The sequence below is a fragment of the Henckelia pumila genome, chromosome 4 (assembly GCF_033568475.1).
Source record: "Henckelia pumila isolate YLH828 chromosome 4, ASM3356847v2, whole genome shotgun sequence".
NCBI lineage: Eukaryota > Viridiplantae > Streptophyta > Magnoliopsida > Lamiales > Gesneriaceae > Henckelia > Henckelia pumila.
In genome coordinates this window covers 25,339,881-25,628,238 of record NC_133123.1, presented here as the reverse complement: position 1 = coordinate 25,628,238, position 288,358 = coordinate 25,339,881, and the positions used below count along the sequence as shown (strand labels likewise).

The following is a 288,358-nucleotide window of genomic DNA, read 5'->3' as shown; positions in this document are numbered from 1 at the left end:
GTGATTAATTTAAACATACAGTAAATTTAGAACCTATATGGTTAACGTAGTCCGTTTTTGTGAAGAATCTGGAAAACTTTTGACTTGGCAACTGAAGAGTGAACAGGAAAACCAAACTAATTACTCCCAATCCAGTGTGGCAGAATCAATCAACAATCGAGATAAAGGAAAGCGGTAAGCATGTGATCTGGTTGAATCGCTTTGACTTCGATCAATCAAATACTATCATTTTCTCAGTATCTTCGAATCATTTTACTCCAGAAACAGCTAAAAGGATGTCGAATCAAAACCATCATCAAACCGAGTCTCAGCCAAATTTACGTCTCCTCTTACATCAAAACAGATTCTATACTCGGTCAATTGATACACAGTTGACCGGTGAGAAACAAATTACTGAGTCTATATGAGTAAGATACAGAAACTAACCGTGAGAAATGCTGGTGCGCGCACCAGATTTACAGTATCCACAGGTGCTTTTACGGCGGCCGGCATCCACCACGACGCTTTCACCTCTCCCACTATTTCCGCCACTGCCGCTGGTGCTAGCTTCGCTTCTCAGTGTCATCGCATCCGCCATCGCCAATCTTCCTCCGATCGATCCTCAGATTGTACCGTGAATTCGAAGATAGTCAGGTTGTACATTTAAATGCGGTAGAAATGAAATTATAGAAGGCACACGGGGTTAAACAGTGAATACATGTATTTATTTATTATTTTTTTTAACTGCGTGCCCATTAATTGCTATTTACATTTTGTTAATAATTTATTTATTTTAATTGAATGTTTACGAAAAGTTCCTTAACAAAGACAAAATATATGATTACAATGGTAATGTTTGAGAGACTGTTTTTAGAAAGCATTTTTTGATTTTTTTTCATAAAATTTTGAAATTTTGTAAAATTTTATGAACTAAAAGTTGATAAGTGCTTTCTAAAAGCTATTCAAAACACTACCTTAAACTATCTTTCTTAGTAACCGATCGAGCGGCCAGGAAATCCCTATTCTCTGTTTTGGAAAATATTTGGCCTCGCTCGATCGGTCAAACTCTCCCGATCGAGCGGGCAGAAAAATCAAAGTTTTTGTTTAAAAAATACAGGTCTCGGTCGATCGGTCAAATTCACCCGATCGAGCGATAAAAAATACTCAACTCTCGGGTTTCAAATATTGTGTCCCGCTCGATCGGTCAAATCCCACCGATGAGTGGCACCTCTGATTCAAAAATTCTGCAGATTCTGTTTGCTGTCAAAACCGATACCAACACATATCAACTCAACCAAATCAAGTCCAAAACATGATATCTAAATGCTAAACCATGTATCAACATATATATCAAGTCCCAAACATAATATGCTAGGTTTTACAACAACTACAAGATCACAAACTAACCAAAAGCATGAAGTTACATAACTTGTTCAAGTGTTCTTCAAAACATAACAAACTAATTTATTCCTAAACATGCTTTCAAGGCTTCTAAGTTCATTGTTCAGCTACAACAACCCAAGTCCACATGTCTAGACTCTCTCTCGAACTACCCACGTCGACTCCGGCCAGCTCCTGCCTCATCTGTTGTCATGCACACATACAAAACAAGACAACAGCCAGAATCTTCCGATGAGAATACAATCTCAATATAATCAACATATATATATGTGTTAACATAAATCATATCAACTCTAACATTTCATCTCAAGAATAGAGTAGTTAAACGCATACATATATACAGAATTGATTCGTATAACGTCATTGCCATCAAGATTCGTATCCGATCTTGACATGGATATCCATCTATCGTAGTCGTCTGGCTCGAAAATGAGGTTCATCAAACCTTGGCAAGAATCAATTCATATAACATATCGTCTCATATCAAATATAGATCCATTACCTGTGATGGATCGACAACATCAATCATAAAACGATAAACAAGTATGTGATTTTGGCGGGACAAATCAAGAAGCTTCATTCTTGAGTTTCAAATCCTTGACTTGCGATGTCGTCTTATACCTTCTTATTTTGTCGGTTTTTAACACTTCAAATCTTGATCACTTCTTCCTCGGTTCGAATTCAACGTTCTCGAGTCGTTAGCCTTCAAGACTAATCTGAAATTGAAGAATACATATGCTACAACATCAGCAACATCTCAAAGAAGACCTCAGCTCAATCATAGGCTATCAAAACGGCCTCAAACCATAAACCGACGGCGTAGCGATTGAAAATCGATAATCGAAACGATACCGACTTCGAGCCAACAATAATACACCACATATATCAGCATATTAACATCATAAACCATCATATCAGAGGCTATATATTTTGAAACACATGTTGGAAATCATATCAAATACAACCGATATCCGTTCTTCGATTCGATTTCGCACATACGAGATATGAAAGCTCAAGAACATGAATATGTAACCGAATTATTATTCTCTTCACATACATAATTTCGAAACATGCTGAAACACAATAAAATTTACATCAAATCGAAGCCCTCATCGTAAGGATCGCAACGCTATTTTTGGAATTAAATTCGGACAATCAGATCAAAAGATACGAGGATTGGAAATCAAATCTCAAATGAAAAGAAAGGAGGGTCTCAACTTTGCTCTGAACTTTTCTGAAGAGATATGAAAGATACACGTATACAAGCTGACAATTCAATTCAAATTTAGATATATTCAAGCCAAATTGCAATTTAGTCCCTCAACTCTTCAATATTTGCAATTCGGTCCTTAGCCCTTATTTTAATTCAATTTTAATCCTAAATAATTTAAGAATAATAGAATTTAAATCAAAACTCTAAACATTCTCAAATTAAATATTCCCGGATTAAAATTAAATATTCTCGGATTAAATCAAATAATCTCGGGCCTTGCATTTCTCCACCACTAAGGCATGAGTTCGTCCTTGAATTCATAAGCAATCTAGATATACAGTCTGTATCCACATAAGAATAAAGAATAACAGAAAAACTGAATAAAAACTCACATCAGTGGAATAACTCTGGAAATCTCTGTATCATATCATCTTCAACTTCCCATGTAGCCTCTTCAACTCCATGCCGATTCCACTAAATCTTCACCAATGTAATGGTCTTGTTTTGGAGTTGCTTTACCTTTCGATCAAGTATCTGAATAGGCCTTTCAAAATAGCTAAGAGTTTCATCGAATCTCGATCAGATACAATCGAATTTGGCACACCATGTAATTGTACCACTTCTCGAACATATAAATCTGTCATTTGACCATGACGATAAGTCATTCGATATGGAATAAAGCATGCAGATTTCGTTAACATGCCAATGATCACCCAAATAGCATCACATCCTCGGGATGATCATGGTAACTTCGTTACAAAATCCATGGAAATGTGGTCTCATTTCCATTCAGGAACAGATAAACTCTGCAATAGACCTCCAGGCTTCTTTCTCTCAGCCTTCACCTATTGGCAATTCAGACATTTAGATACAAATTCAGTCACATCAGACTTCATTTGTTTCCACCAGTACTGATTTTTCAAATCGTTATACTTTTTTCTGCCTCCAGGATGTACAATGAATCGACTACAATGTGCTTCTTTCAAGATATTCTATCTCAAATATGAAAGATCGAGAACAACAATTCGGTTATTCATATACAAATTACCATCCATACTGACCTTAAACCCAGATTGATGCCCTGATCTGATCATTTCAATCGATTTCTGAACACTTAAGTCTGATTTCTGTGCTTCTTTGATTCGAATCAATAATTCAGGTTCAACATTGATAGCACAAACTCTCATTGGCCTCATATCTGTCTCAAATATATATCCAGAAACACAGCAATATTCAATCAAATGAGATACACCTATCGTAGATAAGGATAAAGTACATATCTTCCTACTTAGGGCATCTGCTGCTGCATTTGAATTCCCTGGATAATATTTGATTTCATAATCGAAATCCTTCAATAAATCAAGCCATCTTATTTGTCGCATGTTCAGTTCAGATTGTGAAAACAGATACTTCAAACTCTTATAATAAAAAATATCTCAAATTTCTCACCATACAGATAGTGTCGCCAAATCTTTAACGCAAATACTATGGCTGCCAATTCAAGATCTTGAATTAGATATCTGATTTCATGTGGTTTCAGTCGTCGTGAGGCAAAAGCAACAACATGTCCTTTCTGCAAATACATCTCAAACCTCTGTGAGAAGCATCGCAATAAACTACAAAATCACCAGTACCTGATGGGATTAACAAGACTGGCACACTAGTCAACCGCTTCTTCAGCTCAAAGAAACTAACTTCACAAGCTTCACACCAAACAAACGGTGCATTTTTCTGTGTAAGCAGAGTAATAGGCTTTGCAATATACGAGAAGTCTTTAATAAATCTACGGCAATAGCCTGCTAAGCCCATAAAACTTTGAATTTCTGGCACAGATGTCGGTCTCTGCCAACTGATCACTGCTTCCACTTTTCTTGGATCAACTGAAATATCATCACCTGAAATAATATGCCCAAGAAACACGACTTTCTGCAACCAAAATTTACATTTTGACAACTTGGCATACAATTTCTCTTCTCGTAGAGTTCTCAACACAGTTCTTATATGGTCAGCATGTTCACACAGATTCTTAGAGTATATCAAAATACTATCGATAAATATAATCACAAAGTCATCTAGATATTTCTGAAAAACTCTATTCATCAGTCCCATAAATACTGCTGGTTTATTTGTTAGACCAAAAGGCATGACTATGAATTCGTAATGACCATACCTCGTTCGAAAAGCAGTATTTGATACATCTTCATCTCTTACTCTCAATTGATGATAGCCGGATCTCAAATCAATCTTTGAATATACCGATGAACCCTGCAATTGATCAAATAAGTCATCTATATGAGGTAAAGGATATCGATTCTCTACCGTAGCTTTATTCAATTCCCGGTAGTCAATACATAATCTCATTGATCCGTCCTTATTTTTGACAAACAATACCGGAGCGCCCCAAGGAGAGACACTCTATCTGATGTATCCTTTGGCTAAAAGATCTTCAAGTTGTTTTTTCAGTTCTTTCAATTCAATTGGTGTCATACAGTAAGGTTCTTTCGATATTGGTTGTGTACCTGACATCAATTCTATACTGAAGTCTACCTCTCGAAACGAAGGCAATCCCGAAATCTCTTCAGGAAGGACATCAGCAAATTCACTAACCACTGGCAAATCAGCCAATTTCGGGCTAGTTTTCAATACATCAACTACGTAAATAAGGAATCCTTCTGCCCCTTTCTGCAATAAATCAGTCATAGAAAGAACAAATATCAAAGGAATTCTGGCTCGTGATCCCTTACCATAAAATTTCCACTCACCAGCCATTTCTGGTCTGAACCTCACAATCTTCTGAAAGCAGTCAACTGTAGCTCTGTACTTGGTTAGCATATCGATACCGATTATACAATCAAAATCATACAAACCAAGCACAATACAATCCATGTCAAGCTCATGACCCTCAAACTGCAATGTACAATTTCTTACAGACCGTACTGATATAATACCTATTCCCAAAGGTAATGAAATAGACACTACAGTAGCTAAGGGTTCAACAGGCAAGTCATGTAATGCAACAAATTGCTCAGAAATAAATGTGTGTGAGGCACCTGTATCAGCTAACACATATGCAGGATAACCATAAATAAAGCAGTTACCCGCAATCACATCATCAGGTGCAACTTGTGCTTGCTCTTCAGTCAGTGCAAACACTCGAGCTTGTTGTCTTGGAGGTTGATTCACTGTCTGATCTCCTTCTCCTGTTCTACCCTGTTCTGCTGGTTGTGGTTGAAACGAATGCACAGAGGATCCTTGTCTCCCATCCTGTGCTACTGGTCTAGACGATCCAGTACCCTGTGCACTTCCAGAACCACGTTGTGTGCAAACTCGTGTAAAATGTCCAGTTTGATTACAAATGTGGCAACTACCAAAAAATCCTCTGCACTGTTCACTGGTATGGCGACCCCACATTTGGTACAATACACATCAAATTTCTGTCCAGCTCTAGACTGTCTGTATCCACTTGAACTAGAAGAGCTACCACCTGGACGGTTAAACTGTTTCCCTTTTCCTTTAAATAAATTCTTCTTACCACTGCTGTTACCTCCTGCATCAAATCGAGGTGGTGGTGGAATTTGTGGCTGCTCTTGTGGTTGTCTCACTGACTGTGACACAAACTGTACTCCTCATTGCCTTAGTATACCTGCTTCAGCTCTTTTTGCACGATTAAGAGCATTGGCAAAGTTATTTGGTCGTCCCGCATTCACTAGAGTGAAAACATCTGGATTCAACCCGTTTATAAACTGATCAGCTTGAGCTTCATCACTTGCAGCAATATGCGGAGCGAACTTCAGTTGGCTGGTGAACTTTGAAACATATTCTTCAATATTTTTTAATGGCCCTTGTTGCAAACTTGCAAACTCTGCTCCCTTGTCCTTGCGATAAAAAATAGGAAAGAACCGTTGATAGAAAGCAGTTTTAAATACAGACCATGTGATAATTGTACATCGATTTTCAAAAGCTCTCTTCGTCACTGTCCACCAACTCTTTACAAGGCCATGGAGTTGATGAATCACAAGTCTGACTCGTCGTTCATCTATATAATCAAGGGATTCAAATAACTGCTCAATATCTTCTTACCAATTCTCACAATCAACAGTGTTCTCAGTTCCTTGCAACGTTGGCGGTTTGAAGGACTGAAATCGTTTCAACAGTGTTTCCATGGGATTTGAAGTAGCACTCATTGTATCAGCAGAAGTACTACCCTGTCCTAGTTCAGGTGATGTCGCTGGTACCTGTGGTACTGTCTGTGTAAGATTAGTCTGCTCTGGCTGATTCACTGCCAATGTCTATCTAGGATTCGGTACTTGATGGGGAGGCATATCTGATAATCAAACAGATTAATGCACAATTCATCAATATATCATATACACAATTCTGTCTCAGTCCCTCCTCTGATTAGCACTTTTATGCGCCTTCAAGAGATCGAGTTCTGATTCATACTTCTAATTAAATACATACTGTTATTCAATTCAAGTATCCAACTAGCATGTAATTCTAGAAAACTGTACGACATACTCTTACCATTTGATCACATAATCATGCGATAATAAAATCTGAAAATAGTAAAGAATATACCATGCGAGCATGCAATCAGTAAATAAATCAGTCAAAAGGACTCGATCTACACCGCTCATCTATTCTCAGTCCGAGAAAATTAAGCTCTGATACCACCTGTTGTGGGGACCTCGTGTTGCTAATCTTATCTTAAGGCAATTAATGATTAATAAACAATTAATCATCAAGTAAAAGAGCACTCAAACCAAGAACTAATTTTTTTTAGATCTCAACAGATCGCTCGATCGGTTAAACTTAACCGATCGAGCGGCCAGGAAATCCCTATTTTCTGTTTTGGAAAATATTTGGCCTCGCTCGATCAGTCAAACTCTGCCGATCGAGCGGGCAGAAAAATCAAAATTTCTGTTTAAAAAATACAGGTCTCGCTTGATCGGTCAAATTCACCCGATCGAGCGAGCAAAAATACTAAACTCTTGGGTTTCAAAATATTGTGCCCCGCTCGATCGGTCAAATCCCACCGATCGAGCGGCTCCTCTGTTTCAAAAATTTTGAAGATTCTGTTTGCTGTCAAAATTGATACCAACACATATCAACTCAACCAAATCAAGTCCAAAACATGATATCTCAATGCTAAACCATGTATCAACATATATATCAAGTCTCAAACATAATATGCTAGGTTTTACAACAACTACAAGATCACAAACTAACCAAAAGCATGAAGTTACATAACTTGTTCAAGTGTTCTTCAAAACATAACATACTAATTTATTCCTAAACATTCTTTCAAGGCTTCTAAGTTCATTGTTCAGCTACAACAACCCAAGTCTACATGTCTAGACTCTCTCTCAAACTACCCACGTCGACTCCGGCCAGCTCCTGCCCCATCTGTTGTCATGCACACATACAAAATAAGACAACAGCCGGAAATGTCCGGTGAAAATACAATCTCAGTATAATCAACATATATATGTGTTAACATAAATCATATCAACTCTAACATTTCATCTAAAGAATAGAGTAATTAAACACATAAATATATACAGAATTGATTCGTATAATGTCATTGCCATCAATATTCGTATCTGATCTTGACATGGATATCCATCTATCGTATCTGACTCGAAAATAAGGTTCATCAAACCTTGGCAAGAATCAGTTCATATAAAAATATATATCCACTATCTGTGATGGATCGACAACATCAATCATAAAACGATAAACAAGTATGTGATTTTAGCGGGACAACTCAAGAAGCTTCATTCTTGAGTTTCAAATCTCTGACTTGCGATGTCGTCTTATACCTTCTTATTTTGTCGGTTTTGAACACTTCAAATTTTGAACACTTCTTCCTCGGTTCGAATTCAACGTTCTCGAGTCGTTAGCCTTCAAGACTAATCTGAAATTGAAGAATACATATGCTACAACATCAGCAACATCTCAAATAAGACCTCAACTCAATCATAGGCTATCAAAACGGCCTCAAACCATAAACCGACGGCGTAAAGATTGAAAATCGATAACCGAAACGATACCGACTTTGAGCCAACAATCATACACCACATATATCAGCATATTAACAGCATAAACCAACATATAAGAGGCTATGTAGTTCGAAACACATGCTGAAAATCATATCAAATACAACCGATATTCGTTCTTCGATTCGATTTCGCACATACGTGATATGAAAGCTCAAGAAGAATATGTAACCGAATTCTGATTCTCTTCACATACATAATTTCGAAACATGCTGAAACACAATAAAACTTACATCAAATCGAAACCCTCGTTGTAAGGATTGCAGCGCTATTTTCAAAATAAAATTCGGACAATCGGATCAAAAGATACGAGGATTGGAAATCAAATCTCAAATGAAAAGAAAGGAGGGTCTCGACTTTGCTCTGAACTTTTCTGAAGAGATATTAAAGATACACGTATACAAGCTGACAATTCAATTCAAATTTAGATATATTCAAGCCAAATTGTAATTTAGTCCCTCAATTCTTCAATATTTGCAATTCGGTCCTTAGCCCTTATTTTAATTCAATTTCAATCCTAAATAATTTAAGAATATTAGAATTTAAATCAAAACTCTAAAAATTCTCAAATTAAATATTTTCGTATTAAAATTAAATAATCTCGGATTAAATCAAATAATTCCGGGCCTTACATTTTTGTTGTTTAGATAAGTTATAAAATTATAAACTTTATCCATATCTTATATGTTTATATAAATATTTCATGTTAATTATAAAGTATTTCAAGTTAATTAAACTATAACGAACTCATAATAATATATTTACATGTAAGTTCTTCATTAAAATGGTGTAATCTTTGACAATTATTATTTTTAATTTTATACACGTACATTATTTCTCATCATTTATTTAAAATTTATTTATGAATTTAATAATATAATTATGATTAGTTTTTATGATATAAATAATACTATCTTATTAAAACATGTAATAATAATATTATTAAAACTGTTAATATATTAAATTATATAATACGAATTAATGTACATAAACTATTAAAATTGATAAATTATTAAAAATAATAATAAAATAAAGAATTAGACATCTAATTATAATTACATTTGTGTGTTTGAATAATTAAATAAAGAATTAGACGTTAGTATCTAACCAAATTAAAGTATTTATCAATGATGTATTATTTATAATAACTACAAACTAAATAAAATAATTAAAAAAAGGAAATTTTTGCATCAAAACACCAAAATATCTCACCCATTTGAGATGAAATACACAATATTCCGGTTCTAGGTTGAAAATATCTTAATATAGTATTATTTGAAATTTATTGTTAATAATATATAAATAAATTATAGCGTGGATTGATCAAAATTTTATTTGTTGTATTGTTCATAGTAAGTAATAAAATTACATAATTGAAATCCGCATACAACTCAAGGGAATTTCAAAATCAATCTCCATTTGAAAATCCATGATCAATATATATATATAAGTTCAACGCAATATTGGAACAATAATATATATATTTATTTATGATTTCTAAAATCTAAACTCAAACTCAATAACAATCTATTTACCAAAATGGCAAAATCTGAATTCCATGGTATCCACGATTTCTTTTAAAGTATTTCTTATCTAGCTTCAAAAGTATTTCTCAAATAGTATCCACGATTTCTTAATTTTATACTAAAAATTTCGCACAAAATTTTCTATGGAAAATCAAGGGATTATGCATATAAATTAATACAAATATATATATTTTTAATAATTTGATTAAATTTTTTATAACCAATGACTTATGTAATCACAAAATTAACATAATTTTATACAATAAGACAAAAATAAATTTAAATGTTATTTTGATGATTTTGGAATTTTAATATAGCTGAAAGCAATAATTATTTTTTTATAAAAAGATAAAAAAAAATGTTTTTATTGAAAAAATATTGAATGAAAATTAAGGAGATAGCTTATTATTGAAAAATCATAAACAAAAGTATTCATTTAATTTAAATTTGTTTCATTCCTGTGTCCATCCATTAATTAATTGTGAAGATATGCATCAAATGAAATATTATGAAATAAAATACAAGGAATTGGATCACCAAACGTACAATTAATATATATACATATATTAATAGTGCATTCCTCGATCTAGTCCGATTCTTACACATCTTTTTTAATTGGCTGATGTTTTTTAAAGCTACAAGAGAATGTTGCACGAGTACTACTGTGGTTAATTGAGTGCATGCTTTAAAGGTTTATGAGCTAGAATTAATTAAGGCGTCTGGACAGTACTTGATAAACTTGGAAAAATCTGCATTGTCCTTCTCTCCAGTCCAAATACGCGGGTTGTGCAAGGTCATGCCCGACGTTCACTATATAATATATGCGAAGTAATTAAGAAGGTCCAGTTTGGTGAAAAAAATTAATGGTACGTTGGCCGGCAATTAGCTAGCTAGCAAAAATTTCTGATCAGTGGGTCGTCAAGTCAGTTTTGCAAGCAATCCCCTCTTATATATGCCATGCCATGTCATGTCTTGTTTTCGTCTTCCTCCAAAGAAAGGGACTTGTGAAGATATAGATCGAGAGGGCCTGTAGTAATTTCTGGTGGGGGTCGAATAAGTCAAAACCTCGAATGCGCGCACTTTTGAATCTCGTGCTCCCAAACACTCATTTCAGTCCAGTTGGGACGGTGATTTATAGCTGGTGGAACTTAATTCTTATATATGGTACCCTTGTCCATACCTCCAAAGGCAAGGGTGTTTTAATTGGTGGCGGCCGGCGCCGGGTATTAATTTCATGACTATTTACGTACCAACAGCTAGGAAAGAAAGAACCTTCAAAGGCATGCATCATGATGTCACGCTTTAATTTATACACGTTGAGCTTATATCTTGTTATACCTGACTATAGAGCCGCTCAGCTCTATACTCGATAGTCTGTCACTGAGAGTACCGTAACGGCGGGGGCATTTATGTCAGTCTACTCTGGTGTACTAGACGAGTGTGGTTGCACTCAGAGGTTGATCCGTGCGGTGACAACACTCATGTGGCGCCGGTACTGAGCATGATTTTCGGATGACCCGTTACCAGTCATCATGTTGCATGCATCATATATTTACGTGTACTCATGTCTATGTACTGGGCGTTAGCGCTCACGTCCTAGTTGTTATCTTAGACACCCTATTTCATGGGGCAGGTCGCAGGATGGACGGAGCTGGTAGTTCAAGGCAGGGCTAGAGAGTAGGAGCCTTGAAGATTTTATTATACAGCAGGATTTGTTTTAGCTCTGTTTAAGTATTTCGATTTGGTTGTATCACTACAGATTTAAGCCTGGATTATGTTACTAAGCTGATATGTAATTTATGGATTATGTTTTCGCACGTTTTTACTCTGTTAAGTATTTTCTGTATTAAGTTTAATGCATGCTATTAGTTGACAGTTAGTAGGTGATTCCATGCAGGGTCACTACATATGCCATGCCATGCCATGTCTTGTTTTCGTCTTCCTCCGAAGAAAGGGACTTGTGAAGATATAGATCGAGAGGGCCTGTAGTAATTTCTGGTGGGGGTCGAATAAGTCAAAACCTCGAATGCGCGCACTTTTGAATCTCGTGCTCCCAAACACTCATTGATGGTATGAGAATTTGTCTATAAATACCGAGGCTCTTGAGGTCCCTAAATACACAACTCATAACAACACAAATACACCATCTGCGAGATAGTTGGAGTGTTTAGAAGGCTTTAACTCAGCACACTTACAAATTATTCGATGGCTGGAGGTAACGCTCGATCTTGCTTATGCATATTGTTTATCATGTTCATATATTTGTATAAACATGATTATTGAGAAAAACTCTAACAATTATATCCGTTTGAAATTCTACAGATTCCATTAATTGTCGAGGTCAATTTCTAGAGACCTTCGATATTGGAAATTCGATGCCAAATTAAGGATGTGAAGAGCTAGCTAGCGGATACCGAGTTGGTTTTGGACTTGAAGAATCACATGCATTTCAGTCCAGTTCGGACGGTGATTAATAGCTGGTGGAACTTAATTTTTATATATGGTACCCTTGTCCATACCTCCAAAGGCAAGGGTGTTTTAATTGGTGGCGGCCGGCGCCGGGTATTAATTTCATGACTATTTACGTACCAACAGCTAGGAAAGAAAGAACCTTCAAAGGCATGCATCATGATGTCACGCTTTAATTTAATCCATATATTGTGCGGCTGTGAAACAATTGTGGCAAATTAATTAATAGCCAGGTGTGGTGGGAAATCAAGCATCAGAGCTAGGTTTAATTCACAGCTCGAATCGGATCTCTGTATGGGTCTTCGAGATATATATATCAAAGGAAATTAAAAGCCGGATTGAGGAATTTGCGGTCTTGGCTTGGAGTATTTGGAACGAGAGGCTAGCTGTCGGGTTAATTGGCCATGATCATGAACCTCTCGATCGAGGAGTTAGTTTATGATCAATTATATATGAATGCATCTAAATTCTTGCACGAATACCAAAACGTACGCCGGCATTAATTAATGTTACTGCATCCATTAAACAACCTAATTGCAGTGAGAAAACCAATTGTACGTTGTGGTGTGGCTGCAGCAGGTGTTCTTCGAAACCGTCAAGGAAATATATATGGTATTGGCCTTTGGAACATCATTTCAGCATCCTGGGTCAGTTGTGCATGCATGGTGAATTATAATTAGCATTGAGGGAAGGATTAAAGATTGTTAAGGATCGGCCATTGTTTTTTCGGATTCACTTTTGGCAGTGCAAGCAATCACGGAGCCAATATGTGATCTCACTTATTCTGGTTTTTGTGCTCAGGAAGTAAGGAATTTGATCTCTCAACATAGTGTTATTTCTCTTAAAAAGAGAAGCCAATGTTGTGGCTCATTCCATTGCTAATAAGTTGGTTTGTGCCTCCCCTGCAACTTTTCGTTGGTTGTTGGGAGTTTTCCTAATTGCATGGTTAGTAAATCTTGTAATAAGTGACTTTAATTCTTGATATAATTTTACAAGATTTCCCTTGAAAAAAATAGTGCATTCCAATTCATTTTAGTAACCGAATTTTCATTATTTACCAAAACAAAAATGCCTATATATATATATATATATATATATATATATAAAGGCTTATTCCCTATATGCATAGCATATTCAATCTGACTGGAGAAACATAGGCATCAATGACGCAGATATTGAAATCGATTGTGCTGCTTACTGTCCTTCACTCACTCATATCAGGTATGAAATGTACAGGATGATTAATTCTATGTTATATTGGAAAAACTCTCGATGTATTTTTTGTACGAGATGATTGACCGATCATCTCACTTGAAATTTAAAAAACATGTGAAGACGATGTCTATCAAATTTTTTTTTTTTTTTTTTTATAAATCGATTTACGAATGGACCAAAAATTTTCTCTCGATTTAGCATAGAATCTTCCAAATTTATAACTCAATCAAGACTTACTCGATCGAATAAATGCATTTGAAGAGGCCGATAACTTTCATTTATGTTTAGCATGTGAAATAATATGGCTAATTATATCAACAACTCCCCCAAAAAAAAAAAATCAAAAAAATTATTATATCAAATTAATAGCATATTAGGCCTTATATTTTCAAAACTTTAGCATAAAAACCTTTATTAAAGGGTGTAAATGTGACCGTATTTGTATAATATAGAGTTTAATGTGTTATATTAATTAAGAAACATGAAGGATGGATTCAGGGGCGGTCCTGAGAAAAATGTGACCCGGCACGAAGTTAAAAATTTGATCCCCTCTCATTAAGAATGTGTGTGTGTATATATAAAAATATATATAAATATATACACATTTAATATTAAAGAACATTCGCATTAGAAAGAATTTTACCCTACGTTTCTCAAAATAAATTATTCAACAACCAATGTTATTTAAAATTCACTCTTATTGCATTTTTTAAAACAAAGTCGTCATTTTTTGACATTTTATGATGAATATTTGTGCAATAATGGAACTATTTAACTAAATTCATAAAAAAATTAAAATAGTACTAAATAATGAAGTCAAATACGAACAAAAAATATACATATATATATAGAAGAGAGATAATAAATTAATGTAATATAAATTAATAAAATAATAATGCAACAATCTATTAGTAAATGAAAAAAATGAAAAGGAAAATTCTACCTTTTGTAAAATTACTCAATTTTCGTAACCTGCAATCTGAGTAATCAACATGGTTAAATTGAATAATAAATAAGAAAAACTTGACTGTATGTCTACGGTCTACCTTAGGGCCGCCCCTGGATGGATTAGCCTAGCAATTAATATTTCTTATAAAGTTTTATGTCTTTTAAACTTTTTACAAAGAAGATTAATGCAATTAGTCCAAAATATTATCGTCTAAGCTGACCATAAGCAAATTGATAACATTTAAACCCTATTCAAATAATTAATTTATGATTAATAAATTCAAAAAAAATATTTTACATAAATATATATTTTCGATATAAACATTATATATATATACTCACAGAAAGCATACTATAGTCACTAATAAATAAGAATATCTAAATGTTCTTTCTGAATTGCAGTTTGTAGCGCTGATGAAACATCATCTAATGGAAAAGAATGCATGATAATATTCACGATCGCGTATCCATGCGGCCCCGCTAGATCCATATGCGATAACGAGTGCTCGAAGACTAACCTTCCCCCGAACACTTGCCTTTTCAGTGAATGTCGGGTCGAATATACTCGCGGTCGAATCGAACCGTATTACAACTGTGCGTGTTATTATCTTTGTGACTAATTGTTTTGTGTATGCGGACGCATATAAAGTTCGTGTTAATGTCATATGACTATACAATAGGGTTAATATAAAGTTTGATTTATCAAATTATTTGATATAAAGTTTGATTATTCCGTTGAATGGTGTGTTTCAGTACTTGGGGTGACATATATATAGGGTTAATTGTGGAGATAAATGAGCAAATTATGCGAACATTACTTTTATTTTCAAAAGCAATATAAAGAGCACTTATATTGCACATGTACACATGAGATTGTGACCCCAAAAAAAAAATCAGAACAAACAAAACAAAAAAATAAATCTATACTAGTGAATATTTGATGCATTTTGTTCCTAATGTTAAATCATGCGAGGCCAAATTTTTTATCCAAGAAGTAGGGTTGAAAAATTTTCATTTAGAGACTCACGAGCAATTTTATTTTTCTGGCTTAATTATAACAATGAAATAACATCGGGACTCAATAATTCAAAACTTGAGGGACTTTTCTGGTAAATCACAAACATGATAGATCAAATTGATTTTAGACACAATAAGGAAGAACGAAAAAAGTAATTGCCAACTACCTTTAAATAAAAAAAATTATAAAGCGGAAACGAAATTAAATGTTACTCATTCATCCTTAGTTATTCCATTTTTTTAATATTGAAACAAAAAAATTAGGGACTTGTGTTTAAAATTGTTTTCAGTATTTTATAAATAAAAAAAACTTAAGAGTATATTTTTGGATAAAATTTTTGTAAAATGTTTTTAAAAAATATTATCTAAGTATAGTTTTTAAAGAACACTTAAGAGATATTTTAAATATTTTTTTATAATAGAACTATGAAAGATAAAGATGAACAATGTTACTTTTAAAATATTAAAATATTTTTATAAAATAGTTGTCCAAACACATATTTATTCTTAAAACAACTTTAAAAATATTTTATAATTTTTTTTAAAAAAAACACTTCTATAAAAAAAATTTATAACTACATGTCCAAACGAAACAATATTTCAATCAAACTTTTTCAACACTAAATTTATTGTAAATTATTTCTACTGCCCAATTACTATGTTTGTCGCTATCTATCTTACTATTACTAGACGATCACAACGATAATATTGTATAATTGGATGTTACGTCTGTAGCATTAACGACCAAGATTTGGCCAATTTTATGTGGGGCTCATTTTTTTAGAAAAATTACATTTTTAGTCTAATAATTTACATGTTTTTTACTTTCGGTCCTGTTAACCGTAAATTTGCATTTTAATTCTCTAACTTGCATTTTTTCTATTTTGGTTCTATTAACATTGAATTCGCATTATTAGTTTTGTAACTTACATGCTTTTTATTTTTGGTCCTATTAAAGGTGAATTTGCACTTTTTTAGTCCTCTTAAAACTTGCATGTTTTTTTTCACTTTTGGTCCTAATAACGATACATTTGCAATATTTAGTTTCGTGACTTAGATTTTTTTCCCTTTCTGGTCGTATTAAAGGTTAATTTACATTTTAAATTCTATAATTTGCATGATCATTTCATTTTTTTCATTTTTGTTTACCAAAACCCGTCGTATTTTCATCCAAATGATAATCTAAAAAAATAACGACAGATAATTTATTTTGATAATTTATAATCTGGTATTCGAACCGTTTTTTTTCAATTTTGTTCCCTTTTTTTTTACCAAAAGAGTTTGGTTATTAAAATTTTCTTTATTCGATTTCAACTGTTATTTAATTAGCAATAAAAATATATTTTAGAACACAATATATTATAGTTTACATAATTTTTTAGTAAAAATTTTAAAGTTTAAACGAATTAAATAAACTAAAATTAACTAAAAATTATTCAAAATATTCTTAATTCACTAAAATATTATCTTATAAAATACATAATCTAAATACAAATATAAATAAAACTATTAATCTAATGAAAATTTGATTTTTTCGTCGGTTCGATTTTGACATGTATAATCTAAAATCGAATCATATAACTTTAGATTTTCAAATTTATATCCAAACTAGCAAAATTCAATTTTCGATTCCTTATTTTGTTTCTTCGGTATGGATTTAAGGTCTTTTCGGTTTTAACCAAAGTCACAGGACTAAAAATGCACCTTTAATAGGACTAAAAAATATGCAAATTTCATGATTAAAAATATAAATTCATCGTTGTTGGAACCACAAAATTTTGATATTGACATTAATCCAATCTACATTAGAGATCAATTGATCCCTCGGAGAGACAAGCATAAAAAGACATGAACTGATCAAAACCCTCGGGGCAAGTGAAGAGATCAACTGAGTTGACCATTGACCATAGACAAGAAGATTAACTGAACTCATCTAAGCAGTTGAGCAGAAATCAACTGAAGAATGAGAACACCACGATTCAGTTGAGCAGAGATAAAGTGAATCAGTTGAGCAGAGATAAACTAAAGCCTAAACTGATAAAGAGTCCGAGCAAGCAAATCCAAACCAACGGATATCTTATAGATAAACTTTTTGGTACAGACCAAGCATAGAAAGTAGAGCACTCACAATGTACCTTCGTGTCAGGGAATGTCTGCGAAAAAGACAACCCAACGACATTATTTGAATTCGAAAGTCTCGTTGTCTACCAAAGTGTAAATACTCAACTTGGAACATTTCAAAGTATCGGCATCTTGAAAAGGCACTTGCAAATATACTCTCACTATCAGAATTAAACTGAACACTTTCAGTCTACCCATAAAAAATCAGTCGAGGAAATAAAAGCTTACTGAATATCGTATTCAAGAAAGCCGAAGAACACAAGCATGAGTATGTGATTAGAAGATCAATCAAGTGTTAAGTGTTGTGTTGTAATCAGTGTTGTATCAGTGTGATCAGTTGAGGTGCTGTAGACCTCGTTGTAACAAAAAGCAGTCGTGAATTATGTTTTTGAAGTGTTTCTAGGAGTTCTGGGATAGGCAATGTGTGTAAGTCCTAATCTTGGAGTGAGTTGTTGCAAGTCGATTGTAATAGTTAGAGTCTTCTAGACTAAATCCTTTTGAAGTGAAAGAAGGGGTGACGTAGAAGTTGTTGAAATCTCTGAATATCCATTAACAACCATTGTGCAATCTTAATTTTCAGTTCATCACTCACACACGTAGTCAATCCATCATATCTCAAGTTCAATCTACTAGCTTTTATTATTCCGCACAAACTAACTTGTTTGAAAATTAATATCAACACACGAGAAGACGATGTTCAGTTGACTAACCTCAACCGAATCAATTTGTAGTGGCCCGTAACCAAATAAGGTAATTAAGGGATTAATCAAAACAAAATGAAACATTACGGTGCTGGAGATCGGAAGCACCGAAGACATGATCGGAAGATTTGATGTGTGATCGGAGGCTCCAATGGTATTACGTCAGACATAACGTGTGGGTGATCGGAAGCTCCGATCAAGAACGGACGGTCCGACAATATATTTTTTCATTTAGTAGTTGCTTAAGAGTGAGTTGTCTGGAGTCCGCAATAAACTTTGAGATATACATTTCATTCATGTTTTTTTGGCTGTCATTAATCTGCAACTTGTTAAAGAGGTGTTAAGAAATCCGACAAGTAATTGATATATAAAAATTGGAGTTGTAAATTAAAGTGCATACCATGAGTTCAGCGTCTCAGATTGAATACAAAATGGATTGTGAAGCATTTCAGTTGTTGTTGTAGATCGTAGTTGTGTTGTTCCTATAAATTTGAATGAAATTAAAATAGAGAACCAGCAGAAAAAATGAATTTCAAATTGTAACAGAGAACCATTAGTAGAAATGAATTTATTAATTTTTTTTGTTTTTTTGAATTACCACCATAGATATTTGTTTTCATGTTAAAGAATGTCACTATTGGGTTATGACTTTTGTTGATTTCAAGGAGTTGTCCTTCGTTTATTGCAAGATCATCCCATAAAATTATTGTGATTGTGTCCAACCTATTAAAGAAATTGAGTTTGTTATTATAGTGAATTAGTGATATTAAAATATGAGTATAATATAAGTTTAACTTACAATGAATTCATCAACGTCACTTCTCTTTTGCATCCTTGACCTTTTTCGTTCCTATTGAAAATGTATAAATGCTTTACCGTCTTCACAATTCCTATGATATCTAAATGTAAAAGAAATTTTTTTCAGTAAACGTTTTTGGTTTAGTATGTATATTATACATATATATATAATATAAATAATAAATAATAAATATATATATAAATATAAGTATAAATATAATTAAATTAAATTAAATTAAATATTTCTTACCAATGTCTTTGCCATTTGTTGACGTATTTTTTACTTCCGATAATTCCTTAAAGTTGAAGTTTATTTCCCAATTTAATGGGCTGGGTTGTATGTCGATGACTCTTGTATTCTCCTGCTAAACCAGTTCGAAGTTTGGGTTAACATTCGGGAATTTTATGTTAATCCTCTGTACCTTTGGGTTGCAAATACGATAGCTTCTATTGGTGATAAATTGGTCTTGAAATTGTTCTATCGTGTTTGAGAATAGAAGTCCATGTATCATTGTTCCCTGTAGTGAAAATACATGAGTATTAAAATTATATTTGTGATAGATAAAATACAATATTATATTGAGATTTTGAGTTAGTGAATATAAATAATTGTATACAGTAGAATTTGTACCTGTTCATCGAGAAGAATGAGCTTGCGGATTGATGTCGAGCTTTGCTTCGTTGAAGTGCGGTTTCCTTGTCAAAGAACGATGAATTTAACAGTAATATCTTTTTGATTCTCTTTCAAAGAACTGATGGGAATAATATCTTGATTTTTCATAGTATTTTTGTATTTGTGATAATTTGCGAGATTATATTATATTATATTATTGATAATACTTTGTTTTTTTTAATAACTATATTGTCTATATAATTTTAAATTCATAATCTAAGTTAGTGAGAAATAGCTATAAGTTTTATTAGTATTCATTAATAGAAGGTTCATACGAGATAAAACACGATAAAATTATATTTTAGATTTAAAAAATTTAAATATTTCAAATAATTTTATATGTTTAAAATATTTATTTGTAAAAGTAAATAGATTTTATATTTGAACGAGAAGGATTAGATTAAGTATATAATAATTTAATAAAGTTCGATTAAAAACAGTTAATTATAAAATATGTGTAGTTGTATAAAGTTTTTACTATAATAAATAATTTCATCGTATTATATTGCAGAGAACTCTATACTAATTAATTTAAATTTCATATATATATATATATATATATATATATATATATGAGTTATGCTATGCTGCCCACCTCCTTGCCCACCTATGAGGTGGCAATCATCCAATGGATGAGATGAATCATATACAAATGATACATCCAATAGATGAATGTCACCTCATAGATGGGCATGGTGGTGGAAACGGAAAGTGGGCAGGATAACAAAACTGATATATATATATATATATATATATATATATATATGTATCAATATGCAAATTTAGTAATAATTCATACAAAATTTTTAAATTACTCATTTGTTATTTATAAAGCAAAGCATTTTTTTTAATAAGTATATATTTTTAATGATTCTCAATATATTGAGAGTGAATATCAAGACTTGATTCTTATTATAGAAGAAAAAGACATCCAATGGATGGAAACTCCGTGTACTATCATGGAAAGATATTTATCCAACACATCAAATGTGAATGGATCTCATAAACAAAGAGAATTTTATGAAAATCTCCTTTTGTCCAATAATACCGTGGAAATTACTCATTTTTCTGGTAATACTCAACAACAAGGAGTTTATAACTTCTCAAAATTCATTGCCAAAAAGATTATATCTATTAAAGAATGGGGAATATCTCCACTAGTTGAAAAAGAATTTTCATACAATAAAATGAATTTTAAATTTAATTATTGGGATTATGTAGAAGGTTTTAATAAAACCTTATTTTATGAAAATCAAAAAAGAAAATATTCATGGTTTTTAAAAGTCTGCGAAAATGTTTTTCATCACCCAGTTCCTAACTGGTTTTTAGACTGGTGGAAGATATTTGGTCCCTCGGCAAAAATTTTGCCTGAAATCCTTAAATGATTAATGGAAGAATGGATTGGTTGTTCTCCAAAAATTCAAGAATTATCTTCTAATACTATTGAAGGCAAGACATCTTGCATGTTCTTTATTGAATTCGGTATTCCATGGATTTGGAAATGGAAACCCCAAGCTGGTTATACAGACAGAGGAATCCCTTGTTTATGGAGAAAAAGTTTAACAAAATTTTGGAAAAAAATGATAAGAGAAGACCCAGATACAAGAAAAGTGTATGGTGATGAAACCATTCAAAGTATTAATGAGAAAATCAAAGCTTATAAGCATGATTTGGAAAATAAAAAAGAGAAAGAGACTCCTAGTCCTTTCAAAATTATTACCCAAAAATATTCAGAGATTTATTCCAAAGAAAAAATGGTTGAGTTATATCTTGAAGAAATGAAGAAAGATCTTTGTAGAAATCTTTCATACCCAGATTCAAAATCAGACACTTCTATGACATCGGAATCAAGTGATACAAAATTCCATCGACAAATGTTACAGGATGCACAAGATCCTGAGAAAGAAATTATAGACTTTTCCATTGATAAAGTCTTTGATTCTTTAAAAGAGTCATTAAAAGAGAATATTAAAAAGAGTGGATTATAATGGATGAACACAAAGATATCTGTCCCAGATGTTTCTGCTACATACAGTGGAAAAAGAATTTTGATCAAATCATTATTAAAGGCCATAATAAGAGGCAGAAGAGTATTGAAGAAAACTATTCTTATCTACAAAGGAAGAGGATTCTCAAAGACACTAAGAAATCAATAAAATATCATAATGCTAAATTTCAGCATTGTATGAAAAAATATCCGGAAACTCCTGAATGCATTCATCAACAACTACCAAGAGACATAATGTGATGGCATGATATGATTGCCATAATAATGGCTTGCGTAATATATTAGCATGGTTATGATGGCAATCAAGGACCACTCAAAGTGGTGAGGACCACAAAGAAATTGGTGCACTACTTTAATAAAGTAGTTTGGAATTATTTACTTTTATAAAGTAAAGTTGTATTATTTTTAATACTGTTTTATTTTTTAAATTGGAATCCGAGGTTTCATGTCCGGCTCTTCCCTCTATTTATAGGATAGTTTTCAGTTTTGTAAGTAAATGACAATTTAGAATACTACTCTCTCTTATAATCTCTTTTGTAAACATCAAAATAGACTGGTCCATGAGCCAGACTAGACTGAATTATTCTCATTAGGGATTGTTTCCAATTCAAATTTCTACCATCACGTAAAGCTGCTAAAAAGCTTTTTGGTAGTCCTTCTAAAGTAAGAGGTTTAAAAGCAATTTGCACTAAACCTATATGTAAAAACTTATGAGTTTTTTGAAAAGGTAAAATATCTTTTTTGTTTAATAAACTAATTACCATCTCATTTCTATGAAGATGAATAGATTCTTCAGTAGTTTTTACTACTTGTTTTAAACCTAATCGTTCAAAAGTTCCTAATTTATAAACCAATTTTGGTTCTACTTTAGGAATAGTCCATTTGTTCAATAATTCCAAATTATTAGGAATATCATATTTTTCAATAATACTGTTTTGAACAGTATCATTATTGATCTTAGAAAGATTCATTTTTATGAAACTTTTGTACTAAATCAATCACTAAACAATACATTATTTACCACCATGGCTTTGATACCAGCTATAAGCTTTTTATTGCCATGTTGAACAATTATTTGAGAAGATGCTCCTCTTCCACCTCTTTCTCTATAAGAGGAATGATTTCCCCTACCAGGATTACTCATACCTGTAAATATGACAAGTATTCTCGAGTTAAGAAATCAGGCAGATTATTATCTTCACCTTTTTTATAAATAATTTCAAAATCAAAAGGCGCTAAATGAGCTTGCCATCTAGCAAACATTTGCTTAGAAACATCATGTTTAAAATCTTTTTGAAACATAAATTTAGCAGATCTACAATCTGTTTTAATTATAAATTTTTGATTATATAAATCATATTGAAATTTTAAAACACATCTAACTATAACAAGAATTTCTTTAGCTATGGTAGCATAATTTTTCTGAGCACAATTCCATTTACCAGAATAAAATCTAACAAGATATTCTTGTTTGGTCTCAGGATTAACCTGTTTAAAAATTCCTCCAAAACCTATATCAGAAGCATCTGTTTCAATAATTTTTTCCCATTGGGGATTAGCCAACATAAGACAAGGAATATTTTTAGCCTTTTACTTTATTTTTCTAACAGCCTCAGTATATTCTATAGTTCAAAGAGGGGGATTCTTCTTGAGTCTATCATATAAAATAGCAGAATCATTAGTAAGATTTTTAATATAGGAAGATATATAATTAAGACTTCCTAAAAATCTTTGTAACTGAGTTTTATCAGTTATTTTATCAGGAAATTTAGAACCAAATTCTATACTTCTTTGTATAGGAATAATTTTTCCTTTTTCTATCATATGACCAAGGAATCTAATATTGGTCTGAAATAAAGACATTTTTGGTTTTGATATAACAAGACCGTTTTGAATAACTACTTTTCTAAATATTTCTAAGTGTTTAAAATGAGATTCAATGTCTTTAGAAAAGACTAGAATATCATCAATATAAACAATGATAAAATTACTAAAAGGATAAAATATATCATTCATAATTTGTTGAAATTCTGAAGGGGCATTTTTCAGTCCAAATGGCATAACTGTCCATTCGTAATGTCCTATTGAAACATTAAAAGCAGTTTTGTATATGTCAGATTCTTTTATTTGAATCTGCCAATATCCTGATTTTAAATCAAACTTTGAAAATATTAAAGCATTAAAAATTCTATCTAATAAATCTTTTTTGTTAGGAATAGGATGCCTAATCCATTTCAAAACTTTATTAAGAGGTTTGTAATTTATTACTAACCTGGGAACTCCTCTTTCCTTCTCTGAATGTTTATTAACATAAAAAGCAGTACAAGACCAAGGAGACTGAGAAGAAGTTATCAACTTCTTATCTAATAAAGATTTTATTTCATTCTTACATAATTCTAAATATTCAGAATTCATTTGACAAGGACGAGCCTTGGTAGGAATGCTTTTTTCATCAAAAGTTTCCTCATAAGGAAGAGAAATAATACGTTTCTTTCTATCCCAGAAAGCATTGGGATGATCATTACAGATTTCTAAAGAAAATTTATTATGAACAAATTGAATTTTTTCCTGTAATTTAGGATTCTTCAATTTTTCTTCAATAGTTAAGGAACTGAATTCCTCTTTTAAAGAATTTATATGAAAAATCTTTCTATCAATATTATCCTGCAACTCATTTAAAATTCTATTAATAGGTTTTGTAATGAACTGAAAAGAAATAGGTTTTCCTTCAAAGGTATCTGTGATACCTTTTTCATCTATATGAGTTAAAGGATAAATTTTATAAATAAAAGGAAGACCAAGTATAAGTTGGCTAAAATATTTTTAGCAAGTAAGAAGCTAGTAACAATACAATTCTTATCCTTGCAAATATGAGCTTTAGGTAATTTATAATTTATATCAAGGGGTTCTCCACCTGCATGAGATAAAGAATGAGTAGTCTTATGAAAATATTTTGTAGATATAAGACCTTCTTGTAAACATTTAAGTCAGCACCACTATCAATCATAGCAACAAAATTTTTCTTATAAGAGTTATCAATTAAAAGGGTAATATTAGTATACCACTTTTGAGATATAATCATGCTCAAAACAGAAAGATGATTGTCATCAAATAAAGATAATTTTTGAAAATAATTCTCCTGATCATAATCATTTTCAGTATTCTGAAAATTTCTTTGATCATAAACTTTTTCTTTTCCTTTCTCAATTTGATTAATTCTTTTATGAAGAACTAAATTATCATTTTGTAAAATTTTTACTTCTTTCTTGAGATTATTAATCTCATGAACTAAATCCTGAATAGTCACCGGATTTTGGTTCTCATACTTCTGTTTAAGAAGTTTTTTGACTTCTGTCATAGAATAAGTAGAATTAATAAGACTTTCTGTCTTATTATTATCAGATGGATTACTATCCATTTTATCAATGATACTAGAAATTAAACTAGGATCCTTAATCCTCTTAAGAAATTCTAAAATATTATTATTATCGAGAACATTAATATTAATATCCTCAAATTGAGACATAAGTTTATAAAACTCATCATTATCATCTTTCCTAGTGCATACTTGTCCTTGAATACAAGCATTACAATCCTCAGTATCGGAATCTGAGATAATCGAATCATTTTCTAAGACATTAATATCCTCAGAACTATAAGATTCTTTTTCTGAACTATTTTCAGAATCAGAAGTTAGAAAGATATTAAATAATTTTTTTTTAATACAATTATCTATATCAAGATTTTTAATCTTTTCTTTTGTCCAACACTTATTAGTATAATAACCTTCTTTACCACATTTATGACAAATAACTTTATATTTTTTCTTGGGATATGACATTTTCTGTCTACGTAACTCTTTACGTTTTTCTTTCTTATCTTTTTGTTTTTCAGATAAGTGACGACGTTTTTTATAAAATCTATGAGATCTATTAGATCTACTAGTCTCAGGTAAATTATTCTTATCTTTAGGCATATCAATACCAAATTGGTCACAAAATTTACCAAGTTGTCTTTTTCTAATAAATTTTGTCTTTTTATTTGTTTATCTAGCTTTAATTCATTACAAAGAGCTAGACCTTCTTGGATACAAGTGCTAATAAGTTTTCCATAAGTATAACTATCATAAGGAATAGACAAATTATCTTTTCTTAGAATTTTTCTAACTCTTTCAGCAAATAAACCTGGAAGACCATCAATAAATTTGGCTTTCCATTGACTAGTATTACAGTCATGTAATTCATAAATTCTAGATAGAAAAGTATCTTTATACCATCTAAAATCAGTAAGAGTTTTGCAACGTAAATTACTAAGCAAAATACGAATATTCTCACTATTATCAGTAAATCGACCTGTAAAATGATCAATCATAGTCATGATTAAAGTATATACTGCATTCTCAGTGGGAATATTATTCTCAATTTTTATAGTTCCTAAAATTTCATCTCTATGAGTTTGAGATAAATAATTATCCCACCAACCTTTAAGTTGGCCAGTAAAGCCTGCTGTAAGCATTTTAGCAATATTTTTATCAGTATTACCATTATTCTTACAAACAGTGCTATACATAAGCATACAGTGAGCAATATTATAAATATGCTTATCTGCAAAATCATCAATATTCCATTCATAAATGCTTTTCCTATTATAATTATTAGAAATAATATATTCTTGTTCTTCATTAAGAACATCCATAGGAGTAGGTCTACTATAATAATATTTATTATGAGTAGGTCTATCAGCCCATTTTAATTTATTTATTTCATTATTTGAGATAGAAGAATTATCATCCATTTTTCCATCTAAAGTGGAAACATTAAAATTTTTAAATTTTTCTTCTATGAATTTTTTTAATTCTGACATGGAAGATTTTATTTTAAAATCTTTGATATCAGGAGGAGGCTGAATAGAAGAAGAAGCTATGGAGACAATGTTGGTCTCTTCCTTCTGTTGTATATGAACATCTGATTTAATCTGAATTATAGCAGAAATAATCATTTCAATTCTATTATGTAAAGAAGTAATTTCTTCTCCTAAAATAGTCAAATAAAGATTAGTGTAATTTTGTTTTTCCAAAATTTGGTTAATATGTTTAACAGTAACCTGCAAAGCATCATTCTCAAACAATTTAGAGAAAGAAGCAAAACTTAAAATTTTATTATTCTTTTCAATTTGAAAAGATTGCTGAGGAGGATACAAAGATTTATGTATATAACCAGAAGAAAGTTTATAAGTTCTTTCAATAACATTGATATAATCAATCACATAAGTTCTAATAAACCAAGGAGCAAAAGAAATTAATTTATTATGCTTTTCGCAGAAAGAATAGAATTCATATCTTATGATATCATATTCTTTTTCAGAAAAACTTTGAAAATACCAATTTCTGAAAAGATTCCATTTTGGAAGATAAAATTCAGAATTAATCTTTTGCCTAGCAAAAGATCCTTTAGAAAAATCAAGTTTGGGCGTACTATCCATAAAAACAACTATATAAAATTCATTTCTGATATTGTATCAGTGTCTCTAATGTTTTGAACATTATGAATACCATGAACAATATTATTTTTGTTGATAATTAATTCATCAACTACATCCTCTTTAGAGGATTGAGATCCATAGTCTTCTCTTATTTGAGAAGTGGATGCTTTGGATGATTGAGGTATATCAATCATATAGTCTACAGGAGAAATATGAGAATACATAGATCTCGTTCTGGAAAGTGATCTAGCAGAGGAAGGCAATAATCTTCTTTGTTCATTATGAAATTGTATTTCTACAGATCCTTCATTATTTTGAACAATATTTTGTAAATCACTATTTATAATAGGATTTCTAGGAACAACTTGTTCAATTTTCCAATTTTCAGGAAATATAATTTCTTCCCATTTGATAGATCTACGAGTAGTGATCTTAGATCTACTAAAATTTGTCTCTATAAGAATTGTTTCATTCAAATCTTTATCTACTCTTTTACACATAGGATTTAATATAAAATAATTTTTATATTAGTGTAAATTTATAATTTTTCTTAGGAAAAAAAAAACTGAAAATGCTATATAAGTAACAATAACAAATAGGTAAAAAGTATTTATGTGCTTTTATGAAGTATTAATAAATTGACATATTGATACATAAATTATATACTTCATATGCTTGACTGGTATATGAGCCTTCTTAAAAATTAATTTTTCAATTAATCCAAGATTTGTTTTTAGTTCATTAATTTATCATTGTTACATATAATTAAGATACAAAATTTTATCTTCTAAATATTATCATTTTTAATTAATCAAAATATAAATCTTAAAACCTGCATCGTTCAGAGCATACGGAATATGGCGCGGCAATCATATTGGTATGCAACTGAAACGTGGTGATCGAGTAAAGAATGACGGCAAACAGCATATTGCATATATAATTTCTGATCTCCTTAAGTAAGCAAAGCTTTACTGCAGTATATATGGAACACAACATATCTTCATAGTAGCTTGGAAATGTTTGAAATCAAATGAAATCACTAAAGCAAACTATTTTTAATTAAGTTGTTTCAATACTTCTCTGTACACTACGTTTTTTGTCCGAGCTAGCGTCTTCCGTGCTATGTATTTTATCTGGACGAATTAAGTGCCTCTAGACAAAGCAACATATGGTTGCCCATGTGAAAATACTGGCTGCGGTAGATATACTCCGACGATTGGAATGGTTTGTCCCTGAGCTTTATTGATTGTCATTGCAAAGCAAAGACGAATTGGGAATTGTTTCCTTTTGAATTGAAAAGGATATCTTTCATTTTCTGCTGGTGAGAGTGGAATTCGAGGTATTAGAACTTGCTTCCCTGAATGATGGATGCCCTATGCTGATCTCTGCATGGATTACATTGTTCTAGAATGCTTTGCATACCATTCTTGTTCCATTGCACAGACCATTTGGTGGATCTAAATTTCTAAGAAGCATGACATTGCAGTTTCTTTTGAGTATCAACCGATGAGTAGGCAAAACAACAGTCAATGATCAAACATTGAAGTGCTTTTAAATCTACAAGAAATATACATAACTATATTTAATATTCACAAACATATGTTATAAAAAGTTGTCCCTTATCAGCTGCAACTTCACATTGGCATCTTTTATGTTCATTCTGTCTTTTGGCATTTCCAGGGAGCAAGAGACTCCAATCCTAATGATTAACGCGAAGAATTTCTCGACTTGTTCGTGCTCCTCGACTTCGATGCTGATGTGTTCTGCTTCTGCTTCTGCTTCTGCTTCTGCTCGGGTTGAAAACGCTAACCTTGGGTCGATAATGTCCATCACGTTGTCGTGTAAAGAATTTTTCGCGAAACTGTGAAGGGTCAGTCCATCTGTAAACATTCCATCTGTCGGTTTTTTACCCGTAAACATCTCCAGGAGTAGGATCCCAAAACTGTAAATGTCTCCTGATACAGATACTGGCCCTCCTTTTCCATACTCTGCATATTTGTGATTAAGATAAAGTAAATAAGATCCTGTCTAAAATAAGATGAAGTTCAAAAGTTTTATTTGAATAAGAAAAAGTAGAGGGAAGGGGCAAATGTTACCTGGAGCAACATAACCAAATGATCCTCTTATCCCAGTTGAATTTATTTGAGCTTGTGTACTGGCATCTACACGTTGTCTGATGAACTTCGCTAGGCCGAAGTCGCTTAAATGAGCACAAAAGTCTGTGTCAAGAAGAACGTTGCCCGGTTTGAGATCACAATGCGCCACAGGAATATGGCAGTAGCAATGAAGATACTCCAATGCTGAAGCCACATCAATGGCAATGTTTAGCCTCTGACGAATGTCGAGGTTCTCGGGTTGATTCTTCTGGTTGGGATGCAACCATTTCTCCAAACTCCCATTCGGCATGAGTTCAAGAACAATGGCCTTGAAATCTCTGCCCTCAGAGTCCAAAGCCGAACAAGAACCCAAAATTTTGACTAGATTTCTGTGCTTGATATTCCTCAATGCTTCACATTCTGCCATGTAAGTCTTAGAAGTTCCAATCTGTTGTGTATTGAGAACTTTCACAGCAATAGGTTTCTCGTTTTTGGACAGAGTGCATCTATAGACGGAAGCGAAACCACCCTCACCGAGCAAATTTTCTGCGGAAAATTCATTTGTTGCCTTTGCAAGTTCATGGTAGGAAAAGTTTGAACTCCACTCTTCTGATGGGGAAGTGATCAAGCCTTTCCTTCTTGCTCTCCTGAGCATCATAGAAACTGCAAAATACAACAGGAAAAGCAAACCGAAAACTCCCAACGATGCTCCGATCGCTGCTTTCAATATACTAGACCCACCCCCCCGTCTGGGAGAAGGGGGACAAGAAGGTAACTCGAGTTGAACAACACCACCACAAAGCCTACTGTTGCCATACAGATAAATACCACTTGTATTGGCAAATACTCCCCCTTTCGGCACTTTGCCAGCAAATTCGTTGAACGACAGATTTAAATACCTAAGGAACACAAACTCCTGCAAGAACTCTGGAATTATCCCGGTCATTTTGTTTCGTGAGAGATCAAGATCTTGAAGGTTTCTCAAGGCGCTTAATCTCGAAGGAATCGAGCCTTGTAACGAATTACCGTTTAAGAATATGCTCTCCAAGCTCGTGCAAAGGCCTAAACTCTCAGGAATGTGTCCAGAAAACTCATTATCAGATAAATCAAACGTTTTGAGGTTTATAAAGTTCCCAACTTCAACCGGCAAGCTTCCACTCAGATAATTTCGAGCTAGGTCGAACCCGATGGTTAACGACGATAGACCGAAAACCTGTGATGGCACAATTCCACTGAGCTGATTATCAGACAAGTTCAGTAACTTCAACTGCTTACAGTCTCCAAGATTCGCCGGAATATCGCCCCCCAATTCGTTCCTATCCAACCGAAGTTCAAACAACATGCTTAAGTTACCGATAGCCGGCGGAATCTTTCCTGAAAATCTGTTCACATTCATATACAACTGCCTAAGATTGAAGAGTTTATCTATATCAGGAAAAATAGGTCCATCAAATTGGTTCCAGCTCACATTAAAAGTGTTGAGATTGATAAGATTCGTTATCCCCGAAGGAATGCCTCCAGATAAGTTGTTCTCATTTAGAAGCAATCTCTTCATAGTTATGGAAAGATTACCAATGGAATCAGGCACTGTTCCTAAAAACCGGTTCCGGGCAATGCTCAAAGTTTCGAGCTTGCTGCAATTGATCAAAGAATCAAGAAACTTTAACCCTTCTTCATCTTCGCTTCCGAGCAGATTCCAGCCAACATTCAGCCTCTCCAGATTGGGAAGCCTTCCCAGATCGACAGGAACTTTTCCGGTGAGTCTGTTGACAGGGATATCGATGATTTCGAGACTGGAGATGTTAGCGAGTGAAAACGGAATCCCTCCTGAAAACCCATTCACTCCTAAATGCAACTCCTTCAGATTCGGAAAATAGCTCCCAATACTGGAAGGCAGACTCCCTGTCAACTGATTGAATGCCACAGAGAACATATATATTCTCGACAGATTGAAAATCGACCCCGGAATCGTACCGGACAAGTTGTTAGTCGAGACCTGCAAGAATTCCAGGTTCACGAGACGGCCAAGATCATCCGGGATCACCCCTCCGAGGTAATTCTGCGCGATGGAAAGATTCAGGAGCGAGGATATGTTGCCTAGAACAGGCGGGATCCCGCCTGTTAACCCGTTTGCGGATACATGGAGAGCGACAAGATTCGGCAATGTGCTAATGTCAGCAGGGATTTTTCCGGTGAGATTATTGTAGTTGAAATTCATGACTCTAAGCTCGGTGCATCGGCTCAAATTCCCCGGAATTTCACCTTCAAAGCCATTCCGCATCAAGAAAATGTACCGAAGCCGAAACAAGCCACCGATGTCTCCTGGAATCGGGCCCCGGAGAAAGTTGTCACTGAGATCAATGACACTAAGAAAGGTCATGTTAACTATGGCAGAGGAGAGGGAGCCTCCGAGTTTTCGAGACGGCAGCGACAGGGTATCGACTCGGGATGGTTGTGAAGTACATGTTACGCCTGTCCAGTTGCAGAAACTCGTTGAATCATTCCAAGAACTCAGTACTTGAAGTGGATCATCTGTGATGCTGTTCTTGAAAGAAAGCAACGCGAGTCTGTCGGTTTCGGAATCAAAGGAATGTGCTTGGTAACATAATAAGAAGAGCAAAAGGAAGAAGATTGTGGAGTAGAAGTGTGGCGAGTTACTGATTTTAGACGCCATTTTTTATTTCTTGCGGCGTTTTTTGTTCTAGAAAAGGTGAAGTTTGGGTTCATTTTTTCTTCCTCTTTATATCTCACATGCTAGCAATTAGCATTTTGCTGTATTGAATTTCTTGGAAGTTGTTTGAGGTCAAAACAAAAACATGACAAGAAAAGGCAAAGTCAGCAATCTAAAACTTGACCATTCTTCTGACTTTTTTATTGTCAAGTTGTAAAGTGAACATGATTAGAATAATTAAGCATTTTCCATTGATCGAGGCCCCCACCAAGTTGGGGTTGGGTCTCCAAGGTGAATCTCAACTTGTGGGATAAAAAAATATGGATAATATTACATATATACGTTGATGTTAAATTAGGAGAACATTCAAAAATTTTCTGAAAATTGTTTCTTTTTAAACTAGTATATACGTTTGTTTTGCTGAAAAATATTGTTATGATTTTTTTTTCCTATTATTTATTATCCATTTTTAACAAGATTCAAATTGAGTGTCTTGGTTATATGATAGAGATTTTCAGTACTTTTATAATATTTATGACTTTAGTTTAATATTGAAAACAATAATTTTAATTTTTTAGATTTTGATGAGAATTATTGTGATCTCTTAGTGATTGCACACAACAATGATTTTAGTTTAATATTTTTTTACACGAATTGATTTTTTTGTACTTGGACAATCAAGTTGAGCTATTTGAAACAATATAATTCATTTTTAAAATATTAATATATACTGATGTATCCAATCACTGAGAGATCACAATATTTCTCATCAAATTTTGAAAAATTAAAATTAAATAATATATGTAATATACAATCACCAAGAGAAAATACCACTGTTCTCAGAACCGGACCGGACTGGCCGGTTCGACCGGAAACCGGTCGCTGGACCGGTCCGAAACTTCACCGAAAACCGGAAAACCGGTTCAACCGGTCAGAACCGGTCAAACCCGATCAAGAACCGGTTGGACCGGTTAAGAACCGGAAAACCGGTTCAACCGGTTGAACCGGTTTTTCGAATTTTTTTTATTTTTTATTTTTGAAATTTTAATTTTTTTATTTTTGAAATTTTAAATTTAATATTTTTTATATATAATACATGATTTTTTGGAATTTTTACTTCATCAAAAAAAATATTTTAATAATTATTGGTTTTTTTAAAATTAAATAATTTTTTATTTAAATAATTTAGAACTATAATTGATATTTTGAATATATTTACACATTTATTTAGCTTTCAAATTATGATAAATATAAATATATTTGTCTATTTATATATATTTTTTAGTTTTTAAAATTCAAAATATATTATTTATTATATTATATTATATAAACGGTTTCCGATCCGACCGTCTGGTTAAAACGGTCCAACCGGTTGGACCGTTTTTTTTAGGTGAACCGGTTCGATCACCGGTCAGGTTATGAAAACACTGGAAAATACTATTCGAAAAGAAAAAATTCATATCACATAATTAAGACACTCAATTTGAATTGTGTAAAAAAAATTCATTAAAATATGCTTTCCACTCAATTTGAATCTTGTAAAATAAGTCATTAAATGTTTTTTTAACATGACAAACAATTGTAGTTTGAAAAAAAAATAATTTTTAGAAATTTTTTGGGATAATTTCTTGATTTAACATAAGCATGTAAACCTTTATGTAATATTATATGTACACGTAGCATTATCAAAAAAAATATTATTATATATAAAGGATTAAACAAATTTGAAATAGTTTAATCGATGAATCATGTGACGTACGTATACGATCGAGTCTTAAAATAAATTTTAGGCCATAATAATCTCATAATATGTCAACCAATAAGTATTGTCACGTCGGAGAGAGATGGGACGATACTACCAAAAGGGTTTGGTTGGAGTTGTGTCCCCATGCATTGCAATCAAAAAAACCATGGACTTTTGACGTTGAAACTGAATCTCAACCCGTGGGCTAAAACTTTATGTTATATTATATATAATATAAAGGGTTAAACAGATAATTTCAAATTAAATAGCGTTTAAATCGTTGAATTATGTGACATATACGAGTCTCATATAAAATTTATTCGATAATCACGTAATGATATATATATGTCATCCAATAAGGATATCACGCAATATAATATGTATCTTTTTAACCGAATGTAAGAATACATGAAAAATATTTTTTAAAAAAATGTACGTAAGATCGTCTCATGGCTAAATTTTGTGAGATAGATATCTCAAATTCGACTTGACCCAATCGGACCCACTCAATATTCTGCAAGACCGATGCACAGATCAACATATGCTTAAATTATGAGTAAAAAAATATACTACATTCTTTCTACTCATTTATGTTACATTTCTTTTTTTCATAAATCCAATTATATAGTTTAGTTCAGTTTTTTTTTTATAACAGCGTCTACTGTCAAATCGAAAAATCCTTAAAAAACAGTCCGATCAGTCCAATCACATGGTTGATCGGAATACTATTATATTATATAAAATAATAATATAATATAGTAATTGATATTTTTTAAAGACGTGTGTGTATATATATATATATATATATATATATATACAAATAAAATACATTTAAAAAAATTAAAAAATTATACAACAACATATATATAATCAAAACATAATTTATATATATATATATATATTTCAAACAAAAAATAATCAAAATAAGCTCAAATATCACAAAAATAATATTGTTAACAAATTCAAAATCAAATAATCATATATATATATATATATATATTATAATAATAATAATAATAATAATAATAATAATAATAATAATAATAATAATAATAATAATAATAATAAAAATTAAAGTTTTAAATTTTAAATAGAGAAAATACATTTTAATTTTTTGGAAGAAACTTATGAAAACAAATTATAAAAAATTAAAAAAAAAATAAGCGAACCGATCGGACTGGTTCTTGAATGATTCCCTGGTTCAAAGCCGGTCCGACCAATTCTTGACCAGGTCGATTCCGAACGGTTTGATTAGTCAAACGATTTTTTGGCATGGTTCGGACCTGTTGAATCGGCCGATCCGATCCGTTTTAAACATCGATCTAGATCTACTTTCCACATCTTCAAAAACTGTGGGGTCCACATACCACATATTAATTATATTAAAATTTTCAATTATTAACACACTTACATTCATTTAATTTCAACACTCATTATTAATGAGTCTCACCCACCGTCTACTTATTCTTTCAAAAAATGAGAAATAATGTGTTAATTGGAATGAATTCCGTGGGACATGTCAATTAATCTGGTCACTCAAATTGGTAAATTAATTGGTATTAATAACATCAAATAATGTACCAATGTAGATGCTCTTATAACTGAAAAAAAAAAACTTAAAGTAGATGTTTGGATTGTAAAATATTTTTGAATTTTTTTTAAATGTTCTATAAGTATAGTTTTTTAAAAACAAATGAAATGTATCTTATATTTTTAAATATTATTAAAATAAGATCATAAAAAATAAATTAAGACGAATAATGTTACTTTTGAAATATTAAAGTTAACTTTGAAATGTTTAAATATAGTTGAATATTTGATGCCACGACTTGTGATTGAATGAAGCATCAACAGGGAATGGAATGTTAGCAAGGGTTGAGTAGAGGCTACCCGCAGGGTAGTGCCCTGCATGTACCAAACCGTTAGGGTTGTTAGGAAGTTGCAATTTTTTTATTTTATTTTTATTTTATTTTTAAGGTAGCATTAGCAGGTTGCAATTCTATCCTCTCAAATTCAGTGTGAACATTTACCTTGAAAATTCTAAGCACTAGGCGTGGCCCGTAGTGATTGGTAGTTACATTTATCACCATTAATTTCTTTCTATTTTAATTTTCCTCAAGAAAAAAATATTCTTTCTATTTTAATGAATTAAGTGGTCAACTATTGAGTATTTCATTTCGGGTAAATATGTGATCAACTCAATATCTCTTTATTAAGGGCTAATTGCATCCACACTCCCTGTGAAAAGTTTAAAAGGCATAAAACCCCATATGTAAAATTAATAACATGTTAGACCCTATGTTTTTAAAAAATTAGCATAAAAACCCCTATGAGAGGGTATAAATGTGCCCGAGTTTGTATAACATAGGGGTGAAATGTGCTACATTTTAAAAAACTGATGGATGCATTAGCCTGTTAATATTTTTTAAGGGGTTTTATGCCTTTTAGACTTTTCACAGGGGGTGTGGATGCAATTAGCCCTTTTATTAATGAAAAATTGAAATCAAGAGTCGACCCATATCAATCCTTAATCATAGTTTCTTATTTTATTTTATTTTATCAATTTCATCTAGCCACTCATCTTGGATGTTTAATTCAAAACTTGGATGTCTTTCTCTTTAATTTTATTGAAAAAAATATTCAAATAATTTATTTTGTATTTTAAAGTCGTTCTTACGTGGATAAATTAACGGTAACATATTTTTTTTATGCCAACAAAACGGTAGTTACATTATTAATACATATTTTAAACATAATTAACTAAAACAAAAGGATTTTTTTTTTTTTGAGTTAGGGGAGGAGATTTTTGTTAATTGGATTTCGAAACTCGAAACTTCATAACATACTTATGATCTTGGTTTTGAATGAGCTACACATCATCGGTCAACAAAAGAATATGTTAACGAGTTAATGATATTTTAATATAATCCTTTGCAATAAGATCATAATCCCAATACAATAAAAATATTACAACATAAACAACAGAAACGATAATTATTGATGAATCAGCAAACGTTGGATCTTAACTATAAGTCGTAAATTTACATATATTTTATGATATGACCGAGCATATAATATCACTTACATTTTTAATAGAAGAAATATGAGTGGTAGTCCTCTTCAACAATATGATGCCAAAACTTGTGGCGGACAATCGGCGAATGGGAAGTTAGCAAGTTGAAAGTCGTCTAATTGGTCAATTTCAATGTGAACAAATAACATGAAACTTTTAAAGCTTGGGTTATTTATTTATTTGGTACTATCATATCATTACGCGTGGGTCAAATTAATTTGTTTCCCCCTCTCTTTATTACTTTTTTTTTGTTTTTTTTGTTTATATAAAATAATAATATTCAATTTAATAGTCAAAAGATATCACTATCAGTCTAGGGGACTTATTTCGAAATTAATTAATTATTATCATTTTAATTTTTTGCCTTTAATTACTTTATCATTCAGATGCGGTTTGAACCAACCGTGAAGCGATTTATTCAAAGAGACACATCTATCTTACTATCTTTATTATTCAAATTTATCCATTGTCATTCTTCAAAGATATTTAATAACGAAGATCCAAGAAAATAAATTTCTTATTTAAAAACTTCTCACATTTTGTTCCACTGTCCCCATTATCCTAACCATTATCACATTATTCTAACATTTAAACAAAAATTATAATTAAATTCAAGTTTATAAAATAATATATAATTTCAAATAATATATATTTTATGCACATGCAACGCATATGCTTCATGTACTAGTTGTTATTAAGAGATACATATCTCTTTGAAAATGACTTTTAATTGATATATTGCATATCTCCTTCCAGTTTAATTTGTTCTTTTATTTATTTATTTTATTTTTTTCATTTGCACTAGCAATTAATTTCGCTATGTTCTTGGAAGAATTTATAGATTTTGTTATCTATAAATCTCGGAGAAATTTGTCGGTGTTATCAAGTTCGATATAAATCGCATTTTGGACTAATTTTTCTAACAGGGAATCTATGTAAATTGAAATAATTTACCCTTTGTAAGATTGCCTTTAATAAAAAGAAACTGGTCATACAAGTATATGATTATTATAGAAATTCAACTAATATTTTTTTTTATATATGTGACACTGATCGACATATATAAAAATTGATGAGGCGCTTGAATTTTACGCACATTGCAACATCAACGATTCATCGAGCATCGAACATGCATACGTAAAAATTTATCACTTTTAAGTAATATTGAAGGACCAAAATGCTTCTTACTAATCTATGGCTCCATCTGGAATAACTTTGCACGAAGCTGCTCATTATTCCAAATTTATTTCCATCGTATCCTCTCAATTGTAGCTTCCTCAACAGTCTGGTTTCCAACAGTTCAAAAACATCCTTTCTGCGGCATTAATTCGGCCCTAGAAGAACAGGCAAAGAATCACGGTACTTGCCTAGCTGCGTTCGATCTTTATTTAAAAATGCCGACTCTGCTAAATCAATGGCTCGAGAAAGGCCAGCAGCTTTGTTTTCACACTCCGTTTGCTCGTCATCAGGAAGACTATCAGCCACAATACCGGCTCCAGCTTGAAGATGAGCAATCCAATCATGGCGTTTCTTGCCATCTGTGTATGAATACATAGTGTCATAGCGTAGTCTAGTTGGAAACACAATGGTTCTGAGAGCCAATGCCATGTCCATGTTGCCCAAAAACGAGATCCCTCCAAAACCGCCACTGTATGGACCGCGTCTGGTTGGTTCTAATTGATCAATCAATTCCATAGCCATTACCTGAATCATAGAGCAACAGAAAGATTTATCTTAATAAATGACTGTCAACATGTCTTCTATATCAAGAGTTGTCCTGTCCAGGGGAAAACGGTGAACCGTAGTCCATACACCAAACGAATGATAAACCACTACTTAGTAACTGGGATGTTGAATTCCAATCCAACTAGTAAAGATTTATTAATCAAGAAAACAGATGTACGGGATAAATTGGTAACCTTTGGGGCTCCACTAACTGTTCCAACAGGCAGTGCAGCACGCAATGCATCCCAGCATGTTAAATGATCGAGCAACTCCCCGGTGACCTACAAGTTAATGAACTGTGATTTTTGACTGTTCATATATTTCTAGAAGAGAGAATCATAAAATAGAACAAATATAAATATGAAAACATGAAACTTTCATAACAGATGGTAAAACGCAAAGACAGCAACAAAATTTTCTTATACGAGCACTGTCCCATAACTGCATGGAAACAAATTTAATCTTCATCCAGATTAATAGCTCAAGATTCATCTTTCATGTGAATCTTTTGTTCAATCCTCAACTGCACCTACATACTTACTGTAGAGCTGATGTGCATCACATGAGAATATCTCTCGACAGTCATGAGCTTCTCCACTTTCACAGAACCAGATTTTGACACCTGTATCAGAAATCACTAGTATTAGGAGTTGATAGAACCAGATTGCAAGGACTACACCAAGCATCCACAAAAAATAGGTGAGAGAATTCAGATTTGAGTCTAACACAATGAAAATAGGAAATGCCACACAGAGATACGGGCTAATGGTTTCTGTTAGACCACATCTTCTACTCACTACAAGCCACAGCACTGTTGAACCACATGGTATACCAACAAATATAGGAATAGGTTCAGCTGGCGTCAAAGCGAAATGAAAATGATGGGTAAATTATGGATTTTCTCTTCTTGGACCCAAAGCTATATATATATAATAAAATAAAAAATTCATTTATCTGGAGGATAAATTAATGATCCATAGATAAAGCTCCAGAAACCCAACATCATATTTTATGGGTGCATTGGTTTCATCCCTAATAATCAATTAGTATTCAAGTTCTTTAATCACTAGGAATGCTGTTAAAATTAACTTTTCCTCCTTCATGACTGGAAATTGAAGAAACTTTTGTCATTTGTCAAGTATATGCCAACGCTAAAAAACCATCGAGCACACATTTAAAGCAAAATAAATCTGAAGGAAAAGAAACATGTGTTGGTAGTGTATGAACCAAATGGATTTGTCGTGCCAGGATAATTCTAATCACAGAGTACTGGAAATGTCAGACAGTTGAGAGAAAAACCGTCAGAAAAGTGAGATTCCCTTAAATCTAAGTGTTGGGGCACAGATGATTTGGTCAAGCAGAAAAAAGCTCGGCAACTATGAGCAGTCAGAAGAAACAAAGATAACTGGTATATAAATAAAATCTTGTTCTTCAAAGCAAGAATGAATATTGACAATGGATATTATGTTAGTGCTGTCCGAGATCACAATTTAACCCTTTCCTTCTGTGTTCAATAGTTGACAATTGATCATTAAATAGACTATTGATCTTAATCACCATGGTGAGCAGGCCCATCTCCACCCAGCTCTGGGATCTACATCGACGCCACTAGTCACATCGGTACCTTTGTTACATTATAAAATTATATACCAAGGGCAACTGACTCTTGGTTTGATGGCACGACATGTCTTATTTAAAAAGGGTGGTAGGTTTTGTATCCCGTCCCCAGTGTATGCTTCATGAAAAAAGATGCCCAAAGGATATAACGAGTTTGAAAAAACCTTTCCAACGTCGTTTCTGCCAAGGTCTACCAGCATTCTATGTTCTGCACACTGCTTCTCATCTTTTAGCAGCTTTATTTCTAACATCTCATCCTCATGGATAGTTTTTCCTCTTCTAGCTGTCCCGGCCAAGGGGCGGTTAATAATCTTTCCCTGTCCATCAAGAAGTCATGGTAAATCTATTTGGTGCGTGTCCACAAAATACACAAGGTTCTGCTCATATCAGGCATGCAAATGAGATACCCATGAGGAGAATCTCGGATTGATGAAAATTAGACGATGAGAAAGAAACTGATTCACCTTCTTTACCCGTGCCAATATTTCTGGACTTGAAGCCACTAAAATGCAACCCCGGGCCTGAAAGAAGAAAGAGAGAATAAATTTTTTTTTGACACATTCATCAAACCAATTTTAAAGAAACATTTAGTATTTTCCAGTCATGTATAAAAATAACCTGCAAGTAAGCCATGTATGGGCTTGGATTCACAACTCTCAAAGCCCTGTACACCTCAAATGGGTCTGCAAATGTTCGTCTTTCAAACCGCTGACTCAAGACAATCTGGAAGATATCCCCAGCAAAAATATGTTCCTTTGCTTGTAAAACAGCCTTCGTGTATTCCTCGCTCGTCATGTTTCTCTTGCTTAAAGATAATCCAATGTCACGAGTACGAAAATCAACACGACCTGGAGATAGTTTTGGACTAAAGTGAAAAAAATAAATTAGAAAACAAATATTGCTGACCACCTCAAGATGAAGGGACAGAACACGGAACTCACGGATCAACGCCTTGCATTTTGGAAACTAATACTTCCAACCTTTTGATTCCATCTTCATAAGCCTCTTTAGCAGATGAGTATCGATCTAGATGTACCCAATGAATGACATATGCTTTCTATGAAAGAAAAAACTGCCAATTAACGCTCAATGATAATCTTAGTCGAAGGATTTTACAAAAGAAAAGGAAAAATCATGGACAAACAGATGCAATGTCAGTGTACAAAACAGGAGAAGGGTATGTGTGTAAGAGGGAGAGAGATTTTAACAAAGACAGGAAATATCAGTATAACTAACTTCAAACAGGATATAGGTTTGAACTTCATAGCGAAAAAACAAGACATAGGGCCGGGGCATTTCAACTAATGAGCATTCTATATAGTACCAGAATTTGCAGTAATGTGGAAGCAATACAATGTAACACTATCATGCACATTTCAAATTAGCATAAAAATGGCAGAGCGTTGCGTGGTTAAAAGCAGAAAGAGTCAATAGTTTTACTATTTGAAGAAATTCAAATTTCTGTTTACTCATTTAGGTGTGCCAGTTATACCTTTTCCACATGATCAAAGACTATTACATCATTATACAATCCAAGATGAATGTCAGCCAAGTTTCTATCATCGTGTGGGGCATTTGAGAATGGCAGTTTTTTCTTTTCCACATATCGAACAGTATCATATGAGAAAAAACCAACCCATCCACCTGTTTGACACAAAAACAAATTTGAGATGATGAATATGATAATCAACAGGCACACACACACAAATAGATATAAATATATACACTTATAGACTATAAAAACTTGAGACTGAAACATGAGATTTTTAGGTCAGCCAATACCAGCCGTCAACTAAACCAGTTAGGTGCAGTGGTAATTGATCATTTAATAATGCACTGTCCTTTTCTATCAACTTAGTTGAAAATATAGTCTGAATTTAGAGACTTGTAGTTGAGGGAATCGTCCAAAACATTCGTGGACCAAATTCAATTCTAATAATCTGTTTTCAGAATCATCCTGCACTCAAATGGTCAGTCACAACACATTATTGCTATTATGTGATAAGATTGTATCATCTGCTTGCACAACTTGAAAATCATCATCAAAGATGAAAAACACTATGGTTTTTAGCACATTAGTAACACTCTACATATGCCAAACCACTATTGTTGCAACCACAAATTCTATCGATTTATCAACAGTAATCAGCACAAGGAAGTAGGAGTTGAGCTGAAATTTAATGGCATATAATGGAAATACAGTTCCCAGAGGTTGACCTCAGTATAAAGAGACTCTCTCACTTGACCCAATTTATTTTGTCCCAATGTACACAAGTCCCTAACAATTATATAGCAGCAGCCAGCCAGCTTGTCATATGTAACTATATGTCAGAGCACCAATGCAAATACTTGCTTGCAAAAAAGAAAGCACGCCAATATTTGTTTGAGTTATAATGTATAAAAATAAGCACTATATGAAGTTTCATCACAAAAAACTATATACTTCCAAATATAGCAGTCCTAACAAGAGCCAGCAGCCAGTGTCAGTTGCGCCTTGTGCCGGATTTCAGTACACCAAGCAAATATGCATCTATAACGCAAAATGTAGGTGACTGATTCAAAAACTGACGAATTTCTAGGACACGAAGAGAAGTGATAAAACTCCTTTACAGTGCCAATAACTGATGCATAGCATTTCACAATGAGATTGTTCCAGACTTTCAGTTCAAGAATTTTATGATGTGAGTATGCCCAGCATATTTATACGAATTTTATGCTATTAATAAATTTATTTACCTATTAAAAACAATCCTACAGCTCTATTTTTATTGATGTGAGTAAAGGTATTGAGTCAGGGAAGTCAATCAAAGAGTAAAAATTAGAGATTCTAAAATTCACTGTTCTGAGTGAATGGAAATTTCCAAATTTTAGGTTTAAAATTTGTTACATAATAGTTCAGCATTTTATTTCAGGACGTGTTGATATTGCATTGCAAGCTATTCAGCCTTAACTAGTCATATAATGCAAAAGTCTCACAATCTTCAATTTAGTTTAAAAACGTGTACTCCTGTCTTCCCATATTTCTGAAGTAACAAGTTCGTATTTCTCTTTTTTCTTTTTTAGCATTCAAAAACTATAAAACTCATGGCTTGGGCAAATGTTTTTTTCCCTGCCTTCTCATTGTATGGTTATAAGCTATCAAAGTTAAGTCAACATTACTAACAATAGCGACATCAAAAGCACGTGCTTTCAAATCCAATTTAATAAAGCTGTGAAAGTTAAATATGGAAAAAATAATATCATTGTAACAACAAGATCAAACTTTTTAACAACAAATTTGTTTACCACAAAATGCATCCGGGAGGTCTTGGATCAGTTGTGGTCTCCAATCCTTTGAAATGGTGCTTGGAATCACCATTGGATCCTCCACAAGTTTCTCGATTACTTTCCCAGCATCGTGATCCAGAATTGTAACCTTGTTTTCTTTAGCTACAACTTCCATTACTGGTTGTGCCCCAATCAAACTATATCGACCCTAAAGAAAAATGCACCAATAACTTGATTGGATTAACGCACAAGCATTCCTTCGTTAATGGACTCGGGTGTGCTCGAGAGCAGTAAGAATAAAATATTTAGCTATGACAGAAAACTGTTTCTTACAACACTCGATGCACGAAAACCAGGCTCTACAGATTCAAAAAGGAAGCTTGGAGCCTCTCGTTCATCTTCTTTGACCAAGCATCGGTAAGCAAGCACAGGGGTCAAGTGTTCCGAGAATATACACTCGTACAAAGGAATTAAATTCCCATTTTCAGATGCTTCAAGAAATCTTTTCTCGTCCATAACTGAAAAAGACAAAAATTTTGTATGTCACATGTATCAAATAGAAATGGAAAAGGCGATAACAATCAACCACATGACCGAAACTGCTGTTTTACTTCCACCAGAAAGCGACGACAAGATAAAATTTCTTTTCAAAAAAAAAAATTCTTGCAACCAGAGAACGTGGCTTCAGCGACGATAAAGATAATCTAAAGGTCCTTTAGCTAGTGAAGCAAGATTCATCATTGATACAGAGTAAAATCCACATGCTGCATTATTTTTCTTGACACTCATCCTCAACATCTTTCTCCCAAAAAACACAACCCCAAAGACGAAAATATTTTCATAAACAGGAAGAGCACGCATGAAACTCGGTTAAATCAATATCGATTCAATTCAAATCCCCTTAATAACTCCACTGGTTTCATAACAGAATCTAAACACACATTCACAAAAAGCTGATTAAACAGTAAACAAATCACGAACACAAAACGTTCCAATGCAGCAACATAAATTGATAAATACCGACCAAAAGACGAAGACTGTGAAGCGCGGCATCCGAACGTACGAAGCCGGAACGCAACGCCGGGAACACGGTTTCTGACATGATTTCCGGACGCCGGAGATGGAGAAATCTTCCCGCCCGCCGCCAACGGCCAGCAAGAAAACTTTAATGATTGCATTCTCAAAGCATTCGCGCCCAAAAGCACAAACTCCCTCCGGTTATCTACCGGGGAAAGAGCCAATGCGCTGCATTTGAAGGGACTGGACTGCAATTTATGGTGTGCATACAAATTGAAATATAAAGAACATTTGTTAATATTTGAAAATGGCATATCGGTAAAAATCATAACTACCATAGCAGTTTGTAAATTATGTTATATTAGTTATGTAAACAAAATTGGACAAACTCTTGCAACATTCTTATACGAGAAGGTGTTATTGGTAGAGGATATCGAATTATGATTACTAATCAAGTGTTTGTATACTCTACCAACTTGAATATCATTTTAGAGTTTTTTTTTTCAAATTATTGGGGTTTTTTTTTTTTTTTTTTCCGAGCAATTGGAAAGAAAAAAAACGTTAAACTCGGTCAAATATTGGGTTACGAACGAGGCAAGTCTGAGTCAACGGTTTCAATTACGATCCAAAGAATTATATATATGTGTTTCATATAATATAATACAACATCCAAAGAATTATATATACTAGTGTCACTTGCACGCAATACGTGCATATACATAAATTATTTATGTTAATTAATTTTCATGTTATTTTTAGAACTTACGTGATGAATGAGTTATTTAAAAATTTAATAGTGATAACTATCTAATTTAAATTTAAAATTTTAAAAATACAAACAAAGATAGCGATTGTCATTTTGGTAAATAGAATAAAATGTAATTGCTAAAAAATTAAGAGACCATATAAAATGACTAATTTTTCTAATAATTTTGGTTTCGTTGGGAATTAAGTTAGGATATAATCGTAATTTTATCTCAAATTTCACAAATTATTCTAAAGTTGGTTAATTAAATGGTCTCTATTATAATAAGATAGTAGGATATAGATGTTTCTGTTGAAAATTTAAATAGATTGTATAAGATATTCATTCAAAGTTTAAATAAATATTAGATAGGATTTTATATTTAGATATTATGTTACTTCCTTGCATATATTAGGATGTAACTTGTAGGCTTAATTAATTCAATTCTTCCAACCCTTGCCACTACCAAATAGGCAAATATGGCTACGACTACATAGCTTGCTCCTCTGAATCTGATAAGCAGCCACCAACTGCACCTGATTTTTTACCAACTCCCTCTATCACATACCACAAACTCAATTACCATAATTATATTCAATGAAAAATTCAAGGCTTGGAATACTGACAACAACATGTTTATGTTGTGGTTAATTAATTTCATGGTCCTCAAAATTGGAGAAAATTTAGTACTATACACCTTTACCAAGAAGATATGGGATGTCGTTCATGATATATATTCAGCCCGCAACAACACATCAAAATTATTCGGAGTGGAAATCTTGCTTCATGAAATCCGACAAGGTGATGGTATTGTCACAAAATATTTCAATGATATCACCAAACTTTGACAACATTTGGATTTATTTGAGACACGTGAATCGGTGAATGAAAGTGCATAGCTGGTGAATCACAATTCATAAACATTATGAAAACCAAACGAGTGTTTAAATTCCTTCTAGGTCTTCATCCATCCCTCGATGAAGTTTGTTCTTGCATCTTGGCCACAAAATAATTTCGGGGCTTCGCGTGGCTTTCTCCGAGGTTCGCCATGAGAAAAGTCTGCAGAAGTTGATGTAAGGATCCTCACGTTCTACTTTGGCAGAAGGTTCTGCTCTTGATTCCAGTCAACCCTCATTCTTGTCCATTTCGAATGGTGATTCTCGCAATTCACCAATTTTTGCCCATGTCCTAATCAGCATATGCGGAATGGTGGACCTTGGAGAGAGAAGTGCAAGAAACACAATCACATGTTGGACACTTGCAGGCGTACTCATGGCAAACCAGTGGATTGGAAGCCAAACAGAGAAAGACGTGACAATACTGTTGTACCTTGCCAAATTGTTCATATTTCTCTTTGATAATAAACCACCAAGTTTACTTCAGTGTGATATTTTTCAGGTTTCCAAACACACGCATAGCACATTTAAAATACAACCATACAAATCATCGAAGCCTTTCTCACTCATTCACAGTGACATGTAGGGGCCATAAAAAAATAACAAATGTCACAGGTGTTCGTTGGTTCCTTTTATTTGTAGATGATCATACTCAAGTGTCGTGGTTATTTCTCATGAAGGATAACTTTGAAACCACTTCCCTGTTCAAGAATTTTCATCCATGATCCAGACTCAGTTTTCAGCCAAAATGCAAGTCCTACGCACTAATCGAGCCCGTGATTATTTTAATTCTTTGTTGGTACTTATCTTACCTCTCATGTCATTGTACACCAAAGTTCATGTGTAGACACCCCTCAACAAGATGGGATATCTGAACGCAAAAATTTGTAGCTCCTTGAGTTTACTCGCTCTCTTTTATTCTCATACAAAGTCCCTAGCCATTTTTGGGGTGATGCGGTGCTTACTGCTACTTATCTCATTAATCACACGTCTTCTCGTGTCTCAACTACAAAAAACCTATCGAGTCTCTCCTGGAGTCCTTCCCCAATAATACACATCTGCTTAACTCTATTCCCTTGAAAATCGTTAGGTGTGCTGCCTTCGTTCATGTCCATTCCCAACACCATGGGAAACTCGATCCAAGGGCCATCAAATGCATTTTTTAGGGTACTCGCCTAACAAAAATGGCTACAGATGCTACTCCCTAGTCAACTAAAAATTCTATCACTCTCTAGATGTCACCTTCTTCGAAAACAAACCTTTTTACCCAAATTTCTCCATTCAGAGGGAGAGTAACACACTACAAGAAAAATGCACTAACACAACACTTAAAAGACAACATTTTTAGTGAAAAGTGTTGTAATTTTTTGAAAGACAACGCTTTTAGTAAAAAGCGTTGTCGTTATATGTTTTTTATTTATGAAAGACAACGCTTTATTTACAAAGCGTTGTGGAATAGACTTTTTTTGGGGTCAAAGACAACGCTTTTAAAAGCGTTGTCTATTAGCATTTTTTTTCATGTATAACAACACTTTTTAAATAGTGTTGTAGAAAATCTATTATTTTTATTTAAAATAAATCATAAAATAAATAATATTACCTAGATACCCAAATCAAACCCTTACCGATTACTTCTCTTCTCGCATCTAATCCCTAGCCTTTCTCCTTTTCTCTCTTTCAATTGAAAATCCCATGTCAATTTTTGCTCGATTCTTCGGACGAATTTTGAAGTGATCTCCGACAAGCCTTCTCCAAGAGCTTCTTCTTACCCTTCATTCCTCGAAACTGTTCTCCCTCGGGCCGTCCGTCGGGATACCGAAATATGCTTTCTAGGACTTGAATACAGAGAAAAGCTTCTAGCATTCGATTTCCTCGGCTTCTTTTATTTCTTGAGGGAACAACCACCAGTGGAAAAGCTCTAATTTCCTTCCAACTTGGGTTTATATGCGTATACCCTCATGGGACTCACCTCCAAGAGTCGCGAATCCTACGCAAGTGCTGGTATAATCGCCGAGCAGGTAAATGCTTTCACAAGTTACTAAGCTTTTAAATGGGGTGAAATGTATTTTTTGATTTTTTTGGCATCACAGCTGCTTTGCTAACTTAACGCATGTGCAGTCGATTGCGCAAGTTAGGACAGTTTATTCTTATGTTGGTGAGACGAAGGCCTTGAATTCGTATTCGGATTTGATACAAAATACATTCATCCTGGGTTTTACTGTGCAACCAGTCGTAGTCCGTTATCCCCATGTACACTTTGATCAGTCCTGGTATTAATATTCCTTGTCCTTTTGCGGTATCATTCTCTGGTTGTGTCTTGTTTCTCACAGTCCATACATGAACAAGATGTTTCATTTTTGTTCAGGGGAAATATTACACTTGCAAAATTAATGTTCAGAATGTTTACGCACTTCCACAATTTCATGGAGGTATGCTTGAAGAGTGTTCCTCTGTACCCTCTTCATTTATTCAAACTTTTTATACAATATGAGATATGCTATATACGAGGTGGGGCTGTTCTCGCATTTTATACACTTACATGCTGAGCTTCGTTGCAAATTTCCTATGTTGAGACTCTCTGAAACAAAATCTGGTTTACTTCTTCAGAAAGGCATAAAAATGTAAAAGTGGAAAATGAGAAAAAGGCAGCTTTTAGTTATATGTCTCAACATCTCTTTAAAACAATCAGAAAGTTTTTTTTGGGGGGGTTTTTTCTCACTTTTATATTCCAAGTGTTTATGTATCCAAATTTGCCTTTTTTTATTTTTTAGTATCTGAATTGCGATTTATTGTGCTTTCCTGCTTTTGTTATCCGTGGAACATATAATATAATTGAGTTCTAGTTGTACCATCTCAAGACTTTAAATGATTTTTATTGTTTTGTGATATCTATTGTACAATCAGAGTTGGTATTTGAAGTCTTGTTTAGATTTATTTTTCCTTCCTTTTTTTCAATCTTTTTGATCTGATGGTATCTGTGACTCGTCATTTTAGGTGTTCTAGAGTAGAAATATAGAATTAAATATTAAAAAAAATTGTTTTAGGAGTTGATCAAGTTTATGGTTTCTATTGTGATAATTACACATCAATGGATTGCGTGTAGTTTTAGTTGTTGGGTTTAAGGAATCTGTTCGTTACATTGATTTAATTGACCTTCGTAAAGATATAAAAACGTATTGGAAAAATATGAAAATGCAGTTCTGTGGCATAAGAAATGGGTATCTGTGTTGATATGATACTCATTTGTCTGCCTGGTTTTACCATAAATTAAACTATGATTTTCTGCCCTGTATTTTCTTTGCTGTCTTTTTAGAACTTAAGCGATACATTTTGATTTTGGTTTATTTAAATCATATGTCCTTGGAGAGTTTTATTTTATGATGTTTCTGCTTTATGGAAGTCTGATTGGATCTTGTAGTGTTTTTTAGGTGATTTATACCTATGTGGCTAAATTAGTATGATTTTTACGACCTTGGATTATTTATCTCTTCATTATAAATTCAGAAGTCATAAATGGGGTTTTAAGGGAAATGAGCTGCTATCTTGAGTGGGCTTAACTAAATAAAGCTGCAGGAATCAAGATTTTGGCTGTTGAATTAACAAATTTCGAGTCGTAGTTCCTTGGCTTAAACTTACTATTCTGTCTGTAATATTTTCATCACAGAACTCAGAAGTTTACTGAGCCCCAGCCCTCTATTATCTTTTATTTGTGGATGAAATTCTTAGTCTTTGGCACACAAGATCTACGGATATCTTGTTTAAAATGCATGAAGACATCTTGTGCTTTTTACTTATTGGTTAAATCATAAAAGTCTCTGCCGTAAATCACCCTTGCAAAGCAGTGAGATAAATTCTATTTTGTTTAAAATTCGCACTTACAGCCGACTTGCCCACAAAGATATTCTTTGTATCTATGTGTTTAATTTGTCAATGCATGAAATTATCTAAAAATTGTATCAATATAAGTAAAACATATCAGATTTAATTTATGATAAATATGTGATCATGTATATTTTCTTCCTTAATTTTTGTACAACCTCGTAAAAAATTTTAAACTCTCAAGTTGCTTTAAATATATTAAATATAACTGTACCACAAAAAGCGTATTGGTGGGTGTTATGGCTATGAATGTTAGAACACTGTTTGATTGACTAATCCTTCGAATTAGAAAGGGTGAAGGGTCAAATGGCTTGGAATTCAGTTTTGGGTTCATCCTTGAAATCAGTTTAATTTGATTTTTCAGGTATTCATAAGATGTCTTGAGTTTTTATTAACTCCAATTCTTCATCCGATTTGTACTTTTTCTTGATATCGATATTATTTTGATAGCCAATGGCCGGTGAATATAATTTCCTTATCGGAGATTCATCTTTAATTTCATCACTCATTAGTTAGGTTTTGTACCTTCCTTCTAATTAAATATTTTTTGCATGAAAACGAGATTTATGGTTTTGGATTCAGTATTCTGCACAGCACCATCGTTGGATTACAATCTTAGGTCCATCGTTTAATTTCATCACTCATCAGTTGGGTCCAATCCCTGCACAGAACCATCGTTCTATAAAATCCATAAATCTAATTACAATATTTAATTAGTGTGTCTAATCACAGCCTGTGCTAACAAAATCTCTTGCATTCTAGGGAAATATTGGAACCTTTCCTATTCTAAGTATGCAGATTCGCTGAGGTTAGAGCGCTTCAAACTATCTTGGCTACTCAAAAGTCTTTCTTGCCTTCTGTTGCTGGTAACCCAAACTTTTTCTTTCTTTTCTCCCCCTCCAAGTTCAATTTTTTTTTTCTGATTTGGATTTATTAATTAGGTTCTGAGATTTGGTTTAATTTTTACTTTTGAACTTCTGTGGTGTGCTTGTTGTGTGATTCCGTTCATTAAAGGGCTGAAAGTCTAGGCTTCCCCTTCCTATATTTCCCTTTTTCAGTATTTATTCATAAAGTATTAATTCAGATAATTTTTTATTGTGTCTTCCTTGCTTTAAAAACAAGTCTAGCTCTAACTTATGTGTTTAGTAGTTCAAGGGTCCAGTTATCCTCAGTAATCAATGATTGGTAAGTGCATTGTGCATAGTTTTCTCAAAGCATGGAATGTTAAATGATTTCCACAAAGTTAAATTTTTACGTTCAAGTTTCGAGGCTGGTCACTGCATATTAGTTAATGGTTTTCTTGGATTTAACAGAGAATTTTCTCGATATACATTACTTTACCAGCTGTGAGTTGTCAAGCTGTTGATTATCATCAGCTTGAAAATATACATATTAACATTATATATTTTATTCTCTATAGTGTTACTTACTAAAAGAATGGACAAAGAATGGATGTCAAAGTCTCGGTTATCAAGTGAATATGAGCATGGAGTAGAGTCTTTCTTGAAATTTGCAATAAAAAATGCCGAGGATCGGGAAGCAATATCTTGTCCATGTACAAAATGTGGTAATCTGAAGAAGAAAAAGGTAGAGACTATAAGGGCACACATGTATTCTAATGGTATAGATTTGACATATCATACTTGGATATGGCATGGTGAAAGGTCTGCGATGAAGAACTCAAAGAATGATCGTGATCAAGAAAGGGAAGATGTACCAAAGTTTGACGCCGAGGAACCAATAGATATGGTACATGCTGCATTTGATAGTTATGCTGAGAATCCAACCACTTTCAAAAATCTACTTGAAGATGCTGAGAAACCTTTATATCCTGGATGCAGTAAATTTACAAGGTTATCTGCAGTTGTAAAATTATTCAACTTGAAAGCCAAATATAGTTGGAGTGACAAAAGTTGCACCGACCTACTCAATTTGTTAGGAGAAATGCTTCCAGATGACAACGAATTGCCTTTATCTTTCTACGATGCAAAGAAAAGCTTGTGTGCATTAGGGATTACTTATTAGAAAATCCATGCTTGCCCTAATGATCGCATCTTATACCGGAAGGAGTATGAGGATTTTAACAGTTGTCCTACTTGTGGGATGTCAAGGTGGAAGATGGGCAAAAAAGATACGATAAAGGAAGGAGTTCCTGCAAAGGTTCTATGGTACTTTCCTCCAATTCCAAGATTTGTACGAATGTTTCGGAATAAGGAGTTTTCCAAGGAGCTGACTTGGCATGCTGATAAAAGACTTAATGACGGATACTTACGCCATCCAGCTGATGCACCTTCTTGCAAATTAGTAGATCACAAGTGGCCAAATTTTGCTGCTGATTCAAGAAATCTTAGATTGGCCATTTCAGCTGACGGGATCAATCCCCATGGTATGATGAGTTCTACATATAGTTGTTGGCCAGATTTAATGATCACTTACAATCTTTCCCCATGGTTGTGTATGAAGAGAAAATTTATGATGCTCACAATGTTGATTTCTGGTCCCAAACAACCAGGAAATGATATTGATGTTTACTTAGCACCTCTAATCGATGACTTGAAATTCCTATGGGATACAGGTGTTGAAGCATATGATGCATATAGACAAGAAACCTTCTCGCTCGGAGCTATCTTGCTGTGGACCATCAATGACTTTCCTGCATATGGAAACATGTCAGGATGTATTGTGAAAGGATATCACACATGTCCTATTTGTGATGAAGAAACACATTGTAGTAGCCCGGTTCCATTTTACAAGATTAAGTGATTTTAAACATGTTAGAAATGACATATAATTTTAAAAGTGTCAAAACATGTTTAAGGATTCCTTATTTGGTTAAAATAAGTGAAAAATCAGATCCGGAACGTCCGAAAATGGTGGGGTAGGTCCCGGGGGTTCCGAAGGACCAAAACCAGTTCGGAAGCATGAGAAACAGTTCGGAGCTACCGGGCAGATCGGAGCTTCCGATCTGAGAACGGAGCTTCCGATCTCAACCAGAAACAGGTGTCAAGGAGATTGAAACACGTGGCCGGATGCAAGAGATCGGAGCTTCCGATCCTGCGATCGGAGCTTCCGATCTCGGCCGTCCAAAACATGGCAAACATGCACCGATCGGAGCTTCCGATCGTGGCCTATAAATAGGGGTCCGAATCCCTCATTTTTAAGTGCAATTTTCCCTCTCCTCTCCCGGTAATCGCTCTATTTAAAGGCTTCGGGACTCTTTCTTTAAGAGTTGGTAGTAGGAAATAGTTTATTTTATAGCGGACAGTGTCCGCAGTAGCAGCCAGGCGGCGGAGCTATGGCGAGGCGTCTAGGAGTCGTAGCTAGGCTATGCCCAGGCTCTGGGCATGCGACATCAGCGGGCTGACGACGGACGAAGGTATGACTTTGGTTCCCTATAGTAAATAAGGAGTAGTCTATAGTTTAATTAAGGCTTTTAGAGCCTAGTAGGTGATGCTTGGCATGCTAGGTAATGCATGGTTATTTATGTTATAGTGCTGCATGGTAGGCTTGGACCTAGAGGGGGAGCTTCTAGGATCTGCCTTAGAAAGGTACGGAAGTATTATTCGAGATATCCAGATTGAGTATGCATGTATTATGTGTTTGCATGGATTATATGATTGCATGTTTTATATGCCTTTATATACAGCATGTCATGACTGTATATTGCATACATGAGCATATTGAGCTTTTACCTTAGAGGTATCCTGTAGTAGGGCGCTCACCCTACGAGTTTGTGGATGGTTGGATACGTAAGTCTTGTGTAAGGTCACCTTATGGTTGGACACATGTGCTAGTATCAGGTCACCATTATCCACTGGGTATATGAGCCACCTCCTGATGCGACGGCGCAGCGTGCTATATACACTGGGCCCGGTCTATGAGCTTGTTTCTTGACCTGAGAGTCTTGGTACCCAGTTCACTTGCATACATGCACACATAACACCGTATACTCATACTCTTGTACTGAGCATGTTAGGCTCACTTCCGGTTATTTTTCTATTGGCTGGATGCCCTATTCCATGGGGCAGATGCAGGTAGTTCTCCCGGAGACAGGGAGGTTAGGTGGTGACCAAGGCTGGATAGCGGGGTTGACCACTAGGTTTTGCTTACCTAGTATTTGACTTACTTTAATTCCGTAGTTTCTCTGATTAAGATTATTTTATTAATTAATTGCATGCTTAAGTTTTGATTAGTAGGTGATCACGGTGCGGGTCACTACATTTATGGTATCAGAGCATGCAATAAGATTATTTGGGACATAATATTGATTTTGGGTTATCCTTTGTAGGATTACAAGTTGGATTCAATAACGATAGCAGTATCAGAAATTGGAATAGCAGGATGTCTAAGCTTTTCCAAGATCGCCATTGCCAAGGTTGGCAGCAGAAGTTCATATTATGTGGATCTCAACAGGATGGAGCTGGAAGAGAAGATCCAGTTTTCAACGCCAGGCACTTCTCCAGGTTGAACGGAATGTGTGACATGTAGTCATCCATTCTAAGTCGACCAAGGAAGCCACCCCGGAAGACTCTTCACTAGTAGTTGGAGAGATTGACGGGAAAATCTTGTCTCATCTACCAGATAAGGAACCCAACAATATTGGAAGGATCCGGTAGATTAGCAAGATTTTATTCTTTGAGATCTTGTGAGGTAGAAGTTCTGCTGACATGAGTAGCAGACGGAAAACTTCACGTTCAAGATCAGTAGACGGAATGAAAGACTTCCGCATGAATTTAAATACTGTATTTGGTTGTAAACAGTATTTCAGTTGTAATCAGTTATTGTTGTATTGTACATCTTTCAGTGTAATCTTTTGATTAAGTTATGTATTACATGGGATTGTAATAAAGATTGTATTAGAACTTGGATTTGTGGTTCAAGTGTTGTAATCTTTGAGATTAACTTGGTTATTTTGAATAAAATACTGATCATTGTTTTAAATGAGTACTTGGGAATTTTGCATGTTTTCAATGAATAGTTCTAGATGTTTTACCTAGAATATTCTATTAAGCCAAATGTTTGCCAGGGATGATGTGACTCATTAAGACGCATGAATGTTTGTTCTAGACGTATTTTCTTAGAACAGTTGGCTGCTTTGATCCTTTTAGGTTGTTACCTAGTGATGATGGATTTTCATCAGGATGACAGATTAACTAATACCAAGAGTTGTGGATTGTGACCAGTACTAGACATAAGGGGGCGCTACCCTTAGTCGGTTATTCCTCTAGAAGTTTCTATACTTCGGAGATTGTTTGGAGGCCTTGGTGCTCCAGGGACTATATAGGGAAGGCTACTCAGTCTGGAGATTTGGCATTGTCGCAGCAGGGTATGACTTTGGATAGGACAGATACCAGGTATGGTATCAAGGTTTAGTTATCCTCTGTTTGAGATACAGATGTTCTGTTGTCAGAACAGTCTTGGAATGGATTTTTTCTTGACAAGTAATTGTTCTGAGTAGATAAGTTTTGATCTAGATTTATGATTTCAAAGATTAGTTGAATTGATATTCAACAGGATTTAATTATCAGATGTTTGCAAACTCGAGATTTGAGTTGTGCCTCTACAGATAATTTTCCTTGACCAGTGATTTTGGTCCAGATAGGAATATTTCATAATATCAGAGACTCGGGGATGAGTTATGCCAGGATGCTCTTGACTTTCGGGTTTCGAGATGGTATAGTAAGTGCAACCTTATGCCGGCATACTCTGGAAGGATTCTTTTGTTCCAGTTTGGCATTATAGGAAGACTTACCTCAGTCTCGTTGTATGTACAGTTATAGAAATGGGTATAACTATCAGGAGAATATCCAGGATTTATTTGAGTCTTCTGGAGTTATACTTGGTACTAGATTAGTTTCAAGGGATTTGAGTTATCGTCTGACTTCATCAGAGATACAGACTTTCGTTTTCGTGGACAGAATAGTCTTGGAAAGGATTCCTTGACAAGTGAATATTCTGGACGTGTAGTTCTCGCACGTGATACTGGGGGAGAACCAGGAGGTTTTACCAGTATTGTCTGATTCTATCAGAGGTATTTTAGTGATCAGGATCTTGATTACGAGATGAACAAGAAATTCTAAGTGATGAGTTTACTTAGGTAAATTTTCCTGTAAGAATTGGAATTCGATCGATGGATTGTCAAGCAAAGAAGAATTTTATCAGGGCACTGTGATGACTTATACTAGGAGACGTGAACTGTGATCAACGATAGACATGGGAGAGTATATTTCCATTGATATTCTGGAAGTCTTTTGTACTTCAGGAAAGGATGGAAAATTTACTCAGTCTAGAGATCATTGCAATAGTTACGTTAAAAATATAGTTTGGTGTCAGTTTGATAACCTTGAAAAGATACTCGATTCTATTGACAGATGTCATGAGCCTGCTAAGTTACAGCATGGATTCATCAGTATGAGAATTCACTTGGTTAGTAAAAGCTGGGCACTTAGGTGTTCATGTATGTTTCGAAATGGTCGGTTAAATTGGTGCAAGTTTGGTGCCAATGACTATTTGCAACTATTTGTCTGAGGTAGATACAGATGTTATAACCCCGTGACGGAGGAGCTAAATATTCTTTTGCATAAAGAACGATTGGAATTATTCAATATTTTACTGCATTCAGTACTTAAGAATGTTCGAGGACGAAATATCTTAAGTAGGGGGAGAATGTAGTAGCCCGGTTCCATTTTACAAGATTAAGTGATTTTAAACATGTTAGAAATGACATATAATTTTAAAAGTGTCAAAACATGTTTAAGGAGTCCTTTAAAATAAGTGGAAAATCAGATCCGGAACGTCCGAAAATAGTGGGGTAGGTCCCAGGGGTTCCGGAGGACCAAAACCAGTTTGAAAGCATGAGAAACAGTTCGGAGCTACCGGGCAGATCAGAGCTTTCGATCCGAGATAGGAGCTTCTGATCCAAGAACGGAGCTTCCGATCTCAACTAGAAACAGGTGTCAAGGAGATTGAAACATGTGGCCAGATGCAAGAGATCGAAGCTTCCGATCCTGCGATCGGAGCTTCCGATCTCGGCCGTCCAAAACGTGGCAAACATGCACCAATCGGAGCTTCCGATCAGGAGATCGGAGCTTCCGATCGTGGCCTATAAATAGGGGTCCGAATCCCTCATTTTTAAGTGAAATTTTCCCTCTCCTCTCCCGATAATCGCTCTATTTAAGGGCTTCGGGACTCTTTCTTTAAGAGTTGGAGTAGGAAATAGTTTATTTTATAGCGGACAATGTCCGCAGTAGTAGCCAGGCGGCGGAGCTCTGGCGAGGCATCTAGGAGTCATAGCTAGGCTATGCCCAGGCTCTGGGCATGCGACATCAGCGGGCTGACGACGGACGAAGGTATGGCTTTGGTTCCCTATAGTAAATAGGGAGTAGGCTATAGTTTAATTAAGACTTTTAGAGCCTAGTAGGTGATGTTTGGCATGCTAGGTAATGCATGATTATTTATGCGGTAGTGCTGCATGGTAGGCTTTGTAACACCCGGTATTTTAAATACGTAAATCCGCATGCATAATTAGGATATTTAATTATTTAAATTTTAGATTTATGGGTTAAATAATTATGTGAATTATTTGTGCATGATTTTTATTTTTTAAGCATTTAACCCATAATTAGTGATTTTTATGATTTTTAGTATTTTAATTATTTTATCGCGTAGACGGGACCGTGGACGGACGAGATGACAACTTTCTAGCCAAATAATTTCATGAGCCTTTTTAGAGCCCTAAAATATTATTTTGAGTTTTATTATCCAAAATTTTTAGTATTTAATTTTATATAATTTTAGGAGTCCATTTTTATTCAAAATAAGCCAAAATATTGACTTTTTAGTATTTTTAAAATTCCCTAAATTTATAATTTCGGGATTTTCATATGTTTAACTTAAATTATCAGATTTTAACTTTTATTTAGAGTTTTAAAATTTTATGTTTTATATTTAAAACTTTTAATATCCTAAAAACCTATTTTTATTAAAATAAAAACTCTAACCTAATCTACCCCAAACCCTTAACCGATTACCCCTCTTAGCCGCCTCCCTCTCCTCCATCTTCATCTTCTTCCTCGAACCAAAGCCAAGGCGACTCCATAGCTCGACTTCTGTAAGTTTCGAAGGGTTGTTCATCGTTCGTCGTCCCGGGAATCGTTCTACGCTCTTCTAAACTCAAACATCGGTGAAAGGCATGATTCTTTTTATTTTTAACGTACTATATCAGTGTTTATACGTGTGTGTGTGCGTGAGCATCGTTCTCCTTCAAAGAATTTTCAGAAAACAATTAGTTGTGTGGTTTGAAGTTTGTGTATTCCTTGTTCATTAATCTCACGTTTTTGTCATGCTTGGATCGAGTCTAGCTGCTGGCCGGGTCTAGGAGGTTGTGTAGAAGGGGTCTAGGCTGGATTGGCTCGAGTGGTTCGAGCCAAACGAGCCTAGAACCATGGCTGGAGCAGTTCGGCTGAGAGGAGGTGCGCAGGTAGGGTTTTTGGAAGAGAGACGCGGGTTTGATAAGTGCATTTTGTGCACGTAATTTGTGTTGATATTATTGGATAATTGATTGGTTTCGAGCTGTATTATGTGAAAGATGTTGTTGTTTTTGTGGATGTCAGGAATTATAGGAAATAATGAAAGTATGATAGAAGAAATCATAGAAGTCAAGTAAAGAGCGAAGTAAGCGAAGATGGTTCGTAGTTTGAAGAAATTTGGACATACGACTATGCGCGCCCGCGCCTGTCGTGGAGCGCCCGCGCGTCAACAGAAGTGAAACTCAATAATTTATACACAGGAGGCTATGCGCGCCCGCGCCTGTCGTGGTGCGCGGGCGCGTCGGAGTCTGTATTACGAAGTGCTGTGTTTAATTTTGGAAATTTTTGGATACTTTTGGAAGGTGTTTGGACGAATCTTAAGGGTATATTTAAGGATTTTTTCAGACCTAATGGAAGAAGGGGAGGCGGCCACTACACAAAAAGTATCTTGAGAGAAAATTTGAAAAAGTTTCGATCGAGATTTGGAGTTGCTTGGAACGAAGACGAAGACTTTTCAACCGGACATGGAAGAAAGACTTCGGATTTGTTATCTTTACTTTATTTATTTCTTTTGAGATTGAATTATGTTTGAATTTCTGAATATGATTTATATTGTTATGAATTTTATTATGAACTAAACTTTTTAAGTCTAGAGGTCGATGTAGCCTGATCAAGACATATTTATGAATGGTTGATTTTTATGAATAGAATTCTTCTAAATTAATTGTAATTCTAGATTTGATAGTCTTTTCAATTTACTGGCCATAAATTGATTTGTCATATTTATTCAGAATCCGGCACTCGGGAGAGGGGATTTAGAATAGGATCAATAGAATTCACACTGTTAATTGTTTATCTGACTCGGGAGAGCTTATAACTTTAATAGAACTTAAAAAGAACATTGTTTCACACATATCATTACAAGTAGATTTTGTATAGGGATATTGAAATCGATCTGTAATTGATACATTCTATGTGATACTCGGGAGAGGGAAATAGTATAATCTATGTGTTCTTGGTTATTAATTTACATGAATTCATGAAAATAGATTGATTGAGATTAAATATTGTTGAGACCAGGTGAAATCAAACCTCTAGACTATTTTCCTTTGATTGATAATCTTTACAGGATAGTGTTTGTGTGCGCTTTTCAATTTTCTATATTTATTTACTTTGTCATTAACCCTCTAAAGTTTAATTTTCTAAATAAAATTAAGACTATTATAATTGCAAGTATTGAATATTTTCAAATTATTCCCTGTGGGATCGACACTCTATTTTTCACTTTACTAAAACTTGACACTCGTACGCTTGCGAGTAATTTTTCACAACAAGTTTTTGGCGCCGTTGCCGGGGAATAATTTTGATTATTTTTTTAATCTTGTTACCAATTAGTCGAAGTTTTAATTTAGAGCTTTTATTTATTTTAATCTAATTACTAATAATTTGTTATTGTTCTTAATTTCAGTCTATGCGAAGATCTCAAAGTGCGAATTCTTTGCTCTTTGATCCAGAGATTGAACGAACTGCACGAGCTTTGAGAAGAGCTAGGAGAGAAGAACAACTTAACAAGGTGAATATCGCACGACCTTTGATCCTCTTACATCCATTACTGCACGGTTATCTGCGTTGAGTACACAAGTTGCTTCTCTGAACAAGGTGAATATCGCAGAACCTGCAGGTGTATCGGTTGCCATAGAAGAATCTCATCCACCTGAGGAAGCTCAATATATCAATCCCAGAGGCTATGGAAATTATCGAGGTAACCCTCCTCCTAATACTTATCATCCTGGTTTACGTAACCATGAAAACTTTTCTTATGCCAACAACAAGAATGTGTTGAAACCCCCTCCGGGATTCAACATAGATCAAGGGGAAGGTAAAGCGTCGTTGGAAGATGTGGTGTCTACATTTGTTACTGAATCTAACAAGCGAATGTCGAGGACTGAAACTCGAATGGACAGCATGGAGACACACATGTGCAGTTTGGGAGCTATGATGAAATCCATGGAGACACAGATTGGACAGCTTGCATATGCTCTGAAGGATCAAAACAGAGGGCAGTTTCCCAGCAATACTGAAGTGAATCCAAAAGAACAATGCAAAGCAGTTGAGTTAAGAAGTGGGAAGAAGTTAGAAGCTGAAGAGAAGTGCAGAGAAAAAGAAGTAGAAGAACCAGTGGCTGAAGAAATTGTGGTTGAAGAGCCCAAGAAGGAAGCTGACTCTAAACCGATGTACAAGCCACAACTTCCATACCCACAGCGGTTTAAGAAGAAGGCACTTGATGAGCAATTTTCCAAGTTTCTAGATATCTTTAAGAAGATACACATCAATATTCCATTTGCAGATGCCTTGGAACAAATGCCTAACTATGCAAAGTTCATCAAAGATGTAATGTCCAAGAAGAGAAGACTGCAAGACAATGAAGTGGTGAATTTGACAGAAGAATGTAGTGCAATCCTGTAGAAAAAATTTCCACAAAAGCTTAAGGATCCAGGGAGTTTTACTATCCCTTGTTTTATTGGTGGTTCTAAAGTTAATCGAGCGTTATGTGATTTAGGAGCAAGTATTAATTTGATGCCTTTTTTTTGTCTACAGGACCTTAGAGCTTGGAGAAGTTAGGGCAACCACCATCACTTTACAGTTGGCTGATCGGAGTCTCACATATCCTCGAGGTATTGTGGAGGATGTTTTGGTGAAGGTCGACAAGTTCATCTTTCCCGCAGATTTCGTAATTTTAGACATGGATGAAGATGAAGAAACTCCTTTGATCTTTGGACGACCCTTCCTAGCTACTGCACGCGCACTGATCGATGTCCATAAAGGAGAGCTCACACTTTGCGTTGGTGGTGAAGCTGTGATTTTCAACATTTATCATACCATGAGGGAGCCAAGCAAGGTGAGTACATGTAAGAGCATTGAAATTGTTAATTCTCATCATTATTTTTCATGTGCAGGAAGTAATGACCCACTAGAAAGGTGTTTGGTGGCGGACGAGGTGGTTGATAAGGAAGAAGATTGAGAGTTACATGAACAAAAAATATTCCTAGACAGCGCTCCAAAAGAAAAAATGGTGAGTTCTAAGGAATCTGAAGCATTGGAAAATAGTGCACCTGAGGTATCGCCTGAAACTCATGATCTGAAAGCATTGCCTGCGCACCTATGTTATGAATTCCTTGGTGAAAATTCTACTTGTCCTGTTATTATATCTGCTCATTTGTCTGATGTAGAAAAAGATAAATTGTTGCGAGTTCTGAGAAAATTTAAAACTTCTTTAGGGTGGTCAATTTCTGACATTAAGGGTATTAGTCCCACAATTTGCATGCATAAAATTTTGATGGAAGAGTCTTATACTCCTTATGTTGATCATCAGAGGCGGTTGAATCCCGCCATGAAAGAGGTAGTTAAGAAAGAAGTTTTAAAGTTGCTGAATGCTGGAGTGATTTATGCTATTTCTGATAGTAGTTGGGTATCTCCGGTTCAAGTGGTGCCTAAGAAGGGTGGGATTACTGTAGTTAAAAACGAAAATAATGAGTTAATCTCCACATGTACAGTAACTGGCTGGCGAGTTTGTATAGACTATAGAAAGTTGAACAAAGCTACTCGTAAGGATCATTTTCCACTTCCTTTCATTGATCAAATGCTGGATAGACTTTCTGGTTATTGCTATTACTGCTTCTTAGATGGGTATTCAGGTTATAATCAAATTGCTATAGCACCAGAGGATCAGGAGAAGACCACTTTTACGTGTCCCTGTAGTAGCCCGTGCCCTAATTGAGTAATTAAAGGATTAATGCTAATTAATTGAATTAGGTATCGGACGGATCGGAAGCTCCGAAGGCACGATCGGAAGCTCCGAACAGGATCGGAAGCTCCGATGAGCGATCGGAGGCACCGATGTTATTACGTCAGGCATGACGTGTGGTTGGATCGGAAGCTCCGATCAGGACCGGAAGCTCCGATCACCCCTATCCGGAGTCAACAAGTGATATTTTGACACGTGGCAGATCAGGATCTTCGGAAGCTCCGATGGCAGGATCGGACATTCCGATCGAGGTTCGGACGTTCCGATCAAGGATCGGAAGTTCCGATCGTTGTCTATAAATAGAAGGCCGAGGCTTCACTTTCATTTGCCAATTCCGAGTTCTCCTTTCCTTTCTAGTCCTTTTGGAGCTGTTCTAGTCTTCTTAGGCTTGGTCCGGAGGTCGGAGAGGCGTTCGGTAGTCGTAGCGGAGTCGTGCCCAAGTTCTGGAGGCATCGACATCAAAGGGCTAACGACGGACGAAGGTATAGCTTTGCTCCCTATAAATATTTAGGAGTATGCAATAGCTTAGTTAAGGCTTTTAGAGCACTTTAATGATAGTAGTATTATTTGGCAGTGTAGAGCAGACTATAGGCGTGGACCTAGAGTTGGTAGAGCTTTCACTGTATTAAGGTACGAAAGTACTGTTCGAGATATCCTGACTGAGTATGCATGTATTATATGACTGCATGATTTATATGCCATGATATTATGCTGCATTCATTTGCATCTTGCTGTATCTCCTTCGAGATGTCTGTAGTAGGGTTGTACCCTATCCTGTTAGTGGATGGACTTCCATCGATTTGGGTCCGGCGTATCCACGATTATCTCGGTATGGGAGCCACCTCCTGAAGCGACGGCACAGCGTGCTACATACCAGGGCCCGGTCTGTCTCTGTTATTTGATCCTTGACCTCGAGTCTATAGGGAGTTCACTTTGCATGCATGTATACTCATACTCTCGCACTGAGCGTTTTATGCTCACGTCTCGTACTCTGTATTTTCTGGACACCCTATTCCATGGGGCAGGTTTGCGATTGGACGAGGAGGGTGGATCCAGGAGGAGCTAATCAGTGGTTGGCCAGCTGGAGCTTCGCTTAGGTTTTACTACTGTTGTTTGGGTTTATACAGCTATTCGATTTGGTTGTATATTATTGGATAAATTACAGATTCCTATTCTTGGGATTGTATAATGTTTATGGTTTCCGCAGTTTTATTCTGATATCTGTTTTATTAAGTTAATTGCATGCCTAATTTCTGTTTAGTAGGTGATCCGGGTAAGGGTCACTACAGTCCCTATGGCACGTTTGCTTTCAGGAGGATGCCGTTTGGATTGTGTAATGCACCTGCAACTTTTCAGCGGTGTATGATGGCGATTTTTGCAGATATGGTGGAGGACGTGATGGAAGTTTTTATGGATGACTTTTCCGTATTTGGTACCTCTTTTTATCATTGCTTGCATAATTTGTCTCTTATTTTGCAGAGGTGTCAGGAAAAGAATTTAGTGCTAAATTGGGAAAAATGTCACTTTATGGTTCAAGAGGGCATTGTCCTTGGACATAAAGTGTCATCCAATGGATTAGAGGTGGATCGAGCTAAAGTTGTTGCAATTGAGAAGCTTCCACCTCCAAAGAACATAAAAGGCATCAGAAGTTTTTTAGGCCATGCAGGGTTTTATCGGCGTTTCATCAAGGATTTTTCTAAAATCACAAAATCCTTGTGTAATTTACTTGAAAAAGATTCTACATTTATTTTTGATGATGATTGTTTGCAGGCCTTTGAAAAGATAAAGACAACGTTAACCACAGCACCCATCATGGTTGCACCGGATTGGAAGGAGCCCTTTGAGCTTATGTGTGATGCTAGTGACTATGAAGTTGGCGCAGTATTAGGCCAGAGGAGAGATAAGATTTTCAGAGCCATATATTATGCCAGCCGCACCATGGATGCCGCCCAGCAAAACTACACTACTACAGAAAAAGAGATGCTTGCAGTAGTTTTTGCTTTTGATAAATTCCGTCCATATTTAATTGGTACTAAAGTAGTTTTTTATACTGACCATGCAGCGATTCGCTACTTGTTTGCCAAAAAGGACACTAAGCAACGCTTGATAAGGTGGATCCTACTGTTGCAAGAGTTTGACTTTGAAATCAAGGATAAGAAGGGAAGTGAAAATCAAGTTGCAGATCACTTATCGAGATTGGAGTTAGAGAACGTGAAGGAGGAGGAAAGCATAAAGGAACTGTTTCCGGATGAACAGATCTTTGAGGTAAGTTCCTATACCCCTTGGTTTGCTGATATAGCGAATTTTTTGTCTTGTGGTGTTATGCCTCCAGAGTTGAATCGACACCAAAATAAGAAGTTTTTCCATGACGTTAAGTTCTATTTATGGGATGATCCCTATGTTTTCAAACGTTGTGCTGATCAAGTGATTAGACGATGTGTGGCGGGGCAAGAGGCAGCTGAAATTTTGGAACAATGTCATTCCTCTCCCTATGGAGGACATTTTGGAGCTACCCGAACTGCCGCTAAGGTATTACAGTCTGGTTTTTATTGGCTTACGTTATTTAAAGATAGTTATACCTTAGTGAAATCATGTGATAAGTGCCAGAGAACGGGAAATATTTCTAGAAAGCATGAATTACCCCTCACAAACATTTTAGAAGTTGAATTATTTGATGTGTGGGGTATTGATTTTATGGGTCTTTTTCCCCCTTCTTTTGGCTACACTTATATCCTATTAGCAGTGGATTATGTATCGAAATGGGTGGAAGCAATCGCCACCTCTACTAATGATGCTCGTGTTGTAGTAAAATTTTTGCAGAAGAACATTTTTACACGGTTTGGGACACCACGAGCAATAATCAGTGATGAAGGTACGCACTTTTGTAATAAAATTTTTAATACCTTGCTCGCTAAGTATGGTGTCAGGCATAAGGTGGCGTGTGCATATCATCCGCAAACCAATGGTCAAGCGGAAATTTCTAACCGAGAAATCAAGCAAGTATTAGAGAAGACGGTGAAGACGAATAGAAAAGATTGGGCACTCAAGCTGGATGACGCATTATGGGCATACCGCACTGCGTTCAAAACACCGATTGGGATGTCACCGTATAGGTTGGTGTTTGGTAAGGCATGTCATTTGCCCTTGGAGTTAGAGCATAGAGCATTTTGGGCAGTCAAGAAGCTGAATATGGATATCGAAGCATCGGGGGAGTTACGTAAATTACAGTTGACAGAATTGGACGAGTTTTGAAATGATGCATATGAGAATGCCAAGATCTACAAGGAACAAACAAAGAAGTGGCATGATAAGAACATTGTACCTCGCGAATTCGAACCAGGTCAGAAAGTATTGTTATTTAACTCACGTCTAAAATTGTTTCCAGGAAAATTGAAGTCCAGATGGTCTGGACCATTTATGGTGGAGAAGGTATATCCGCACGGTGCGATTGAGCTGCGATGTACAGATGGAAGAATATTCAAAGTGAACGGGCAAAGGGTGAAACATTATTATGGTACTGAAGTACGAAGTACTGAGAGTACTCTCCTCATAGACCCGGCTTAATACTGGTGCAAGTCCGGCTGAGGACTATAAAACAAGCGCTAAATGGGAGGCAACCCATTGGTCCTTTTCGTTTTAATTTTGTATTTTCGGTCTCTGCTTTGCATTTTGTCAGTTCCTTGTTAGTTTTTTATTATTTTTTTCCTTTATTTCATTTTCAGGAATCAATTCCAAAATGTCACGCGCGGCCGCGTGTCCCGAAAATTACAACTGCATCACTGGTCCAGTCGTTTATGCGCGCCCGCGCGTCCTGTGGCGCGCCCGCGCGCGAAGAAAGGCTAATCTCAGAATTATTTACAGTGCACTATGCGCGCCCGCTTTACTTTCAGCGCGCCCGCGCCCGAACTCAATGCACACAAGTGCAGTTCTACAGAGAGCTATGCGCGGGCGCCGATCACTCGAGCACGCCCGCGCGTCGCTGTACGCATAAAAGAACATGAGCAGTGCTCTATGCACGCCCGCCTTTGCTTACGCGCGCCCGCCCCGCCGAATCATATTGCCCGATTTCTTTCCTTTCTTTCTCTCATTCCCCTTTTCTATTTTTACCTTATATTTCCTTCTCTTCCAAATCTTTTCTCTCCAAGATGACGCTTTTCTTTCCTTTTCCTCTTCTATTGTAATTGTTTTCCCTTTTTATCTCTATATTTTTGTTCTCTTCTCTCAATTCATCCTCTCTACCTTATAAATTTTCGTTTCTTCTAATCTCTAACTTCTCGTTCACAGGTGAGGCATCACGCTTGGTGCAAGGCTATACATTTCTGGGTTATTGTAGATTTTTCTCTTGCTCCAGTGGTAAGCTCTCTGTTCACGTGTGTGCCCAATTTTCTGGTTATTGAGTTCTTGAACTAGACGGAGCTTTTGGAGTGGATTTGTCATTTCGTGGGGTGAATCAATTGTCGTAGTGTTACATTGACGTGTAGAGGTGGGGTGACTGGAATTATTAGTTGTGGGTATCAAGATTGTTGAAGTGTTCTTGTGAATTGCAAGTTTCTACTGTGCCTGCCAAGTGTTTGCTTTATGGCTCCTAAGAAGAAAACAAAGTTGGGGGAATCTTCTTCTTCCACCCCTAATTTTGATAATCATCGTTTTTGGAATCCAACGGCCAAAGCAAATTATCAAGAGTTGCTTTCTAAGAATATTTTTCCTGAGAGAGGATTTGACACTACCATTGGTTTTGAGCCAAATGGAATTATTAGATGCGATGTCGGGGATGAGGCGATACAGCGTCAATGGCTTCAATTTGTTAAGCAGCCTCAAGAAGCGGTTATTTCAGTGGTGCGAGAGTTTTATGCCAATCTGAAAGTTAAACACGTTGACTTCAAAGTTTTAGTCAGAGGACACATGGTGCCATTTGATTCGGTTGCCATTAATACTCTCTTTCAGATTCGGCCAATAGAGAATGATGAGTATGTGGCATACCGAGCTGGGGACATTGATTATGATGCTATTATCCAATCTATCTGTGTCGAGGGTGCTGTGTGGAGATTGGGAAGTGATTTTAAACCTTCCAAGTTGCGAAAGGTTGATTTGAAAAGTGATGCCAAGAGATGGTACGCTCTCGTCTGTGCTCGACTGAAGCCCACAGGCCATGATCATGAGGTCACACGTGAAAGGGCGATTCTTGTTTATTGCATCGTGAAAGGAATGGCTATGGATTTGGGCCGTATCTGTCAAGAGACAATTCAAAATGTGTTTACTGGTCGATCAAGGGGGGGCCTTGCTTTGCCTTCCATTATTACTGATTTGTGTGAAGCAGTGGGGGTTGATTGGAGCCCGACTGAAGAGTTGTTGAAGCCTACGGCTCTCATACCTGGTGGTTCTTCGTCCTCTCGCCGCCAATATGCTAGTGAACAAAGAGAACGTGAAGCTAGAAGATCTTTCAATGCTCGAGCTGCTGCTAGTCGAGCTTCTGCATCACAGTCTGCGACGCCTCCTTCTTTGGAAGCGCGGGTTACTTCCATTGAGGAAGGTTTGCGCCAACATCGTCAAGAATTCCATCAATTTCAGCAAAGACATGACGTTTTCATCGATTATATGATGGGATTCACTGGTACATTAAGCCACCAATTTCCTCAAGCGGCGAGTTCGGCTCATCCGTTTCCCCCTTTTCCTCAGTGGCCACCTGCTTGTGGTACTTCAAACCCGACACCTGCTGTGGATAGTCATGATATGAGTGATGATGGCGACGACCACTGACGGTCGTCGTTTGCGGTACATGTCCTATTTATTTCTTGTTTAAATCATTGAGGACACTGATTGTACTAAGTTTGGGGGGGATTTTGCGTCATGATTCCAAAGTGCTGAATGTGTTTTTTATTCCTTTTTGTTTGTTTTGTTTTATTTTGTTTCTGTTTATTGTGTTAGTTTTCGGTATTGTGTAGTGGTGGGATGCATTTGCGAGATTGGATTAGTTTGGGAGGTTGTGAAAGGGTGAATTTTTGAGTGAATGTGAGTTACATCCAAGAAACCATGAAAGAGATGAAAATACATTGGCCAATGATGCAAATGAAATTTTTTAGCTTTACTCCATGATTGAACTAAAAGAATTTTTATCAGTAAACCACTGAGATGAATGAATCCCTATACATTCTGTGCTCTTGCTTAAGTCTGAATTAAAACATACAAACATAGAAGTGAATGAGGCAATTCTTGAGATTTTTGGGCTTGATTTTTTTTTATTGGAAGTATTGTATCCTTAGTTGCCCTTTGAGCTTTCATAAGATATACATGAGTACTTTAGGTACGTGATCTGAGTTGCAAATCATCGTTTTCTGTTGATGATTATTTTTTCTGCACTGGTTAAAATTTGTGTGATTTACTTGTGAATTAAGTTTGTCTAGAACTAGTTCGGACACCCTTTGAGGCGAAATACGGGCAAAACTGAGATTTGGAATGATTTAGGCGATTTTTGTGAATTCGTTTGAGCCTTTAAAGCTACCTATTACTATTTTATCCCTAGTACCTTGTTTGAGCTTTATTTGAAAATCGAATGGCATGCGTGTAAACGTGTGATTATACCCCCATTCGTTATTATTTCAAGGTCCTACATTGACTACCTGAATAGCCTATACACTATTTCCTACCTTTAAGGGAGTAATTTGAATGCTAAATTTTTTTATACTCCTAGTTTTATTTGTGAGAAAAAGGATTGGTGTGGTGGATGAATTGAAAAGATGAAAAAAAAAGGCAGTAAAAAAAAAAAGGTTGAAAAATGTGGTTAAAAAAGTTGTGAAAGAAAGAAAAAAATTTGTGAGAGGGTTGTGAAAAAGTTGAGAAATGAAGTGAATTGAAATAGAAGTGAAATTGTGAATGAAATAGGAGTCGTAATTGAGTTTGATAATGATAAATTACTCCTTATTTTTGAATTCTTATCCTTCATTTGTAGCCATGAGTCAGGCCTTACATTATAAGCCAATTAAGTCCTATTGACCGAGTCTCAGTTGCCCAATATACTAGTGAAAAAGGGTTGCGAGAATCTAGCCTATGGATGATTGATTGACACTCGTAATGAATATGAATTTTTGACCGAAACACGCACACAAGTTTCTTTTGTGAAATAACCTGATTTTCATGTGGGTCTTAGAAGTAATTATCCTGTGTTTGATCCTTTCACCTGTTAAAGTCCTCATAATCTATGAATGTGTGCATTGAGTTAGATAAGAGTATTTTGCACGTGAGCTGCGGGATTTGTAATTTCTGGAGGTCACTAACATGTGTTTGAAAAATGTTAGTTTGATATGATTGGATGAAATTTTCTGAATATTTTGCTAAGGCCATTGTTTCATAGTATTTCTTGGTTGGTCTTGATTTGTTGAGTGAAATAGTTAGTGTTTTGTGTTTGAGGCTTGAATGAATTTTTGCTCGGGACTAGCAAACAATTAAGTTTGGGGGAATTTGATAAGTGCATTTTGTGCACGTAATTTGTGTTGATATTATTGGATAATTGATTGGTTTCGAGCTGTATTATGTGGAAGATGTTGTTGTTTTTGTGGATGTCAGGAATTACAGGAAATAATGAAAGTATGATAGAAGAAATCATAGAAGTCAAGTAAAGAGCGAAGTAAGCGAAGATGGTTCGTAGTTTGAAGAAATTTGGACAGACGACTATGCGCGCCCGCGCCTGTCGTGGAGCGCCCGCGCATCAACAGAAGTGAAACTCAACAATTTATACACAGGAGGCTATGCGCGCCCGTGCCTGTCGTGGTGCGCCCGCGCGTCGGAGTCTGTATTACGAAGTGCTGTGTTTAATTTTGGGAATTTTTGGATACTTTTGGAAGGTGTTTGGACGAATCTTAAGGGTATATTTAAGGATTTTTTCAAACCTAATGAAAGAAGGGGAGGCGGCCACTACACAAAAAGTATCTTGAGAGAAAAGTTGAAGAAGTTTCGATCGAGATTTGGAGTTGCTTGGAACGAAGACGAAGACTTTTCAACCGGACACGGAAGAAAGACTTCGGATTTGTTATCTTTACTTTATTTATTTCTTTTGAGATTGAATTATGTTTGAATTTCTGAATATGATTTATATTGTTATGAATTTTATTATGAACTAAACTTTTTAAGTCTAGAGGTCGATGTAGCCTGGTCAAGACATATTTATGAATGGTTGATTTTTATGAATAGAATTCTTCTAAATTAATTGTAATTCTAGGTTTGATAGTCTTTTCAATTTACTGGCCATAAATTGATTTGTCATATTTATTCAGAATCCGGCACTCGGGAAAGGGGATTTAGAATAGGATCAATAGAATTCACACTGTTAATTGTTTATCAGACTCGGGAGAGCTTATAACTTTAATAGAACTTAAAAAGAACATTGTTTCACACATATCATTACAAGTAGATTTTTTATAGGGATATTGAAATCGATCTGTAATTGATACATTCTATTTGATACTCGGGAGAGGGAAATAGTATAATCTATGTGTTCTTGGTTATTAATTTACATGAATTCATGAAAATAGATTGATTGAGATTAAATATTGTTGAGACCATGTGAAATCAAACCTCTAGACTATTTTCCTTTGATTGATAATCTTTACAGGATAGTGTTTGTGTGCGCTTTTAAATTTTCTATATTTATTTACTTTGTCATTAACCCTCTAAAGTTTAATTTTCTAAATAAAATTAAGACTATTATAATTGCAAGTATTGAATATTTTCAAATTATTCCCTGTGGGATCGACACTCTACTTTTCACTTTACTAAAACTTGACACTCGTACGATTGCGAGTAATTTTTCACAACAGGGTTCGTAGGGCTGGGTGCATGGGGCTCGAGCCAGGGTATGGTTTGAACCGGCAGGACCCTGGGAAGGTCTTGCCGGCGGCGCTCCGGTCGGTCGTGGCCGGAGCGGGGCGGTAGCAGGCTATGAAGGCCTACTGCCCGTGCGGCGCGGCAAGGGAAGAGGGTTGGGGTGTTGGGTTCGGGCTAGGGTTTTTAAAGTGTGGTCCGGGTCGGGTCTGTGGTTCGGGTCGGGTCAGTAGGGTAGTGGGTCGGGTTAAGTGGGTTCGGGTTCGGTGGGCCGGGCTTGAGTCTTTTTATTTTTAAAACATTTTATGAATTAATGGGTTTTTGGGCCAATTAATTAGAAATAAATTTATTTGGACTCCCGAATAATTTTATTTGGCCTTTTAAAATTTTAATTAAGTTAGTCCATTAATTTTATGGGCTTTTGAGCCCATGAAAGTTATTGGGCCAGTCTTTGGGCTGTTGGGCCCATTGGGCCAGTTTAAGTTGTTATTGGGCTTAGAATGTTTTAAATGGGCTTTAATTAATTTAATTGGGCTTAGAATAATTTTATTGGGCTTAAGTATGTTATTGGGCCAGTCTCAGTATTTATGGGCCAGATTTAAGTAAATGGACTTGAGTGTTAGGACCAGCAGTCCAGGACAATCCATGAGAAATTTGCATGTGTCCTGATTATATATTTAATTATTTTTATGCATTGAAGTTATTTTAATATTTATATGTTAGTAAGAAATTAAATTAAATATATATGAAGGACACACATTTTATTTAAGTACATGCATTCATGAAATAATTTTATGCATAATTAAATGTTTAAGGTTGAGCAATAATAAAATATTTTACGTTGGAAGTTGAAGTAGTGTGACAATTTAACGGGGATTCGTCCCCATATGTGAACTATTGAAGGACAGTTTACTGCCAATTTAAGAGGTGATTCGTCACCGCCACGTACGTTGGTTTCCACGCTGATCAGTATTTAATGTATGATTTAAGGTTAAACTACAGATACAACCATGCGATGTTAGAAAATTAATTGCTCAACAATGTTTATGTATTATGTTATTTAAGTTAAGTTAAGTTATGTTATGTTATGAAATTTTCAAGCATGCTCATTCATGTATATGTATGTATTAGTATTTAATTGTTTTAAATTATTTTAAACCCTTGTTATGTTAGCATGTTGGGCCTCTAGGCTCACTACACTGATATGGTGCAGGGAGTTCGTAGAGGAGGATGTAGCTCCTACCGGCGGCGAGGACATATGAGCGAACATGCAGTGGCCCCATGACCGTGATAGATGTCTGAGTCACATGCATGTTTTTGATTATGTCAGCGCGTTACACATTTTATATTATTTTTCAGTGGTTGTGAGTTTTGAATATTTTATTTGAATATTTCAGTGCATGGAAATTTTACATCATTTTTCTTATGCAGTATTTTTAATTAAATGTTTGACTCAGATATTTATTTTATTTAAAGAATGCAATTTTTATTTAAGTTATTTATTTATTTATTTTAAATCTTTTTATTCTGTGCATATATGTATGGGCATATATGTACATATTTTATTTAGTAAGTAATTAAAAAAAAATTCCGCATATTTATTTAATAATTTTAGAGTTAGGGTCGTTTCAGGCTTGGACCTAAAGGGGGAGCTTCTAGGATCTGTCTTAGAAAGGTACGGAAGTATTATTCGAGATATCCAGATTGAGTATGCATGTATTATGTGTTTGCATGGATTATGTGATTGCATGTTTTATATGTCTTTATATACAGCATGTCATGACTGTATGTTGCATACATGAGCATATTGAGCTTTTACCTTAGAGGTATCCTGTAGTAGGGCGCTCACCCTACGAGTTTGTGGATGGTTGGATACGTAAGTCTTGTGTAAGGTCACCTTATGGTTGGACACATGTACTAGTATCAGGTCACCATTATCCACCGGGTATATGAGCCATCTGCTGATGCGAAGGCGCAGCGTGCTATATACCCTGGGCCCGGTCTATGAGCTTGTTTCTTGACCTGAGAGTCTTGGTACCGAGTTCACTTGCATACATGCACACATAACACCGTATACTCATACTCTCGTACTGTGCATGTTAGGCTCACTTCCGGTTATTTTTCTGTTGGATGGATGCCCTATTCCATGGGGCAGATGCAGGTAGTTCTTTCGGAGACAGGGAGGTTAGGTGGTGACCAAGGCTGGATAGCGGGGTTGACCACTAGGTTTTACTTACCTGGTATTTGACTTACTTTAATTCCGCAGTTTCTTTGATTAAGATTATTTTATTAATTAATTGCATGCTTAAGTTCTGATTAGTAGGTGATCACGGTGCGGGTCACTATACATATTCAACAAGGTTGAAACATAGCAGGAAAATGTCGTACACAGGCCATAGAAGGTTTCTACCTGAAAATCATCCTTATCGAAGGCAAAGAAAAGCATTTAATGGGGACCAAGAGTTCAACCCTGCACCCAAACCATTGAGTGGCGATGAAGTGTTAAAAAAAGTTGATGGAATTCATTGTCATTGGGGAAAAATGAGAAAGAAGATTCAGTTCACGAAGGATAATGTAAAATCATCCTTCAAAAAGAAATCAATTTTCTTTGAACTTGAGTATTGAAAACATCTATATGTTAGACATGTTCTTGATGTGATGCATATAGAAAAGAACGTCTGTGAAAGTCTTCTCGATACGTTGCTTGACATTCCGGGAAAAACAAAGGATGGAATTGCAGCTAGATTAGACCTTGCTGAAATGAATTTGAGGACAGATTTGGCTCCAGTGATGGGGGAGAAGAAATCTTTTCTGCCAGCAGCATGTTATACACTTACAAAAGATGAGAAAAGAAAGATTTTGAATTCTTTGTCTGGAATGCAATTACCTACATGTTACTCATCCAACGTTAAAAACTTTGTTTCGATGAAGGACTTGAAACTTGTTGGCCTTAAGTCACATGACTACCACACTTTAATGCAGCAATTACTTCCAGTGGCCATACGTGGTGTCTTGCCCAAACATGTCAGAGACTCTATCACTCGTTTGTGCTTCTTCTTCAATCAGCTATGTAATAAAGTGATGGATCCCTCAAAGTTGGATGAGCTGCAGAGAGAGATTGTGATCATATTGTGTTTACTTCAAAAGTATTTTCCACCTTCGTTTTTTGACATAATGATTCATTTAACAGTTCATCTTGTGCGAGAGGTGAAATTATGTGGCCCAGTTTGGTATAGGTACATATATCCCTTTGAAAGATACATGAATATTTTGAAAGGTTATATGTGAAATCGCAATAGATCGGAAGGTTGCATGGCTGAATGTTATATTGCTGAAGAGGCGGTTGAATTTTGCTCAGACTATCTTGGTAGTTTGCACACAATTGGTATCCCTACAAGTCATCGACAAATAGAACTTACTAAACCTTTGTCGGCTGCAGTTGTGCAATACATTACTGAGGATGAGTTGCAACAAGCACATCGTTATGTATTGGAAAATGATGTTGACACTGATCGCTATATCGAGTAATTTCTTCCACTTACTAATATGTTCATTAAGTTTTCTTAAATCTACATGTTAGCTTACTCTTAATAATAATTTGAATAGGGAACACATGGCATATTTGAATGCAAGATTTCCACAAAGGGCTAAGTCCAAGAGGTGTTACAGGATGAGCATAACCGAACGTTTAGTACCTGGTTGCTTGATCGTGTGAGTTCATTTATTATCACAATTGGCGTACATTTATTATCATGACTGTGCATAAATAATAAGTTATCACATAAATATTATAGGTTGCACGTGTAGATGATCATTCCACTTATCAAGTATCCGAAAGATTAAAGTGGATGGCGCGTGGACCTTCCAAGCAAGTTTTAAAGTACTCTAGTTATTTGATTGATGGGGTTACTTATGATACAAGAGAGCGTGATGATATGCGAGTTGTTCAAAACTCCGGAGTCAGCTTAGTTGCAAAAAATGCAAGTTTCTAGTGCAAAGGATAAACATCCTATCGTGTCAGATATGGTTTTTTATGGAGTAATACAAGAAATATGGGTGGTTGATTACCACAAATTTCAAATTCCGATGTTTAAATGTAATTGGGTGGAGAATAGTAATGATATCAAGGTAGATGATCTTGGATTCACGTTGGTCAACCTCCATAGAATTGGATACAAATCTGATTCATTTATTTTAGCGAGCCAAGCGAAGCAAGTTTTTTACATTGAAGCTCCTGAAGATCCTTTATGGAGTGTTGTACTTGCGGCTCCAAGTAGAGAGTACTTTGAATACACAAAGGGTGAAGAGTTGGAAGAAACTGCAATGCATTATCAGTCTTCTAGCAGAGGGTTAGCACCAATTTATGTTGATGTTGCAGATGACAATGAACCATACATTCGTGAAGACTGTGATGGGATTTGGGTTGAAAATAATTAAGTACTTAAGTTTCACATTTGAGATGAGTTTGTAAAAAAATTACATTGATATGTTATTTACGCTTTGAAGATGCTTGTTTGACATTGTTATTTATGATCAGATATTTTTTGACATTCAGTAATCGAACAATGACAAATTAGTAGTTCTTGGATATTGAGAGTACTTCTATCTTACATGAATTGTTCTTGTTTTTTTGTTGTTGCCTATATTTCTTTCTTATTTCTAGACAATGCATTTATTTGTGATTACATAATGAATCTAAAAGTTTACAGGAAAGAGTTCGACAACTAGCGAATACTTATCAGTGCATGTTGGAGAACAAATATAAAGCTGCCCAACGAAGCAAAACAGTTCTTGATTAGTGAATACTTATCAGTGCATGTTGAGTCATATTAAATAGAGGTAATAAAACTTATTGGCATGTCTATTTGTCTTTTTTAGGGTAAATCAGCTGCATTAACTTTGGAATCTAGCACAAATATTGTTGGTTATGGTACAATTATTTGTGTTGATCCTCAAAAGTTGCTTCATGGGGTTCCATTACCAAAGAATTGCTACCGAGTCTCTATTGATGTAGTAGTTGATAAATCAGCGTCTTTGCCATTTCCTATTGCAAATGAATGTGAAGTAGTGAGTGATGCTCTTGGAACCCATGTGGCTTGGCCACAACACTTGATAGTGGAGCAAGATAAGGTATATGTGATATTGTAACTTTATTCATTATTCAACCTATCTAACTTGTATGTATTTACAATTAATAGAAGCCTCGAAAGAAGGATTTGGCACCACCCAAAGAGAAACATGCTGTGTCACCTTCTGTCCCAATGTCACTACATATGATGTATTGTTATAGCAAGCATGCTTTGGGTGAAGGAAGATTTATATCACTGCGTTTAGATCGTGAGGTGTTCGATGATGATTGTGTAATTCTTTTGCACTGTGAGGACATTGATGGTTTGTATCATGTTGGGCCAATATCAGGCAATTGTGTAATTGCCTATATATGGTAAGTTTTTTGGTTTTAAGCTAAGTAATACATCAACTTCATATTTTTGCTTACATTCATTTTTATTTTATTATATTTACAATGAAAGGTATCTTTACACAAAAATGTTGGGAGATAACAAGGAAGGAAAATTCAGATTTGTGAATCCATATAGAATCTCGGATATGGGAGAAACTACACACGACAAAAAGAGTAAGTTTGAAAGGTTGAACCAAAGGGCGAGTGCTTTAGCAGATAGACTAAGTGGTGCATCGGTTGATCAACTAGTTTTGGAGCCATGTAATATCGAGTAAGTAAAAATTTAAATATCAATTCGGTTGCTTTATTTCGATTATTTATTGAATTAGAAGCACTAATTATGTTTTTTTTTTTGCGTAGCTATCATTGGATTCTCACTGTTAACCATACAAGGATGTTATTTATGTGTTGGATTCCTTAAGTCACCGCATTCGTGATGATGATTGGAAATATGTAGTAGAAATGTGAGGTCATATTTATTTATTTTTATCAAATATTTATTTCACTCATACAAAAACTCATATATCAAGTATATTGAAGGGCCTTGCAATTGTTTAACTCAAACAAAGGAAGGAATGGTAGAAAGAATGCTATGTGGGTAGTAGTACAGGTATGCATAATTTATGTTTAATATATTATGTTTAAATATCTAAATTTGTCACCAAAAATTTTTCTCTACTACCATAGGGTCCTCGGCAGCCAGATGCAAAACAATGTGGTCTTTATGTGATGAGATATATGAGACAAATTATTCAAGAAGTTGAGAATATCGAGAATGTTTCACTACGATCAATAGTAATCTTTCTTAACTCAAATAATTACAACTAAATTGTTTTAAATTTGCAAAGTTATTGTTATATGATTTTTTATTAACATAATATATGTGACAGTTCTCAAAAGGTGAGTACTCGTTAGAAGAAATTAAAGAGGTGCTTTCAGAGTTGACAGAATGTATACAAGAACACGTTTATGAATAGGTATGCACATGTATTTTGTGTCTTGAATAATGCAACAACTATCATAATGCATGGATGTATTTCATTACACTTTAAGTTTTATTGGGGATATAGTTTAACACACCTTGCAGCTAGTGGTTGCAACCTTCCGACAGAATACAACACAAATATTTTTGTTTTCTCTACTTGATTTTGCTGTTTTGAAGTTTAATACATTGATAAAAGTTGGTGTTTTGAACATATGAATAGAAATTGATAGTCTACTATATATGGTCCATGGACGCTCATTTATTTTTATATTAAGTCTTATTCCAACTTTTGTTTAACCCTAAGTCTGATTTGATATTTAAATACATGCGTGAATTTGGTGATTTGGGCACATGCAAATACTGTCCATATTTTTTTTTTGAGCAGACAGTAGGCGAGGCCTTCTGAAACTGGTTCGAATGTGTGTTGTTTACGTTATTTTCATGCTTCTTTTTACTTTGCGTCTGTGTAAATCGTGGTGGTGGTGGTGTTCTTGTGGGTGGGTATTGGGCTGAAACTGATTCGACTTGTTAGCAACATTTTGGTTTTCTTATTTATGGAGCTGCTGTTATTTGATTTTGAATTGAAAATTTTGGTATTTTGAATGGTTGTGCTTTCAAATTGTTTGTCTAATATGACTCCGCAGGGTAATTGGATCGCTGGATTGATTTTTAATATTTGGTAAATGATGAAATTACATCTGTTTTTGATACTGTAGAAGTGAACTGTTGCCAACTTGCCATGATTTTTGGTTCCATGATTAGTTCTAGACTTGGGAAGTTTCAGTCTTCCTTCTCTTTTTCCACAGAGAAGAGCTCGAGCTTTTTTGATACTGATATGTGGTTGACTTGTGACTGGAATAGTTGGTCAATAACAACTAATGCAATCAATTTATGATTCTAGATTTTCCTTCGAATTTACGATCTTGATTATACGACGGGTTGCAGTTTTTGCCATGTTTTGGTGTGGAATTTATTAGTTTTTGTTCATTTGATGTGAGGAGTTTACTAAAATTCCGGTGGGAGTGATGGATGTTTATGCGTCACATTTCTTAATTTAAGTAATTTCATTTGTTCTCATCATTGACCTGTTGGTCTTTGAAACTATCTAGGAAATTTCTCCTGTACATGATATAGAAGTTGGTGGTGAGTCTCTTTGTTTTTACTGATTAAAGGATTAAGAAAGGAATCGATGGGAGCTAGATTGAGTCTTAACAGTGACCTCTTTGATAGTGTCTTTAAATGATAATGGGTTTGGTTGCAAGCGGATTTAAGTATTTGGGAATTGAAATTTTTTGTCATTATGAGGTTTACATTTTTTTAACCTATTTTCTGTTTCATGATGTTTGATATGCTTTCACTGTGTTGTCATTTATAAATTTATGGTTAGATTCATGCTAGCATAATTCTCTACAGTTATTTCAAATTTCATTTTCCCCTGTTGTGTTATATTTAACCTGTGTTATCTAATGTGTTGTATTTCAGAAGTTCTTACTGGTGGCGGAGATCGTCTGGTTCTTACTGGTGGCGGAGATCGTCGCTAACTGTGGTCGCATTCAGAAAAATTGCATTGTTAGGAACAATTTTCTTTTAATATTGCAGCACCATCTTTCTGGGGATAGCTAGCGTTAAATGCTTGTTGATACCTTGCACTTTCAATATATTGCAGCACAATGACTCTATACTTTTTTATAAGAATATTTTGCCACAGATTTGCAATTTCATATATTTTAATAGTGTTATTTATATAGAAATTTAAATTTGCAAAAAAAAAAAAACGAAAACAACGTTCTTAACGACAACGTTTTTTATTGGTTATTTTGGCACAAATTAACAACAAAAGCACAATGATTTTTTAAGCAACCTCTGCCAAGCACAACGCTTTTTTACACTGAGGAAGGGTTGTCGTAGCTTCAATCTACAACGCTTTTTATGCGTTGTCATTTCTACAAACAACAACGCTTTTGCAGCGTTGTCTTTTATACAATCTACAACGCTTTTGAGCGTTGTGGTATACTAGAAATTACAACGCTTAAAGGCGTTGTAGATTGTATAAAAAACAACGCTGCAAAAGCGTTGTTGTTTGTAGAAATGACAACGCATAAAAAGCATTGTAGATTGAAGCTACGACAATGCTTTTAATAGATACGACAACGCTTAAAAAGCGTTGTCCTCTCCACATACCACAACGTTGTTTAAGCGTTGTCTTTTCCGAAAACCACAACGCTTTTTCCGCATTGTCTATGACCGCGATCTTTTACAATACTGCCTACGACAACGCTTTTTTTGGGACAACAACAACGCAAAAAAAGCATTGTTGTTTGCATTTTTTCTTGTAGTGACACTAGCGAATATCAAATTGGAAACACACATCATTTGAGACCCAAACCACGTTAGTCCATAAACAAATCATGTAGCAGCACGTAAATCCCGATCAGCTCCTCCAAATACACCACTCAAAGTCTATTCAAGAAGAAAGGTCATATCATCCATCAGTCTTGGCTTCAGAAATGATCTGCGTAAACTATTGTTCAAGTTATTTTAGAGAGATAAATTCTCTCTTTTCTCCCGTTGGAAAGGAAATAGCGTTCCACTGAGATTGCTCGACTTTGGGAATCGATTCTTACTGTTTCTTCAAGCTTTTATGATCGATTTTTCTCGATTGGTTACTATCTTTCTTGCTACTTAATTCACATTTCTTCTTTATCTGATTTGGTGCATCGTTTTCTCGACATGGAAGATTGGGGGGTGGAAAGCGTTGGGTTGGTGTTGCTTGGTTAGGGCTGGGTTTTGGTTTTATTCTACTCTAACAATGATTTCGACTTGGATTGTTGCGTGATTCCTGGTTATTTTGATTTGGAAAATCGATTCGCTACATCTGAAGAAGGGTTGTGTGATTGTAGTGGGCCGTTGGTTGTCTCTGCCTAATGCTAGTATGAGCACCGATAGTTTGCATCAGTCTTCAACTAATGGGGTTTCTTCGAGCAGTGCTGGGAATCCGAAAACCTAAGAACTCATGGCTGATTTTATCTCAAAAAATCCATCCAATACATTTACTAGCTTATTTCGTGATAATCGGCTTCCAGAAGAGAATTGCCTAATGAAGTTTGTACCACCTACAGAGGGGCGAATTTCACTGTATTATGATGAGATTGATAATGTGCAAAGCCTAGGGCCATGCTTGGTTGGTTGTGTGGGGATTATGTTTTTCTTCTCTAATGATGAGGAGAAGAATAGGGTGTTAGAGGGAGGACCGTATCTCGTATTTGGAAGACACTTGTTCCTTAAGGAGTTACCAGTGTGCTTCATTTTTTGAGTCGAGGACATGCTGATGTTACCTTCTTGGGTACAAATTCACGGGTTACCAACTGATTGTTGGACTTCAAAATCTCTTGCCAAGATTGCTTCAGTTCTTGGCAAGCCCATCCATACGGATAACCTTACTGTGTCGAAGGGTAAGAGTCTATTTGCTCGGGTGTTGGTGGAAATGGGCTCTTCAAAACCCAGAATCTATGAATACCCCCTCTTGCTTCCAAATGGCATTATGACGAATCTACGATTTTTATATGAAACTAAGCCAAAGTATTGTGCAAAATGTAATTCCCTTGGACATAATAATGAGCAATACCGGTGGTTTATGATCCCAATGAAAGAGACCACTCATGATGTTGAGGATCCTAACAAGAGGAAAATTGATGGTGATCAAACAAAGCACCAAATTAGGTCCAGAGGGGCTGGACAGCGCGACAAAAGCAGGCCTAGAGATGGGGGCCGTGGGGGTAGAGGTGGGCGTGGAGGAAATAGAGGTAGAGGGCGTGGTCGTGGTGATTTTGGTGGTGACCGAGGACCTGCAGACGGTGATGAAGCTGTTGTTCCAGGTGATATGGAAGACACCGGTAATAATGGAATAGTGGGAGGTAGGGATGTTCATTCGGTTAAAACCGCCCGAACCGAATTGATTTTTCGGTTATCCGAAACCCCAAATCGAAAACCGAACCGAATGGAGCGGTTCGGTTCGGTTCGGTTTTTAACCGAAATAATTTCGATTTTTTGGTTCGGTTTTTCGGTTAACCTTTTTTATTTGAAAATTCTGTTGATGACTTGATGAACTAATTTCTCGAAAATTGAACAACCGATTATAATTTGAGTCACGTACATATATGTGATTAACATTTAAATTAATTTATAAAAATAATGTAATATATAATGCAAATACGTGTATATATAATATAATAAAAATAATTTCATTAATTTTTAAATTTTTTTTTTTGAAAAAAACAAATATTTTTTTGAAGAAAAAATCAATATTCTTTAAAATCACTAAATCAATACATTTTCCAAGTTGAATCTACAAACATACATGACTTGAATTGTGGTCACAATTCAAGTCATGTATATTTGAATAATTAGAAAAATAATCAAATCAATTATGTCTTTTTTTTTAAAAAAAAAAGAATGAATTATCAACTATGGCTTTTGTTTTTCCAGTTTTTCCACAAAATTAATTTTTTGTGCTCACATTGATGTACATATAAATTGATTAGTAAATAAATTCAAATACCAAAAAAATATAAAAAATAAAAACATTTTTCGGTTCGATTAACTGCAGGAAAAAAACCGAACCGAACCGAACCGAACCAAAAATAAAAAAATCCTGATATCCGAAAACCGAACCGAATTCTCGGTTTGGTTTTTGGTTCAAACCAAATTTTCGATTTCGGTTCGGATAGGGCGGTTATCCGAACCGTAAACACCCCTAGTAGGAGGTGAAAAAATTATAAATGAACAACATGAAGATGACCTCGAAGATGATGGGGTGGTCTTTAAGATTCCGAACAGTAATGGAAATGAAAGATTACAGTGGAAGTTTTTGAAGATGACAATGATGAGGAGGGCTTTGAGAAAGTGGTTAGCAAGCGAACCAAGAAGACAATCAAGTATCTTAAGCGCTTGACCAAAGAATGTATTTCGGAAAGCTCTAGCTCTAGCTATAGCATGACCGAGTACATTGAGGTTGATCCGAAGACTTGGCTACCGAATATGGATGCAAAATCAATTCTATTGAACAAAGCACAAATTTAGGCTAGACGACTTAAATTCGTCAATCGCCTATCATGAAGATTGCTAGTTGGAATGTGAGGGGCTTCAATAAATCCCTCAGATAGAAGAATGCTCAAGGAATGTTGAAGAAACATAACTAAGCATTCTAGGTTTACTTGAAGTAAAGATTAAATAGAATCTTGTCGATCGAATAATGGAAACAAAATTCCCAGGTATGTCTTTTTTACACAACTTTCAACTGTGTGGGAATAGTCGTATCCTGGTTATGTGAGATAATAAGGTGGTTCGGGTGGATCTTTTGGAAATAACGGACCAAGTGATTCATGTGAATGTCATCTGTTTACTTACTCAAACAATTTTTTTGGCCTCTTTCATATATGGATGGAATTTGGTGGGGGCTAAAAGGCCACTGTGGAACTTCTTACTGAACCTTGGGGATAATATTACATTACCTTGGATTTTGATGGGGGACTTCAACTGTGTCAGATACCCTCATGAAAAATTGGGTGGCGTTCCGGTTGCTCCCAGGGATATGGCGGATTTGAGAAATTGTATTAATCAATTATAGTTATCAGATGTGAATCATGTTGGTTGTTTCTTCACTTGGTTCAGCTAGGCAGTCTCATAAAAGATTGATCGGATCATGGTCAACCACCACTGGACTGAATCCAATATGGACATTTTTGTTGATTTTGTAGCACCTGGGTGCTTCTCAGTCCATGCCTGTAGTGTGGTTTCTATCTTCAGAGATAACATTCGTCGAGCTACATCTTTTAAATTCTTCAACATGTGGGTGACTCACCCGGAATTTTTCCAGCTGGTTTGAAATAAATAGGTCTATGGAAGCAGGGGAACATCACAGTTTGTTTTCAAAAAGAAGTTGAACGGTATGAAATGTGTTCTCAAGCAGCTTAATACTACACATTTTAGTCATATCTCGAGTCGTGCTAAGAAAGCAAGTGATGAGCTCCTTGAGGCACAATCTTGTGCCCTCAATGGAGGTGGAGTTGACAATTCAATTGTGAAATTGAGAAGGAGAGGCGGAGTTCCTCCTTGAGGCGAAGAGATTGTTCCTCTCACAGAAGGCAAAGTGTGAATACCTGAAATACAGTGACAGATGTTCCAAGTTTTTCCATGGTATGATCAAGTGGAGAATAAAGAGGAATAAGATTGTGGCTTTAACATTGAGGGATAGGTCGACTTATTTGGATCAAAATGATATTACCGAGGAATTTGTGGATTTTTATCGAACCTCCTTGGCATGGGAATAGAGACTTGAAAGCTTGGAATAAAACTCTGCTTTCCAAGACCCTTTGGGACAGTCATAAGAAGAAAAACACTCTATGGGTGAGGTGGGTTAACCAATATTACTGGAATGATATTGTGGAATGGAGAAGTAGGAAAGATGATACTACTCTCATCAAGAAACTAGTGGAGATGAGTTTGTCCTCCGATTTGTCAGTTGGGAAGATGCGGCTTTGTAGTTGGAGAGCTGGTTTGGGAGGAAAGATGGGCAGACACAGTTGTTGTAAGGCCCGGGATTATTGGCTTTAATCCGAACTTATTTAATTTTAATCCGAGTATATTTAATTTAAGAATATTAGAATTTAGTGTAATATTCAGCATGTGCACGTGTATGTATTATACAAATTCAAAAAAATATACTCGAATTAAAATTAAATAAGTTTGGATTAAAGCCAATAATCCCGGGCCTTACAGTTGTACATGAGCTACTTCTTGGGGAAAAGAATATGGCCATGGAAACCAATAGTTTGGAGACCACATATTCTTCCAAAACACAGAGTTATTTTTTGGCTAGTTGCTCACGGCAAGTGTTTAACCAAATACCGACAACCGTACATTCTAGACAAATCTTGCAGGTTTTGTGGTATTGTGAATAAAGATGCACAACATATATTTTTTTGGTTGTACCATTTCTAAACAGATTTGGGATCAGATGTGGGAATGGCTAGGAGTTCAATGCCACGTGAGTTCTTTGACAGGGTTGTTGAGATTCATGTGCATGTATTACAGAGGCACGACACTGAGGAAGAAGAGATGCAAGACAGGAGTAGCAGCAGCTCTATACCATATATGGGGTGCTCGTAACCGAGCCTTCTTTGATGCAGAGCGGCCTGATGTCGATGCCATCCTCGGGAAGATTATCATCCATAAACACCGAGCTCTGGGAGTCCACTGATGATCATACTGACTTTTCTATCTTCTTAGACTAGCTAGATTACATTTTGGCATGTATTTCTTGCTGATATTTATGAGTATATTGATGATACATTGATTTTGGGATCCCTGGGTATGCCCAGAGTATTTTGTATCTCTTTTATTTACCATCTATGATAAGTGTTCATATCAACAAAAAAAAAAGAAGAAATGTCATACAAACGGAGAGACAACAAGAACTAGTACAAAGTCAACCACTCCAAGACACTTCTAAGATACTAGTTCCCAATGGAAAAGACAAATGTAATACTGAAATTAACAGTAAACCTCCCATAATGGACCATTGCGACACTGATGATAAACATATTGCTTTAAGAAAATGAACTAGGGCATGTACACAACACCTGATACGTAACTTTGTCTCATTTGACTCTTTAGCACCTGCAAATCTTTATTTTGTGTCCAGTTTATATCAAGTTCAGGTTCCAGGTACTATCAAGGATGCCCTCAAGGATCCAAATCAGAAGGATGTTGCCTTTGAGGCAGTAAAAAAGAATAACACGTGGAAGATTATAGAATTTCCTCCGAAAATCGAACTGTTGGGTGCAAATGGATTTTCACAGTGAAATATAAGGCTGATGAGAGCATTGAATGATACAAATCACGACTAGTTGCAAAAAGATTCACTCAGTCATATGGAATTGATTACCAAGAGATGTTTGCTCATGTTGCGAGACTCAACACATTCAGGGTGCTCCTATCAATTGCTGTCAAACTTGACTGGCCATGATTACAACTAGATGTTAAATATCCATTCCTCAATGGGGAGTTGGGGGAATAAATGTACAAGGATATTCCCTCGGGATTTCTGATAGAAGTTGTGAGAAACAAAGTATGCAGGTTGAAAAAGTCTTTATACGGCCTTAAATAGTCACCTCGGGCTTGGTTTTATCGGTTTACAAATGTGTTGACAAAATAAAGATACCTACAATGTCAGTCAGATCACACTCTATTTGTTAAACACATTGAGTGAATGACCACTGCTTTGATTATCTATGTTGATGACAACTTTCTCACAGAAAATCATGAAGCAGAAATGACTCGTGTAAAAGGTGTCATTTCAAGAGAGTTTGAAATGAAAGATCTAGGATATCTTAAATATTTTTGGGTACGGAAGTAGCTAGATCATCTCACGAAATTTCAATTTCGCAAAGAAAGTATGTTTTGGACCTACTAAAAGAGACATGAATGATAGATTGTGAATCAGTCGATACCCCGGATGGATCCAAACGTGAAAACAAGGATGAATGGGAACCAAACACTTGTTGACAAAGGAAGATACTGGTGGTTGGTTGGCAAATTGATCTATTTATCACACACCAGACCTGGCATTGGATACATTGTGAGTGTTGTCAGTAAGTTCATAACTAAACCCACTGAAGAACACATGGAAGATGTATATCGAGTGATGAGATACCAAAAGGGAACACCCGTAAAAGGGCGCTCTTTGGGAATACTACAATCCGAAGTATTAAAGTCTATATAGATGCTGATTGGGCAGGTTGTCCTATTGATAAATATTGATAGACATTCTATATTTAGATACTGCTCATTTGTATGGGGTAATATAGTGATATGGAGAAGCAAAAAACAACAATTTGCCGCTAGAAATAGTGCAAAAGCTGAATCACATGCTTTATCCAATGGAATTTGTGCACACATGTGGCTTAAAATGATGCTTAATAATGAAATGAAGATGAGAGATATTCATCCAATAGATATGATGTGTGACAACCAAGTAGCCTTAAAAATTTCCAATAATGCAGTCCACAATGACCGAACCAAGCATGCGGAATTAGACAGACATTTCATAACCGAAAACATTGATAATAAAATAATCGATCTCCACTATGTTCTCTCTCACATGCAGCTGGTCGGTATCTTGACAAAAGTCCTCCATCGACCAAACTTTGAAGAATTGAAGTATAAGATTGACATGACAAATATATACCGCCAAGCTTGAGAGGAAGTGTTAAAGATTTAAATAGATTTGATGAGTATTCATTCAAATTTTAATTAAGGATTAGATAGGATTTGAAATTTAGATATTCTGTTATTTTTTTGTATATATTAGAGTGTAACTTGTACGCTTAATCAATTCAAGAGTAGGTTTTTTGTGAGACGATTTCACAGATTTTATCTGTGAGACGGGTCAATCTAGCTCATATTTATAATAAAAATTAATAATTTTGGCATAAAAAATAATAATTTTTCATGGGTGACCCAAATAAACGACTCGTTTCACAAAATTAACTCGTGAGACCATCTCACAAGAGTTTTGGTGTTATTTCAATGAGAATAATTATTTGCGAAAATGTTTTTTTGATCCAATAACTTGTCCACTTTTTGATTTTGGTCCATTAATTTTTTAAATTTTGGTTTTGGTACACTAACTTTTAATTTTCAATGATTTTGGTCCAATTGCTGATGTGGCAGCTAGACACATCATCATTTTACGGTGTTATGACAGCATTTTCCGGTGTCACATTATCAGTTGGACCAAAATACCCGAAAACTAAAAGTTCGTGTATCAAAACCAAAATTTAAAAAATTAATGGACCAAAACTAAAAAATGGGCAAGTTAATGGACTAAAAAAATATTTTTCCTAATTCTTTTCTTCCCTCGTATAGATTCTATACTTTACCATAGTTTCATAGGGAAAATTGTTTTTTTGGTCCTGTATGTTTGTCACTTTGCGATTTTAGTCCTTTATATTTTCAGATTGCAGTTTTAGTCCGCTATCTTTATTTTTTTGGCAATTTTAGTCCTTTTTCCGATGTGGCGCTGACGTGGCACAAATTCAATGCTGATGTGGAGCTGACGTGTACAGTGCCACGTCAGCATTTTTGAAGAAAAAGGACCGAAATTGCCAAAAATTGAAACATACAGGACTAAAACTGAAATGTGAAAACATAAAGGACCAAAATCGCAAAGTGACAAACATACAGGACTAAATTTGCAATTTTTCCCAGTTTCATATATGTATGTATGTATGTATGTATGTATTTATTTATGTATGTCTTTTTTTTTGAATAATTTGTGTATATATTTATATAAATTAAAATTTAAAATTCATTTAAGTTTTGTTTTATTAAATTCATGTATAATAGTAAATAGGTTCGTGAGTTTAATTAACATGGAACAATTTGTTAAATTAATAATTTCGATAAATACAAAAATAATGTAATTATAATTTGTATATGTTTAATTGTTTATATGGTACATGCATAATTGGCCCTAAGTTTTATATTATTTATCTTGGAAATTAAATAATTACATAATTGAAATTGTAGTGACCGGCATCATGATCACCTACTAATCAGAAGCTTAAGCATGCATTTAATTTAACTTAATTAAATAAATCATCAGAAAATATCAGCAAAAAAGCATAAATAAATCCTAAATAATTATGATACAATCATGTCGAAATTTGTATCAACTCAAATACATCAAAAACAAAAGCCTAGACAAAACTCTGTTGGCCATCCATCGCCTAAGCTCTCCTGGAACCACCCGTATCATCCAGCCGCAGGCCTGCCCCATGGAATAGGGTGTCCAAATACAACAAAGTACGGGACGTGAGCATGATAAGCTCAGTACGAGAGTATGAGTATACGGTATTATATGTGCACGTATGCAAGTGAACTGGATACCAAGACACTCAGGTCAAAAATATCTTATCAAGAACAAACTTGGGCCCTGGTATGTGCCACGCTGAGTCGTCGCTACAGGAGGTGACCGACATACCTAGATGCCCTTATGGTGACCTAACACAAGTACACGTGTCCAACCAATCATCAGTGACCTGACACGAGCTCATGTGTCGGCCAACTGATATTGGTGACCTAACATGAATCTATGTGTCCAACCATCTACTGACAGGATATGGTAAAAACCCTAATACAGGATACCATAAAGATACAGGCTCAATATGCTCATGTATGTAACATACAGTCATGACATGATGTATATAAAGTCATATAAAACATGCAATCACATAATCCATGCGAACACATAATACATGCATACTCAATCTGGATATCTCGAATAATACTTATGTACCGCATATATTAGGCAATGCTAAACTAGCTATATGTCCAAGCCTATCGTCCATACTACAATGCAAAGTACTCATGCATTATAATATTATTCTAAAAGTCTTAACTACGCTATAGCATACTCCCTATTTACTATAAGGAACCAGAGTTATACATGCGTCCGTCGTCAGCCCTCTGATGACGACTGCCCCAGAACTTGGGCACCTCTCTGCAGCAACCTCAGGGTGCCTTGCCAATCCTCCAGACCAAGGCTAGGAAGGCTGAAAACACCCCAAAACCCCTAGAATACACTAATTAAATACCGAGAGAGAAGTTGGAAATTGGTGTGAGAAATGTGGCCCTCGGAACCCAGATTTATAGACGGAGAACATTGCGTACATTTTCCACCTGTCCTGCCATGTGTCGATCCAATTATATGCAAACCGCACACCTATCCCTGGCCTAGAACGTTGCGTCCGTTCTGCAGTTCTTTGCGTCCGTTCTGGCCATGATATCACTACTGACATAATCTTGCTAACCTCATCAAGGACACTTGTACATCTCTTAGATCATTGCGTCCGTTCTGCAGTTCATTGCGTCCATTCTGGTTCGGACGCTCCGAACTGCTTCAGTCTTTCCAAACTCGTTTGGCTGCTTTTGGACTGTCTGAGATCCCCGGGGACCCATCCTACCATTTTTGGACGTTTTGGATCTGATTTTCCACTTATTTTCACTAAATAATGACTCTTTAAACATGTTTTGCCACTTTTAAAATTATATGTCATTTCTTAACATGTTTAAAATCACTTGGTCTTGTAAAATGGAACTAGGCTGCTATAAAAATTATTATATGTCACACATACATATTTGTCCAGTAATTTGAAATATAGCAAAGAATGAAGTAAAGGATTTCACTAATTACAAAAAACATCACATTTCTAAATTGATGAGTAGGTCTTTTGTGAGACGGTCTCACGGATTTTTATCCGTGGGACGGGTTAATCCTACTCATATTTACAATAAAAAGTAATATACTTTTAGCATAAAAAAGTAATATTTTTTTCATCGGTGATCCAATTAAGAGACCAGTCTCACGAAATTGACCCATGAAACCGTCTCACAAGAGACTTTGTGTTCTAAATTAACGAACTCATATTTTTCTCGCTCGATCCACATTTTTTATGAAATGATGAGATTAATATCCCCACATCAAAGAAATTGTTACTCCAAAATGAACGAAATTATATATATATATATATATATATATATATTATATATATATATATATGTATGTATGTATGTATATGTATATATTTATATATTTTACACCATGTACGGTTCGTGGCAAGAAAAGTATCTAAATAAGTAAATATAATATATATTTATATTTCTTAATTTTTTAATATTACAATATTACATATATATCATTATGGCATCAATGAAAAATAAAAGCTGGATTACGTTTCAAAAAACTGGAGTGTAAATAGTGAGACTTTTGGGGTTTATAAGGTTTTGCTGGAAACATATATACACATGTGGTGATAATTATATATAGGGCTAATGCAAATATCATTCCACAACAATAAGATATATGGAACATAAAAGTGTTTCATTATCTTCTATATATGTTTATAAGATAATTAATTGTAATTCCTAATGGTAATAATTATGCACCATTAGGCCAGTCCTCATTCATATGTTAGATTATATTATATGGTAATATTTTCAAGCTAGGCGTGCTAAAACCCCAACAAATGGAGCAGTGTTTGCAGTTGCAGGCTCAGATTGCTGATAATTCTCCCTCACATCTCCGTACTGGTCGCTTTTATCCGGTCCTCCAACGATCGCTCCATCGATGACATTCGGGTTATCAGCATTTTTGTGGAACCATAAATCAAAACCCTCTTGGCAGCCCACCGGTTCCGGCTGTTTCTTTATCGACACAATCGAGGCTGCCCGATGGTGAACCCTCTTCGGATAGTTATATCCGAACCCTACCATGTAGCTCAATCCCTTAGGGTTTGATCCCAATATGTAGTCCACCTACAAAAAAAATAGATAAAAAAAAAATCAAGAAGTTACTACTAGGGCTTTTTTGGAATTAGGGTTCTCCATTATAAGTTATATATATATTACACTTTAAAAGTGAAAGTTATAACCTTCAAAAAAAAAAAAGTGAAAGTTATAGATAAATAGAGGCTAGGCCTCTTAGATCCCACAAGTCGACAAAGACAAGCCTCTACACTATGAATTTTGCGATTCTGATCCAAGTTGGTGAAGAAATCCATTTTTATAAATGCATGCATATATACTTACTTGTGATCGAGTAAGCGCGACTAAATCGCTGGACCAAACGGTGTCTCCGGGGCATTGTATGGAACCCTGTGTTTTGGCAAGAAGCTCTGCGTATACCGTCGTGATAAACGTCGCGCTCGTGACATACTGAAGATTGTTCCATTCTTGAAACCATAGAAGGCCATGACTTGTTCTTTGAACATTGCCATTTCCTTTTTGCATGCAATTGCAAATGAATTGCTCAGCAGAAGCCTTATACTGGTCCAAGTTGCCAATTCTTGGAATTGTACCATCCGCAACACTCTGAAATTCAATTCAAGACAACATTAGATGAATTTAACTTTAATTTTTCCTTTTTTTCGATCCCCTCGTTTCATGTCTATAATATAATTCTAGAATTTGTGCAGACCTTGGTGATAAGAACTTGAGCACCAATATATTTGTCGTCCCACGAAAACATGCTTCTCGTTCCACCGTTGATGTTCGGTCGATCAATGAAATCGAGGTATTGTTTGCCATAGGTGGCTCGGGCTAACCAGGCAGCGGCCCATAACAGTTCATCCTGTGTATTACAAAATCATGAAAAACATAAGATTTCTAAGTTTTCGTTTACTAATGTATTTAGTTGATTTTTATTGAAATATTTGTGATCAATATATATATATTAATTGTTTTACCTCGTATCCACTGCTATAATAGAAGCCTCCTGCTGGAATGCTGTTGTGATACTCACCAAGATGATTTGTGGCAAAATCAAATAGCTGTCATCAATGGCAACCAATCGTGTACGTAAATTAATTCCATGTATTTTTGGGGGGGGAAATTTAAAAGTCAGTATAAATTTCAATTTCAAAAAATATAAATTTCTCATTAATTTTTTCAACATTCTCTTACAGAAAAATTATGTATTATATGCCGATGTCTTATGACTACTTGTAGCTTATCTGGTATGAAGTTCTCAAGTTGGGGATAAAGTCTCGGGGGTACGAGACTTAGTTGTAACAATTATGTGTATTATGTAACTTTATCATGTTAAACATTTGTAAACAATGTCATATATATAAAGAAGAAAAACTCTAACATGATCGATAACATTGAAAACATTATCAAAATAAATATTTTAATAAAATATTTTAACTCATTCTATTAATTTATTGAATGAATTTATAAATGCAATTATCTATTCTATATATATGTTTACTTTGTATTTTTTTATTTTAAAAAAAATTATAAAATATATTGGCTTGAGTGAGATGGATGGATCCAAAGTTGCTTAAGAGAATGTTGGTAAACAATAGGACCACGATTTACCTGTTTAGCATGATTGATAAGCGTAGACGAATAAGTGGGATCAGATTTTGTGAAAGCAATAGCAGCAGCAGCAAATGCGGCAGCCGTTTCACCGGCGAGATCGGATCCGGGGTGCTGTTCATCTATCTCGAATACAGTCCGGGCAGTGGTCATGTCTTCGGGCCTCTGCCAGCACGAGTGATCCGCCCCGCCTTCTCCGACTTGCCCGTAAAGCACATTGGGTTGGGGATGAGCCTTGATCAGGTAATCTGTTCCCCATTTGATGGCATTCAAGGCGTTTCCCAGCTCGTTTCGGGCCTGGAGTTGGGGCCCGAATTCGATCACGCTCCACGATAGCATCGTCACCGTGAACGCCATCGGGAGCCCGAATTTTACGTTGTCTCCGGCATCGTAGTATCCACCAACAAGATCAATCTGCACAAAACCAAAATTCGTGAGTTATATGATTTTATAAATAGTAGTTCATATATTGTATTGTGTCTACATAATTTTTTTTCCTACGTACAATCATTTATTGTTTCGAGTAATTGTCTGATATAATTCAGATACTATATGAATTAAAATTAAAATTTTAGTAATTCTTTTCTATATAGTTTTTGGAGAATTAATTAGAATAATTCTTTAAGTGAAATAATTTTTTGTTACCTTTTAAATTATGGTACTGTTTTATATAATTTTTTGAATTTGGATTTTTTAGATGACTGTGCGGTGATTTTCTTATCGTACTATGACATAATGAGTTGTAGACTTTGAAATTTTGACATATCGTTAATAATTTAACTAAATTAAAATGAAATTTCACGTAAACTTGCGATTCAAAACTGAAAACTTCTTAGATTCCAAAATAAAAACTAATCAGTAATAAAAACTTATCGACTTCGACCTTCAAGTTAAATTTCGGTCCACATAACGGCGAATTTTTTTTTTATTTCCTTTAAAAAATTATACGTCGATAGCATAAAAATACAAAAAAAATCAAACAAATCAAAAAACGAGACATGCACGCACGTACTAGATTAGGGTACGTGTGTGTGTAAATATATATATAGTTGTTCTCATACATCTTAGTGCAGCGGCCACTAAAGCTCATTAGTGGTTTCTAAAAAACAAATTAAAAAACAAATCACTAAAACACAATAGTGAGTTATAGTGGTCGCTCACGAAAATTCTGCACACTAGAGTATGTGAGATCAAAACTATATATATATAGAGTAATTTTCAGCTGCCCAACCATTCTTGTCCACCTCATCCCCGATCACTAAAATCCGGTACCGAGTTTTAGTTGTTTTTTTTTTAATTTTTCGTATCACTAAAACACGATACCAGATTTTAGTTGTCGGAGACGAGTTGGACAACATTTGTTGGGCAGCTGAAAATTTATATATATATATATATATATATATATATGTAAAAGGAGAATACAAATAAAATTTACGTACCCCTCCATATTTGCCATCATCAAGAGCTGAATCTGCTCTCCATTGAACTCTTTGGTTTCTCGGCAGCTTCCCTGATCTTTGTGCTTCATAATACAACAAAGATTTAGTTAAAGCAGCTCCATAGTCCATCGAGACACCATTCTTAACCAAAACAAACAAACAAGAAACCAAGCCGAACACGAACAAATTCGAAGACATTATTCCTACGACTTTGCTAGCTAAATGGTCGATCAAATTAATGGTGCATGTTAGGGGAACTTGGGATAATTTATTTATAAGTGGGAAAAAAAAGGATTTGAGAAGTATTATTTATGGAGATGATAATGAATTTGTGTGGAATTTTTTGTCACGAGAATCCTTCGTTTTGGATAGCAGATTTGAGAATTTATCTGAGCGGGTAATTATTTGAGGTCTTAATTATGGAGGATTGTAACGGAAAATTAATTTTTATTGATACCATAAGTTGAGACTTGAGAGGATCGCATTATTGGAATAATTTTGTGGGGGTATCGGTCAAAAGACATTAATTGACAAATTAATCTTTAATTTAGATACTACAATCGTTTTACCAACACTATTTCTAGTATCTAGGGAAATATCTATACATGCATGTGTGTATATAAAATCTTAGGTTTTAACTTTTAATTAATTTAGAGGCTCAAATCTACTTTCCTTCATTCTAATTACCTTATTTCGGGAAATTTCACCATACCCTAATAAGTTAGAATAATATCCTAACGTTAATTTCATCTAAAAGTGAATATATTTATATTGACATATATATATGAGTCCACTAAAAAAAATAGCAAACCCTACATGTATTTATAAAATATCTACCATTAAATTCACTCTTAGAGCAATGTCATAAGGGTGGGATCTCATTGCCCCCTTTTTCCTTATAAAGTATGATCTTGTATTATATTTTATTAATAATGATTAGATATAATTTGATGGTAACTAATTCTAGTCTCTAAAATATACCAATTTTTTCCCAAATTATCCAGAATTTTATGAGAACTTTTTTTAAAAAAAAAACTAAAAACTAAATAAAATTTGATGGGAAAAAATTAGTCCAACAAAATCATACTTTGTACAAAAAATTAGAATACTAATTAAAATCATATTTCAAAATTATTTATATATATATATATATGTGTGTGTAGTAGCCCGTAACCAAAATCAGTAATTAAGAAATTAATCATAATTACTTGTGAAGAGTTCGAAAGCTCCGAAGGTGAGTTCGGAAGCTCCGAACAGGATCGGAAGCTCCGATGCAGGATCGAAAGCTCCGATGGTATTACGTCAGGCATGACGTGTGACAAGATCGGAAGCTTCGATCAGGATCGGAAGCTCCGATCACCCCTATCCGAAGTCAACAAGTGATATTTTGACACGTGGCAGATCAGGATCTTCGAAAGCTCCGATGGCAGGATCGGATGTTCCGATCGAGGTTCGGACGTTCCGATCGAGGTTCGGACGTTCCGATCGAGGATCGGAGGCTCCGATCGTTGTCTATAAATAGAAGGCCGAGAATTCATTTTCAATTGCCAATTCCGGATTTCCTCTTTACTCTAGTCGTATTCGAGTTGTTATAGCCTTCCTAGGCTTGACCCGGGAGTCGTCGAGGCGTTCGATAGTCATAACGGAGTTGTGCCCAAGTTCTGGAGGCATCGACATCAAAGGGCTAACGACGGACAAAGGTATAGCTTTTGCTTCCTATAAATATTTAGGAGTATGCAATAGCTTAGTTAAGGCTTTTAGAGCACTATAATGATAGTAGTATCATTTGGCAGTGTAGAGCAGACTATAGGCGTGGACCTAGAGTTGGTAGAGCTTGCACTGATTTGAGGTACGAAAGTACTATTCGAGATATCCTGACTGAGTATGCATGTATTATGTGACTGCATGGTTTATATGTCATTGATTTATGCTGCATTCATTTGCATACTGAGCTATCTCCTTCGAGATGTCTGTTAGTAGGGTTTTTCCCTATCTTGTTAGTGGTTGGACTTCCATCGATTTGGGTCCGGCATATCCACTTGTATTTCGGTATGGGAGCCACCTTCTGAAGCGACGGCACAGCGTGCTACATACCAGGGTCCGGTCTGTCTCTGTTATCTGATCCTTGACCTCGAGTTTATAGGGAGTTCACTTTGCATGCATGTATACTCATACTCTCGTACTGAGCGTCTTATGTTCACATCTCGTACTCTGTGTTTCTGGACACCCTATTCCATGGGGCAGGTTTGCGATTGGACGAGGCGGGTGGATCCAAGAGGGGCTAGGCAGTGGTTGGCCAGCTGGAGCTTCGTCTAGGTTTTATTTCTATTGTTTTGGATTGATACAGCTATTCGATTTGGTTGTATAATATTTGGATAAATTACAGATTCCTTTCCTTGGGATTGTATTTATTTATGGTTTCCGCAGTTTATTCTGATATCTGTTTTATTAAGTTAATTGCATGTCTAAGTTCTGTTTAGTAGGTGATCCGGGTAAGGGTCATTACATTTATGGTATCAGAGCATGCAAAAGTATTCTTGGAATTTAGTCTCATCATGATGTATTTTTGTAGATGGCAAACTACGATGATGAGAGTAGCCACGGAAGTGGAGGCGGTCGTTGGGGCGATGCCGACCGAGAACGGCGTCGAGAACGGCGTCATCGTCATCATGACGACGAGCATTTCACTGTGCGTCAATTCTTATCTATGGGTCCTAAGCCCTTAGTTGGAGGTGAGTCTCCAGAGGATGCGGAGAACTGATTAGACTGCATAGAGATGACTTTTCAGACTTTCCAATGCACCGAGGAGCAGAAGATGGAGACCCTGGGTTATCTTCTGGATGGACGTGCGCACAGGTGGTGGAGGTTTACTTCTGCACCTTTTGTTGCGGCGAGAGGAGTGGCCACCTGGGCTGAGTTCCGCACAGCTTTTCAGAAGCTGTATTTTCCTCCTGCACTCCGTCAGTCGAAGGCAGGCGAGCTACTAAGTCTGCGACAGGAAGCCATGTCTATCGATGAGTATCAACAGAAGTTCTTTGATCTGTTATCCTATTGCCCCGAGATTGCTGACAGCTCTGGGATGAAGTATAATCTGTTCCTTCAGGACCTTAACCCTGAGATCCATGACCGTGTGGCGGTTGGCGACGACATGTCCTACGAGGGTTTGGTGAGCCGTTGTCACCAGGCGGAGGACAGCATTCGACGGAACAGGTCTTTTCCTCAGTCGAGGCCTGCTAGTTCTTTGGGTCCCCGTGCCCAATCTTTTAAGAAGTCTGGATCTACTTCTTCCTCTGGTTCTGGAGGTGTTGTCCGTTTCGGTAAGAAGGACAAGTGTGATCACTGTGGGAAGAACCATCCATCCGACAAGTGCCATAGAGCTTCTGGAGCTTGTTTCCGTTGTGGAGAGACTGGTCATATCCGGAGGGATTGTCCACTATCTGGGGGAGGCGGTTCTGGTTCTGTTTCAGGATCTGATTCTTAGGCCACCGTACAGCAGATGTCGCAGGAACAGCCTGCTGGGAGTTCTTATTTGAGGCCACGAGCTTCTGGCCAGGTGTTTGCCCTGAGACATGATCAGGCAGTGGAGGAGAATGAGAAAGTCATCGCAGGTACATTTATGCTTTATGGTATACCTGCTCTTGTACTTATTGACACTGGTGCATCTCATTCCTTCATTTCTGCACATTTTGTTAAGAGGCATAAGTTACCATGCATTGCACTAGATGTAGTGATGTCTGTTTCTACTCCGACGGGCCAATCTGCTTTGGCTAAGCGTCTAGTGATGGGTTGTCCTTTAGAGTTCTAAGGGAACATTCTGTTAGCAAATCTCATGGTCCTGGCGATGGACGACTTTGACTGCATTTTGGAAATATATATGTTGACTACCTATCGAGCTTCAGTGGAAGACTGCTATCAGAGATTAGTACGCTTTCATCCAGAAGGGAGCGAAAGCTGGTTTTTCTATGGTGAGAGAGCGCGACCCCCGATGCCTTTGGTATCAGCTTTGAGAGCCTGTCGAGCTCTAGAATCTGGCGGGGAAGGCTACCTTATCTATGCAGTTGATTTGTCCGCTGAGAGTATTGGGATAGAGAGCATTCCTGTTGTGGATGAATTTTCAGATGTATTTCCTGATGAGATTCCAGGTTTTCCTCCTGTTAGGAAAGTCGAGTTTGGCATAGAGTTGATGTCGGGTACTTCGTCTATTTCTCGAGCACCGTATCGTCTGGCTCCGTCAGAGATGCATGAGTTGAAGAATCAGCTACAGGATCTTTTGGACAAGGGGTACATTCGTCCTAGTGTATCTCCTTGGGGAGCTCCTGTTCTTTTTGTAAAGAAGAAGGATGGGTCGATGCGGCTGTGCATTATCTATCGGCAGCTGAATCGAGTCACTGTGAAGAACAAGTATCCGTTGCCTCGTATTGATGACTTGTTTGATCAGCTGCAGGGCACGTCAGTTTACTCCAAGATTGACTTGAGATCTGGGTATCATCAGTTGAGAGTCCGTGATCAGGACGTAGCCAAGACTGCATTCTTTACTCGCTATGGGCATTACGAGTTTTTAGTGATGCCATTTGGTTTGACTAATGCGCCGACTATATTCATGGATCTGATGAACCGTGTCTTCAGGGAGTATTTGGACAAGTTTGTCGTGGTCTTCATTGACGACATCTTGGTGTTTTCGCGTAATACGGAAGAGCATGTTTCTCACTTGCGGTTGGTACTGCAGACTCTTCGGGATGAGCAGTTGTACGCCAAACTGAGCAAGTGTGAGTTCTGGATAGATCGAGTGGTCTTTCTTGGCCATATCATATCCAGGGAAGGGATTTCTGTTGATCCAAGCAAAATTGAAGCGGTACTTAATTGGTCGCGTCCAACGACGGTTGCTGAGATCCGTAGTTTTCTGGGTCTAGCAGGGTATTATCGTCGCTTCATTCCGAACTTCTCTCAACTAGCTCGACCTTTGACGCAGCTTACCCGCAAGGGTGTGGATTTCGAGTGGTCCTCCGAGTGTGAGGAGAATTTCTGTGAGCTTCGACGGCGGTTGACTTCTGCGCCGGTGTTGGCATTACCGTCAGGATCTGGAGGGTATGTGGTGTACACTGATGCTTCTCTTCAGGGGTTAGGTTGTGTCCTGACTCAGAATGGGCATGTGATCGCATACGCTTCTAGACAGCTGAAGCTTCACGAGGACAACTACCCAGTCCATGATTTGGAGTTAGCAGCCATTGTGTTCGCTTTGAAGATCTAGCGTCATTATCTGTATGGCGAGAAATTTGAGATCTTCACCGACCATAAGAGTCTCAAGTATTTGTTCACTCAGGCGGAGTTGAACATGAGGCAGAGACGTTGGATGGACTTGTTTAAGGACTATGATTACGAGATTAAGTACCATCCGGGAGCTGCTAATCTCACTGCTGATGCTTTGAGTCGCAAGGTGCGACTATCCATACTTCAGACTTGTTCGATGTCTAGTGCGATCAGTGACAACTACTTCAGGTTATACCTTCAAGCATAAGAAAGGTATGCAGAGTATCCAGATGTTTGCAATATTATCTGAGCCAGCTTTGTATTCGCAGATTTGAGATGCTCAGATGTCTGATTCGAAGACCCAGCGTTTAGCTCGTCTAGCTAACGAGGGTAGATCGTCTGGATTTCATTATCAGTCAGATGGCTTTTTGTGTTTGTCTGGTAGGCTTGTGATTTCGCAGGATGAAGAGTTGCGAGAGGAGATTTTGTCTCAGACACATGCACTAAGTTGAGTATTCATCCTGGGAGCAACAAGATGTACAAGGATCTACGTACTCGTTTCTGGTGGAAGGGAATGAAATGCAGTTTTTATCTGTATGTTTCGAGATGTTTGGTGTGTCAACAGGTCAAGGCAGAGCACCGACGACCTGGAGGATTGCTTCACAGTCTGCCTATTCCTGAATGGAAATGGGAGTTTATCACAATGGACTTTGTGACCCATTTGCCGGTATCCCCGAGGAACTGTGATGCTATCTGGGTTATGGTGGACCGACTCACCAAGTCAGCGCATTTCATTGCCTATAGCCGAGAGTACTATGTGGATCGCATGGCACGGATGTACATTCAGGAGATCGTTCGACTTCATGGAGTGCCTGTGAGCATTGTCAATGATCGAGACCCCAGGTTTACTTCTAGGTTCTGGGGGAGTGTTCAGCGTGCGATGGGAACCACTCTCAGTTTGAGTACCGCCTATCATCCGGAGACCGATGGACAGTCAGAGCGCCCTATCCTTACTTTGGAGGATATGCTTAGAGCGTGCGTCATGGATTTTGGTTCAACCTGGCAGGATCATTTGCCATTGATCGAGTTCGCGTACAACAACAACTATCATACTAGTATTGGAATGGCACCTTTTGAGGCGTTGTACGGGCGACGTTGTCGTACTCCACTCTTCTGGGAAGAAGTGGGGGAGAGACAGGCTGAGGGACCAGAGTTTATCCAGCAAGCAATAGACATTATTGATCAGATCAAGAAACGGATTAAGACTGCACAGGATCGTCAGGCCAGCTATGCTAATACCAAGAGTAGGCCTTTGCAGTTCGATGTTGGGAAGAAAGTGTTTCTGAGAGTGTCACCTTTCCGCAAGATTCTCAGAATTGGCCTTAAGGGCAAGTTGTCTCCCAGATTTATTGGTCCGTTTGAGATCTTGGAAAGCATTGGCGATTTGGCTCATCGACTAGCTTTGCCACCGCATCTTTCCAGTATTCACGACGTGTTCCACGTATCTCTATTGCGACGGTATGTGGCGGATGAGTCTCATATTCTGCAGCGGTCTGAGGTTCAGGTGAGCAAGGATTTGACTTATGTTGAGAAACCTATTCGTATCCTGAATTATAAGGATAAGGTTTTGCGGAACAAAGTCATTCCTCTGGTTTTAGTTCAGTGGCAACGCCGAGGCACTGAGGAGGCTACTTGGGAAATTGAAGACAGGATGCGTGAAGACTATCCTGAGTTGTTTTGATTTCATTCTTAAAGTTGTATTCAGTTGCAAACTCTGTAAATGTTTGATTTGAATAAAGAATGTTTCTGATTTCTGTATTTCATTCAGTACTTAAGATCTGATTTCGAGGACGAAATATCTTAAGTGGGGGAGAATGTAGTAGCCCGTAACCAAAATCAGTAATTAAGAAATTAATCATAATTACTTGTGAAGAGTTCGGAAGCTCCGAAGGTGAGTTCAGAAGCTCCGAATAGGATCGAAAGTTATGATGCAGGATCGGAAGCTCCGATGATATTACGTCAGGCATGACGTGTGGCAAGATCGGAAGCTTCGATCAGGATCGGAAGCTCCGATCACCCCTATCCGAAGTCAACAAGTGATATTTTGACACGTGGCAGATCAGGATCTTCGGAAGCTCCGATGGCAGGATCGGACGTTCCGATCGAGGTTCGGACGTTCCGATCGAAGATCGGAGGCTCCGATCGTTGTCTATAAATAAAAGGCCGAGAATTCATTTTCAATTGCCAATTCCGGATTTCCTCTTTACTCTAGTCGTATTCGAGTTGTTATAGCCTTCCTAGGCTTGACCCGGGAGTCGTCGAGGCGTTCGATAGTCGTAACAGAGTTGTGCCCAAGTTCTGGAGGTATCGACATCAAAGGGCTAACGACGTACGAAGGTATAGCTTTTGCTTCCTATAAATATTTAGGAGTATGCAATAGCTTAGTTAAGGCTTTTAGAGCACTATAATGATAGTAGTATCATTTGGCTGTATAGAGCAGACTATAGGCGTGGACCTAGAGTTGGTAGAGCTTGCACTGATTTGAGGTACGAAAGTACTATTCGAGATATCCTGACTTAGTATGCATGTATTATGTGACTGCATGGTTTATATGTCATTGATTTATACTGCATTCAAATGCATACTGAGCTATCTCCTTCGAGATGTCTATTAGTAGGGTTTTTCCCTATCATGTTAGTGGTTGGACTTCCATCGATTTGGGTCCGGCATATCCACTTGTATTTCGGTATGGGAGCCACCTCCTGAAGCGACGGTACAACGTGCTACATACCAGGGCCCGATCTGTCTCTGTTATCTGATCCTTGACCTCGAGTTTATAGAGAGTTCACTTTGCATGCATGTATACTCATACTCTCGTACTGAGCGTCTTATGCTCACATCTCGTACTCTGTGTTTCTGGGCACCCTATTCCATGGGGCAGGTTTGCGATTGGACGAGGCGGGTGGATCCAAGAGGGGCTAGGCAGTGGTTGGCCAGCTGGAGCTTCGTCTAGGTTTTATTTTTGTTGTTTTGGGTTGATACAGCTATTCGATTTGGTTGTATAATATTTGGATAAATTACAGATTCATTTCCTTGGGATTGTATTTATTTATGGTTTCCGCAGTTTATTCTGATATCTATTTTATTAAGTTAATTGCATGCCTAAATTCTATTTAATAGGTGATCCGGGTAAGGGTCACTACAATATATCACATGCCAAAACGTACTATATATTTTAGTAGATATTCTCGGACATCAAATGATCAACAGTGAATTAAAGAAGTTAGGCGTGACATATTGCATGAAACTATATAACTTTACGCAAGCTCAAAGTAATTATTGCATTATGATTAATTTGTGTTTGTATCAAAGAGTTGAAGTAGTATTTGCAATATCTAAAAATAAATAATTATGGATATTTTTATATGGATCCACAATCATTTATTTTTAGATGTTGCAAATACTCCTTAATCTCCTTTAATTTGATCGATCCAAAATCGAATGAGATTTGTTCTCATAGAAGAAACTATAAAAATTTTGCCAAATTTAATTTATGTCTCAAAAAATGAAAAATTTAAAGTAATAAAAATCGTAGCGAAAATTAATTAAACCTAAACGGCTAAACCTACAGGACATGTGGCAGCTTAAATCACCAAATTTAAAATCATTGTCCTAATACATTGCACATTATTATTTTTCGAAGTCTTGAAATTCATGATTCACTATATTCGTTTGCAGATCCGATGATTTTAATTTTTATTTTGAAATAATGCAGATCCTATGAATTTGATTTTACTTTGTGTACGTTTTAGTTCGGCTACACCCGCTACAGATCTAATGTTCGATCATCTGTGTCTATATTATTTTTATATTATATATTATAATGGGTTGAGATTGGAACATTAAAATAGAATCAGATAGGAATGAAAACAACATTGGAATATAATAAAAATTAAAATTGAATGGTGGTTATATTTCATTCCAATTATTGGTAATGAAAAAATGGAAAAAAAAAAGTAAAAAGTAATGGAATAGATATATTTTTAATTATTTAATATTTTGTACCAAAAATAAAAAATATATATAATAGCTACTCAGATGTATTATTATTACTATCATGTCTCTATTTATTATTATGAAATTATTGTATTAGTATAATAATCTAAACCTATATCTTAATAATAATAATATAATTATTTTTTATATGATAATATTAATTCTATTGTAATAATAAAATTAAATAATAATAATAATAATAAATTTAAATGATATAATAACAAATATTTTATTCATATCAATTATAATAATATAATATTAAATAATTATAATACATTTTTAATAATAATATAATAAATAAATAATACTTTTTTAAATTAATATTTTTATAAATTATAATAATGATATATAAATAAATAATTTAATCACAGTACTAATAATAATTAATAAATAATTATATAATAATTATATAATAATTTATTATTATATATAATATTATAACAAACTATTATTATTATTATTATTATTATTATTATTATTATTATTATTATTATTATTATTATATAAGTGTAGATCATTTTAAATAAACTAAATATAGAAAAAAATTGTACAAAAATAAAAATAAGAATTGAGAATGAAAATTTCTATCCAAAATCGGTGGAATGTTATGCTCATTAATCTCATGAACATGCATGTGAATAGTCATTCTCATTTGAATGTTCATTCATATTCCAATTATCATACCAAACATGAATATAGATAAAGAATGAGATGAATTTCCATTCCCTCGTACGAAACATGACCTTAGAGTTATTATCTTGACCTCAATATTATATATAATGTAATCACAAAATGACAATATAACTCATTAAAAGAAAACCTTAAATGTAAAGAAGGAACCATTTGCTCTAAACTTTACGAGCATGTAAAGGTAGTACGAGGGATATTTGGATAAATAAACCCGTTCAACCATTTTTTTTTTAAAAAAATGATCTCCCCAAGTGTATTTGAAATCACTTGAGGAGGTCATTTTCTTAAAAAATAAAATAAAATTGATTGATGATAAAAAAAAAAAAAAAAATACCCCCACGTACGAAAGGTATTTAAGAAAAAAAAAATGTATCTCTAACCAAACTCCACAAGTCGTGATTCGGCCGTCAATCCTAACCTTTGGATGCAATTAAATAGGAATTTAACTAATGGCGTGAAAGAGAGAAGAAAATATTTTTTTCAAATGCTGTAAATATAAGATTATGTCCAATATGCGGAGATTCGAGTATTCCCCTTCCCTTTGTAATAAAGAGTAAAAAAAAAGAAAAAGAAAAGATGATGTCATAAAGAACAGAAATAAAACATTGTCTACCATAAAAATTGGAAAATAAATCCGAGGGATTGCAATTACAAATTGGAAAAGGAAATAAAAGTTCAAGATCTGAAATTAATTAAAATATAAGAAACTGTTCTAATTTTATAATCAAAACAAGTTGTATTTGTAACTTTTAAAATAGTGATTATATAATTTTTTAATAAATTTGTGGTGAAAACTTATAAAAACTTTTTCTTAACGATTTGTAACTGTCGCTTATCTTCAATATTTGGACCATTTTGGTGTAATGGCCCAGCTATTAGGTGAACGCTTCAACTGCTACACCTCAAATTCTTCTCGGACCTATAATGGGCCAGTCATAGGCCCAGAACTGAGATTTTCCTTCCAATTTCATCATGGGCCGAAATTGTAATTTTGTGGTCAACATGAAGAACAAAAATTGCACTTAAATAATTAATTTAATCAATATTTTAAAAAACTTAGGCAAAATCATATTTAAAATTCTTAAATTTAATCTATATAGTCTGTAAATTTGTTATAGGGGTCGGAATTAACCGCAAAAAATATTGTTATAAAAACTAATTTATATACACACTACTTATTTACACAGAATTACTGATTTTATTTAAAATTTGCAAGTGTTACGTTGAAATGCACAGCAAAACGAAGAAAATTTTTAGTGTGTTTAGGCCATTTTTGGCCGAAACTTTGTCTTGAAAAAAGTAACGAAGTGTAACAAAACTTGTTTTCTTTGAGTAACTCGGTTATTAATCTTGAAAATGCTACATGTAAATGAAAGGTTACACGTTTCATGAATTGAATTAATTATAAAATTATCCCTCCCACTTTATTAGAAAAAAAACTATTTCCAAAATACATTAAGATACTTATATATAATTTCAAATGCAACGTATAGCTTTCCGTGTATATATAGCAGGACAAATCCTAAATATAGCATTTGAGTCAATTTTGAATGATTTTGTTTCAATTTGTCGATGAAACATCTCTTGCGAGCCGCTATTGGTCATTGAAGAAAGAAAATTAATTTTCAGTTCCAACGTACATGTTTCAATATATTGATCATATTTCTCTTATATTATATAAATTACAACTTATAAATGACTTCTAATTTAATGTCTTGATAAGAGAAAGGTATACACCTTTTTATCGTTAAATAAATTAAATCATAGTTATATTACTCGGACAGAATTGAACAAATATTTTCAGTATATCTAAACAAGAATAAAATGATCATCAATTGTCAAATAACTCGTACAAATATATCATCTCTACCAATTAGTCATAACAAGGAAAACAATTTTGAAAACACATGCAATTCGATTATACATATTCAAACGAAAATTTTATACGTAGAAGAATATATTCTCGACCTTCTTTTTGTCCTTAAACATATCCTCGAATATTTTACAGAAGGTTTTTTTTTTTGAGTCAATATCACATATGTATCACTAATCAAGTTCGTATTTATATATGAAATAGATCGAACTAGTTGTCGAAACCGTAGAATTCTAATTCTTTTTATCTCAGAAGAATACACATCATTCATTGTAAGAACATCTGACACGTTAACCAATAGTAATTGACCATGTCTTATTAGTATGTAGTTTCGTTGTCACGTCATAGCTCCGAAGTAACGTTAATATTGCAATTTAAATAAAAAAAATTATGAATTAAAACTGAAATATGAATAATTTGACTATCAAATTTATATACAATCAGATCAAATTAGATGATCGATCGGTTTAAAAGATTCTTTAAAAATTAATTTCTTCGTTGGTTGACCTGGGTGCATTATAATATATGAGGAACTTTTAAAAGGTGTGTCGAATTTTGTTGGGTTAAATTTCGATTGATAAAATGTATTGGTAGTTCAATATCGATGAAATTGAATTACTCATTGGATATAAGGAGAAATGTATACGAAAGGTCTTTGAAATAATTATTTCTTCAAATATTTTTTGTTACATCCTGTTATTATTTTGGAGTACTCAATAATTTATACATTCTGAAGTATTATTAGCAGATTGATTAATCACAATTCACAAGTCAAGGTGATTTTTCTTATTGGGGTGTCAAATTAGTTTGTTGTCTTGTGATTCATCATCAAATAACATGCTACAATGTCTGAGTGGATTGCACACCTTTTAGCTAAAAAAATATGTTTGCCTTCTCCATTATATATATGCACACACGTTAAGGTAGTGTTTGAGAAAACTTATAAGAAACACTTTTCAGCTTTTATTTCACAAAATTTTAAAATTTTGTTAAGAAAAAGCTGATAAGTGCTTTCTAGAAGCTCTCCCAAACACTACATAAATATGTGACAATCAGAGACGGATCTAGGAATTTTATCGAAGAGGGGCAGCCGGACAGAACTAAAGATCACACACACACACATATATATATAATCATCACATAATAACAGTTAAATATAGTACTAAAATGTAAATAATATTGTTAGATTTAAAATTTAACTTACAATTTACCGTTTATGACTTGATTTTTTTTTTCTAAAAATAATTAATAATAACTTCATTTGAAAAAATACAAAACTATGTATTTTTCAGTATAAATAATTAATATTCGTAATAATTTTCACAGAAAATTTTTTTCCTTTACTGCAGTTGTTGCTGCTGGTAAAATCAATGGCAGACTCACAAACTTATAAGCTAACGATTTTTGCTTCAATAATTTGTTTTTAGGTTTAAAAAGCTTAAAACTCAGTTGTGTATAAGTTTAAAAACTTATTGTTTGGACTTAAATTTTTGTAAAGACTATGAACCACAAATTTTTGGGTCACTTTGCACATATTAATAATGAAGCTTAACTTAATTTTTTTAGTCCTTCTCTTGTATTTTCGTGTTTGGTTTCTAATTTACGTTCATAATTATATTTTTTAAATTTAAGAATATTATAGTAATTTTATTAAAAAAACAATTAGGCCACACCTGGTGACAATGATTGATAAATCGCGCGATAATAAATCCACTTTCGTATCAAACCCATATGGAGGGTTGGGTTTAGACCCAGTTAAGTAGATCCACAAGGTAGACTTGAGTCTGCCAATCATTAATATATCTGCTATCTACTATTTAACAATAGTAAACTTGAGAAGCTCTTAAAAATTGCTCTTGAAAGGACACTAATTTTTTTTTTTCCGATTTTACCATCTCCTTTCTTTTCTATCCATTATCTCACTAAGCCTCCCATCAATTCTACCCATAAAAAAATACATATAAAAATAACATTTATTTTACACGCATGAGCGTGTGCATTTGTTGCTAGTATGAATCTAAAAATAAATATTATATATACACATGTACATGTACATATTATTAATAATGTATTTATATATTTTTATTTATTGAATAATTTATATCTTAATCCATAATTTTAGCTTATAATATTTTAAGATTGAAATAATTTTATTTTATAATGATATGTTTAAATGAGAATTATATAATTATAATTTTTATTTTACTATGAGTTTGAATATAAATCGGTAGAATTTAACTCGTGATAATTTTTTTTTTGCTAAATATAATTAATATAGAATTGGAAATTTAATTTAATGATTTATTAATTTTCAAAAGATTTTTCTTCTTTATCATGTAGTGACTGAAATTTTAAAAATATATAGAATTTTTAACAGGTCCAATATGTAGCAGGTGAGCCTAAGATAAGACGGAAAGGGTGTCCGATTTGGCCAAACACGCCCCAGATCCAGCCTTGTTGACATTCTTGTGTCCAGTCATTTCCCTATTCTTATTTCGTAAAGGAAGAAGTGTTATGAGAGTGTGAATTTGAATTCTGACGTGGACAATGAACAATGAATGTAAGTAAATACTTGAAATGAATGGATCAAGTAATCCGTCAATTCAAGTGCTTTAATATAATTGGGTACTCCTTACTCCGAATGATAAGCTAACATTTATATAAATCCAATCAGCAAACTTCATCATGTATTTGTCATCTGTCTCATGAACACACATTAAAAAATCGATGATTATCTAACTAAAATCATACAATACGACGTCATCGATCACTTCAAAAAAAAAAACTATTAAAAGAGCACATATAGATATTTTAGAATCAGACAAGAAAACTCATTTTTTTAGGAAAAAAAGAAGTTATTGGACACCTTTTGTTTGGCCTAGAGATTCTTAATATGTTCAAAGTTAATATTTGTCCAATTTTTCTACAATTAAGTTTAAAAAATTAAAACAAGGTATACCCATCAAATTCTGAGTGGCGAATTGCTTTTTCGATCACTACAGTATTTATAAGAGCTTATCTCAATTTCTATATATAATTTTCAAACATTTTATTGATTATAAATATAAACTTGAAAACTCTTAAAATATAATCAATTACAAATACTACCTATATGAATATATCTATGTTAAATCAAAACATAATTGTTTGTACATAAACGGTAAGAATAGAAAGTTTTTGAGAAATCATGTTGCTAACTAGTACAAGAAAATCTAACACGTCAATTGAAATTTTAAATTTGTGATTTTTTGTTCTCTCGAGCTAATGTATTTACAAAAATTGCACAGAAAACATCACATTTTTTAATGAACTTAATTTCAAAAATTATTTAGTGTAGAAATATAAACTTACACAAAAGTTTCTAAAAGACAGTCTCACGATTCAATTTCGTCATATGGTTTTCTACTTGGATCACCAATAAAAAAATATTAAATTTTATGTTTAAAAAATTACTTTCTATTATTAATATGAGCACAGATAAACCGTATCATTGATAAAGATTTATGAAATCGTCTCACAAAAAACTTACAAACAAAAACTAACAAGAGTTTTTTTGTTAATTTTAAATGATGATGATCTGGTGGCTCGTGTTAGGAGATTGTTTAATAGATTATTAAATTTAGTTCTCCCTTAATTAATTAATAAAAAAATATTTAAACAACTTATTATTATTTTACAAATGTGTTACATTTGTATGCGCTGACTAGGGCTATACGTTAATATATCAGTCCATTTTTATTCTCTTCGGTATTGGACAAGACACTCTTGATGATTTAGGGCCATTTGCAATGCTGTATTAATGGAGTATATGGTGGGATCGGAACCAATGCATATTTGAAAATCATCATTTGGATGCTAAAGGCCTGTTGGATCGAGCCAATTTTTGTGGGGAGCCTTTTCTCTCTAGCGATCTAGCCATCCAATTTGATGCGTCGGTACGAGCGGCTGACAATTTATTTGGCCGATTTTCATCTTATCATGCAGAGATATTGTTGTTCTCGAAAGCGTTCGATCTATCCGAAGGTTAGTATCAAACGATGATATCTAGAAATCGATGTAATCTACACCGCACATGCCATTCAACAGAATCTCCAATTCACTTTGAAAAGCAAATCAAAGGAAATCCGAGTCGCTTGCTCGCAAGCCTCGAATACACTTAATAGGCATTGTTCGCATCGAGCTAATCACCGTACATTCTTGTACAAGAACTTAGATCTGTCACAAAATTCGATTTTTTTAATGTGATTTCGTCGTGAATCCAAATTGATGCAAACCACGATTTGTTATCTTAATGGTATGTGTTAATAAAAAAAACAAAATACTTCAAATACATTTTTTTTTTTTTAAAGAAATAGTTTGCCACAATCATTTATTAAAATATGCCATAATTTTATTAAGGTCATTGCTTATTATTTTATGCGCTCATTCCATAGAACTAAGGCGACTCAATTTTGGCTTCCATTTTCGCTGTCATATACATAATATATATACGCACACATCTTCCGTTTCTCTCTTTTCTCTGCGCTCTTTGTCGTAAGTAAACCTGCTTGTTTCTCTACGCTTCTGGGAGGGCTCGAGGATATCTCTCCGCTACTCCAGATCTCCGAAGTTGTAGCTGAAACCGTCGTTTTTATTCTCGATTCCTCAACTGTTTGCCAGATCCGGAGCTCCGATCTCGAAGCTCTGAGTTGTCGCCAGTCATGGCGGCCGCAAATGCTCCGATCACCATGAAAGAGGCCCTAACGGTATCAATCATGCTGAAGCTCTTGCAATTTTTTTCGAATCGAACTATTGGGTTGCGTATTCTGATAGTTTTTTTCGCCGTGACTTGTCAATTGCTTGATTTGATTCGCTGGCTGTGTTGCGAGATGCAGGGGAAATTGTGTGATGAATTTTCGATTTGGCTTGTCTATTTCGATTTTAGATCTGTTTATCATGTTCTGGAGTTTAGGTGATTTGGGTTTTTTTTACTGGAATTGTGTTTTGATCGCCTTGTGATTTGGTGGTCGCAGTTGACTAGCATAGGGATCAATCCTCAGTTCATTACGTTCACCAACGTGACTATGGAATCTGACAAGTACATATGCGTTCGTGAGACGGCACCTCAGAACAGTGTGGTGATTATTGACATGAGCATGCCAAATCAGCCGTTGAGACGGCCTATCACTGCGGATTCTGCTCTGATGAACCCGAATACCAGAATTTTGGCACTGAAAGGTAAGAAGCATTTCTAACACATTACTTGTTGACTTTTTTTCCCACTGACAACGGGTCTCAAGAGTTTTAGAGTAAGTTGCTGGTCGGATGCTCCATGGTTCTGATTGGTTGTGGTTTATCAGAATTCAGAACACATTTTTCTCACGAGTTCTCTGACTTGAGTGTGTGTGCAGGTGTGGGTTATTAGTTACTGCAAGTACAAGTATTTTTGGCCGTTTATGATATCCAAAAAAATTAGATGATGTCTCAAGGAAAAAGAATTTAATTATACTAGGAAAACCATATTGAATTAGTGTTTGCCAATATTAGGATCACTCATGAGAACTTTGTGAAGGGCAGAGTAAAATAGAGCAAAGAGTTCCAAAATTAGAAAGGATTTAAAGATGATGGTTAGATCTTACTTATATCAAAATTCTCCCACATGAAATCTTGAATGTCACTCAGAGAAAATTTTATCCCAGAAGTCTAGAAAGGTTATTCGCATGAGCAATGTCATAGTTAAGCTCCCACGTGCATGCTTGAGCCTTTTTAGGGAAAGGCATACGTTCTAGGCTGAGAAATGTTCCTTCCTCCCAGGCGTGTAAGCACACTGAGAGTTGCTCCTTAGAGCATATCCAACTGATGAGAAAATTTGACATTTAACTCCAAATTGGCGCAGTGGTCTCCTCGAATATATCCCCAAAATTGGCTTTATGCAGCACTGTAGCCACACAATATTTTTTTAAAAAATATTTTTATGTTTTTTTTGGTTATAACTTAAAGTTTAATTGTATGAAACATTGAAACTGTAGTTTATGATCATGGGTTATTAATTTAGAATATAATTAATGATAATTTAGTTTATTTCATAAATTTAAAAATTCTGAAAATTGAATAATTTATTTATTTAGAATAATTTTTTAAACTTATAATATGTACAGAAATAATGATAAATTAAATACATTTGTTATTTTCCAAAAAATAAAATGAATTGATAAGCATATTTCTGGTGTAATACAATATTTGAGGTAAATGAAAGAGTAGGGAATATCCCGAGAATGCTCTTTTAAAACAAAATTTGAACTAGGTGCATTGGAGATGAGTTTTGTGTTTAGTGTAAAAATTGCACTAAACTAGTGCAATGGATTGGAGATGACTGATGCCATTAATCGCAAGACCCTTACCCCACGTACGTCTTTCTCTTATTTTTCAGCGACCTTCCGCTTTTATGATATTCTTCCTTTTTTCCCCATAGACATCACTCACAAGGACATTTTCTTCACCAATCTGGCAATCTTATATTTTTCTTCAGCTTGCATACGTTGAAATTAGTCACAGATTCCATTTTCTGAAATCCACCTTAAGTTTCTGAAAATAATGAAGTCTCACCGTGAATGGATTTCATATCAGGAATAGTACACTGAAATTAACTATGATTTTACTGAAATATTTTGAATAGGTTTTAAGGTTTCTGAAATTATTGAATTATTATTATTATTCTATATCATTACTATCTACATGCAAGAACTTTAAATGCTTGTATGAATAACGTTTACATATTTTCTTCAATGTTTTTCTCTTTTTGAGCTTTTATTGCAGAAGATTCTATTGCTATCTGGTGCCTGCCTTATTTAATTTTTTTCATTTATGCCTTGCATTTCTTAAAATTTTTCAGACATTATGATGATCTGTTTGAAAACCAGCCTTTTAGTATCTAAGCGTGATGAGTCAACCACATGATGTTTACACTTAGCACTCAAAACACTTTTTTTCTTGGGGAAACTAATGGGAATAATCAGGCTGTGAATGCTAGAATACAATGAATGGCCATTATTGCTGTTAAGTAAGGGAGCAATGAAACTTACACATTCCAATCTTAATAATGATATGATCATGTGAAGATGATGGGATCATCCTAGCTTCTTTTTTAACGATCTTAAAGGCGTGCGTTTATCGAAAATGATGACATAATATATAATATAGAGGAGGAGGATGATTAATTGAAGACCTCTTTGTTAGCAAGAACAATGAAAATAAGATTACATGGGTAGACTAAATTTTAGAGAACAAGCTCCTTAGGTTCCTGACTCGACTTCAAGCTGACATGTAATTGCCACCTCAATTTATAAACAAGATTTCCAACAAATAACTCTTAGCTTCATGGCTTGGTTTCAATTTGCCCTGCGGTTAGCGCCTTGACTTTTGGAAACAAAGAACCATAATCCATGAGGTTATCCAATTATCCACTCCTACTCAATCTTGGTGGAGAGAGATTCAGGTGTTTTAGGTTTGCATTTGGACTAAATTGAGGACCATCTGCATGTCTTGTTCCATTTCCTTAGTTTCTCGAGCCAAAGACTTTTTCCTTTTTTTCCTTAACTGACTTGGCAGAGCTCCCTGAATCACTAGATTATCTCCTGTTGATGGAGATGAACTAGAAAGTGAGCGGACTTGAAAAGGAATTGCCACTGATTATCAACCACTGGTTTATCTGAACATAAAGCACGAGCACCATTCAATAGCACTTGAAACATATTGGAAAAGCCTCATATTTCCCATTAATTTTAAACCGCTTGGAGTAATTAGCCATAGAACATGGGCTGCGATAGACTCAATGGGGCCCAAATCAGAATTTGTAATCTGGGCCTATACACTAGGAAAAAGTACATGGGCTGTGGGCTGAACCGATTCTGATTGTTTAACTGTATCCTTTGAACTTTTGGGACAAGGAGACATGCGCGAAATGCACTTCCTAGTTGTGTTAGGGTTCTTGCAAGTTTTAATCTCATGGAAAATCTGTCCTTTTTGTTCATTAATAATATGACTATGACAAGTGTTATCCTCAACAATTTGGTTGGGAACATATTTGGTAATTATTTTTAAAGTGTGCTGCTGATATTAATGAACTTGCTGGTATGGCTTCTATTTTCTTTTAGTCTTCACCAAAATATTGATGTTCTTTATTTGATGAAGCTCAACTTCCTGGGACCACTCAAGATCACTTGCAAATTTTCAACATTGAGGCCAAAGCAAAGATGAAGTCTCATCAGATGCCAGAGCAGGCAAGTATCTCAATACCTGTTGTACATTTCAAAATTTAAGATTGTGGATGTATTAGTTGTGATATTATATACAACATCCAAGTCTTTGAAGTTGGCTGTTGTGGATGTTATACTTCTATGACAGGTCGTATTTTGGAAGTGGATTTCTCCCAAGATGTTAGGTTTAGTGACCCAATCCTCAGTTTACCACTGGTCGATTGAAGGCAAGTTCAAAACATTTTGGATTTTCTCTAAATTTTTCTCCATTTTCTGCATTTCATTTTCTTTAATGAGTTGCATTATCTTTCCTTGAGAATTTTCCTTTCTCCCTGAGTAGGTGAATCTGAACCTGTAAAGATGTTTGAAAGAACTGCGAATTTAGCAAACAATCAAATCATCAATTATAAATGTGACCCTTCTGAAAAGTGGTTGGTTTTGATTGGGATTGCTCCTGGTTCACCTGAGGTGAGTGGCTTGCTATTTTTCCTCTTCAAAATTGAAATTAAGATTTTGACCAGACTCACAGTAGCTCAAATTGTTAATGATAGAAATACTCATTTTCCTTTCTGTTACGACCACCTTCTTATTGTCAATATTCTTCAACAATCTCACACTTTTTTTTTTTTACATTGATGATGTTTTTTGTGATTGCTAACCTTTTTATTTTGAAGTCTAATTTTAAATTATTTGCACATTTCTCATGCGTAACTGCGACAGCATTTTAGTGTCTAACTCATCTATTCATCTGTTAGTTGAGCTACTTGCACTTCTGTTGCAAATCATAGACAATCGACTTAACAACTGATTCTGCTGTTTTTGTTGTTGTGAATTTGTTGGAATGGCTTCTGCATTCTGTTTTTGCGAACTCTGATTATGGTAGAATGACATCTCTTTAAAAAAGTTCCAATTATTGCGATATTGTTTATATGATATAAAACTATAGGTCGTCTATTTATGATTTTTGTCACAGGATTTATGATTGGCCGCAATGTAACACTTCAATTGCGTAGGTTTTCTCAAGAAACTCTTGTTATCAATGTTTATATTAAGGTGTATGTCATTGTCTGCAGTAATTCGTTGTTATTTATGTGAAGTTTATGCCATTTCAAACACCTTTCCAAATTATGCTAGGTTTGATTGAACTCATGTATGTAGTTCTTTCTTACTGACAATTGTAAAAATAGGGGGATATATGATTAGTAAAATCAAAGTGAAATGTGATGGAAACTAAATTAGCGTGGCATTAATTGATTAAGAATGAGCTAAAGTGATTTCTTGGGGCTTCAATTCGGAGCAGAGCGTCATGGAAATGTCAGGTTCATGTGTTGGAACGTAACTATTGTGTGATTAAAACTTGTATGACGGTTATAACGATGATCAATCATATGCAGATATTTTGTGTTTACTAGTTTTGGAGAGATCGTGTATTTTACTTTCACAGTTGTGCGTTTTGTGTTTCACTGTCGACGATTGTACTGAGACGTTCCTTCTTTAGCGGCCACAACTCGTCAAAGGAAATATGCAGCTCTTTTCTGTAGACCAGCAACGCAGTCAAGCTCTTGAAGCACATGCTGCATCTTTTGCCTCTTTCCGAGTACTTTGCTCCTTCCTTTCGATTCCTATGCACTATAGACTGTTCTGTGGGCAAAGCTCTTGCTAACTCTCTTTTTTATATTCGTATGCAGGTTGCTGGAAATGATAAAGACTCAATTCTCATTTCTTTTGCAACAAAGTCCTCTAATTCTGGTCAGATTTCATCGAAGTTGCATGTTATTGAGCTTGGTGCTCAGCCAGGTGCATATATCTTTCATGTTATTTGATTTTGACCTTTTTAGTATTATTAAAAAATTTACTGGTTTGGGATGTCATGTTCAGGATATATACATAATATCGATATATATTTATATTTATTTTTCTTTGTTGGCCTAACACTTGCACGTCTTTACAGGGAAGCCATCTTTTACCAAAAAGCAGGCAGATTTATTCTTCCCTCCAGATTTTGCTGATGACTTCCCGGTGGCTATGCAGGTATTTCTTCTTGAAATGTCTTTCCCCCTTTTGCAAGTGTGTGCTAATTTAGAATGTGTACGTGGAATTTAACCAGCTCACGAGTCTGTTGAAACCAAAGCCGAGTTCAAATTTATTTATTCAATTGTCAGCATTTTCCATATTTATTTTTAATAAAACATAGAAATATATTGACCAAAATAGGTTTTTAATATTTATTCGTAAAATATCATCACTAATACTTTAAAATATTATTATTAATTTTACATATGAAGCTCATTAATATAATAATTAACCGAGTTAGTGAGCTAAAATCATTATTTGAGTGCATGCGATGGTTAGGAATCCAAACCTGTGAGCTAAGAAATCCCGTGAACTAAATTCACTTGAATAAACTTGAGCTCCAATTCAATAGTTTTGGTCGACCTTGACAGTCAGCTATAAAATTTTACAAGTTTGACATGTTAGCTCTCTAGTGTTTGAATTTGCATGTCCATTTAACATGCTAATTGTATTGTTTTGCAGATATCCCACAAGTATAGTCTTCTTTATGTTATCACAAAGCTTGGGCTGCTCTTTGTGTATGATTTGGATTCTGCTGCTGCCGTATATAGAAATAGGATCAGTCCGGATCCCATTTTTCTGACATCAGAGGCTTCATCAGTCGGAGGTTTCTATGCTATTAACAGGCGAGGCCAAGTTTTACTTGCAACTGTAAATGAAGCAACTATAGTGCCTTTTGTCAGCGGCCAGGTATGCTAAGCTTCTGCAGTTTGTGTAATATTCATGCTTTTTTTCCCCCAAATATTTTGAGTCTTAAATGATTATTGCTAGTTAAACAATCTGGAGCTCGCTGTCAACCTTGCAAAAAGAGGAAACCTTCCTGGTGCTGAGAATTTGGTAGGTTAAATTTGGCTTTTGATGGTGTAAAATTAATATAGCTGTGTGGAGAAATAAATTTACATTTATTCCTCACGTGTGCGTGAATGCTTTATACAAAATTATCGGATGCAGAAGATTTAAATTTGTGCCATCTGAAAATGTGTCAGGTGGTTCAACGTTTTCAAGAATTGTTTGCTCAGACAAAGTATAAAGAGGCTGCCGAGCTTGCTGCAGAATCTCCTCAAGGCATACTGAGGACACCAGATACTGTTGCCAAATTTCAGGTGCCTGTTATTCATTAGCTTTCATGTTTTCCTTGGCACCAAACATGTGGTAGATGGAAGCGTGAATTCCACTTGTCATTTTCAAATCAGAAACCCCCTTATTAGAAATCTGATTGGAATGCTGTGTACTTGTTTTTGATGGGCTGAGATTTTGATTAGATAATATGTATTTTCAGAGTGTACCTGTTCAAGCTGGGCAGACACCACCATTGTTGCAGTACTTTGGGACATTGTTAACTAAAGGAAAGCTTAACGCATTTGAGTCTTTGGAGTTATCACGGCTTGTTGTTAACCAGAACAAGAAGAATTTATTGGAGAACTGGTTGGCTGAAGATAAACTTGAATGCAGTGAGGAACTTGGAGACCTGGTGAAGGTAATTCCTTCAGTTTGGAACTTCCACCACTTTCAGATTGTTTATTGTTTCAAATCTGATTTTTAATGTGTTCCATTTTATTGTGCAATTTGAATTCACTTTCCTCTTTTATTTTGTAGACTGTTGACAATGACCTTGCACTGAAAATATATATCAAAGCGAGAGCTACACCGAAAGTCGTGGCAGCTTTTGCTGAGCGTCGTGAGTTTGACAAAATCTTGATATATTCAAAGCAGGTCAATGACGCTAGTTCCTGACAGAGTTGATGCTCTTTCACTTGTTGGTTGTTATTATCATTCTGCAATACAGTTGATTCTGATGAAAATCACATTTATCTTGAAACAGGTTGGATACACACCAGACTATCTGTTTCTTTTGCAAACCATTCTCCGGTCAGATCCTCAGGTATACGAGGATTGCCATAAAATTAAATCTTGAAGTTTTCGACAATGTTATATATTATGCTTGTAGTTTGTCATGTTGAATTATGATAGAACATGATATTTGAAGGTAACATTGTAATGATATTTTTTTCTGGTGTGACAGGGAGCAGTTAATTTTGCTCTTATGATGTCTCAAATGGAAGGAGGTTGTCCTGTTGATTACAATACTATTACTGATCTCTTCCTTCAGGTGTGTAGGTTTTCTTTTATATTTGAAATATTCTGATTTTATGGTCTTTTTTTATGGCGTGTTTTCCCCATTTCATCTTTGAAAGCCTTAGCATCTTGAGTTTTTGAGATGATTAATTATGTTTTGATCATTTTTCATTAGAGGAACATGATCCGCGAAGCAACAGCATTTCTGTTGGATGTCCTGAAACCAAATCTTCCAGAGCATGCATTCCTGCAAACTAAGGTCGATATTTAAGCTAATCCTCTTGTAAATCAACATCAATATTTTATTTTTTCACGGAGGCATAGTGATTTTGTTATTTTGTCAGGTCCTGGAGATCAATCTCGTGACCTTTCCCAATGTAGCAGATGCTATTTTGGCTAATGGCATGTTTAGTCATTACGACAGGCCTCGGATTGCTCAACTTTGTGAGAAAGCTGGCCTTTATGTTCGAGCACTACAGGTTAAAATCTCACCCATTTATGTACCCACAACTTACATATTATTTTTGCATCTCAATCAAACATTTTACGTGTGCCTGCAGCATTACGCTGAGCTGCCTGATATCAAACGAGTTATTGTCAACACTCATGCAATTGAGCCACAGGTTTACTAAAATCTAGTATTGTTCTTCATTCAACTGGTCAGTATTAGTGCTTAATGATGTGAATTTCAGGCACTTGTGGAGTTCTTTGGTACACTTTCCCCAGAATGGGCTCTGGAGTGTATGAAGGATCTTTTACTAGTCAATTTAAGAGGAAACCTTCAGATAATTGTCCAGGTAGGGTGAAGGCATAAAGATTTTGATGTTGAATTTATTGTAAGATGCCTTTCTGAAACCAATGCCCCAGAATTGTGAAGTTTATTGTTTTCATTTTATTGAAGTGACTTTGGCATTCTTATATTTGTTACAATTGCTGTTCTAATTTGGTGTAGGTTGCTAAAGAATATTGCGAACAATTGGGTGTTGCGACTTGTATTAAGCTCTTTGAGCAGTTCAAGTCATATGAAGGATTATATTTCTTCCTAGGATCATATTTGAGCTCCAGGTAACTTGCTTCGAAAGGAATGGATTTCTAGTTGCTGAACGATTGCCTGTTGTTTTTGTATTTTATTTATATCTGTATAAGTATTGGTTTCTGGCAGTGAGGATCCTGATATTCACTTCAAGTACATTGAGGCTGCTGCCAAGACTGGACAAATTAAAGAGGTTGAGCGTGTAACCAGAGAATCAAATTTCTATGACCCTGAAAAGACTAAGAATTTTTTAATGGAAGCAAAACTTCCAGATGCACGGCCATTAATCAATGTGTGTGACCGCTTTGGTTTTGTTCCAGACCTCACCCATTACTTGTACTCGAACAACATGCTTCGCTATATTGAAGGTTATGTGCAGAAGGTATGACGATCTTTTGAAATTTTTGTTGCCAATAGGGTAAAGTTTGTCTTTCATGCAAGTGATTATTATTTGCTTTATAGGTCAATCCTGGAAATGCTCCATTAGTTGTTGGGCAGCTCCTAGACGATGAGTGTCCTGAAGATTTTATTAAAGGCCTGATTCTCTCTGTTCGTTCTCTGCTTCCGGTTGAGCCACTGGTGGATGAGTGTGAGAAAAGGTACCTTTATGCACTATGCCCTCTAGCTTTGCTTCGAGCCAGCTTCTTCCTTGATATCCTTACTTGTGATATGTGGTATGCAGGAATCGTCTTCGCTTGCTTACTCAGTTTCTGGAACATCTTGTGAGCGAAGGAAGCCAAGATGTGCATGTCCACAATGCGTTGGGTAAAATAATCATAGATAGCAACAACAATCCGGAACATTTTCTCACCACCAACCCATATTATGATTCACGTGTTGTTGGTAAATATTGTGAAAAACGTGATCCTACCCTTGCCGTTGTGGCATACCGGAGAGGACAGTGTGATGATGAACTTATTAATGTGACAAATAAGAATTCGTTGTTCAAGCTGCAAGCAAGGTTTGTGGTGTGCAGTTCTATTGAATGTTGGACATTAGTTAATTAGTTTCATGCATGTCAGATGTTGATCCACTTTTTATTTATTTATTTATTTCAGATATGTGGTTGAAAGAATGGATGCTGATCTCTGGGGAAAAGTTCTCGATCCTGAAAATGAATTCAGAAGGCTGCTTATTGATCAAGTCGTATCTACTGCTTTGCCAGAAAGCAAGAGCCCAGAGCAAGTTTCTGCTGCTGTTAAAGCTTTTATGACTGCTGATCTCCCCCACGAACTAATTGAATTACTTGAAAAGATTGTTCTTCAGAACTCTGCCTTCAGTGGAAACTTTAACCTACAAAATTTACTTATCTTGACTGCAATCAAGGCAGATCCTTCTAGAGTTATGGACTATATTAATAGACTTGATAACTTTGACGGCCCTGCAGTCGGAGAAGTGGCTGTGGAAGCTCAGTTGTATGAAGAAGCTTTTGCTATTTTCAAGAAGTTTAATTTGAATGTTCAGGCAGTTAATGTTTTGCTAGATAATATTCGGGACATTAATCGAGCTGTAGAGTTTGCTTTCCGTGTTGAAGAAGATGCTGTTTGGAGCCAAGTTGCTAAATCTCAACTCAGGGAAGGACTGGTGAGCGATGCAATAGAGTCATTTATTCGCGCGGACGATGTTACTCAATTCCTGGAGGTCATCCGAGCTGCCGAGGATGCTGACGTTTATCATGACCTGGTGAAGTACCTTCTCATGGTCAGGCAGAAAACAAAGGAGCCAAAAGTCGACAGCGAGCTCATTTATGCATATGCTAAGATTGATAGATTGGGTGACATCGAAGAATTTATTCTTATGCCAAATGTTGCTAATCTGCCCAATGTTGGTGATCGCTTGTATGATGAAGCTTTATATGAGGCTGCAAAGATTATTTTTGCTTTTATCTCTAACTGGGGCAAATTGGCAATCACACTTGTGAAGTTGAAGCAATTTCAAGGTGCTGTTGATGCAGCAAGAAAAGCCAACAGCGCAAAGACATGGAAAGAAGTCTGCTTTGCCTGTGTTGACGCTGAGGAGTTCCGCTTGGCTCAGATATGTGGTCTTAACATCATTGTACAGGTATTTCATTTATTTTCATTTTTCAAATGTTGTATTTTTACTCTACTAGAAGTCTAGAATCAAATTATTTGATTTCATAATCGAAGATTTCTGTCGTCTGAATTAAAATTATACTGTGACACATTATTTTGTGATTCTTGCAGGTGGATGATCTGGAAGAGGTTAGCGAGTATTATCAAAACAGAGGATGCTTTAATGAGCTTATATCTCTTATGGAAAGTGGTTTAGGGCTGGAACGTGCACATATGGGGATTTTTACTGAGTTGGGTGTCTTGTATGCTAGATATCGTCATGAAAAGCTTATGGAGCACATCAAATTGTTTTCTACACGTCTAAATATTCCCAAGCTGATCAGAGCATGTGACGAACAACAGCATTGGCAAGAATTAACTTATCTATATGTTCAGTATGATGAGTTTGATAATGCTGCTACAACTGTGATGAATCATTCCCCGGAAGCTTGGGAGCACCTGCAATTCAAAGATATTATTGTCAAAGTTGCCAATGTGGAGCTATATTACAAAGCTGTGCATTTCTATTTGCAAGAACATCCTGACCTCATCAATGATGTCCTGAATGTTCTTGCCCTTCGCGTTGATCACACTCGTGTTGTAGACATAATGAGAAAGGTTGACACTTCTGCTTGATATGTTCATTTCTTATCATTGTTGTTTGAAGTTTCAAGTGTAATTATGTAGCATCATAAATGTCTTATGTTAATACGTGTAGGCGGGTCATCTACGTCTTGTTAAGCCTTATATGGTTGCAGTTCAGAGCAATAATGTGTCTGCAGTGAATGAAGCTCTCAATGACATCTATGTAGAGGAGGAGGATTATGACAGACTTCGCGAATCAATTGACTTGCACGATAGCTTTGATCAAATTGGTCTTGCTCAAAGGGTGAGCTGTAGTTACTGCAGTCTCTGTTTCTTTTCTTCATTTCTTTTGTTTGTTTTCTTTTTGTTTTTGTTTTTGTTTTTGTTTTTTTTTTTGAGAAATTTTAGAATTACTGTTTAATGTGCTTGAGTAGATTGAGAAACATGAGCTTCTGGAGATGAGGCGTGTTGCGGCCTACATTTACAAGAAAGCAGGCAGGTGGAAGCAATCGATTGCATTATCAAAGAAAGACAACCTCTACAAAGATGCAATGGAAACAGCTTCACAATCTGGTGATCGTGAACTCGCTGAAGAGTTACTTGTTTACTTCATTGAACAGGTTTGCTTTGTCAACAAATTTACAATATCTAATCTGATATTATTTACCCTGAAGAAAATGTATGGTGTCTCCTTTTAAATCCATCATCAATGTGTTTTTTATATTGCAATTGATGTGAACTATTTTTCAGTAAGGTGGGGTGCCTATTTGTATTATAATAACGTTAATATGACTTAGTGTTCATCGATGCTTTCAGAACAGTACAAGTATTATGATTCCATCAATATTTAATGTTTGACATAGGGTATGTAAATGGTTTTATTTTTTCTTTTCAGGGCAAGAAGGAATGCTTTGCATCATGCCTTTTTGTTTGTTACGACTTGATTCGTCCGGATGTTGCACTTGAACTTGCCTGGATGAATAACACAATTGACTTTGCCTTCCCATATCTATTACAGGTGATTCTCTATACCTTTCCTTCCTCTCCTGTCATCATGTACTTGTCTTTGGGGTCCTTATTTTATATTTCCAGGCCAAATAAAAGTAAATTGTTGAATATTTATTGGGAACTGTCACTTTCATCGACTCTTGTTTCATATTCAAGCATATGTATCATTGTTTCTCCTCGTTCAGTTTATCCGTGAATATACTGGCAAAGTGGATGAACTAATAAAGGACAAGATTGAGGCTGTGAAGGAAGTAAAAGCTAAAGCGGAGGAGGAGAAAGATGTCATCATGCAGCAGGTATATATATGTGATGCCTTTCGAAACAATTTTTTGTCTGGCTAGTAAATGGACATTTTTATGTATTTAATTAATTTACAAATTGATATGCTTGGTACGCCCTTTATTGACCAATGACCTTAAACTGAAGATTTCACATTGCAGAAAAAGTACTTTCAACTGCTGACTATGACTCATCATTATTTCCAAACCATATTCTTAAATTACGTGGGATCTATAACTGAATACAACTAATAATACTCCAAATATGCTATTCACTGCAGAATTTGTACGCCCAATTGTTGCCTCTTGCTTTGCCAGCACCACCTATGCCGGGTATGGGAGGTCAAGGCATGGGAGGTTACCCCGCACCACCGCCAATGGGTGGCATGGGTATGCCTCCAATGCCACCGTTTGGCATGCCACCAATGGGGCCCTATTGATGTTTCTGTGGTTGCCTTGTCAAATATTCGCTGCAAGTAGTCCCACACCCGAGGTTTGGCTGTGACATTGCAATATAGTTTCTGGTTTGTATCATAGTCTATTTTTGAAGATGGCTGCCCGCGGTCTGGCCTGTAATACGGTAAAAATTTATATATAATGTTTCCTTGTAATATTCTTTTGTAGCTGAGGCATTTTTTTGCAGCTCTAGGCGGCAAGACTATGACGATTTGTGTATTTCTCCAATAATAACGCTGTAAAAGATGTGTTTTGTATTGATTCTTGGGTGGTGTTTTCTGGTTTTGTTTTACTTTGAGTCTTTTACAATAGTCTGTCGTTGGCATATTACAGTTTTGGATTTTGGAGAGTCTAAAATTCATTGCTTCTCTCTTTTGAACTCCGATCCCCTTTCCCCGAGTGTGTATATACATGCGTGGTATGCATGTTTAAGTCGATTTTTTCGGGATAAGTATTCTTGTATAAAAAAAGAAGTTGAAATTAAAATTGAAAAATAAAGAATAAAATCTAAGTATTTTATTTTTAAATGAGGTTATTAGATTTTTATTACATAATTGAATTCTTTTATTAAAAAAAAGAAGAGTTAGGGAGGGGATTGGAAAAAAAAAGGTATTTTATGGATTTTAAAAATCTGGCAAGATTTTATTTCGTCAAATGTTATGACTGAGTATTATGTATTACTAGTATTTCGCACGCTTGTACATTTTTTTTAATGAAGAAAATAAATAATAAATTGTAAAATTAAAAAATAATAAAAATATAATGTTTTTCTAAATAAATATTTACAAAAAATATATATTTTATAAAGTGAGTGTCATTTTTGTAAATAAAATAATATCAATGTGCACAAAATGAGCTTTTAATGGCTAGAAAAAAGGAAACTTTATAAAATAACTATTTTGCTCAATAATTTTTGTTTTATTGAAAATTAAGTTAGGAGATAATAGTAATTTCAAATCAAGCTTCACCAATTAATTGAAAGTTTGTTAATTAGAGGGTCTTTAGTTTAATAATAATAATAATAATAATAATAATAATAATAATAATAATATAATATAGATATAGATATGCATTTTTTTAAATAAAGTTTTTTACTTCTAAATATGATGCAATGATGCGCTAGATTTTGATATTTGCAAATAATATGTATGTGTATATCTCAAATTGAATATTGAATATTGAATATTAGAATAAGAGAGGAAGAGTGGGCCGGAAGAAAGGAGTCGAGAGAGTCAAGTGGTCCGAGAGGATAACCAGCCACACTGGACTAAAAGCTTATAAATGTATGAGTTTAAACCATCCATTATACAATTTTTTTCGATGAAACACCAATTTAGTTTTTGATCTAACAAACCAATGTTATAATTTGTCAATAAAATGCTAGTACTATCTTGAGGAGGAACCCTCTTTATTTATTTTTACATTTGGGGTATTTAGGAAAAACCGTGGACGACGACGACAACAACAAAATAATAATAATAATAATAATAATAATAATAATAATAATGTAGGTTTTTATGGATATACATTTAACATAATATCCTAATGATATATTGAACTCGTCTAGTCTCATTATAGTGTTAGTGACAACTTTTGGTTGATTTCAAATTTTTATTTTCTGAAATAATCATCCTTATTTACGTCATGTTAATGTATTAATCTATTTGTAATTTTTTTCGTCTCTTTGACTTATCGAACCTTTTTATATTTACTAAAGAGACGAAATTATACTTATAGTTTATTTATTTATTTTGAATTAGAGATGGCATTCTTCGAGGACTTGATGTATAGTCACTGACTCACTCGACCAAACAATCAGCGGCAAATTCAACTAGTAGTTGCATGATGAAAGATTAAATTTATCAGATAAATCGCACATAGACCCCTGTATTATTTGGCTTACCTAAATTCTTTAGGTCGCTACAATTAATAGTAGCCACAAAGCTGATGCGAACAAATTTAATGGTATCGCTCTGTAGCGGTTGAATTCATGCTAGTACAGGGTAGTACTGTAACCGCTAGATTCAATGGTCCAAAATTGATTTGGATATGTGGGGTCCATGAAAATTCACGGTCCTCACATAGCCAAATTAAAATTGGAGCATTGGATATAGTGTAAGGATACCATATTTTCTTTTTTTTAATGGTATATTATTTATGTAAATTTTATTTTATTGGAAGTTAAAATGGTCAAAAGCCAAAGAGATAATTTTGAATATAAATAAACATAAATATTTTTATTTTATTTCTAATTTACTTGTTGGACTTTTAATGCAATATTTGGTTTACTTTTTCCAAAAAAAAATAAAAATTCTCAAATATTTTAACGAAGAACTCACATGAAAACATGCAAGTTCATTTCATTCAAACAATACTTGACACTTTGTATAACCATTTGAAAACAATATGTGCATAGGCATAGCTCATTGATTTGTATACAAAAAAGCAAACTCTTATTATATATATGATTCTCTCTTGATCTTTCGATTCTTTCCACATCCTCTTCTATTTTGAAGATACCCTCTCACTTTACGAATTATTCAATAATTTTGTTTTCAAAACGGAATTATTCAATAATTTGAAATTGCAAATATTTAAAACATAAATTTATAAAATGAAAAATTTAATTATTTTTGAAATACAAGAAAAATAATAATAATTTACTAAATATAAACATGTAGACAAAACGTTACCCTTAATTTCTATCTACGAATATATATACTTCACCCTTAATTTCCAAGTGAACACTCGTGCTCTCTGCAGTTCTCCTCCATCCTCCGCCTCCGCCTCCGCCTCTGAAGCAAAGCAAACATGCCACTCGGAGTGTGTCGATGAATGGCTGAATGCTCAGTCCAGTTGCCTCGCTAATTAATTGAACTGAAATGAATTAATCTTGTTTAAGAATAATTTGCGTTGTACATACTTCCATGAATAAACCATGTTTTTCTTACTAATGAATTTTTATAAACTAAATTAGAAAACAAGATAAAGTGTTTGATAAGATAAAAATGTTATATATACAATTAGGGTTATAATATATTTCATCCTTATAAAAGGACAAAGAACGAAAAAAAATTCAAGTTATATATATGACAAAATCAAAAACAAAAAAATATATAAATTACATGAAAATTAAAAATGTGATTATTCTCAAACTATGTTATATGTTTTTTTATTTATTCAATTAATTTAGTGGCACTTCTTAATTAGTTTAAACTTTTCTCACTCAACAAATAATAATATATCACAAAAACTTCTATGGGATGGTTACATGGTCAATTTTGAGAGATAAATCTCTTATTCGATCTAATCTCTGAAATTTTTTTATTTTTTATGTCAAAATTATTACTTTTTACTGTGGATATGAGTTTGTTCGACTCGTCTCATGATGAAGAAAGAACTTTGAAATCATCTTATCTTATAGATATAAAAGTATGGATCATCTCAAAGAGGCATACTCAACAGTAATAATAGTAATAAGATACATCATGCATGTCATGGTGGAAAAATTTTCTTTAGTAATGTACTTGTGAAATGAAGTTTAGAGAGGATAATTATTAACATATATATTTTCTTGATTACAAATTTGATAGATTAATGGAAGTAAAAGAACCAAAATATAATGAGAAATTACACGTTATACCCCTCAAGTAACAACATTTCTACATGAAACTCACCATTACAAAAATAGGATATATCTCCAACATGCTCCCCAAGTGTACGTATATCATGCATACTAGTTAGCTAGTGAGACCAAAAGAACCTCTGCCTCTTGCTCCGTGCGCCATAACTCGTCGTCGCGGAAGAAACAACGACGCGACTCAAAACTAGTTTAAGCGACTGCCGAAGGGAACTCAAATATTCCTCACTACAAGAAGTGCCCTTTGCAGAAAGAACAAAAGTTCCCTTAACTCTGCCCCCTAAACTGGTTAGATCAACTTGAACAATGGCAAGTCCTACACTTTTTAGCCCGATGCTAAGCTCGGAAAACAACTCCGGCCGGTCATCGCAACACACAGATGCTTTCAAATACACATTCTCTGGATCTGTTCCTTGTTTATCTAAGAAATCTATAGTAACTTCGTCGATTTCGGATGGGATTGTTGAGTGCTTGCATACTTCTTTCACTTCTTTTTTGAGTTCTTTCACATGTTCCACAACATGCCCTAGCAGAGCTGCCTTGTCCATCTGCAAATTCATCAACTAATAGGTGAAAGGGTGGATCATTTAAATTTTGTAAACAAGTTTATATATCATGTCCAATAATATATATATATATTCCCAATTTAGAGTCTTTAATTTATGTTATTATATTTTTTAATTTTGAAAAGTAGGGGTATCAAGTATCATATTCATGGGGGAGGGATATTTGTGAAAAAAAGTTGAAATTTTTTAGAGATCAACAAAAATAATTATTCTAAGATGTATTTATAGATAATAATTTGGGAAAATAGTTTTTTTGGTCTTGTCCATTTTTTTTGGTTTTGGTACAGTAACTTTTAATTTTCTGTCATTTTAGTCCAACGGATGACGTGACACTGAAAAATGCTCGTGTCAAGCTGGTACGTCAGCAATTGGACCAAAATAACCGAAAATCAAAAGTTAGTGCACCAAAACCAAACTTAAAAAGTTAAGACCAAAACAAAAAAATGGACAAGTTAATAGACAAAGAAAAATCATTTTGCCTCATAATTTTTAGGAAAAAGTAAACGTCCTAATATACAATATAGTTTTGTTATATATAATTATATACTCTATTTTAGTTTTAGCTATACATTTTATACGTTACATACGTGTAACATAAAATTATAGTACAAATAACATCGATCTTTACAAGTATATATTTTTAATTTGCCTGAGTTTAAAATAAAGCGATATCATGAAGTGAAAATTTACTATTTATCTTTGTATTTATTTATAATAGAAGCATATTATGAAAACTAATTTGGGAACAACTCGACATTATGGGGGTGCATTCAATCTGAAAAATTAATGACTTTTATGAATTTTAGAAGTATAGTGGTATTCAATCATGACTTTTATATACTCTATAAAAGTTTAGTGGTATTCAAAATAGACTTTTTTAGAGTTTTAAAAGTCAAGTGATATTCAACCTTGACTTTTAAAAACTCTACAAAAGTCTAGTGTTATTCAAAATATCAATGAACTTTTAATAACTCCATGAAAATCATGGACATACAAACATTAATGCTTAAGTTGCAACTATATTTTGTAAAAAAAGTCTTTGGTCTAACCCAAAGATTTGGATGGATTTTTATATCCATCTTTTTCTCACATTTCCTCACTCCTCACTATCTCACTCCTCTCTATCTCACTTTCTCTCATATTCAAAATGAATTAATATATTCGTTCTTTTCCTAAAATCAAAATAAAAAATATTATTTAAAAATTTGAAATTTTTGAAATATTTTGTTCTTTTTAATTTATGATTTATACCAATAATTTTAATATTTAATGATAATAATATATGATTCAAAAAATTATAATATGATTTAATTTAAATATTTGAATAGCGGATAACAGACATCATAAAAAATAAATATTGACAAATAAATTTTTATGATATAATTGATTAAATAATTTATAAGTTATCATATATATATTTTTTTAAAAAAATAACTTTACACAATCGCAAAATTTTTAGTTTATAATTTTGTTACATTAATATATATATATATATACAATTAAAATAAATGAAATCCAATTCATCAATAAATTAAAAAAATATTTCAAATAAATTTATTATTTATGTCGAATAATTATTATTTCAAAGAAAAAAAATAAAAATAATAAGATATATTAAAGATACAAATTCATGTAATTGTATGAAAAATTTAAAAATCTCTATAAAAGTCTTGCAAAAGTCTACAAAAAATCCATGAAAATCTGTTTGTAAATCCGTGAGATTCTATAAAAGTAAATAAAAATCCATCAACTCCACAAAAGTCTATCATTTTTAAAAAAGTCATTGAAAGTCCCAAACTAAAATGGAAGATTAAAAGGATATAAATAAGAGTCTAATATGAATTTCGTGAAAGAAAATTGTAATTTTGATCATTTAATTTACATTTTTGTTTTTGCAATTTTGATAATCCATGTCATCTACTTTTAGTTTTAGTATACTATATATTTTCCTTTTTTTTTTTCAATTTCGGTTTTTCCCATCATGATGCTGATGTGGAATTGGCGTCGTAGCACTGATAGACGTGTGGTGTTCATGTGTGCACAGACATTATCTAAAATATATACTAAAATTGTCAAAAATTGAAAAATACTTGATTAATGAACTCAATTTTAATGAAAACTCAGGACTCATGAGTGCTTGTATTTATAGGAAACTCATTTAAAAAATTGATCATTGAAAAATATAACTATTTGAAAGACTAGTCTTCACATGCATTGTGTTTGTACATCAGAAAATATTTTTTTTAATTGCCCATAACCCTTAAAAAGACAAAAAGACATGTAGTTGTTGATAATAACAGTAATGGAATGGGCCATGCTAGAGATTATATGTAGTAGAATCTCAAGAACTAATGCTGGCTACCATTAACTACATACAATCAATTAAATATTTATATTTATGTATATCCAAATACATATATATAATTTTGATATGCTGTCTATCCACCGTGTCCACCTATGTGTTCACCAATGATATAACATTCATCTATTGGACGTGATGAATTGTAGGTCTAATAGCTGAGTGTCACCTCAATGGTTGGCACGGTGGATATGCTGCATATTAAAACTCTACATATATATGTGTGTCTCAAAATTAATTCATGGAATTAATATATATATATATATATATATATATATATATATATATATATATAATACAGTCTCTCTACATTCTTTACATTCTAATAAAAGAATACGAAAATTAAGATATTGATTTTTTTTGTTCATAATATGAACACCTTTTACTGGCTAATTTGTATAATGTTATGTTTTTCTTCATATATTTGTAATATTTAACTTTTTCATATATGAGTAGTGAAAGTTATAATGACTTATGAGATTATAGGTTGTACAACTTATTTGATTTTGAGATTAATTCTGATATGAATTATTCAAATATTTAAAATATATAAATTTAAATATTTTACAGAGAGTTATTTATGGGATAACGTGTTACACACGAAAATACGTATGCTCGACTGCTAATATATATATATATATATATATATATATATATATATATTCTAAATTATTCATTTACATTTCTTAAGTTTCTTGAAAAAAAAAATCAAATTAGAGAACATGAATGCTCCCTTGGATGCTCAATAATGCTAAATTGAATGTGGTGCTTAAATACCACACAATTTCATAAAAAATTAATGATTGGAGTTGGTTTTGAAGTAATTTGACAGCAAGAAACATACATAAAGTATTTTTTTAATTATTTAATTTTCGAGAAAACATATGTAATTTCTCTTCAAACTATATACAAATAATAAGATTAATAAAGATTGTTGAGAAATATAATATATATATATATATATTTGAGATCAATGAATGAAGTTGTAAATGAATGAATGAATGAGCGCAGTAATTAATAACGTACCTTTTCAGACTTTGGGATGAGTTTTCTAAGAGTTGAAAACTGGGCATTGATTCTATCTCTGCGCCTCTTCTCCGCTTCACTGTGACTCCTCGCCGCCCTGTCCTCCGCCGCATCCTCCTCCGCACGTGGCCACTGTCCCTGCACGCCCGACGCCGGAGGGTAACCAAGAGGAAGCCATGTCGAGTATTCTTCAGACCAGTAACAATTTGCCATTTTCAAGAAATTATATAAGAATTATGTTTAATTTATTTTATTTTTTGGGGTTTTCAGAATCTCAATCCTCTTATATATACATACATATATATATATTTCTTTTTGAAAATGATATCCAATCAAGAATATATTGTGGGTTTAATTAAAGTAATACAACAGATCGATTATGTCTACGTCAATATAATGATATACCTTGGTGATGAAATATCCCTTTGTCTTGTTCGGATTAAACAACGATATATATAATAGCATAACAATTTGATCGATTAAACAATAAATTGAGTTAATCACACATGATCGATCGATGAATAAATTAAATTTCTACAAGTGTCTTTGCTTTTTTTCATACAAATTAAGAAAATCATTGAAAAAAAAAACTTACAAACAAACTTCTTATTTTATCCTTATTTAATTTATTCAAAAAAATGTTGCACGTTTTCCAAATTATCTTAGTTGATAGAGATTAGTATTCGGGAACACGCGTTACGTGTTTATGCAATACATTTTATTAAAATAAAAACAAAAAAAGAGAACAATTATGATTTTTTTTAAATAACTAAATTAATTTTATAAATGTGACATTTTCGTAAATAAGTAATTATCAATGAACAAAATAAAATGATATTTTGGTAATTAAATATATACTAAAGAGTAAAATAAAGATGAGTTGAACATACCAACATACCAATTACTCCGAAACTTTAATAAAATAGAATATATTTATATATGATTAAAACACCAAAAAAATACTATTCAACATAGAAATTGAATTATATATTTGAGACAATTATAAAAATCAATATAATTGAGACCGGAAGAGGGAGCATGTGAATTAGAGATAATAATTGTTATTTGAAATAGGTATTCCAAAGAATACTACACAAAGATGAAAGATCACATGCATCTTAGGTTGTTGGATGCACTTAGGATGCCAAATTGGTGAAATGGGAAACTTGAAGGATTGGGTGGTAGATCGACGGTCGTATCAATCAATCTTTAAAATCCACAAATAAATGAAATGATTCCATCATGAGTTGCAACCAATGGGAAAGGCCCCACACCAAGACTTTGAAGCCATTTTGATTCAATCCCTTTTGTTTTCTTGCTATGTACAATCTTAATCAGCCGCACTTGCTTTACATCACCAAATCTCCAAGTTAAATATAATGGTGTGGTACTTGTGATCACTTTATAATTAAGTTACATTAAGTTTATGATTATGATTCTATTATATATGGTTTATTATCCCAACTCTTAACTAGGTAATTTTCAATATATAGTGAATATAATATCCTCTTTCGTATGTGATTTCACTGATCTTGGAATTTTTTTTTGTTTGTTTTTCCACCTAAATCGGATAGTTTCATCATTATTGTATCAATTCCTTTTTGAGGAAACAGCAAAAAAAAAAAGACTCCTTAATTGGAACTATGAGCAAAACCAATTAGAGGCCTTAAATCACAATATGTTTCTTGATTAAGTGGTATCGTATATCCCAATATGAGAGTTTGCTATATGTTATCCTTCGGATAGAGTTTGAAAGATAAATTCAATGACTTTTTTTTTTGAACAAAATGTCCATATAAATTATTCAAGTGTAGATATGGACTCTCGAATCTATCATTCGAGCACTATTTGAAAAATAGCATCAAAGTTACCTAACATAAGCTTGAATTCGATATCATAAAGCCCGTCCTTTAATTTTTAATTTTTTTTTATTTTTAAGGGCCTGACTCCCCAGCATGGGTGCATTAAAACAGAGGTCACACAACCCATTAAAAAGCTTGAGCATTCAAAGGATCTAAATCCTTTTGTCATATTTTGGGGGTAAAATGAATTATCATCGAGGTACCTTCAAGAGGGGCCCCATAATCCATAATTGTAAATATACATCGAAATCATTTATCATAATCACCGTATATGTTAAAATAGTATTAAAAAAATTTGTCTCCAAGAGGGACCATAATCTTTCACTTAAAAATATGTATGTTAAATTTCATAATCACCATGTGTTCAATTCTACAATTTGTAAATACTAGTGATATTATCCACCAATTTTAACTATTTAACTCCAGTCTTGCCTCATTAGCTTATATCATGGACGCAATAGAATCAAGTTGATTTCTTTAGTTTTTCGAGTCAACTCAAAAATTATTTTATTCACATACAAAATTATCGAATTGAAGTCTAACTCAAACCAAAGTTATTTTCATTCAATAATTCATTAGTCGCTCTCGAAACTAAATATTTTATTAATAATTATATGTTGAATAGATATGTTTCAAGACTTTCGAGTACTTATTTTCAAAAAATAGTTGAATAGTTTGCGAATATATTCAAATCTTTCGAATCAAAATCAAACTTGATCGAGCTTTGATTCGAGCAATATATACATACATATATATCACTTATTTACTTTATACTTTAAGATAAGACACTATTGCAAACGATAAGATTGCAATGACTCTTTTATTTTATTTTTTTTATTTTTATGAAGGGCTCATCATGGAATGAGATTCAAATTGATTCATAGTCAACAAATGTAGCTTCTTTTTTTCTTTTTTTTCCCCTCCTGAAGGGAATATAATAGGATTCGGATTCAAGTCGATTCAGTGTCAATAAATGTAGCTGAAAAAAACCAAGAATTATTTAAAATTTGTGACCAGATTTTTATTTGACTACATACACAATTGGCTTAGCAGCACCATCCATCCATGTTTTTAAATATTGTTGTACATGATCATCAATGACATATCCAAGTTGATAGAGTAGATAAACACTTGATCAAGTGTTCGAATCCTCCCACCAAAACTTTTTTGGACTAGTTTGTCATACAAGACTTACCTAGTACGGTTTACCTGACTAGCATGGTTGCAGACTATTGCGTTAGTCCGAATGTGCAATTTACCTAACTAGTCTGGTTGGTTATTAGTATGCACCGAAAGGAATCGACCGCTAGTTTTCACATCCAAAAAAAAAAAAGTTGTACGTGTAAAGCCAGTCATTAAACAATCATGAAACCATTTTTACCTTCTCATGGCAGGGTGTTGCCGGAGTGATTGCGAATGCCGAATTGGGAATCAATAGATATGTTTATGTTCTTTTTTTTTTGACACCAGAAACGAAGAAAAATATGCGAGAGAGGACAGGCCAAACTGCTGTGTGTTTTATAACATTATCTCATAATGTCCAATAAAATACAACTAACGAACACAACTAACACACTTCATATTACGCCAATTACGACTATATTGTATGAGAGTTACGTTTAAGCCAACAATAGCATATAAAAACACGCCCTGTGAGGTAGCACCGAAGATGTGAACTTGAGAGGATGATCATGCAAGTTGGGCCAAAGTAACATCAAACAAACCAAGACCACGAGCACCTAGTACGCCCACAGCTCCAAAAGAGGCTTCCCTTCTTGGCAAACAGTCACTGATTCCAAGGCCATTTGCCTCAGCTGTTTCTGGACCTCTTCAATGGGAAGGGTTGCATCTATAACCTATAATAGAGGGGGAAAACAGACCAGGTTAAGCATTGGATTACCAACCAACAAGCCCGGTCTATTTACTATTAAGCAATCAAATCAACTAGTTATCAATGCAGTCTGCATGGCTTATCTTAATCGAAAGCATCATCACAGTTTATGCAAATCCCGAATTGATTTCAAGTTCACTGGCAGCACAACGAGGAATAAATTAAAATCAAAAAAAGTAGGGAAAGAAAGTACCTTCCATGTGGCATCCCGAAGTGTTTGATATGATTGAGCTACTCGTTTTTGAAATTCAAGCTGCTCATATTTCTCACCTCCATAACCTCCTCTCTTGGCTGCATTCTAAATTTATTAAACACCTTTTGTCAGAATTTAACAGGGAAAAGAATGCCCAAGTGTCATTAAAAAACAAAAAATATTGATGCAATGAAATATCATAAACCACGCGAGTATTCATATATTCCCCAGTCTGTTAGCCTTATCTGAAAGACTGGAGAGTTTAAAAATAAATATACAAATGCTATTTCATTTTAAATACCAGCTCCACAATGAAAACAATCATCCCCTCTTGAACATTTTCCTATGTGCTCTAACAGATTACCATGACTGGATGTTTAAGATCAAGATAAGAAGATAATTTCAGAAAATGTCCAGTGAACATGATATACCTCTGGTGATATATCAAGGTATACCACTAGATCTGGGGCCAGCAATCCTGCCTCTGGAGCCTGCAAAATAAGAGAATAATTTTAAGTATTTTACAAGTTCCACCAAAGGCCGCCCCCGATCTATGCTCAGTGTATATTTTAGACAAAATAAAATATAACACAGCAACCTTGCACCACTCCACATCAAGTCCTTTGGCAGATGAGAAAGCAACTCCAGAAAAAGAATAACGGTCAACTACAAGTGTGGTTCCACTTCTCAGTTTAGACTCCATTAATGATCTACGCAATGAAGTTAATGATCCAGCACAAAAGTCGACAAAGTGTAAGGTAAACAGAAACAACAAAATGAATATCAACAGAAAGGTGATAAATATAAATGCAACTAAACAGCAGGCATCAAGCACATAACAACAATCAAGTATACAAGTTCACTTGGAATAAGGATCAATATAATTCGAATAAGCAAACTAACCTCTTCTCCCAGCGATTTGCACTGAAGAGGAGATGGATCGCACGATCATCCAGATGAGATTTGTTGGCAAGATAGGAAGAAATCATCTGTCCAACACCAGTATCTCTATCAGGGAATCTCCATGACTCAACTGAATGACCTAACTCTTGTAGGTACGAAAGCAATGTACCACATTGAGATGTCTTGCCACAACGATCCAATCCTTCTAGAACAATTAACGCGCCCCTGGAATCACTTTTGTGGTTGTTTTCCATATGAATTCTTCTCGATGAGCACTTCAATGGAAACTTCAAATTTAGCCGATGACTCGGTGATCGCAACCCTGCTAGGGTGGTTGAAAACCTTCTGAAACACCACAAAAACAACGATAAAATCAAAATAAATTTACGTCGCCGACAACCCATACATCCAAACAAAGCCCAGAAAGACTCACAACCTAATTAAATTTCCAACAAAATCAGAAGCCACATGTGAGTAGAAACTCATAACCCATAGACATTTACCCAAACAGCTTGCAAAAATACAGCTTTGGTGCAGAATCAACAAATCAACAAGTAATAAGCAAAAAATTGCGTATGATGGAACTTACAAAGCCTTAAAAACGGTGAAATGGCAAGAATGTTGCATGCCCTGATCGAGAATCCTGCAAAAAATTAGTTTATCAGAATTTCGCAAAGAACCCAATGAATCAAGCAATAAACATGATGGATCTAGTCAACTGCTCACCAATTCTCGCGAGGAGAGTCATATGCTCATATCATAGAAAGTTATTAATCGATCCAAAATCCAAACACTCAGAAGAAAATGTGACGGGAGCCGAGAGGGTTTTGGTCTTTGGCGGGTTTGCAGTTGAAATTAAATGGGATGGCGCCTGATTATTTTTAACTATCGGGCCGTTTCACTACCATATGGGCCTTAGACTTTTGGGCCCAGTTTAATGATTGGATTGGACCATATATCAAATTTGTTAATCCGATTTCAGAAAGTTTAAATAAAATTAACAAAAAAAAATGTATGTATATATAATATTGAGTTTTTCTAGCTGTCTACAGTTTATATATATATCTTTATTATATTTATTATGTTTCTTTACTATGTTATAATAGATTAACTAATTAGAGAAACTAGATTTGATCATTTTAATAGATTTTTAAATTTACCCTTATCATTCTTTCAACTTATTTAATAATTAAGAGGCAAAATTAGTTAAATTACGTCTAAAACTAATGAAATTTTTTTATATTTTTAAATTAAAAAATAAAATTGAAAGATGGTAGTTATAAGTAGTTAGGGACATTTTTGTTCATCCATTAATTTGGTCAAGGTGGTTATTGGCTCCGTTTGATAGCCTATATTATTAATATATGTATAACTTATCTTATTCAATTTCGCGTTCTTTTCGTCATATTATTTATCCATCTATTAATTATTTATTTTACATCAATCAAATCATTAATTATTTATCTTACATAAATCAAATCATTGAATTTAAATTACTATATTACCCCTTATAAATAATATTATTCATATTTTATTTATTATTAAAAGGACAAAATGATAATTTATCATTTTCATATAATATTTAATCAATTTTTCAATAAATCAAATCAAATACTATATTAACATCATTTTTTATTTATTTTTTATTACATTATATTACTTATCAATATATTATTTATCATATCACTCAAACCAAACAGAGTTATGAACTCAATATCTTGTTCTAAATTTTGAATATTGGTGCCAAATATTGAGTATAAATTCACCGCTTCATTGAATCCTTTACACAAAAAGAGTTTTTCTTTTCTTTTCTTTTTTTACATCAATTCTGCTATTTGCAGAAAATTTGGGTAGTATTTGTTACCTCTAAAAATGAGTGATTATAGATTTTTTTTAATAAATTTGTTAAGAAAAAAATTTTATATTCACTTATTTTTAAAAATTATAAACACTACCTTAATATCCATTTCTAGGTTTTAAAGAGGTATATCCATATTTTCTTCATCACATTTTGTGCACAAAATATCTGTTTTAAATTGTAAACCTGTTATTAAGTCGTCAATATTTTTACAGGGTCATTTGTGACTGTTAATGGATCATCTATACGATCATTAACTATCCTTGATTATATGATCGTTAAGTGATGTTTAAATATTATTTTGTTAACTGATAATATGTGATGTCGGCTTATTTCAATTTAAATTAGATGGGACTGAACTTTTTAAGAAATGGTTGACTCCGAAGGGGACCCCATCCCACATGAGTTCGAGATTTATTGGCACATGCAGGGGTTAAATTGAGGGATGTGCACGAGCGGCAGGGATCTGAGGGAGGGAGCAACATGACCAACCCCCAGAGCATATCTCCACAATAGTTCAGCAGGAAATATGCTCCACACGATGATCGAACCCGCAACGTTGAGAAATTTTTTTTCACGTCACCTCAAACCTTATCAACTCGCTTACTGGATTTTACCAGTGCGCACCGACAAATAACAGTTGCGGGTTCTCACGTCATAAAAAAAATAAAAAGAGGTTTAATCTTATTTTCACTTTGTGTGTTCCTACATCCACTTTAAGTGCAATTTTACCACTCTTAATCAATTATCTACGTGATCATTAACTATCCTCTTATGTATGTTTAAAATTTCAAATATATATTTTGTCGTGTCATATGTAATTTTTTTCTCCATTCATTGTTAGTCTGTCTTTATAAATTATATTTGAATTCACACTAATGCCATCCCGAGGATTAGCTGGGAGCATAGGAAAAAAGTACTTTGAATTTCTCCACTTTTTGGAATTTTGTAATTTGTGACATTGCGAGAGTAGTAAGATCCGATTGAGTTTCTCCCCTTTTTGGGATTTTGTGATTTGCTTCTTATTTAAGGGTGTGTCATTTAGCATTGTTAATAGGGAACTTAGCGCTATGTAGATATAATTAATGGTCATTTATCTTTATTAAAAATTGAGTTCATTACATTCACTTCTCTTAGGATTTATCACAATTACAAAAAAACCGCAAATAAAAATGAAAATAACAACTACTCCCACATTTTTACTTATCTCACATATTATCCTCTAAAAAAAGTAATAAAAAAGTTTTATATTCCAAAAATCTTTATAACATTTCAAATTTATCATTTATATTGCTATCACTTATACAAATTATAATTTATCAAAAAAATATTAATTCTTTTAATGGATGAGGTCATATGTTAGATATATAAAAAGGTTAAGGGGTAGTTGTTATTTTCCTATTTAGTCGGGGATTTGTGTAATTGTGATAAATCTCAAGAAAAATCAGGATAATTAATTTGTTCTTTTGATTTCACAATAAACTTGGCATATGAGAATAACAAATTCGTTTAGTTTACTTTTCTTGGAAAGTGTGTGAGTCAAAATGGAGACCTCTTGCTTATGTGAAGAGAGAAATGACAGAGGATACTATGTATTAAAATAGACATGATTTTAATATTTCAAGTGTGTAATTAATTAAATAATTAATTATTTAATCTTGTGATATGAATTACAGAAGACTATTCAATGCACAGTATCCAGTGTTGTTCTCTCTCCATAGCAGAGGATCCGGATCCTGCTTTCCCCGGCTGCACAGTAAGTATGAGAAATGCCCTTTTTGCGTAATCAACGAATGAGAACAAAGAATAAGTTAGCAAAATTTCTTTGATATTAAAGGAATTATTATTTAAAATCAAGAAAATGGTAACAAGAAGAAGTTAGCTAAACTTCTTTGATATTAAAGGAATTATTATTTAAAATCAAGAAAATGGTAACAAGAAGAAGTTAGCTAAACTTCTTTGATATTAAAGGAATTATTATTTAAAATCAAGAAAATGGAAACAGTTGAACTCTAAATTTACTTTAAATTCTTAAACTCAAACTTAAAATTTGCATTTAGTTACTATAAATATATACAATGTGTGTGCTCTCTATCCACAAGAAAATATTTTTGTATTCCTTGACTCAAATGTCTTTTCATGAGCGAAACTCGATATAAAACATTGAAAATTTGGTACTAATATATGGTAGTCGAGCATTAATTTGGTTGAGTATAAAAGATAAGATTTTGAATACAAAATTTGAACAATTTTATTAATATCAAATCTTGCAACAAATGTTTGAATACTCGAGAATCATATATTAGTACCAAATTTAAAATATATGGTACTCAAAAGTCAAATATCATATTTTCAATTTTTTGTACCGATTTTCATCCAAAAGACACAAATTTGCTGTTAATACAAATACTTGAATATATGTTTGAATACTAAGAAATCTGATATTAATATCATATTTGAAATAGTCTAATATTTAAATATCATATACTAGTATCTTATTTTCAATCTTTTCTACCGACTTTTATCCGAAAAAAAAACATGTAAGCTCAAATAGTACAGAAACATTTTCTTGTGATTCAACTAATGCAAATATTTATTCTGATGGAACTGAATGCAAACTTAATTTTAGTTTGAGATTTGACGGAAATTTACTACACATCCCAAGTACGAGAATTTCTCAGAAAATGTATAAATCGAAACCGATGATTTCGATGTCTGCAAAATCAAATTCGTCAACATTCAAATGTTTACTTCTCTCCAACTGAAATCTACTTTTTCAAACTTGGATACTTCCAATAAATTTTTCTACACCTTCTGCCAAATAAATCAAAGATAACAGATGAGTAACATCTCATTTAAAACCAATGTCTCAAATTTGAATCGAAGCATCGAGTTCAAAATCCAATTATACAATTCTCTTCCAACTAACAAAAAAATGTTCAAGCAAAGATAAGTCTACGGACTTTTATGAAATGAATATTTTATCTTAAAATATATTGGTTTGATAATTTCAAAGCTAGATTGTGAAAAAAACCATATTTAATGCCAAGTAAATGATAACTCTGACCCCTCAAGTGTTGAATCAAATTGCAATGCTTTATGGAAATGACGTGGACAGGTAGGCCTAGATTAAGTAATTCTTTTTTTTTAGTACAAATTACATCATATTAAGTAATTCTACATTTATTACAAGTGGGGAATTAATTATTGGATTCATAGTTTTGCTTTTCAATAATGTACAACTAAATTGGATCATTCCTAAATAAGTCTTTCTCATCGCGTAATCGACATAAGAAAGAATCGTCAAACCAAAGGCAAAACGAAATGGCGCTGGGCAGCCACCATCGACCGCACCGGTTTTGTAGGCGATCAAACGTGGTCCGTGGCGGGGCAAGGTGGTGGTGCTCGAGTGAGACGATAAAAAATCAACAAAATTTAAAAAACCCCTAAATATTAAATATTAATACATTATTCTTTCTTTTCAAAACATAACAAGTATTTGATTATAAATATAAAAAAAAACATATATTATATATATAAAAATAAATAAATAACAATTCAACCCCAACCGCCTAGATCGTAGACAGACACTGACAACCGAATAACCGCCACGGCCACCGCCTCCGCCTCCGTTTACCGCCATCGACCACACCAGTTTTGTAGGCGATCAAAGGTGATCCATGGCGAACGAAGTGGGCGGAGCTTAGGGCGAGACGATCAAAAGTCAACAAAATTTTAAAAACCCCTAATTATTAATACATTACTATTTCTATCTAAACATAATAACTATATGATTATATATAATTAAATGTAAAAAATAGTAAAAAAAAAAAATTCAACCATCTAGACGGTAGACAGGTACTGAATGTCTAATCACCGCCACCGCCTCCGTCTACCGCCATTAAGTAACATTGACAATAATGGAAGCAAGAAACATGTTGAGAGTTGGTAGTAGATTACGCTCTAGAAGAGCACAAAGGGATAGCGATAAAAAACAATTCTTACATACCACTAAGTCAACTATATTATAGACCTGCAATAATTTGATATTTCATGTATGACCAAAGGCCGAAAGTAAATACAACCTCACATGGTGCCTAGATATTGTAAAGGAATACGGCTAACCCGCAGGCCGGTAAGCCCTCCAAATGGCAGCAGTTCAAGACTTCCAACATCGCTTTCCAGAAGCCGTCTTCTTGTCATTTACACAACTGTACAAAAAGAAAGGGTCAACAATCCATAAGATTATTTTAGTTTTGATCGGCCAACTGATCAAGATTTGTCCAATTAAAATGATAAAGAAAGATGGATTCGTCTGACAACTATAGAAAGAAATAATCAACAAGAATGCGAAGCCATGGCTGATATCGCTCCTCTTTCGATGGTTTCCACGGGGTTTCTTCCAGCAGGCGAATTGCTGGAGTCTTTGATTTGCGTTTCCAATGAAGTTGCGTTGATCGAGACCATACCTTTCGTGCAGACGAAAAACATCACGACAATGGTCAGAAGGATCAGGCTGCTTTCTTCACTTTTTGAAGAGATTCAAGAAATCGATAAGCCACTTCCACCATCTTCGATCTTGTGCCTTGCTGAGCTTAATTCTGTTTTACTGAGAGTGAAAGTTTTGATGGAAAGTTGCAGGGAAGCTAGTGTCATGTGGAATCTCATGCAAACCGAACGCATATCGCATCAATTTTATGCCTTAGTAAGAGACATGGGAAATGCACTTGATATTTTACCTCTGAGCTTGCTTTACTTGACGGCAGATACCAGAGAGCAAGTTGAACTTCTTCACAAGCAAGCAAAACGAGTTCAATTGTTCGTCGACCCGGGGGAGATTCAAAGAAGGGATGAGCTTCTTCAAATGATCGTCACCTACAAAGAAAGAAATAGAAAGGACAAAGGATTTGTTGACTTCAGAAGAACTGGTGAAATTCTAAGCAGCATTGGTTTGAGAAGTCCTTCGGCATATAAAGACGAGATTTCAAAACTAACTGCAGAAGCTGAGAGGCAAGCAGGCACAGGTGGGCTGATCGTAGTTTCCAATATGAACAACATCATTGCTTTGCTTTCAATCACAAAAAGTGCCATTTGCAATGAGGATGAACATCCGAAGACTCAAGAGGATGTAAAAAAGCGAAAAATGTCATTGAATAATCGAAATGATCTATCATATTCTCATTCCATGTTGTTCAGCATACCTGATGAATATCGTTGCCCAATTTCGCTTGAGTTGATGAACGACCCTGTCATTGTGGCATCAGGGCATACTTATGATCGAAATTCAATTGCCCAATGGATAAATTCAGGGCATCATACATGCCCGAAAAGTGGGCAAAGGTTGATCCACATGGCTCTCATACCAAATTATGCACTAAAAAGTTTGATACACCAATGGTGCCAGGAGAACAACATCCCTGTGGAATCTACTTCTTCCTCTTCAGATACAGATCATACCAGTAATAAGAGAAGATCAAGTGAGGCAGCCGTTGACCACATTTCGGAAACTAAAGCTACGGTAGATGCAGTAAAAATGACAGCTGAATTTTTAGTAGGGAAGCTAGCGACAGGATCAGCAGACATCCAAAGGCAGGCTGCATATGAGATTCGATTACTGGCGAAAACTGGAATGGATAATCGACGAATAATTGCTGAGGCCGGATCCATTCCATTTCTGGTGACGTTGCTAGGATCTCAGGACTCCAGAATCCAGGAAAATGCCATTACAGCCTTACTCAACCTTTCCATATATGAGAACAACAAGATATTGATTATGGCAGCTGGTTCAATCAATAACATAATAGACGTCCTATACTCAGGGAAAACAATGGAGGCAAAAGAAAACGCAGCAGCAACAATCTTCAGCCTGACTATAATAGATGAACACAAGATAACTATTGGTTCTCATCCAAGAGCAATTCCAGGTCTGGTGGGGCTCCTGGGAGAAGGAACTACATCCGGTAAAAGGGATGCAGCAACAGCACTCTTCAATCTTGCACTTTTTAATGTCAACAGGGCAAAGGTTATACTGGCAGGTGCAGTTCCATTGCTTATAAACCTTTTGACAGATGATAAAGCAGGAATCACAGATGACGTATTAGCTGTGCTCGCCCTTCTTTTGGGTTGCACTGAAGGACTTGAGGAAATGAGGAAGAGCAGGGTGTTGGTACCTCTACTTATCGATCTTATGAGATTCGGGTCTTCGAATGGAAAGGAGAACTCAATAACATTACTCCTGGGGCTCTGTAAGGATGGAGGAGAGGATGTTGCTCGGAGATTATTAATAAATCCACGCAGCATTCCCTCTCTACAAAACTTGGCTGCTGAAGGGTCACTAAAAGCTAGACGAAAGGCTGATGCTCTGCTTAGAATCCTGAACAGACACTGCACTCAGATCACAAATCCTGTTGTATGACACCCAATTACATGTTTAGGGCAATTTGTACATTATTGAAAATGATGTTGATTTAATAGAGAGCATATACGTGTATAGACCTTCAGCCTGTTAAACATAGATCATGTGATTATCAAATAATATCCTCTTCAATTTTTTGTACAACACTTGCCAAATCAAAATGCACACAGCTTTGAAGGACTAGTTTCTTGAATTTGTACTTACCTCTTTGAGAGCATGTTCTGCTGAAGAAATGAAATAAACAGGGTTTGCCACTCAAATACATTTGTGTTTCCCTGTTTCCAATGGTCTTAAACATAACTCAAGCAATCTGTAACCTGAAACTTGAAAAGTATTTGAAAATCCGAGGCAGAGCAACACAATAAGACCAACAAGCAAACAGAAATGTGTAATTCAATCGATTTCCATGCCACAGTGGTATAACAGAACAGTCAACTACAACTTTAAGGCCCTTCTTGCCACCGCAAAGACAGAAAGCAAGAAAATTTATGTGCAGATTTACAAAATATAAATAAGATTTTTTACATTGCTGTCAACGATTGAGGGCAGTGCATCAGAAAAACCCTTTTTCCCCAGATACAACCCACTGCCATGACACAAGTAAAACTTAAGAGTGTCCGATGTGACAGAATCATCAGATACTGAGAGATAGACGTGTGTGGAATTTCCAGGATGGTTGGAATGGGTAAAAAAATCAACTCTCACGTTTTACTCAAATAGTCAACTGAGAAAATTTTCAGTAAATTGCGAATGCTATCATAAATAGAACATGAAGTGTTCTTTCCGTAAGTTACATGTAATTTACAAGAGTAACAGCCGTGACCTTCTGGGGTCGTAGAAGCACTCATTCAATATTATATTACATGAAGATATGATCCCGGAGCAGGTTCAACTTCTGTTCAACCACGCAACGAAGGACCAAAATGAAGAACAAGTATTGTGAACTATGATTCACAATATGATCTGTAGACTGTAAGTAGGCGATGTCTTCATGTTTCTGTCAGTTCTAATTGGATATGTGTCCCTATAATTTTGTAGTTCCAAAACCAAGTTCCACTGTCCATCAATTCCTCCTCAATAGGCTTCATCTGGATCTCTAAACCTGAATTGAGCAAAAAAAAGAGTAAGAAATGCTTTTTCATAGAAATATTTGACTGGCAAAGCAGGTAAGAAATGAACTCTAAATAAGAGGGAAGGGTTTTTTTTACCAGTATAAACAGATAATACTGTTTCCAAAAACATGGAATGAAACACCAAATGAGAAGCTAAGGTCGCTAGTGCACAAGTTTACATGGTTATCCCTCTCTAACACTTGTATGACTAATGGCTAACCCGTCAAAATTATTTGGGACACCTCTATTTTCAAATTTTGCATGGCTCTCCACCACCTGATGATGAGTGTTCAACACAAAATAAAGTAACTAAACGATTATATATTTGTTTAGTTATCATTTAGATACAAGACACAATCTTTATTCAAGATGCAGTAGTCTGAATATCTATAACCTTTATTTTAAGCCTCATTAGAGGATCATCATGTTTCTTACCAATTTATCATATAGTGTCTCTCACTGTTGGATTCGGGTCAGGAAAATATTTACTTAGTTCGGTGCTCTATAATCTCCAGGCATCGTGGAGGCAAACTTAGATATGCAGACATATTTTGCATGAAAATAATAACAGTGAAAAACTATGTTCAAAAAGCTTAGGTGCAGAGAATGAGTCAGACTGTCAGTTGAGCCTGTGGTAATCTAATCCAACAACCAGTTTATTGCGCTGATTTAGTTCTTGGGATGGCATGCCATAGACCAAACACTCCACACATATTCAACATTTCAGAAATGAACTGAGTCTTAGACACTTGATAAAAGTCCTCCATGCGTTCAAATACAAGTATATAACTTGTGTTCTGGATTGTGTCAATTGAATATCTTAGAATGTCGATGTCATAACTCAACCATGAAAAATCTTTCATCCAACTATTGATACCAATGATTCCTAGATGGAAGATTTCGGTTGAGTAAAAAGCTTGCCCAAATCTCCAGGTATAAAATCTGATGACGCAATCCAGGCACCTAAAATTCTACATGCAATTCACACACTTAAATTTTGGAACATTGAATCTAATTGATGAAAGCTTTTACAACAATGCATACACTGCGACACACTGCGTTCCCAGAACCTAGTAATACAACCTCAAGTAAGCTGTGCTACCTTAAATTACCAAAGGATATGGTCGTTGAAGAGCAAACATAAGTGTCCACCAAGAGCACTTTTTTGTGATAGAACTATTTTAATATATGGATTGGAGTAACCAAACTTTTGTCCACGAAAAAGAAAATCAGCTGCTAAAACATACAAACTGAGAAACAACTAATGATAAAGCTCTATGAACCTGAATTTCCCGATGTTATCTGCATTCTGTGGCCATTTGGAACATCAAACACATGATCGCCCTTCATAAAGAAAGAATGGAATCAACATTTTACAGAAGTACACAGTAAGAAGCTAAAGTTTTTTGGAGTCAGGTGGTAATGAAAACAGTTAAGCAGCTCAAATTAGAGACAATAAATCTGGAGCAGATCAAGAAAAACTCATACTAGATGTCAATTAATCAAGATTGCAAGAACTCAACTCAGTCAATTAATCCAATATCTGACACACCACAGGAGGATCCCTCCTTTCTCCAAAACTAGCTTGATGAATGTTTCTCCAGAAAAATGACCAAAACGTTCTATTTTTCATTCTTCATAATGACCTTTTTATGATTCTAGGTAGCTACTTTCTTTAGGTTTTTCATTAGAGATTTCACTGATTGAATTCGACACGTTCTTAGTGGTTACTATTTTAACCAATTCACAGATATTCTCATTTCCTAGTCTTTCCTAGTTTCCTTTCTTGTTTTACAGCAATTACACTATCCATATCATTTCAGCCAGAGTTCGACTGGTAAAAGTTGATGCAACACCAACGCATGCATTACCGTCGCTACTGCAATCATGATAGCATGACCAGATGATGCTTAATTGTAACAATGGAACAGACAGAGGGCGTAATCTTCGTTGAGGGATCTGACAGACCCCATAAAAAGAGAACCTTGAAATTTCACAAGTCATTTTATACAAACCAAATGATAAAAAAATCTATATACAGTTAAAACAGGGGTATAATAAAACTCTACTACTTCCATTGCTTGTAAATATCCAGTAAAAGATCATTCCTCAAAAGAGACACTGAGGATTTGGCATTGTTAAGCATTTTAAATTATACAAGGTCATTTTTGTAATTGATTTGACATTTTTTATGTTGTACAAGTGTAAAACTGAATATTACTAGCTCAAATTTTATACTTTAGGCATTAATTGGGGAGTACCATATAATCATTCAATCTGATAATCAAAGACCTCAAAACATCCTACCTAGGATCTCTATCATGACAAACTTGCTAACGTAGCATTTGACATTGCCAGCATTAAAGTCATCCCAAAATATTCCCTGCTACATGTTAAAACATTCATTCACGCATTTAAGATGTGATGTTTCCAAATTGATAATTCATCGCCAGCCCCTAATATTATAATTAGTTAAAATTTGTTAAATGTGAATGAAATCAATAAAATATCTGATGCAAGAGGTAGACATTTTACCCTGAAGATAATGAAAATCTCAAACTGACCTGAATAACAACATCTATTGCTTCAAATTCAGCATTTCCATGTAGTACAACCTTTAGGGCCTCAAACCTCTGCACATCATGCTTCCAATACAAATTTTCTCTGGAACTCCAATCTATTCCATCATTCAGTACCTTGACATTTCTTAATTTGCACCTTGCACACCTGCACAAGTGGTATTTTATTTTGTGATACAAACCTTATGCCCAATCATCAACACAGTTCAAGACCATACCTTCTACCATACTGAAGTATGGGTTCACCATCTTCGTTTGTTGCAACTGAACCCGCCACATTTTCAGAGGAAATGATTAAACTCCCACGAAGCTGCAAATAAGTAAAATTTTATTAGAAATAGCAAATCAATGGGTAGGAAAAATATAAAATGATAGAATACAAGTACGCGACCTGAACATCTCTCCACAAGAACTCAGCAACCTCTACTTGTAGCTCAGAACCTTCGGAAATGAAACCGCCCCGAAACTGCCAGGCAAAATGACATCCAGAACACAGTCGATCAAATCACAGAAAGTAAGCACTACAATAATTCCAAGTTGCTGACTGTGACGAGAGAAAATACATCTAAGCTCAACAAGGAATAAACAGAAAAGAAGGAGAAGAAGGAAGAAAAATATCCACTGGAACATAAAGGCAATCTGAGAACTAGAGTTGGTCTCATCCCTCTATCTTGAGAAGCTTTCTCTTCATGTATGACATTCTCCAAAAAACAGGTAAATTTCTCAGAGAAAAAAAAAACGGTGAAAACATGTTACTTTTTGTCTGGTGACTTCCCAAAGGGGGCCGAGAGCAGGATGGAGGAAGATGAGAAATGGAGGTCCGGAATCAACATATAAGTCATTACCTCCAACCTGAAAACAAGATTAGATTATGTTATGGACTATTACATTGAAAAAACAAACAAACCGGAAAAAAAAATTCTGAAACAATGTTTTCCATTTTACATGCAAATTGATGTCCAATGAGATAAGATTTTGGTAAGCAGCACCCGTGAGTCCATAAAAATGATATGATTACAAGATAAAAAAAATGTATATACCTTGGGAATTTCTATTCCACAATAAGAAAGTAAATCATAGGCATTTCGCATGATGTCCAACAGGGAACCATCAGGAGTCTGCAATGTAGGGTAAAACTTTCAAGATTTAACGGATTTAGACTAAGTAACATAATTCAGCACAAGAAAAAATCCGGAAACCAAAGAGAAAATGTACATTTCATCGCACGTGATCAGAACTTCTAGAGCAAGTTCATTGAAAACATGAGCAGAAAAATATCTCGACGCACTAAACTAAAGAGACTGAAATTCAGGTGTAATAAAGCCTTGGAAGACTTTTGAAACACCACTATTCCTTGATGCATCATTCTAATAATTACGATAGGAAATAGATAAATTGTTTCAATAAAAAGTTTCGAGAATGAGTTTCCTCATGGTTTAAGAGCTATCACTTTTACTATAGGATGGAAAAGATGCGCATAAAAGAATGATAAGCGTTGTAAGGTTCTTGAAAACAGAGTCCGAGTCTCATAGCAAAAATCATGTTGTGCTTCATGCAGAATTGAGTACACATGATTGGTACCTGGTGCAGGGACTTGCCAGTGTGTCCCCTTCTCTTTTTAGCAGAAGATGTAACCTTTCGTCGGTCATTATACACAATAAAAGTATCCAGCCCATCTGCAATTGTGTAACCCAAAAAATCCCAATATAGAGCACAAGGAATTTGGTACAAAAAATCTCACATAGTTGCATAAGAATGCTTACCTTCTACGACTTTATAACATCGAGATGGAAATGTGTTTGAAAAATTATCCGCAATATTTTGCATAGTACATTCCAGGCGACCACCAGAAACACTAACAAATCAAAATACAGAGAATGGTTTTTTTAAATTAAAAAAACTGTAGCAGCAAACACCGAAAGCTAGGGTAAACCTTATAGATGATGACAGTAAGCTAGTTTTCAAAATTTAAACAATTTACTAATCGGTAAGTAAATATTGGTGACTATCTATTCTTACAACCTTCTTCTTTTTACAGTCACAGTTTGAACGAGCAATGATTTTCTTGTCTACAAATCAGATTTATTGAGCATATATGTGAAGATCGCGTGATATTGCTCAACGGAAGATCCAAAGTCACCTGTGCTCCATATCTCATATATTTGCGACTTTATACATCTATTTCTTGAGTGCTTCGCAAACAAAAAACTTATCAAGATCTTCATCTAGTGGCGTTTAGCTAGAATTATCAAGATCATCCACTATCTATTTCGACTTTCTATGGGCAATTACCAAGTGTTGTTTAAAAACTCATTGGAGTGTACTATATCGCCCAATCCACATGCAAAACCTATTATTGATGTCATTATAGTTGCATCAGTCTCCCCTTGCCCTAAAAAGTTACAAGAGTTTGCTAACCAAGGTAACAACAGAACGTAAACCTCAAAGGGGATATTGTGAAGTTTAATGGTATAGGTGAGGATCAGGTTAACATTGAGCGAGACTCAGGGTGCCAGAAAAAGCAAAGAAAAAAGTACAAAACAATATTATTCCCTATCACACTAATACAATATCCTCTCAGGCAAGTAACCAAGCACGAGATAGCTAAACAATTTCAAAAGAGTAAATGTCTAGTCATGAATGTGTACCAGTGCTTCATTCCAAAATTGTCCACATATTTGATTGGCTTTTTCACATTAAGCACCATGCCTGGCAAGCTTCTCTCATCTTTACTCGAACCAATAAGCTCAGCCGAAGGTAGATCAACATAAAGGATATTCGTATTGGCAGGAAACTCAGCCTGGAAACTTAAGAGAAGGAAAACAATTCAACAAAGTAGTGTCCAAGATGTTCTGTTCAAGATAATGATTGAAATCATGACCATACGGAAAAAAGTGAGCATATGAGAGTAGCCACAGACAGTGAGCCAGGTTACTTCTTTATAATTAATGGAAAATGTAGATCTAAACATTTTACATGAGGTAACGACAAAATTAGCATCCAGAATGAAATTTCTTAAGAGAGAACAGGGTTGCTGAAAATGAACACAACAAAATAATTTCCAGCATATTTGTGTTCACTTTCTTACAACTGAATTGTAATTCTTAACGATTAAAAAAGAAAAACTTATTGAAACAAAGAGCATAGGTAACATCTTGCTAAATCGATCTGCAATATTACAACAACTATAAAGGCTAGTGCTAGGTGCTGCCTACATTTTTTATCATAAGAAAATAGCAATTGATGCCAAATTACTGAAACATTATTTTGCAATTTTTTAATATCCAAAATCTCACTGTTAAGACTTGTTGTAGCATTTTGTCATCTTAATATTCTTAGTCATATCATTGGGGCTACAAGCAACATCTTAATAACATCCATCCACATTACCTGTACAAGACATGTAAAAAAAAGGAGAGAATTCTTTTTTTTATTTCAGTACAACTTTACATTGGATGCAACTATCTTAAATAATTTTACAATTCAAATCAAATCCCAAGATTCTAGATGTAATCTATATCTATCTATAAATAAATAAATCTTGTTACCAAATAAACTGATACTATATTAAAGATAAGATTTGATTTAATTTAATCTAAATATTTCTACAAGACATATAGTATCACAAGAGTTATGAAGATTGATGCATGGAACTGCCTACATATTTTATTATTAGAAAATAGCAAACGTTGTCACAATATACACCACCTCAGTTCTGATGTAATTGAAGGTTGTACCATGTAAACAGAACTCATAAACTCTAACTGCTAAGCTAAAGGAACACTCACAAATTTAATATCATAAAATTACTTGCAAAGTCAGTTCTCAATTAAACCATCTGAAAACTCCTCCACATGAAAGATCTTCGTAAAAATTGTGATTAATTTAAGAGAGTAAGATCTACAAGCAATTTATTGGTATGAACTAAGAATAATCAGATAATCCAACAATCTGCAAATTTTGCACACTATGATATAAGAATGGTAAATGAAACTGTTCAAACTATGACCAGAAGAAAATTATTATGAACATATAAAGAAATTATTTACAAACATAGAAAGAAAGGTAGTATAAATACTTTGAACTTATAAGTGTTATCTAGACTATAAGATCCAGCACAAAATTGAAAGAGAAAAATACCTGTTGGGAGAAAGGGGATCAACTGTGATGCCATACTTGTTGAATTCGGTATATTCAACACAGGACACACCATATGCCCATTTTCCATCAAGATTCTTCTTCTCGAGCAATACATTTATGCCTTCTGTAGCTCCCGAATTTCGTTGGCATGAGGCGAATCCTAACTTCTGTAGATACAGCAACTTTGATGTTAATTTATACAAAACACCACCAAATTTTACTACCAAATTGTCGTAAAAAACCACAGCCTTAACAAAAACAAAAAAGAAGCCAAAATTTTGACCGTAGAAGTTCTCATGAGATCATAACAAGACGATGAATAAAATATAGCTCAAAATTTTAAAATTTTATAGAAGAGTCACCGACAAAGGATAAATGAAAATCAATTACTACATGAATAAAAAATAACAAGAGCATTAATCGGCTCCTAAGTTTCATCATAGTAATATTATAAAGATAAATCATCAAGATAAGGATGGATGCATTGTGATTTGAGATCGTCCAGCAATGAAGAGGCACAACATTTGTTGCAAAAGGGAATAAGAAAAAATATCAATGCATAATCCGGTTACAACTTGAGAATCGCTTTGTCGTCATTATTAAAAGTTCGAACACTTTGATTAGCCCTCGAAATGCCCCCTAAAGTTACTTCAATCAATACAGATTGAAATCTCTCAGAGTAACTCATCATTGTTGAGGGAACCAGAAACAAAGGTTTCACCTTTCCATGACGCAGGCCAATGCCAGCCAAAGCCAGAAGAGTCAAATCTGTCGCAGCCACAACATTACTGCAAAGTCTAAAAGTCAAGTTCCATCCATATCTTAACTTTTATTTCAAAGCCAAAGTTTTGAGGCTTACCTGATTTGTCTTATTGTGGCACCTTTTCTTCCATGGTTGTGAAACCATTTGAAAACTCCTTTATCATGAGCCAATTTCCATATCACGCCATGACCCCCAGGCTTACATACAGGTGCCAACGGCCTTTCAACAATCCATTGTCCATCTTCTGCGGTGACGACTGGAACGAGAGGCTAGAAATCAACAGAGTAAATTAAAAACATGGTAATCAACAATAAAATAAAAAAAATGCAGATATACCAGCATATCTACAAAACCTGATCAAAGATATGGAAGCTCAGTCTTCCTCGTCCAAACCATCTGAGCTTCTCACAAAGTCCGGTGATATGCATATGATTGTTCTTTGCAGCACTTGTCATAATAGCTACAGGAGTGATGCATTGTTTCCCATACAACTTGAAGTACAAAAACTCTCTAGCCTTGCACCGGAAAATGTTTTCATCATGTTCATTTATATGGAAATGTTTAGAACCCTCACGACCGTTGTGTTCCACAATTAGAAATATAAAAAAGGATTAATTTATTTTAACCACAATCGGCACTTTCAAACTCTCATTCTTAATATTAGACAAATATCACATACCTGGAGGTCTCTTATAAGGCCTTCCAACAAAGTTCGCCCACAGTAAGGAAGCATCGCGGCGGGTAGACATTCACCTGTTTCAGAATCAACCAGGCCAAGCCTGTCTGCAGCGCCTCCTAAAGGATATATTTCTCCTAGATCAGGCAAACCCTGGAAATGTGTTAATTCTCTTTACATGCAATAATTAGAGTCTCGATAAAAGGAAGACACATGATTATTCACTTACCTCAATTCCCCAAAGAGCAGCTTTAGATGCATATTCAGTATCTTCAGATAGATCAAGAAGCGTGGGAGGATAAATTTCCACAAACTGACTTCCCAACAATTTTTTTGTTCGCACGGGAGGGGAAATATTGATCTTTCCCCCTTCATGAGGTGATTGAGTAAGCAGTTCTAATACTGTTAGCTGGTATCTGCGAGACAAACACTTTTCCATTTAATCTCTAAAACCTTCATAATGAGAAAGGTTTTATGTTCATAAAGAAATGTTTAAATTTCTTAAAAGTTCAAAACTTTGATGTCAAAAGAACATGCACTCCATAATGAGTAAAAGACAACAGTCTCCAGCCTAGTAGCTAGGGCATTTCTATGAAATGTGATCACTCAAATGGAAATGAAGAAACTCTGATTCCCAAAAGGAAGTCATACATCGGTATTGTGAAGAGAGTTTTTTATGTCCAACCAGGAAAATGAGCCATCAAGTCACAAAATGAGGAAAGTACCAAGACTAGAACCACCAAAATTTCTTATTTTTTTAAAGATAAACGAGAACGATTGAAGTTCTCTTTCACTAACATCGGTTAGTAGTTAAATTAACACATGTGCAGACATGGGTGGCAACAGTTGCATTCTTGTAAAGATCTATAAAGATCTAAGTAGTATGTCCATCTGATTGAGCAAACAAATCATGCCCCTCTACAATAAGACAATGGCCAAAGCACTTTAATGCTGGAACGAAGACAGGACATTCAAACATATGACATCTATGATGCAACCACTCAGAAGACCAAAAGTAAATCATCAGAAGTAATCCAACCACCATAATAGGAAGTGATTCACTTCAGCCATCAGGAAACTGAAAGCGTATCCTTAGGTGATATTAGCACATGAATGGGATATTTTACTACGAGTTACATTTTTTAAAAAGTTTGAGACGCGTCAATTCGTAACTGGGTGTCCATATATCTAATTAAAACCACAAATCCATATAAAGATGACATTAGCATGTTAAACACCCAAACAGCATTCAGGAACACATTATCGGTTCTCTTTTTGCAAAAAGTTATAGCCCTTCAAGACCATTTTCCGACACAAATTCATGAAATTCAAAGCATTCGACAAAGATTAACCAGCAGATCGATGCTAAGCATAAAGAATAGCATACAACATTAACAATCATCAATACTAACCCCACAATGCCACCGATGCAGTCATAAAACTGCTCGACTTCTCCAAGCATTTTCAGCAATGACCCCAAAGCCACTCTCTCTTCCTCTTTCAAACTATCACCTTTTCCACCGCCATTCCCATCCCAATTCTCAATCATCACCGCCAATGAATAAAGGGCTTTTTTCACAGAACTCATCTCCAATTCACAATCTCCACCAAACTCACTCAAAACATGCTCCTGCCCAGCTGCCACCACACATTTCAGCAAATACAGCTGATATCTACTCAAACCCACCCCAGTAAATTTATTCCCCCGCGATTTGAAGAACAACTCAACCCTAGAGTCCGAGTTCACCACGTTCAGTTTCTCCCCCAACGTCCTACAACCGACCAGGTCTTTCCTAAGCGCTTTGAGCCTCGCGATTTCCTTCTGCCAATCGGAGTCCGGCGCCGGTGGCGCGTACTCCACCGGCACCGTCGAAACGCACGTGATACCGACGCATTTACCCCGTGACTGGGCACACAAACGAGGATGATTCCACGAAAATATTGAAGAAGGCGAAGAATTCAAAGCAATAGAGGTGTGGCATGGGTTTCCGAGGAAGAACAGAGAGCAATAAGGCTTTAACTTCAAGGTACACAGCGGATTACGATTGTGTAGGACCGGTGCACTGCTCCCGTGCGCCATTGATGAGCAAGTGCGTGTTACAGTGCGTGGATTTTTGTAGGGAAAACAGTCCGAGAACAAAGGCGAAGATGCGCGAAGGATATACTGAGATCGAAACCGAGCGGTTCTGTTTTTGTGCTATTCGTGCAATGAGCATCGACGGTTGTACATTTAGGACGGTAAGGTCAAAGGTTATTTGTTCGCATGTGGTATTTTGTTATGTGCGTACAAGTATTTGATGCGGTGATTGTAGGGACTGTAGGGTGGGGACTTTCACGATAAACGGTCGAGAGGACAAGCTGTCTGAAATCCTCATCGCCTATACTTGATTCTGATTGGTTGCGGCATTTCCAATATTTATGCCACCTGTTTGGTTAATTTTTAAACATTTTCTAAAAATTAATTAATTAATTATGCTTCAAAAAAATATTTATAAAATATTACCATGTATTAGACCGGGAAGTGCTATGATCCACCGGATCTGGGCCGTTCATGGGGCCGGGCCCCATGAATAGGTGCTCGGGCCCCACATAATTATGTGGGGCCCGAGCTGTTTGGACGGTAGATGCTGCACCGGGTGAATTAGAATAAGCCTATTAGACCTGATCCAATGTCAACCGACCATATTTCTCAGATAACCGTGATACCTAAAGTAAACCGTATCTATAAAATCAGACGATTTGTTGTGGAACTAGAACTGTCAACACATTTTAAATTTTAAGATTTTGAAGTATATATAATATAATTGTGTTGAATTATGCAATCACATATTTGATCTATATATAATATATAATATATACAACTATTTTTATTATTGTATTGAATTGAATCGTTGTATCGGTTAAAAAAAACAGAAAGAATGAAAAGATAATTGTATTCATGAATCTATTATGTTAGCTTACAAAATACAATCAGTGACTTCCTATTTATAGAATGATAGGACCAATGAAATAGTGACAAATGCAATACAATTTGGTAGGTTGTTGTAACAAACAAATATTTCTTTGCGAGATTAAAAATCTATCTACTAAATCCTCAAAGCATTCGGATCCAATAATATACTTGAATTGTTCGACCAACTTGACCGGTTAATATTTGCTCCATAAAATGCCCCCACAAGATCAGTGGAGTTTTGAAACCACATGGAGCTTGTCTCGAAGTCGATTGAAAGAATATGCAGGCAATGACTTTGTAAGAACATCCGCGGTTTGATCAAACGATGGAACATATTGAATATTGAGCAATCGTGATGCAATCTTCTCTCACACAAAATGGATATCTAACTCAATATGCTTTGTTTTTTTAATGAAGAATGGGATTTGCACTTAATGCAATGGAACTAATGTTGTCACACCAGAGTATGGGAATTCCATAGCGTTGAACTCGAAGTTCTGTTAGAAGAGATTGAATCCATAACAACTCCGAAGTGGCGTTGGCTAAGCTTCTATATTCTTCCTCTGTGCTAGACCTTGAAACAACAGCTTGTTTCTTCGAACTCCATGATAGAGGAAAATTACCCAAGAACCAACAAAATACAGAAGTTGATCTTCGATCATCAACATCATTGCCCCAATCGGAATCACAATAAACATGAAGAGAGAGATGTGAGGAGGCACTTAGACAAATTCCATAGTCCAGTGTGCCAGTGAGATATCGAAGTATGCGTTTTACGGCTTTCCAATGAGTTGAGAGAGAAGTTTGCATAAATTGGCATACTCGATTGACATTGTATGCAATATCTGGTCTTGTGATTGTAAGATATTTCAATGCTCCTAAAGTTCTTCTATACAGCGTGACATCATCAAAAGGATCACCATCTTTAGAGGACAACTTAACACCAGTAGACATTAGAGTTGGTAAAGCATTAGCAATATTCATTTTTGCTTTCAACAGCAAGTCCTTAGTATACTTACTTTGCCTGAGAAGGAAATAATGAAGTCTTGACAACTTCAATGCCCAAGAAATATGATAAATCACCAAGATTCTTGATCTTCAAAGAAAATTGCTTGTTAAGATGCCAAATGATCTTTTTAACTCATTCTTGATCACTACCTATGATGACAATGTCATCAACATATACAAGAATATAGATAATAAACTTCGAATCATATTGAAGAAATAAAGAAGAATAGCCCTTGAATTCACAAATCTTAGGAGATGAAGAGCACTTCGTAGCTTATCGAACCATGCTCTATGAGCTTGTTTGAGCCCATAAATTGCTTTATGCAATTTAAAAACAAGAGGTGTTGAACCAGATTGAATTTCATACCCCGGAGGTTGTCGCATATACACATTTTCTGTGAGAGATCCATGCAAAAAGACATTGTTAAAATCAAGTTTCTTAACAAACAAACATCTGGAAACAACAATAGTGAGCACTATGCGAATTGTTGTTGGTTTGACAACTGGACTAAAGGTTTCAGAATAATCTAAGCCTGGTGTTTGTGAGTCTTTAGCCACAAGTCTCGCTTTGTAAAGAGCAACAGTCCCATCATGATTCATTTTGATTTCATAAACTCATTTACAACCAACAATAAGCATATCAGAAAGTAAAAGAACCAATTACCATGTATGATTTTTCATCAATGCTTCATATTCTGAATTCATTGCCTTAACCCAATCTTGATTTTGTTGGGCCTCCCACATTGTCTGTGGTTCATGAGAGACAGAAGAACTAGCATGGAGGCACACAGCTGGACCATCCAAAGTAGAAAAGGGCTTGCTGAGATGAAACTTATAAAGACCATCATGTAAACTTCCTTGAAGAAGAATTGTTCGAGTAACTAGGTCCTTCACAAGATAAAAATTAGAATGAAATTCAAAAAAACACATTATTATCAGAAGCAAACTTACTCACACTAATGAGATTTTTGGTTATTTGAGGAACGTGTAAAAGATTTCTAAAAAAAAATGACCGAGATGAGCAAAAATTCGAGTGCCCTATATGAGAGATAGACAAACCTTCACCATTTTCCATGTGAACTTTACATTTCCAGAATAATCTGAGACAAAGGAGACATTGCCTAAACCAGATGTGACATGCTGAGAAGCCAATGAATCAGGATACCACCATTCTTCAATAGGTGGTTCAGCTTGTGAAGAAGCAATCGCAACAACAGGGGACAGTGATGGAGAGGAAAATGAGCGCTGAGTTGAAGAAGAATAGTGTCCAGGTAAGCGTTGAAAAAGAACAAAATCGACATCAAATCAAAAATAACACTTTTTCTACAATATGACCTGTAATACCATATACTTGACATACGGGACGTCCTGAGTTAGTATGCCAACCATGACGACCTCCACGAAATTTACGTCCACGACCCCATCCTTGAGAAGGAGAACCAAAATTTAGGGGTTGAGAAAATGACTTGGATGACTGCTGAAATGTAGTTGCAATAACAGAAGGCGAGAAGAATCAATAGGGCTGGTATAAGAATCAGTTCTGCCTTCATGTGCGATAATAGAGCATCAACATCAAATAAATGAAGAGAATCAACTCTAGAAGTAATGCGAACAACAACAGAATCATATTCAAGCCCAAGTCCCCCAAGAACATGAAAAATTCGATCATCGTCAAAAAGAGGATGACCAAAAGTAGCAAGAGTATCAATAATATTCTTCATCTTGCTCAAATAATCCTTCATAGATCCGCCTTTCTTTCAAATTTGAAGTTGTAATTTATGTTGCATAACCTTGGCTTTTGAACGGGAAGCAAATAAACTTGAGACTCGAGACCAAATCAGAGTCGACGTGAGACACCCAATCATTTGTCCGTGGACTCCTTCAGTCATAGAAGCCAAGAGAAAGAAGAACAAGAACTGGTCTTGGAGGAACCAAGAAATAAATTTAGGATTGAGTGTTTCTGCGCCCTTGTCATCTGTGAGAGCTTTGGGAGGGATGAGTGGGTTATCTAGAATGAAAAGATTGAGACCCAAACCACGAATCCTGGCTAAAACCTGAATATGTCGTAGAAGAAAAGTATCGTCACTTAGTTTGACGGAATTAATCTGGTTGGCAGGATTAATAATCAAAATGCTGAAGTCATCAGAAATGCTTATCTGAGAAGGGTTGGATCGAGAGGGAGGGGTGAAAATGGCTTCCGCCATGACTCTATGATACCAAGTTAGAAAACCAAAAATAATGAAAAGATAATTGTATTCATGAATCCAATATGCTAGCTTACAAAATACAATCACCGACTTCTTATTTATAGAATGATAGGACCAATGAAATAGTAAAAAATGCAATACAATTTGGTATGATGTTGTAACAAACAAATATTCCTTTGTCAGATTAAAAATCTATCCACTAAATCCTCAAAAAATTCAGATCCAATAATATACTTAAATTGTTCGACCAACTTGACCCGTTAATATTTGCTCCATAACAAATGTATTGAAATGTTATTTTTCATTATGTCTTTAAATTTAAAATAATACATTTTAGTTCAAATAATCCAAATTGGAATCGAGACAAGAATTTTATCTAAATATTTTGATTCTGATTTTATCTTTACCTCTCATGGGAACAAGAACCATGGTCAGGCCTTTTGTGTGTTGGTAATGTGATATTTCAACTCTAATCATGTCGTTCGAATTTTTTTATTATTTAGCTATCTGAATATAGTGTATGGCTACCTTAAAATTAAAATTTTAATCATTTCAAAAATAAAATAAAATTTAATGTATTAATTTAGAATATAATTGTATATAGAATAGTTTTCACAGTAATGTAAAAATTGCCTTTGGTTGCTAAAAGAAATAGGAATCCGGCCCAGTTCTCAATACTATATATTACTAGTTTTACTACATACTCAACTAGTTGATTTATTTACTTTGAAATTACCTTAAATAAACATTTGATTACATGTTCAGCAAATATTTATTAATTATTTTATTCACGAACTCATAACTATGCATTTTGAAATATATATAATGTGGATATAATGATTTTCTTCCATATCCATATATTTATTCCTCTATTTATCTCTCCCTATATATAAAAAATCTCCTCCTTAGACACCATCTTTTAAATTGCCAAAATTGCCCTTATTTAATATAAATATTACAATTTTATTTTTATTTTATTTTTTTTTTTGAAATTTTGATATTTCAAATTTTCATATTTTTCTCAATTAAACATTGTAGATAAGATAAATTGATACCAAAATTGCCCTTATGTAATATAAATATTACAATTTTATTTGTATTTGTTTTTTTTTTTTTGAAATTTTGATATTTCAAAATTTCATATTTTTCTCAACTAAACATTGTAGATAAGATAAATTGATAGAAAAAAATTTAAATTTATTTTTATATTATTTTATAAATGTTAAAAATTTAAATATTATTGAAAAAATAATATTTATATATAACATACAATATTAAATATATTGTATGATTTTATACACACGCAACGCGTGTGCGATTATGCTAGTATTTATTATTTATATTATTATGTGGACTACTTAATTTTCGATAAGCATAAAATTAAGAAAGGATTGACCCAGAAGGAAACCCCATTACACATGAGTCAGAAGTCCATTGATTCATGCATAGGTTAAATCGAATTTCACATGAATCAGAGGTTCATTGATTCATGCAGAGGTTAAATCGAGGGATGTGCACGAGCGGCAGGGACCTGAAGGAGGGAGCAACATGACTCAACCCCCAGAACATACTCCACAATATTTTAGCAATGAATATGCTCCACACGAGGATCAAACCCGCAACGCTGGGAAATCTCTTTCCACGCCACCTCAAGTCTTACCAACTCGCCCATGATTGTTTTCTTTGTAGAAAAAATGCCACATAGCTTTTCCCTAATTAATACTTTTGGATCTAGCATTCCGAATAATATTATTTCAATTTTATCATTTAAATTCATATTGTGTTTTTTTAGTATTTTTGAATTCAATGAATTTCAAATTGTTTTACCACTATTTTTATGTATGAGTATGTCTTCTGTGGCGTGCTTTCTTGAATCTACAAATGTGAGATGGGTAGATAATATTCATACCTATAATAAAAAAAAAACACTTTAACATAAAAATAATATTTTTGTGTTAATTGAATCAAATAAAAGATATATCTCATTTATAGTTATAAATTTATAAATCTATCTAAATATTAACACAAATTCCTTTCAAGTTAGCAAAAGTGAACAAAAATTTCAATTGTCGTGCAACTTTTTATTGAATTTGATAAAAATCAAGATCCCCAACGTTTTTTCATCGTCTTGCAGTCGACTCAAGTTTTACAATATTTTGAGTCGAGAAATAAATATTTTATAATTATCTTTTAATTTATCATCTCATCTTCAACAAGGCTCAAGGAAAAAAGAAAAGGATTACTTTACTTCGGAATTTAACATCCAATACATCACAATGCAATTGCCTCCATATTTATATTTATCATAGCAAAAGTAACAAGGAAAACATCAAAATTTACTTAACATTTCCCACCAACATCATTTACATACATTTCCCACCTTCAACAATCACCAACAAACATCAAGAGCATCTCCTTTACATTCAAGAAAATCAAAGGGAAACCACTTCAGAAAATTCAATTAGCCTCAGTTGACAGAATCTCAAGCTCTGCCCACCAAAGAGGCGAAATTTTCGGTACCGCTCCATCTGGTCCAATCCCCGTCACCTCCCTCAACATTAGGCACACTTCTCTCATAGACGGTCTTCGCCTAGGTTCCGGATTAGTACACATTTTGATCACATTACCAATGACTTGAAGTTGTTCTTCATGATACGTTCTTAGAGTTGGATCAACAATTTCTCGTAGAGGTTGAACTCGGAGATAATCCGATGCCCAGTTCTCGAGTGACTCGCCACCTACTGAGTATGGTAGCCTACCAGTCATCATCTCAAATAATACGACACCAAAACTGTAGACATTACTTTGTGTATTCGGTTTAATCTCGTCTAAGTTTCCATCAGTTTGGTAGATAAAGTCGGACACTTTGCCGGCATAATCTTCGGTTAGATACACAGATGATGATGTCAAGTTTCTGTGGGCTAATGGATGTGTCAATTGGTGCATGTGCTCGAGACAGTATGCAACACCCATTGCTATTCTCAGTCGAGTAGCCCAATCCAAGTGTTCTGCTTCTCTAACTGAAAAATCGACAAGAATTGGGTCATTTTGTGGAATGACGTTTGAAAGCAAACATATTGCAAAAGGATAGCTATTTAATCATGTTAAAGAGAATGAATTTGGACCTAACTACACAGCAAAAGCTAGCTCAAAAGAGATGGTTGTCCTTGTCTATATAAGAAAAACCTAGAACTCTATCCAATGGATGTGGTCCTTGTCTATATAAGAAAGATCATGAACTCTATCCAACCGATGTAGGACATCTCAACACATCTCTCACATGCCCAGGAATGAAACACTGGAGCTCTCACACGTTCAGGAATGAATCGACTTGAGCGTGGAGACATTAACATGTGACATAATTAAAATTATATATATATTTTTCAAACAAGAAATATTTAATTATTTATTCAATTGTTTAAAAAATATATATTAATAAATACATGAAGAGGGTATTTTGGTCAATACAATACTAATAACATAATTAATTCACAAATTTAAAATCGTACCAAACATCAAATAATTTATCACACTGTATTATTTAATCTTATCTTTTATTTTGTTATCACACTTAACTTATCCCTATCTAATTAACCAAATAGTACATAAGGCTTCACCAAATACCAAAGGTACCCCGACTCGGCTAACAATGAGCCTCGGCCAGATTCCCCCCACCCCCCCACCCCCATATTATCTTATCATGAGCAGATGGACTCGAATATATGGATCATACAAATCATCATGAAATAGAATCCATTAGTTGCAAACTTTATAATCTAGATGAAAATGACACTAGGAAAAATGAGTGCAAACATAACTACACTAATTTAAGAAAAAGATTTAATACTTACTGTGTAAATGCTCAAAAAGAGTTCCATTGGGGGCATATTCAAAGACCATCATTCTTGCGAAAGGCTCCTCGTCCACACAATATCCAATTAGGCAAACAAAATTTTTGTGATTCACTTTTGATAGTGTTTCAATCTGAAATGAATAGCAAATTAATACAAGACCAAGGGACTATATCAAGCCTCAATTTGTGATAATATATTTCCATACAATAAGCTAGGTATGACACTTGTTTCCAATGAGCCCAGATTAATAAAAGAACGAAATATGCTGAAACTAACAGATTCTCATAATCGGATGTTCCGAAGGTACCTTTTTCCTGAAGTTGGATTCTAGACTACTTGACCATTCCTTTGCAGATGACACCGCTATAGAAACAACTGCTATTTCTACTCCATTAGATAATGTACCCTTGTACAGATTACAAACTGATGAAGAACCAATGACATTGCTGAAATCTTCACAGGCCGCCACAAGTTCAGATCGCTTAAGCTTTGGTACCCCTAAAAAACACCAAGGATAGCATAAGTATAATTATAGAGTAAAAACAATGTCAAAGTGTAACAGAAAAATATAAAAGTTACCAGTCACAAATGCCTTCTGAAGCTGTCCACTTAATCCCGTTCTCCAGGGATTTACAGTAGCCATTTTGTTGAAACGGAAAAATAAGATGCCACCTATCAACAAAAGAATCAACAAAGGACCTCCAATCATCGCTGACAGTAGCAGATTCCAATGGATACTCGTCCAGGATCTTTTACTTGACGCGCTAGGTTTTTCAGTAGGGTTAGCCAGTGAAGGTGGAGATATATGTATATCTGGAGAAGGTAAAGGGGGTGGTACAACTAGCACAGGAGTTGGAGGTGGAGCTATATCACGTGGGGACCGAACAGAACGAGGGGAAGGAGGTACTATATTGCTTCCAGATTCTAGTGGAGGTGGGGGTGGAAAGGAAGGTTTCCAAGCCGGTGTTCGTAATAATTTTCGCATTGTCACATCTTTTGTTTTTTCTGAATTCCTGCAAAGATAAAGATCGATGAACTTGAAAAAGGAATAAGAAAAGCTTCGAGTGCTGATCAAGATTGACATATGGACACAAGAAAAGGAACAACCAAAAAGATTTTTCTGGTTAGTATTTCTCGGGTATGTTCGTGGTTTCTCTGACACGAGCATTTTCAGAGCAATAGACAAACATTTGGTCGGAGGCTGCAAAATGCATTTTGTCCTACTGATTTAGTTTAAAGTAAACAAGAAATATGTTAAGAGGTTCACATCTGTAGACTGCAAGTCTTGGAGATCGAGTGTTCACGGTTAGGGGAAATTTTTCTTAGATTTCTCAAATAGTGGAACTGTGGAAGATCCACTTAGCTCATCCTTTCCTTTCAGCTTGTATCTATCACATTAACATTTTTCCTTTATATAATATATCACATAATAAGACTTGTGTTATGTCATGGGTTGGGGTCCACTGTAACAGCTCAAAAACATCCCCAAAAACCAAAAGTTTGAGTCACTGAGAAGGGCAATGCACTAGAAATTGGGAAGTCCGATATATTATTATTATCAGACAGACGACAGTCAAGAAACACATAAATAAGAAAGGGGTTTTTCCAACAATCTACTTGAAACAATTGGTCCAAAATATAAACCTATCTGCACACATAGAAACTATTGATTTGCTACGCTGGAAGTTTCTATATTAACTAATTTCTTCACCAGAAATGTGTATCAATGAGTAATATTTAGAATAATAATACCTAGACTAGATGAACCAACGAGAGGCAGAAGTTGAATGACACAAATTTACCATGAGACTATCAGACCATTGCAAGATATCATCTGTTGATAAAAGGTTGCCCTCTATTTGAACTTCAGATAATTTTTTAAGTTCATAAATTTTGGTATGCATTTTGTCAAGGAGCTTATTATTGTCCACTAAACTAAAATAACAAAAATCAAACAATATAATGACCACCAAAAAGGTGTTTTAGGCAAAGATAGAGAGGTAGCGCTGTCGGCTGTTGCAAGCTTACGGAAGTATGGTGGAGATTTTGTCGCCCGGATGACAAGGAAGCTGTCCACTGAAGTTATTATATCCAAGGTCTAAAACCTCCAATTGTTTTAAATTTGCGACCTCTTTGGGGATGACACCAGAAAAAGAATTATTTCGCAGAATTCTGCAAAGAATTTTCATTTATAAGCGATTCATGAAAAAATAATTGGACATGATCCAATAAAATCAATGTGAGTGTATCATACATAAATTGCACATGAACCAGGTTCCCTATGTCAGGTGCCAGAGTACCAGTTAGACATAGATCTTTCAGGTTCCTGCAGATAATAGGATCAAGAAATTTCAGTTTCTAGTTCATATGATCATTTCATACAAAACAGCATCAATCAAAAGATTAAGCTTTGAATTATGAATCTGAAACCATAGGTAATACATGTTGCCAAATATTATGACAGACACAATCACTTTTTTAACAAAGAAAACAAAACGAGTCTTTTCAATGATAAGAACACAGTGGATGAAGGTAAACTACTAGATTGAAGTTATTGCCACTTATTCAAAGTCATATCCAAGGCAAGTTGAATATATTAGATGGTAACTAAAAGTACATAAACTCCACAAAGGTCATCAGCTTCATTTGGAAGTATACCAAGGAAAGTGCCATACTACCAAAAGCTGTCAGATAAGGAACAGCATTTCTAGAAACCCACGTGCCAAGCATTTCTAGTATAGGTGTTCCGCTGTTGAACATAATTAATTCTGTAAATAACATTTCGAGCATTCTCATGGCTGAAAAAAGTGCAACACAACATGGAACTTCTAGGTAGAGGTAGAGCTTGCCCATAACTTCGCATTTTCTCAGACACCTACAGCCTAACATCCAAAACTAGCAAGTGGTTAAATATGATAAGGTGGAGATAACCTAACGTAACAAAGCCAATTAATAATGAACCCTTTTTTGGCGTTTTTTTGGGCTAAAATCATTTGCGTGAATCCAACAAAATCGAGAGAAGTGAACTACATCTAAATAAAAGTCATCAGCAAAAAGAAAAAGAATTAAAAAAAAAAAACTAACTGAATAAGTACTCCTCGGCACAGAATAACATGATTTTACAGTATCTATTCTAATTTAGGAAAAAGAAGAACAATTTGGAAACCAATTAACTTACAAAACCACAACATATCCTTCAGAGCATCCAACTCCAACCCAAGAACATGGATTCTCCACTCCAACTTCATCTTTCCAATTTGACAGAGCCCCATATGGATCACTCAACACTTTCTCTTTAACCCTTAGCAAGGCCAAACCTAATAACACCAATCAAATAAAGAACTCAAAGTTAACATCTGATTACTACTTCTCCACTTCAAAGCAACCAAAAACTTATGAAGAAAATTAAAAGGAAGTAAAATTGAAGTAACCTTCATCATTGAGAGAGCAGCAAATGCTCAAGTTCAGCAGATACAGACAGATACTAGCGAATGCCGACAGGAGACGACTTCGAGATCTCCATAGCTTTTCCATTTCAACAAAAAACTAAATAAAACCCACAATTTCTTTCAACAAAACGTACTGATCCCAACACCAAGAAAAGGCAATAGAACCAATTTCTTGAAAATCATCTTCCCAAAAACCTAGTTGACTAAGTCCAGCCCACTAATGCAAAGCAACCAGAAAGTTGTGACTAAAAAAATGAAGAAATTTAAAATGCTAGGAAAGGGATAAAGGTCTGAAAAAAAAGTGTTCTTGCGTGATAACGCACAAAATATATAACAAAGACTGTTTCTTGAAACCGCGTTATAGTCACACATAACAATAATACATACTAAAACCTCACGAGATGGCTTTCATTTGACTTCAAAAATTCCAGCAAACTCAAACCCAAACAACCAAAGAATCCCAAAAAGTTTTTTCGGAACTGCACGCGCTCTGATTTTCACGAATATTTGCAAATACAAAGGTGTATGTTTTTTATTTTTTACAGAATTTTCGATGATTTTTCCTCAGATACCCCGCCGGCGCATGACTTTTCAACTGCTGATTCTTACCGATGATCACAAAAGTGAAGTAAATTTTGGCATTACACGATAATATTTTATGGGTGATTGTAAAGTATGAATCTTGGAAGTAGTTGCGTGAAAAAACATCTGATGTTGACTCTATTTGTTTTAAAAAAAAGAAAAAATAATGTAAAGAAAATTGTTATTGACAAATAAATTAAATAATAACAAACATGTCGATATATCCATCCATCCGATTAATTCGATTCATAATTAAAATGAAAATTAACATTTTGACATTAACAAAAAAAAAATTTACAAAAAAGTGACTAAAAATATGTGTCATGAAAATGATCGATCTAATAATTAAAATTGAATGTTGATGTTGATGTTGATGGGTAAGAAACAAAGGAGTGGACAATTTAATGGTGGAGCCAACAGGACTTTGTCGTTGTTTTTTGTGATTTACACTTCTTATCCTTTAATTAATTCGTCAAAATAACGATAATCATTCGTTTACATAATGATATTGTGGAAAGATGCAACCACACATTCACTCCAAGTCTGAATAATTACTAGTTAGTCCCGATTATTTCAATCCTCGGATGGGGTATTATTTTTATTTTCACTAAAAAAGTAGATTAAACCGTCGTAATAAGGGATTCGGATTTTTGTTGTGGAGGTATGCATTTTTTTTATACAAGATGATCAGCTGAAATTATCATGCGGACTCTGCATCGTGTCGTATTAATTTGAAAAGTTGTTTGACGAAATGAGATGATCATCTCGTATAAAAAATGCACAGCACATAATGTTGTGCATATCCCACTACAAGGGATCCAAATCTCAATCGTAAGTCTGGTAATTTTATTTTTTTTATGGTGTCAAACTTAATGATAACTGTTGAATCGAAATAATCTATATTTACTATATCAAAACACATAGCAAATGTATTTTCGTGATATAGATAACAGGACAACACACAGGCATGTTAGAGGGGCTTATGATGTCCTAGCAAAGTCCCCGTGCGCAAACAAAAGACTCAAAAAAAGAATATTGGAGTAGATTAGTATGTGTAAAATGAAAAAAATAAAGTAAAAATTGCAACCTAATTCATCTATGTTATACTTGTTGTTGTAACTTATTAAATTTTTTTGTGGTCAATCTGAATGAATCGGACGATTAATTAGAAATCTCTAAATAATGATTTTTTTGAATCATATATGGAGTCATTTAAAATCATTTAATCAAATATTTACTCAAATCAATTAAAATATTTACTCAAATCTAAATCATCCGATTTAAAACCCATCTTGGTTATTTATTCAAAATTTGAATTTTTACTATGATCCGTGTTTGAATAATTTAGTAGTTTTAATTTGAATTTTTATATACTAATTTAATTCGAGTATATAACATGGAAAAAGAGTTTGTTGAATCCACATGAATACTTTATACGGATAATAGGAAATTTGGAACGTCGGATTTTTGAAATATGGAATTTTATTTGTTCAAATCAAATCCCATTAATGAAACTTATTTTTTACCCTTATAAATTTCCCTTTCAATAAATATGATATTCAAATTTTCCGTAACTCTCAATTTTCCAACCAAACACTTCATCATTTAGAACGCAAATAAGCAAAATTGATTTTTTTTTTAAAAAAAATATTCCCTAAATTTGGATAAATGAGATCCTATACATGAAGATCTAAATATGGAGATTTCCAATATATTTGGGTTCATTGTTTTTTCAGTAGACTCTTTATATATTCATAAAATTTTATCATTAGATGCACTATTAAGACATTTCCTGCACAGATATAATAAAATTTTCCCTAATTAATCCAATAATCTCACACAAATTTCGTTTTTTAAAAAATAAACAAAACGAAATTCATCGAAAAAAAAAAAGCATTGTCTTATGCATCGAATCATGTGTTTTAACTTTTAAGTCGGAAAGTATTGAACTTCAAATATTTTTTTTCGACCAAGATCATTTCTTTAAAAAAAAAAAAAAGAATCCTAATTTAGACATTCGAAAACCGACTTCAGTCCAAAACTTTTTTGCAAAAATTACCTCTTGTAAGTAAACCAAGATTCAAACATTTAGTAAAAGCAAAAGATAAATACCGTTTAAAATTCGAAGATTATGAATCAAGATCTTAGTCAAACAAAAATTATATTTTGAATCTGATAGGGTTATTTTTTATCTATTTATTTATTTTTATGTCAAGTTGATAAGAAAATGGGCTGAAATTAAAATAAATTTGAAATCCGATGGTATCAATTATCACCACCTACCCACATATGTACTGTTTTCCACTAGCATACGCACTGCAGAGAAGGGAAAGGGGCTTGGCACCTCATTTGCCAAAAAATGCAAGCAAACCAACTATATGGGAAAGAGGCTTTCTACCTCACCGAGGCAAATTGCTTTTGTTAAAACAAAAATATAAGTTCGATCACGGAAAAGTTCAAAAGTGTTTTTTAGAAGTAATTGCAAATACTGTATTAGTGACTCAAAGAATATGGACAGTGAATTTCTCGTCATAAAATATATAATGTAAATTTCCTGTGTTTTAAAATTTGAGATCGAAATTTTTGTAAATTGAGATCCCGGTTTCCTTGATATTATGGATTTTTAATAGAGACTTTAAAACACCATGGTTTAATACATTTGTAGGTAAAACCTCACTATCGACAAATATTTTTGAGATATATATGTTCTTCAAATATCTTTATATTAAAATGGCAAAAAAATGTTTCTTTCTTCCTCAACTTCAGCAAAATCTTTCCGTAAAAAAGATTTGAAATCTTTAGTATCTTGTAATACACGGGGAAAAAACTATAATATCTATGAATGTGACCCAAAAAAAATAGAAGAATGAAAGAGAGAATCAAATACGACTTATACTAACATTTTTTCGGCCAATTAATAATATGGGCAATTTCTCATGAACTTAAAATTATTTTTTTTAAAAGCTAAAAATATTTGAATGTTTCAAACAGCTAAACATTTATTTGTATCTATAAAGTATTATCCAATAAACAAAAATAATAAATAAATAAAAATTTCATTTCTTAATATATTTATTTGCATGAATATATGAGAGAATACATGTATATATATGTGTCGCCGTTATTTTTGTTTTGATTACTCCTCTGAAATAAATATGTATATATGTAGCTATTCATATATGGTATTACAAAAAGATAATTTTGATCACCAATGCATAATTTTTTGCGTGCGACCACTAAAACTCGTTATCGTATTTTAGTGTAAAAAAACACTAAAACCCGATATCGAATTTTAGTGATCGCACACGAAAAACCTTGCATCTAAATATAGTAAGATCATTATTATATTTAGATGCTGGGTTTGGTTTGAGGTATGATATAAGTAATATATAGATAAGTAGTATAATGTAATAAAAAATAAATAAAAAATGATAGTTAAAATTGTATTGGATTTGATTGATAGATTATGGTTTATTTGATTTGATTGATTAAATTTTATATAAAAATGTTAAATGACTATTTTGTTCTTTTAACAATAAATAAAATAAAAATTATATTATTTATAAGGGGTAATATAATAATTTGAATTCAATGATTTGATTGATGTGGGATAAATAATTAATGATTTGATTGATGTAAAATAAATAGTTAATATATAGATAAATAATATGATAAGAAGAACGTAAGATACGATGGAATGAATTATATATATATTAATAATATCGTAATCAGAACGGTGTTTTAGTGTTACCAATTAATTTTTAGTATAAGCATTAATGGAAAGGTCCGGCATACATGTCTATAACCTCCAATAATTCAAGGGTTCGAATCATTAATTAAGGTGGATAGGATCGTGCACCTATATTTCAACAAGCTACCCTATGTTATTCACAATCAGTACCTTGTGTCAGAAAGTTATTATTATTTTATTATTATTATTATTATTATTATTATTATTATTTTGTTTGTTTGACACCGGAATTGTTAGTGTTGGCTAGAGTTGTCAAAGTGAATTTGATCTCTTGGGTTGATTCGTCCTACCTCACTATATAAGAGGTTGGGTTGGGGTCATTCGACCCTGCAGAGGGGTATTACCCCCTCTGTTTCATGTGGGCTCGGATGAAAATTGTGTTTTGGCCAATTCGGGCCATCCAATTTGCAGAGGGGGTCGAAAGATCGGTTGGATTGACAAATTTTCAACTCACATAAATGATGGGACCATCCAGTCAAGTGGTGGATTGTGATGGGTTACGGGCCAACCCGCTCCAATCCGTCAAATATAACTAAAAATTAACGGGTCGACCTACCTCGCACCGCCAAATAAACGGGTTGAATTGATAATTTCTCAATTGACGGGTTTTGGTAGGTTACGGGTTGGCCTGTCCGACCGACTCATTTTGACAGATCTACTCTGAACTCGTAAAACATCTCTACTTTTTTTCTTAAATTTGACATCTTGTAGTCAAATGAGTTAGGAATACTGAAATTTATATCGAAAATTATTTATAAAAAATATTAATCGATATCGTATCGAAACTTCGCATATCAAGTCTCGATATACTGAAATTTTTTGGACGTATAATTATTACTAACATACGGATTATATTGAAATTTTGTAGTATACCAATATTTTAATATAATATTAGTATATATCATTTAACACCGAACAAAACCTATAACTTTATTTTTAAAAAATATCATATATTTTTTAATTAATATATATTATTTCGGTATATAACAAATTTTTCAAATTTTATATTGTTTTCGTAACAAAAAGTTCGATATAGTCATTTTACTGTACAAAAATTTTCGGTATAACAAAATTTTTGATAAATTCAGTACTTTTCGATACGATAATCTCGATGTACCAAAAATTTAAGTACTTTTTATCAAGTCTAGTCAGAAATTTAGATACAGATGAATTTTTGCCTTATATTTCTATGAGGAAAGTGTTTGCTAATAACAATACATATTAACATCAGGCTAAATGTCAACTGCATTTTGCAACATAAATTATACCAATATGACCATATACACAGACCATATACACAAATATTTTCAAATAGTTTATCCAATAAAATATTTTATATATCCTTTCAAATAGCATATGCCAATGCAATAAAAATTATGGTCAAATGGTACTTCTGTGATCTCTCGTCATCATCTTGAACACAAATTATGTATTATTATTATTATTATTATTATTATTATTATTATTATTATTATTATGTTTGTACAATCAAGGACGGTCTAAAAAAAAAAAAAGGACGGTCTAAAATATACCACAATAAAATAAAAAAATTATGGGCACGAACTCGAACATTCCTTTAAAACATAAAATTTGACAGTTTTGAAAGCTGGAGCTTTGCATGCTTCTGTTCGTTAGTCACTAATTCACTACTCATATTGAATCCACTCAGTTTTAGATTCTTTTTTACTTGTAACTTAACGGCGTTTGTTGGGTTAAGATTACGTTATTGGGGGCAAACCATGCAACCCCACAGGCTTCTCAAAAAATTCAAATGGACTAGCAAACCACTCCATGCACGGGCTTCTCATAAAATTCACGTGGAATCAGTCCTTCATAATCTTTATAGAAATTCACACGGCTTGGGGATACAATGACTATGATTTGGCCACATATATAGAAAGGTGGAGCCGGGATACACAGACAATTGACTCAGAACTATTTGCAAAATATTGTCTAGCAGCATGAACTCTATATATATATATATGTTCTTCAGTAACAAGAACTTTGGTACAAGTGCACCGACAATAACACAAAATGGCATGTACGTACGAGTAATAAGACAGTGCAGTAAGAATAAATGTAACCAAATAATATTAAAGAAACTCAATCCTCTATAGCTTAATTAAAGTGTTGTCTCAATTAGTCAACTCCTTTGTCTTTTCTTTACATCTTGGCTCCCCTGGAGATCAGAATGCCACCATATGGATTTTTTTGCTGCACTCTTATGTAGTTTCTTGTAGCAAGAACTGCCACAGAAATAGGTGAACATATGACGACAGATGCATTGTATTTACGTAGCCTTCCTATGTTTTAAAAATAAACCCATTAATGTTGATAAAGTTGATACAATGTAGCAAATTGAGGTGCTGCACTATTATTCTGTGGTGAATGATGCCACGAGTACTTTTTTGTTACAATACGAAAAATAAATACATTCTCTCTAAATTCTAATACTCGCATGCAATGGGCGACACAAGGACCAAGCCCATTGAAGATGACTTGTCGGTAGCTAGTATTTTGAAAATTTAGGGTTTTAAATATTTTACTCTTCAGTTTATTTCCAGCCTATTATTTTGTTTGAAATAGGTGTCATCTTTATTCATTGAGTTTTTCAGAAATAAAAAAAGTGTTACGAGATTTTGAAATTCTCTCTCAATTTCCACCATTTAACAATAAACAAAATCGAAGAACCCCGTAAGGTGACAACGATACAAAGCCAGCAATAAGCCTATAAATAGCCCCATACTACGATCCATGACTCGGGATCATGACATTGTAACACAAATTTCATAACAAAAATGTTGTTGATCGCCTTCTCGACTGAAGAAGAGATTTTCCCATTAATTGTGTGATTATTTATTTATTTTTCCCTGTATTTGTTTGTCGGCCTAATAAATATCCAAATTATCCTGTTATTTCTTTCGTTTTGGGGAAGTGACAGCATTATATCACACATTCAAGTAAAGTTATGTACCATTTAACCAAAATAAAAGAAAAGGGCTACTATTTCGAATGGAGATATATACTTGATTAAGAGCACGTTAGAAATCCCGTGAAGTAAATTGCCGAAGTATCGTAAAAATTGGATGAATGAGGTGGATATACATACCGCAAGTCTGATAGAAAAGACATGATGCTCTCTTTTTGTTCATTCCAAAAGCTAAATGGTTTAGAGATTCAGTTTTGGCTGTTCCAGGTGTCTCAAAATGAGTCTTCAGATGCCTGTATGAATTCATATTTCACCCAAGTTAATCAATCATGTCTTAAATTTAAGTACTTGCCATGTATCGGGGCAATAATAATAATAATAAAAAGGAATAAGAAGCCTACATTCTGATGGAATCTGTTATATGATCTTGCGGCTGATAAATAATTGGAGGTTTTTGGGTTTGTGTCGTCGGTCCAGTTTCTACCATAAGATCTGCAAAATATCACTAGTTAAGAAAGTACTTTATTTACTGAAGTAAATTCGAAGAAAAAGTTGCTAAGTTTTCAATTGGGAAAACAAAAAAACAAAAACAAAAACAAAAACAAAAACAAAAACCAAAAAAACAACATTTTTTTTTACCTCATGTAGTAAGTCACAAATTTCTTACGTTTTGCCATATTGAATGTGCCACTAAACTTTTACCCTTTACGGCCCAGTCACAGTGGGCCTAAGCCCAAGAGGGCGACAAAGGTCCGAGTCTTCTATATTTGAAATTAATTTGAAGCATATACACAGGGGAGGGTTAAGTACAGATGCGTTGTTAGGGGATGATTCATTCATGATTTCTGTATTGTTATGCAGTTATGCTTGCTTGAGCTAGGGGAAAGGGCATTGAGCATTTCCTTGAGTGAAGGGGCCGGGTTGGGAATATCTTCTTCTCCGTTTTAGGTTTATCAGTAATTTGGAAACCGTGATTGTTGGTTCTTATTTCATTATCAATACTCTCATTTCATATATTTTTTCTAAAATATTATTTGTGGTCGCATCAAAAAAAATATTGCTTGTTTCATGTTCCATTACCTGGTGTTAATCCATATTCAGAAAGTCTAGCCAACTTGAAGTTTGGATCAGGATGATGCCATGAAAACTCCTCAGCCACTGGTTCGAGGCCATTTTCATTGTTTTTAGAAGCGGAGTATGGCCTTTTCTTGCCTGACCTGAATTGCACGAAAACGATGTTGAGAACTAGACCTCTTAGTTGCAACATAATAAATTGAACCAATAACCTTTTGTGTAATGATCTATGTTTGTTGTAATCCAGGGAAAGATATCAATCAGAGCTGTGAAACAATTTAGCTAACCTTCCTGAATTGCCATCTGAATTGTGTGAAAAGAAACCATGTCCGGATCCCGAACTGGGAATTGACCTTATGTCATCCCCTATGGCATCATAAGACGAATAGTTTTATTGATGAGAAGTACCATAGTTTGGTGCACACCAAAAAAATATGAAAACCTTTGGATACCAGAATTTCCAGGGGTGGTCATTACTCCATGGGCATCTTTTACTCCATTGATTTTAAGGTTGCTTCTGTGTTCCTCCGTTATTATTTCTGGTGGCAGTCCATTATCAAACGCATTTGCTCTTTGTTTCTCGATGGAAATGTTCATTGACTGGGAGTCCCATCCTCCTTGAGGTAGCTGAAATGGCTTTACATCCATACACTTCATTAGAAAGAACTGAATGATTCTCTTAGAAGTCCCACATAAAAAAGGATGCTTACGTCTGCTAGAGGTTCCATAAATAGCCTTTCAGTTGGAGATGAGGATGATGGTTCTGGTGGACGGTGATGAGAGGTTAGACCTGTGATCAATGCACCGTGTTTTGACCTTCAATTTTGTATGTTATTAACACATAGTGTGATAGTGAGGAAATTCGTACCAGAAGGTGAATCTAATGGAGGTTGAGTACTCTTGATCCACAATTCCAAAAGGGGTGTTGGATAATGAACTTTTCTGTTTCCATTTGTGAACAATCCTTCCACCAGCACAATTGATGGAAGGTCCATGAGAGTGGATGTCTTCATTGTAGCCACGGGATTCAAGGGAGGCTGTTACATATTTAAGTAATGAGGTCAATCTCCTTAGGCGAGTTCCAGAGTAAATGACACGTGAACTGAAATGCAAGGCGTGCATAATCTATTCAACAAGTTGGCATCCAAGAACTATCTTTTAATAATAACTTCACTCGTCCTAGACGAGCTAAACACCAGTTGTTTACAATTGTTTAACTGCTGAAATTCCTAATTCATTCCAAAGAAGAGAAAGAATATGCTCACTAGAGAGTTCTAGCACTCAGTTGAACTGTTTCGCACTGCTTTGGTATTGGAATAGCAGGAAACAATCTAATAGCATGACTTGAAATTTGGGAAAAAAAACATATTGAGAAACACTACCTTTCGCTTCCTTGTTCGTCCTGATATAATACTAGAAGAGTTCTGAAGCCAAGTTTGATATATGTGACCCGGAATGATGGTTTGATCATAGTCCATCAGTAGAGCTGCAGTCTTTTTAGCTCTTCTTTGAGCAGGCTTTCTTTTCACTTGAGCCTGCAAAAGATAAAAAAAAAAAACCTATGTGACGTCCTGGACTCAACACCTTCTTTTGATGCCTCGTGTACAATTTTTCATGCATATTTCGCCACCTTAATAATTTGCTTGCTTTCATCAGAATTCTGCTGATTAGCTTGTTCCTTAGGATGTTGAAGGTTTTCATCAGCTACAAGAACACAGATAAGAAGGGAATTAATTACTCCACATTTAGTTGATTCATTGAAATGGTAACAACATTCTTATTATTCTCTCAAACTTAAATCCAAGTTAATGCAGTTTTTCCTGCTGACATGTTCTAAAGGACAATAAATTTCATCTCAATGTTATTTGTTACTGACAGAATGAAGCAAGTAAATGAAAATGATTGAAGATATCGTATCAAGTACTTAAGCTACCAGCCAGAGGCAGTATTTGCAGCATCAGAAAGAAGAGAGAGTGTCCTTGTTTAGTTGCATCTAATTTACTCTATCTTTTCAAATTATTTGATATTCTTTAGTGGACACCTACTGGAGTTTGTAAAACAGAAAAAAAGAATTAGCATAAGTTTAGACTCTTAGGCTAAATTGTTGCGAACTTAAAAATGAAAATAATTTCTTCATGAATTTGGTAAATAGGTAACATTATTGTGGCAATAGAGAAAACAACCAAGCTGGTCTCGAAGTGATATTTTATCGATTGAAGATAAGCCAGGAAATGCCTCCGCACTTCAACTGCAATTAATGTTTACAAACTACTGACGACAAATCTGTCTTACTTACATTTTAGAGGCTCCTCTGGGAGAGGTGGTGATGGCATGAGACTATTTGGGATTTCAGCATGCTCTGGTGGAGTGAAATTCAATTGCGTCTCTTCGTCCCCTCCAATATCGAACCTGTCACAACACTTAAGGTCAAGAAACAAATTATAATAAAAGAAGGAAAAACGTACTTTCAAAGCAACTGAACAATAGCTTGTCCACATTCAAATGGTATGACATGCACTGGAAGTGCAACCTTCAATCGTCTGCACACACTACAAGAACATCACTGCAACTCATATTTTATTTTGATCGAGAAATTCACCTTTCGAAGCCATTGAACGTGTATGTATCTGCCCGATGTGAATCATATTTTTCACATAAGGTAATATTAGCAGCATCAGCTGAGGTAAAGTAGATGAAGGAAGAATTAAAAGATACTCTGTGAACCTAAAAACTGGGAAAGATGTAGCTAGAAAAAATGGTATTTTAAGTGGCCATTCAAAATACGAAGTTAGTCACAGATACCTTGATGGTGATTCTGGTTCGTGAAATCCCCTGGATTTTGATTATTATAAGGATCATCCACATTGTCTAAGCTCTAGACAAGAACAATTCTGGATTAGCACTTAGGGATTACTTGGATGTTTCATATGATGGTTTGCCCACGTAGTTCATGTTGACGAAGAAAACAGTATAAACTCGAGTGCGCGCCATCATTGACTAATAGCAAGCAAATGTGACGCTTCAAAGTTTTCAACATTTAATGGTTGTAGCTACATCATCATACGAAAAGATTATGAATTTCCTGGTTCTAAACAGGGAGATATATAGTTGCCCAAATAGCATTGATTCTGGCCAGCACTTAGATGCCATTAAATACAAAAATGTATGCTAACAAATGAATGTTTCGAATTTGTGTACTGACTCTGATGAAATTGCAAGTGTCCTGCATTCTATATCACTTACAAGTTACTGAAATAATCTAAAATTGTATACCATGACGATGTAGCTCTGCTGAAAGTCCATAACAATGGTTCCATTAGATTGTGGAAGCAGATGTTCAATCTCTCCCATGTCTATTTCATGATTCTCGGGCAAAGTAACCGCCTCATACCTGCAAAAGTCCAAATAACTAAGCACAACGAGAAGAGAGATTACAATCTGAATCAGTGGATGCGATTTGCTGAAAAATTGGCTGTAGGAAATGCTCTGTTAAAACTCCATCAATGTACTGTGTACAAATATAGAACTCACTGAAAACCACACCAAAACATGGAAAAAGAAAAAAAAAACACGATGACCGCACTGACTTGGCTTGAGTTTTGCCTTTAGGAAGTTTTGTTGGATCTGATGGAGCTGATCTTATCTTCCATGCCTCGTTAATTTCCATCTGAACAAAATACAGTTCATAAGAACTACAATGAATCACTATACCATGATGGACAAAACGGTGGGCAATGAAATGCGTGAAATATGGCACATGTCCTAATTGTGTTTGTAAGCTCGTCTAAGTTCTTACCAGCAGGCGGGTGACATCATCTGCAATAGAACACCATAGTTTTAAAGAAAAGAAACTAGATAAAGGCACTGAACTTGAAATTTTGATGTACAAATCGGAGCCAGAAAAGAGTTCAAAATACTGAAGAGTTTAAGAGATGGCGCTTACCATACAGGAGTTTTACTTTTCTTTCGTAAACAATTACCACTCCTCCTGATTTTTTTTGAACGAAATAAAATATTAAGATCCATGTTTGATGCGAAAAAAGGGTAGAAGATCTGTGCGTAATAACATATAAATACCCATCAGAATTCCAGAAAGTCTTAGAGCCATAGGAACTGAGGGGTTTAAAATCTCTTCGCTGCGAGAAATTAATGGGATATTATTATTGTTATTGATTAAATGCATATAATGTAAATTTAAAGTCCATGACATGAATTATGACGTTGGTTTTTGTCGAGGAAAAGATGGGTTTTACTTTACCAGATTTTAATAATGTTGAGCTTGTCCAGCTTTCTTCGATTGATCTTCGCATGCATCGTTGCCGCCATCCTTCACACGCCACCAAAACTCAGCGAACTCATAACTTCGAATTTCAATCCTCAATTCATGAAATGAAACAGCGCAGTACAAGAACAGTTCAAACAACCATAATCAAATGAACTAAAAATCAGCTCCAACACGGGAATTTTAGAATCTTCCGGAGCTGAAACCATATAATTAATTTTTACGCCGATCATCTCACTCATGCAATCACAACTCAAATCCCGAAATGCGGAAACAGTAAATTCAACTTGACAAACAAAACTCCCGAAGAAGACAAATCGTTAAAAATCCAACAGAGCACAACTGAAACAAATTACACAGCGCTGCCCGCATTGATAATTCAATTCATACACACAAAAAAACTCGATCACACTAGCTCCAAGCAATTCAACTCTGACTCAATGTATAAACACATTCACTAATCACCATCCCAACAAGTATACGCTACAAATTCCTTGGTATCTACGCATACGAAAAACAACACAATCAGAAACAGCAAGGGACGCAAGAATCCACCATATCTGGCCGAGAGGAGCTTTTCGAGCTAGCAGCTGGTGGGAATAGAACATTCTGATTGATCCGATTGTTGGGGAGTGAGAGAGAGAGAGATACAGTGAGAGCTGTATGTATATATATGGCGACTGGCGTAACGAACAGATTACCCGCCAAGCAGAGGATTTTGCAGAGGGCAAGTGGGGCCCCCAATGCAACGCAAAACGAATGCTCTGCGTGCTAAAGGCACCCCGTGGTGCACGAATATGCTTGCCCAACTGATGACACGTGTCCCTCAACTTCAAATTATTTCATAAGTTTATTGCTATTATTTTTCAGGGAAAACTGAATTTTTGTCCTCTGTTTTTTAATTTTAATATCATGAAATTTCAAATTTAATGTTTAATTTTTTTAGTTTTAATCATTTTTTTATTGGAAATGCTAATCTGATAATATACACCTCAGCACTATATTAATTATATCAATATGTTAGCATCAGGTCAAAAAAATTACAGTTATAAAAAAAACAAAAATAGCGATTAAAACTGAAATTTCAAAATCGTAATGACACAAACACAAAAGACCTAAAAAGCATTTTTAGGTGATTTTTAATTGAGCAAATAATGAGGGGACACAACTTTCTAATTTGAGCTACGTACACCACAATTCCAATGGTACACTAGCGAGATGTCAAAATAATATTTCTAACCGGACAAATCAAAACTTTAAAACTATGTCAAATTTCAAACGCTACATTTCAATGGTTCTTGCATCTTAAAACGATTATTGTTTCCCATAGTCATCACATTATTCAATTCTTAAATGAATATGACTCCATCATTTAATCCAAAAATGATGTCATGAGCCAAACTCCTAAATTTAATACGATATGTTAAGTTCGAGATTGAATTATAACAATTATATCGTCAAATTAAAAACAAAAGAAATTAAGAAATTAATGTCAAGTTAAGAGATGCCATTTGTTGACAATATACAGTGTCGTACCTGATATTTTGGAGGTTTGAGTCGAATTTAAGAAATCGAACCTCCTCAAAACAATACGTCACCTTTTTTTTATTACTTTTATTTTTCAAAAGATAACAACATCATCTCTGTTTAGATCATTGTTAATTAAGAATGTCCTAATATTGTTATCAGTTTTCTCTCAATTATGTATTTATGTGTTCATTAACATTTAAAGACAAGCTACATTTCTTAATCATATTTTCATTTTAAAACTTCTTTAATAATTTATTTTAAAATTGTCTTCTTCATTCAATTTGTTCAAAGTAAGAGTTTGAATAATTTTTTATTATTGTCATTTATATAGATGAATCAAACTTTAATTTTTAACATTATCGATCGTTGTGTTGAGTTTCTTGTTTCACAATTCACATCCGTAAGTTTACCAATTGTTTTTTTCTCTCATTGTTTTATTATTTTTGGCGCTGACTCTGAGTTAATCATAATTCTCTTTGTTAATTTGTTTTCTACCCAAAACATATCTTATTTGTAATTGATTATTGACTATACTAACAAAAATAATAATTACATCTATATATTATAGCTATAAATTATATAATTTTAAATTGAAAATAAAATTATAAATTAATATGCATGATTCACTTATATAAATTAGTATTCGTTTCATTAACGAAACTAGTCGAATTAACAGCAAAAGTAACCAATTCATAAATTATTTTTTAAAAGTAACAAGAGACTTTGTATCTCGTTACTATTGATTGTCTTATAAAATATAATAAAAAAATAGAAAGAAATTATTTAAAAAGTATCAATTGTTGGGCATAATCCGGAAAAATAAAAACATAATGAAAGTTCTTAAACAAACAAAAAAATTCTTTTATGATTTGTCAATATCAAATTATAATAATTAAATATAAAGTATAATCCTAAAATTAGATTACCAAACCACTTATTAATGTAAGATCATACTAAATAAAATGATAAACAAACTTTCTATTAATATATATAATAATATAAACGTCAATATATAATTAAGAAAAATGAAGTTTCTTTTTCTTTGAAATTGTTAGTCTCATATAATAAAATTAATATTATTCTAGGTATGTATTTGATATATATATATATATATATATATATATATATATATATATATATATAAATAAATATAAATTTGGGGCCTTTTTAGGATATGAGACCTGAGTCGATCGACTCGTGAGTGAGACTCATCTCATGTACAAGCCTCTCAAAATATTGAGGTTAAATTAACCCCCAAAAAAAAAATCCGAAAAGGACAATTGTGTCTAGTGATACTTATTAATTTTAGATAATACCCGAACAATTATTTAAAATAAGAGATAATTGTCAATATCGGAATATATGAAAAATCCAGAAAGGGCAATTGAGTGTAAGGCGAATACAATTTGTATTTTTTTTAAAAAAAATTATATGAAAATTTTATATAAATCAAGATATAATTATCTATATTTTAAGCTGAAAATGACCTATCAGTTGTTCCAAGAACAGTCATGTGAAGGGATTGGCCTGTGTACAACTTAGGAAATTAAGGGTACTCGACTCTATGGTTGCCATACAAAATTTTTTTTTTGACAAGAGTTGCCATACAATTATTATCAAAATATCCTCAATCCAAATAGTTTAGATTTAATGGATTACTAATAATCCATGTGACACAAAGCTTGAAATTGAAATTCAATAATAACAATCTCTCCTCATTTAAATTCAAAAAAATAAAATAAAATCGATTAATGTGCATGGTACACAAACATGAATGTGATGAGGATATAAAATTAAAAATATGTTATGACAATAGTATTCCTATTTTATATATATATAAAATAAAAAATAATATAGTAAATACACAAATTTCACAACTTTCCTCAATAATATCGAAATATTATCAACACATAATATATAAAATCAAGAAAATATCTGAACTGCCCTCACCATGACTTTATCAGATGAGCATGTTGCGCACAACAATTTGTTCAATTTGACTGATGTGGTTAACGTGGTTAACGTGATTTACAGGCTACTGCATTAATCGTCGAATTCACTCAGTGTAAATCAAAATCTGATGATGGTAGATTCTATGTCATAACAAAAAAAATAAAATAAAAAATCCTACGACACTATTCAAAAATCTGAAATTAATGTAAAATTTTAAGCAAATATTTGCTCTATTATAGAATACTTTATATTATCCACACTACAGTTCGTGCACAAGATAATAATAATTTCAGCACAAACTATATACATGTAATACAATATATATAATAATGTAATATAAATAAAAGTAAATCATTGAATTTAATACAGTAATTGAATCGGAGGGGTAGAAAATTAAAAATCTACAAAGAATATTCATAACTACATGGATCCACCTGAATACCAATATAAAATCGTATATCTATATACATTTTAAGCACCACTTAATTCATGTAATGAGATTCTCAATGACGTAAAAAAAATTATGAAAAACAGAAGAATGTATAATCGTGAAAACACGAACCAAAGTCGAATAAAATAAGAAGGTGAAAACACTTAAACAATGGTTTAAAATATAAGAATCCCAATAAATAATATTAAAGATGATAATAATTATATATTTGACCAAATATTTTATAATTTTATTTAATAATATATAGTTTATTGGGAAGGTACAGAGTACACTTGGTCCCCCGCCTTTATGTAGTTAGTTACCTTTTGTGCAAGTGCTCCGAAGCTTCATACTCTTGTCCATCAACCACAATGCCTTCCCCGATCCCCCTCCTCCTGCTGTTAACCCTTATCCTCCGCCTCTCCGCCGCCGCATCCTCCCAACCTCCGCTGACGGATCACGACTCCCGCCTCACCAAACACCGGCTCAGCCACCGAAAAGCCGCCACCCAACCCCAAGAGCATTTCGAAATTACTCGCCCTCTGCCCTTCAGCTCCCTCACCCCCGCATGCACGCTCCCCATCTTCTCCGGTGAATTCGGCAACACAATCGGCCTTCCTCCTTCCAATGCCACCTACTACCCTCCCGCACGCTGCACCTGGTCGAACGTCGTCCTCCATCTCTCCGCCGCCTCCGCCGGCGATCAGTACGACCGAATCGCCGCCGTGTGGATCTCTGGCGCCGAGATCCTCCGCACAAGCACCGTGGAGCCGACGGATAATGGAGTGTTCTGGAGTGTCAGCAAGGACGTCACCAGATACTCCTTCCTCCTCCATCAATCGAATCTCACTCTTTCCGTCATGCTCGAGAACATTGTTAACGACGTTTTCACCGGAGTTTACAAGGTAAACTTGACTTTCCTTTACTATGATATTAAAGGGAATGGCGCCTCCAACGTCGCTTTATCTCTTTTTCCTTCCATCCAAAAGTCAACCCCATTAAACTTGAATTATACCATAAGTTCATTAGATTTGAATGAAAGCCCAGCAGATTTGATTCTCCCTATATCCGCGACTGGGAATGAAGGGTTTTGGTTCAGAATTGAGAGCGAATCAGATTCGAGACACGAGGGTATAACAATCCCACTCAACACATACAGGGCTGTGATTGAAGTTTACTGTTCTTTCCACGGGAATGATGAATTTTGGTACTCCAATCCTCCGGATGCGTACATTGGTATCAATGGCTTGGGAACTAGACGAGGACATGGGACGTACAGGGAGGTAGTGGTGACACTTGATGATAATGTTGTTGGATCAGCGATCCCATTTCCTGTGATCTTCACAGGAGGGATCAATCCTCTGTTTTGGGAGCCTGTAGTTTCGATTGGAGCTTTTGATTTGCCTTCTTATGAGATTGAATTGACCCCATTCTTGGGCTTGTTGCTTGATGGAAAAGAGCACAATTTCGGATTTTCTGTCTCAGATGGCATATCGTTTTGGCTCGTGGATGCAAATTTGCATCTGTGGGTTGATGGGAATGTGGATAAGGTTCAAGCTAGTCCAGTCCGTCTTATTAATCCAAGTAGCTGTATCAAACGGGAATTCACGTTTCATGAACTTGACGGGAAGTTTGAGGTTGAGGGGAAGAGGGGTAGTGAATTTTCTGGGTGGGTGAAATCGAGTGCCGGGAATTTTACAACCTATGTTGAAACCAAGCTGGAGTTTGAGAACACAATACAGTTCAGAAACAGTGGGAAGACGAAGACGGTGAGGCAGGAAGTGGAGGTGAAAAATGTAGTAACGATTCATGCTGATACCCGAATGGTGATATTAAGTAATAGCGTGGAGAGAAAGTATCCTCTCACCATTACATCTTCGACTCAACCTGGATCGAGGGATGATACTTACAACAAGACCACGACCTTGGAACATTCGATAACCGAGGAAAAGACTAATGGCAGATTGAGGAATACTTTAGTTAACTCTCAGAAATCCCAGGGGTGGATGGTTGTGCAGGATCACAATGTTCTGTCTGGTTCGTCGAGTATTTATCAACGATATTCCGTCCGCGGTGGTTCTGGTTGCTATTCTCGGATTGTCTTAGCAGCCGATGGGCTTGTTACGAATGACACGACGAGCATTCTCTGTACGTCAAGCTTGTGATCCTTTGTTGCATGGTTTGGAATTTCAAGAATGCCTTTTTGAGAAGGTGAGCATATAAGGGCGTACCACTTTTTAATGTTGCTCAATAATGTGTTTGTTTGAAATACTGTGAATCTTACTTGATCAGTTCATTTTAGATGGGTTTGTATATTTATCGTTCAGTAATCTGTTCCGTTTGAATGTATACTTCAGCCATTTGATATAAGTTGTAAAGTTATCGTTGGTGTGCTATGAAGATTTTACTACAATTTTGGTGAGGTTTACGTTCCATTTTTCTGGGGTCCTGCCTAGAACATCATGAATCCATCTATATATAAATACAAATATATTATTTTTTTTATCATTATTATATTTATTTATGGTGTTGTACTTATAAAAATATACAATGAATTATTTATTTACTAATAATTAGTAAAAAAAAAATTAATAGCTTAAGAATTCTGTTCAACCGGATGCGAGGTTATGCAGTTCGACTAAATTACCTTTGATGCTTGTTTGTTATTATGAATGATATCTAAAAAGTTAATCACAAAGGTGGTTGAAGATAAATAAACAATTTTATAGAGTTAAATGTTATTTGAAAGTAGATCAGATAGTCTAACCCTCACGATACCTCACGAATGGGTCCATCACATGTTTAGATTCAATTGTAGTCCATAGCCAAGAAACAAAGTTCGGGTCTAGGTTTAAGTGGTAAGATTGGTCCATGACAGTAGGTGGTGGAGACAAGACATGTTGGAGTTGGAGTTGGAGTTGGAGTTGAAGTTGGGGATGAGCTTAAGAGTTGAGGAGTAGAGGATGTGGAAAGGTGAAGAGGTGCTAAAGAGGTGTGAATGAGCTTAGGAGTTGAGGATGACAATGGCGGAGGAGAGTAGTTAGGGTAGAGCATACCTGAGGTGGGTGGGCTCTTAGCCTAAGATTCGTCTCAGGGGCAAGACCTCTTAACTTCAGCCTCGCCTCAAGGACGAGTCCCGGATGAACAAACGCGTGAGTCTCACTCATGTGGTCCCCTACGAAATATGTGTGGTCCCCTACCTTCTCCTCTATAAATATCGGGTTTGCTCACTTCATTTGCAACTTATTACTTTTATTTTGAGGGGGCGCCCAAGCTCTCCTCTTCACTTATCTATTTTTCGACTCTGACTTGAGTGTTGGAGGGGCTACACCGAGACACCCTCCTGACCCCCTCTAACACTCTTTGCTTGGTTTCAGTTTCATTTCGGACTTGAAGTTTTGGGCTTAGGTTAGACTCGGACGTTGGATTGGACCCTCTATTTTACATCAATCAAATCATTAATTATTTATCTCACATCAATCCAATCATTGAATTTAAATTATTATATTACTTCTTATAAATAATATTATTCATATTTTATTTATTGTTAAAAGGACAAAATAGTAATTTATCATTTTTATATAAAATTTAATCGATCAAATCAAACAAACTATAATATATCATTCAAATCAAATATCATATTAACTATAATTTCTTATTTATTTTTATTACATTATACTACTTATTCATGTACTATTTATCCTATCACCCGAACCAAAACGGTACTATTTATATGTATTTTTGAGTTTTTAAAATTCAAAACATATTATTTATTATATTATATTATATAAACGGATTTCCGATTCGATCGTCCGGTTAAAACGGTCCGATCGATTGGACCGTTTTTTTTTAGCTAAACCGGTTCGATCATCGGTCTGGTTATGAAAACACTGCTATAGACATTATATGTGTGATAATTTTTTTATTTTAGAGAATTTTGTTTTAGTTAAATAAAATAGTAATAATTAAAAATGGATAAGATATATTACACCAAAAAAACATCAAAGTTAAGTTAGCAAATCTCTCATGGTTTATAATATAATAATATAAATATTATAAATGTAATAACCTTTTTATTTCACATAATTTGGTTTTAGTTAAAATATTATTAGGCATAATTACACCAATTTAGATGAAAATATATTTGAAATTCAAGAAATGAGATGATGCTGATTAAACATACGTGATGAGAAATGATTGAAGACAAATTTGAGGGTTTAAAATAAAATGGGGATGATATACAAATTTCATATAACGTATAGGAATGGAAATGAGCCATGTTTAAACCCGATTGGAGATGGGTGTAAAGTTGGTCAACATGTCCAGAAGCTGATCCGTCGAGTTTTAATAAATCATCTCTCTCTTGACACACATCCCAGTATATATATAATATTAATAATAAAATATTTATATTTTATATTATTATGTTAAATAATGAATTCCCTGATCCTAATCTTAATTTACAATATTATCATCTCTTATTACCAGCTTATCATTAAATGTTGTCATCTGGATGTAATTTTGATAAATATATTAATTATTGGAATTTTTTATCATGTATTTACTAAAATAAAAAATGTTTAAAACAGACCTTTTCATGTCCAATTTTTCCTTGGCGGGACGGGATAGTCATTGTATCGACCAGAGTACCAGACCAACCCATTTTTAAACTATAAGTAACTTTACGATATTTCATCGATTTTTTTCCTATCAGATAAGATAAATAACTTGTAACTTATTTATACATAATTGTAGATTAAAAAAAACAAAACAAAACATTCAAACATACGAGAAGATCCTTATTTTGTAAATATTATTATATCACAGTTAATTTAATTATTTGAAAAATAAAATAGTTTATTCATAAACAATACATAAAATTAATATCTATTATTATGATTATTAAAGTTCAGGGTCGTTTGAATTATGCTCAAAATTTGGTTTATATTCCGATACCATCTCCCACAATCTGTACCATTTATTGGATTGAATATTTTTTTTTATAATCTCATACAGATCAAAATAATCCCTATGACCAGCATGTTTTTTTTTTTTTTTTTTTAAAAAAATCAATATACATTAGCATGCTGGTCACAAATTTGTGTGTATGTCTGTGTTTTTTTTTTTTTGGAAAATATATGTGTGTATTGTGTCATGTGTGTGTAAGCATAGACTCGCGCTAATAGCCTAATACACACTAATCAAGGTTTTTTTTCCCCTATCATCAAGGTTGATTGCCTAAGATAACTAATTATATATATTTTTTTCTTATCATCAAGGTTGATTGCCTAAGATAACTAATCATACACAATCTCTATGAAATTATAAAAATATCATAAAATCTGTTTTTTTTTTTGTAAATTTATGATTCACATCTAACTACGACTCATCTACCATTAACTTAAAAAAATAAAAAAAACGACTCATCTACTATTTTAAGATTTGAAATACCTTAAATATTTTTTTAATAATTATATTTCTCTTAACTTATAAAATATCATAAAAGAGATGAGAAGATTTGATCACGATCGAGATGAGAAGATTTGTTGGCAAAATTATTAATTTTCGATCAAAATGTTCAAAACACAAAAACGTATATTTGGGTCACTCATGAAAAACATTATTTTTCATATAAAAAATATTACTTTTTTTATTATAAATATAATCAATGTTGACCCTTATAAAATCTGTGACTCCGTACATGTCCAAATACACAATAATTACAATCTTAAAGAGATATTTATTGTGCATATGATAATATGAATCAAATTCAACATAAAGCAATACTATTCATCGTTTCTTTCGGAAATTTTGATTTCGATAATATACCAAAAATCTCATTTAGTAAACATATATGAATAAAAATCAGTTTTCTGCCCAAAAATTGCCAAAGAAAAAAAAATGATCGTTTCATTTTATAATACAATGAATTGAAGCAAGGATTAAACATGGCAAAGTATGAGGGATCTATACGTACTTGTTTTCTATGCCGGTCTCCAGAAGTCTTTCTTTCCGACAAGAAACTGTTCTTGGTGCACATTTACAGACCAGTTGAGGGATTTCAGAATTGGGATAAGCTTGTTGATCATTTCCATGGTGTCTTGAACCAGCAGGTATCCGCCTGGTCGTAATATGCGATCCATCTCTGCGGCCGTTTCTATTATATCACATCTGGAAAAAAGAATGTTACGGCCAAGAGAAATAACCCTTGTGTAAATTGAAATCGTGCAGAAGCATGAAGCATATGAGAAAAAGCAGCTTCAGTGGTACCTTTTGGTCAGATTTCCGAAGAGGAAGCTGGAATGCAGTAGATCGTATGTTCGTGGGTAGGTGCTCAATGATTCACACCAGTCGTGGTAAAGACCGATCAGCCCTCTATCGAAAATGACAGATAAAGTGTCTGGTTCGTGAATGGGGACGATGTTCATCACCCATAATGGCAAATTTATGAGTGCAGAAGCAAACCTGGCACCGGCATGAGAAGGAACGGTAAAGATCAACAAAGGCAAGAAACCTGAACGAATTTCTTGGGGTCGAAAAGATGAAATGATATTCTGTCTTACCCTCCATAATGTGCATTCACATCCATCACATTCCGCACACTCGACCAATTTATAGCAAGACCTTCGAGATAAACTTCTGAGACAAGCGCAGACCAGTGTCTGGTATCTGCTTTAAATGTTTCTTCAGCATCAGGTTCGGAAGATAGACTTGGAGGTATATCACTAAGTCTTTCTGGCCAGTATGATGGCCACTTCTGTGAGTTATTTGGAAGTGGCACAAGGCAACTATCGAGAGGCGAGTACCTGTTTGGAGGAAAACAAATGATAAGGGCAATAATGAAGGTAACTTTGATGAAGATTGAAGATGATCTACCATGAACTGTTAAGCCTCCTGCTCTGCTCACACATAGGTGGACTGTTATCTTTGTGATTTTCGTAGCAGGAAGATGAGACTGGCTTTTGGTATATAACTAGCCCAATCTGGGAAGAATCAGAGAAAGTTTTTGCCACTACCGACCAGCAAATAGATTCTGTCAGAACTACCATTGCTGCAAGAAACAGGTTAACACAATCCGAGAAATGTCAGCTGTGCACAAAGAACAACCCACTTCATAATTTACTCATTACTACTGAAGCAGTAAAGCTCTAGTGACGACCATCAAAGCTATTTGCACCAATTGTTACGCCTTATTGAATCTAAAAGCCAAAAGATCACAAGGAATTTTAATGCGGCCATGGATTTTTCTTCTAGAGAAACAAATGAGGAAGTGTAACGAGTGACTAACATTTCCAGACAGTCTGGTCTCTTTCACCGTCTCTATAGACTGGAGTAGCTGACCATACAAAATATCCTCCAGGCCTTAGAATTCTGTTCAGCTCCATCAGTGGTTTTCCACCTGCAATTTTCATTTACGGACCATATTACAAAAATGCACCGAAAAAAAACTTTAACTCACATTGTGGAAAGAGTTGGTACCGTCGGCATCCCAATGAACCCTGCAACGTGCACAATGAATCAAATCATAAGAATTATCAGCAAACGTTAATTTTTGTGTCCCAATAACAGAGAGAGAAGCGGGAATTCCCCGTTCAAGAGCAAACTGTATTTGAGCCTCATGCTCATCCTTTGGAGCAAAAGACATAGCCAGAACATTTTTTTCCAGCAGAGCACCACCAAAGCTAGCAACACCACAGCCAACATCTAAAATTACCCTTGTTTTCTTTCCCCATTCAATCACTGGTAAAGTCTGGAGTACAGAGAAAACAAAAGTTCATGTCAATTTCCTTTTTATGCTTGCTCAATCTTAAACAAGATCAACATCAAATAGTGCAAAGCATCTAACTAATGGTAAATCAAATAGAGGTAAACCTTATTCATCCAAATTGTTCACGAATACCTCCCCACAACTCCACAACCCAAAGTTCCATAGATTTAAGCAAAATTTACCATGACAAAATAAATGGAAAATGTAACAGAGATAAGTACATAGAAACCAAACCAAGTGAGAACCATACACTGAATGGCATAAACAAAAATATCGGGCATAGCCATCATTTTCAACTCAAATCTAATCAACTAAATTTATATGTGCCAGTACCAGTTCAAGAAATTCCTCGGGGCAAGTAAAGAGCACAAGGGAAAGAATGCATAATTTGTTGCCATGGCAATCAACTCAGAATAGGCTAATAGCTAAATGGAGTCGATCACATGGATACTCCTTTGAGTTAAGAACAAACTTCAAAGTATATGTATACTTATGAGTGTAAGAAAGCTATATGAGACATGTTAACTCTATAGTAATTGTTCAAGAGTTAATAGAGCAGGGTTTTACCAAAGGTTTTTTTTTTTTTTTTTTAATAGAGGTCTTCCCGTTATTTACCTCATACTCACACCCCAGTCAAACCAACTATCACAAGAATCGTCACAACAGCATAAGAAGAATGTTGATGCAACTTTGACAGTAAAATTAAGAGCTTCAGTAGATAACTCAATGCATTACCTCTTGAATATACTCAATATACCGATCAACTCCATTCTTGAATTGTGTGCCACCACCAGGAAAAATAAAATAGTCGCCTGATTTCTCCACCCAATGCTGATCCTTCTTGTATTCAACAAGCTTGGGATGTGGAACGTTGTTGTACCATACCTGAGAAGCAATAGATAACAGGTAAAACACTCCAGATTAGAAACTACGAAACATTTACCATCCGATTTCAAGCTCAAATCGAAGTAATATAGAAACAGCAGCTGACGTAACGCATCTAAAAATGACAAGAAAATTGCAACTTCCATGTAAACCAAACTCCCAAACAATAGCCATAGACCATAAAGAAAACTCATCATGCCAAGAAACTAGCAAGGCAAATGCATTGGGGACAACGTCTGAGAGATCTTGCAGACAGAATATGTAAACAGAAAGAAGAAAACATAAAGTAAAATTGAATATCCATCGGTAATAACAAATCTGACAACATAAATTACGAACTTTATCCAATCTTAAGCTTCAAATATCGGAACATGTCACTGGAAAAAAATCCAAGAAAAATACGAAAACAACCCTTACCACCAAAGAAAGTATGATCTCACCATATCCCTGCTCTTCGGCCAGGGAACCGGGACTCGGTACCCTTCCGGCAAAGGAACCAAACACCTGGGAGGCGGGTCGGGGCAATGCCTCTCCCTATGCTCCATATGGCGACGCGACGGTAACTTCTTGATGACATTCCAATTATCCAAGCACGGAATATAATCCACCGACACAGATCCCTTACACAACTCCCATTGCACGCCCAACACCTGATCATCATCTTCAACAGCAGATGCATCCTCACCTCCACTAGAATCATTATCCGAAACAGAGCCAGTACTATCAGTATTATTGCTGCTGGCGGCAATTTCCGAGCCATTGTTGGACGAAATAACGCTGTCACGTAAAGGGTCCGAATCTGGGTTGGATTGAGTGAGATCACCGGTGATGGTGATTGGGGCATGGGAGTTGGAGATGAGGAGAAAAGTGACTGATATGAGTAGAATGAAAAATGCGAAAATGAATGGGTATTTTCTCTCTTTCAAGAGCTTCTGCACCGATATTTGCACGGCCATTTTTGGGATTTAGTAGGAGTTTCAAGAAAGATTCACTCAGATTTTTTGTGAAAGTGGGATCTTGATTCTCCAACTTCGCTGCAGATGAGAGGGACTACCTCCGTCCCAAATCCCAAAAGCCACGTGTCCATGTTCATTGGTTTTAAATTTTTTTAATCAAAATTTTACATTTTTTAAGTTTACCGCAATTTCACGAGCATGTCTCCGTCCGAATCAAAATTTAAAAATTAACATTTTTATGTTAAAAATAGATATTACGAGATTTATAAATTGAATAAATCAAAACCCGAAACAATCCAAATGCATAATTTTTTTTAATTCGAATATAAATATTAAATGAAAACTTATGTAGTTCAGTTTCGAATTATGTGCGATTATATATTATATGAAATAATATTTTGTAAATTAAGAAACATTTTTGTTAATTTTTAGTGGGTTGTTATTATTTATTTAATTCATTTAAATTTTATATCTAAAGATTTTTACATAAAATTAACTAAAAAGAATATATCATATGTTAAATTTACTTAATTACTAATTTAAATAACCGTCAAAATCGAACTTAAATAGTTGAATCATTTTTGTAGAAACCAGAACGGAATAAAAATAAAACAATTTCGAAATCAAATTATATAATTTTAAAATAAGAAACTGAAAACTAAATAAATCTTGAAAAATCGAGTCGAATTGAGTCGAATAAACTCGAATCGAACCGAACCAAACCGAACCGACGTCGCTGACTTATACACACGGTACGTGCATGTTGCGCGTCGGTTGCTATACATAAAATTGGAAATTACTATTGGATGACTCGAGCAAAATAAAATAACTCTTGCCGACGGAGGTTTAAATTTCGCATTTCTTGGGTTTTGATTTGATGTTTGACGCTCGATTCGTTCGAACATGAACATTCCATTTTCAGCATCGGATCTGAAAGATGGATTCACCGCCGTCTTTACTCTGCGTTCGAACTCTTTCATGATCTGACGGTAGGTGAAAATGAAATTCTTGCCTACCCACGTGATTTTTCTCAATTTGGCAACTCTTTTTTGGTAATATCTTCCGAATCTTGTTGTGGGGGCGGAGTTTAAAGATCCGGGATTTTGATTTCAATCTTGCTCTCTCATTTGGCTGTGACGATATTATTTTTTTTTATTTTTTTGGGTGGGTGGGTTGGAATTTGTTGCCAATTTTACAATGCAAGTGATTTCGCTGTGCGGAATTGATGGAATGATGCTTGATTAGCTATACGGACTGTGATATTGTTGTTCCTGCAGAGATGGGAATTAAGGTGAAATTGGAATGGGAGTGATATTAGTAAATAGGATTTATGTATGGTTTATGGATTCATTTAAGATGGTAAAGATTAAGGAGAAGCTGTTTTTATTGAAATGATGAAAAATTCTTGCCGTTGTCCTGGTAAAATCCACTAACCATTTCCTTGATATAGCAGGTAGAAGTAATAAATTAGATAGGAGTTAAGTTTTGTGAAGTACTATGAGTTACAATTACTTGGGGTCCAAATTCTTTAGTTGTTTCATCTTCAGTCTAACTTGGAGTAACCTAGCTACTAGTTGTGCTTGTAGAATTTATTGCTACTTCTCTTATTTGTTGTCTACCAATGTCTCTGCTACATTAAGCTGCAACGTTGATCCGTGAATGTTATGACGTGTCGTACTTATATTATTCATCTGGTAAGTTTTTCTACATCAAATAATGTTGCTTGTCTCTTCATCTTGATTCTGCAGGACATGCGTTTTTCAATTCACCTAGTTCTTCACGTTTTATGAATGCAGAACTCCAGTCTGCTATTCTGTTATACCTTGTGAAAGGGTAACCAATTAGGAGGCTGTATGCCTTAGCGGTGCCACTCGTTCTTTTTGTAAACATGGCATTCAGTAAATTTTCAGAATTATTCTCCCCAGTATCAAGTCGTCTTTCAGCCCCAAAGGCGTCTAATATTCCATATAAACAAATTGGATTACCACCTATTCATGGTTCTATACGAGGTCCAACTTTTGCCGGCCTAGATAAAAACACTAATTTGAGACCATCTTCGTCCCTTCAAGATTTGTCTACTTATAGCCAACTTGATCTAGAAGGTGGTGGTGTTAACCCCGGGTCAGAACAAAGGTCTTTCTTTGAAATAGATAATACTGGATCAAGTTTTCTCAAGGAGAAGGCACCACCTGGAATTACATATGGACAGAAAAAATGGGTGCGAGTTATCTGCGTTCTCTTGTGCTTGTTTATGTTTGCTTGTCTTGCATTTGCTCTGCAATTTCTATGCTCAACTTGGTTTAGTGGGCAATCCAAATTTTATGTTGTTCTTGATTGTGGTAGCACTGGAACACGCGCTTATGTATATCAGGCATCTGTTAATCACAAAAAAGAAGGCAATCTTCCTATTTTTTTGAAATCATTGCCAGAAGGTCTCCAGAGGGCCCAGAATGGGCGAGCTTACAACAGAATGGAAACAGAGCCAGGATTTGACAAATTAGTGCATAATATCTCTGGGTTGCATGAAGCAATCGAACCTCTCATCCAATGGGCTGAGAAGCAAATTCCTAAAAAATCACACAAGACCACTTCTCTCTTTCTTTACGCCACAGCTGGAGTTCGCAGGCTCCCAAATTCAGAATCTGAATGGATCCTTGATAATGCTTGGTCGATTCTTAGGAGTTCACCTTTTTTGTGCAAAAAGGAATGGGTTAAAATTATCACCGGCATGGAGGAAGCTTATTATGGATGGATTGCTTTAAATTATCACACTGGCGCCTTAGGATCTATTCCCAAGGAAACATACGGCGCACTTGACTTGGGTGGCTCATCGTTGCAGGTTACATTTGAAGGCGAGCAAATTGACCATGATGATACGAGCCTAAAATTGAGCATTGGCTCTGTTAATCATCATCTTACAGCATACTCTCTTGCTGGATATGGGCTTAATGATGCATTTGACAAGTCTGTTGCTCATCTTCTCAAGCAACTTCCGCAGATCACCAATGAAGATTTGGCTGGTGGAAATCTTGAAATTAAGCATCCATGCTTACAGACTGGTTACAAAGAGCCCTACTCATGTTCACGTTGCACGTCTATTCACCAAAAGGATGGAAGTCCTCCAATTAGTGGTAAAAACCTGAGTGAAGGGGGAAAGGTTGGAGTTCTAGTTAAGCTAGTTGGAGCGCCAAACTGGGAGGAATGTAGTGCACTGGCTAAAGTTGCTGTTAATTTGTCTGAATGGTCGGACCACAGTCCAGGAATTGATTGTGAGCTGCAACCATGTGCACTTGCCAGTAATCTGCCTCGTCCCATTGGTCAGTTCTATGCCATGTCGGGCTTTTATGTGGTTTACCGATTTTTCAACTTGAATACTGATGCTGCTTTAGACGATGTACTGGAGAAGGGCCGTGAATTTTGTGGAAAATCATGGGATTTGGCTAGAAACAGTGTTGTTCCTCAGCCTTTTATTGAACAATATTGCTTCAGGGCACCTTATGTCGTTCTCCTTTTGCGAGAAGGATTGCACATTACAGATAGTAATGTAAATGTTGATTCTGGAAGTATTACTTGGACACTTGGGGTGGCTTTATATGAAGCTGGAAAGGCATTTCCAATTGGGGGAAAGATTCTTAGTTATGGATTGTTGCGAGTGAAGATGAATCCTTTTATTTTTTCTGCCATTTTGTTTGCTTCCCTGTTCATCCTGCTATGTGCTGTTTCTTGCATGGGCAGTTGGTGGATGCCCAAATTTTTTCGAAGGTCATATCTACCACTTTTCAGGCACAATAGTGTGCCATCCATGTCAGTTCTCAATATTCCTGCTCCTTTCAGGTTTCAGCGCTGGAGTCCTATCAATACAGGTAATACTCTTTTATACTCATTTTATGATGCGGTCTGCACTTAATGTATGAAACATATTTTTATCATATAAAATAATTTCTAAAACCATATCCATAGTATTTCAAAAATCCAGATTATTTTTAGTTTTTGTTGATTTTTATATATTTTTTGTAATTCACCTTTTGGGTTTCCACAACTGATTCAAACACAGACCTGTGGCCTCAGAATGCGCAAATAGGAGCAATTGGCATCCAAAATGAAAAAAATCTTAGGTAATATGAGATATGATTTTGGTTGTGTAGAGGATACATTTTCAACTTTAGATGTGATGCTGTCTGGAAACTGTGTTTATTAAAAATTTAGTGTTTGGGTGTATTAAAATTAGTTGAATTTATTTGGGTTAATGAATATTTTTTATAGTACTTGGGTGCATAAAATTTTAAATAATAGCTTATTGGCTATAACGTAAAGCAAATATGTTTGGGATAGATAAAAGGTTAAATTTAAAAATACTGATGGATTCACATGTACTTCAAGGAAATAATTTGAAAATCGGAAGTAAACTTGATTTCCATATCTGTATAATGAAAGCGTTTTAGGAAATACAACCAAGCATAGGCTTAGAAAGTCCCCAAGATTAAATTGGCTATAATCAATTTGTTTTAGACAATTCTTGTCTTTGTATCTAGAGAAGAAGTATACACATCATCAATCCAAACATATTATTGCGTTTTCAGGGGATGGAAGGTTTAAGACACCCTTGAGTCCAACTGCTGCAAGTACGCAGAAAAGACCATTCGATATTGGGCTTGGTTTCGGTGGTGCAAGCATGCAGTTCCCGGAATCGTCCCTGTATTCTTCATCTAGTAGTGTCGCACATAGTTACTCATCAGGCAGCTTAGGGCAGGTGCAATTTGACAACAATAACCTCAGTTCATACAGTACTTCCCACAGAAGTCAAACACGTCTCCAGAGTAGAAGATCTCAATCTCGAGAAGACCTTAATTCTTCGATTGTTGAAGCACATGCACCGAAGATGTAAAACTACCGTTGGTAAAGAGTAACTATCTTGGACGATCAGTAGCTTCAAGATACGGTTTAAATGGCAGTATAGAAGTTGGCTTCTAAGAACTGGGTTTCACCTTTAAAGAGGGACTCAAATATTGGATGAAACCATGGTTTGGTTAACAAGATTTCAGGTTCTGTAAATACTTAAAGCTTCGCTGACTCGTTCTAACGTTGTCAATGAAGGTTCGACTGTGTCAACAAGGGCAAAGCGCCAAGCGGAGTAGTGACAGCATTACTGAGAGCTGCAGCATTTTATACAAAAGTTGACTTTGTAGTATGTTACATAGATGAGGTACAACATTCAAGTTAACTTGAACGATTTTTTTACACGCCATTCGTCTATGGTTTCAGAGAGGAAATTTGAGACTGTTTGTCATATACAAATTCTGGGAATAGAGATGAAGATTCCCATTGCTCCTGGAAAAGTTTTGGAAGGTGAGGCTTCTGATTAGGTGATGGTCTTTTTGGTTTTTGGTTTTTGGTTTTTGGTTTTTGGTTCTTCAGCTGATATCATATTATTATTTTCTTCAAGTGTATAAGCAATGTTCATGACATATTCTTCACGACTTCATCCGATACAAATTGTCCAGCAAATATGACAAATAATCTATTGTAAAAAATATAAATTAAATAAAAATAAAAAAATTATATATTAATCTTGTTCACCGCTTGATGGATTTTGAGCCGTCTAAATAGTGATTAGGCTATCGACGGTGAGCGACCACCTAACATTTAGGCGTCACCTAAGCAGTCATAGACGTCTTTTGGAACGTTAATTATAATCATGACGACCATTTGAATTTCACATTCGAATTGGCATCACTTTAATAAAAAAAAAGGTTTACATCGGATATTTAGGCATGGATAGACCCGTTGAAGTACAAATTTGACACACATTTTACAAGCATGGATAGAAGTATTCGTCTTTATTTACCTTTTTACTTGAATGTTGAATTTTTTGTTGATTGAATGAAATTCAAAGCCTGCCTATAAATTCTTCACGCTCATCATAAAGCTCATTTTCAAAATTCTTTAGATATATAAAGGGAAAATTGCAAATTTAGTCATGTATGTTTGTCACTTTGCGATTTTGGTCCTCTATGTTTTCACATTTTAGTTTTAGTCCGGCATGTTCTGATTTTTGGCAATTTCGGTCCTTTTTATTCGAAAATGCTTACGTGACACTGTACACGTCAGCTCCACATCAGCACTGAATTGGTGCCACGTCGGAAAAAAGACTAAAATTGTCAAAAAAATAAAGATAGCGGACTAAAACTGAAATATGAAAATATAAAGGACTGAAATCGCAAAGTGATAAACATACAGGACCAAAAAAACAATTTTTCCATATATAAACACACTATTCAAGCAAAAGCCCTCAACAACAAGTACCTTTTGATGAAATTTTTCCGTAATCCCAAATTCCAATATTACCTCACACATTTTAACTTTAATACATATAATTTGTTTTTATACTTGATTTTAAAAAACCATTATGTTTCCTAAAATCTTATCATTTTATAATTTATATAACATAATATATATTTTATAGTTGAATTCAATTGGTGTATTTATTATTATATATATATATATATATATATATATATATATATATATATTATATATACAATAGAGAGTGCTTGAATTTTCATATTTTATAATTATAAAAAATAATTTTAATGAGATTTTAATTTAATTTTGTATAATATTATAATTAAATCAAGAATTTTAAAAATAAAAGTAGCGTCCTCTTGCACGCATCATGCTTTGATAAAATCCTCAACTAATCAGAAATTTTGGCGTTTTTCCCCCATTTAACAAAAATAAGCGATTTTCATTGTATCACAATACTTTTCACCCATTTTCATGTTCTCCCGTACAATTTTTGCCGATGGAATAAAGAGAGAGGAGCAGCTTATATCTGTGCAGAGGGACTTGATAGAAACTATAACTTGTTATATTGTAAACATTATCAGAAAATGTGATGTTAACAAGTTAGCACAGTTATTACTTATTCGTCTCTCTTCAATGATTTAAAGTTCATCATTTTTGGGTTGTCTTGCATTACCCGGGAAAAACCACCTCAGTATTTGTGAAAACTTGCAAGTTGGAGCTAATTTCTCTGGCGACTCCACATTGCAAAGAGAATGGTAGTCGTGCTTTAGATGAGGCGCGGCTATTCTCTCCTGAGTTATTGAAGATATAATTTAATGGTTTGAATTATCGTTAAGACTGTTATTTCAACGAAATCTAGTGAACAACATGAGTACCTTGAAGACCTCGAATGGGCAGATGTCAGAATTCTCACAACCCTGTGCATAGAATCAAATGATGCATCATTGGAAAGATTAAGCCAAATACCAGCACAAGTAGCTAAAATTAATGGTTTTGTTATATAGGCGGAGAAAACCTTACCGGCAATCTAATGGGGCGTTCATTGTGCAGTACTCTCACGAAGTATTTGCTTGAGTTGTTGGCTGGGCAGTCATACAAAACTAGCATGTTATTCCCAGCAAAAGGGGCAACAGTGCTGCCACGCCAGATTCTCTTGTGGGGTGGTTTTGGTGGGGGTTGCAAAGGTTGTTCTCTTAGTACCTTTTCAAACTCTGGAATTTAATAAAACATGATTAATTAGTAGTAAATCAAAAGGCAGAAGCCCCAAAGAAAGGCTAAACATGAGAGAGAGAGAGAGAGAAAGAGAGAGAGAGAGAGAGAGCACAAAAGGAACATTCAACAGTGAAAACACTCACCAGATCCATCAAGAAAAAGCCCAAGCAAACAGGAAAATGGAAGCAGAGTTTCTGCATGAGCAAATCGTAGTCTGGCAATTTCATAGCTTCCAGGAACAAGTCCTTCTATAAAGCGGAACAATTAAGAAATTGGAAAATGGATAGAAGAAAGGACAAAATGTATAACAATTGGAAACCACAACCTTTAAACAGTGAATAAGAAAATGAAGGGATGTCACAGAACCAGCATCGAACAGGTCGACAAGCCAGTCTGATAGCCACTGATTATAAGCACATTCTAACCCTTAAAAGAGAGAGCCTAAAACCATTTGACCTAAAGTTCCAGGATATGTTACATTTCCAACAGTTAAATACTGTGAATAAACCTTCCACAAAATAAGTTCCTCAATCTGATGTTAAATGGAACTACAGTTTACAATGTTATTGCCACGATAAAAATTCTAGTAATAAAATTTCCTTTTTCTTTATGAACTGTTCCTAAAATAAAGCAACAAGATGGATGTTGATCTTGATATTGCTTTGTTCACTTACAATTGTCATGAGAACTTAATGAAATAAATTGTTGTTTAGTAATCACAGTAATTAAAAGAATATTTGGACAACTAGTCAAAATATCATGTTTTCAGAACTTTTCAGAGAAAACTGGATAATGATATGAAACAAGCATTTATGTTAACTGTAAGAGAGAAAAAGACAATGCAGTGTTTCAGCTCATATCACCCCAAACAAATTAAACTATGCCAACTTTCTTATTTTTCTTCAGGTTCACGGTAAGCACTGGATCAATCTAACATCCCACCTTTTCTAGAAATCCAAGCCCCTGGATTGTGCCCTAAACACAACAAGTGGAAAAAATGGCAAAGAAAAGCACCTTCTTTAGCCTTTACAGCTTGTTCCATCGACTGAATGACATCTTGAAGTAAAGGCACTCCCATTTGGTAATTTAAGGAATTGCCATAGCCTTTCAGTATGAACAGCTCCAGATCATCTGCCCACTCCAACAACCCAACCTACAAGTCATACATTATACAGATTAGTCGTAAGAATCAACTAGGCATGTTTTTTCATCACTTAATCTAATGGGCATTGGGCACACTTAAAAAAACCTTTATCAGATATAGACTCTAAGGAAGAGACACACCTTAAGAATGAAGTCAGCTCATACCAAAATGTATACTGAGAACATATAACAAACACCCCAGCTTAAAAATGAGAAAAAGAAGTGTAATTACCTCAGATGGACTGAAAATAGCACAAGCTTGATCGGTTGTGTTTAATAAGGATGCTTCCTGGCAAAAGTTAATTGAAAAATAATGCAGTCGCACTCTTAATGAAGCACTGAGCAGAAGTGAGCGAACATTTATTACCTGTTTGCACAGAAACCACATAGACAATACATCCCGTGATGTGAAATTCAAACCCCAACGTTTGACAAGTTCTTGAGCTATTTCATTTAGCACAGGTTCCTTGAGTTTCTCAACATATGGTTCCTGACTCTTCCTGATAGACTAAAGTCCAATTAAAAAAAAAAAAAAAGTAGCACTCAACATTCATCATGTCTAAAAACATAATTCTTATAGATCTACAAAAATAGTTCTTCAAAATGGTAAGAAATAATCTACCTTGTAGTTTTGACAACAATCATGGAATCTCAACATTATATCACTTGCACGGCTTTCACTGGTCACTGCAAAAGCTCGATGGCGTCCTGGTCCAAGATTTCCTTGGCCACTAAAAAAGCCCATTCCAAATGATACAGCACTAGCTGAGGCTCGAGAAACCTAAAATTATTTATAAAATAAAATTAAAAAAAAAAAAAAAAAAAGACACGCAAAAGCTGAAGCATTACTAATATACCGGTACAGTTAGACATAGAAGGTGCACAACAGTTATCAATCATATCAACAATCTCTAATGAATAAGCTTCCCAGAAAGATTATCAAAGCAGTAGATAACATCATCTTGTTTATAGATTATGAGATGCATATTAGAAAAACATAGATCCTGGGATATCCATGAAAAATAAAAAGGGATTAGAAGGAAGTAATTTCTTAAAACCTTCAAAAGATTTTATTTGGTTCCCCACCACTTTGCAAGAAGCACAAAAAAATTATGTTCCATACATAAGAGAGATTAAAATATTGCATGTTTCATACACGAGTAAAAATCAATACAGCAATTATTAATGACAAACCTGAGTTGCTTTAATCGGATATAAATCAGGGTGGTAATCCTCGTGAAATAGTTCTGGAAATTTCTCTCTGGTTCTAATCCCAAGCTGATACAGTTCATTTTCTCCTTCATTAACCAACTCTCCACCTCTATGCTTTCCTGCCCAAGGAGAATTCCATCGCCATAACCATGAAGGAATCTTCTGTGCAGATGATTTGTCATCTTTAACCTTTTCTAATAGGACTTCCAGGCGAGTCGATAAGGCTGCTAAGTCTTTCAATTTTTTCTTTGTGGGAGCACGAGCTCCATGCCTTGCCTGCCAATCCAAGCATAGATCATGTGCTAATTTAAAAGTGCACGAATACACATAAGGAAGAAACCCGCTTCAACTCATCAAAAAGGTGTAACATTGTCATTTAGTGATCAGGATCTGTAAAGCAATAATTAGAAAAATGCACGACACAAATCCTCTCAATGGCTATGTCAAAAGATATACTGAAAATATTATAGGACTGTCCTACAGAAGAATCCAATAAGTATCTCCACTGAATTTTCGAAATGCCAACATTTCCATTTCCTATTTTCCTTCCACTGCTATATCCATAAGTTGTTATGTTTCAAAACTTGCACTGTTCTCCACCAGATACCATGATAAGAACATCATTCGTAGAAATATCTGATATAACCTATATTTATCCAGTCCTTTGCACTCTCACATTAGCTAAGAGGCTTGTTAAGTCGAAACACCACTTGAGCCACAGGTGGCAGTAATACTCAAACAAACAAGCTAAATTGCTATAGGCCAATGTCACAGCTGGATATTACAAAGAATGAGTGAGATACAATTAGCATCACACCAGAAGCTAATCATTCAATTGAACTACACGCTAAATCAAAAAACACACGTGGATGTTGCATTAGGCAAACAACATTATGAAAGCTAAAGATACGACTTCAGTGGGAACAAACTAGAAGGTTGAAGGAGAATTACCACCAGATTTAAGTGAATAGGTTTACATTGATCGAGAGAATTTGAAGGCACAAATGAATTCTCTGAAATATCCTTTGCTACGAGATACCTGCAAAAGAAGATACGTAAGCTATTCAACTGAAACCAAATTCCATTCCAAAATACGAAAAATCACCCAAAATAACTATTGTAGCAAAGACCAAGATTTATTATCTGCATGATCCCATCTAATCAAATACACGCACACACAAAAAAAACGAAATTACCGAATCATGGAAGAAAAACAAAACAAAAATCTGGAAATCATGCCATGCGAGAATTGCTAGAGAGATACCTAGTTACAGTAGATAAATGTCTACGAACATCGAAAATCTCTTCGGAATTGGAAAAAATTTCAGCTGCAGAAAATAACAGTAGAAGTGTAAGGAATCGAAGCTGCGCAGAAATGGCCATGGATTCTCCAGAGTGTTCGTCTTTCTTGGGGAAGAGTTGAGTTGATGCACTCACATATATATATTTGATTTGAAAATAAGGTATAAACGACGTCGTTTATGTCCGATGTTGTACACGTGTGGCGTTCATTATCGGGGAGAATTCAATTTTGTTTTATTTATTTTATATTTATATTAAATTGAATGAAAAATGAGGTTTTCGACCACTTTTCTAAGTTTAAAGAAAATTAAATAAAATTTGATATGATATATTTTTTTTCAAAACTTTATTTTTACTTTATTATTATATATTCAACATAACCATAAATTTAATTTCTATAGAATGTATTATTATTGTCCTATTGTTGTATTATAATATTCTAACCCAATAAAACATGTTTTTAAATTTTATAAACACAAAAATTCCTTTAATATCAATTGATAAGTCAATTTTATGAAATAGATCTCATATTTAATTCGAATCATGAAAAAATATTAATTTTTTATTAAAAAATATTAATTTTTCATTCCAAATATCAATGAATTGACCCTCAATCCATGAGATCGTTTAAGTGGAAATCTACTTTTTGTAAATAATCACCAAATATTCTCTTTAAACTCTCATTTTCAAATGTATCATCAACTGACCGATTTTTATTTTTATTTTTTTGTTTTTTGGACGGAAAAATTTTAATTCTTTATTAATGAATCGAAAGTCCAAAGTAGGGGTGCAAACAAGCCGAGCTATTCGTGAGCAGCTCGTGAGTAGTTCGGTCAAAGCTCGAGCTCAAGTAGCTCGAGCTCGAGCTTCAAATATATGTGTTCGAGTAGCTCGCGAGCTACTCGTTTACACACACATATATAAAATATAATATAAAAATATATATATATATATAATGTATATAATATTTTTTTTATTTATTTATTCATATATTTTGTATTTATATATATATATATATATATAATTTTCGAGCTCGAGCTCGAGTAGTATGCTACTCGGGCTCGCCTCGACTCGATTGCACCCCTAGTCCAGAGTTACAAGTCTATCCAACTAAGGACGGATCTATGACTTAAAATTATGGGGGCTTGAACTTAATGTAATAAGTTATATATTATTATAAAAATATTTATAATAATTATATATATCTAAAAAAAGACAATATACATTATTTTGTTCAACAAAATTGTGCCCTACGAGATTTTGAAACATCAAATTCATCTATAATAGAATCTAGTCTACGTCTATTTATTTAGCTAAATCTCATTCAATATAGAGTGTCAAGCAATCAACAAGAAAGTCATCGTCCATTTTTATTACGAAGTGCTGTGTTCACATGCTTCATTGCTGAAAAAGCTTGCTCAGTAGTGGTGGCAGAAACAGATAACGTGAAAACAAGATGAATCAATCTAATCAACATATCGTAAACCTTTGACTGCCCAATATCAGTCAATTTTTTATGCAATTCAACGAGGGTAAAAATCATCAAATTCTGCACCACATGCATCAATTTTATAATGTACCAATTCATACTCCAAAGCAACGATTTCTTGATAAATCTTCAGGATAAAACTTCGTTGCAAGTTTGCAAATATCATCACTGTTAAATGAGTATGATGATTTTTTTGGATCTGATGTTGTACTTAGAGAAAAAAGTTTTGCTGATGACTCATTAAACCAAATATTTAACTTCATCACGATGAAATCTATTGTTGCATTAAAAACATGAATGTGGTAATGATGCTCAACTGTGGTTTGCCGTCGGTAACGACCAATCTTATATACACAATCAAGGGTTGACACATCAATTTTATTTCTTGAACGAAAATCTTTCACTCCTTGAAGAAAGTATTCCATTCTCATTTTCTAAGTTCCTGAATGATAGTTTTCCTAGTAGAGACAAATGTTATAGCTAGAGCCGTCAATTTGGATTGGACACGTCGGGTCGGCTCGTCCCGCCACACAATTTAAATGGATTGGGTTGAAAATACGAGGCGGGCCAGGAGAAATTTTTAAATTTTTTTTTAATTTATGGTGATATAAGAATTTTTTATCAAAGTTGTGAATTTTTTGTATTAATTATTTTATATAAAATTTACACGTGTGAAATCAATAATTAGAAATTTTATTAATATGTTTCTATTAATATTTATTTATGAAATAAAATTATAACTAAATATAATGATTTTTATTTTTATTCATTTATTTCTATTTGTAGTGAGCCTACCCACGGGTCGGTCCGTTCAACCTACAACCTATTTTGGGTTGGATTGGAGATTTTCAGCCCGCCGGGATGATGGGTCGGCCCGCCCTCGATCCGTTAAATGGTGATTTTTTAGTGGGTCCGCCTGCCCCTCCATGAGCTGACCCGCCTGACAGCTATAGTTATAGCAGTCAAAATGTCTTGAGATTATCTTTAAAGAGCTTGACAAAATATTTGTTGTTCTCATAATCTTATGCATCAAGTGCAAAATGGACACAAATATAAAGCTTACCATGTTTCTGTAAATCCCTCGAACTTCAGCATCATCTCTTCCATTTGGAGAATGGTTACTAAGAACTTCAAAAACTTTTCAAGTTGCGGTGTACATACCCATCAAGCTTTCTATTGAGTCATAGTGAGAAATCCAACGAGTAGCTTCTGCTTGCTGTAAATTACCAATCTGATTGACCGCACTTCTAGAATCGCGTTCTCCAATTGCTAACATATGATCAATTTCATTTTTCTGTATGTAACTCAGCTATGCGCTTAATAGAAGAAGTGACAACATTGAAAATATTGTCCAAATGAGAAAAAAAAATCCCAAATAAAACTGACATCCTCAGCTGTAGAAAGTCATAAACCAATGTCTGTTGTAATCGATGGGCAAAACAGTGAACATAGTATGCATGGAGACAATCACTGATAAATAATGTCTGAAGTCTATTTCATGTGTAACGCATATTGCTAGCACCATCATATAAATATTTTAATAAAATAGGCACTAAACAATAATGAAAATATATTTTCTAATTTATTTTGCATTACACATAAAAAAAACACACGAGGTTATCAATTTGATCTCAAGTCAAAAAAAGTGAGAGCATAATACATATACACATATGTATTAAATATTAAATATACTGTATATATACACAAATAAAAAATTCCACAATAAAAAGTAGATGATTAAAGCAATCGCGTAAGTAAGAAAATAGAAAAAAAAAAATTTGGGACTTGGGATACATCCCACCATAGCTCATGAAAAGATCCGTCATTGTATCTAGCCACAAAGAAAAATTCTCATACACCCACAGGCCACTAAAAATATGGATGGTTTTACATAAACTATTTTTTTTTATCACGATATTATCAAAAATAATATATTTAAAATTGTTTGCTTAATGCTTTTTTTTTTTTTGAAGAGTGCTTAATGCTTTTGAATACTAACATTCTCTGTATATTGTCTTATTTGTTCAGAATACACATATGTGATGCTTTGTTATATTGTAATTTGTAAATGCAAAGGAAGTAACTACTTTCAGAATGCTTTCGATTAAATTTGAAATTCACTTCAAAAGTGATAAGCCAATTATGTCATTTCAAATGGATATAGCTTATCTATAGTTTGAAATCGTACAAGTTTTTAGTGGGAAATTCAAATTAGCGAATATAAAATCTTGGTCTAAAAATGTATGCCTGTGCAAATAAATATTTCGTAAAAGATTCGAAATTCAAATCTATAAAATCTTAAATATTTCGAGTTGAAATCAGAAATCTACTCGAAAAACAAAATCCATCCATGTTTCAAAAATCAGCATAAGAGAATTCATTTCCATCATCTCAATGTGCCTGGAAAATGTGTGATTCATTGCTTGTTCAATTTTTAGGAGGAATAGTTTTTATGTCGAGTGCAATATTTTTGGATCTTCCGAGTCTATAAAGAAACTATCAACTTATTTACGTCTCGGATAAGAAGAAGAGACTGAAAATGTTTATTATCTTTATTTTTTATACCAGATAAACCATATATATATATAGATTTTAAAAACCCATAAATTTAATCGATCAAGTAGATAATCAGGTTGAAGTACAATTGATTTAATTACTACATGAGTTCATGAAATATATATTAATTAATGTTGCTAAAATTTTCGTTTGTGTGGTTAACAACACTTCATTAAATTAAACTACGTGTTCATACAAATTTATAGTTTTTCAAATAACTCAAATTAAAAAAAAAATATTTTAATCATATTTATATAAAGATGAAATTATTACAATTTTACTAAAAAACACTTTCAAAATAAAATATTTTTGTTTCCAAACTAATTCGACAAAATTATAGTCCAAATATTTATAAAAAGGTAAAATTATTACAATTTTACTAAAAAAATCAAAATAAAATATTTTTTGCTTCCAAATTAATCAACAATGAATGTATTTAATATATTCAAGGAATAACAACAATTTTATTTTTGTACGATTGCAATTATATACTTTTATAAAAAATTATATTATAATTTTTTTTATCTTCTTAAAATATTTTTTTGATGATTATCGAGTCAAAAATCAAAACAAAAAAATGAAAGGTTTTAGAAAAATATATATAAAATTTTGATAACAAAAATAATATATAATATAATATTTTTTATTAATTATATAATTAATTTTTTTTAAAAAAATAAAATATGAGGGACCGTTTCCCCAAATAAAAACGCAGTTTAAGTTGGGCAAAGATGATGCATACGTGCATCTTACGTGATAGGTCCGTTACACATAACAGAAGAGTTGATGGTGAGGATGTATTTGGGATAATTTTCAAAACATGAGAGATATAAATGGTCCCGAAAAAACTTTAAAAATATTATCGGGACTCGGTTGAAACTAGACGGATATTTTAATGAATTATCCTTATCCAGTACAATTATTGGGCCTTATCCATTGGGCTAGATTTTATTTCATTTGGATTTCCTTTTCCACTCGAGTTGTCCATAATTAAGTAGAAGCACTGTCAAAATCTTTATTTCTCCATTCAGCCCAATAACTTATGGCCCGGATTTTTTTTTTTTTTTTTTGAGTAATTAAGGTCTGGTTTTGATACAATGCAGTCAATGCTACCTTATATGTACAAAGGGTCACAAGATATCAAACACATGATGTTTCGAATAGCACGACACCACTTTATTCGTAAGATGAGATGATAAACGATGCTACAATAAATTGAAAATTACAGAAAATATAATGCTGCAAAACCCGAGTGAGACGTTGATGAAATAATTAAGAATGTGAAAATTATCAATCAGTCTTATCTTTTGAGATTTGATTAATTCCCTCTAGCTAGTAAGATGTTCGAATTTTGTGAAAGAAAAGCAAAACTCGGAAAGAGATCATTCTTGCATGACGAGTTCAACTCAGTTCAACTCAGGACTAGTTAAACCGGTCCGGACAAAAAAAAAATAAAAAAAAAATAATAGTAGTAATCAAGATGCTCATTAAATGCTTGCCTAGATGCTCTCGTGGTCTCTCCTTCTAATAAGGTGGTGGAAGATGTCTGTTTTTTTCCTCCTTGTAATAAGAAATTATATCGTCTCAAATTTTGTAACACACGATTACCAAAAAACATGGTTCCTCCCCTCGCTAATATTTTTTACATGATCTCTTCATTCCATGGACTTTAATTATAGTTGAACATAATAAGTATAGGGCGGGTGAAAGATATATATGAGAATTTTAATTAAGAATAAATTATTTAATTAGGTCATTTTATAAAGATTGCATATCACTAAATCTTAGTTCTGAGAAATCAATAAATATACATGAAATCTTAGGTTCTTCATTTTGGAGAAATGATTTAAAACATCATATTAACTATTATTAGCTACTCTCTTTTCCGTCTCATATATTTAGGTAATGTTTGGAAAAGTTTCTAGGAAGTATTTCTCAGCTTTTTCTTAACAAATTTTTGAAAATTTTCAAAATTTTGTTAAAGAAAAACTGAGAAGTACTTTCTAAAAACTCTCCCAAATACTACCTTAGACTTGTATGTGTTGATTAAGAAAGTTATCGAAAAAGTAAATTTTAGATAGAAATTTTCAGTTTTAAGCTTATTTAGTTATGTTTTAATAGGATAGAAAAATTGTTGAAAGTAGTTAATGTATTTTAATGATGGCGTAGATTGGTAATTAAAAAAAATACTACTAAATACGGAAAGTGGACTATATATTTGATACTGATGAAAAAATGTCATGTTTTTATATTTGAGATGGAGAGAATATAATTTTTGACAAGCAAACCAATATTTCATATCTAATTAGTTGGGAGAACTAGTTAGTTGGGAGTTGTAAATGGTATTGTTTTGGAAAAGTTTAAAATATTTTTATATGTATAGGGTTGTATAAATACAGATGATCTAACCGTAGGCTCCGCTTGGATAGAAGTATTTAAAATTAATGAATTTCAAATGCATTTTTGTTGTTTAAAGAAGTAGCACCACAAACCTCAAATCCACTTTTTTATGTTTAATTTATATGGTAATTCATGGTAGTTAGGATAGATTTTAAGTTCATCCAATAAAGTGGTGATTTAGAATCATTTTTAATCCATCTAAGTAATGTGTAAATAATTAAGTTATGAATTTGAGATTTCTTTATGTTTCATTGTTAACACTAAAATTATAATCGAAATTCATGGATTTGAAATACTTCAATCCAAGCGCAACCTTAGTTCATTTGATATAGCTAGTTAAATTTTTCCTTTTGCTCCCGTACGTGGATGCACATCGCGGAACCACGTACTTAGTCGCCGTGTTATTTTCTTTCGCTTATATACACCTTATGTCCCAATTATATAGGTCACATTTTTTTTTGTCTGTCTCAAATATATAGACTTCAACTATATTTAAGAATATTTTTTATATTTTTTTACTAATATATCCCTATTAACTGTACCTAGAAAATTGTGCAATTATTTTTTGAATACATAATAGGGTAAAAATGAGAAGTTGTATATAATTTATTTTTCCAATGATTTTTCTTAATTTATGTGAAAAAAATCAAAAATATAATCAGGACGGAGAGATTATTTTATTAAATATGTGAAATGATATTTTATTTGATATTTTCAAAGGTGACAGTATTGGATTTAACAAAGACCAGAAGAATTGTTCATCTCAAGAAGACAAGAAAAAAGAAGCTCGGAATCATGTGAAGAACAATTAATGCGAGGAGTTTAGCTAGGGTTTGTACAGCCACCATTTCAATATTAATTTTGTCCCTCGAAATGGGTTTTCTATTTATTATATTTTTTTTGAATTTCATGTCAGGTTATTAATTTCTTGGTCGGGCTTTTGCTGATTTATGCATTAATATTGGACATGATCAGTATCTTGCTATTTCTTATTCCTGACATGCAATGTGTGTGGTTTATAATTAATCGAATAATGTATGATACACGAGCAATATTTTCATGTTTTTTCAACGCCTTTTTTGGTCGAGCACCGGATCATATCAATATTTTTACGTTTAAAAAAACGAACAATTTCATGTTTTAGTCACGTAAGTTTTTCGATATATATATATATATATATATATATATGTTTGTCTGAAAATAAGATATTATATTTTTTTTTTTATTGGAGTTTCTTTGTAAATATTCTCAAAGATATGGTGAGAAATAGGAAATTCTATAATTTTTGTTTTAATATGTTTCCAATTATCAGTTGTATTATTTTATGTATTAATTAAACAAAATACTTGTACACGAACTGTTACATTATACATTAAAAATGTCATGCAACCGATGGAAAGCTCTTCATTTGCCATTTTAATCCTCTCTATCTCTATTTTTAGTTATATTATCTGCATTATTTATTAATTCGCACATCCAACAGCTCATTAATGTGGGAACAAAATGAATGTACAAATTTTAAACTCTGCAACTTCATCAGTGTAGATTCAAAAACAGAGAAATGATCTTAGTAATGATGGTAGAAAATAAAATCAAATTGATCGACACAAATTTTGTGTGTGTGCGTGTCTTTAAGTGATGAGATTGCCCCCAATAATATATATTATATTAATTATTTTATATTATATGCCCATAATAAATTAAATCCTCAGATTTCGTTGTTAATAATACATAAAATTCAAATTACTAATTAATTAAAACATGACACGAATGCGGGACACGATAATTTTCAAATAATATGATAAGGTATTTAGACAGAGCCATATATATATATATATATATATATATATATATATATATATATATTAAATGGAATTGTTACCAGCACGTTACTAGTAATTAATATAAAGAACAATAAATCAATTTACGTACATTATACATGCAATACACTTGTCGCAAATGTACAAACAAATATCCCACGCGATATATCAATATATTTTATAATTATCAATATATTATTGAAAATAATTAATATAAGAAAAGTATATTTGGAAGATTAAATATATATATATATATATACACATAAAATTTAGAAAGCAAAATCCAAACTAACTTGTTCATGTTATAAATAAATAAATAAATAAAGAAATTGAAGTGATTTGCACGTAGCTTATATAGTTATATATATATATCAAACTCATGTTTTAAATAAAGCATAATTCAGATGAGAAATACAAGTTACCCACACCATATAGACACACAAGGTATTTTGGTTTGGTTCTTTTTTAGCTTCTGTGCCCACACCAACAAAGCAGAATTCAGATGAGAAATACAAGTTACCCAGAATTCATTCTAGTGCTAATGTGCCGTCAGATATGCAACACTAGTGTATTATAAGAATTTTAAAAACTCAAAACACAAATATACAAATTTAGAGGACTTTAACTATTGTTCACAAATATAAAACAAAATACACGTGTCTTATATTGAGGTGATATACCGTACCGTATCGTATCGAAAATTATAGTGTAAAAAATTTTTATACCGATACCGTATACTAAAAGTTTCGACGATACATATAACTAGCATATCGATAATGTCAAAATTTTATGGTATACCGAGATTGCGGTACGGTATCGGTATATACCGTTTTATAACGAAAAAATACCATATATTTTTTAAATTTATAAAATTATTTTTAGAAATATTATATATTTTTAATTTTTATATATTATTTTGATATATATTACGGTATATACCGAAATTTTTAAATTTTATACTGTTATCGTACCGAAAAATTCGGTATCGTTATTATACATTTATATTGTACCGTACTGAAATCTTCAGTATACCAAAAATTTGATATCTTTTCGATACGATAACCTCGGTATACCGAAAATTCGGTATTTCTTATCAATCATAGTCTTTTATATATATATATATATATATATATATATATATATATATATATAATGTTGGGGCATCCAAACCCAAAAAAAAATAAAATAAGACAAACTTAATTCTGTCGTTTTGTATCGTCGATTTATTTACAATTTCTTGCTTAGAATAACTAAAAAATAACATGAACCCATAAAAGTGCAAAAATCCACGTTTTGACTCTAAAGCTTCTGAAAATAGAAGAATCCACAGATAATTAATTTGTCTGTCACATGACTTAATTATGACTACCTCGTGAACGGATATGCAGCATAGAAGCTGCCTAGTTTTAGATACACATATATAATTCCCCATTTATGAATGTAAATATAGATTATTCAAATACTATAAATTTTTTTAATGTAGTGTTATTATTTATTTTTTCTGTTCAAGTTCGTTAATTACATATGTTTTTTTAATTAAAATCTTTGTATTTTTCGAAATTAGGATACCGATATTCAGGAATAATATGTTTCAAGATATTCTTAATTTAAGAAAGAGCTGGTTAATCTATATCTATTTATACCAACCAATTATAAAAGTGTGAACCAATATCAAAGTTTTTCATTGTATATTTTCAACTTGGTCCTTGATTTGTAAACACTTGATAAATCCTGTGAGGATGTTTTTGTAAAATCTCGAATTATTATGATAAGATCAAAATTGACAAAGTGTGTGCATATTTAGATAAGGATCCAGTTTTCAAAAATATTGAAATACCAAAATACTTTAGTTTTTATTTTCTTGCACATAAATTGAACATATTTTTCCACAAATATTTTTTAAAAAATTCTACAAAAATATTAATTAAATACTATATAGTTTTCTAAAAGATTGAAACAATAAAATACTTTGGTTTTTATATTATTTTTTCTCATAATCACTAGTGGTAAAATAAATTTTCAACTAGGTATTATTATATATTTTTTAAAATTTTATTTATTAAATATGTCATGACATAAAATTATATATTTTTCCCAATGTCTAATTTATAAAAAATTATAATATTTATTACAACCATTATTTGCAACAACTATAAATTCAATTAAATTTGTAAAATATAAAATCTTTGAACAAATATTTTTCGCACTTATTTTATAATACATGTTATACATATTATATTACATTGAATTTTACTATTTACTAAAATACCATGAAAATATCTTCTCATCTCATTTGTTTAACAACGCTTATCGATTATAAAAGGTATTCTCACGTGTATCACACATGTCTTTTACTAGTTAATAAAATACTTGTATGCATATTAAATTTATATATAAATTATTTTATATATACTTTTTTATTAGAAATTATAATCATGTTGAAAATTGATCTTTAGATGAGTTTAGTTCAACTTACCTTAAGAATATTATTGATGCATATGTGTTGAGATGATAAACTTCAAATGTATAATTTAGGTATTACCCCAAAACTAGGATTTCAGTAACCAGATGATATCTTAGGTATTAATTCATCACTTAACTATAGTTAGCTACTCCACTATATATATATATATATATAATTATACTATATTATGTTATATATATATATATATATATATATATATATATATATAAGAATCCACAAACTTTCTACACCAATTTTGGGGCCCAAAGACGATAGTATTCACGTGGATGTTTGGCTTGACAAACATTCACGTTGAGTTGCTCCTTTAGACATACATAGACTAGGGTTTCAAATTAATAAACAAATTAAGTCGTTTTTTGGGGCAAAAAGTATAAAAGATTAAATCCAAGTTTAACTTATATATTTAAAATTTCTAATCATAACACATTTATAGAGGACGTGGTAGACAAACATTTAATTACTTTTAAATTTATATTGTCAACCAATCGAAGAATTTCACGACGGTCAAAACTTTGATATAATATAAATAAGAAATAAATAATAATAAGAAAGTGTACGTCCTTCCCACCATGGAACCACATTTTACATGGAGCACCCCAAACTAATTTTTATAATCCAATGCTAAAAGTCACCTACTAATTGTAAAGAGGGGTGTGGTTAGGGTGGTTGAAACTTGAAACCTGAGAATTATATATATATATGCTATTAATTAAATAAAAAGGTTTTCCACTTGGTTAGATCGAAAAGGTGTGGGTGAATATTTTTTAATTATAGTTTCTTTATTATTGTCAAGTAGTACAATAACTAATAATTTCGGATTATTTTTCAAAAATAATAAAAATAATTTGTGATTAATTATTTATTATTATATGCTCAAGTATAATTTAGACTTCTCAGTAAAGAGATGAAGGAAGATTACCAAAATGATGTGGTCCTCAGTTTGGCTCAAATCGATGTACATAAAGGGAAAATTGTGATTTTAGTCTTATATATTAGTATTTTTTTTTATTTTGGCTTCTATGTCCGTTATCTTTTTTTTTTTAAAAAAAAAACTTAGTATTTTTATGATATCACGTTGATGTGAGCCGTGAGGCTTTATGCTATATTGTGACACTGACATGAGACTAACATAAGTAAATCCACATTAGTATTCCCATGAAAAAAGATTAAATTTTTCATAAATTAAAAGAGAGATTTTTGGATGTAATAATTGTCTCTGCTGGGTAGAGCGAGCGATCAAACCATGACATTTGGGTTGTTGTACGATTTAAAATATTTGAGTTGCATTATTGTTACTAGCTATAACTTAATTTTGATAAAACGACAATTGTTCCGTCCTATATATATATATATATATATATATATATATGATATTTAATTTGAGTTTTGCTCACATATTGAATGAATTCAAGAACACATTCGAAGAAATTATGACCTCGTCGGAATAGCTTGTGGGTTTCGAACAACTATAATAGCAGGACCCAATAAGATAGCAATTACCACACACGAGGCAAATAGGGGCCGGCTTGGAAACCTCCTATTTGCCAATAGAGATTTGGCCTACTTCCACACTATATCGCATAACCCTTTTAGTATGTTGATAGAATATGATAACACAATCATATAACCCTCTGAAAATGAATCGAAACATACTGTTTGGTACAAAAGATCATAAGATAATAAAAGGTATATATATATATATATACGAGCGAGAAAAAGTACATTAAACAAAGATAATATATGTTGTGTAATTAATTATATGATCAGTTTGATGTATAAATGAAGTGTGAGTTATGCAATCAATGATTATTTCTCATTCACACATGAATTAGTTGAAGAAAAATATAGAGCTTACAAGTATACAAATCCTTTGAAGTCAACATCTATGAACGTATGTAATCAAGTTTCCACACTTCCTATCTTATTTTTTTTTTATGTATATACCTGAGCCATATATATATATACATAGGAGTCGTATTATTTATGTATTTATTTGAAAGAAATGCTGCATTCCTCTAGCTAACTGCATTAATATATTACTGTCTAATAATTTTTCTATGATTAATTAATTCACTTCCTAATTAACTTTATCCCACATGCTTCTGGTACCTTTTTCCCATTCGAAGATTGCTGATTACTTAAAAAAATAATCTCATCTAACAAAATATATTTAAATAATTTAATCAATCATCTCCCATTACTAATAATTTAAACCCCTTAATGAACTTGGTCACACACGCACAGTACCCTAGCCACTATAAATACACCCTTTGTGCAACTTTTCTCCAACAACCTTTTCCCAAGTTCACTTCTCAAAAAACCCAAAACAAAAAATCCAAGAATGGGTGGAAACTCCCCGTGTGCGTCGTGCAAGTTGCTCAGGCGGCGTTGCGCCAAGGACTGCATATTTGCCCCGTACTTCCCGTCCGATGACCCTCACAAGTTCGCCATCGTTCACAAGGTTTTTGGTGCCAGCAATGTCAGCAAAATGTTGCAGGTACGTATTTTCCTGTTCATGTTTACATACTGAGCGTATTTCACTCGGTGTAGCATAACCGTGACACCCTCTGAACGAAAAAAAAACATATGATATGTTTTAAGCTGGAAGCTCATTTTTCCCAATCCAATTCCAGATCCTAGCTACAACAATTTTTAGTACAGAAGAACCTGAATAATTAACCAGTGTGACACTAAACCCTAGAAACCCTCTGAAGAAAACCCTTCAAGGGGACTACCAATTATATTCTTAAAAAATACAATCAATTTTTACATCTTTACATATACTTGGCTTAATTAACTTGTAACACATTGACAATATCATCATCATCATTGCAGGAGCTTCAAGTTCATCAAAGAGCAGACGCGGTGAGCAGCCTCGTGTACGAGGCAAACGCTAGGGTTCGGGATCCGGTCTATGGCTGCGTAGGCGCGATATCTTACCTTCAAAACCAAGTTTCTCAGCTCCAAATGCAGCTGGCTGTGGCTCAAGCAGAGATACTTTGCATTCAAATGCAGCAACAAGATCAGCCGAACAATTTTACGAATATCAATATTCCACTGCTTGATCTTGAGGCAGATGACAAATCATTCTTGTTCCAAAATAATTACAACCATCTGCCTCAGTTTCTCAACTTCACCTCTTCAAATAATGATAGTTATAGCAATAACAATAATGTCATTTATGAGTCTCTCAAGAAAGAGTCCTACTTTGGCCATGACATGGTTTCTTGATTGATTAAATAAAAATCTCATGTTTTGTTTATTGACTTTTTTTTTTTCTCCTTATATTGTTGTTTTCAATTTTTTTTTTTGGTATTTTTAAGTTTCATAAAATTCTACACAAACTGTTAATTAATTTCACCAATACTCAAATTGATCTACATAAATTTTACACAAATTGCGTGTTAATTAATTTTACCAATACTTAAAATAATAATCATTTAACTGTTTGACTTACGCGAAAGCCCGGGATTTCGGTCAAGGGAAGGCGACATATGCCAAGAAATTAAGGCAAAATTCAGTTTATATACATAAAAATAAATATTAGAATTTTAAATTTACATGGTACCATATATAATCACTTTTTTTATGATATATATTAGCTAATTAAAAAAGCGTAAATTTATTTGTATTTGCTAGATACAAACCCTTTGGTCATATATAATTTTTTTAGCATAAGAATGAGAGAGAGACAAGACAAAAAAATATGTGTGTTTCACGGTTAATGAGATTCTAGCACATGGGTAATACCCAAATCATGTATCCAATGATTCGTATTTTTACACATAGGCGTAATTAATTATATATTGTTGACGTGACAAATCATGAAATATTAGATCTATCATTGGGGTAATACTCATGTGCTAGTTTGAACTCAACTGTGTTTCACGTACATAAGGAAGTCTAAAAAGTGAAAGAATAGGGGTTTAATTATGTCTGAAAACAAGGGTTTATTGTTAAGTCAACCCTAACACGTGAAATGGGGAAACTTGATTTGATTTTAAATAAAGTAATTAATTAAGATTCTTTTACCTTGTAAATTAAATTAATGAACAAACCACAGCGGCGGTGCCTCTCAAGGACTGATCATACATTAATTTTATTAAATATCGGTGAAGTCATTAGGGAGTGTACGTAATTCCAATATTAGTTTATATGGCATAGGGAGTGTACGTAATTCCAATATTAATTTATCATACATTAATATTTCTATTTGTGGTATTTTAGACTTTATTATTAATCGGAACGACGGCTGTGACACTACATATGTCAAAATTATATTGTCGTCATGTTAGAAACACATCGGTTTTATATCAATACCATATTGAAAATATGACTAAAATTGGGGGGAAAAAAAGAAGAAGAGAGAATTTGGCCTTGTAACTTTTATAATTTTCATTTTTGGTCATGTACTCGTTATTGGTCAATTCTCATTTTAGTCCATCAACTTGCATTTTTTTTCCTTTTTTTCACATTTGTTTCTTTTTTCATAATGAATTAATGATAGTGACGTAGCGCCGAACATTGTTGGCGTGCATGGCCCCAGAATTGCTGATGTGTCTGATGCTAAATCAACATTATGGTGAAAATGGTCCAAAATTGGGAATTTTTTTTGTAATTTAGTGGACTATAACTATGAAGTTTCCGATATAACAGAATCAAAAATGAAAATTGTGTCAGTTATAAGACTGATAATGTTTTTTTTCTTAAAAAAAGAAAGAAATTAAAGAGAACATTATGAGATTGAAATTAAACAATCGGGGACCAAAAATAATAAGAGACATATATACACGACAAAAGTTTCCATATTTTTTTTACATACACTACAATAAAAATGTAAATATTTATAGAATTTTTTCAAGGGTTTTTTGTTTGGCCGACTATACAAGTTTGATTTAAAAATAATATCTATAAATATTGTTAATTATAAAACCCATTAATTTGAAAGAAAAAAAATCCAAATATGTCACTAGTGATAGAGATGGACTGACTAAGTACACAACGTGAGGGCAATTCTTTGTTATTAGGCTGCTCACGTGGGGGCAGTGCAAGAAAGTGCTCAGCTCATGGGGACTTAAAATAATCCATCAATTAAATTTAGTGCTTGCCAATCACTTTAATAATTTAAGATAAATAATACTGCATTCTTTGATAATCACTAGTACAATTTATTTATTTATTTCCCTGAATAAATAGTAGTCGTTAATCAACTGCTAATTTTGTAATAAAATATTTAATTTACAACATATAATTAATAAGATTCTTGGTTTTGGTTTGTCTTTTTCCAAATATCAACTTGTAATTGCTTGTTTTCTTCAATTTGTCGACATAGCTAGGATTAACACGCACGAATTATTTTAAATTAATATAAAACTCTACGAAGTCATCAATGGTCGAATATGATGTTTTTTTTACATTCATCTCTCTTTTAAAAATACTTAAAAAAACGATTATCTTTTCTTCACAAAATTTTCAGCTGAAAATCATTTTTTAAAGCATTTTCCAATACTATCTTAATGAATTTGACAGATATATATCCTTTTATATTATTAATAAACGAGTAGAATTCCCGTTGAATATGTAAGATGTTCTAATGAACATGCATGCACCATTATTAACAACCACTCTCAGTCATCTCCTATTCGAGATAGCTAGTATAGTAGTGTCACGAGCCACCAATTGACTCCGAGCGATTAGAGTGCCACAATACCTCGTGACGCGCCAACTACCTTGACGGACCAACGTACGGTTACATGTCTCAGGGTGTACTAACTAGCTTGAACCCTAAGCATGGACTTGGTCGTAGCCCCAACCTTGCATCTTGACCTTGACACATTCGACCTATCGTCAAGGATTCACGTTTACTTTTGCTTCAAGAGTGTGATATGTATGTGGTGCTTGGTAGAGCTTCTAGGTTGAAAAGTAAATTTTGTGAAGAAAAGCTGAGAAGTACTGCCTAGAAGCTCTCCCAAGCACTAACGTAATATTTCTCCTTTATATTTTGATACATGTCTCTCTAATTGTTTGCCCAGGATTTGCTCACTTCTCATCTACAAATATAGACATTTGGGACAATTTGGATAGAGAAGTTGTAACTTTAAAAAAAATGCTTAAATAAACTCAACTTTTTAAGTTCTTTTATTTATTAATTAAAAAAAAAACAGAAGCAACTTTGATGTTTTGTTAAATATAAAAAAATATTTTTATTTAAATTTTTAAATAAAAGTAGAAACAGAAATTCTAGCTTTTAAGTGTTTTCTTAACAAAATACTTCATTTTTTTTTTAAATTTACTTTTGTAACTAGACGCATAATCTGACAATCAACTCGTATTTGTATTAATGATCAGACAAGGATACTAGGCGCAAAAATAAGCATCTAGAGGGGATATTCAAGGCATATGTAAAGATCATGTTTTGGCTCATAAAATTTATTAGTAATCATACATGTTTGTTTTATTCTCGTTACATAACACGTGGAATAACATTGTAGACAAATCTTAGAACAAAGGCAAAGCAAGATATGATCAAGATTTACCACGGGAGATCAATCTTCAACCTTGAACTTGCAGTTGGAAGAAGGGAGACTCTTCGACCTCTTGTCGCGTCCCATCAAGACCGCATACCTGTATTACAAACTTCACACTTGAAACGCCCTCGAGAACTTCTAGTTCAGAAATGTAGAATGATTTCACCACCGCCACGCCAAGATACTCGAGGGGAGTAGGAGAAGATTCAACGAGTTTGTTTTGATCTCCAGACCGACTTTCCGTTGTCTTTTCAACGTATATATTGTAATCGGGGAAAATATCGGTATCCCCCTCTTTCAAAGTCCAGGTGACCATACAACTGAGAAGTTTGGATCCTTTAGAACCCGAAATCCAACTAATGAACTTGCAGTCCACGAGCCATGAAGAGGATGGAGGAAAATTTGAATTCTGTCCTGGAGTTGTGATCCTCAAATCACCGAGTGCTGCATAAAATTCTAATGGGGTGTCGTCAGAAAGGGTAATGTCATTTGGGTTTGGAGCCGATTTTTCCACTTTCCCTCGGTAGCATATGACTCGAATTTCTTTCAACGTATGACCATGCATTTCAATGCTGCTTTCTTGCAAGACCCATTCAGATTCTCCCTCCAAGGAGGATACTCGTCGAGGCATTATCACCTTTGTGTACTGGCTCGAGAAACGGTTCATGGTGAACAACGTGTTTCCTGCAGAGGCGAGAAATACCGACTTTTTCTCTTCTGTGGAAGAAGAAAACTCAAGAGCTAGACCTAACAGAGAGTTTCCATTCGATTTAACCTGCATATATTAGCTGGTTTAAGTAAAAAAAAGAAAAGAAAAAAGAGCATGGCGTCGAAAAATTGAACAAGCACTTCAACGCGTAATCTCATGATACAATTCCCGAGTGCGAGGCTTACAGAATATATAAAGTGAACAGGTGAATTCCCCAAAAAGAGATCTCCTTCAAACAGCCTTGCTGTGAATTCTGCATGACTGTCAAGAGTACCGCTAAATGTGATGTTTCCACCACCATTGTAAGAGTGTTCCTTGAACCTGCGAGTACCAAAAAATACACGTCTCATTCCCTTGTACATCGACTAGAAAATCACAGAGAAATCACTTCATGATGCCAAAGCTTCAACTCCATACTGTCAAATGCAGCGGAGAGAAATTTAAAAACTTGATAGTTTCTATCACAAAAACGGTTCAAATACGCCGAACAGAATGAAGATTTAACGAAACAAGCCGGTAAGAAATGATAACGTCATAAAATAACATTATCACCACACATGTTTAATGAACAGAGCGAATAATGATTTGAGCAAGTAAAATAATTTACTTGATGGAAATTTGGATTGACGGATTGGTAGAATCTTCGGAAAACTCAATAAAAGGCTGTCATAATTCATAAATTAAACTGAATTAGGAGAAATGGAGAAATAAGCCACGGTAAACAAGCTTAATGATTTTAAATTCAAATAGCTAAAGGAATAAGAACCCCGAACTGAACAAGTAAATGGAAGGTGTTGTACCTGAAAGCTTTGAGACGAAATGTTGTTCCAAGAATTACCCGAGACTTGAGTACCATCAATGAATATATGCAAACCGTGACCCTGGAAATTAGTAATAACTGGCTTATGAGCTAAAAAGAAAATTAAGATCAAATTCTTAGTTACCAATCTCTAATAAAGAACCACAAAGCGAACGAGTTTCTAGAACGAGCTTCCAACTTTGTTAATGGAAAATGAACCAATTTCGTATCACCTATGGAACTCTTGTTACTGACATAATAAATTGAATCACATTAAAAAATACAATTGAGTGTACGATCAAAAGTTAGAAATTCCCATAACAATTGAAAAACTTGGCTTTCAATTTGAGTCTTAGCAGAATAAAATGGACTCGAATAAATCACTAGTATGGAACATAAGTTAAAGTTGATACATACCTGATCAAAATTTGAGTAGAATGGCAGCGCTTTCGGATAGTTCTGTACAATTCCGGTAGATTTCTCAACAAGTCCCCACCATCTGTTTATTTCAATTCATGATGACAAATGAAAAACAAAAAACAAATTTCACTGAGTACTAACAAGGGAAATAGCCCTGAGTTTACCGATTTTGAGCGGTTTGAAAATCGGGTGGTTGGTCAGTTTCATAAACCCATCCAGGAGCAAATATGGCTGCCGAAACATTATCTTTCTTTATCACATCGAGGGCAACATTTGTCTAAAAAAGGAAAAGGACATGTACATTTTTAAGTAATCAGAGGCTTAAAATCACTGGATATGGAAAAAATTCTTGAGAATGTATCTCCAATAACTAAGTCCAGTGTTGGACCATAAAAGACTACGCGAAATAGTAAAATTGACATGAAGTTGATAAATAAACCATGTTGGTGAAAACAAATGCCCCTTATGCTATTTTCTGACAAAGAACTTAGTCCATCTTGTTCTTTTCAAATTCACCAGTTTTTCCTCCAATTCAGGATTCAAAATCACTGGATATCGAAAAAATTCTTGAGAATGTATCTCCAATAGCTAAGTTCGGTGTTGGACCATAAAATACTACGCAAAATAGTAAATTTGACGTGAAGTTGATAAATAAACCATGGTGGTGAAAACAAATGCCCCTTATTCTATTTTCTGACAAGGAACCTAGCCCATCCTGTTCTTTTCAAATTCACCAGTTTTTCCTCTAATTCAGGACTTACAGATTCTTTACCCATAGTAAACAAAAACAGAAAAATATTTACCAACAAACAGGCAAAACGTGAAACACAAGAAGCTATGACTCTAGAAACCACAAAAAATTTAAAATGATGCACCATTCTTCATAGCGTGGCAAAGTTTGGTGTATTGAAACTTACAGTCCATTGTCCACCACCATAAGTTCCCCTTCCAAAAACATCAATGCCCATGTACACATCAAACCTTCTATCACCAGCAACATCAGCCGATAACTTTGGAAAATCTTCCTGCATTATACAGAGTGAAAATTCAAGAGGAAGAAAAAACAGAGTTATATTCAAATATTAGGCTTGACATAACAAATTAGATACCTCCCATGTATAATTCACGAATATGCCGTCGCATAGGTCAAAGAAAGGCTTGTTTTTGTCATTTAACTGATTCTGCCAGCTGAGATCACCATCAATTGTAACACTATCATACCTGCAAAAATGACAGGGATACATTTTGTTTAAGTTCTACCAGGCATGCTTTGGTTAATCTGTTCAGTCATGAATCACTACCATATAACCAGGGAACCAGATACTGAAGAGTGCATTGTCTGGTTTAAATGGCTGACAAATTCTTTGAGATTCGGTATTTGGCCAGGATCCAAAGTGACTTCCATATTGATCTGTCAAAAGATAAGATGTGAGAACTAGACCTTCGGAATATCAAGCTTGTGGGAAGAGAGAACTCAACAAACCAACTTCAACTTATTGATTGAGTCAAAGATTAAATTTTGTTCCATCATTTATTATATCTGAATAAGTGTTGCATATCATGCCATTAACTTAATGAACGATCACACAGGTTTTCCCTAATGAAGGATGCCCTATTGCTGAAAAAGAACGAGTGAGCAAGGACTCGATAAAGAAAGTGTCAGAAGATAATTAAATAGCTAAGATTGAACAATAGACGCGGAAAACACATTAGCTTACCAGCCAACCATCAAATCCAAGCGCCACAGCAAGCTCGGTTAATCGCTCAGCATACATATGAGCAGAATCCTTCGTCGACAGCAGTATATCAGCAAGCTTTTTCCCTTCATCCCACTCCATGATGAAAGTCCCCAATGACTTATTTATGCAAGGAAACACAGACAACCACAATATGATGAGTCAATATATAGTTTCAACTCCCGCATAAAAAAATTGAATGAAAGAATATATTCCATTCAAATACAGCATGAAAATTGGAGCAACTTAGAATAGTAACAAGTTAAAATTGATGATTTCTTAAAAAAACTAAGTTCCATCCTTTTAACCAAAAAACAGTGAGCGTGGGTTTTTTCCTATTCCCGGATCTCACCATAATTGTGTGAGACCATAAACGGAGGAATATAGGCAAATTCTAATAATTAAAAGATAGTCCTTTCTCAGGCCGACCCTTTGCTCCCTCGACTTATTAAAAAAAAGAAGTAGCAACATTAGGCCACAAGCTCAAACAGAGAACCCAATTCAAAACACTAGCGTGCAAGTTAAATATCCCTCAAACTTATTAGCCCATCAACATTTCATTGTGGAGCCTATGGGGCATTTAACAGGTTGATATAGTTTAGACCTGAAAAGGAAAAAAAATGCAACTTTTTTCTCATAACTCCCATAAAGTTGAAAACTTTTCACCACACAATTATGACAAGCTTTACAAAATCAACTGCCACCCAAAAATAAAAAAAAAAATAAAAAACCATATAAGATATAGCCCAAAAACAAGCAATGATTCCAAAATTGGTAAAAGAAATGTTCCAAAGAAAAGCACTTTCCATAACTTTATACCTTAACACCATGTCTGTGAGCAGTATTAGTCCAGCATGGTGGCGGCAGAGTCACCAAATTATGCGAAAAATACACAAAAACATCAATCAAATACCAATGCCAAATCGCGTACGCATCAGCATTAGTACCACCTTGCACGAATCTATCATCCGTATACCCTCCCGCCATATCATGACAGACCAGAATCCGCGCCCGCTCCGGCGTCGACGTATCACCACCACCTCCTCCAGCCGACGGAAGCTTCACCGTAGCTTGGTTGAACGGGAAGTGAAAAGATTTGAAATAGACGCGGCCTTCCAACTCATCCAAAGTTTTCAGCGGATACGAAATGGGAACAGCGGGTGTCAGAGGGTCGAACGGCGGCGGAGGGTCGCCGGAAGAAGCGTCATCCGGGTTTTCGCCGGCGGAAGGTAGTTCCATCAGTGTGTAGAGAAGGGAGCGGAGGTCCTTGAGGATGGAGAAGGTTTTGGGATGATGGGTTTTTATGTAGGAATGGAGAGGCATGGAGATTGGAGAGTGGGAGAGGAACAAGAGCCATGGGAGTTGACTTGGAATTCTCCAAGAAAGTTTGTGTGGGGCTTTGAATTTATGATAAATTTATGTATTATTTACTTGGAATCTGCGATTTGTGTTTCTACTCTGTAGGACTCCTTCGTTTTTTTTTAACGATTTACGCCACAGTATATATATATATATATAGATATATCTGTCTGATTTGGTGCAAACGATGATGAAACCGATGTGATCATATAAAAAAATAATCCAGAAAAGGTAAATTTACTTTTAATCTCCACGTCTAAACTTTACATTCAGTGGTTGCAAGAAAAAAATTTGAGTTTGAACTCGCTGGTCCACAAAACAAATGTTTATGCATTTTATGGCTCACATGTTTTTTTTTTTGGATGAAATTTGATATTTCGGATGAAATTCGATATAAAATATTGAAAATAAGATATTAATATATGATATTTGAGTACTCATTATTTGAAAAATCAGGTACTAATATATGATTGTTTAGCACTCAAACATGTATGCAAGTATCGGAATTAAAGACACATTTGCCCTTTTGGATGAAAGTTGGTAAAAAAACATTGAAAATATGATACTCATATATGATATCTGAGTACTAACTATTTTAGATATGATATTAATATATGATTTTTGAGTACTCAAACATACGTTGCAAGTATATGTGTGTTTTTTTTAAGTAACATTGCAAGTGCTGATATTAATGAAATTGTTCAAATTTTATACTCAAAAACTTATTTTTGTACTTGGTCTAAACTAGTTAATGCTCAAATATAGGGATAGCAAACAAGCGATTTTGGCTAAACCCAGGACCCGCTCCGTCTCATGAACCCCGCGAGTCCAATTCGGGTTAGACTCGTTGGACCCGCAAAAAATTATATAATTTTAAATTTATATTGATAATATTTAAGATAAAACATATTCTTAGTTAAAATATATCAACTTGTATTTAATTAATAATTATTTATCAAAAAAATTTATAATGATATATTTGTATATTAAATATATCATAATAAAATAAATTAATTTCAATCCAATAATATTATGCACTCAAATTATGGATAAAATATTAATTATTTATTATAAAAAATATAATTATATATTATTAATATTACATATAATATATATATATATATATATATTGACGGAGCGGGTTTGGCCAAACCCGTGACTCGCTTGTGAAAAGATATGTGAGTCCAAGGAGTACTGCAAAAATATTTTTTTCACAAATAAAAAAATGCAAACGCATATTATATCCGACAAAAAACTTTAAACAAATTCGAGTTTAAGTTTTGAGATTAAAAACAAATTTTGCCTTTCCTCACTTCCTTGCCTTAAAGATTCTTTGCCACTGTGAGAACCCAGCAGATGATGAGCCTTAACCGAAGAATACATGAGCCATAACCGAAGGTTCTTTTCAAATTCAAAATTGAAGAATTGTAACAGCTAGTGTAACAGTCATGTAAGGGAGATTAAATGGCTATTATGGAGGATAAATGACTGATCATGGGAGGCTTTTCAGTAGCTACTTGAAGCCTATAAATTATGGATTAAGCTGATGGGAAACACACCATTTTCAATCACTCCAACACTCCATACTCGAGCAGCAGCAGCATTTTTTTTTAAGCTTTGAGTTCCGTTCATTTTGTTCACTTCGAGCTCCAGTTTTCAGCCAAATTAAGCATCAAATTACAGTCTAGTTAGCAAGGATTCAGACAGCTGATTTCTGGCCATTTCACGGATCAATAGCAGCGATTGACTCGAGCAATTCAAAGGATTAAGTTGCTGCTCAGAATCCTCAAAGAAATCGGCATCGTATCGGAAGGATTATTTTGGCTATCTTAGAAAACCAGTAAGCAAAAATCTAAGATCATGTTTCTGTCCAAATTTTGAGCGTATCTCCTTCCTAAATTCGAAACTCCATAGCAGGAGTTTGAAGCTCGGAAATCTCTGCTCGGTGTTGATCTTCAAAGTTTCCAGAAAACTTGGAAAAAGTCGGCATCGTTTCGAAGTAAACTTTCTATCCATTTTGAAGGAATTTCTGTCCATTTCGAGAGCAAGTTTTTGCTCGTTCTTGAAGCCTTAGAATCTGTCCAGGTTAAAGAAATCATCTACAACAACCTAAGTCAGAAAGCTGTTCGAAATCTGTCCAAGAAGCAACGCCGAAGTTGATCGAGAAGTTGCATTTTTCTGCCAAAACCGAGAAGCTTAGTTTGCTTAAGATCGAGCAGATTGTTGCCGTGAATCTAATTCGAATTTTTACTCCAGTCGAGGCTCTTCAACAAACGTTTACTCCTTCACGATTTTATTAGAAATCGAATACGGTAAGTGGGCTTCTAACTTTCTTTTGTGTAATATAAGTTTCTACACTTATATTTATTTTTGTGTGTAAGTTAAGTTTTATAAAATAAATAATTATGCTTTTGAAAATTCGATCGGCATGATACGTATATTCGTTTCACTTTGATAAATATTATTTGTTGGATATTCCTGATATTATTTGAAGCATGTTAGAATTAATTGGAAATATTTGAAATGCACTGTTAAGAGTCGATTTAGAAATGGTTAAGAAATTTCCGATGATTTGATTTGATTTGATATGATATGATATGGCCCTGATGCGGTGGGTTATAATAACCGTTCCTTTGGCCTCGCCCTTTAGAGGAGTAACATATAGGGGACTGATCAGTAGAACCACGAAAAATGAGATAATTAACAGTGCAATATTTGCTTCGTATTTGTTCGAATTCAGCATGCTTATTTTGTTTCGATATTATGAAATATACATGTGTACATGTAAATATATTTTTGGTATTTATCGTGCTCGATCGGTCCCCACTTGCCGAGTGTTTTCCAAAACACTCACCCCCTTACTTTCCTCCCCAGATATCGAAGAAAATTTAGAAGAGGATGAACAATATGCATTCTGGGGTTGGTGATCAAGTTGAAGTTTTATTAGTAGTTGTTTTCTATTATTTTGTCGCTTCCGCTATTGTCGTATTTCCTATTTTGTAAAGACATATTTGATTATGTAAAAAACTGGTTGAAAGCTATTATATATACTACGTGGCTTGTTGTTTTTCAATTCGAAATGTTAAACAACGCCGATGTCAACTAGGCCCGGTTTCGTGGCGTGACAGCCACGAACCCAAAGTACCACTTTTGGCTAGGATTTCCGATTTCATGGTCCTTGCACTTGTACACTTGTCTTTAACAATGTACGTACGCTATTTTTTTTCCAACAATCACGACTTTAGCATAATTTATTAGGTGCTTACTCTATGTAGAATTGCAAATTATTAAATTTGTATTGCTTCATAAATGAGTATAAAATTTCTCTTCCCCAGGTTTTCATTCAACATATATAACAGAAATTCATATCAATACCAGGGCGGATCCAGTTATTTTATTGAGAGGAGGACAGCCGAACAGAACCAAAGATCACAAACAAATATATATATATATATATATATATATATATATATATATATAATCATCACATAACAAAAATTAAATATATATATATATATAAAAAATTAAATATAATACTGCAATTTATATAGTATTGTTAGATTTCAAATATAACTTACAGTTTACCCTACGACTTAACATTTTCTGAAAACAATTAATAAAAATTCATTCGCCAAATTACAAAATATATATTTATGAAAATTATTAATAATAACTTAATTCGACAAATTACAAAATATATATTTTTCAGTATATGTATGATATGATCGAAAACGGTGTGTAGAGAGGGGTGAATACACACTTTTAAAATATTTTGAGCTACAATAGCTCGGTTCTTGAAATATTGAGCACCGATGAATTAAATCGAGTTTTATTTTCAAACCAAGCGGAAGACACTCGAAATAATCTTTCATAGAAACCGATTAAATATTTTGTAAGCCATTTTGAAACAATACGTACACAAGTTGAAATAATGAAAACGGTTTGGTTGAAGTATTTTTTCAAACACTTTGTATGATATAAAGAACACATAAAATGCTTCAACAATACATATTAAAAATCATTAGCATAAGTAAAATAAATGCGATAAATAGACTCGGATTTGTTTATGAATGTTCGGAAATTTCAACAACTCATATGTCACCCCTTCTTCCACCTCGGAAGGATATCACTAGAAGACTTAAATTTATACAACTCATTTGTACAAATTCAATCCGGTTTAGGATTTACCCACTGCCTAAACAAGAACTCCTAGCCACTCAATTGATTGTAAGCCGCAATCTCAGAATCCTCATAATGTTTAACGTCTTTTTGCCAAAACTAAAAACACAACCTTTAAAGTCTTTGTGTTAAGACTCTCACTCAACTAATCTATGAATACATCTCTCGAATATGTGATTGAGTTGGGTTCTCTTCAACTGATATACAAAAATTTCGAACAAGGAAGAGTGTTCTATAAACTTGGTTTGGTGTGAAGAACATGGCAGTGAACGCTCATCTTTCTTCTTGTTCTTTACACCTCGGGCTTTGCTCTCAATTAGCTTGATGAATCTGATTTCGATGCCCTCTGCCTTGAATCTCTCTTCCAAGAAGTGTGTTTGAACTCCAAGATGTAGTATTTATAGGTTCCAAGAATGATATAGCTGTTAGACACAGAAATAGAGCCGTTAAATTATTCTTGTACTGTTTCTGTACTTTTTCTCGAGTGCTAAACTGATTTCCACTAAACTGATCTTGGAAAATTAAATTTGGTGCGAAACTGGTACTGTAGCAGTTGAGCGATCTTCAGTTTAGGTAGGTAAACTGATCTTGGCCAACTTTAGTTTAGGTAGCAGTTTAGCAAGCAGAACTGAGTTGCTAAACTGGATGCAGTTTGACATGATCCATTGATATCTAGGCAACGTGATGAATACAAAAGTTGTATTCCTTGATCTTAGCTTTCCAACGCTACCAGAATCAATCAATTCAAAGTTCATATGCAAAAGTTATGATCAAAATACCAGAGCTTCTCAAACTTCGGTTGAGCACAAAATCAGTTGAGTGCATATGATCAATTCAGTGCTATATCTCTTGATTCGTTGATATCTGGGCAAAGTGATAAACATCAACATTGTAGCCCTTTCTCTTAGCTTTCCAAAAAATTAAGAATCACTCGATTTGTATTTCATATGAGAGAGTTATGCTTGATATACCAGACTATTCCAGAAATTTTGCTCTGTAGAATTTCAGTTCCAAACCAGTAAATTCAACGCCGTTTATCAGCTCCTAAGGATCCGATCCAGTCTTTGAATTGTGAATATGATTTGTAGATAACGTCTTATCTTTTCAACGCAGGGTGAATCGTTCCATTCGGATTATCGAGCTGCAAGATATGACCAAAATACTAGAGCTGCTCGAGGTAAATTGATGGTGTATTTTCTGCTAAAATGATTCAATCCATTTTGGTATTGCGACGTCATTTTGACTAAGATAACATCCGTTTTTTCTCAACTAACATGAGATACAATATGTTCCAAATTGAGTTTTCTATGCATTCGCTTTGGCGGCTAATTATTTGCATAATTGATATGTGAGATATCATCAAAACACTAGAGCTCGCCAGAAAATCAGTTTGGCTAATTTCGAGTTGACTTCCATCTTGAGTTGACAACTCCACATTAGAGCAAATATGTTAGAAACACAATAACAAGTTTTGTTATCATCAAAATCAAGATTTCTTATGTTTCAAAACCCAACAATATAATTTATAATATTCATAATAATCTTCACAACAAAAATTTTTTTCTTAATTGCAGTTGTTGCGACTGGTAGAATCAAATCCAAACTCACAAGCTTGTAAGGTAATGAGTATGTTAGATCTCTTCTTGCTTCAAGAATTTGTTTTTATGTTTAAAAAGATTAAAAACCTATTTGTGTTTAGGTTTAAAAAATTGGTGCTTGAGTTTCACTTTTTTTAAGAATAAAAGCCACAAATTTTTAAGTCACTTTGCACACATTAAATATTAATGAAGCTAACTTAAATTTTTTTGTCATTCTCTTGTATTTCCGTGTTTAGTCCCATTTCCGTGTTTAGTTTTTAATTTGTGTTCATAAATTATAATAATTTATAAATGTATGGGTCTTTTAATAATTTTATATTAAAAAAATCAAGGGGTAGCGGCCGCCACTGGTCATTACCTTTAGGAGAAAAAATTAAGTTACTGATACACAAATAACATCGAACTAGATTTATTCATATAATCATAATTTACTTCTTTAACCGATATCATCATAAGAAAATTATTGTTCCAAGATTTTTTTATATGGATACGAATATACATTCAAAATGACATATTTATTATCATAGAATTTTACTTTTAAGGAGATTGGTTAAAGTTTCTTAATTATGAAGAATTATAATTTATGCAAATTATGTTACACACATACAACATATAATTTTCATAAATGATATGTTTTACGCATGCAATCTATGTGTACCGGACTATCGGTCACTTAAATATTACTAATTAGTAGAGCTGTTAAAGTGGGTTGGGTCCGTTAGATTGATCCTTTCCGTCCCGCTATATAGGTGGGTTGGGTTGATAAATTTCTAACCTGCCTAAATAGTGGGTCGTCCAGTCCCACCCGCTTCGTCAAGTGGTGGGTTGTGGGTCAACTCGTCCCAACCCACCAAATATAACTAAAAACTAGCGGGTTGACCCGTCCCTCACCATCAAATAGGCAGGTTGGATTGATAATTCCCCAACCCGCCTAAATGGTGGGCCGATCCATCCCGCCAACTGACAGGTTTTGGTGGGTTGCGAGTTCGCCCGACCCGTTTTGACAGCTCTACTAATTAGGAAGAACAAGACATAATAATCACATTAGTCTTTTGATGTGTTTTATAATTTATTTATATGTGGTTCTCAATAAAATACCCTTATATAAATAACCATCTCAATTAAATATTTTGATTTTTTCCCTAAAATTTTCTAAAATACTTATTTCATCTACGAAATGATACACCACATTAATTTTTAATATTAAAAAAGTTTAAAACATATGATATATGCATATACTGTATTTTTACGAGAAAAAAACAAAAGAAAAATTTGATGAAGAAAATTTATACCAACATAATATATTATGTAAAAATAAAATTCCACACTATACTAAATTGATATACATATATTTATACTATATATAAATAATCTTTCCATCAGATAAAAGAGGACACCGTCTTTTTGTTTTTTTTGGCAAAATTGCCCTTATATGATATAGATATTACATTTTTGTTGCAATTTTTTTAAATTAAAGGTATCAAAGATGAGTTTGAGGATCAATTCTTTATTAACCTAAATCATGGTCGTCGCTCAGCTAATATTGTAGTTCATATTTTAGCTCATTTTGTATTTTCTGTCCCTGATCCCTTTTGTTGGGTCAATGGAGAGTTTCCTATTGGTTGGTTTATCTTGTATCAGCAGACATTAATTTTTAATTAATTGATATGAGTTTCCATTCAAAAAAAAAAAAAAAAAATTCGAGAACCCCATGAAACTAAGAACAATAAAAATAGAAAAGAATAAATATAACATGGAAATCCAAATCCGTTCACTAGATAATATTATACATAAAAAAGAAATTATATATGCACGAAACACACGCACATAATAATATTGCTAGTACGTAATTAAGAATATGGTAGTTAACTGCCAATGAGGTCTTGGCCTAGTGGTCAAGACTGAGGCCCTGAGACCACGAGGTATCAGATCGATTGCCGCTAACTGCGGGTAGATTTCTTAATTTATTTAGGTAGATTTAGATATTTTCTTAGCTCGAGACAAGCACGTTTCGAGTCCATACTCAAGTCCCGTCGGTTGTGCGGGCAAATTTCATTCTTTAGTGTTGCAATATGATGTAATTTCGATATTCGATGCAATTTGTACTAAAAAAAAAGAAAATAGGTTGTTAAATAATAACTATTTTTGGTAGATTTGGCATGAGTTATGTAAAAAAAAAACAAATCTTAATTTTTTATTAGTTTACAATTTACAATTTATTCATATATAGGGATGTCAATGAGTTCGGGTTGTACCCGGACCCGCAATAGACCCGCCCCATGTGGGGAGGATTTGGGTCCACTAAATGGGTCTTGGGACGGGTCTTGGGTCCATTTTTTCAGACCCGAGAGGGTATGGGACGGGTAATGAGTTTTATAAGACCCGTCCAGACCCGCCCCATATAATACATACATATAAAAAATTATAGGTTTTTATTGCTCAATTATATTCTTTCTAGCCGTTATCATCTCTCTTACTTTTATATTTTAATTTAATTCCTATAAAATTATTCTTAAATTCTTCATGTTTTTAATTAAACCCAGACTACAGCTGGTCATTGTCTACCTACCCTTCGACATTTTTCTTTCTTCCGGTGCTTCATAATCTCCGACCACCACCTACATCCATTGCTATGATACAAGTTTCATATTCAATTTTAATTGATAAGTAATTTAATGTTTTATTTTGCATATAATACTCAAAATTTTAATTTTTAAGGTTTTATTTTTCCTTTCAACTACCTCATACAGCCAGATTTGTTTTTAATTTTAATAAATTTGTGGGTCTCATGGGTCTAACGGGTTCAACCCGCCCCATTTTAGATATGGGGTGGGGTGGATCCAAAGCATATTTAAATGGGGTGGGGCGGGTAATGAGTCCATATTTTGTTAATGGGGCGGGTCTTGGGTTTGGCCAAACCCGCCCCATTGACATCCCTATTCATACATATCATAAACCAAAAAAAAAAAAAAAAAAAAAGCTCAAAAACTTCTTGCAAAAACCGTGTATCCAATCCTTAATTGGTGGACAAAATATTAATTAATTAATTACCTAATTTTTAACCTGCGCAAAGCGCATGACCAGCCAACATCCTCTAGTTGCGCTAATGCATTCCCAAACTTTCAGATTTTAAATTAAACCGTTCTTAAATTAAAATATATTAAATATTTTTTCAAAATAGTTTTTTTTTTTACCCTGAATGATTTGTGCCAATAGTAACCATTATCAATCATATAGAACTCGTGGTATCAAGGATCTGTTGGTCTAGTAACGAGGGTAAAACTCCAAAATCCATTTGATTTTGTATTACAATCCACTACTGCGGGTTTTTGGGTCGATTATTTTGTGAACTTCTTTTGTAACCCTTTACAAACTTTGGACTTTTTCTCACAATTTACTTTACTCCTTCACTTTAGCACAAGCATTCAAATTAGCATATTTTTATCAAACTTGTAAACTAGCTAACGAATTAGTTCTGATAGTTTCAAGATTTACATATGACTGTAATAATTTATAGGCGAATTTGATTTATCTGGCCCAACATATACTTATTTAATTTAAAATAGGCCCATACGAGGCCCAAAACCATGATCCTATATGTATATAAAAACATGCAATTTTCATATATTAAAGAGAAGGTGTTGAAGCGAATTAGAGGGTGGGGACAAAAGTTGATTTCGGTAGGAGGAAAACAAGTACTCATTAAATCAGCACTTCAAGCTATTCCTACTTATGCAATGTCTTGCTTTAAGATGCCGATTTCGATTTGTGAGGAAATTGAGAGGGAATGTGCAAATTTTTGGTGGGACATGGACAATGGAAAGAAACAAATGCATTGGAAGCGTTGGAAATATTTATGCTTATCAAAACAAAAGGGTGGTATGGGATTTCGGAGGCTGGTCCCTTTTAATCAAGCACTTTTAGCTAAGCAAATTTGGAGAATAATATGCAACCCGAACTCTCTGCTAGCTCGAGTGCTTAAGGCTCGATACTTCAAACATATGGATATTATGCAAGCGCCATTGGGAAATAATCCTTCTTTTGTATGACGTTCACTAATTTGGGGTCGAGAACTTCTGGATAAAGGGATTTACTGGAGAATAGGCAATGGAGAAACCACCAGAGTAGTGAAGGACAAATGGATTTTGGGATGTCAAGGAACTATCAAACCTATTGCATATGGCTTGGAGGATCAAAGAGTAAGTTCTCTGTTGGTTGACGGGAAATGGAATGAACCTTTTATTGTGCAGCATTTCGATCAGAATGTTGTTGATCAGATCTTAAAAATTCCACTATTATCTTCTGATGAGATTGATATTCGTTTCTGGAAAAATGATAGCAAGGGAAAATATTCAGTTAGAAATGGTTATCATAGTGCATGTGATCTCTATTTACCTCCGATGCATCAATCGTCATACAAACTTGAAGCTTGGTGGAAGTTCATTTGGAATCTAAATATTCCTCCGAAAGTCAAAATTCTTTGGTGGCGACTGTCACATGATATCATTCCCACTTCGGCTAACTTGAAAGATCATCATATCCCAATTCCACCCAGCTGCATTTTTTGTGGATTTTACTGTGATAGTTCTGTACATGCATTATTCTTGTGTCCAGTAATGCGTAAAGTTTGGAAACAGACGGATTTGTGGAATACCATATTAGGGTTGCGGGATGTGGACACTTTGGATTGTTGTAATTGGTTAAAAACACAATTGGATATACCTCAATTTGAGAGACTAGCTACTTTTACGTGGGGCTTATGGAAAAGTAGAATTACTGTAGCACATGAGAAAGAATATGAAAGCACTAACCAAAATTTAGATTGGTGTGAAAAGTTACTTGAGGAGTTCCAAAAGGCAGGAATTAAAATAGACAAAGTGAACAACCCAACATTTTCATTGGGATCAGAAGGAGAGAATGCTCCGAATAAAGGAATATTACAAATGGAGGTAGATGCATGTGTAAATGTCAAGAAACAGCACTTTGGTATTGGAGGAGTTCTAAAAGACTTTGATGGAAGAATCTTACAAGCATTTGGGATGAGTATAGCAGCACCTTCATCAGTGGTCGAAGGAGAACTTATTGTGATTCATGAAGGAATCAAATTCATTCATGCTAGAGGAATACGACGGTGCAGGATTGTTTCTGACTCCTTAATCTCTGTGCAAGCAGTCATGAAGAGCGAGGAGGATTTTACCTACATAGGGGCTAGAGTTAATCAAATAAAAATGCTCACGAATGACACAGAAACAGGGGAATTGCGTCACATTAGCCGTTCTTTGAATACAAATGCTCATGCTCTAGCTCGATTTGCTTCTTTTATCCCTATCTCGTTTGTGTGGGACGATGGGATTTTACCTTTTTGGTTGGAAGATTGTACTTTGTAATTGTTTGTTTTCAATAATAACCATAATCTTCCTATAAAAAAAAATCTCATTTGCAGGGTATGTGTTATGATTTTCTCATTCACATGTTCTTTTGTTTTTGCAGATAATTTTCATAACGTCATCGCTGGCTCGATCGTCGGATATCTCTTAATTTCTCTAATGTATCTAATGTTTGTTCATAACACAAATAATAACCCTCGAAAACAAGATTTTGGATTCGTTGGAGCATCGACCACATGTCCACAGACTTAGATTATCGCACATGAATTTAACATATACACTCAGCGTTAATATAATATCTTGGCTACATCAAATTGTAACTATTCTAATTCTAATTTTGTGGTTAATTTTTTAAAACAATTCAAGAACTAGAGCTATTGCATCTCTACGTGAGTTCATGATCATACAAATAACTTGGCAAATTTTTTTTAAAAATAATCTGAAACTTTCAACCCCTACCCTATGTCATTTTCATATAATATTCAATCCTAATAACTTCATATATCCTTATAAATCCATAAATGGTCCAATAACAAACCAATTTTACTCAAGGTTCCATAACAAATTATTATTCTTTAGATTTTTTAACAGTGAAACAATATATTGTTTGACTAACTTGATGATTATAAGACTAAATAAAAAAACCTCAGTCCCAATTATATAGTCCACATTTTCTTTTTTGTTTGTCTCAAATTATATAGTTATATATCATATTTAGTAATATTTTTTTACACCCCTTTACTTTTATACTCCTATTAACTACACCTTGAAAATTGTGCAATCATTTTTAAATACATTAAATAAGGATAACATAGAAAGTTTGTATAAAATTTATTTTCCGAATGATTTTTCTTAATCTGTGTGAAAAAATAGAACTATATAATGGAGGGAGTAAATAGTTTCTTCCTCTACGAACAATTTTCATCATCATTTATTGAGTTTATAAAAATTCAACAACATAATCATTATCATTCAATTTTCTATTAATGCTTGTTACATTAATGTAATTTAGGTCTTTTTCGATCCTACAAAGAGGTAATATTCCTATTTACGGTTCATATAAGTCTCACATGAAATAGATGCGTGGTCATTTGCTGATCACACAAGTATTGGGAGTAGTAGACCATACACCTCCAACAAATTCAAACCACGATCTCAGCCGTGTGTGTTCGTTGCTTACTCAATATCTCATCATGCATATATGTGTCTTGATCCCATCATAAATAAAATTTTTACTTCTAGACATGTCATCTTTATCGAAAATGCTTTCCCCTAACAAAACAAAATCCATACACCCGAGCCAACCTCAAAATGTTCATCTATTGACACTTGGTTACCAAGTCAATTGCTGTCAATCCACCTTCATCTATTACTCCCATAATCCATGATATCACTCCTAACTCTTCACCACATTCCTTGAGTCCACCACACTGCCCCAATCTGCCACTTATATCTCCTCCTCCTCACAACAACACATCTTCATCTCTCAGCCCTCCATCTCGTTTACATAGTGAGTCTTCCACTACCACTCCTATATATTCGAACACGCATACTTCAACTCCAACGCCTTCTTCCTCCAGGCCTCGAACTCAGGATGCCTCCAGCTCCTCACAGGTAAATCTTTCATCTCCTTTGTCATCTCATTCTCCTAATATAAATAAAACTCATCCGTACAATACCAGGTTACAAAGTAACATTACCAAACCCCAATGAATTCTTAACCTATACACCACCACCAACTCTCCAGATATTGAACCATCCACCTTTAAACAAGCTGATAAACATCATGAGTGGTGTCAAGCCATGAGTGATGAATACAATGCTCTTCTCTCCAATCATACTTGGTCCCTTGTTCCTCGACATTCCACAAAAAATGTCATTGGTTGTAAGTGGGTCTATAAAATTAAAAGGAATCCTGATGAGTCAATAGCTTATTATAAAGCTCGTTTAGTAGCTAAAGGTTTTCATCAGCGGCCCGAGGTTGATTTTTCTGAAACTTATAGCCTTGTTGTTAAGCCCACAACTGTTCGTTTATTACTTTCACTTGCTGTAACCAATGGTTGGCCCCTTCGCCAACTCGATTTCAATAACGCATTTTTGCAGGGATCTTTAACTGATGAAGTATTCATGGACCAGCCTCGTGGTTTCGAAAATAGAGACCTTCCTCAACACGTATGTAAATTACGGAAAGCTATTTATGGACTGTGACAGGCACCCCGCGCCTGGTATCATGAACTTCGCACATTTCTGCTATCTAAAGGCTTCGCCAACTCGCATTCCGACTTCACTCTTTATACTTCACTCTCCATCCTCGGTTATCTATTTATTGGTGTATGTCGATGATATCATCATCACTGGATGTTCCGCTGCTTATGTGACTACTTTCATCTCTGCACTTGCTCAACGCTTTTCCTTGAAGGATCTTGGTCCAATTTCCTACTTTCTTGGAGTTGAGACTCATTACACTGCTCATGGATTGTTTCTCACTCAAAGGAAATATATTACTGATCTCCTAAATCGACTCAACATGGCGGATGCCAAGGCTGTATCCACGCCTCTTGCCTCTACTGAAGTTCTCAAGTTACATGATGGTTCTCCGCCAGCTGATGAAACCTTATACTGACAAGCTCTTGAATCCATACAATATCTGTCACTAACTTGTCGTGATGTTTCCTTTGCCATCAACAAACTTTCTCAGTTCATGCATTGCCTATCTACGCTTCATTGGTCCGCTGCCAAACGACTACGTACTCCGCTATCTCGTTGGCACACTGGATTATGGTATGATGCTTCGCAAACAATCCCCTTGTACTCTCCATGCATTCGCTGATGCTGATTGGGCAGGTGACCCTAATGATCGCACTTCAACTTCTGCCTATGTTATTTTTCTTGGTGCCAACCCGATTTCATGGAGTTCCAAAAAGCAGAAGACAATAGCTCGCTCTTCCACAGAAGCAGAATATAGAGCAATTGCCTCTACATCAGCTGAAATTAACTGGATCATGAACCTTATTCAGGAGCTCAAAGTGCCTAGTTCTCATACTCCAACTATCTATTGTGACAATGTGAGTGCCACTTATGTTTGTGCCAACCCAATATTTCACTCCCGTATGAAACACATAGCAATTGACTTCCACTTTATTCGAGATCAAGTTGCTACATGTCGTTTACATATTTCTCATGTGCATACCTCAGATCAACTTGCTGATTCACTCACAAAGCCATTACACCGTCTTCATTTCCAATCTCATCGCACCAAGATCGGTGTCCTGAATGGCCAGCCAATCTTGCGGGGCATGATAAGTCAACACCTCATGTCAAGCCACAATCCTCTTCCTGATATCTCGAAGATCCATGTATGTACGTAGTTGCAAGGATAACAATCAAATTTATTCTTTATTTATTGTGCAATATTCACCATCCAATTATAGGATTAGTTTTCCTTTTCTGTTTTTGTAAATCCAGTGTATAAAGTAATATACATCAAAGAAGGAATATAATTCTTTTTCTCATTACCTTCAGTACTCGTTTATCACCAACTACTTTACCCCTAGAGTTAGCATGACGGATGATAGAATAAAGTGGAAATAATAAACATTTTTTTTGGTGAAATTAGAGTGCTAAAAGAATATCGTAGAAATATATAATATTTTCTAGTATTGGTATCATAAAAAATGAAAAATAACATTTTTTGTTCACTAACTTATCTCATTTTAGGTTTTGGTTCATAAGCATTCAAAATTTTGTTTTGATACACTATACAATTTATTTTTTTTTGGCTAGTCATATTTTCATCCGAGTAGTGGTATGTCATTAAAAAAATTATTGATGTAAATCATGAATTGCTGACATGATATCAAAAATTACCCTTATAGTTTATACGAAAATTTTTTCATGCTTTATCAAGCACAAAGCACAAGTAGAAGATCACAGATCGAGCTAAAGTCAACTTCGAGATTCTTGATTCACTATAAACTCATCTGCCGTAAACTTTTCGATCTGGGTCTTGGCGTCTTGGTCCCATTCATGATTTTGAAATTTATAATTATTTTTAAAACCATTTTGGTGTGTTTAAGATTTATAGCTCATATAATACTTCGATTTCAAGTTTTGAGACGAATTATCATATTAAAAACTAAATTAAGTAACAAAATTCTGATCTCTCAACCAAAAAAAAAATAAAAAATAATGTGATTCATGCGATGCATTACTTGTGGAGGTGCACGACCGTCTCATTCACCATGCACCCAACATCTGCTTATCATTAGTTTGATCAAATTTTTTTTAAATATGTTTATTTCTAGAAATAAAAAATTATTATACGATCAAATTAATTGAAGGGCATCCATCCATATATATTTTATATATATAACGTATTCTCTCTGATAAAAAAATTGCAAAAAATAGATTTTTAAGAAAAAAATATTAATGGCCAATGTTTTTAGATGTTGAAAATAAAGGAAGAATAATGGGATATAATTAAAAATTAGATGAAACTTTTGGTAATCAGGTACGTACCATATATGCATAATGGAAGTTGAAATGCCAACACAACCTCAATTATATATACTAGCACCATCATGCATTACAATATAGAATATATATATATATATATATATATATATATATATATATATATATATATATATATATATTTATAGTATTGTTATGCTGCCATGCTCACCTCCGTGCCCACCATGTACAAGTCATGAGTTGACCCGTACAATAGATGAATTGACTTGTACATGGTGGACACATAGTTGAGCATAGTTGGTGGGCAGCATAACAAAACTATATATATATATATATCCAGAGTTTTTTTATGGTGCCCAATACTATATGCCCACTTCATGCCCACCATGTACAAGTCAATTCATCTATTGTACCGATCAACTCATCTATTGTACATGGTGGACATGAAGTGGGCATATAGTGTTGGGCACCATAAAAGAACTATATATATCTATATATGAGTTTATTTCAAGTGCCCACCTATCATGCCCACTACCATGCCCACCAATGATGTGACACTATTTTATTGAACCTACAATTTATCACATCTTTATCACACATCATTGGTGGGCGCAAGGTAGTGGACATGGTAGATGGGCAGCTGAAAGAAACTCATATATGATATGACACTATTCTATTGGATGTGATAAAGATGTGATAAATTGTAGGTTCAATAGAATAATGCCACATCATTGGTTGACATGGTAGATAGACAGCTGAAAGAAAAAATATATATATATATATATATATATATATATATATTCTCCACACCTAATTACCTAAACGCCACACCAAATCACTCTTTCATTATTCTCCATCTCCACTTTATAAAAAGCCACTTATAATTATTGAAACTGTACCAAAACAATAAAGTGAAGAAAAATGATTCACCATCTCTCTTGACAACCCTTAACTTAGAAGTCAAGCAAAATTGATTTTCCACCATATGTCACATGCACAATACTCAAATAAACTAAAGTGTTTTTAATTAATTTATCGGTAATTAATTTACAGTCACTTCTTAGTCCATTAATTTGTATTTTTTTCGATTTAAATCATTTTCAATGAAGTACGTATTTACAACTGAAAAATGATAACGTGTCACAAGAAATGACTGGATTATGACAAGTGTAAGTTAATGGATTAAGACAATGAATTAACTGATAATATGACCAAAATTGAAAAATATATAAGTTACAAGATTTCCTTTGAAATATTATATAATATTTTGATAATTTATAAAATACAACTGACGCTTTCAAAATAATTAGAAATGAACACAATTTTTATTTTTCTTTTTGAACAAAACATCATTTAATAAGAAAGCTAAAGTCATGATTTGCCAGATAATTTGTCCCGGAATTATACAAAACCATCTAACCACTCTCCCCTAAAATATAAACTAATTAGAGTATTTTAACACACTATAAATATATTTTACTATTTCTTAGGTTTCACTTCACATCCACCAATTATAGAACATACACCATATTCACAAGAATTATAATAAATTTCTCCGATCCTAACTATTGGATACATGTATTCATTCAGCCATACTAAACAAATCACCACATCTTCAAACAAATGAAGCCGCCGCCATCTTCCTCCGGCCCCTCCTCCTCCTCCTCCTCCTCCTCGTCGTCGGCCTTCCTCCGCAAAGCCCGCCTCTCGCCCCATCTCTTTGCTCTGTTAGCTTTCATCGTCTTCATCACCATCCTCTACGGCGAAGATTTCGGGTGTATATTGAGCTCCCGATTCGATTTTGATCAACCATTGCACCTCGAACAAACCATACAATCGTTCACAAGTATGTATATATATATATATATATATATATATATATATATATATATATGTTCATATATATAATGTAACATCTCATTGCTCATGCATCTTCCATTCTAATATTTCTTTTCATGTATAAATTGATTTTCTCTAATAAATTAAAAAAAAAACATTAGTTCTCCCTCTCGTACGAGATTCCAAGCTCCGTGTATATTTAGTTAAATATTAAATTTGTGACAACTTTAATTTCTTGGTGCTAGAGAAGAAATTAGGAGAAAAATTGGCTTTCGCCATTGGAGAGAGCGAAAAAGATTGCGATATATTCCGAGGAAGATGGGTGCGAGACGAGTCGAGGCCGGTCTACGAGGAGTCGGAGTGCCCATACATACAACCACAGTTGACATGCCAAGAACATGGCCGGCCGGACATGAGCTTTCAACATTGGAGATGGCAACCTTATGGATGTTCCCTACCAAGGTTTTGTTCTCTATATTTTATTTTTAAATATGACATGATAATGAAGTGGTATTATATAAATTATATTAATTAATATCATTAAAATATTCTGCAATACTCTAGCTAGCTAGCTAGCGAATAATTAATTAATTGCTTGCTTTAATATTATTCGGGCGTAATTACGATGCTAGAATCTTATAATGCTAGCTAGTTTATTGGCATCACCTTCCAAGTAAGATGGTCCATAACGTGCTTTAAAGTTGACTTTGTTTCTTGAAAATATTTAAATTTAATATAAGAGAAAATTGCTTTTTACCCAATTATTTACCTCTTTACGAATTCGGTCCCCGTTATTTTGTGAAATGTCATATTTAGTCCGCTACTTTACTAATTTATTTTTCAATTTTAGTCTTTTTTGACACGACGTCAATGTGGCAACACATGACACTGATGATGCTGATGTATACAATGTCACGTCAGTAATTCCTAAAATTGCCAAATTGAAAGTGATTAAAAGTTAAAACTGATATTTGACAACATAGATGACCAAAATTGCAATGAAATAAATATATAAGATAAAAAATGCAGTTTCCCTTAATATAATTATCTTTAATTTTCTAAACAACTTTTCTGAAAAATAGCATGCATATAAAAATTCGGTGTTGGGGATATATGGAATAATATGTTTTCAGAGAATAATATAAAAAATAATGTTGGTGTTCTACAAAATTTTATTCTTTTAGAGAATAATGAAATATGTTAAAGTCAACATCTTCACCTACCGTGATACCAACTAGTTGTTGAACAGCTCTAACAACTAACTCCACGAACAATTTTCAAAGCCGGATACGAGTGACGATCCATTTTATTTAATGGATAATTGTAATTTAATTTTAGTCTGGTACATTTGTTTGTTTCAATTTTGGTTTGTAATGTCAATGAATTTCAATTTTATTGTTATATTTTCGATATTTGATAATTTTAATCGTTTTTTTCATTTGGAGTGCCAAATGTATCACCGTGTAGGACTAGACTGACAAAAAATATCGAAATGCCGTCATACCGTCTTTACCGTACAAAAAAAAACCAAAAATATCGAAAATTTTGGTATACCTTAAATTTCGGTACGGTATACCGAAATTTTCGATAAGGTATCGGTATCGAAAATTTCGGTATTAAAATTTTCGATACTGTATGCGGTATTCGGTACAGTATGCGGTATACCGTACCGAACCACCCCTGTGTAGAACATTGTCATGTTGGGAAACAGAACTAGAACAGTAAAAAATCAAAGATAAAGAACTAGAACGGAAATTTGGATAACTTGGGTCTTGGAGTACCAAAGTCGTGAATATACAAACTTATACCATACCAGAATCACATTTTTTTTCTCCGAATTGAATAAATTAAAATTTTAAGTATTCAAGGGCTTTTTTTTTTTTCTCTCTCTTTTTAAACAATAAATATTGAAAATGCATATACAGGTTTAATGCGACCCTAATGTTAGAATCTCTTCGAGGAAAACGGATGATGTTCGTTGGAGATTCTTTAAATCGGGGGCAGTATGTTTCCATGGTCTGCATGCTTCACAAAATCATACCTGAAAATGCTAAATCCATGAAAACCTCGGGTTCCCTAACGGTTTTCACTGCCAAGGTATGCATCTAATTTATGTTATCAAATTTAAGTTAATTTCAGTCTTTTATCTTTTGATTTTTGGCAATTTTAGTCTATTTTTATTGGGAATGCTGACATGAAACTATAAAATAATCAGTGCCGCGTCGGAAAAATGATTAAAATTGCTAAAGAAACAAAGATAGCGAGACGAGACTGACTTTGACGACACAAAAGACCCAAATCTCAAAGAAGTAAACATATAAGACAAAATATCGTCCTCAATAATTTTTTGGAAGTAACATTTAAACTTTGCTTTTGAATGTGTATTCAGGATTATAATGCAACGATCGAGTTCTATTGGGCTCCCTTCTTATTAGAATCAAACTCAGACGATGCAGTGATACATAGAATAAGTGATAGAATAGTTCGAAAAGGTTCCATAAACAAGCATGGAAAACACTGGAAAGGAGCCGATATTGTTGTGTTCAATACTTATCTGTGGTGGATGACTGGCCTTGATTTCAAAATTTTGTAAGTTTCTTTTTTAAATAAAAATATTTTATTGTCCTAAAAGAATATTATAAATATAAATTATTTGTATATATATATATATAAGGACTTTTCCGCTGCCCAACAATATTTCTCCGCCTCGTCCGTTTTAGTTTTTTTTTTTATTTTTCGCATAACTAAAACACGGTACCGGGTTTTAGTGGTCGGGAACGATTTGGTCATCATTGGTTGGGCAGCTATATATATATATATATATATACTCACATATGCACATATATGTATGTATGTATATTTATTTAATTTGATAAAATTTGAAAAAATAGGCAAGGTTCTTTTGAAGATGAAGAGAAAGATATTGTGCAGTTGTCGACAGAGGAAGCTTATGGGATGGCAATGAAGAGCATGTTGAGATGGGTGAGGAAAAATATGGATCCCAAGAAAACAAGAGTATTCTTTACTAGCATGTCACCTTCACATCAAAAGTAAGCTAGTAGATTATAGGATACCATGGCAATTATTATTTGATTACAAGCTTAATATTATAATTATTATAAACTTGACAAGCACCTATTTTCTAAAATAAAAATGGGGTATTTTGTTATTTGACATCGATCAACCATTATTTTAAAAAACTGATAGTGCATTTCAAAATACACTTGGTTTCCAAAATATCCCAATAAAAAAATTGAATCAACAAAATTTATGTCGAGGGACAATAACGCCTCGGCTGGTAGAGAAAATCAAAAGGTAACAAGTAAATTTTTTTTATTTTAATTTGTTCATTTAATTAATCAAATTTCAATCTTAATACAATCTTGTTTCGCAATTTTGAAGTCTTTTTTCGGTTGAAATGCTGACCTGATGTCAGATATGATAGCACTATCTGGAGTTACGCCAACATTCCGGAAAAAAATTTGAAGGACTAAAATTGTAAGAAAAGCAAGGTTGTACGTACCAAGACTAAAATTTGATTAACTAAATGACCGAAATCAAAATTAGATCAACTTACATGACACATTTTATAATTTTTCCTAAATCAAGAAATTAAACAAGGCTTGAGTTGTACGATTAAACGGATCTGAACAGCATTATTACCACAAATTATATATTTTTTTTCAATAATGCGACAAGCTCTGTACCCTATAATATGTATCAGAGGCAATATGTCGTCTTTCATTCCTATCCATGGCAAGATGCATGGTGTAACTATTGGAATTGAGATAGTGAGGGAGCAATTAATAAATATCCTTGTTAATTAGTTAGGACTTAGGAGAGTGTTTGAAACGTGACGTTTGATCTAAAATACTATACTTGAATTGATCCAGTACTACTTACTTGAAATCACAACTAACCCAAACATTAATTGTTAAAATTATGAAAAATGCAGGAGTATTGATTGGGGAGGGCTTCCAAATGGGAGCTGCTACAACGAAACAAACATGATAGATGATCCAACATATTGGGGATCAGATTGCAGAAAGTCCATAATGAATGTCATTTCTGAAGTTTTCAGCGAATCAAAAGTTCCCATCACATTCCTCAACATCACACAACTTTCCAGTTACCGCAAAGACGCGCATACATCCATATACAAGAAACAATGGAGCCCTTTAACTCCTGAACAAATCGCGAATCCGGTGAGTTATGCCGATTGTGTGCATTGGTGCCTGCCCGGGATTCAAGATACTTGGAATGAGCTCTTGTTTGCTAAGCTTTTTTATCCTTGAGATAATGCACCATGTTGGAGGATTCTGTGTCGCGGGAAGCTGTGGATTGCGAAAAAATTCATGTAGAGGACCAAATTAATCAAAGCATAAAAATTTTTGGGACAAAAAAAACATATATATGTTTACAAATTTATGTATATATAAGGGTAATGCTACATGTGTATTGAATGTCGATTCTTGGAAGGAAAGACGAACTAATATGTCATTGTATTTTGGCACAACAAATGGAAAGTATTTTTGTTTTGGCAATTCATAACTGATCTCTTCAAATGTTAACTTTCTTCCTATAGATTATCATAAACACTTAAAAATGATGTTTATATACCTCTTTCAAGATCATGAATTTTCTTGATATCTTCAAACTGTTAAGTTTTGTTCCTATAATATTTTTAGTACTTTTTTTACTCGTATCATTTCATATCTACCCATTAATGAACACACACGCTCACACACACGTATATATACAACACTTCATACAAAGAAGCTAGAATAAATTTCTCCTACTAGTTAGAAACTTGTAATACTCAAAGCAAATGAAACCACCATCTGCCTCCCCTTCCTCCTCCGCCACCCTCCCCCGAAAGAGCCGCCTATCGCCTTATCTGCTTAGTCTCTTAGCATTCATCCTTTTCGTTACCATCCTCCGCGGTGAAGGTTTTCTACGTTATATATTTAGTTCCAAATTCAATTCTCATCGATCCTTTCATCGAGACCAGAACACATCATCGTCCACGAGTAAATTCCTATGATAAGTATAATTATTTTACACGCATACATTTCTATCACCTGTATCATAGTGAAGGCTTGGCAAAATCCATGTCGGCTTTCACATGGATTAAACTTTTTTTTTTTTCAATTAATTTATACAATTTTCATAATCAAATATACAAAAAATCATGATCGGGTGATCTCCATAAATTCATTTATTTTTCTTTTGATTCATGAAAAATTCTGGGATTCAGAATGTATTTAACGTTATATATAATCCATTAAATTTTGTCAATATTACATTTTTTTTTGGTGTTAGAGAAGAAATTAGGGGAAAGGTTGGCTTATGCAATTGGAGAGAGTGAAAAAGATTGCGATATGTTCCAAGGAAGATGGGTGCAAGACGCGTCGAGGCCGATCTACGAGGAGTCGGAGTGCCCATACATACAACCACAGTTGACATGTCAAGAACATGGCCGGCCGGACAAAGGCTATCAACATTGGAGATGGCAACCTCATGGGTGTTCAATTCCAAGGTTTGTTCATCATTATATCATTCTGTGGTCTACCAAAATCATTTTTTTATATTTTTTTGAATTACCAAACACTTAAATTGTTTGATTTATTAACTCTATTTATAATAGGAATGATTACAATGTTAAAATGCTAGCAAATCATTTCATTTAACAATCAAATTTATCACTACTATTATGATGTATATTGCTTCCATTTATGGTCAGGAAACACGTTTTTATATTCAACAATATAATTTAGTGATCACAATTTTAAATTACTTTGCCCCGAAATTAATACACAACAAAAATATGTATAATTATCATGTTTAGATGAATATTCACGTGATGACGACTAACTTAAATGACCGCTTCCAATCGTACTTGCTCGATAAATATAAAATTTTCAAATTTCTTACGGATTTTATAAAGAATCTCATACTAAAGTTTTACCTTTCTTGATTAATAAAGTTGACAAGTATGCTAATATTCCTAATTAATTATAGCTTGCATATGAAATTACATAAATGGCAACATCCAGGTTCAATGCAACGTTGATGCTGGAATCCCTTCGAGGAAAACGAATGATGTTCGTGGGCGATTCTCTGAACCGGGGACAGTTCGTTTCCATGGTCTGTTTGCTTCACAGAATCATACCTGAAAACGGTAAATCCATGGACACTTTGGGTTCACTCACAGTTTTTAGTGCCAAGGTACGTACATTAGTTTCATTTTGAAGATATATAATTTTTATATAAAATTTGGGTTCACCAACAGGTTTCAGTTACTAGTTGATTTTATTTAACCTATTGGGAAAAAAAAACTAAATTTTTTTTTTTGAAGATGGAAAATTAAAATTATTAATTGTACTATTATAATAATTATTTAACATATGAGTAGCTAAAAAATACACCTACTATAAAAGAAAATGTATAGCGTAAAAAATTGAATTGAATTATAATGTAATAAAATATGGTGAGTAAGGGACACCAAATCAACTAAAATTAAGTAATTTTAGGTTCCTAAGATGTTAGACTCGTTTTTCATTGTGTGTTGATTCAGGAGTACAACGCGACGATAGAGTTCTACTGGGCACCCTTTCTATTGGAATCGAACTCAGATGAAGCAACCATACACAGAATAAGTGATCGAATAGTTCGAAAAGGGTCAATAAACAAGCATGGGAAGCATTGGGAAGGAGTCGATATAATCGTGTTCAATACTTATGTGTGGTGGATAACAGGCCTTGAATATATCAAGATTCTGTAAGTTAATTTTTTCAAAATCAAATTAATTTCAATTATTTGAAAATAATAGAAACTTCTCTGTATATACTAATTTATTCATTTTTTTAAAAAAGACAAGGTTCTTTTGAAGATGAAGAAAAAGAGATCGTGGAGTTGCCAACAGAGGAAGCTTATGGTTTGGCCATGGAGAGCATGTTGGGATGGTGTACAGAACATATGGATGCCAAGAAAACAAGAGTCTTTTTCACTAGCATGTCACCTTCTCATGATAAGTAAGATAGTGAAAACTAATAATGGCAAATAATCTATTTAATTGCAAAAGCACATATAATTACACATTCCGCGCATAATATTTGTCCTTTTTCACTATTATACTCATGTGTTTGATATGGATGCATGTTGTGATGCCGTAGGATGCTGATTGTTGATCTATCTGGTATCGCGTCAATTTTATCAGTGAAATATTGCTAAAACTGAAATAAAAGACCGAGTTTTTGGATTCATACTAAAATTTGATGAATTACATGATCAAAAGCATAACTTGCTACCTTAAAGCTTGAATGTTGTACTTTTTCCTAAAACATTATATCTTTTATAAATGTTTTTGGGAAAATAACTTTTTTTTTGTTTGATAACTCGTGTTCCATTTTTAATTTTGGTCCACTAAGTATTCAAAATTTTATTTGGTTGCAGTAGCTTTGATATTTTTTTTAAGTTTTTAATCCTATTTCAACAGAAGTTAATGTGGAACTAGAAAAATGCTAACGTAACATCATAAAATGCTAATGTGATGTCGGAAAATTCTGAGATATGCGGCACCACATCAACAATTGAATCAAAATAGCTGAAAATCAAAACATGAAGACGAAAAAGTTAAACAAGTTAATAAATTACTAAAACCTGAAATCGGCCAAGTAGGTGGATTAAAAAAAAAAATTAACTATTTTTCATCTCTTGGCCTAAAATGAATTATTGGACGAGTCAAATAGTTAAATTAATTCCAGCAACCTATATGCAATTAATGGTTAAATTCCAAAACACAAATGCAGGGGTATTGATTGGGGAAGGATTTCAGATGGGAACTGCTACAATGAAACAAGCATGATAGATGATCCAACATACTGGGGATCGGATTGCAAAAAGTCCATAATGGATGTAATTTCTGAAGTTTTTAGCAGATCGAAGGTTCCCATTACATTTCTCAATATCACACAGCTCTCGAGTTACCGAAAAGACGCGCATACATCCATATACAAGAAACAGTGGACCCCTTTAAATCCCGAACAGGTAGCGAATCCGGCGAGTTACGCCGATTGTGTGCACTGGTGTTTGCCGGGGATTCAAGATACATGGAACGAACTCTTGTTCTCTAAGCTCTTTTACCCCTGAGAGTTTGGAAATTTCAGAGGATTAGGGTTGCGGGAAGCCGTGGAAGGCAAGAAATTTTTTTTTATGGGACAGTAGAAAATCTATATCTATCTATATATCTATATCTATCTATATATCTATATCTATACTATTTATAAATATGTGCGTTTGACGTTTTGTTAATAATCTTAATTGTCCTTGTCTTAATTATTGTTTCATTTGAATTGTGAAAAGTCAAGGGGGTATTAAGTCATTTTCACAAATTTTAATCAAGCTAATTTAATGCTTCATTATTGCATTCATTATGGTCTTACTATTACTATTGTTAAAATTAAATATGTTTAAATCATTGTTATCAAATTTAGGGTTGAGTTCAACCTAGCATATGAGTATTACCCCAATGATATATCTAATGTTCCATGATTTGTTACGTCAACAATATATCATTAATTACGCCTATGTGTAAAAATATGAATCATTGGATGCATGATTTGGGTATTACCCTAAGTGTAGCCAAATTTAGATTAATAATAACCATTACTATTATTTAAAATATTATTATTAAAATATGTCTAATTGTTCTTTTAAAATTGTTTAATATTTTTATTAATTATGTAGTAAGAAACATGATTTGCATAAATGATTTCGAGAATGGATATGAAATCATATCAATATTACCGGATTTATTTGAAATTTAACTCATTTCATATCATGTTTAACTAAATTAATGTTCATTAACAAAACATTAATATAAAATAAATTTTAAAATATTATTTATTTTATTTTCCTTACATTTTATTCAAACTCCTAAATTTTATATAATCTACTTAGAACGGAATAATTCGAAATGTCTTGTCAATTGTCTTTTAAATGCAACAACATTTATTAAAAATTAGTCACATTAGCTTAATTTTGTAATAAATATTTTTCCACAAAACTTCTTTTGTAATATTTTAGTATAAATCAGTTATTGAATTATGTTAACATATGTGTATTTATGATCTCATAGAATATACCTAAATTAAATGTAACTTTTAAATCATGAGCATATACCATGATAAAATGTTTTTAAAAATAAAATACTTTAATTTTTTAAAAATTCTCGAATGATGGATTGTTTCAAATATAATTTTCTCTCGTCATAAAAATATATTCATCCCTAATTACAAAGAATTTTTGTTGATCTATTAAATTATTTTGTATTTTCATGTATCTTCGCTTATTTAACTTTATATATATACATCGAGTAATTATATTAATTTTAAATTTTTAGATCTATTTCAATTTTAATCAATCAATTTTCAACTGTCTTCTATTAATTTTTATTTCAAAATTGATGTGCGCAGTCTTTCTCTGAACAATAAATTTCACGCACTTATTATGTTTGAGAAAACTGCATTTTTGATCCTATAATTATGTCATTTTGTAATTTTTGTTATTTTTGTTGTAACACTTTGAGACCCCTATCCCACATGGAAAAAATGAAAGCTTTAAAATGGGTTGCAATAGAATTCTATAGCAACTTGGGTTAATCATTTTCGTAAAGCGAGAACGAATACAAAATAGTTGCTATAGGTGCCCATTGTGCAGTTGCACAAGTGCGGACTTGGGCCTGGGGCGTGACAGAATGGTATGAGAGACGATCACCGATAGGAACCCTGGGAAATAAGTGTTATGTGGGACAAAGTGCTACGTGCGTGGGAGCCACCTCTTGAACCTACGGGACAAATTAAGTGCTACATGATGAGAGCCACCTCTTGAACCTTTAGGAGTCATCTCTAGATTTTCGGTGCTGGTGGGTCGAAGGTAAAGTCACGACGAAGACGTCGTATTCTAAAAAAAAGGTGATTGTGAGACCTCTGTCCCACATGAGAAAAATGAAAACTTTAAAATGAGCCTAAAATAGGCCAATGGACTTCTGTAGCAATTTGAGTTATTCATTTTTGAAAAACGAGGATGAATACGAAATAGTTGCTATAGATGACCATTGTGCAGTCACGCAAGCGTGGACCTGGACCCGAGGCATGACAAACACTGTACATGTCAATGTCACATCGACACTACATTTGTTCCATGTTAGTATTAAGTCGAAAAAAAACTAAAATTACCACACAGAAAAATGATAGAAAACTAAAATTAAAATTTTAGTTCTCACATAAAATTGAATATTAATTTACAAAAGATCCATTCCGATATAAAATTAACTATTCATAATATGTAATTCTAAAAAGCAAACTGAAAAAGGTTCCCAAAATCCAAAAGAGTTAAAATTTAGTGAAAACGTAATTAAATATTAAATTTATTGAATAATTTTTGTGTTTTTATTTTGTATTACTAAGATAATTTTGTCGCATAAGATAATTATAGTTGATAACTTGTCATTATCTGTAATTTATTTGAATCTATTGTGGTGGTTTGGGTTTTGATCAAATTTTTTGTTTTTATGTTAATTTCTTTTATTGTTTTCTCCTGGATAGAGAAATGTATTTTTTGATTTTTAAACTATACATGTTCTAATATATATGCTTTTTTAAAAATTATATCAAGTACTTATATAAATAATTTTGAAATTATTATTTACATTTATTTTAATTACTTCATTTTTTAAAGTGTTTTTTTATTCAAATAGAAAATTTTGACATTATCTAAACTATATAATTAAAATTAGGCAAGAGCTGAACCTTGCAAGTCACATAACAAAAAGCTTAAATAGGCTAACTTACAAGATTAAAATTGTAAATTTTTGACATTTTCAGTTTTTGAGTTTATTTCTCTTATGTTTAAATTTTTTTTTTTTAGTACAAATTGCATCGAATATTGAAATTACATAATATTGGCAACACTAAAGAGTGAAATTTGCTCGCACAACCGACGGAACTTGAACATGGACTCGAGACGTGCTTGTCTCGAGCTAAGAAAGTACCTAAATCTACCTAAATAAATTAGAAAATCTACCCGTAATTAGCGAGAATCGAACTTGAGACCTCGTGGTCTAAGGGCCTCAGTCTTGACCACTAAGCCAAGACCTCATTGGCTCTTATGTTTAATTTTGAAAACTTAACAAACAATTGTTATAGTACCTATAATGAACATTATGATTTTTCAGTTTTTGGTTGTTTATCCTTTTGTTTAGTTTGAAAATAATGTCTATTATTATTGTCGATCAGATATCTTTAATATTTATTAGATATTAATAAACATATATATAATTCTAGGTTCATCGTGTGTATCATACATGTACTTTCCTAGTTATATTTTTTATTTTATACATAAATATATGTGTGTGCGCGCGAAAACAATGTTTTGTTATTGGAAAATCCAATGGAACGAAGTTCCTTTATCATTTTATGCTATATTATTTGCTATATATATATATATATATATATATATATATATATATATAATTGTTGGCAAGTAAATGACATTTATATAATTAAAATTGTTAAATATATATTGTTGAATCCGAAATTTTGGTGATAACAAACAACAACTCATTGTATAGGAATGTGCTACCAATCTTTTGTACTTCAGGAATTTACTACAACTCCTACCGCAACCGTCTAAACCTTTCAAGTTGTCTACCGGAAGCTTGTCAACCGCCTTTGTCTCTCGACCGGTTGCAGTCACAAGCCTATCGACTGGTTATTCAAACCAGCAGAGGATAAATCTCTCTACCGGAAGAAAGTCAACTGTTTATCAAGATATCTCAAGACAAATACTTGAGACAAGACGTTCTTTGCAAGATCTTTTATCAAAAGCAGAACCGGCGTATCAGAAGATCTGTTGACTCTTGCATCGAGACAACAAGTTGCACTAAAATGGCAAAAACGCAGAATGGCTACAGATAAAGCATTCGACCGTTTATACCAGTTTTGGACCCTGGAAGTTGTCTGCATTTAAAGAAGAGTACGATCTTCATGCAGAATCATCAATGCATTTATGAAGCATTAAATGTGCATTCAATGCAGCATCAGAACGTTCAAAATAAAGACGTTAATGATTGACCTATATAAAGGGAAGATTGCTCAAGACAAAAGAAGAAGACAAGCAACACGAAAAATCTCAATCAACTCAATCACTTGAATACTATCAGAAGTCCTCATCTGATATACTGAAGCAATACTTGAGCACACTTACAAGATCATTCACCTGCTGCTCAAATAAACCCTCGCCTACAGTTTACATATCTGATTTTCAAGGATCATCCTAGGGTTTCCAAGCCTCTCGACCGCTCTGCAGTTTGAGAAGCTCAACCGGACTGTATTCATTAATTGAAGAGACTTGAAGCTACTCTGAAAGCTTCCACCAGTCTGATAAGAACTGAGAATCTTATCTGTGTAAATCTAGGAGTTTCAGATTAGGCATTGGATAAGTCCTAAGTCTGAAGTGGGTGTATTGCAAGACGTTGTAATAACCAAAGTTTTCTAGTGAATTCCTTCCTAAGTGGAAGAAGGGGAGACGTAGAAGGATTAAGCCTTCGAACTTCCATAAATCGTGCCTCAGTCTTTACTGCATATTTATCTTACATATTGCTCATACATCGTGTTTTAACTTGCCTTTGCATCACTAAAACCTCTGAACTATTTCCGCACTATTTAAGTTGTTCAAACCGTTTTAGAAGTTGAGAAAAAAGATTAAGTGAACTAAACTTCACTTGATCATTTTGAAAAGAAAGAAAATAAGTTTCAGAGTGTATTCACCCCCCCTCTACCCTCTGAACCGATCCCAACAAGTGGTATCAGAGCGGGTTCCTTTCTCAACTGCTGGTCTAAAGTTTTAAAATCATGACTTCTTTCAACAAAATTCCTATGTTTTCTAAAGAAGATTATGATGACTGGAAAATTCGCATGCAGGCACATCTTGCAGCACAGGACGATGACATGCTATATGTCATAACAGACGGTCCTATCAAAATCATGAAGGTCAACCCAGCTCTAACCGATGGTGCAGGACAAATGATTGAGAAACCAAGAGCTGAGTGGACTACTGAGGACAAAAAGAAGGCCAATCTTGACAATGTGGCCCGGGACATCCTATACAAAACTCTGGATAAGAACATGTTCAGCAAAATCAAGTCATGCTCCACAGCAAAGGAGATTTGGGAGAAGCTCACTCAGCTGTGTGAAGGAAATGACCAAACCAAGGAAAACAAGCTCACTATGGCCATTCAAAAATATGACAATGCCAAAATGAAGCCAGGGGAAACCATGGCTGAATTTGATGAACGGTTTAGTAGTATCATTTGTGACCTTATTGCTTTAGGAAAAACTTATACTAACCGTGAAATTGCTGTGAAGGTTATGAGAGCTTTGCCCAAAGAATGGGAGATCAAGACAGTGGCCATGAGGGAGTCAAAAGACTTAAGCAAGGTTGAACTGCATGATCTCTTTGCAGATCTCAAAGCCTACGAGTTCGAGCTCAACATGAGGACAGAAGATGAACCATCTACCTCTCAACCAACCAAGGCCTTAACCTCAACGGTGATGCGTCCATCGGTCGAGGAAGCTCCAAAGAGATCAGCTGAGCAAATCAGCAACGAAGCCATGACACTCTTTGTCAAGAAATTTGGTAGATTTATGCGTAAAAACAATTCTAAATTTAAAAATTATCATAAATCGGACCATACAGACGATGGTCCTACGTGTTTTAACTGTGGCAAGCCAGGCCACTTCATTGCAGATTGCACCAAGCCTAAGAGCAATGATCAGAAGCAAGTTTTCGAAAGAAGAAAGGGCAAGGAGGACAAGAGGATGTTTAGAAAAGGAAGAAACCAAAGGGTTCTAGTAGCAGACGAAAGCAAAAGCAAGTGGGCTGAGTCTGACTCTGACAACCCCAATACCGGAAGCTCTTCAGATGACAGCGATGATGAAAAGGTTGAATGTCTTATGGCTGACATCGAAGAAGAAGCTGAGGAGGTATTTGACTTTGGTTCACCTGAATTTACTCACAGTGATCTAGTTACTGCTTTACACGAAATGGCTAATGAATACAAAACATTATCCAAGGAATTCGAGGAGGTAAAGGCAGAAAGAGCTGACCTAAAAGATAAGTCAAGCGAGTCAAGCTGCATGCAGCGAAAAGAGCTTGATGGTCTTAAGGTCAAGCTAAGTCTGCTGGCTACTGAGAATGACACCTTGAAAAGAGTGTTCCAAGCAACCTTGACTGAGAACAAAAAACTACTTGAAACAATTAAGGCTTGGAATAAATCTTCTGTAACCATTGACAAGATTCAAGAAATCCAAAGACCGGCACATGACAAAACCGGTATAGGGTTTGGAACAAATGAACAGTCTATGGAATCTTGTATTCAGTCAAGCCTGGACAAAGGCAATCTTAACAAAATAAGATTTGTCAGGTCCAGCACGATATATGAACATGATGAGTGCAGCTTTGACAAAAATCAGAAATTATCTAACGAACGAAACTCTAAGCATAGAGGGCTGGGATATGTGGATCCCCAGATCTCTAATCAAAGAGGAACTTGGATTAAACCAAAACCTAATGAAAGAAGAAAGGGAAACCAATATAATTTCAAAAAGCCATGGAATGAGTCTAACTACTCTAAGAGAAGATGGTCAAAGGAGAAGCCTTACCAGTACTTTAATTGCAGGCCAGTTCAAAAGAGGTACAGGCTAACTGATAAAGATCAAAAAGGCAAGCAGCACATAGCAACCTCACAAGCACACACATTTACTGCTTATCGACCGCACAGATTTCTGGACACACACACGGGCAAACCTGTAAGGGTGTTCCAGGTGTGGGTCCCAAAAGGGCTAATCCGACCTGGACCCTACTAGATATGGGTACCAAAAGTTCCTCACTTTTTGCAGGTACTAAAAGTCCAAACGGGCGAGAAGACCACTTCTATCAAGGACACTACCTGGTACTTAGATAGTGGTTGCTCACGGCACATGACAGGGAATCCAGAACTTCTGACAGAAGTCGTGCTGTGCAAAGGACCAAAGATCAGCTTTGGAGACAACTCCAAAGGTAAAACCGTGGGTAAGGGTAAGATTATCCATGGTAACATCATTATTAAAGATGTGTTGCTTGTTGACAAACTGTGCTATAATTTGATAAGTATTAGTCAACTATGTGACAATGATCATTCGGTCGAGTTTCACAAACACACTTGCATTATCAAAAATAACAAAGGTGAGACTCTTATGACCGGTGTAAGAGACCTAAACACCTACAAGGTAAACTGGTCTTGCTCACATACTTATTCACCTACTTGTCTTACTGCTCATCATGATAAACATTGGTTGTGGCATAAGCGGTTAAATCATCTAAATTTTAAGTCCATCTCTAACTTGAGAAAGCATGATTTGGTTTCTGGTCTGCCTGAAGGAGATTTTATAAAAGACAAAGTTTGTCCTGCTTGTCAACTAGGAAAGCAGGTGAGAGCAACCTTTAAAAATAAAGGGTGTATGTCTTCCTCCAAATGCTTAGATTTACTTCACATGGACCTATTTGGTCCTATACCAGTAAGAAGCATAGGGGGAATGAGATATGCTCTTGTTGTTATAGATGGCTTTTCTCGATTTACTTGGGTCATCTTTCTCTCTTCAAAAGATCAAACTGCACCTCACCTGATTAAGCTTTTTAAACGTTTGCAAAATGAACAATCCACCGTGATAGATAGAATCAGGAGTGATAGAGGGACTGAGTTTTTAAACACTGCTCTTATGACTTATCTAGATGATCAGGGAATCAAGCATGAGTTGTCAGCTGCTAGATCCCCACAGCAAAATGGGGTGGCTGAAAGAAGGAATCGTACTTTAAAAGAAGCAGCCAGAACTATGATTGCTGATTCAAATGTTTCTCAAAGGCTTTGGGCAGAAGCAGTTAACACAGCTTGCTATACTCAAAACAGATCTATGATTAATAAACGATTTAACAAAACTCCATATGAGATCTGGAATGGCACAAAACCTGATATTTCATACTTCAAAATTTTTGGGTGCAAATGCTTTATCCACAACAATGGCAAAAATCATTTGACAGCCTTCGATGCCAAAGCAGACGAAGGAACTTTTATTGGTTACTCAGCCGTTAGCAGAGCTTATCGAGTGTTCAATCAAAGATCACTAACGGTAGAGGAAACCATTCATGTTGTTTTTGATGAGTCTACTCTTTGTACAGAACAAACTCAAGGGAGCATAAATGATCTGAGTCATAGACTGGAAAACACAAATCTACAGGAAGAAAGTGACAGTGATCCATATCCTCAAAAGAAGGATGATCCAGTTCCCTCTACCGTGTATGATCAAACAAGGCCAGAAGAGGACCCACCGGTTGATAACGATCCTCCTGCCAATAATGATCCAGTAAACGAGGACGTTCGTCAACCAATTGATGACAACCCTTTAGGGAATTATTTTAGGTGGAACAAAGATCATCCACCTGGGTTGGTCATAGGTGACCCTTCTGCTTCTCGAAAAACACGTGGTCAAATGATTAATGAATTCTTGCATGCAGCTTTCATATCTCAGGTAGAGCCCAAAAAGATAGATGAAGCTCTATCAGATGCCAGCTGGATTGAAGCTATGCAAGAAGAGTTGAATCAATTCACCCGCAACAATGTTTGGCATCTAGTTCCTCGACCGGAAAATCAAAATGTGATTGGAACTAGATGGGTGTTTCGTAACAAGCTCGATGAACATGGCACTGTTGTGCGTAACAAAGCTCGACTTGTTGCCCAAGGATTCAGACAAGAAGAAGGCATAGACTTTGAGGAATCATTTGCACCAGTTGCAAGACTAGAAGCAATCCGCATCTTTCTTGCCTATGCAGCTTTCAAGGACTTTAAAGTTTATCAAATGGATGTCAAGTCTGCATTTCTCAATGGTCTACTTCAAGAAGAGGTGTATGTTGAACAACCACCAGGTTTTGTCAATCCTACTCATCCTCAATATATCTATAAACTTGACAAAGCCCTCTATGGATTAAAACAAGCACCGCGTGCATGGTACGATACATTACTAAAATTTTTACTAGAACATGATTTCCAAATTGGAACGGTCGATAAGACCTTGTTTAAATTTGTAAAAGGTGATCATGTGTTACTAGTACAAATCTATGTTGATGACATTATATTTGGGTCAACTAACCCCAAGTTGTGCTCAAAGTTCTCTAAGATGATGTAGGAGAAATTTGAAATGAGCATGATGGGCGAGCTAAATTTCTTTCTTGGATTGCAAGTAAAGCAACTTGTAACTGGAATATTTATCAATCAATCCAAGTATGCCAAGGAATTGGTAAAGAAGTTTGGAATGGAACAGTGCTCAACTGTATCTACCCCCATGAGTACATCAATCAAGCTTGATAAAGATGAAGGGGGAATCCCGGTCGAGGTAACAATGTATCGAGGCCTTATTGGCTTTATTTGACTGCCAGTCGACCGGATATCATGTATTCAGTTTGTTTATGTGCTAGATTTCAAGCAACACCTAAGCAATCTCATTTCATTGCCGCCAAACGAATAATTAAATATATTAAAGGAACTACTAATGTGGGTCTTTGGTATCCCAAAGATTCAAATCTTAATCTTATTGGCTATTCAGATGCAGATTATGCAGGTTGTAGAATTGATCGCAAAAGTACAAGTGGCACATGTCAATTCCTTGGAGATAGACTAATTTCGTGGTCAAGTAAGAAGCAGACATCAATTGCTACCTCGACCGCCGAAGCAGAATATCTCGCTGCTGGCAGCTGTTGTGCTCAAATACTCTGGATTCAACAGCAGCTTAATGATTATGGAATCCGGTCGAGTGAAGCTCCAATCTACTGTGACAATACAAGTGCCATAGTCATCACTCACAATCCAGTGATGCACTCTAGGACAAAGCACATTGATGTCAGGCATCACTTTATCCGAGATCATGTCTTAAAGAAGGAAATCAGGCTGGAATACATCTCTACCGATCAGCAAGCAGCAGACATATTCACCAAGCCTTTACCGGACGCTAAGTTTTCATATTTTCGAAATATTCTTGGTTTAGTAGATCTAAGTTAGTATGCATGTTTTTAGGGAGAATGATTGCCAGTATGACGTTAATAGCTTAGCTGTTACATTGCCATAAATGTTGGCATATCATCCGCCTTTAGCTAGTCTCTGACAGGCTCCGTACTAGCAGCTTTGTGCTTTGAACCAAATGACATTAATTGGGCGCGGTGATTATACTCTTCAAAACTTTTTGAATTTCAAAAATACTTTTCATGACGTCACCCTATGGCCCATAGGTTCCTATATATACTTCTTTACACTCGTATATCAACCTTTCACCGTTGCTAAAGCTTTCATATTGCATTAAAAGTTCTATCGTATTACTATCAAGTTTTTGCTTACTCTCTGCTCGAGTTCTTATCTACAGCTATCATGTCGATCCAAAAGACTTGCCTTGCAATCAACTTTGATTCCGTTATTGAGGCAAACAATGCAGGAATCACTGAGGTCTTCACCATGCTTGAAGCCTCTGGACTAAAGAAGTTTCTGGGAAGCAGCGCCATCTGCGATCTGCCTGTATTGAAGGAGTTCTTTGCAACTGCTCAAATCGAGCATGGGACTGTCAAATGCTTGATCCGGACAGAGTCCTACTCCTTCAATCAAAAGTTCTTCGCCAACACATTTGATCTGCCCTCCAGGGGTTTGACAAAATGCGCGGATCTTCCCGATGGTAACTGCTCATACTGGTTAAAGGAGTTCTCAACCACTGATGCTCCGATCAAACTGCCGGCTCAGAAGACATCTCTTAAAGCTCCATTCAGGCTATTGACCAACATCGTGGCCAAGAATCTTCTTGCCAAGGCTGGATCATACGACAAGGTGACGATAGAGAAATTCCAATACATGGCTTGTATCGCCTCCAAAATCAACATCAACTGGTCAGACATATTGTTCACTACCTTATGTGAAATGATCAGGAGAAAAGGGAAATCCGAGGGATTTGCTCTGCAAATTTGCCACATCTTGAGCGTCCTTGGAGTAGACTTCTCCAAGACTGAGCCTCTGCATCCCTCCAAATGGCTCAACAAGTCTACAATATTCAAGTTTCTGAACAAGAAAGAGGTTGCGGTCGACACTCTGCCTTCAACCGCAAGTGTTATTGCTGTCACTCAACCGCTTTCAACAGTTTCGGTAGCGGCCAAACCAGCCCATACCAAGAAATCTGCCAAGCGTCAACTTATCATAGAGTCTGACTCTGAAGACGAATCACGTGAGAACGTTCCACTGATTCAAGCCTTCAGCAAGTCATCTCCTTCTGTCTCCAAAGCAGCTGTGTCATCCACGCCTGCAGGCGAGAAGAAGAGGCAGCACAAGAAGTTAAAGTCTCTTTCTGGACTTGCTCCTACCGTTCCAACACCAATTCTGCCAACGGTTGAGACTACTACCACTGCTGCTACTACTGCTCCACGTCCTACCAAGGGTGTGATAATTAGGGAAGGTGCCTCATCAACTCCAAAGGTCACTCTCGCTGATCCCAAGGACAAAGGGAAAGGTGTGATGATCTACTCACCTAAGGCTCAACCAGCAGCTACTGTAGAGCTCAACTTGATCATCTCTCACGTTCTCCGCACTGTCAAGCGTCACCTACAATGCTTTGACAGATGGCATCATTCCCGTACTCACCTGACGCTTGCTCAAATATTTCCTTAGTGGAAAGCTCTGAATGTTATTGAGCAAAAGATGCTTCTTTTTGCTGACACTAAAGACATCGTGGAGGCTCTGGGAAGAAGACAGCTCATCGACTTGAAGCTTCGAGGAAGCCTGTTATCTCTGTTGATTAATGAGCGTGTCAAGAACTTCAAATCCAAGAGTCCTACCGCCGCCGATGACTTTGTGATTCTGACTGGACTACAGAATAGTCTACGTCAAATCACTCAACTACTTCAGCACTTCCAAGCTCTTAACAACGTAAAAACGGCAGCTTCAGCAGCTTGTTTACAGGCTTATGGACTGGAAGCACAGGTGATGATGAAGACTTTTCTTACCCAAGATCAGGGTGAAGAAGACGTCTCTGCTCTTACTCTTTCAGATGGGATTCTGACCGGTCTCATCACTGCTGACCTGTTTCAGTCATCCGCCCTAGGATCGATTGTGGGAGCATCTTCATCGGTCGACCCCGCCTCAACCGCAGTCCAAGCAGTAATTCAACCGGAAGCAGCTGTGCCTGCTCACTCATCTCCAGCGACGACCGCTCACACCTCTCCCAGTCGTCCACAAGATTCTTTCGAAGTGATTGAAAAAGAGATTCCTGTCACCTCTGTGACAGAAGCTCCTTGCAGCAGTGAAGCAGTAGTGCCCCCAACAGAGATACCAAGCACTATTGTATCACTTGCACCTCCAGAACAGCCAATGACTGATGCTGACCCAGCACTTCAACCGTCTCCATCTACTGAAAAGTTTGTGGAAGATCTCCTAATGGATGAACCGAGTGCTGATCCTGCTACTCCACCAACCATCTTGGCTGCAGTCGAGACTCCTACATCTCCAACTGTACCACTATTGGAAGGTCCATCAGCTAGCTCACCAGCCAGATCACCAGCACCACATCATCTTGCGTCTGGCCCGGTTTCACCAAGGAATGACACACAGAGTCAAATGCTTCCGACTGATGACTCATTAATTGAAGCCATGGCCGCAGCTCTGGATCATACTTTGATAAATAGGCTTCATGAGCTCATGCAAATAGTTCGATCCTTCTCACAAGACATCACAAACTCATCCTTATCGGTTGACAATTCACGCCAGACGATGATTCGGCATTTTGAGACCGTGTCTCGAGACCTTGCTCACCTGTCCAAAGAGATCACTGCCCATCATCGCACTCAAATCAATACGCTCTCTACCGTCTCCGAACAAGTTGTCAGATCCGAAAACCGCCTTCATAGGCAGTTGAATGATCGGATGGACACTATGCAAGCTACTCTACTTGCTCAACTAGATGCAAAAATTGATACTATGCAAGCCTGCCTTGGCACTCAACTCACTGAGATCATCCTTCGACTCAACCAAGGTGATGCCAAAAAGGGGGAAGAAGAGCAACGAAGAGCAGCAGAGGCAAGAAGACGTGAGGAAGAAGCCGACAGAAGAAGAAGAGAAGGCGATAGGTCAGGAGGAGCCAGTTGGTTCAAAAGATGAACAACTTGTCTCTTCTTTACTTATCGCAGCTGCATCTCTTTTTTGTTTTTCTTCAGTAGGTGTAATAAGAATGCTTATTGTAATTAATGAAATTCATTCTCTCAATGAAGTTCATTTTAATGCTTTCATATTGTTCTTGGAGCACTTAAGTTTTGTCATCACCAAAAAGGGGGAAATTGTTGAATCCGACATTTTGGTGATAACAAACAACAACTCATTGTATAGGAATGTGCTACCAATCTTTTGTACTTCAGGAATTTACTACAACTCCTACCGCAACCGTCTAAACCTTTCAAGTTGTCTACCGGAAGCTTGTCAACCGCCTTTGTCTCTCGACCGGTTGCAGTCACAAGCCTATCGACTGGTTATTCAAACCAGCAGAGGATAAATCTCTCTACCGAAAGAAAGTCAACAGTTTATCAAGATATCTCAAGACAAATACTTGAGACAAGACGTTCTTTGCAAGATCTTTTATCAAAAGCAGAACCGGCGTATCAGAAGATCTGTTGACTCTTGCATCGAGACAACAAGTTGCACTAAAATGGCAAAAACGCAGAATGGCTACAGATAAAGCATTCGACCCTTTATACCAGTTTTGGATCCTGGAAGTTGTCTGCATTTAAAGAAGAGTACGATCTTCATGCAGAATCATCAATGCATTTATGAAGCATTAAATGTGAATTCAATGCAGCATCAGAACGTTCAAAATAAAGACGTTGATGATTGACCTATATAAAGGAAAGATTGCTCAAGACAAAAGAAGAAGACAAGCAACACGAAAAATCTCAATCAACTCAATCACTTGAATACTATCAGAAGTCCTCATCTGATATACTGAAGCAATACTTGAGCACACTTACAAGATCATTCACTTGCTGCTCAAATAAACCCTCGCCTACAGTTTACATATCTGATCTTCAAGGATCATCCTAGGGTTTCCAAGCCTCTCGACCGCTCTGCAGTTTGAGAAGCTCAGCCGGACTGTATTCATTAATTGAAGAGACTTGAAGCTACTCTGAAAGCTTCCATCAGTCTGATAAGAACTGAGAATCTTATCTGTGTAAATCTAGGAGTTTCGGATTAGGCATTGGATAAGTCCTAAGTAAGTGGGTGTATTGCAAGACGTTGTAATAACCAAAGTCTTCTAGTGAATTCCTTCCTAAGTGGAAGAAGGGGAGACGTAGAAGGATTAAGCCTTCGAACTTCCATAAATCGTGCCTCATTCTTTACTGCATATTTATCTTACATATTGCTCATACATCGTGTTGTAACTTGCCTTTGCATCACTAAAACCTCTGAACTATTTCCGCACTATTTAAGTTGTTCAAACCGTTTTAGAAGTTGAGAAAACAGATTAAGTGAACTAAACTTCACTTGATCATTTTGAAAAGAAATAAAATAAGTTTTAGAGTGTATTCACCCCCCCTCTACCCTCTGAACCGATCCCAACATATATATATATATATATATATATATATATATATATAGCAAGTAAATGACATTTATATAATTAAAATTGTTATATATATATATATATATATATATATATATATATATATAAATGTCATTTACTTGCCAACGATTTTATTTATCTACGTTGTCAAATTTGAGTTTTTTTATTATTTTTATAATTTTTGCAATTATGGTTCTTTTTTTCCGACATGACGCCTCACGTTCATGTGATGTCAATATAATGCATATTAAATTATTAATGTCCTTGTGCTGAGGTACGTGACACTTATGTGTACGTGTGGTGTTAGTATATCCAGGGCCGATCCTAACAGTTTTTTGGCCTGAGTCTAACTTTTAAAAGAAGCCTCTAAATTATATAGTGTGTTTATATTCTTTTAGACTAATAACAAATTTTTCGATTTAGAAAATGTGCAATAGTCAAAATATTTTTATTTTAATTGAGTAATAAGATCAAACATGTACAAAATGATTACTATAAAACAACTCGTCTAACAGTTTAGAGCTAACAATATTTATCAAATTGTTCAAAAATGTTTTTTCTCAATTAATAGCATAACCAATTCATTCAATCTTTTCATATAACATGGTTTATTGAGGAAATGTTTTGAAAAATTTAAATTTGAGAAATTTTGTTTTGCACTTACAACTGTAAAAAGTATATTCAACAAGATTTTATAAGCAATATGAGTATTTGAGAAATATCTATCAATTTTTTTTTCAAGTAATTCACTAAATCCATTGTCGATTTTGTTTTCTTGGTAATGAGAATTTAAAGAATGTCAATTCCGAAAATAAATCGTGCTCATTAATATCAAAACAACTCTTATGAGTCAGAAAATATGTTTTTATATTGGTCCACTACATTAATATATGATAAATTTAGGGAATACAAATGTTTTTTGTTTATATTGGGCACGAGAAAAATTATTTATATTTGAAAAAAATTATCAAGAGACATATGAATAATAAACTTCATAAATAAATTTATCAAAAAGCCCAGAAATAAAAAAAGAAAGTTTATATTAGGCAGTAAGCAAAGAAAAAATAATTTTCTGAGATATGAATGAAAAAAATCCAAGAATAATTAATTTATATTGGATCAATTTACACTTTTATAAAATAAATAATTTTTTTTTCAAAATAATGGGCCCTTGAAAAAAAAATGGGCCCGAGTCGGACGTGTAACGCCCCACTGTATCAAGACGAGTCTTTTCAGCGTGCTTATGTCCTCACTCACACGCACCCTGAAAACTTCCCAGGGGGTCACCCATCCTATAATTGCCCCAAGTCAAGCACGCTTAACTTTGGAGTTCTTATGTGATGAGCTTCCGAAAAGAAGATGCACCTTCTTGATATGAGCAGTACATATGAAATCTTTTAAGCTCTCCTCAACTATGTAGTCCCATACCTACACAGTCTCAGAATCCCCTCTCATTTCGGCACGGGATCGGTTCATTCATGTCACCCGTCGCCCATTCTTTGGTGGAGTTTCCATCTTTCAGGTATTAACCACCCATATTGCGGACCATGTACCGCCCTAGGACTTTTTGGCTTCGGGTGTCACATGCCCACCAGCTTCCGCTTGGTTCGTCCTCGAACCACACCGTACTGGGAGAGGTCAGGCTCTGATACCATTTGTAACGACCCACTGTATCAAGACGAGTCTTTTCAGCGTGCTTATGTCCTCACTCACACGCACCCTGGAAACTTCCCAGGGGGTCACCCATCCTATAATTGCCCCAAGTCAAGCACGCTTAACTTTGGAGTTCTTATGTGATGAGCTTCCGAAAAGAAGATGCACCTTCTTGATATGAGCAGTACATATGAAATCTTTTAAGCTCTCCTCAACTATGTAGTCCCATACCTACACAGTCTCAGAATCCCCTCTCATTTCGGCACGGGATCGGTTCATTCATGTCACCCGTCGCCCATTCTTTGGTGGAGTTTCCATCTTTCAGGTATTAACCACCCATATTGCGGACCATGTACCGCCCTAGGACTTTTTGGCTTCGGGTGTCACAGGACGACTCTTCGGCCTCCAAATAGGAACGGCTTTGAGTATATCAACACTTGGAATAGTAAAAAATGGGAATTGGAATTGAAATTGGAATTGGATTTGGATTTAGAATTGGAATTGGAATTGGAATTGAAATTGGATTTGGAATTGGAATTGGAATTCTTGGATTGGGAATTTCATTTTAGTGTTTGGGCTAATGTTATTTAGGAATTGGATTTGATACTTAAAATTAATCTAATTTTAAATTTAAAAATTTTTGTTTTATTTATTTTTTAAAAAAAATATCTTTCTTATTAATAATATTTAATAGTCACATATATTTTTTTATACATGGTATTTAATAAAATAATTTATAAATATTAAAAAAATATTTATTTTTCGTAAATAAATTTTTTGATAATGAAAAAAATTTCATCAAAAGAAAATTGAGATAAAGTCATCAAATAATGATAAATTAAGTTTTTAGCATTAAAAATAATTGAAGTTCATTGTTAAAAAAAATCTACATAATTTTTAAAATATACAAATATTTTAAAATTGTTTCAAAATAATTTTTTCAATTGTATGATAAAATATTTATGAATTAAATGTATTATTTTTTGAGGACATGATATTTTTAGTTGGTTTGAAAAGAAAAAAAAATTTATTTTGTGTGTATAACCCAAATCCCATGAAATCCCATGAAATCTTTTCATTTTTTCCAAGATTTCATTTAGTTATATCAAATTCCATCAAACCCCACCAAACACCAATCCCATTTTAAAATTCCATTATACCAAACGCTCAAAATGGGATTTGAAAATCCAAATCCCACCAAATTCTATGATATCCATGGAACCAAACACATAGTATTGATGAACAATTTTAACAACATCATCCATGACTAAAATTAGCTAAAAAAATTAAATAAATAAACAAACAATTATAAGACGAAAATTGCAATTCTCCTGATTACTAGTACTATTTATATTTATTTATATATAACATGAAGCCTCTCCAGCTCTGCGAGTTGGGAACTGGGATGGATGTTTGTATTGCATGTTGATCTTTAGAAGGAAATATGAATTAATATGTTATTATTTTTTGGCCCAAGAAATTGATCAATGCAATTCATAAATTATGTATTCATTACAGAGTAGGAATACCATTTTGATTTATTGGATGAGAAACGTGTATGCTGTTAACTTTGTCTTAATAAAGCATGCTAGTTTTCTTTTTAAGACTAAAATCCTAAATTTCCAAGATATTTTGTGATCTTAAATCCTAAAAAGAGAAACATATTTTTCAAGATTAATGTTAATTAAACTTTCCTACTCCACATAATTATTCACCTAAATATTCGAAATTAATTCAGGTAACACGATTAAGTCACATGCAAGTTTGCTCTTAATCATTCTCACTTTTTAAAAAGTTTCGTTAAAAAAAAACAAACAAACAAAATACATACTACTGAAGCAATATTTTGACACCATGAAAATATAAAATTAAATTTAGAAACTTCACCTGTAACATTTAATTTTCTTAAAATCTATAGGTTTTATTCCAATACATGATTTCATGATTCCATCCATTGTGGAACATATATATGCACCACCAATTCAACCAAAGAAGAATAAATTTCTCCAAACTATCTTCTCTCCCTTTACATGTAATACTCAAACAAATGAAGCCACCATTATCTTCCTCCCCTTCCTCCGCCTCCGCCACACTGCTCCGGAAGGGCCGCATCTCGCCGTATATCTTTACTCTATTAGTATTCATCCTTTTCATCACCATCCTCCAAAGTGAAGACTTTACGAGTTACATATTCCGCGCGGAATTCACTTCGGATCGACCTTTTCACCCAGACCAAACCATACCAACATCCACAAGTAAATTCGTATGACATAATCTTCACATACATTTCACCAGAATCACTAGTGAGGAATATTTGGCATGCATGCAGGACTCCACCTTCTTTTTTTTTTTTTTTTCAAAAAAAAAAATTAAATTTATATAATTTTATTCATCAAACACATACAAAACACAATTTTTACATGCATGCCCTAATTAAATTTCTTGAATTTTATCTCGTTACCATTATACAGAATTCCTAGCTTAACAAATTTTTTTTTTTTTTTTTTTTTTTTGGTGTTATAAGAGGAGAAACAAGAAGTAGAAAAGTTAGCATTCGCGATCGGAGAGAGTGAAAATAATTGCGATCTATTCCGCGGATTATGGGTGCGAGACGAGTCGTGGCCGATATACGAGGAATGGGAGTGCCCATACATACAACCACAGTTGACATGCCAATCATACGGCCGGCCGGACAAGGGCTATCAAAAGTGGAGATGGCAACCTTATGGGTGTTCCCTTCCCAGGTATATATGCTAATTAATTAGTTTTTTTTCTAAAATTTTTAAATGGCATGCTTATATGGTGGTATAATATAAATACTAATTAATATTATTAAATTATGTTGCGACTAGCTTATTATATGGCTAATTAATCATTTCATTTTTTTAAAAAATAAAATAAAAAATATTTAGTTTGTGTGATAATAAATAAAGAAATCGGTATTATCCTACTATTGTGACACTACTTCTATCTTAATATCTTTACCGTCAGTTTTGTCAAAAAATCCTTCCTTATGGTTAAACGGGAAAATTTAGTAAAATATGATATCTTTACATATATATCTATCTATTATGTGAGCTGGTTGCTTCGTTCTATAATGGAAGAAACATCATATATATTTCCCTATATAATATTACTAGAGATCTTTAGCATGCAGTGTATGCATGTATAGCTATTGTGTTCAAGAGATTGAAAGATATTAGGGTGGAATTGATTTGAGAATTTTTGGAGAGAACTTTAAAAAAAAAAAATTCTGCTATCCATCTAAGTTAACATTACAATCGACGGAAAATTGAGGGGAAATTTGGGAATAAATCAGTTCCTTAAATTCATGATTTGGGCCTGAATCGGAAATGACATCAAATATTTTGGACCAAACCGGAAATTTACCCATCTTTTCTTATATATATTAGCGACTTTTGGTATGCGGCAGAGGCGAACCCAGAAAATTTGGTCGGGGGCGCAATTACAGACAGAGCTATGTGTTGTTTCGCCCGGGTGGTCGCTTGGGCGACCTAATTTTTATTCCTATTTTTTATACATTAAATTTAGTCAACTTTGTCAATATCCCCGTGAACAATTTTAAAAATAAAAAGATAAAAGCTCAACACATAAAAAAATAGAGAGCTTAGAAAATTTTAGTTTGGATAGAGATAAAAATTTGGCTCCGTTATTGGATACAATTGATAAAACAATCATGAATGTCATTTTATATCAACTAAAAGACGACCAAAAAAGTTAAAATATTATCATCAATTCATAATAATTCATTATACAATTATTTGATTAGTTATTAAACATATTTTCTTTGAAATATAATACATCAATATTATTTAAAATTAACATGTATCATAATTTATTTTATTAAAAAATTAATATAAGTATATACTAATACTTTTTTAAAAAATTTGAGGGGGGGCCATGCCCCCCTAAACCCTACATGGGTCCGCCCCTGGTATGCGGTGCTACCAGTGCATGCATGTATACTAACTTATAATTTATATATATAAAAAGTGAAAATTGCTTTTTTGGTCCTGTAGGTTTGTCACTTTGCGATTTTGGTCCTTTATGTTTTCATATTTCAGTTTTAGTCCGTTATCTTTATTTTTTTGGCAATTTTAGTCATTTTTTTTGATATGGCGCTGATGTGGTACCAATGCAATGCTGATGTTGAGCTGACGTGTATAGTGTCATGTAAGCATTTTCGAAGAAAAAGACCAAAATTGTCAAAATTTAAAATATGCAGGACTAAAATTGAAATAAAAAAACGTAGAAGACCGAAATCGCAAAATAACAAACATATAGAACCAAAATTGCATGTTTCCCACAAAAAAAAAAAGTTCATACTATAATTCGCGGAACGCATGAAATTGAAATTAGAACAAAATATAGAACCAAAAGTAAAATAACGTGGTGTTAATTCTTAATTTATTTTTAATGGTCGTTCTTTAACAACCAAAATTTGGATGCCGTATCCATGTAAATTGGGAAAAACGGTTTATTTATTAATTATGGTTTAAGAGTCGATTATTGAGAAGCCGGAGCATTTTTCCTTTCCTTTTGTTTTATTTTTCACAAGTTTTTAACCCTTTTTTGGCTAATGAAAAAAAATTCTGGAATTACAGGGGAAAAAACACCCAAAAAAGAAACTAAAAACAGAAGGGTTCGCTTGCTTTAGGGAAAATAAGTTTTTTGGTCCATTAACTTGTCCATGATTTGGTTTTGGTCCATTATCTTTTTTGATGTGGTTTTTGATACACTAACTTTGTATTTTCAGTATTTTTTGGTCCAACTGCATACGTGTTGATTTCTCATTGGTCCAAAATTATGACATGAACCAATCAGAAGCTGACACGTATGCAGTTGGATAAAAAACACGAAAAATTCAAAGTTATTGTACCAAAATCTACATCGAAAAAGTTAATGTACCAAAACCCAAGGGGGTAAAGTTATATTGGATCAAAAAACTTATTTTTCCCTAACTTTATAGTAATATGTTATCAAGGAAGAGCAAATCTTTAGCCAAACATTATTTGCAAATTGAAATGCAAATTAAAGTTGACTTAAAAAGGAAGGATGTGATTTAGATGTTTGAAATAAAAAATATGACTTCTACTAAAAAATTGATATAGATTTGATTGTGATCATACAGGTTCAACGCAACATTATTTATGGAATCGCTTCGAGGAAAACGGATGATGTTCGTCGGCGATTCTCTGAATCGGGGACAATACATTTCCATGGTATGCTTGCTCCATAGAGCCGTAGCCAAAAATGCCAAGTCCCTGAAAACTTCGGGGTCTAATATGGTTTTTACTGCCGAGGTATATATGCATCGTCATATAAATTCTTCTTCTTTTTTTTAACTTTTCATTTTTTCCATCGACCGTTGACATGATAGTACTGGAAATTACTAACACATCCAGTGTCATCTAAGCATAGGGAAAAAAAAAGTTATTGTACTATAACCAAACTTTGCTGGCTTACGAGACCAAAGTCCCAAACAGGACAACTTATGAAAGGATTTTCGCAATATATATAGTTTTCGATGTTTTTAAACATGGTTTTGATAATGTTTTCAGGATTATAACGCGACGGTAGAGTTCTACTGGGCACCCCTTCTACTAGAATCAAACGCGGATCACCCAACAACAGAAAAAATAACGGAGAGAGTAATTCGTAAAGGGTCCATAGACGTGCATGGCAAACACTGGAAAGGAGTCGATATACTTGTCTTCGGTTGTTACGTGTGGTGGGCCAAAGGCGTTGAGTATATCAATATTTTGTAAGTTTCTTTCTTCAACCCTATTTTATACTCGTATCAGCTAACCCAAATTTAGATCCATGAAAACGTGCTGTCACATCCCATCATTTAGCGAGCTAGGTTGTGCAAGCCGACCCATATGTCATTTGGGCCGACGGGTTGAAAATTTCACAACCCAACCCACCCATTTAACAGGATGAGGCATGCCAACTCGATAGGCCTAGATAGTCTCAACTGATCCAACTGATTTGGACAATTCTGACCAATTTCCTATATTTGAATGAGATCATCTATCCATGTTTCGAGGTCTCATTATAACAAACCTCTCAGCAAAAAAAAAAAAACCTACTTTATTGTCTTAAAATAGTACTGTAAATCCTATGTATCCATATATAATTATTAATAAATAAAAAAAACACAGGCGAGGTTCTTTTGAAGATGAAGTAAAAGACATAGTGAAGGTGCGAACAGAGGAAGCATATGGATTGGCAATGGAGGGCATGCTGGATTGGTGTGAGAGAAATATGGATCCAAAAAAAACAAGAGTATTTTTCACTAGCATGTCACCTTTTCATCAAAAGTAAGCTACTTGGAACACTGGTAAATTTAATTTGTAGTTAAATACAAAATTACATGTATTAGAATTTTTTTTTTTTAGGAGAAGTCACATTAGTTACTATAACTTGCTCATTTTATATTTTTGGTCCTCGCGTCCATTAATTTACATTTTTAAAAAATGTTACGTACTCATTTTTCATTGGAACGCTTATCAGCAATGTCCGACTCCATGTTAGCAGTTTTTTTGGTTCAATATCATTAATTATTTTATGGTGTCACATAAGAACTCTAAAAAAATAAATAAATAAATCGGGAATTGACCGATAACATCACAAAAAATGGTCTATATACTAAGATTAAAAAACAATGCATGCAGGAGTAGTGAATGGGGAGGGGTTCCAGACGGGAACTGCTACAACGAGACGGATTTGATAGATGATCCAAGCTACTGGGGATACGAGTGCAGCAAGCCTATAATGAGAGTCATTTCCCAAGTTTTCAGCAGATCAAAGTTTCCCATCATGTTTCTCAACGTGACACAGCTTTCGGGTTACCGGAAAGACGCGCATTCGTCTATATACAAGAAACAGTGGGTTCCTTTAACTCCCCAACAGATTGCCAATCCCATGAGCTACGCGGATTGTGTGCATTGGTGCCTGCCTGGGGTTCCTGATACCTGGAATGAATTCGTCTTCGCTAAGCTCTTTTATCCATGAAGCAATGGACATTTCGGAGGATTCGATTCACGGGAAGATGTACGTGGGAAGCAAGAAACATCATGCAGGAGATCAACCAAATTAAAGCAAAAAAAAAAAATATTTATGGGACAATGACAAATTATACATAGTGCATATGCATACATGCATAAATTTATATTAATCAATTTATTATTAATAGTTTTGGAGCTACAAAATTTCTTTTTCGTTTTTGTTTTGGTTTTTTTGTGTATGATGTATATGGAACTTTACAATATCAATGCATTACTCATTAGTAAAGTAGTGTTTGAGATCAGAATATCTAGTAAACACTTCTCAGTTTTTCCTTATCAAAATTTTGTTAAAAAAAAACAAAAAGTGTTTACATACTCTCACAAACACTACCATTTGAAGACCACCGTGGAGCAGTCGGGCCCGTAGCAAGGACCGGACTTTGAGTGTTGAGGCTGAATTTTATATTGAAAAGTTTATAAAGGTTAAAATATACATAATTACTTCAATATTTTAGTCTGTAATTAACATATTTATATATTGTAATCTTTTCTTTTTGTTTTTTGAATACCAATAATTATACACAAAATTCATTTTTATTATATTAATATTTTTAATTTTATAATAGTACTAAAGCTTTTAATTTAAATAGAGCGCATTTAATTATGTTAGACATAAATTTTATTTTTAAAAGATTGTGTGAAAATTTGATTAAAGGAATAAATAATTTGTTTTATCAAATAACTTGAAAAGCTGTAATATTGTTCATAATATTTTCGGTACGTAGAGTATAATTTTTTTATTATAGTTTATATATGTTAGTGTTGTTATATATTATCAAAATAAAGAATTGGCCCCGTTTCAACTTTTAGGAAAAATTACAAATTTAATCATGTATGTTTGTCACTTTGCGATTTTGGTCCTCTATGTTTTCACATTTCAGTTTTAGTCCTGTATGTTCTGATTTTTGGCAATTTCGGTCCTTTTTTATTCAAAAATGCTTACGTGACACTGTACACGTCAGCTCCACATCAGCATTGATTTGATGCCACGTCAGCCCCACGTCGGAAAAATGACTAAAATTTCCAAAAAAAAAAGATAACGGACTAAAACTGAAATCTGAAAATCTAAATGACTGAAATCGCAAAGTAACAAACATATAGGACCAAAAAAGAAATTTTTCCCAACTTTTATGAATGTTTTTCTATTTTATTGATTTAAATTTAAATAAATATATACCAATTGATTTATATAAAATATATATGTATATATATAATTCACTTGATGATATGTTAGAATAATTAAACAATATTGATTTTATTTCTTACAAAAAATTTGTATATTTGATTTATATTTATAGTTAGTTTCTATGCATGCAATCAATATCATGAACACATTATTTTAATATATATATATATATATATATATATATATATATCTATATATATATATCTATACCTATTTAAATACATATTTAAAAGTGTGAATAAAATGTCAAATTTTACAATTGTGAAATAACAACTTTGTCATAATTCTATAAGTAAAACCATATAAAAATATATAAGGTTATAAAAGTAAAAACAACATTTTAGTTAGGGCATAAACGTAAATCAATATTTCTATTATATGTATAATCGATTATTATGATAATGTCAAAATTGACAAATTGTGTGCGTATTAGGATTCAGTTTTTAGATAAATTAAAATACCAAAATACTTTGTTTTTTTATTTTTTTGTATATAAAGTGAATATATTTTTTCCACAAATATTTTTTAAAAAATTCCACAAAAATATTAATTAAATACTATTAGTTTGTTAAAAAATTGAAACACCATATACTTGATTTTTATTTGTTTGTAGACTGAATAAATATATTTTTTAAAAACATCTTATATATTTTAATTTGTGTAAGGACCTATTGAGGTAAATAATTATATCATTAGTTCATATTTAAATATAAAAAATATTAGAATGGAAAAAAAGTGAGAGGGAAAAATTCAAAATATAAAAATAAAAAATAATTGTAGAATAATTTAAATTAAGGTTTAGAATGCATTATCTATATTACATTTGTTTTCCATAAATCAATAGCCACAAAATAAATAATCAACAGTACATAAGATAAGAAATTACAAAATAAATATTTGATTTAATCAATTTATCTCACTTATTAACAAATACATAATAAATAATATTGCTTGAAAACATACATACATGAGTTAGAAAATAAGACGAATTCATGATACGAAACAAACCATAATTGTTCAATATTAATCAAGAAAACAATAGAAAACACTAGCTATAATAATTGCATATGTTTCAATATCAATATTGTGACAAGATAAAACTACATTAATTATTATATTTATAAGCTTACATGAGTTATTAAAAATGTCTTATTCTAAACTGTTAATGCAGATATAAAATAATGATAACCATAAATGATAAAAATATTGAAACTCGGGGGTTACATTGTTCAAAAATATTACAAATTTTTTTATTAGTTGCAATGTTAAAAATTATATTGATTCCATAACTAAACATGCATGTAATAATTTTCTTTCAAATAATATATATTACCAATTATTATAAAATATATTTTATTTAAAGAACGACAACACTTCAATAAAAGGATGATAATGGATCGCGTCTAAACTTAGCCTTGTATCAAACCCGCCCGGAGAGACGATTTTAGACTTGCCCAGATGTGTTCACAAACAGATCCGGGTGGGTCTTCGCATTTGGCCAGACCCACAATAGAAATTGCTATTAATAAAGATGATAAGAATATTGATTTTTTCATAGAGAAAAAATAATGCATGATAAATAGAAAAAAAAATCGTGAAATAGATATAAAAAAAAAATCAACATATAGAGGAAAAAATATTTATTAATAATTTAAATTAAGGTTTAGAATGCATTATATATGTTATTATTATTATTATTAGATAAATCAATACTCGTAAAACAAGTAATTAACACATAAATTAAAACATTACAAAATAAATATTTTATTTAATTTGATTAGCATATCTCACTTATTAGCAAATACATAATAAATCATATAGATTCAGAACATACATACATAATAAAAAAATTACACAAATGCACGATATCAAACATGTCATACTAGCTCACTATTAATCAACCAAATGATGGAAAATCGAGTTAATAATTGATTCTTTCATAGAGAAATAAAAAACGGATGGAAGATGGGAAAAAAATGAGAGAGAAAAATTCAAAATATAAAAGAAAAAAATAATTGCGCAATAATTTAAATTAAAACTTAGAATGCATTATCTATATTATATTTGTTTTTGATAAATGAATAGTTAAAAAATAAATAATCAACACAAAAGATAAGAAATTACAAAATAAATATTTAATTTAATTAACTTATCTCACTTATTAAAAAATACATAATAAATAATATTGCTTGAAAGCATACATACATGAGTTAGAAAATAAGACGAATTCATAATACGAAACAAACCATAATTGCTCAATATTAATTAAGAAAACAATAGAACTGTAATAATTGCATAGGTTTTAATATCAATATTGTGACAAGGTAAACTACATTAAATACTATATTTATAAGCTTACATGACTTATTGATAATGTCCTATTCTAAATTGCTAATGTAGATATAAAATAATTATGACTATAAATGATAAAAAAATTATTAAAACACGGGTGTTATATTGTTCGAAAATATTACAAATTTTTTTATTATAGTTGTAATGTTAAAGATTATATTGATTCTATAACTAATCATGTAATAATTTTTCTTTCAAATAGTATATATATTATCAATTATTATAAAATATAATTTATTTAAAGAACGACAACACTTCAATAAAGGGATGATAATGAATCGGGTCTAAACTTAGCCTTGTATTAAACACGCCCCGGAGAGACAAGTTTAGACTCGCCCAAACATGTTCACAAACAGGTTCCGGTGAGTCTTCGCGTTTGTCCAGACCCATTATATAAATTTCTATTAATAAATATGATAAGAATATTGACTTTTTCATATAGGAAAAATAATGCATGATAAATGAAAAAAAATCGTGAAAGAGATAAAAAAAAAAAACATATAGAGGAAAAAAAATATTTATTAATAATTTAAATTAAGGTTTAGAATGCATTATTATTATTATTATTATTATTATTATTATTATTATTATTATTATTATTATTATTATTATTACTACTACTACATAAATCAATACTCATAAAACAATTAATTAACACATAAATTAGAATATTATAAAATAAATATTTTATTTAATTGGATTAACATATCTCACTTATTAGCAAATACATAATAAATCATATCGATTCAAAGTATACATACATAAGAAAGAAAATAAGACAAATGAATTGCACCAAACATGTCATAATCTTGCTCAATATTAATCTACCAAATAATGGAAACTCGAGTTAATAATTACATAAAAATCAATATCAATATTGATAACATGATTTATTGATAATGTATTATTAATATATATAGCTATAAAATAACGATGACTGTAAGTGATGAACATTTAAACTGTAAGCTTTTGGTAAAGTGACAAGTGATCGGTCCTACAATTGGTATCAGAGCTAAGGTAATGACTTCGATTCTCATTGATTAGAAGGAGTGCAATGAAGATTGTTGAGTGCAATAATTATTTTTGCTTGGTAAAACAATTGAACCATGACGCTTGGCTGTCGTGCGGTTTAAAAGATTTGAGTTGCACTATAACCGCCAGTTATAGTTTTTGGTAAAGCAGGAACTAGCGCTCGGTCCTATATATTATTACAAATTATTAATAAAATATTCTTTTTTATAGAACAACATCATCACTTCAATATACTACAAAATTTTAGAGATATTAAATTAAAAAAGAATATACATTTATTCTCAAAATGGATAAGACAGTTGAAATACAAGACGAAATGTTAACATTTTTAATCAAAAGCATTCAAAATTCAAGCAAAAATTTAGCAACAAAAATTATTGCAATAGTAGATTTCAAACAAATTATCATGAAATTAAAAATATAAAAAAATGTTCAATAATACATTGATTATTTACGATATTGAATTACAAGTAATAGAAGATAATAACACAAGAATTGAGGTTGGAGACAGTGAAATTATTTGGTTGGAGACAATGAAATTATTTATAGTCTTGTAAATAATTATTTCAGCATAATCCAACAAAGAATCAAAGAATAAAGATATAAAAAACAAAAATAATTGATAGAAAAAACATCACAAGAATTATTATCGAAGTTGATGAGAGAATTAATTTTTTAAAGAATAAATAATGGATGACAAATGAAAAAAATCGTCAAAAAAGAAAAATGGTTATGTAAAGAAAGAAAAGACGTTGTAATTTAATTTAAAGTTTAGAATGCATTATCTGTATTATTATTATTTTTTCAAAATCAGTAGTGATAAAATATGTCATGAAATCAAATTATATATTTTCATCAATGTCTAATTTATACAAAATTATAGTACTATTTGTTACAACTATTATTTGCAACATCGTCTATAAATTCAATTAGACTTGTAACATATAAAATCCTTAAACAAAGATTCTTCGCACTCATTTTATAATACATTTTGTAAATATCATATTTCATTGAATTTAATATTTACTAAAATATCATGAAAATTATTAACTAACTGAATGTTTATCTCAACTCATTTATTTAACAACGTTTATCGATAATAAAAAGTGTTTCCACGTGCAACGCACGTGACTTTTACTAGTATATATAAATATATGATCACTGAACACATTTAAATTTTTTGCGCTCTAGCTGATATATATATAGTTATGTATGTATGTGAGTATGCATGTATTTTATTTATTTTTTTTGCGATTTTAGTTATTTATGTTATAAATTTTAGTTTTAGGCATATATCTTTTGATTTATTTATTTTTTGTAATTTTATTTATTTTAATTTATATTTCTAATGTAGCACTCCAGGAGTCAGCGTCGCATGACTCGCATCTAAAAAAATAAATAAAATTAAAAAATAAATAAATAACCAAAAATATATTGCGATTAAATCTGAAATTTGAGATAATAAAAGATCAAAATCACAATTGAAAATAGGAATAAATACATGACTAAAAATACAATTTTTCCTACATTTTTATGTGAAAAAATTATACAAATTAAGATATATTAATATTTAGCAAATTGGAATAATTATTTAAGTTATAATATTTCTAGTTCACCTTAAACAACCAAAAAGAAAGAATAAAACCTTTCAATTATGAACATAAAATGTTCTATTCTTTAATGCAAATGAATGCATTTCCTTTTATATTATATTATAAATAATCGTAATATTAGCCAAGTAAAAGATGCTAGCTATTCCAAAGCGAAAGGAACAACTTCAATTTAAAGCCCTATTGCCAACTTGCACTACTACTTGCATTTTCCATCGTTTAATAGAATTCAAACGCAGGTAAAAATTCATTTTAGAAATTTTCTAAAAGGAAAAAAACAACGTAATTAAGAAAAAGAAACCCCACTATAACAAGTGGGCTTGTTCGTACGACAAGTTGGGGAGCAAGTTTAATTATTTAAAACAAAGTAAGCATTAATTAAACTTTAGAAAATAATATTATTATATATAAGAGTAATAATAACAACTCTACCGACTACCAGAGCCATAATTAGGTGAAAAATTATTAGTACAGTCCAATTATAATTTGGTCATTTCTCATTTTCAGTTCGATACATTTTCTAAGTCACAGTTTTTAGTTAGTAAATTAGGTTTCGTCTTCACTTTTTAGTCCTTTTTCAATAGAATACCGATAGAAGTTATATGTCACATCATCATTTTAATTAAAAAAAAAACTAAGTGAAAATTAGTACCACTCATGTGTGGAAGATGTTTCTTACATCCCAAATGTAAGACTTTCGATATATATCATCACACTTGGATTTAAAGAGGCGTAATGTGAGAGATTTATATTTATAATATTTATTTTAAAATGTTCTTTATCGAATGCTAAAAATCACGACAAAAATATTTTCTCGATAAATGAAATACACCAGGATCGGATATGAATTTGCTATGCAAACCCGAAAAATTATTTACAATGGAACAAGTATATATAGAACACCCGAGCCATCTTTTCTCGTGCTGTCTCGATCGGTTCGTAAATCTTATAAATAATATATATAATGTGTGTGTGTGTGTTAAGCACATATTCAAATACACATTTATATTAGAAATTTAACGTTACAATATTGATAATGCGGTACTTTAAAGTTAATCTTTATAAAAATAATAGACACTTGCACTAGAAAAATTATAAGCAAAGTTATACAGAATTTAGAGTACGTACGGGGGATGCAATTCCTTTTCCTTTTTCCTTTTCTTTTTTTTTTTTTCCTTTTTTCACCGCTTTGTAATTATGGAGTAGATTATAAAAATAATGAACTTTGGCTTTGTTCTTTTTGGTTTATTTTCCCCTTTTCCATTGTAACGTGGCACATTAAAATATGTATCCAAATCATGTTACGTCAACAATTTTAATGAGAAGAATAAAATTTGAAATATACCTAAAACTAAAATTGTGAATATCGATCGAGATACAAAATCAAGATATAAAACGATTAAAATTAATTATAGATTTTTTTCGCGAACAAATATACACAGTACCTATTGCTAGCAGCATTATTCATTCGATCGTACTAGGTATTAGCTTCTACATTAATAATAAAATCATAAGAGTACGTACGTAAAGGAATAAAAATAAAAATTCAACAACATATAAAAAAAATTTATATAACTAATTAAATAAGATGATTTATTTATTCTAATTTTTGGCCAAATTTTGGGCGATATGCGCAAGCGATACGAGATTGCATCTCACAATTGTACCAACGAAAGCACAGGTTTCTTCCTTGGTATTCCCATGGGGAACATCCACCACGTACGATTCCACCACCAGCGTCCCATTTCCGGCGCCGCCGTCCAGTGCATGCAGCGTCGTGACGGAGCGGTAGTTGCGCAACCGGTGCTCGCCGCCGACCACGCTGAAGCTCATCACGTGCTCCTCGTCGTCCAGGATCTCCAGCCTCTCGGTGCTGGACGCCGCCGGGAGGCCGGAGACCACCTGCACCTCCCGCAGCGTGCCCACTTCGCCGCCGCCGAGGATGACGTTGCAGCTCTTGAGGAAGTGCTTGTAGGCGTGCGGCTGGTCGAAGCGGCGGACTAGAGACCACACGGATTCTATCGGAGCTTCGATCGCCTGAACCATCGTGGAGCAGCACTGGTTCGCCGCCACCGAGTGAGAGTGGCGGTGCAGCGAATTCTCCGGCAGGGGAATCTGATCATAGGCGCCTGAGATTTCGCGCATTACCCTGGTGGGCTTCGGCTGTTTACGGTTGACGGCGGCGGCGGCGGAGGCTCCGCCAGTTTCTCCACCGCTTGGAGCGGCCGTGTGTTTGATTCTTGGAAGCTGAAGAGAGGAAGGCATTTTGGAGTTAATTTTTCAAAGTATTCAAGAAAATGCGGAGACGGTGCAGTGACAGCTACATATACCATGTATATTTATAGAGGAAAAAATAAATAATAAAAAAATACTTATAATATTATAATATTATGTTTGTGATGTTTCCTGGGAGGGGAAAAAAAATAAAAAGAAAAATGAATTTGATCTCGTGGGATACCGCATGTCGATCCTCAACTTGCATTCTCATCTTCTCGATTGGAATATATATTCAGCTGTTTTTTTTTTAAAGTTAGGTGAGCGGATTTTCATAATTACCATGGATAAGATGAACTGTAAGTCATCGGTTATATATTTCGTTGTTAAAATTTGGGTTTTGTTCATTAAGTTGTCAATATTTGGTTTCATATATTAAATCTTATTTTTTGTCAAATATTTGTTGATGTAATATACTCATATACGATTAGTCAAATAATTTTCAATGTTATGTCAAAACTTGTTATCAGATTAGTATTTTATAGTATGATATCAGTATTTTTCGGTATCACACGACAATATAACCAAAAATATCCGAAATTAAAAGTTTACAAGACCATTTTTTGAAAATTTAGTTGAAAAAATTGAAACAAATTAGTAGGAAAAAAAAACTATTTTGAGATGAAATAATACTACTAATTATTAAGAACTTATCCATGTAAACGGGGGAAAAAAGCTTATCCAATGCTGCCTAAAATAGGATGACATATGTAAATGATGGTATAAATGATTATTTTCTTGAATAACGACATTAAAGACAAAAAAGGAATCCATAATAGCGTGTGCGTGTTGAGAATTGAGATCGTGATAAGTTCCATCGATGCTCAATAAAATCAGTGATTGAAATGAGATTTTTAACTTTCTTATCTACAGATATTTGATTTGATCCACGATAAACTCATGAGATATAATAAGATAATTTATAATCTGCATATACATATATATTGTTCAGGTAATATTTGTAATCTTACTCATTGAGACCCACGTTTGTTGAATCATAGTGATGTGGTGGACATTTGATATCGCACTATACTAGTTTTATATCCGAAATTGAGAGTTTCTATCAGAATTCCAGTTGGAGAGTTTTTAAATTTTGTATAAAAAACGAGAGTTTTTTTTAAAAAACCTTGGCATCTTTTAATTTGTGTTTCGATTTATATCATATATGTATGCCTAGTAGGTTGTGGCACTATAAATGCATACTTCAATGTTAGTTGATGGATGTTGGAGCTCAATCTACCTTAAGGTAGCTTAATTGTAGATCTAACGGTTCATGATTTACTACGTCAATACTGTAATATTAATAATTATATATTATGTATTGAGAATCTTGAGATATCAATTATCGGATACATGGTTTGAGTACTATCGTGAAAATAGAGTCTCATTAACTGAGGATGTTGATGTAATTTGCCCAACCGATCAACATTATGCCTTTGGTTTATATGAAAGATAATGCTCTGTGTACATAGAGTCTTACATAGAGAGTTACGCTCCTTATTAAATTAGGAAAGTATATCAAAATTCTTTTAAAATTTCTTTCTTTTCAACCTACAATTCTTTATCTTGCTCAAAAAAACTTTTCACTAAAATATTATTATTTTTTATTTTATTACTTACTTATAGAATTAATTTTATCGAGTTTAATAAAAGTCATTATTTTATAAAATTTTAAAAAATAATTATGAAAATATTTTATCGAGTTCAACAACAATAATAATTGTTTATTTTTTTATAGTAAATATATTTTAAAATTTTTAAAATTAAACTTTCAAAAATCATATATAAACGAGATTTTATTAATATGTATTTAAATTAAAATATATTTATTATTGTTATTATTATTATATGTAATAATTAATATTTACATAATACCGAAATCTCACTTATATAGTTTTATATAATTTAAATTTGAATTTTTAATTGTATGAAATTTAAATATACTTACTACAAAAATAAAAATTATTTTTAAAACTTAATGTTTTACAAAATAATTATTACATGTTGAAAATTTATGATACAATATACAATAATTTTTTTCAAACATACAATATATAAAAATATGTTAAATATTTTTTAATCCTATAAATACTTAAAAAATTTTAAAAAAAAATTATCAAACCAAAACTCGAATAAATCAATAGAGATCGACTCGGACTCGACTAACTCGATCAACCGGCCAAACCTACATGATTTTATTTTTTATTTTGTTTTTTAACAAAATATTAATTATTACATATAATAATAATAATAATAATAATAATAATAATAATAATAAATATATTTTAATTTAAATAAATATTAATAAAATCTCGTTTATATATGATTTTTGAAAGTTTAATTTTAAAAATTTTAAAATATATTTACTATAAAAAATAAACAATATTATTTTTGTTGAACTCGGTAAAATATTATATATATTTTCATAATTATTTTTTAAAATTTTATAAAATAATGACTTTTGTTGAACTCGATAAAATTAATTCTATAAGTAAGTAATAAAATAAAAAATAATAATATTTAGTGAAAAGTTTTTTTTAGCAAGACAAAAAATTGTAGGTTGAAAAGAAAAAAAATTAAAAGAATGTTGATATACTTTCCTAATTTAATTAATAAAACGTGTAACCATTATGTAAGACTTTATGTACACATAACATTATCCATATATGAATTGGTCAGATAAATGCTTTTACTAGTAGTCAGATAAATGCTTTTACTAGTAGTAATTCGAGTTCGTGTTTGATTCGATCATGATCAGTTGCGTGAAAATATAATTAATCAGAGTACGAGGGATCCTTGTGGAGAAGTAATTATTCATATAAGGAGAGTTTAACGATTAAGAAAAAAACATGGTACTTCAAGGGTGGTTTCCAAGAAATATCAGTAAATTTATTTAGTTTATATATTAGCTAGTCATTGTAGCTTAACTACCCATTCACACGAATTTGGGATAATTGTATTTTTTTTTTTTTTTGGTTTTATAATTTGTAGGTTTTTCATTTTTGCTCGTGTTGTCGATCAATTTAATTACGATTTTAGTTCACTAATTTTCTTATTTTTTTCAGTTTTAATAATTTTTCATTGGAGTGTTACTATATTAGCACTCTCGTGAAAAATGATTTAAAGTGTAAATTAGTGAACAACTAAAAGCGTATATGAAAATGAAACCCATAATTTATATACCATCTATAAAAGTATGAACCAATGCCAAAATTTTTTCATTGTGTATTTTCAAATTTTTCCTTAACTTGTAAAGACTTGATAAATTAGATAGAGATGTTTGTATAAAATCAATTATTCTGATAACGTCAAAATTGACAAAGCGTCTGCATATTATATAAGGATCCGGTTTTCAAAAAGATTGAAATACCAAAATACTTTGCTTTTTATTTTTTTGTAGATAAAGTGAACAGATTTTTTCAACAAAAATTTTAAAAATAATTTCCGTAAAAATCTTAGTTAAATATTCATCAAGTTTTCTAAAAGATTGAAACAACAAAATATTTTGTTTTTTATTGTTAATTATTTTTTCCTCGTCATAAAAACTAAAACTATAACAATTATTTATTGGATGATTTTTCAATTAACTAATGAATATTTTTTTAAAAAGATGGAGATGGATAAACCAGTTATAGATTTCTGTAACTTAAAAATACTTGTTTAGAAGATTTTTTTTTACATTTTTGTAAATAAATCTTTACAAAAATTAATTAGTTGTTAAAATTACTCGCTACTTCTTTTTATAACTAATAGTAGAAAAAGTTCAGCTCAAAAAACAACGACGTTCACAAATTCGTCTTGATAAAAAAAAGAAACAACAAATATATGGTATGAATATCTTCAATTGATTTTAACAAGACTATAAAATTGATCTTATTTTCTTTAATTATTGAATT

The 288,358-nt window shown here is 33.9% G+C and overlaps 22 protein-coding genes across 33 annotated transcripts in view; 9 read left to right on the top strand and 13 right to left on the bottom strand.

The window, feature by feature from the left end:
- LOC140862045 (arginyl-tRNA--protein transferase 1-like) overlaps positions 1–653 on the bottom strand; it is a 6,995-nt gene extending 6,342 nt beyond the window's left edge. Inside the window, exon 1 of one of the 2 annotated variants that reach the window (XM_073265049.1) lies at positions 427–653. In XM_073265049.1, the coding sequence (XP_073121150.1) occupies positions 427–577 (151 nt within the window). In that variant the 5' untranslated portion in view covers positions 578–653. Of the gene's footprint in view, positions 1–33; positions 361–426 lie in introns of those variants that run through there. The other variant, XM_073265050.1, reaches the window with a different exon arrangement.
- A 28,294-nt stretch (positions 654–28,947) lies between these two features.
- LOC140863693 (LRR receptor-like serine/threonine-protein kinase EFR) lies at positions 28,948–32,398 on the bottom strand. The gene is made up of 2 exons (XM_073267294.1): positions 29,706–32,398; positions 28,948–29,597 (listed from the first exon to the last, which is right to left on the bottom strand). Exons 1-2 carry the CDS (start codon positions 32,377–32,379, stop codon positions 29,212–29,214), a joined length of 3,060 nt encoding a protein of 1,019 aa, XP_073123395.1. The 5' UTR covers positions 32,380–32,398; the 3' UTR covers positions 28,948–29,211.
- A 5,760-nt stretch (positions 32,399–38,158) lies between these two features.
- On the bottom strand, positions 38,159–45,052 carry LOC140864452 (anthranilate synthase alpha subunit 1, chloroplastic-like). The gene is made up of 11 exons (XM_073268645.1): positions 44,827–45,052; positions 44,136–44,320; positions 43,821–44,010; positions 42,028–42,179; positions 41,477–41,592; positions 41,154–41,400; positions 41,000–41,056; positions 40,700–40,852; positions 39,460–39,540; positions 39,113–39,199; positions 38,159–38,897 (listed from the first exon to the last, which is right to left on the bottom strand). Exons 1-11 carry the CDS (start codon positions 44,978–44,980, stop codon positions 38,517–38,519), a joined length of 1,803 nt encoding a protein of 600 aa, XP_073124746.1. The 5' UTR covers positions 44,981–45,052; the 3' UTR covers positions 38,159–38,516.
- A 45,939-nt stretch (positions 45,053–90,991) lies between these two features.
- LOC140860705 (endoglucanase 14-like) lies at positions 90,992–94,509 on the bottom strand. Its single transcript, XM_073263712.1, has 6 exons — positions 94,312–94,509; positions 92,873–93,286; positions 92,239–92,322; positions 91,971–92,123; positions 91,583–91,864; positions 90,992–91,309 (listed from the first exon to the last, which is right to left on the bottom strand). Exons 1-6 carry the CDS (start codon positions 94,507–94,509, stop codon positions 90,992–90,994), a joined length of 1,449 nt encoding a protein of 482 aa, XP_073119813.1.
- Positions 94,510–110,623: 16,114 nt separating this feature from the next.
- LOC140864506 (clathrin heavy chain 1) lies at positions 110,624–124,253 on the top strand. 2 transcript variants are annotated; one of them, XM_073268736.1, is made up of 30 exons: positions 110,624–110,922; positions 111,190–111,394; positions 114,347–114,435; positions 114,560–114,638; positions 114,752–114,879; positions 115,910–116,008; positions 116,100–116,208; positions 116,363–116,442; positions 116,947–117,174; positions 117,256–117,321; positions 117,471–117,587; positions 117,764–117,961; positions 118,081–118,197; positions 118,307–118,366; positions 118,508–118,594; positions 118,736–118,819; positions 118,905–119,039; positions 119,121–119,183; positions 119,253–119,357; positions 119,513–119,625; positions 119,723–119,975; positions 120,056–120,192; positions 120,276–120,554; positions 120,652–121,654; positions 121,798–122,283; positions 122,384–122,554; positions 122,685–122,870; positions 123,146–123,268; positions 123,444–123,554; positions 123,818–124,253. In XM_073268736.1, the coding sequence occupies exons 1-30, from the start codon at positions 110,878–110,880 to the stop codon at positions 123,974–123,976; spliced, it is 5,115 nt and encodes a 1,704-aa protein (XP_073124837.1). In that variant the 5' UTR covers positions 110,624–110,877; the 3' UTR covers positions 123,977–124,253. The 2 variants fall into 2 exon arrangements, with proteins under 2 accessions (XP_073124837.1, XP_073124836.1); XM_073268735.1 differs by having other exon boundaries at positions 118,905–119,183.
- A 3,293-nt stretch (positions 124,254–127,546) lies between these two features.
- Positions 127,547–132,251, bottom strand: LOC140866583 (transcription factor bHLH51-like). The gene is made up of 2 exons (XM_073271611.1): positions 131,584–132,251; positions 127,547–128,180 (listed from the first exon to the last, which is right to left on the bottom strand). Exons 1-2 carry the CDS (start codon positions 131,794–131,796, stop codon positions 127,737–127,739), a joined length of 657 nt encoding a protein of 218 aa, XP_073127712.1. The 5' UTR covers positions 131,797–132,251; the 3' UTR covers positions 127,547–127,736.
- Positions 132,252–134,950: 2,699 nt separating this feature from the next.
- LOC140866028 (thymidylate kinase-like) lies at positions 134,951–137,270 on the bottom strand. Its single transcript, XM_073270885.1, has 7 exons — positions 137,159–137,270; positions 137,022–137,075; positions 136,433–136,777; positions 136,128–136,239; positions 135,961–136,020; positions 135,530–135,634; positions 134,951–135,301 (listed from the first exon to the last, which is right to left on the bottom strand). Exons 2-7 carry the CDS (start codon positions 137,057–137,059, stop codon positions 135,185–135,187), a joined length of 777 nt encoding a protein of 258 aa, XP_073126986.1. The 5' UTR covers positions 137,060–137,075; positions 137,159–137,270; the 3' UTR covers positions 134,951–135,184.
- Positions 137,271–142,291: 5,021 nt separating this feature from the next.
- Positions 142,292–144,888, top strand: LOC140865200 (U-box domain-containing protein 1-like). The gene has a single exon (XM_073269756.1). The coding sequence runs from the start codon at positions 142,648–142,650 to the stop codon at positions 144,703–144,705; it is 2,058 nt and encodes a 685-aa protein (XP_073125857.1). The 5' UTR covers positions 142,292–142,647; the 3' UTR covers positions 144,706–144,888.
- A 503-nt stretch (positions 144,889–145,391) lies between these two features.
- On the bottom strand, positions 145,392–156,187 carry LOC140863982 (UTP--glucose-1-phosphate uridylyltransferase 3, chloroplastic). Of its 3 annotated transcripts, XM_073267824.1 has the most exons (18): positions 155,388–156,187; positions 154,205–154,391; positions 153,979–154,128; positions 153,653–153,814; positions 153,396–153,568; positions 153,258–153,324; positions 152,537–152,703; positions 151,045–151,203; positions 150,160–150,251; positions 149,978–150,072; positions 149,437–149,514; positions 149,153–149,248; positions 148,788–148,862; positions 148,615–148,706; positions 148,382–148,544; positions 148,125–148,200; positions 147,101–147,161; positions 145,392–145,807 (listed from the first exon to the last, which is right to left on the bottom strand). In XM_073267824.1, the coding sequence occupies exons 1-17, from the start codon at positions 156,053–156,055 to the stop codon at positions 147,145–147,147; spliced, it is 2,517 nt and encodes an 838-aa protein (XP_073123925.1). In that variant the 5' UTR covers positions 156,056–156,187; the 3' UTR covers positions 145,392–145,807; positions 147,101–147,144. The 3 variants fall into 3 exon arrangements, with proteins under 3 accessions (XP_073123925.1, XP_073123924.1, XP_073123926.1); XM_073267823.1 differs by lacking the exon at positions 148,125–148,200 and having other exon boundaries at positions 155,388–156,185; XM_073267825.1 differs by lacking the exons at positions 145,392–145,807; positions 147,101–147,161 and having other exon boundaries at positions 148,143–148,273.
- A 6,179-nt stretch (positions 156,188–162,366) lies between these two features.
- LOC140864260 (probable inactive receptor-like protein kinase At3g56050) lies at positions 162,367–168,120 on the bottom strand. 2 transcript variants are annotated; one of them, XM_073268320.1, is made up of 9 exons: positions 167,429–168,120; positions 167,176–167,314; positions 166,252–166,323; positions 166,026–166,169; positions 165,792–165,932; positions 164,577–165,010; positions 164,305–164,495; positions 163,995–164,127; positions 162,367–163,163 (listed from the first exon to the last, which is right to left on the bottom strand). In XM_073268320.1, the coding sequence occupies exons 1-9, from the start codon at positions 167,529–167,531 to the stop codon at positions 162,601–162,603; spliced, it is 1,920 nt and encodes a 639-aa protein (XP_073124421.1). In that variant the 5' UTR covers positions 167,532–168,120; the 3' UTR covers positions 162,367–162,600. The 2 variants fall into 2 exon arrangements, with proteins under 2 accessions (XP_073124421.1, XP_073124420.1); XM_073268319.1 differs by lacking the exon at positions 165,792–165,932 and having other exon boundaries at positions 167,429–168,111.
- Positions 168,121–173,790: 5,670 nt separating this feature from the next.
- On the bottom strand, positions 173,791–180,672 carry LOC140866075 (sister chromatid cohesion 1 protein 1). 3 transcript variants are annotated; one of them, XM_073270949.1, is made up of 20 exons: positions 180,620–180,672; positions 180,041–180,109; positions 179,860–179,918; positions 179,726–179,770; positions 179,579–179,598; positions 179,370–179,449; positions 179,056–179,173; positions 178,585–178,657; positions 178,382–178,460; positions 178,079–178,191; positions 177,413–177,486; positions 177,165–177,317; positions 176,651–176,819; positions 176,493–176,572; positions 176,235–176,418; positions 176,070–176,148; positions 175,789–175,925; positions 175,110–175,200; positions 174,889–175,001; positions 173,791–174,082 (listed from the first exon to the last, which is right to left on the bottom strand). In XM_073270949.1, the coding sequence occupies exons 1-20, from the start codon at positions 180,670–180,672 to the stop codon at positions 173,943–173,945; spliced, it is 1,929 nt and encodes a 642-aa protein (XP_073127050.1). In that variant the 3' UTR covers positions 173,791–173,942. The 3 variants fall into 3 exon arrangements, with proteins under 3 accessions (XP_073127050.1, XP_073127052.1, XP_073127051.1); XM_073270951.1 differs by having other exon boundaries at positions 173,791–174,078; XM_073270950.1 differs by having other exon boundaries at positions 173,791–174,025.
- A 3,607-nt stretch (positions 180,673–184,279) lies between these two features.
- On the top strand, positions 184,280–186,429 carry LOC140864514 (peptide-N4-(N-acetyl-beta-glucosaminyl)asparagine amidase A-like). Its single transcript, XM_073268745.1, has one exon. It carries the CDS (start codon positions 184,349–184,351, stop codon positions 186,140–186,142), a length of 1,794 nt encoding a protein of 597 aa, XP_073124846.1. The 5' UTR covers positions 184,280–184,348; the 3' UTR covers positions 186,143–186,429.
- Positions 186,430–189,758: 3,329 nt separating this feature from the next.
- Positions 189,759–193,682, bottom strand: LOC140864304 (probable methyltransferase PMT23). The gene is made up of 8 exons (XM_073268405.1): positions 193,071–193,682; positions 192,481–192,630; positions 191,457–191,727; positions 191,266–191,376; positions 190,854–191,028; positions 190,541–190,783; positions 190,248–190,442; positions 189,759–190,148 (listed from the first exon to the last, which is right to left on the bottom strand). The coding sequence occupies exons 1-8, from the start codon at positions 193,584–193,586 to the stop codon at positions 189,962–189,964; spliced, it is 1,848 nt and encodes a 615-aa protein (XP_073124506.1). The 5' UTR covers positions 193,587–193,682; the 3' UTR covers positions 189,759–189,961.
- A 725-nt stretch (positions 193,683–194,407) lies between these two features.
- On the top strand, positions 194,408–198,948 carry LOC140863185 (probable apyrase 7). Of its 2 annotated transcripts, XM_073266404.1 has the most exons (4): positions 194,408–194,575; positions 195,335–197,449; positions 197,641–197,701; positions 198,167–198,324. In XM_073266404.1, exons 2-4 carry the CDS (start codon positions 195,475–195,477, stop codon positions 198,180–198,182), a joined length of 2,052 nt encoding a protein of 683 aa, XP_073122505.1. In that variant the 5' UTR covers positions 194,408–194,575; positions 195,335–195,474; the 3' UTR covers positions 198,183–198,324. The 2 variants fall into 2 exon arrangements, with proteins under 2 accessions (XP_073122505.1, XP_073122504.1); XM_073266403.1 differs by lacking the exon at positions 197,641–197,701 and having other exon boundaries at positions 198,167–198,948.
- Positions 198,949–200,432: 1,484 nt separating this feature from the next.
- Positions 200,433–204,847, bottom strand: LOC140865304 (uncharacterized). Its single transcript, XM_073269900.1, has 11 exons — positions 204,724–204,847; positions 204,411–204,498; positions 203,442–203,735; positions 202,870–203,028; positions 202,615–202,755; positions 202,480–202,536; positions 202,119–202,257; positions 201,248–201,352; positions 200,913–201,103; positions 200,768–200,809; positions 200,433–200,683 (listed from the first exon to the last, which is right to left on the bottom strand). The coding sequence occupies exons 1-11, from the start codon at positions 204,840–204,842 to the stop codon at positions 200,531–200,533; spliced, it is 1,488 nt and encodes a 495-aa protein (XP_073126001.1). The 5' UTR covers positions 204,843–204,847; the 3' UTR covers positions 200,433–200,530.
- A 13,005-nt stretch (positions 204,848–217,852) lies between these two features.
- On the top strand, positions 217,853–218,742 carry LOC140864284 (LOB domain-containing protein 12-like). The gene is made up of 2 exons (XM_073268368.1): positions 217,853–218,008; positions 218,347–218,742. The coding sequence occupies exons 1-2, from the start codon at positions 217,853–217,855 to the stop codon at positions 218,740–218,742; spliced, it is 552 nt and encodes a 183-aa protein (XP_073124469.1).
- Positions 218,743–221,911: 3,169 nt separating this feature from the next.
- Positions 221,912–227,087, bottom strand: LOC140863071 (cytosolic endo-beta-N-acetylglucosaminidase 1). Its single transcript, XM_073266206.1, has 11 exons — positions 226,522–227,087; positions 225,685–225,822; positions 225,268–225,377; positions 225,076–225,187; positions 224,884–224,991; positions 224,131–224,243; positions 223,964–224,045; positions 223,548–223,628; positions 223,355–223,410; positions 222,933–223,068; positions 221,912–222,813 (listed from the first exon to the last, which is right to left on the bottom strand). The coding sequence occupies exons 1-11, from the start codon at positions 227,023–227,025 to the stop codon at positions 222,064–222,066; spliced, it is 2,190 nt and encodes a 729-aa protein (XP_073122307.1). The 5' UTR covers positions 227,026–227,087; the 3' UTR covers positions 221,912–222,063.
- A 9,503-nt stretch (positions 227,088–236,590) lies between these two features.
- Positions 236,591–238,225, top strand: LOC140860704 (uncharacterized). Its single transcript, XM_073263711.1, has 2 exons — positions 236,591–236,717; positions 236,925–238,225. The coding sequence occupies exons 1-2, from the start codon at positions 236,591–236,593 to the stop codon at positions 238,223–238,225; spliced, it is 1,428 nt and encodes a 475-aa protein (XP_073119812.1).
- A 6,002-nt stretch (positions 238,226–244,227) lies between these two features.
- Positions 244,228–249,065, top strand: LOC140865788 (protein trichome birefringence-like 33). Its single transcript, XM_073270560.1, has 6 exons — positions 244,228–244,544; positions 244,783–244,999; positions 246,463–246,634; positions 246,927–247,126; positions 247,429–247,587; positions 248,493–249,065. Exons 1-6 carry the CDS (start codon positions 244,322–244,324, stop codon positions 248,830–248,832), a joined length of 1,311 nt encoding a protein of 436 aa, XP_073126661.1. The 5' UTR covers positions 244,228–244,321; the 3' UTR covers positions 248,833–249,065.
- A 300-nt stretch (positions 249,066–249,365) lies between these two features.
- LOC140867224 (protein trichome birefringence-like 33) lies at positions 249,366–252,688 on the top strand. Of its 2 annotated transcripts, none has more exons than XM_073272301.1 (6): positions 249,366–249,550; positions 249,870–250,076; positions 250,594–250,765; positions 251,115–251,317; positions 251,413–251,571; positions 252,349–252,688. In XM_073272301.1, the coding sequence occupies exons 1-6, from the start codon at positions 249,366–249,368 to the stop codon at positions 252,686–252,688; spliced, it is 1,266 nt and encodes a 421-aa protein (XP_073128402.1). The 2 variants fall into 2 exon arrangements, with proteins under 2 accessions (XP_073128402.1, XP_073128401.1); XM_073272300.1 differs by having other exon boundaries at positions 249,366–249,567; positions 249,860–250,076.
- An 18,276-nt stretch (positions 252,689–270,964) lies between these two features.
- Positions 270,965–275,955, top strand: LOC140867556 (protein trichome birefringence-like 33). 3 transcript variants are annotated; one of them, XM_073272632.1, is made up of 6 exons: positions 270,965–271,172; positions 271,454–271,661; positions 274,070–274,241; positions 274,500–274,702; positions 275,103–275,261; positions 275,616–275,955. In XM_073272632.1, exons 1-6 carry the CDS (start codon positions 270,965–270,967, stop codon positions 275,953–275,955), a joined length of 1,290 nt encoding a protein of 429 aa, XP_073128733.1. The 3 variants fall into 3 exon arrangements, with proteins under 3 accessions (XP_073128733.1, XP_073128731.1, XP_073128732.1); XM_073272630.1 differs by having other exon boundaries at positions 271,442–271,661; XM_073272631.1 differs by having other exon boundaries at positions 270,965–271,180; positions 271,447–271,661.
- Positions 275,956–283,617: 7,662 nt separating this feature from the next.
- Positions 283,618–284,476, bottom strand: LOC140865724 (abscisic acid receptor PYL4-like). Its single transcript, XM_073270456.1, has one exon. The coding sequence runs from the start codon at positions 284,451–284,453 to the stop codon at positions 283,791–283,793; it is 663 nt and encodes a 220-aa protein (XP_073126557.1). The 5' UTR covers positions 284,454–284,476; the 3' UTR covers positions 283,618–283,790.
- Between the last annotated feature and the right edge of the window lie 3,882 nt (positions 284,477–288,358).

Excerpts from the sequence above, each read along its gene's own strand:
- LOC140863693 (XM_073267294.1), bottom strand. The coding sequence starts at position 32,379 with ATGGCGTCTAAAATCAGTAACTCGCCACACTTCTACTCCACAATCTTC. Across the intron at positions 29,598-29,705 it reads ATTTGGTTATGTTGCTCCAG|AGTATGGAAAAGGAGGGCCA; the intron begins GTAACATTTGCC and ends ACAAATATGCAG.
- LOC140864452 (XM_073268645.1), bottom strand. The coding sequence starts at position 44,980 with ATGCAATCATTAAAGTTTTCTTGCTGGCCGTTGGCGGCGGGCGGGAAG. Across the intron at positions 44,011-44,135 it reads GTTTTCGTGCATCGAGTGTT|GGTCGATATAGTTTGATTGG; the intron begins GTAAGAAACAGT and ends ATTTTTCTTTAG. Across the intron at positions 42,180-43,820 it reads CCTCCCGGATGCATTTTGTG|GTGGATGGGTTGGTTTTTTC; the intron begins GTAAACAAATTT and ends TGTGTCAAACAG.
- LOC140860705 (XM_073263712.1), bottom strand. The coding sequence starts at position 94,509 with ATGTCTTCGAATTTGTTCGTGTTCGGCTTGGTTTCTTGTTTGTTTGTT. Across the intron at positions 92,323-92,872 it reads TTATCAATCATGCTAAACAG|CTATTTGATTTTGCCACAAA; the intron begins GTAAATCGTGGT and ends CATTGATGACAG. Across the intron at positions 92,124-92,238 it reads ATTATAGCAGTGGATACGAG|GATGAACTGTTATGGGCCGC; the intron begins GTAAAACAATTA and ends TGTAATACACAG.
- LOC140864506 (XM_073268735.1), top strand. The coding sequence starts at position 110,878 with ATGGCGGCCGCAAATGCTCCGATCACCATGAAAGAGGCCCTAACG. Across the intron at positions 114,639-114,751 it reads TTACCACTGGTCGATTGAAG|GTGAATCTGAACCTGTAAAG; the intron begins GCAAGTTCAAAA and ends CTCCCTGAGTAG. Across the intron at positions 120,193-120,275 it reads GTGGATGAGTGTGAGAAAAG|GAATCGTCTTCGCTTGCTTA; the intron begins GTACCTTTATGC and ends TGTGGTATGCAG.
- LOC140866583 (XM_073271611.1), bottom strand. The coding sequence starts at position 131,796 with ATGGCAAATTGTTACTGGTCTGAAGAATACTCGACATGGCTTCCTCTT. Across the intron at positions 128,181-131,583 it reads TCATCCCAAAGTCTGAAAAG|ATGGACAAGGCAGCTCTGCT; the intron begins GTACGTTATTAA and ends ATGAATTTGCAG.
- LOC140866028 (XM_073270885.1), bottom strand. The coding sequence starts at position 137,059 with ATGCAACATTCTTGCCATTTCACCGTTTTTAAGGCTTT. Across the intron at positions 136,778-137,021 it reads TTCACCGTTTTTAAGGCTTT|AAGGTTTTCAACCACCCTAG; the intron begins GTAAGTTCCATC and ends GTGGTGTTTCAG. Across the intron at positions 136,021-136,127 it reads TTGATGTGGAGTGGTGCAAG|GCTCCAGAGGCAGGATTGCT; the intron begins GTTGCTGTGTTA and ends CTTATTTTGCAG.
- LOC140865200 (XM_073269756.1), top strand. The coding sequence starts at position 142,648 with ATGGCTGATATCGCTCCTCTTTCGATGGTTTCCACGGGGTTTCTTCCA.
- LOC140863982 (XM_073267823.1), bottom strand. The coding sequence starts at position 156,055 with ATGGCGCACGGGAGCAGTGCACCGGTCCTACACAATCGTAATCCGCTG. Across the intron at positions 153,325-153,395 it reads GCCACAATAAGACAAATCAG|TAATGTTGTGGCTGCGACAG; the intron begins GTAAGCCTCAAA and ends TAGACTTTGCAG. Across the intron at positions 150,073-150,159 it reads ATGTTATAAAGTCGTAGAAG|ATGGGCTGGATACTTTTATT; the intron begins GTAAGCATTCTT and ends ACACAATTGCAG.
- LOC140864260 (XM_073268320.1), bottom strand. The coding sequence starts at position 167,531 with ATGGAAAAGCTATGGAGATCTCGAAGTCGTCTCCTGTCGGCATTCGCT. Across the intron at positions 165,011-165,791 it reads GATAGTCTCATGGTAAATTT|GAATTCAGAAAAAACAAAAG; the intron begins GTGTCATTCAAC and ends TTATCTTTGCAG. Across the intron at positions 164,496-164,576 it reads TCAGAAGGCATTTGTGACTG|GGGTACCAAAGCTTAAGCGA; the intron begins GTAACTTTTATA and ends GGTGTTTTTTAG.
- LOC140866075 (XM_073270949.1), bottom strand. The coding sequence starts at position 180,672 with ATGTTCTATTCCCACCAGCTGCTAGCTCGAAAAGCTCCTCTCGGCCAG. Across the intron at positions 179,599-179,725 it reads AAAAGTAAAACTCCTGTATG|ATGATGTCACCCGCCTGCTG; the intron begins GTAAGCGCCATC and ends GTTCTATTGCAG. Across the intron at positions 179,450-179,578 it reads ATGATGTCACCCGCCTGCTG|ATGGAAATTAACGAGGCATG; the intron begins GTAAGAACTTAG and ends TATTTTGTTCAG.
- LOC140864514 (XM_073268745.1), top strand. The coding sequence starts at position 184,349 with ATGCCTTCCCCGATCCCCCTCCTCCTGCTGTTAACCCTTATCCTCCGC.
- LOC140864304 (XM_073268405.1), bottom strand. The coding sequence starts at position 193,586 with ATGGCCGTGCAAATATCGGTGCAGAAGCTCTTGAAAGAGAGAAAATAC. Across the intron at positions 192,631-193,070 it reads GGCCGAAGAGCAGGGATATG|GTATGGTACAACAACGTTCC; the intron begins GTGAGATCATAC and ends ATTGCTTCTCAG. Across the intron at positions 191,728-192,480 it reads ATATTGAGTATATTCAAGAG|ACTTTACCAGTGATTGAATG; the intron begins GTAATGCATTGA and ends TCTGTACTCCAG.
- LOC140863185 (XM_073266403.1), top strand. The coding sequence starts at position 195,475 with ATGGCATTCAGTAAATTTTCAGAATTATTCTCCCCAGTATCAAGTCGT. Across the intron at positions 197,450-198,166 it reads CTGGAGTCCTATCAATACAG|GGGATGGAAGGTTTAAGACA; the intron begins GTAATACTCTTT and ends TTGCGTTTTCAG.
- LOC140865304 (XM_073269900.1), bottom strand. The coding sequence starts at position 204,842 with ATGGCCATTTCTGCGCAGCTTCGATTCCTTACACTTCTACTGTTATTT. Across the intron at positions 202,537-202,614 it reads TGTGGTTTCTGTGCAAACAG|GAAGCATCCTTATTAAACAC; the intron begins GTAATAAATGTT and ends AACTTTTGCCAG. Across the intron at positions 200,810-200,912 it reads AACGCCCCATTAGATTGCCG|GGTTGTGAGAATTCTGACAT; the intron begins GTAAGGTTTTCT and ends TTCTATGCACAG.
- LOC140864284 (XM_073268368.1), top strand. The coding sequence starts at position 217,853 with ATGGGTGGAAACTCCCCGTGTGCGTCGTGCAAGTTGCTCAGGCGGCGT. Across the intron at positions 218,009-218,346 it reads ATGTCAGCAAAATGTTGCAG|GAGCTTCAAGTTCATCAAAG; the intron begins GTACGTATTTTC and ends TCATCATTGCAG.
- LOC140863071 (XM_073266206.1), bottom strand. The coding sequence starts at position 227,025 with ATGCCTCTCCATTCCTACATAAAAACCCATCATCCCAAAACCTTCTCC. Across the intron at positions 225,823-226,521 it reads CTCACAGACATGGTGTTAAG|TCATTGGGGACTTTCATCAT; the intron begins GTATAAAGTTAT and ends TGCATAAATAAG. Across the intron at positions 223,411-223,547 it reads TTTCGTCTCAAAGCTTTCAG|CCTTTTATTGAGTTTTCCGA; the intron begins GTACAACACCTT and ends GAATTATGACAG.
- LOC140860704 (XM_073263711.1), top strand. The coding sequence starts at position 236,591 with ATGCCGATTTCGATTTGTGAGGAAATTGAGAGGGAATGTGCAAATTTT. Across the intron at positions 236,718-236,924 it reads CTTATCAAAACAAAAGGGTG|GGATTTACTGGAGAATAGGC; the intron begins GTATGGGATTTC and ends TTCTGGATAAAG.
- LOC140865788 (XM_073270560.1), top strand. The coding sequence starts at position 244,322 with ATGAAGCCGCCGCCATCTTCCTCCGGCCCCTCCTCCTCCTCCTCCTCC. Across the intron at positions 246,635-246,926 it reads TAACGGTTTTCACTGCCAAG|GATTATAATGCAACGATCGA; the intron begins GTATGCATCTAA and ends ATGTGTATTCAG. Across the intron at positions 247,588-248,492 it reads ATGTCACCTTCACATCAAAA|GAGTATTGATTGGGGAGGGC; the intron begins GTAAGCTAGTAG and ends TGAAAAATGCAG.
- LOC140867224 (XM_073272300.1), top strand. The coding sequence starts at position 249,366 with ATGAAACCACCATCTGCCTCCCCTTCCTCCTCCGCCACCCTCCCCCGA. Across the intron at positions 250,077-250,593 it reads CATGGGTGTTCAATTCCAAG|GTTCAATGCAACGTTGATGC; the intron begins GTTTGTTCATCA and ends GGCAACATCCAG. Across the intron at positions 251,318-251,412 it reads CTTGAATATATCAAGATTCT|ACAAGGTTCTTTTGAAGATG; the intron begins GTAAGTTAATTT and ends TTTTTAAAAAAG.
- LOC140867556 (XM_073272631.1), top strand. The coding sequence starts at position 270,965 with ATGAAGCCACCATTATCTTCCTCCCCTTCCTCCGCCTCCGCCACACTG. Across the intron at positions 271,181-271,446 it reads CAACATCCACAAGTAAATTC|AAACAAGAAGTAGAAAAGTT; the intron begins GTATGACATAAT and ends TTATAAGAGGAG. Across the intron at positions 274,703-275,102 it reads GTTGAGTATATCAATATTTT|GCGAGGTTCTTTTGAAGATG; the intron begins GTAAGTTTCTTT and ends AAAAAAACACAG.
- LOC140865724 (XM_073270456.1), bottom strand. The coding sequence starts at position 284,453 with ATGCCTTCCTCTCTTCAGCTTCCAAGAATCAAACACACGGCCGCTCCA.